The sequence below is a fragment of the Gobio gobio genome (assembly GCF_949357685.1).
Source record: "Gobio gobio genome assembly, chromosome: 16".
NCBI lineage: Eukaryota > Metazoa > Chordata > Actinopteri > Cypriniformes > Gobionidae > Gobio > Gobio gobio.
The window spans coordinates 46,081,683-46,342,747 of record NC_137109.1 but is presented as its reverse complement, the minus strand read 5'-3'; the positions used below and the strand labels follow the sequence as shown (position 1 = coordinate 46,342,747).

The following is a 261,065-nucleotide window of genomic DNA, read 5'->3' as shown; positions in this document are numbered from 1 at the left end:
CCCAAAGCCCTAAAATGATAACTTATTTTTGTCCAGAAAGCTTTTAATTTAATTTAGATTTTTTTAATTTTCTATTTTTTTTAAAGCAATATTTTGGTGATTTAGATTTTTTTAAATGTACCTTTAAATTGCTAGATTTTAGCAATAAATAATAATTTAAACACATTCTAACTCACAATTTCATGCATAACTTTCATCAACTTTAATTCAGTTCAAAATATCTTACATTGGGTGTCCTTGCCGACCTCTATGTGTTTTTTATGTGTACTAAAGCTTTCCATTCATTCCTAAGGGGAAATGACCCGCGATTGTTATAACTTTTATTTAATTATTTTCAACCACAACTTTTTTTTTTCAGTATTTGTGGTTCAAGTACGACAGAAGTCCTAGGGTCTTGGACCACTCTCATGAATTTTTGACAAAGACTTTTAAAAAATAAAATAAAAAAGGAGTTTTAGGTCGTAATGACCCTAGGGAAGGATGAGGTTTTTTGGAGGACAGACAAATATTTAGAGGCACAGCTGAAGTAATGAGTATTTTACTAATACGGTGATATTGATGTCATTACCCTATTTAGGTCAGACCTCCCAGGATATCACCAGTGACCCTGAAGTCCTCCCAACTGCAGAGGAAGCTATCACTGGTGACCCTCATGTCGATGATGACTCGAGGGACGACGTCTACTACAGTCTACCAGAGGACACTGGGGCACCTCAGCTGAGCCAGCTTCAAGATAATAAGAGAACAATTATGGGTCAGATTGTTAACATAACCCATCACACACACTCTCTTTAACCCTCTTCGGCCTTAAAAATCGTAGCTTCATCGGAATGTTCCGAAACTTGGTGACTTTATTGGGACTTGGTATATGAACACTCACAAAAATTGGGGACCGGATTTGAAAAGTCTAAGTGGTTGTAAAAAAAAGTCACACTCAGGGTCAAAAATGACCCCCATAAGAAATGAATGGGAAATTGGCAAAAATATGAAAATACAGAGTTTTTTTGTGCATGCAATCTACAAATCAGCCAGGATGCAGAAAAAAGGACTCAACAGTGAAGGGGTGAATCTTTAAAACATCAAGAGTAAAAAACAGACAAAAAAAACTCACACACACACACAAAAACACAATTTGCTTTTGGAATGACACTCGTTCATTTGTGTGTGTGTGTTTTTGTCTGTTTTGCACTCTTGATGTTTTAGAGATTCACCCCTTCACTGTTGAGCCCTTCTTTTTCTGCATCCTGGCTGATTTGTAGATTGTATGCAGAAAAAAACTACTTTCCCATTCATTTCCTATGGGGGTCATTTTTGCCGGAGGGTCCTCAATGGGACTTTTTTTTTTTTTTTTACATCCATTTCGAGTTTTCAAATCCTGTCCGCAATTTTTTTGGGTGTTAATATACCAAGTGCCAATAAAGTCAACAAGTTTCGGACCATTCCGATGAAGCTACGATTCTTAACCTTTTTTTATAAAACGCAAGATCCACTCTAGTGGTAAAAATGTGCTATTGCGTGATAAAAATGCTCAATGTGTCCACCGGATGGCACCAATCTCATTTAAAAAATTGCTTTCATGAGGCCTAGGCTTGACTCTAAAATGAAATTCAGCTTTAATTAAAAATAAAAAAATATATATATATATACATACATACATACATACATACATACATTTATTATATTAAATGGGAAAAAATGGGTCATAATTATTGCATAAATATTAATTAATCATAAAATTCTCTCAAAACACCAAAAAAGAAAAGAAAAAATATTATTGAACAAAAATATATTTCATTGATTTTACTCAAATCTTTATCTTAATCCCGCCCTCCGGGTCATTTTTGACCCGAAGGTCCTGAGTGTGACCCATAAATGAAGAACCCCAGAGGGTTAATCAGAAGTTCGATTGTTTATTCTTTAAATTGACTTAAAGAAATAACACATTTTTTAACATTCAGCAAGATTTTATTTAAATATGTGTATATGTATGGGTGAAGTTAATGACTACTACAGTTTACTTAAATAGTCCTGTAGTGTGACATTAATTTAAAGGCACAAATATTCAATTTAGTATCTCAATTAATTTATGAATCAGACACATCTTGTTGAATAGATTTTGATTTATTAAGTGCTGTCAGTACTTGACATATTTAATTCCAACACCTCTTTATTTTCTTTTAATAGCCACCCGTTCCTACAGATATGAAATCGGCATTCAACTGGGTAAAGGAGGCTTTGGAACTGTTCATGCAGCGACTCGTTTGGAAGATGGCCTTCAGGTATCAATTTTAATTACTTACAATATCCATCATTCTTGTATTAGTCTTCTGAGTCTCTCTTATCCAAGCACTCTTAGTGTGTCTTATTCACTATTTAGTGCACTTGACATGTCAAACCTGTTTAAATAGTAGACATGCTCTACACAGGGAGGTCTTAAAAAGTCTAGAATTTCAAAATCTACATTTTAGGCCTTAAAAAGTCTTAAATTCGCTGAAGTATTGTTTTAGGTCTTAAATCATTTTAGACCGGTCTTAATTTTCCTACGTCCATGTAACGCTACTTCTAATGCTTATTGAAATCCTGCAGCACTTTAGATTGTTTTATTTTATTTTATTGGTAGTTCTTTGTTTCGCTAGTCCAAATATAATTCGCTGTATAACGACTGCAAATGAGACCAACATGCAGCTTATATTGCAGCCAATCAGCTTTCGTGTTATTGAAGTCTCTTTCAGATTGTACCACAGACACATAAAACGGATTTTATTCTTCAGCTAATAGTCCTCATGTTTCTGCGATTACTAAATGCAACGAAAAATTTACTTGCATTTTATTGAGATCCTGCATTATTCCTAAACCAAAATAAACAAGATGTGTGCATTTTGTTTGTTCTATTGTCATGTGTGACTATTGTGCATCTAACATAATATGCAGGGCTCGACATTTGATGAACCTTTTAGGGCTCAACACACGCTTGTCCTTTGGACAAGTAAATCTGTCATTCACTTGTCCGAGTAAAACATTTGCTTGTCCGGATTTTTTTTGTAAATATAATCTATTTTGAAGCAATATTCTCACCAGTGTTTAATCAGCTTTGACATATTTAAATATGCATATTTGTACCTTTTTATAAAGGTAATTTTTCCCTAATCTTATTAAATATAGGATATGCTTCAGCTCTCCTTTTATATTCTTAAATTTGATCTATAAATTAAATTAGAATAAGACACTATAGGCTGTTACCAGTCAAATTAAATAATTTACACAGAAACATTACAGCTGCATTAAATAATGTTATGAGATTATTTTAAATATTTTTGAATATACAAATAAGAAATGTTGGAAAGATGAAAGTAAACCACCAGTAGGTGGCAGCATGTGACCGTCTTAAAGAGCGAGTCATTGAGTCGATTCAGTGAAACGGCTGATTAATTTAAGAATTTGGCGGTCGTTTACGAATAGGCCATTGAATCTTTGATTCAACTGATTCATTAAAACGCTGAATCATTCACTAACACACACTGTTGCTGTGAGATGCGTTACGGTTCTGCTGTGATTTATGTTTGGAACTATTTTCGCTGCTGAAATAGGACAAAAACAGTCCATATTGCATCTAAAATGTAAGTGACTTAATGTTAAATTGTTTATGGAACTGGCGTATGAAATCAGTGTCATTTTCAGTCGTGATGGTATTCAGGAAAACAACACTCTTGTTAGTGTAATGTTGCTTAACTGTATCATATGTTATAAATATAAAAACTGCACAATTTTAACTGTGTATGTTAACTGAGTTTCTGTGTGTGAGCGGCGCTCATTTGTTTTTGATTTTCTCCTCGAGAGGCTGCGCGAGCCTCAACAGCACAACCTTGTCTGTTTGTTTTATATTATTATCCACTATCGATCGCCACTTACACTAACTGAATGCAGAATCATTATTGCACTTTGGTGATTCCCTAGTTATTTTTTGTTTTGACATTTTAACCAGGATACTTGTCCGTCGGGCAAGTAAAAAAATTTTTTTTTCACTTGCCCCTTCAAAAAATCCACTTGTCCCGGACAAGCGTTAATGTCGAGCCCTGATATGGTAAATGTGGTGTCCTAAATTTCTGGAAATTACCACCACAAATTCAAAAAAAATTTGCGAAATCCTGGTGGGATTGAGCTATGACGAAGTGCAAGTCTATCAATACAAGTTTATCAAATTTTTTTTTTTTCATTTTTTTTTTTTTTCAATTTGAATGAAATTAATTTACTTTGCAAGTAATTTTGTGACTGCATTTCCTTTTATATGTCTTAAATTTCATTCATAATGGTCTTAAAAAGGTCTCAAAGTCTTAAATTTGACTTGGTGAAACCTGCAGAAACCCTGTTTACTTGTTTAAAATTGAATTCACGAAACTGTACACATCTGCTCAGGTTTAATGATTGAAATATGTGAACTTTGAACAAATTAATTGTACATAATTCTTACGCAAATCCATTTTCTGTTGTTTTTTTTCATCAGGTGTTGGTTAAATTTGCCTCCAAAGAGAATGCAAAATATGTCAGTGTTGTAAGTAGGCTGTGCTCTCTGTTTTTCCTCTGTCACTGTTTTCAATTTCATACATCCCATTAATCATAGACTATAAATGGTTTTTCAACAGACAAATTACCACTGTCAACAGTTTTTCCAGGACTGGTCTAAATCCTAAATCCCATATCCATCTACTCCTCATAACAACTTTTCTAGTACGGTTATCCAGACCTGTTCCACTGGAGGCCGGTCTGCAAATTTTGGCAAATCAAGAGCCCAGGGTTGCAGATCGTCCAGCTTCTGGACTGGCAGGATGAGGATGACCTCTACATTATGGTGCTAGAGCGGCCCATGCCCTGTCAGTCCTTGGATGACTTTGTACATAGCTACACGGGCACCATTGATGAGGATTTGGCAATGGGTTATGCGGCCGGTAACATTTGCTGCTCAAAAATGCTGTCATTGTGGAGTTTTCCACTGTGATATTAAGCTTCAAAACCTGCTGATTAACCCGGACACCATCCTCAAATTGATCGACTTCGGATGTGTAACCCGCGTAGGGAAGGGTTTCACTGCATCCAATTCTGGTGTGTATCATTTCATCAAATCAATTAGCATTAAATTATGTATTGTTTGATAATGAATATTCTAGTCCAAGTGCCGTGTTAACGGAAACTTACAAATAAGATAGCATCTTTTCCTCCAGGCACAGAAGAGTTCTGAGTTCTGGATAGATGGCAGGTATCACGGGGAACCAGCAACAGTGTGGTCACTTGGGATGCTCTTCTTTGTAATGCTGAATGGGGATTTTTCCATTGGGACAAGAACTGGACAACATCATGAGAGATAACAACTGGACCAAAGATGGCTTGTCACAAGGCGAGAACTTAATTTCAGCAAAGGACGGTTTTAATTCTGAATCTTACTAGATAAACACGTAAAAAAAATGTGTTGCTTAGAATAAAGAAAGCAGGAAAGGAACATCTGAGCCCAGTGGCTTAATAAATGATGGCCGTGTTAATATTTGTGAAGTTTGAGGTAATAATCAGATGTCTCTCCCATCTTTTTCCACAGAATGCTGTGATTTTATTTGCTGTTGTCTCATACACCAATATTTTTTGCATGTCTTTTCCAGAGAATGACAACAGTTAGAAATTTGATTGGCTTTTGTCAGGTCAGGTGGCGTTTTGTAGTGTCATTAAGTCTATAAAACAGCATCTACATTTTACAGTCATCCGCTTCTTTGTCTTCGGGAAGCTGCATGTCTTGAGTGTTTCTGTGTGATCGTCTGTTATATTGTTAATGTATTTTGTGTCAAATTAGACCGGTAAATATGCCAACAAGACAGTTAATGAGTTGTGCACTGCCATGCCCTTGTTTTTGTGTTAATCATGGATGCATGTTAGCTCTTGATGGAGCCGGTGGTCCTCATTGTGAGCGCTTCTCTCTGAGGAAAGCCACTCCCGCTTGGCTCTCTTCTCGACGGATGGAAGTCGGGCATCTACACCCTGTCGTGGTTCGGGTTACGTGTCTGCAGAGGCTGCACAGCGGTTGAAATCATGTGAGTTGGATGTTGAGTTGACGGGTTTTCTCCTTTCTCTCGCTCTGTCCCCTTACTCTGATATCCAAGCTAGCTCTGCAATCTCTTCCGATCTAAACAAGGGCCTTTTGTTAGCTGCATCCAGTTCTGAGGAGCCTGATGTAGAAATGGTTACGGGGGTTTCAGAAGAGCAGCAGCCTCCCCTCTCTCGCTTATGAGGAGCTTATAAGCCCCAGTGGCAACTGCACGGTGGGCAATATGAATTTAATCCCAGTAAATGTAATCAGGAAGATGTCATAGGTCACTTTCAAATGTGCAAATCTTTTGCAAGGAAAGAAGTCCAGTATTTATCTCAAGGTCTTTTTATATTTTTATTAACCAAATTATTAAACTATGTCGTCAGTGCCCTACAAATTAACTGGTTCTGTCTTTTGTTATTCAAACTTTTAGAAAAGGACGAGGCCTAAAATATTTCTTATCCTTTAATGCAGGCCAAAGCACACAGCAATAAGAGTGTATCAAGAGTGTAACTGACACACACTCACACGCAGAGTCAGACTATTCAACATTTTAAACAAAAAATTAAATCTAAACTGTTGTTTTTGATCATGTCTAAATGTATATCCAAATAAGTCACTTATGTCTGAAAACACTTCATAGTGACCAGATTTTGATCTACCCTGATTAAAAATAGGCCTATGCTGCCATCTAGTGGTTAAATAATCCATACTATGTATTTGTATTCTTTCAACCAGATGACAATAATGTCTATTTTTAACATGCACATGCTGCTTAAATAAATTTTTTTTTGGATTATTACAAAAAAATCCACATTCAAACTCCCTATTGGTCGAAGCTAATGACTGTAAATTAGAAAGTTTTCCATGAGAAAAATACATGTACCGAGTTTGGTAAAACTAACCCCCTCCTGTTGTATCCAAGATTTCAGATTCCTTTCGGGACACTATATATCATTGCGCTGTCACACCAAAACCTTGCATCTCTATATTTTGCCATTGTTAACCTATATCTGTTATTCGCTTTTTCAAAAATCGTGAACTCAATTTGAGCTTGAGTTTTCATAAAATGTTAATAATATTATGACACGTGTAAGTGTCTGACCATAGCTATAGGTTTCCGTCTGACAGCAACAATATGTAAATGTGTTTTATCTTCACCAACAACATCACACTGACCTTGTCCTGTTCCTACTGGACTTTAGTTTCACATTATTTAAAATGTGTTTATCCTTTATTTTTTTCTAGGAAGGTCCCATTGAGATGAAAAGAAATCTCTTCTCCCAGGGAGTCCTGGCCAAGATGGCCATACTAAAATTTCACATTAAATGTGAGTACAACTTTTAATATAATATTTAGTTATGTGCCATTTGAAGCGATGCTTGTTTGTGCAGTTGTTATATTTGTATATAGTGGTGTGCCATGATTTTAAGGGTGTGAGGGGACCCTATTATAATTGCTCAGCCTGTCATTCTTCTTCTCCGCTGAATCACATTTTTCATCATAAAAGGCATACAATTAATAAATGTGTACATACTGTGAATGAATTTAATCAAATTTAAGCCAAACCCCAATAACTACCTCAAATTTGGGACCTCAGCGATTATAAAACCCTTCCTACGGCCCTGGGCTACAACCAAAAACATCTTTATGCTGCGTTCACACCAAACGCGAATTGAGCGTCAGGCGCGAGTGATTTCAATGTTAAGTCAATGGAAAGGCGCGTCTGGAGGTCCCGCGGCGCGGAAGGCGCGTTACGCGCGGCGCGAAGGACGTGAATCCGCTTCATTCGCGCGTCCAGTGCGCGCGAATTGGACGCGAATTGAGCGTCTTGCGCGATACGCGCGTTACATGCGAATGGTGCTTTTGTGCATTCACGCGTTTGAAGCGAATTCGCGTCTGACGCCCGAGTTGAAAAATTTGAACTTTGGCGTCAATTCGCGCCGCGTTAACCAATCAGGAGCCTGCTCGCTGCTGTCACGTGGTAAAGTGACGTGTATGAGAAACCCTGCATAAATTAAAAACAGTACTATTGTGTCACAAAATGTAGTTTTAAGACGTTTTCAGGTGGGAATGTAGTTGTTTAAAGCTGAAATCTGTGGTTTATTTATAAAGAGAGCGCCTATTTAAAAAAAATAATCTTGTGTTTTTGGAGTTGTGAGATCCAGGCGATCACCGGGCAATCAGCGCTCATAACCCCAGCGAAGGCAGCCTTTCCTCGGCCAGTCCTTCTGGCGTCTGCCGCTGGCTCTGATGTCCTGTAGTGGTTCGTCTTGTGTAGATCTAACGGCTGATCTTTGCTCTCATGAATATATAATTTGTTATCTGCCAAATCGTTTTGACTGAGGGCAAAGAGAAGTTTCATAACTTTATATTTTAAGGATATTTAAACATGCATGCAGTGAAGATAATGTAGGAGTCTGGACCACATGTGTGTGGTTATTAATGTTTAATATATATGTTTAATGAAAATGAAAAGAGGCAGAGTGGTGTTTTATGACATATTTCTCCTGGAGTGCCTTGAACGCGCGTCAATTTCGCTTCCAGCGCTCGATTTCTACGCGCGTCCAATTCTCTGCTGACACGCGAATGCATTCAAAATGTACGCGCGTGAAACTAGACGCGGTAGACGCGATTTTGACGCTCAATTCGCGTTTGGTGTGAACGCAGCATTACATTAGCCATTCAAAAGTTGCAGTGTACTCTTCGAATAAATTAAAAATAATAATAATAAAGGATTGCCATTTTAGACCTTTTGATCAGTGAACAGTCAAAAATCAGATAAAGAAGGAAACATCGCTCAACCACAACTGTTTTTTGTAATCATAACAATAAAACTAACCAATTTGGCACACAAATAAAATGACATTTCAATAATGTGCATCTTATATCAAAATGTCTATTTGCTCAGAGAAGGCTATATCATGCACAATATAAAATGTGGAATTTGAAAATGTGAAAGACACTAAAAAAACACTCAAAAAATATAACGGCATTTATGATACAGTATCTTAACCTCTTAAGCCCAATGTATACTTCTGCGTCGAGTGTACGCTGTAGGCTGTGTTGTACGCGTAGGCCATGACGAACCGTGACGTGCACTTCTCCAAAAATGTAACAATGCATCATTTCTACGCGGAGCGCAAGCCCTCTGAAACCCCTCCCTCTGCATGTGAAACTGCACGTCAACGTGGACAACGACGCAGAAGTATAAATAAAATGACGCATTGCCCACGCAATAATTTATATAATTATTTTCTGGAATCTAGTGGAAACAGCCCAAACTGTCTGCAGGGTGCTAGAGCACACAGGGCCTGAGTTACACACTTTCAAAACTGAATTTATAACCAAAAAAAATAAAAAGCGTCTTTTTAAAAAAAAAGTTATTACAGCTCAGACAACATATACTTACATGTGTATCACTTTTAGCAGTGGTTTATGTAACTTAAAAAGGGTTTCCTGTAAAATTACACCAACATTGTGTATTTAGAGATCACTATATGTGGGTATGGGAAGCTTTTCAATTTGGGTAGGCCAAATCCAGACGGAAATGTTACCAGAGTAATTTAATGTAAACAAGTTACTTTGTGTAAAACAAATGAAAAATGTGATGCCAAAGTGATGCATGTCTCCAGAAAGTAGAGCTGTCTAATGGTGTCAAATGGTACCACATATGAGGTCAGAGCTCCTCCACAGACATTTACAATTGAAAGTATATACATGATGTCATTCCGGACCTTACAGAGCTTAAGTGGTTAAAGGGATAGTTCACCCAAAAATGAAAATGACTCCATGATTTACTCACCCTCAAGTCCTAGGTGTATGACATTCTGCTTTCAGACGAACACAGTTGTATTTAAAAAAATCATTGCTCTTCCAAGCTTTAAAGGGTTAGTTCACCCAAAAATGAAAATTCTGTCATTAATTACTTACCCTCATGTCGTTCGACACCCGTAAGACCTCCGTTCATCTTCAGAACACAAATGAAGATATTTTAGTTGAATGGCTCTGAAAGGCCTCCATTGGCACAATGCACGGTTCACTCTCAAGACCCTTAAAAGGTACTAAAGACGTCGTTACAAAGTCCATCTCACTACAGTGGTTCTACAATAACTTTATGGAGTGATGAGAATAGTTTTTGTGCGCAAAAAAACCCCTAAATAACGACTTATATAGTGATGACGATTTCAAAATACAGAATCATGAAGCTTCGAAGCGTTATGAATCAGTGAGTCGAATCAGCAGTTTGACACGCGATCCGAATCATGATTCATAACGCTTCGAAGCTTCATGAGGCCGTGTTTTGAAATCGTCATCACTATATAAGTCGTTATTTAGGGTTTTTTTGCGCACAAAAACTATTCTCGTCACTCAATAAAGTTATTGTAGAACCACTGTAGTGAGATTGACAACAGCATTTTCCAATTTACATGTGATGTGTATAACATTTTCCGTTGGTCTTAGTACACGATGTAAATTGGAAAATGCTGTTGTTATTTTGTCACTTAAGCAGTAGGCTAGCTGGAGCCATTTACCTCCAGTCTTTGTGCTAAGCTAGGCTAACGGTGGGTGCGTCAGACAGTTATGGCGCACACACAGATGAGAAGTCTATACATACCCATCTAACTCTGGGGGATACGGTGAATAAGATAAAGTCCCAAAAATTCGGTGTGTTCCTTTAAAGCGTTGAAGTGGTAGTTGCATATTCAGATTTAACCAAAAAGATCTTCATTTGTGTTCTGAAGATGAACAAAAGTCTTACGGGTTTGGAACGACATGAGGGTGAGTAAATAATGACAGAATTTTCCTTTTTGGGTGAACTAACCCTTTAATCAGAAAAAGGTTCATCTGGAAATGGATACTCAAGGCAAGCAAACTGCATTGTGGGATAGGCTACAGTACCCAGTACAGTGTCCTTTATTATTTGCTGCATATATATCAGCAAGTGTTGTAGGGCATCTTGGCATTAAAACTTATGCACAATTAACACTACCATTTAAAAGTTTTGAGTCGGTAAGTTTTTTTTCCGAAATAAAGTATTTTATTCAGCAAGGACACATTAAATTGATAGTGACAGTAGACCATTACAATGTGTTACAAAGAAATTGTATGTCAAATAGATGCTGTTCTTTGAACTTTCAATCAAAGAATCCTTAAAAAAAAAAAATTAAGCGGCACAAGTTTACAACATTGATACAAAATGTTTCTTTGCATCACAAGAATATATTACAGTATAACAGTTATTTAAAATTGCAATAGTATTTCACAATATTACCGCTTTACTATTTTTTTCTTGTCCTTGGTGAGCATAAGCAACATCTTTCAAAAACATTACCGACCCCAAACTTTTTAACGGTAGTTTACATACCGCAGAAACAGTAGTACGCTATTATGAACACAACCTCGTATGTGTCGTAATGCGTATGTGTGACGGTCTGCAGCAGTTATCTTTGGTATCTTAAACTGTGACGTGTAAACCACATTTCTCAGGTTTGAGGTGGAGGGGTCGGAGGGTGTGATGGGGGTTGTAGTTCATTACTGATCTCCCTCTGTAGTCCAATAGGATGCGAGCGGGGAATCTGTTTCGTCATACTCCTCCTCTTGGGTTTGCGTTGACGGTTCTGTCGGGCTGGTTTGACACGATCGCTAAGAGTGTCTGAAGACTCGTCGATATATGCCAGGTTCTCTCCAAAGAAGTCCAGAAGGGAGGGATGGGGTGGACTGCAGTTGGCAACTACGATAACAGGAACATCTTTTCGACTTCCCAGAGACCCCTCGGCTCCAGATTCTAGGTCCTCTGAGTTGTGGGAACTGGACTCATATTCTGACCAGGATTCTGATGGTGTCTTGGACTCAGAGACTGATCCAGATTCTGAAGGGGAGCTGGATGGTGGTTTTAGCTCTAACCGCGATCTTGACGCATGTCCTACCGTCAGCCGCGATCCTGGTCTCAGCTCATACGCCCCATCTAACCTACACCCCGACCTGGATCGGGACAGCACTTCAGACCTATTATCAGACGCTGGGGTATACTTGCTCGAAGGCCAACCGAGGATCAGATGTCCATTCTCTCGGATAACATCCGCATCGAGGGAGATTCCATGAGCCAATCCCGCCACACTCCGTCTTCGGTGGCGATGATGGCGATGGCGCTTTCTTCTGCGTCGCCGTTGGAACTGAAAGGGGTCGTTGAGATCCAGTGGCACTGGGATACGGAAGTCCATGGACATGTTCTGGATGTTCTGAGTCCAGTCTGTGGCATGAGCTCTCAGCTCCTCCATCTAGAGGAGGAAAAAGTAATGTAAAGTGGAAAATAATCAAAGAAATTTGAAATAGAACAAAATTATCTGCTTTGCTGTAAGCAGCCATCATCGTGACCAAGATATTTGACTCAACCCCCTCCCCCTTAACGCCATCAGAGGGGCCAGTTGGAGTTAGAAGAACAAAAGAATGGCAAAAAGGTTTTTTACACCTTTGATTCAATGGGGGAAGTTGTGTCTGATTGGTTACTTTCAAACGTCTTACGGTTTGGTCTGATTGGTCAGTTTTAAAAGAGTCAGATTTGAAATTGGTGACATAAAAAAAAAACATTTTAGGGGTCCACAGAAGCACGTCCAACGCCGCCTGCAGGGCTGAATTAGGCCTGTACCCGCTGGACATTAAGATCCAGAAGAGACGTGTCCAGTTCTGGCATCACCTCCATCAGTCTGATCCAGAGTCAGTCCAATATAAAGCCCTCCTCGCCAATGAAACCTCAGCAGAGTCTCATCCTCTAAACACACTCGCTCTCCAACTAGTCCATCAAACTCAAGCCCCGATTGACCACAGCTACAACCCCAAAACCATTATTAAAGAAATTGACAAAAATCTAAAGGACACCCATGATAAATAACTAAAAACACATTTTGACCTCAAAAATAAACTCCAATGCTATTCAACCCTAAATAGAACCACTAAATTGGCCAATTATCTAGTAATTAAAGAATTTAAAGAAAGACAAATCCTCTCCAAATACAGATTGAGTGACCATGATCTAGAAATAGAGAGAGGAAGACACACATGGACAGAGAGAGAGCGGAGGATCTGTAGACACTGTGATCTACAGCAGATAGAGGACGAGAAACACTTTCTGCTAATCTGTCCTAAATATCATCATGTGAGAAACATTTCTGGCCAGATTTGAAACTGATTCCAGCATTCACTGAGTGATACTGAGAAAATGGCCTTCATGCTTGGAGAAGATGAGCAGAGCCGCACAATATGTGTTAGCCATTCATAACGATAGAGACCGCTAACTCTCTAGAGCTTCAGCTACTCACTTATTGAGATGAACTTGATTGATTTATGTACTATGTGACATGATCTGTACATATATTTGTATGTTTTTATTATCTATATATGTTAATGCTTTGGCAACATTGTGATACACAGTCATGCTAATAAAGCAAATTTGACATCAGGGAATACCTACCAACCAAACAACCACCACATTCTTCCAGACGCGTGCAGTCTTACAGTAACATTTAATGTTATTGACGGGGAGGAAAGTAACCCCTGCTTTTTGAAATACAAGTAGTAAGAAGGTGGGCAAGCCTGAAAACATGCACAAAAATGTTGCCATACTTTGTTTTTTGTTTTGTTTTTTAAATCAAACTATCATTTAGGACTAATCTCACACGCTATACACTACCAGTCAAAAATCTGGGATCCAAAGGTTTTTTTTCCCAATGCATTTCATGCTCATTTATTATATAAAAAATACAGTAGTATAATGACATACAAAACAATAGTAATACTATTTTAAATATAATTTATTCCTGTGATATAAAGCTGAATTTAGCATCATTCCTCTAGTCTTCAGTGTCACATGATCCTTTAGAAATCATTCTAATATGATTTGGTAATTTGAAAAGTTGTGCTGCTTAATATTATCTTGCCGAAACTATGATCATGAATAAAAGTTCAAATGAACAGCATTTATTTAAAACTGAAATTTTGTTAATGTCGTTGCTGTAATTTGATTCGTTTAATGCATCCTTGATGAAAAAAAACCCCATCAAAAATGTTTTTGACCTGTAGTGTTTATCTCACATATGATTGGCCTTAACGCTGCCTTTATCCAAACTTGCACAAAGTATACTTAACGTTTTATGCATACGCAAGGGTCAGTGTACAGTGCAAGCGGCATAAATTTGGTCATCAGAGTACGCATGTACTGAACGCCCACTGCAGGATTTTTGTACTTAGTATTTACATGTGTTGTAACTCATGGCGAGATATTGCTCAACTTTCGGCTTAACTTACTGTCAAATGTGGATTTTTTTTACCCAGTAGACAGGAAGAGACCTCCATATCAACATTTAAAATGACCAAAGTTCATTTGGTTTTGTAATATTTAGGAGTGGAATTATATTAAAGGAACATTCCACCGTTTTCAAATCCATTCAGCCGACCTCCGGGTCTGGCGGTAGCACTCTTAGCATAGATCATTGAATCTGATTAGACCGTTAGCATGGGTGCAGCGGCGCAATGATATTACGCACCGCGCCTGAAAATAGTCCCCAGCACGCTCTCTGTGCAAGCAGGTTGTCACGTTGGTTATGTTGACGGAAGTTAGCCTATTTTCAGGTGTTGTGTAATATCATTGCGCTGCTGCACTCATGGTACGGCACTAAGTGCCTTGATTATTACACTGGAATGAGAGTATAGTTCCTAGCCATATCGGTCTAGATAATGGCAACTTCTCATTTTCCATTAGTCTTAGTACATGATGTAACTACAGAAGAGTCAAGTTTTAAATAGGAAAAATATTTTTTTTTTTGGTTTTCTGATTTTCGGTCTAATCAGATTCAATGATCTATGCTAAGAGTGCTACTGCCAGATCCGGAGATCAGCTGAAGCAATTCGAAAATGGTAAAACTCAACGGTTTAACTCTAGGGGAGTTGGAAAATCAGCCTATTTAAAAAAAAAAAAAAAAAGTGGAGTGTTCCTACTATAATAGACCCGTGTGGAAAAAACTAAATGGACAAATCCTCTGTCTCACCTCTGCACGCGTCTTCTTTGACAGCACTCTCAGCCAGTTCCCAATCATAGTGAGGATGGATGCAAAATACGCCAGACCAAACACAATCCACAACCACACCAATGGCTTGTACAGGGGCGTTCCATCTCTTCTGTTCTCTGGAGGAGAAATATTGTTACACTTAAAAATATATTAACATAGAAAACAGCTATTTATTTCTGTGATGCAAAGCTGAATCATTGTAATATACCAATTTACTGTTCAAGAAACATTTAGTTATTATAAATGTAAAAAAAAAAAAAAATTTTGTGGATATCATAATTTTTAGGATACTTTGACAAACATAAGAATTTATTTTAAATCGAAATCGTTTGCAACATTATACATTTCTTTACGGTCACTTCTGACCAATTTAATGCAATAAAAGTATTAATTTCTTACACACACATACATATATATATATATATATATTAGGGGTGTAACGGTACACATATTCATATTGAAGGGCTTCAAAACCGAGGTACGTACCAAACCGTCAGTTTTGTGTACCGTTACACCCCTAATATATATATATATATATATATATATATATATATATATATATATATATATATATATATATATATATATATATATATATATATATATATATATATATATATATATATATATATATATATATATATATATATATATATATATATATAGATGCTGTAAAAAAATTCAGCTCTCCAATTGAACATTTTCTAGTGACCGATCTCATCAAAATTTTTCAGTTGGCCAAATTTAATTTCTGTGAATTGATGCAATTTAATTCACAGAAATTCAATTTGGCCAACTAAAAAATTTAGATGTGATCAATTGGAGACCTGATTTTTTTTTTACAGTGCAGGATGATCTCAATTACCGCACAAATGTAAAGAAATAAAATAAAAAGTGGTTAAGTTTGGTCTGTTACAGTTAATTTAGTCAATGAAACAGTACTTTAGAGACAGAGCGACACGCGTCATAATCTGAAGACCACGCCCACCAGGGGAAAAAACAATCGAACCGTCTCCATTGACTTTGTTTTGCGTGAAGTGTACAGCAAACAAGCTAAACAAAACCCAGAACGAAAAACCCAGAAGTTTTTATAAGCTGTTGACCCAAAAAAAACGAGCGTTTAAGGACACACTGAGAACTACAGCCCACTAGGTGGGACCTTATCAGCGACAGGAAATATAATGTATAAACCTGACATTTGGATATTTGACTTAACAGTGACAAAATGTTTACTGCACACATAGGCATACTGAGTGTCAGGATCCCAAAATGTACCCATTCTTCCTGCTGATGCTTGACGTCTTATTGCCTGTATCCACTTTTGTGTCCTTAAACACTCGTTTTTTTGGGGGCGACAGCTTATAAAAACTTCTGGGATTTTGGTTCTGGCTCTTGTTTAGCTTGTTTGCTGTACACTTAGTCACATATCCGCTTTTAGACATTGTTCTGTTTTTTGTTACAAGTCCGAAATGACAAGGAGGCAGCCTCACACAATGCAAAGTCAATGGAGAGCGTTGGATTGTTTTCCCCCCTGGTGTGGGCGTGGCCTAAATAAACTCTGTCTCTATACTAGGAACACTGAATTTAAATGGTGTGCATGTAACTATTCCTTTATAAACAGTAATGCAAGTCACTGTTAAATGACAAATGATTTACTAACATCTCAAACGATTCTCACAGATAAAAGATTAGTGCATACACTGGTGTAATATTACAGCTGTTACAATTAGTGTCTATGGCTGAAAATACATGATCTAAACGTCTGCAACTTCATTGCTGTCTGGATCCAGTGACCACTAAACATCCTGCAGTTCCAGGCGTAATACAATATTGAGTTCTTTAACAGAATTACCATCCGGTCACATGACATAGTAAACTAAACAATATATAATGATTATTGTATGTAGACATGATAATTATCTGTGCACCTGCCACATAGTCCCCAAAGCCCACCGTGGTAAGGGTGATCACGGCAAAGTACACCGCTTCCAACAAGCTCCAGCTCTCCACTTCCTGAAACACCATGGTCGGCACAGCGATGAAGACCAAGCAGCCAATCAGGATGGAGAAGACAGCGGAGATTACACGCACACTGGTGGGCTTCACACCCTTGCGCTGTTCAGCAGAAAACAATTACAAAATTATTAGAAGATGGCAACATCCTGTCAACTGTGGGATTACAAATGTAAGAATTTGCTGATACTAACCAAACATCACTTGGAAAAACTGAGGTCAACTACATTGTGTTTGGCATTCAGGAGGAATACGATGGCATTGGTTAGATCACTAATTAGATTTAATAGTTTTCAATGAGGAAAACTACTTATTAGTGTTGTAGTCGAGACCAGACCAGCACTTTAAATTCATCTAAAAGATCCATAGATGCAACTTCTGTGCCGTGAGTTTTATTGTTAGTGATTTGATTGGTAACAGCGTTATAGTGTTTTACTATTCTAATTGTATTTATTCATTAAATAGAAGTCATTTCTCATACGGTATAATTACACCTGCATAAATGATGTTCAGATTAATTTAACATTAAAACTTTATTTAACAGTCACGGAATCCTTTATTCAACCGATTTGTTTAAAGCTGTCGATTCATTTAATAACAAAACGTTGCCGAATTAGCAAAGACACAGTTTAAAATATAATTTAATATTAACTTCTTGTGAACATTTGTATAAGTCAATATCATTTGCAATCACGCTTATATTCATGAAAACAGCTCTCTTGCGATATTGCTTAGTTATATTCTATGTTATATATATTAAAAAAAATCTAAATCTCAGAATTTTGTGGGCATTTTTGAGACAGTAACAAAATAAATCACATTACAAAGAAGTTATTGATTGCATTTTAAGCAGTAAGTTTTACATCAAATCACATTAATGATGTTAAATCCGACAATGCACTGGCAATTTAGCGATATCCTTGCAGTTGTGGTGTTGAGATAAAATCCCGAGTTCTTTAAGTCCGAGATCAAGACAAGACCGAGGAGAAATGCAGTCGAGACCAAGACCTTCAAAAAATGGCCTTAAGACCGGTCTCGAGTTCTACAACACTACTACTAATGGAGGTCTAATTAAGATGAGTTTTGGTCGATCGGATCACAAGTGGACGGGCTCTACGCCCCATTTGAGCTTGTCCACTTCTGACCACTTCCAGAGATAGTCGAAAACGCATTCGACTGAATTGCTTTCGTAGTGTAGATGCTCATATGGTCGAATCATAGACTAAAAAAAGATGGACCACACACCTTCACTCTACCATTGAAGACTAGGTAATGTCCAAATATGGTGCTGACATCTTGGAGCCCGAGTGGAGCCATGGTATCAAGGCCCTGCCCATACTATCACAGAATCGATTAATACAGTGGCAGAACAACTCATGTCAGTGTGAAATAAACTGTTACTGAAATGAAGAAATTAAAGCTCCAATCTAGCTAGCCTGACGTCGTCATACTCAGATTGTAGTCAGAATATGAGTCTGGTTCTGCTCCATTGGGCTGTGATTATGGGGCGTGTTTCAACCGAACCAGGAAAGAAAATGCCTCTGCACTCAATTGGATAGACCTACAACCAATCAGAGCAACGCATAGTTATCAACAGAACTCAACTGCGCACACACTGGAAGAAGAAGATGAGTGTAAACGATCTTTGCCGGTGTTGTCAAAGAATTTAAGGATACACAGAGTATTTACCAACACGATCATCATTTTTGAGAGAAATAGTAAAGGTGAATCCATATACGAACAAGTTCTCCGTTTAGTAAACAAATTCAACCCAAGCGCTCTTTGGTGACGTAGATGATTACGTTACTGTTGATCATCTGTCCATCATCGTATAAAGCCCGCCCTGATAATTTGATTGGTCCGAACAGCTCCTGTTCAAGCATAGTTGCTCCACAATGGATCGAGTCCAGACCGAACTTCCTGACCTCAAATGTTGTGGGCGGGGCTAAATTCGGCTGGCATCAGGCTATGTTAGTGCCTCAGTGACAACTTCTCTCAGAGAAGCTGTAAATCTCAGCTGTCAATCATGACGTCACACCCGTTTTTATAGCATCAAATAACTAACTAAAACCAAACTTATTATAGGGGGAAAAAATAATAACAAACGCAAACTTACACCAGTGTGATACAAACTACCTAAAAGGACAGAAACCAGTTTTGTAAAAAAAAATTGTTTAAGTGCAATTTGATTTAGTCTCACGTCCCATTACATTACACAGAGAGGGCAGGGTTTATAACTTAAACTGCATCCAGCCACCTGGGGGCGATCAAAACGTTTTGGCTTCACTTTACAGGACTTGTGCGGCACACTTGGGTCGAATGCGTTCGAACCAAGCGGCAACCTCCCACAGTTTCTCTTGAAGCCAATACGGAAGTGACTTAAACTGCAATTCATCGACTGGCCACTAGAGACAGACTCCAGAAGGAGCAGAATCTCATTGAGCCACATGTTAAAATGTCCAACTTTACAGCAGATAAAAACATGTTTACAGTCTGGTACACATTGTGGTTTTGGTCTATACGGCTAATTTTGCCCTTCATGACAACTGTGAGGGGGTGAATTTTTTTATAACTCATTCGTGTACATTATATAAACCCTTAAAGTTCTGCATAATTAAGGCGTGGCCACTGAGTGACAGGTGGATAGCCGTTTGTCTGGTGGGCGGAAGTCAATGAAGTCGCGTCGTCTATATTTTTTTACGGTCTATGGTCCCTACTTTACGCTTCAGGGTGACTTCACTTTTTTTACAGTATGGTTCGAACAGCCACACAGACCTAATGCGTAGTTTATGGGAAGTGCGCTAGTCAAACGGGATTTAAACTTTGTCGGCTGAAGACCTAAGTTTGGTTTGAAGATGATCCTTATTTCTATCACACGGTATTGGTCTTGCAGCCTCCAGAGCAGAAACGAAAGCTGCTGCTCCGTATGTTTTTCTGCTGTGTCCGGGCAGCTTCATATGTACATTTACCAAGCTTATTTTGTCCATTAGAGCTAAAAAATATGAAAAGCCCATACATAGACCCTCCCCTCAAAGAAATCAGGACAGAAGTGGTCAAAAGAGACGGATTAAAACACATTGATACAATATGCTATCACTTAGTTTTTCCTCTTCATGCACATTATTAAAAATCATCCATAATTAGAACTTGTTTCATAATTGATGAACTGAGCTAAATATTGAGCTTTTCAGATCTGCTTTACAGAATAATTTGTCTCATATTTGATTAGGTTTGCATTATTGATTCTGTTATTTTCCTGTTTATCAAAGACGCTTTGAAACGATCTGTATTGTATGAAGCATTATATAATTAAAGGTGACTTGACTTGATCTGAATTTGTAATGAGAAGCCACTTACCAAAAACAAAGTCTCAATCTTTGCCACCGCTCTCCTCATCAGGGTGCCCAGGTGGTCTCCGACCCCTGCCAACAGTATCCCAAACATGGGGATCCCCACCAGAGCATAGAATATACAGAACAGCTGACCACCTTTTGTCTTGGGCGAGATGTTTCCAAAGCCTGGAGAAGAGGACAACGTGTGGAATCAACCTTAAGACAATGATGGTCTAAAGTGAAAAATGTGTTTCTCTCACCAATGGTGGTGATGATGGTACCACAGAAGAAGAAAGCATTGGATGGATCCCATCTGCTGGTATAATTTGTTGTGCTTCTGGCGTCCACACCTGCCTCAATGGCATCAACCACTTTCTAAAGAGACACGCTTATATATTTAAACTTGAAACACAAACTTATTTTCAACATTTCTAATTTTCATTAACTTTTTTTTTTTTTGGAAATAAAAATAAAGACAATCACATCCTAAAATGTAAATTAATATTAAAATAAAACTGAATAAATATATAACAAAGCTGTTCAGTAACACTTTACGATAAGGTTTCAATTGTTAACATGAAATAAGAATTAACAATAGTTCTACAGCTTTTATTAATCCAAGTTCATGTTAATGTCAACGTTTACTAACTGTTAATAAACTAAAATTTGCATTTGTTACTGTGAACTAACATGAGCAAACAATGAAAAACTATTTTTAATAACTAACAGAGTAATGCTGTAAAAATATATTTTGCACTGTTAACATTAGTTAATCCATTAACTAATGTTAACATTGATAATTAATTTTTACAGCATTTATTAAATGATGAGACCTTAAAGGGGCACTTCAGCGCTGGGAAGATGAATGTGTATTTAAACTGGGTCATTTGTGTAGTAGAAATGTGCAATTATTTTTGAATTTGGTGCCTTCTAGACTGAGAAAAGACAGAAAATGTATTTTTGTCTCATGTTGATGAAAGACAACAACTCCCAGAATGCACTTGCTTCCCTGCCCTACGAGGCCACTCCCAAAGCCACGGCTACTGGTTATCACTTGCTCACCATGACACCGCCCCCATCGTCGTTTTGATATTCATAGTAATAAAATAATTTTGTTCAGTTAGAGAATAAACACTACAATTAAAAACTGAACGTGTCTTTTCAATAAAGTGTGAGTGAGCCGAACGAAAGTGTCACAGACGCAGCTGGAGTCAGATTTCATTCATCACGAGAGTGAAGAGCTGAGCAGAGCTGAGGTAAGCGCGGCTGTCATTCTCAGCGCGTGTCCAGTCTGACGTGTTTTCAGATCATGGCTATGGAAGCTTAACTTTGATAGGAATTCATTGAAAAGTTGAAACACTCACTTTGCTCTGCGCCGCTCAGTTATTAATGCCCGATCCGAGCAGCCGTGCACATTTACATTCTGTGTGTGAGATCCCTCCCCTGTGGGCGGGTTGATAACATGCAGAACAGCTCCAGTAGTCTATAGCCTCTGGACAAAAAATCCTCAGATGACGCAAATATTGCGATATTTGCGTCATCGGAGGATTTTTTACAGAAATAAAATGAATTCTCTCGTCTCAGGGGGATATGAGGGGGAAAGTACCATAATTTGAATATACTACCGGGTTTCTACTGATGTGTTACCAGCTATTCAAAATATTAATAAATACTATAATAGGTAATTAATACTTAAATAACACTATGGACCGCTAGTTGCTTTTTTCTAATTTAACAAAAACATTTAATAACAAATTCTATTATCAGGGTGAACTATGCCTTTGAAAGAACAGGTGATTGATTTTCTCTGCATTGATAATGACCTCCATGAACTCTCTCAGACTGTAAGGCGTGACACAGCTGTGGTTCTGTAGGAAAGCCATTCGAGACGTCAGCAGCTCACGGTGAGCCCATTCCTCCCTGGAGGACTCCAGCCAGCCGAACACCAGAGCCCCCAACACCAAATACAGCAGCACGGCTGCCAGGATGGTCAACAGTGTTGAGTACCGCATGGCTGCGAGGAGCTGGGTGACGTCAAACTAGAGGCCGCATGCTGTGGATGAATGTGGTGGAAACACCGTCAGGTTAGGTGGAGCGAAGAGAAGAACGTCAAGGGAAAATGATCTCTGGTTATCATGACAAAAAGAATTTGGGGTCACTCAAAAAAGTAATTCACAATTTAAATATCTGAATGTCATTGCACTAGATACAGAAATATTAAAAAACAAGTGACGTCACATTTAATTACTTCTTTTATGGGAAATGTCCAGCTTGAAAAGTGTTAAATACACTCAGCGGCCTTAAAGGGTTAGTTCACCCAAAAATGAAAATTCTGTCATTAATTACTTACCCTCATGTCGTTCGACACCCGTCAGACCTCCGTTCATCTTCGGAACACAAATGAAGACATTTAAGTTGAAATCTGATGGCTCTAAAAGGCCTCCATTGGCACAATGCACGGTTCACTCTCAAGACCCTTAAAAGGCACTAAAGACGTCGTTACAAAGTCCATCTCACTACAGTGGTTCTACAATAACTTTATGGAGTGACGAGAATAGTTTTTGTGCGCAAAAAAACCCTAAATAACGACTTATATAGTGATGACGATTTCAAAACACGGCATCATGAAGCTTCGAAGCGTTATGAATCAGTGAGTCGAATCATGATTCGGATCGCGTGTCAAACCGCCAAACTGCTGAAATTTGGCGATCCAAACTGCTGAATCGACTCACTGATTCATAACGCTTCGAAGCTTCATGATGCTTTGTTTTGAAATCGTCATCACTATGTAAGTTGTTATTTAGGATTTTTTTGCGCACAAAAACTATTCTCGTCGCTTCATAAAGTTATTGTAGAACCACTGTAGTGAGATGGACTTTGTAACGACGTCTTTAGTACCTTTTATGGGTCTTGAGAGTGAACCGTGCATTGTGCCAATGGAGGCCTTTCTCAGCCATCAGATTTCAACTAAAATATCTTCATTTGTGTTCCGAAGATGAACGGAGGTCTGACGGGTGTCGAACGACATGAGGGTAAGTAATTAATGACAGAATTTTCATTTTTGGGTGAACTAACCCTTTAAGTAACGTTATCTCTAAAGTCACAGTATATGTAATAGAAGAGAGAGATTAACGAGTTACCTTATGAACCAAGGTTTTCCAAATCCACCGTTTTCTCCTTCTCCATATCAGATGATCACTGCAGTGCTTTATACACTCTTTTCTCCATGCAGCCTCTTTCACTGGCCCCAACTAAAACCTGTGAGAAATAATGGTCAATAATGTTCTAGACAACCTGAAACTGACTCCAGATCAGCTTTGAGCTTTAGGAGGCTTGACCCAGTCCAGACACATAACAGGAGAGCGGTGAAGGCACAGAGGTACTGAGAAGACAACACATGACGCCATTGAAACAGAACTTCTGGCAAAGGTTTATGTAAACAGATTGTTTAACGGTCCTCTGACAGGATCTTGATGCTCACCAGGGCTCTCTGGGACTTGCTTTGTTGATGCATGGTTACCGTATATTATGGTATACATTCTGTTGTCACTTTCTGTATTTGCAATCAGTTTTATTTTACCGTGTTGTTTTATATTGCATTCAATTATGCACACCTATTTTTCCAGATATTCCACAGTGGAATAAAAAAAGTTTTTTTTTTTTTTTTTGCAAAGAACACTGAATGGTTACAGCTCTTACAAAATAGACATAGCCGGCCTGGGTATAGCAAAAAAAATAAATAAAATTTTTTTTTTGGGAAACGTCTTGCAAAGATATTGGAAATATTAATACATATTTTATTTATTATATGAAAATGACTGGTATCACAGACTTACATGTTTAAAACCCAGTGCAGTCCAACAGACCTACGTCAAACAAGTAATACAAACTGATACATCATATAATACACTTCAATATTAATATTTCGGACCCACTTTATATTAGGTGGCCTTAAATACTATGTACTAACATTTAAATTAATAATTTGATACAATGCAATTATTGTGTACATACATGTTTTTTTACACCATTCATTTCTGTAGTTACATTTATAATTACACTGTTGACCCATCCTTTACACCTAACCTTGCCCTTAAACTTACCGATCCCACCACAACTGTCCCTAACCCTACCCTTAAACTTACCCATCCCACCACACCTGTCCCTAACTTTACCCTTAAACTTAACCATTCCACCACACCTGTCCCTAACTTTACCTTTAAACTTACCCACACCACCACACCTGTCCCCAACTATACCCTTAAACTTGCCCATCCCACCACAACTGTCCCTAACCCTACCCTTAAACTTACCCATCCCACCACACCTGTCCCTAACTTTACCCTTAAACTTAACCATTCCACCACACCTGTCCCTAACTTTACCTTTAAACTTACCCATACCACCACACCTGTCCCTAACTTTACCTTTAAACTTACCCACACCACCACACCAATCTCAACTTTACCCTTAAAATTACCCATCCCACCACACCTGTCCCTAACTTTACCCTTAAACTTAACCATTCCACCACACCTGACCCTAACTTTACCTTTAAACTTACCCACACCACCACACCAATCTCAACTTTACCCTTAAATTTACCCATCCCACCACACCTGTCCCCAACTATACCCTTAAATTTACCCATCCCACCACACCTGTCCCTAACTTTACCCTTAAACTTACCCATCCCACCACACCTGTCCCCAACTATACCCTTAATCTTACCCATCCCACCACACCTATCTCAACTTTACCCTTAAATGTACCCATCCCACCACACCTGTCCCTAACTTTCCCCTTAAACTTACCCGTCCCACCACACCTATCCCTAACTTTACCCTTAAACTTACCCACACCACCACACCTATCCCAAACTTTACCCTTAAACCTACCCATCCCACCACACCTGTCCCTAACTTTACCCTTAAACTTACCCGTCCCACCACACCTATCCCTAACTTTCCCTTAAACTTACCCATCCCACCACACCTGTCCCTAACTTTACCCTTAACCTTACCCATCCCACCACACCTGTCCCTAACTATACCCTTAAACTTACCCATCCCACCACACCTGTCTCTAACTTCACCCCTAAACTTACCCATCCCACCACACCTATCTCTTACTTTACCCTTAAACTTACCCATCCCACCAGACCTGTCCCTAACCCTACCCTTAAACTTACCCATCCCACCACACCTGTCCCTTACTTTACCCATAAACTTACCCACACAACCACACCTGTCCCTAACTTCACCCTTAAACTTACCCATCCCACCACACCTATCTCAACTTTACCCTTAAATTTACCCATCCCACCACACCTGTCCCTAACTTTACCCTTAAACTTACCCATACCACCACACCTGTCTCTATCTATACCCTTAAACTTACCCATATCACCACACCTGTCCCTAACTATACCCTTAAACTTACCCATATCACCACACCTGTCCCTAACTATACCCTTAAACTTACCCATCCCACCACACCTGTCCCTAACTATACCCTTAAACTTACCCATCCCACCACACCTGTCCCTAACTTTCCCTTAAACTTACCCATATCACCACACCTGTCCCTAACTTTCCCTTAAACTTACCCATATCACCACACCTGTCCCTAACTTCACCCTTAAACTTACCCATCCCACCACACCTCTCAACTTTACCCTTAAATTTACCCATCCCACCACACCTGTCCCTAACTTTACCCTTAAACTTACCCATACCACCACACCTGTCCCTAACTATACCCTTAAACTTACCCATATCACCACACCTGTCCCTAATTATACCCTTAAACTTACCCATCCCACCACACCTGTCCCTAACTATACCCTTAAACTTACCCATCCCACCACACCTGTCCCTAACTTTCCCTTAAACTTACCCATCCCACCACACCTGTCCCTAACTTTCCCTTAAACTTACCCATCCCACCACACCTCTCAACTTTACCCTTAAATTTACCCATCCCACCACACCTGTCCCTAACTTTACCCTTAAACTTACCCATACCACCACACCTGTCCCTAACTATACCCTTAAACTTACCCATATCACCACACCTGTCCCTAACTATACCCTTAAACTTACCCATATCACCACACCTGTCCCTAATTATACCCTTAAACTTACCCATCCCACCACACCTGTCCCTAACTATACCCTTAAACTTACCCATCCCACCACACCTGTCCCTAACTTTCCCTTAAACTTACCCATCCCACCACACCTGTCCCTAACTTTCCCTTAAACTTACCCATCCCACCACACCTGTCCCTAACTATACCCTTAAACTTACCCATCCCACCACACCTGTCCCTAACTTTCCCTTAAACTTACCCATCCCACCACACCTGTCCCTAACTTTCCCTTAAACTTACCGATCCCACCACACCTGTCCCTAACTTTACCCTTAAACTTACCCATCCCACCACACCTGACCCTAACTTTACCCTTAAATTAACCCATCCCACCACACCTTTCCCTAACTTTACCCTTAAACTTACCCATCCCACCACAACTGTCCCTAACTTTACCCTTAAACTTACCCATCCCACCACACCTGTCCCTAACCCTACCCTTAAACTTACCCATCCCACCACACCTATCTCTAACTTTACCCTTAAACTTAACCATTCCACCACACCTTTCCCTAACTTTACCCTTAAACTTACCCATCCCACCACAACTGTCCCTAACTTTACCCTTAAACTTACCCATCCCACCACACCTGTCCCTAACCCTACCCTTAAACTTACCCATCCCAGCACACCTATCTCTAACTTTACCCTTAAACTTACCCATCCCACCACACCTGACCCTAACTTTACCCTTAAATTAACCCATCCCACCACACCTTTCCCTAACTTTACCCTTAAACTTACCCATCCCACCACAACTGTCCCTAACTTTACCCTTAAACTTACCCATCCCACCACACCTGTCCCTAACCCTACCCTTAAACTTACCCATCCCACCACACCTATCTCTAACTTTACCCTTAAACTTACCCATTCCACCACACCTATCTCAACTTTACCCATCCCACCACACCTGTCCCTAACTATACCCTTAAACTTACCCATCCCACCACACCTGTCCCTAACCCTACCCTTAAACTTACCCATCCCACCACACCTATCTCTAACTTTACCCTTAAACTTACCCATTCCACCACACCTATCTCAACTTTACCCATCCCACCACAACTGTCCCTAACTTTACCCTTAAACTTACCCATCCCACCACACCTGTCCCTAACCCTACCCTTAAACTTACCCATCCCACCACACCTGTCCCTAACTCTACCCTTAAACTTACCCATCCCACCAAAACTGTCCCTAACTTTACCCTTAAACTTACCAATCCCACCACACCTGTCCCTAACTTTACCCTTAAACTTACCCATCCCACCACAACTATCTCAACTTTACCCTTAAATTAACCCATCCCACCACAACTGTCCCTAACTTTACCCTTAAACTTACCCATCCCACCACACCACACCTGTCCCTAACCCTACCCTTAAACTTACCCACACCACCACACCTGTCCCTAACTTTACCCTTAAACTTACCCATCCCACCACACCTGTCCCTTACCCTACCCTTAAACTTACCCATCCCACCACACCTGTCCCTAACTTTACCCTTAAATTAACCCATCCCACCACACCTGTCTCTAACTTTACCCTTAAACTTACCCATCCCACCACACCTGTCCCTTACCCTACCCTTAAACTTACCCATCCCACCACACCTGTCCCTAACTTTACCCTTAAACTTACACATCCCACCACACCTATCTCTAACTTTACCCTTAAACTTACCCATCCCACCAGACCTGTCCCTAACTATACCCTTAAACTTACCCACACCACCACACCTGTCCCTAACTTTACCCTTAAACTTACCCATCCCACCACACCTATCTCTAACTTTACCCTTAAACTTACCCATCCCACCAGACCTGTCCCTAACCCTACCCTTAAACTTACCCACACCACCACACCTGTCCCTAACTTTACCCTTAAACTTACCCATCCCACCAGACCGGTCCCTAACCCTACCCTTAAACTTACCCACACCACCACACCTGTCTCTAACCCTACCCTTAAACTTACCCATTCCACCACACCTGTCCCTAACTATACCCTTAAACTTACCCATCCCACCAGACCTGTCCCTAACCCTACCCTTAAACTTACCCACACCACCACACCTGTCCCTTACTTTACCCTTAAACTTACCCACACCACCACACCTGTCTCTAACTTTACCCTTAAACTTACCCATCCCACCACACCTGTCCCTTACTTTACCCTTAAACTTACCCAAACCACCACACCTGTCTCTAACTATACCCTTAAACTTACCCACACCACCACACCTGTCCCTTACTTTACCCTTAAACTTACCCACACCACCACACCTATCTCTAACTATACCCTTAAACTTACCCACACCACCACACCTGTCCCTAACTTTACCCTTAAACTTACCCATCCCACCACACCTATCTCTAACTATACCCTTAAACTTACCCGCACCACCACACCTGTCCCTAACTTTACCCTTAAACTTACCCATCCCACCACACCTATCTCTAACTATACCCTTAAACTTACCCGCACCACCACACCTGTCCCTAACTTTACCCTTAAACTTACCCATCCCACCACACCTGTCCCTAACTTTACCCTTAAACTTACCCATCCCACCACACCTATCTCTAACTTTACCCTTAAACTTACCCACACCACCACACCTGTCCCTTACTTTACCCTTAAACTTACCCAAACCACCACACCTGTCCCTAACTTTACCCTTAAACTTACCCACACCACCACACCTATCTCTAACTTTACCCTTAAACTTACCCACACCACCACACCTGTCCCTTACTTTACCCTTAAACTTACCCACACCACCACACCTGTCCCTAACTTTACCCTTAAACTTACCCATCCCACCACACCTGTCCCTTACTTTACCCTTAAACTTACCCACACCACCACACCTGTCCCTTACTTTACCCTTAAACTTACCCACACCACCACACCTGTCCCTAACTTTACCCTTAAACTTACCCATCCCACCACACCTGTCCCTTACCCTACCCTTAAACTTACCCATCCCACCACACCTGTCCCTAACTTTACCCTTAAATTAACCCATCCCACCACACCTATCTCTAACTTTACCCTTAAACTTACCCATCCCACCACACCTGTCCCTTACCCTACCCTTAAACTTACCCATCCCACCACACCTGTCCCTAACTTTACCCTTAAACTTACACATCCCACCACACCTATCTCTAACTTTACCCTTAAACTTACCCATCCCACCAGACCTGTCCCTAACTATACCCTTAAACTTACCCACACCACCACACCTGTCCCTAACTTTACCCTTAAACTTACCCATCCCACCACACCTATCTCTAACTTTACCCTTAAACTTACCCATCCCACCAGACCTGTCCCTAACCCTACCCTTAAACTTACCCACACCACCACACCTGTCCCTAACTTTACCCTTAAACTTACCCATCCCACCAGACCGGTCCCTAACCCTACCCTTAAACTTACCCACACCACCACACCTGTCTCTAACCCTACCCTTAAACTTACCCATTCCACCACACCTGTCCCTAACTATACCCTTAAACTTACCCATCCCACCAGACCTGTCCCTAACCCTACCCTTAAACTTACCCACACCACCACACCTGTCCCTTACTTTACCCTTAAACTTACCCACACCACCACACCTGTCTCTAACTTTACCCTTAAACTTACCCATCCCACCACACCTGTCCCTTACTTTACCCTTAAACTTACCCAAACCACCACACCTGTCTCTAACTATACCCTTAAACTTACCCACACCACCACACCTGTCCCTTACTTTACCCTTAAACTTACCCACACCACCACACCTATCTCTAACTATACCCTTAAACTTACCCACACCACCACACCTGTCCCTAACTTTACCCTTAAACTTACCCATCCCACCACACCTATCTCTAACTATACCCTTAAACTTACCCGCACCACCACACCTGTCCCTAACTTTACCCTTAAACTTACCCATCCCACCACACCTATCTCTAACTATACCCTTAAACTTACCCGCACCACCACACCTGTCCCTAACTTTACCCTTAAACTTACCCATCCCACCACACCTGTCCCTAACTTTACCCTTAAACTTACCCATCCCACCACACCTATCTCTAACTTTACCCTTAAACTTACCCACACCACCACACCTGTCCCTTACTTTACCCTTAAACTTACCCAAACCACCACACCTGTCCCTAACTTTACCCTTAAACTTACCCACACCACCACACCTATCTCTAACTTTACCCTTAAACTTACCCACACCACCACACCTGTCCCTTACTTTACCCTTAAACTTACCCACACCACCACACCTGTCCCTTACTTTACCCTTAAACTTACCCACACCACCACACCTGTCTCTAACTTTACCCTTAAACTTACCCATCCCACCACACCTGTCTCTAACTTTACCCTTAAACTTACCCATCCCACCACACCTGTCTCTAACTTTACCCTTAAACTTACCCATACCACCACACCTATCTCTAACTTTACCCTTAAACTTACCCATCCCACCACACCTATCTCTAACTTTACCCTTAAACTTACCCACACCACCACACCTGACCCTAACTTTACCCTTAAACTTACCCATACCACCACACCTATCTCTAACTATACCCTTAAACTTACCCACACCACCACAACTGTCCCTAATTTTACCCGTATCCACCTCAATATCAGCAAAAGTGTTTTGCAATACAATATGAACACAATAAGTATATCGTACTCATAATTTAATGTAAGTACATAGTAGTTAAGCACACCTAATATAAAGTGGGTATTTATTTTATTCAAGCCAATTCATAATTCATTTTCCAAAACAAAGTAAATTATTGTTATTTTTATGATCATTTGCAATGCATCAGGCACTAAACGTTAACTGTTTACTTTAGGCTATGATCCAAATGTTAATAGTCCAAATGTCCAAATGTTAGCTATTTATTAAATCTGTATAATCCTTTACCGAACACGTAAAGCTTGTGAGGGAATGTTTTCTTACCTCAGCGCGCGGTTCCGTCTGGAGTGGGTGACGGTGAGGAGTTCCCTTTCTCCAGCAGACCACTGTGAGGATACATGCACTCAACAGGACTTCCCCCATTCCCAAGTCTTACGTGAACGTGCCAAAATGAGAAGAAAAAGAGCAGGGAAGAGAGCGAGAGCGGAGGGGAGGAGAGAGGTCTGCTTGGCAGAGACACAAATGAAAGCTGACAGTGTTTAAAGCATTTTTCTTTCATCTCCTCTTTGTATGTTAACCACGGTGGTTTACATGTCGTGATTTTGATTTTATAATAGGCGATTGCAAAATGCGACTCCAAATGCAAGTGAGGTTTCACATATTATAATCCTGGATGATGATTGGTCAATGCAACTTGCAGCAGTGTCGAGAGGAAAACATGCTCTAAGAAAACACGCTTCTTGCTCATTCTACTGTAATAAAAACATAACAGTTCTTTATACACCACTGAAAGTTATGTATATTATATTGCATTTGTCAATAGATCCTCTTAAATATTACACACTGCACCTTTAAATGTAGAGTAGACATGTTTTATAAACTGTTATATTAGTTGAAACTCTTCACATCCTGAGAGCAGTCAATAATAGAAGTGGTCTACATATTAAAAGTGGTGGTTGATTATGATTTAACTTGTTAACTTGAGTTAGTGTGTAATGTTGCTGTTTGAGCATAAACAACAACTGCATCATTGTCCGACTCCGGTTTGAACATAAAAGGCTGAACAGTTTCTGATATTTTCAGTACGTCTGCGTGACCACAGCTGCTAACCATAGACTGTAAAAAAAATAAGTACGTAGTGTCCATGAGGTGAGATGACGTGATGACTAACAGACAGCAGACAAATGGCTATCCACCTGTCACTCAAAGTGGCCACGCCCTTAATTATGCAGGACTTTATATAATGTAAACAAATGAGTTATAAAAAAATTCACCCCCTCACAGTTGTCATGAAGGGCAAAATTAGCCGTATAGACCAAAACCACAATTTGTACCAGACTGTAAACATGTTTTTATCTGCTGTAAAGTTGGGCATTTTAACATGAGGCTCAATGAGATTCTGCTCCTTCTGGAGCCTGTCTCTAGTGGCGAGTCGATGAATTGCAGTTTAAGTCACTTCCGTATTGGCTTCAAAAGAAACTGCGGAAGGTGGCCTCTTGCTGCTAACGCAAGCTCTTGAAGCTCCGCCCTCTTTCTGAAAGGAGGCTGAGGGCACCAGCTCATTTGCATTTAAAGGGACACAAAAACGGTGCGTTTTTGCTCATCCTCAAAAAGTGGCAATTTTAACATGCTATAAAAATGATCTGTGGGTATTTTGAGCTAAAACTTCACACACATTCTGGGGACATAACAGACTTATTTTACATCTTGTAAAAGGGGGCATTATAGGCCCCCTTTAAAACATGTAACATATCTTCTGTGGAAGCGTCAGGACCAAAATATGTTCGTCCAATCATGGCATTCGGTTCGGCATCTCACGTCATCAGTGCCTTCCAGAGTTGTTACTTAGACAGACAGCCACAAACAGCAGCAGCCTTTTACAGTTCCTCCAGAACCAAAATACGACATGTCGTAACCATAATTACGAGATGGCAACCCGTGACGTTCTACCCAGAGCGGTTCCCGTCCTCAGACTCGGAAATATGCGTTTTATGTCAACACTGTCAACGCTGATATGAATCTGCCGCAGTCAAGAGTGGTGCAGGTATGACGCCACTTTGTTGGCCAACCAGCAGTTGGTTCCCTCGACAAAACCCATATCAACACAACCATGGAAAACACTCAAATAATGAAAATGTAAACATAAGTGTAAAATCACAATTAACAATTATCTCTTAACATTAAGGTGCAGTGCCTCCGTTATTTCTCTGTAGCGTTTAGATGCTTTGCCATAAGGCACTGATGCAGAGTATCTCTTCATGTAGTTTCAAAGAATAGCACAACGGCGAGCGCGTCGAGTGTAAACACGTCCCCAAACGGACGAGGCGCGCGCAGTCAGCCGAGGCTCGTGCTGTAGACCCAGACGAATGTATAAACAATGATTAAGATGGTAAAACAAGTTTGGTCGGACTACGGTCAGACTTATAAAATCCAAAAAACTGCCATACTGGTGAGCTGACTTGTTTTCCTCTTTTATCCACAATCTGTGGCACTCATTTTCCATTTGTCACTCCACGCCGGTACTGTTACTGAAGAATCCAACACGAGAGACGAAACAACGATATGGCGCAACCAAACCTAGCGTGTCACTCCCAAGCGGCCACCTCCCGCAGTTTCTCTTGAAGCTAATACGGAAGTGACTTAAACTGCAATTCATCGACTGGCCACTAAAGACAGGCTCCAGAAGGAGCAGAATCTCATTGAGCCCCATGTTAAAATGCCCAACTTTACAGCAGATAAAAACATGTTTACAGTCTGGTACAAATTGTGGTTTTGGTCTATACGGCTAATTTTGCTCTTCATGTCAACTGTGAGGGGGTGAATTTTTTTTATAACTCATTCGTTTACATTATATAAAGCATTAAAGTTCTGCATAATGAAGGGCGTGGCCACTTTGAGTGACAGGTGGATAGCGGTTTGTCTGCTGTCTGTCAGTCATCACGTCACCTCAGCTCCGCCCACGTCCCGCCTCTTTGCCCATTTCCTGTTATCCGGGAGTGACGCGCTGCCAAGATGGCGACGGCCAGCTCGTCCCTACTTTACGCTTCAAAACTGCTCTTCAGAATCCTATGGGTGACGTCACGGACACTACGTCCATATTTTTTACAGTCTATGGTCACTCCCTACATTGCTAGGTCACCAGAGAGTGAGTGCCTTTGTTCATGCAACCAAACTTGCTTCACAACCTTTCGACGAAGAAAAAAAGACAGAATGTTTTATCGATTACGTGTCTATCGCGATACATACCGTTATCGTTTAATCGCCCAGCCCTAGACATTTCCATAGGACTATCACAAAAAAACAAGCTCTGTGATCAACACAAGTTTATGATACTTACACATTTTATTCATCAAGATAATTATCACAGATGAACACATCGTTTATGAATTTAAAGCCTAAATGCAGTCGCCAGAAGTAAAAAGCTAAAGTTAGGCTATAAACAAACTACACCACGGTCACTCGACTTCAACGACACCATCACTAAGCTTCCAACAATTCTTTCAGTTATCATCTAAAAAGACATTTTCGTAGAAAGTTTTAAAAGCAGACTGAGCTTACCTGTTCGGTGTGATGACGTTTAATGTTCCTGACAGCCTTTGTAGTCCAATTTAGCCACTTGTTAGCATCCACCTTTTTCAAGACAAGTAACAGCTTAAAAAAATCACGAGTGGGGTAATACTGATGTATTTTATGGCGTAGAATAAAATGTTAGTGTCTTGAGCTTTTGTTCACCACATATACGTCAAATGTTCAGCCATTTAACCAAAAACCTATTTAAAAAAAACAATGGAACCAGAAGTGCTAAAATGCTAACTCTTTGGCCTACAAATTTGTCAAACCTGCACTACTATTGCTAGCCTCTCCAAAATTACCTACCCTACCATTAAAAATTAATAAAAATCAGAAATGTACAATAATAAATGCACCAAAAAAACATTACGATGTCCAGAAATAAATTTCAGTATTACAGTTTAATTTCTGACATAGAACTCATTAAATCTACTATAATGCAGTGTGTTAGTCTCCAGAGTATTTACAACAATGATTTGTGTGTCCTATTGGACTGGTGGTATCATTTTTGTTAAGCATTTTCTAATCCGCCCAGTTATTTTTTAAGATGTTCATCCACGACTGTAGACTGGCTCTTATTTAACACAGACGAACAATCAACTGGAGATGTTTCTTTTGTATTCGGTACATCAGTGCCACGAGATGATTCAAAAAGTGGTGGGGACAATATTTACCCTGGTAAAAAGTGGTGGGCACATTTCCCACTCTCAAATTACGCCTATGCTCATCCCTAATTAAGGATGTCAGCCATGGTGATGACCCAGCACTAAATGGACTAGACATGTGTCATCTGTGGACAGAAGCTCAATGGTAAATCAACGTCAAACATGAAAGCTCAGAATTTAAAACATTCACTGTAAGAACCGCAATGGGCCCTCTGGGTCCAGCCTAACTCAAGAGAGAATAAACAGAACTCCCTGACCGGGCTGATGTAAAGACCAAAATGGCCTTTAAATCCTTTAAAAGCTCTGATATGTGATATCACAACCCTAGATATGCCTTTGATTTCTGCTCCAACAATGACTAACATTTTGCTTTTGAAAACATGTGCATAACGCCATGTTCATAAGCTGAATCGATCATTACATTATTTTGCAAAACAGGTTGTAATTTAACTGTGGACATTACATTAGGTTTGTGTGATGCCAACATTTTACAGATGAACAGAAATGTAGTGAAGGAGGAGGGGGGAAAAAAAGCATAAAATCTTGACTAAACACGGACTCTTCGAACAACCTGTTCATCCGAGAGACACAAATGGAGAGTCTTTAAACACAGAGAGCTGAAGAGTTGATATTAAACGGTGTTATTAAGCCACAAAAGAGACGCCTATGCGGCTGTCCGCGCGTGCTCAGCGATGGGGAGGAACCATAGACTTGTAATTTAAAATTAAAAAATAGGAAGCACACGCGATGTTTACTGTGGGCTACAGTACAGATACGCGCCTAAACGGTCAAATAGCCTACACACAAATATGTCGAAATGCCGTTTTGGTAAGTATCCTCGTAAACACAGTAAAGTGACTGAGAAAGAGCGTGTGTAACAGTATAATGGGTCCGTTGAGCTCTTAACCTCTTAACTGTCACCGTCCCACTAGCGGGACGCCTGGTGCTCTTTTTTTGATCACCTTTTTTTCGTATCATATGTTTCAGTAATTATCATAAATTGGGTATCATTCGAAAGCTTACAAACTCAAAATTCATCCTGTGGAAACCGTTTTGAAATTGGACGTTGCGTTACCATGGAAATGGTACTTTAAATTCTTCTAGGGCTCCTCCCCTAGTGGGCGGCGTCATGTTTCAGATTACAACATTTATTTTAACTACTTTATAATCAAAATCTTTTCTAATCTTGACAAAACACATATCGTCGGAAAGGTCTGAGTCTCAAGGGTCCATATTTGGGGACTGTTTTGTTATGGAAGTGATATTTGCACAGAAAATTACAGGAAGATGCATCAAAAAAACAATAAATGGAATTTGAATGACACCCGGTGGCTGTTTTTGGTACAGCACCTAAACAACATTTCATGGGGACGTCAATTTTTGTGATATCAACTTCAAATTTGGAACACAACTTGGTTAGACACATGGCTTTGATTTTATAGTAATTTAAGATTAAATAATTTTTGTAATATATATATTTTATATAAAATAAAAAATATTTAGTACAGTATTTTTATTTTTCAGTAAATTTAAACTTCCATAACTTTTTCATACTTTCATATTTTTTTTAATTGCTTTCACTTTAGAAATAATCTGCCGAGTGTCTGCTTTAAAACAAGACCAAACTTAGGTCTATATTCCAAAGCATTCTTGAATTACAGCCCTTTATGTTTGGATAGTGCATTTTCATGTGTATTCTCAAAAAGGGGGGGGTGACAGTTAAAGGGTTAAAGTGACAGCAGCCAACATTAATGACTGCAGCAGTGATTCAGTTATCCAGTGGTTTTCAAACCCTGGGTCGCGAGACTTAAAAAATGGGTCGCCAGGATGATTTAAGGAAAATGAAGTTGCATTAAAAATTAAAAATTGTTTTCATAAAATCAGTCTATAGGCCTATATAAAAGGAATAAATACGCAACATATATTTGACTTAAATAATTAACAAAAAGAAAGAAAAAAATTTGACCGTTGCTGCCATAGATATACATAATAAAGGCTAGATGTGTTATGGCGGAGTCTCTAACGTCATCACCGGCGGCCATCTTGTCACAGGCAAGCTTTCTGGCTCGATCTGCTCGAACACAAATACTCTTATCTCGCTGAAATCTTGACGGATTTACAAATGGTTTGGTTTCTTACAAACATTATTAACGTTTTTGTTTTTTTTTGTATGTGGGTCAATGACATGTATTTTTTTTTAGGAAAATAATGAATCCGGACATAAATACATTTCAAATTCAAATTGATCTACAATATTTCCTTTATAAGATTTTTTTTTTAATTCAATTGACTTTTTGAGTTGTGGTGTTTCAAAGACCTAAAATGTCAGGTGGTGCGACCAGCAAATTTACATTTAAAAGTATCAATTCCCACTGCAATTGCAAAATGAAGTAAGAAATATAAATGTAAACCATTATTTAATGTATACAAAACATTTTTTTTTTTAAACATTACTCCTTATGGAAAATTGTGTTCTGAACACATGAAATAGTGTCCGTTTATATGAATTTGACTAAAAGGGCAATACATAGAAAAGGGAATTTACCATGTGATGTGCATTATACAATGATTCATATGTATATTGTACATGTATATTATTTTAAATGAATATATGGTCGCACCACCTGACATTTTCTGGGTGGTAAAATCAGAAATCTTGTTTAGTAAGGAATTAATGCTGTCTTAAAAGCTGTAAAAAACAATATGAATCAACACCATACATTTTTTGGACAATGCATTTTTTGCCTAAAATTATAATTTAATTATTATATAAAATATATTATTAAATAATAATTATTAAATAATTATAATTTAACTTTTGCCTAAAATTATAATTTTATCTTTAAAAAATTATAATTTTTCTTATTTGTCATTGACCCATGTACATTTATAACAATAATACTTAGTATTATATTACTTTTGCATCAAAATCCAAAAATCAAGTTACCGCTGCTGTGAGGGTGTTTCTAATACAGCGTCTAGAGAACGACGGTAAAATTAACATCTTTCTCTCTTTTGACTGCCGTTATCAATCTCACTCCATTTTTCCCCTCTTTTTGAAAGTTGTGAAATTCACAATTTTGTTAAATTTCTTTTGCCATTTGAGCAAATGGGAACACAAAATATTGAATGTGTTCTCTCATTCACCGCTTTAAACGTTAACCCAATCTTATGCCGACTTCCGCTTCTGAGAAACCCGGAAATGTGAAAAGGGTCTAGAATTACTTTTTTTGGCTACTTTCCAAATGAAGCAATAAAAATACATGAATTATTGATACGAGTCAAAATTATTTGAATATGATAAGAGTGCAGATAAAAGACAGAACAAGCCTAGCATTGTAGGAAATTACAGTGTATAACTGAAATTATACAGTTTATCTGTCATTTAAAAAACATATTTAAAAGAATGCTTGGGCTGACCAAACAAAATACTAATAAGCATTTTAAAGAACCATGTAATAATGACATTTACCCAGAGAACTCCCAAGTTAATCTGGCACAGATTTCTAGAATACAGAAAAAAAAAGAAGAAAACCCATCAACACGAACGCTTGGATTTCATTTACGTTTAATGTAAACATTCCTAACTGAAAATCCTACAATCCATCTGACATTTAGAAGAAACACATTACAGCAAACGTACACACAAATACACAGATGACAGTCAATCAGATAAACAGATTAATCTAATCAAATATGTATCCATTTCTCAAAGCTTCTCAAATGCTTCATTGCAAGCTGACAAAGATATAAATACTCCACTGTGCGTTATAAAGCTGTTAGATGACAGAGAGAGAGAGAGAGAGAGAGAGAGAGAGAGAGAGAGAAAGAAAGAAACGGTCTGACAGTGAATCGCCATACAAGGAACGGAAACATGCTCAGCTTGATCTGAGTCATTCCCCACACACACACACACACACACACACACACACACACACACACACACACACACACACACACACAGTAGTGCACAAAGGCAAGTCTTCAAAAAGTGTCTGTCAATAAATAAGGCTATTCACAAAATTCAAGTCTCTAAAAGAGGGGCTATCACCACCTTTACGCAAACAAAAATATATTACATTGGTATTTCGAAGCTAATTTGTAAACGGCTCCACTACTCAAACAAAAAAAACGTAAAGAGGCCGTGAAATTCCTTCAGTGTGAAAACCTAAATTAAAAAAAATACAGACAATGCTGCTCTGAAATGGGAATTATATTAGTATAACCAGTGGAAATGACTTCAAATGCTTCTCTAAGTGTTTCAGAGCAAGCACAGTAAATACCTAAGGGAGGTAACAGGCGTGTATGAGAACTATGGCTCTATGTCATCCTCTTCCTCTTTGGCCGTGGCTTCTCTGCGTGGCCGGGGCATTGCATCAGTTCCCAGAAGCCCCCTGCGCAGGACATACGGACAGGCAGGTCCACTGGGAATGTCAGCAAATCCTTCAGGAGATAAAAAGGTGTGAATTAAAGGGATAGTTCAGCCAAAAATGTAAATGACCCCATGATTCACTCGCAAGCCATCCTAGGTGTACATGACACTTCTTTCTGACGAACACAATCAGAGTTATATTAAAAAGTGTCCTGGCTCTTCCGAACCTTATAATGGCTGTTTCTGTTTTGAAGTTCATAAAAGTGCTCCACACGGCTAACTGTCATTGCGGTGCGGGGTTCCCTATCATTTACAACGTGATCATTCATAGTGTAATTTGATAAGGTGCGCAACACTATTTATAGGCAACATATTCGCGCTAGAACGCTTGTTTTTCAGCGGGAATGCAATTCATTCTTACTTTTCACATTTAAAAGATTTCATGAGGTTAACTTATACCCCACTTGTGGTCAGTCTGCCGATCAACATGCTTGTTTGCTTTGCGCCCCCTTTAAATACAATTTAAAAAAAGACCAAGCATTCGATCTACGTAAGAGTCCACGGATCTTTCTACAGCGTTGCTGGCAGAGCGGCCAGAGCGAATTGTAACACACAGTAAGTTCCGGTGACAAACGCTGAAGGGCTGAGGATAGAGCAAAACAAAACTTGGTTTTCGCGAGAAATAGCATATTCTGAAGGATGCACCAAATGTTCGGCAACCGAAATTATTCGGCCGAATAAGTGAAAAGACTGAATAAATTTTACCGAACAATGCGCTGATGTCTCTAATGTGTTGTTTTCAATTCAAACTGGCAGCCGGAGGGCGCTCTGTGCACATGTAGTCCATATATGGTACAGACAGACGAAGAAGATACCATGTGCCATAATAGAAGTCCATAATAAAAGCTTCCTGAGATCGCGAAACATGCAAATAGAGACATTTGAAGACTAATAAACACACAATCGCGACGATGTATGGTTTGTCTTCAAGCCACTTAGTCTTCAAATGCTCATCCTTGGGCTCATCCTTCTGCACTTCAGAACACAGCGTCTCGTCGCCAGGATGTTTTCTAGTTTTCATTGGCGTCTTGGAGCGCAATAAGTGGGCGTATCGTATTCAAATAACTTGACAAGTTGACGTCATCTAGTCAGAGAAAAAGATTCGGTCTTCTAACGATTCTTAAAAATGACTCGGAGTCGACTCTTACTTTTGAAAGAAAATAACTATATATACAGTGCACTGTCATATTTCAAACTTTGCAGGATGTTTTTGTTCACTTAGATCTATGTTACACACTACATGAAAGGTAAATTTCAAAATTCCATGATAGGTGCTCTTTAAAGTGGCCGAGAAAGACGCACAAATGGCCGTTTGCAGACACTGTTCTGCTGAATTGTCAAAGCACCCTCAAATGCAAGCAAGAGCACCCTGAGTTGATACTGTAATAATATATTGCCAAATGCTCCAGTGCATATTTAGCCCAGTTTCCACCAAAATTACCCGAAACAATTTGTACCAGGAACTTTTTTTTTCCCCTAGACCTGCTACTGTCTCCCCTTCCACTGCGGTCTAAAGTAACGTGAAGATTAGGCAAATTAGTCCGGTGATGTAGGCCTGCGTGTGACTGCTCCTCACAGTCAGCGACGGACAGTGATATTTTTGCGCAACACTGCAACAATAACAAGTGGAGGAGATTCAAGCAGCGCTGCTTTTGCTAGTTATGTATTGGTTTACTAAAGAGGTCATTAACAAAACGGCGGAAAAGAGACGAGCACTGACACTAAAGCATATTCTGAAAGCTCGTAAAGCTAGATTTAAAATAAGACAACGTAAGTTATTATCAGCTATTATGGACATTGACCGTGAGATCGCTGAGACGAACGCGCGCCATTGGACAGAAAGAGCAAGACTGATATTTACTGAACGCAGAATGAACCTCGCAAAAGACTTTTAAAAATGCCGGTTGAAATAAAATGCTGCGTGAGCTCAACCAATCAGCATGTTCAGCACCCAAGTCCCACCCCCGAAAGTTCCTGAACTTTGAAAAAGTACCACCTCGTGAGCAGGGCCGTTCAGAGGGGGAAATATTTACCCGGAACTTCATTTAGACCCTGCGGTCGAAACACACCGAGTACCAGCCCAAAGTCCCTAGTTCCTGCGGTGGAAACGCGGCTTATGTGTCTGTAGAACATGAAATGTATACATTACAACTCCAGCGGTGACAAAGTTGTTGATCACTTGTACGCAATGGCCAATATTGTGCTTTGTTTGTATAATGTCTGCTGGAATGCTAAAAATGTTCAGTGTTAAATAAATATTTTTGAAATTGTAGTTTTGTAAAAATAAAAAAAAAAGTTTGTAAATTATTTTAAAAGCAAGACAAAATAGTAAAAAAAGCAACATTTATGCAATGGTGAAAAAATTTGCAAAATAAATGAAAAAAATAAATAAAATAGAAAAACTGCTTTCGGTATTCGGCTTCGGCCAAGTGTTTTATTATTATTATTATTATTATTATTATTCTGCTTCGGCCAAGAATTTTCATTTCGGTGCATCCCTAGCATATTCTTACCGGAGCGTCCTACGTCATACACTGGAACGTTGTTCTTTTGTGAACGCGCGTACGACAGTTAGCGGAAGTTAGAGATTACATTTTTTCTTACACAAACGCATCGCTTCAGAAGGCCCTTATTAATCCCCCGGAGTCATGTGGATTAGTTTTATGATGGATCGATAGATAGATGGAACAGAAACAGTCATTGCCTGCCATTATAAAGCTTGGAAGAGCCAGGACATTAATATAACTCTGATTGTGTTCGTCTGAAAGAAGAATTTCTTATTAGGATGCCTAGGATGGCTTGAGGGTGAGTAAATCATGGGGTCATTTTCATTTGTGGGTGAACTATCCCTTTAAGACCATTCAGTCTTATAATAATGATAAAAATGCACAACTTTCTTCATTGGAAAACAAAGAGAGACATTTTGAATGTTCACGCTGTTTCCCTTCTTACCTTTCATGACGACCTCGGGCAGGCCGTACGGTTCATATTCGGTCTCGTCGTAAGCGGCAGACATGCGGTTGCGGTTTTGCCGGATGCGCTCAGCAAGGTGAGCTGGGTCGCTCATTGGGAACACACTGGATAAGAGCAGTTGGTTTGTAACAGTCTCTGGGGCCAAAGAGAGGGACGGCGGGTCTCCAGGCTCTTTATCGCCTTGTTCCATCTCCAGCTGTTCTCCATCTGTCTGGGTGCAGGCATGAATGGGGGAATGTTTGTTCCTCAAATCCAGCTCTCGACTCTGCTCTGTCTGAGTGGACACACTCTTCACCTCTGTTCTGGTAGAAACTCCAAGGAGCTCGCTGACCTCTGCCCTTTGACCCCGAGCAGGTTCATTCTTGAGTGTAGCATAGTGTTCACCCAGTTTATTTGTTGCATCTCCATAACAATGGCCATGTTTTTCCAAAGCAACCGTTTCTATAGTTTCAATCTCATTATGTCCAGTGCATAACACAGAATTCTGTGAGTCTGCATTCCCATAGGACTCTGTGATTGAATTTGAGTTGATAACCTCTGTCTGATATTTGGCTGAGATGGAAACACTGATTAAGGCATCTTCCTGGCTGTTCGCACTGGGATCTGCCGCTTTGGTCTGATCCTCGAGAGACAATGAGGCATTCGGCGGAGACTCTGAATTACTGTAATCGGTTGGTTTGGTCAGTAGAGGTGACAGCATGTCTTCAACTTTACTAGTCATTGTATTTGAGACACACACAGGAGGACTTTTGTGGCTGTGGTTAACAGAGCTGCTCTCACAATCGCGTTGAGCATGTCCTTCGGTCATCACCTCAATCCCAGTCATAAGGTTCTGAAAACAATTAAAGGAATAGGTCCGTAAATATTTCAAAGGTATAAAGGGTTGCATGATTGGGGAAGGGGGGGTGGATCAAATTGCGATTTAAAAGGCTTTTTTATTTTTTTAAGGTCCAGGTTTGTTGTGCTTTGTACTAGGGCTGAAGAATGTGGGCTAAATGTTGTGATTGTATTTCATCAGTTGAGTCTAATTGGATATGAATATTAAAAACTAAGAGCAGCGGTTTTATCAGACTATTACCGTATTGTTCTGAATACAAGACTGAATACATTTTTTTCTTAGAAATACATCTGAAAAAATTAGTTTGTAACTGAGATACAAATACTGTTTGGGTTCAGGGTTGTCCTCCTAAAGGGTTAATTCACACAAAAATGAAAATTCTGTCATTAATTACTTACCCTCATGTCGTTGGACACCCGTAAGACCTCCGTTCATCTTCGGAACACAAATGAAGATATTTTAGTTGTAATCTGATGGCTCTGAAAGGCCTCCATTGGCACAATGGCACGGTTCACTCTCAAGACCCTTAAAAGGTACTAAAGACGTCGTTACAAAGTCCATCTCACTACAGTGGTTCTACAATAACTTTATGAAGCGACAAGGATAGTTTGTGCGCAAAAGAAAATCTAAATAAAGGCTTTATTCAACAAGTTCTTGTGTTCTGCCTGGGCCTTTGACGTGAACTCACAAAGCACCACAACGCATGTGCGAGAATATGACTTTCATTTCCCGGCTTTGATAAGGCACTTTTACGTGCACTTGTTCGTTTCTCATGGTTTGGGCATCCAGGAAATGCACTTTAGCCCCATTTTGAGCACTACGCCAAGACCTAAAGCACGATCAATGTAGAATTCAACAGCTTAGATACAGCATGTGTCTTCCACTGCTTGTAAACAAAGCTCCTCGCTTCCGGGTCATGTGTCAGAACGCCGGCTCTACGTCATATTCTCACGCACGTATCGTGGTGCTTCGTGAGTTCACGTCAAAGGCGCAGGCGGAAGACAAAAACTTGTTGAATAAAGTTATTTCGATTTTTTTTTGCGCACAAAAACTATTCTTGTCGCTTCATAAAATGATTGTAGAACCACTGTAGTGAGATGGACTTTGTAATGACGTCTTTAGTGCCTTTTATGGGTCTTGAGAGTGCAAATTCCGTTGCTGCCAATGGAGGCCTTTCTGAGCCATCGGATTTCAACTAAAATATCTTCATTTGTGTTCCGAAGATGAACAAAGGTCTTACGGGTGTCGAACGACATGAGGGTGAGTAATTAATGACAGAATTTTCATTTTTGGGTGAACTAACCCTTTAACTCTTTCTAGGGCTGCTCGATTATGGAAAAAATCATAATCACGATTATTTTGGTCAATATTGAAATCACGATTATGTAACACGATTATTTCACATGACTTTGGGAATGTGTTGTATTTATTAAAAATACACCTTTCAACAATTCAATTGAAATTGTAACATTTGTTGTACTTTTTGAACTATTAAAATAAATAATATAACATATATTCGAATCAAAGTATAAAAGTATTCACGTAAAAATGATAACCACAAATAAATAAGATCAACAATATGGTTCGGCTATGCTTTTCATGTACGTCTAACATTAGTTTTCAGGTACAGAAATGTATCAAATGTAAAATAACATTGCATATTTGAGTGCATAAATTAAAGATTAATCCTATTAAACTTACAAAAGCTATTCAATGAAGAGCGGTGAGTGATGTCCTTGTCTTTTGTTGTTTGACATTAAACAGACAGCAGTAAAGGCTACTGCCCCTTTAAGACCTCGCGTCTTCTTTATCGACTGTATAAAGTTCACTTAAGGCATATACAGACTATGTCTGCTAAGATACTCATCAAGATGGACATGTTGACATACGTTGTGTGTGAGTTTGTCCGTTCAAGAGCAAGACTTGAAAGAGAACTCAATATTTGCGCGCTGAGAGACGTGTGCGCGCTCTCGGATGAACGCACAGAGACACATTTTCTCACAGCGCGCGCGGCTTCTCATTCTAAACCTAAACCCTAAAGCACTAAACCCGGGTGATGACGGTGAAAACGACTGGTCATATTCGAAAATATGGCAGCACTCGCAATCTCGCATGCATTGAACAAAGTTTACTAAAGAGAGAATTATTTGAAAAATATGAAGGAAAAAAAGGACGTTTACACGGCTCCCCTGCTCTCGTCAGTTTTTGTTTCTATATTAGATTGTCATAGGTCACTCTGTGTTTAATTTTCAAGTGGGTAAACAAATTCGTGGTGTTCTCTTGCGTTGCAGCCACTACCATGTAGCAAATCTTGCACGTAGCATGTTTCTGCTCGTCGTCTGATTCCTCGAAGCCAAACTGTTTCCAGACAACGGAGTTGGTTTTGCCTTTTTTGCTCACCAAACGCTGCTGTAACTGCCCTCCTTCTGCCATCTTTACTCGCGCCGAGTTTTTAAATTCCAGCGGATGATATGCACACGAGTCACGACCTGAGAGAGATTTGTGGGTTCGGGAGGGGCGGATGAGCGCGTGCGCGTTTCATTCAGAACGCAAGACAAAATAATCGTTTTTTCTCGATTGTACTATTTTGGTGATCGTTGGGAGGCGAAATCGACATCGAAATTCGATTAATTGCACAGCCCTAACTCTTTCCACTGTTATGTGGTAGGGGGCGCTATGACATCCTCTGAAAGAGTACTAAATCTCCTGATCAAAACAGGCGAAGAAGCATAAAAGAGCGATATCACATGCAAGCAGATGCATATGTAAAATAATGCGATCATCAACATTAACCAAAATATAAATCAAAACGGTCTAATGTCACTGAATGAAATGTCAACCCAGAACGAACTGTGCAAGCATTAGGGGTGTTGATGGACTCTATCTACTCCATCTAGGTTTTGGTCATTGCTCTGAATTCAATCTGGATGTGGTCTTTGACAAAAATGTGAATTTCTCAGCTTTTTGCTCAAAAAGTGGCTTTTTTTAATTAAACTTGCTCACATTTAAAGGGGCACTTCAGCGCTGGGAAGATGAATGTGTATTTAAACTGGGTCATTTATGTAGTAGAAATGTGAAATTATTTTTGAATTTGGTGCCTTCTAGACTGAGAAAAGACAGAAAATTAATTTGTCTCATGTTGATGAAAGACAACAACTCCCAGAATGCACTTGCTTCGCTGCTCTACGAGGCCACTCCCAAAGCCACGGCTACTGGTTATCACTTGCTCACCATTACACCGCCCCACCGTCGTTTTGATATTCATAGTAATAAAATAATTTTGTTCAGTTAGAGAACAGACACTACAATTAAAAACTGAACGTGTCTTTTCAATAAAGTGTGAGTGAGCCGAACGAAAGTGTCACAGACGCAGCAGGAGTCAGATTTCATTCATCACGAGAGTGAAGAGCTGAGCAGAGCTGAGGTAAGCACAGCTGTCATTCTCAGCGCGTGTCCAGTCTGACGTGTTTTCAGATCATGACTATGGAAGCTTAACTTTCATAGGAATTCATTGAAAAGTTGAAACACTCACTTTGCTCTGCGCCGCTCCGTTATTAATGCCCGATCCGAGCAGCCGTGCACATTTACATTCTGTGTGTGAGATCCCTCCCCTGTGGGCGGGTTGATAACATGAGCAACTAGCTCCTGCTACTGGCTGTAGTCTATAGCCTCTGGCTAAAAAAGCCTCAGATTTTTGGGAAAATTACGATATTTAAAAAATTACACAAAATGATAAAATGATGCAAAATGACGATATTTGCATCATCTGAGGATTTTTTCCAGAAATCAAATGCATAATTCTCTTGTCTCAGGGGGACATGAGGGGGGGAAAGCATGATAATTCGAATATACTACCGGGTTTCTACTTCTTTCTTTTGATATATTGCATACAAAATATCCATCCATGCCAGAAATGACAATCTCTCAATATTTTTTACCAAATTAGAACAGTTTATTATGAAATGCTCTTAATATGCTAATAAATAATAAATGTAGATGGAAAAAACGTTATAGCCTAAAGGCGCCATGTCAATAACTTATCATACTTAGTTTAGTTGAATGGTCAGTCATATATATTGATATATTTTTATCGAAAAACTTTTGTTGAAACAATGTAGCAAAATAAAATGATCACATTCATTATATGGAAGAAAATAAAATTAGAGCAACATGAGGGAAAGTAAACCATGACAATTTTCATTCTGGGAAAACTACTCTTTAAAAGTATTTCACATATGTAAATAATGCCATGCGTTATGAAACGTTATTTACCTCAGTAGGTCCTTGAGATTCTCTCACATCATGTGTCATTTGGGTTTCAGTTGACACATGCCCCCCCAAGCTGGTCTGGTCGTTTGTGTCGTCTAATCCAGACGGATTTGCCACGTCTCCGACAGTGCGCTGGTGCATCATGGTTCTACAGCAGACAGAGCACAAACTGAAGGGTCTTGCATTAAGGGTCCTACATAAACATCCCTCATTCACTGAACCTGTGTTTACCTTCCTCATCTCAAGACCAACATACCCATAATTCACGTTAAGTACCTCGCACTGCCTTTTAAATTATTATGAACAAACACAATTTACATTACCATGTCGCTTATCACATATTTATCTTCAACAAATGCCAGTCAAGGGACGTTACCTTGTCTTTCGGGACTGTGTGTGCAGCTTGCTGGGACAGCAGGGGAGGAACAGCTCGAACTCTTTTAGCACAATGGACGGCGAGTTGTTGCCCATTATTTCTTCCATGGTCGAGAGCTTCCAGAGTTCTAGTTCTTCAGCTTGTGTCCTGTTCTGCTCAGAGAGGGCCTGGATTTGGTCTTGTAATGCCTGGATCTTTAATATGAATTAAAAAAAGAATAAATTGAACATAAGATACATGTCAATAAATGCAAATAAAGGAAACGGTTTCACCAATTAGTTAATCTAGGTAACCTTGGAGTTTAATACTAATAAGGGTTTGTTTAAATGACAAGCATGAAGGTCTTTGACCGAAACGTTGGCATTTTTTATCTTTTCTAAATATATATTTTTTGATCTTGCACCTGGCTAAGATGCTTAAGATGTGCCTACCTTGACCCTTTTTTTGTTTAAATGAGTGCAGATTTATTAGTTAGAATTACTGGGGCCAGTTGCATAAACTAAGCCATTATGTTAAGACAGTGTCTTAAGATCTAGTATAAGCCACTAGCAGTTAGGCAAGTGGCATTCAGTCTTACTTTTCGTATCAAATTAGGCCAGTCTATGTTTTTATGTAACTGATTTAAAAAAATGATGAACAGTCTTAAAGAAAAAAAATGTATGTCTAACTTGTAAGACTAGTCTTAGCGGTTTATGCAACCGGCCCCCTGGTTAGATATTAGTGCAGAAATACTGGAGTACAAAATGTTTTGGATTTATCGCTTTATCGTTTTGCATCTGGTCAGGAGAAAGTGACATTGAGGGCGTGTTCACACTATGTTCACTTGGATCATTTGGTCCGTACGAGAAGGGAAAAAAAAAAAGTAGTCCTGGTCCGCTTAGCATTCACATTGGCATTTTATCACTGCAAACCTAAAGATACCAAACCTAAAGGCATAGGGATATGTTCACAACCTGATTGGTCAGCTTTTATGTATATTTCGCAAGGGAACTTACCAAACATTGACAAACGTTGTTGGCCGTGCTAAATGTGCTCGTTGTATGTGTGTAGCCTATACAGGGAGTGCAGAATTATTAGGCACGTTGATTTTCTGATCATATTTTTTTTCCAGGCACATTTGACCAATTCCAAACCACAGTAATCCTAATAACTACTATTGATTTAGTATTTAATAATGTATAAGTGATATATAATTGTTCATGAAGGCTAGAAATTAAAATCACCTTATATTCAGGTGTGCAGAATTATTAGGCATGTTTTCTTTTACAGATAAATTGAGCCAAAAAAGAGATTTAACTCAGACTGAAAAGTCAAAAAGTATTAAATGCCCATGAGAAGGATGCAATACTAATGCAATACTAGACATTGCAGTTAAGGCATGACCATTGGACAGTGAAATGCTCGTTGGGTCAGCAGGATCTGACAAAAACAGGTGGTGAAGAAAAGACACCTGTTAACTGCAAAAGAATTAAGAATTAAGGTGAAGAATTAAGGGTGAAACCATCAGGAACCCTTTAGTCTCCAGCGCCACCATTTTCCAGAGCTGCAACCTACCTGGAGTCTCCAGAAGTGCAAGGTGTCAGGATCTCAGAGGCTTCAGTTAGGTAAAGAATCCTAAAAAATGACCCCCACTAAATAAGAATCACAAGCTGAAGTGTTGTAAAATACATGAAGAAGGTTTTTTTATAGGCTTTGGACAGATAGGTTGAGAGTGACTCTTGAAGGACCAGCACCACATCCTCTAGTACCACTGTTTGAAGAATTCATCTTCCAGAATCTGGCAGTACGTTTTGGGAGTTCATTTTAGTCCATCCTGAAGTCCGTTTTGCAGAGATGGACTAAAAATTAACTCCCAAAACGTACTGCCAGATTCTGGAAGATTAATTCTTCAAACAGTGGTACTAGAGGATGTGGTGCTGGTCCTTCAAGAGTCACTCTCAACCTATAAAACCTATAAAGCCTATAAAAAAGCAGGCTTCATGTATTTTACAACACTTCAGCTTATGATTCTTATTTAGTGGGGGTCATTTTTTAGGATTCTTTACCTAACTGAAGTCTCTGAGATCCTGACACCTTGCACTTCTGGAGACTCCAGGTAGGTTGCAGCTCTGGAAAATGGTGGCGCTGGAGACTAAAGGGTTCCTGATGGTTTCACCCTTAATTCTTCACCTTAATTCTTAATTCTTTTGCAGTTAACAGGTGTCTTTTCTCCGCCACATGTTTTTGTCTGACCCTGCTGACCCAACGAGCATTTCACTGTCCAATGGTCACGCCTTAACTGTAATGTCTAGTATTGCATTAGTATTGCATCCTTCTCATGGGCATTTAATAGTTTTTGACTTTTCAGTCTGAGTTAAATCTCTTTTTTGGCTCAATTTATCTGTAAAAGAAAACATGCCTAATAATTCTGCACACCTGAATATAAGGTGATTTTCATTTCCAGCCTTCATGAACAATTATATATCACTTATACATTATTAAATACTAAATCAATAGTAGTTATTAGGATTACTGTGGTTTGGAATTGGTCAAATGTGCCTGGAAAAAAAATATGATCAGAAAATCAACGTGCCTAATAATTCTGCACTCCCTGTATATGATGTTATTTTGACCAGCTGAGAACTCCTGAAGAGCTTATAAAATGTGTAAATATGCTTATAAAATGGTCTTTGGTCCGTGTTGTGTTCTTATTTCATCCAAACTGCATCAGTTCGTTTGGAAGCGGATCAAGATCGGAAGCGGTCTCTGTACGCTTGTTTGATGCACACTAGGGTTCAGATGGCAGCGTTCACGCCTAATCAAATAAACCGCACTAACAGAGCAATCACACCAGGGTTCGTTTAATTCAAACCAAACATGCCAATTGTGAACACACCCTGAAGGTCAAAGGACAGTGGAGGCCGACCTGAAATGCATACTTGCAGTCAATTGTAAGAAGGGGTTGTGGTTTAAAAGGACAACATTTTTGGAAGAGAAACACGTCACTAGAGAAAAAGTCATTTCACCAGAAGATCGAGTTAAAACATTTTGATTAAAGATTATGAGGTCAAAGTTGTGCATAGAGACAGAGTGCATTTAGGCCACGCCCACACCTGGGGACAATCCAACGTTCTACATTGACTTTGTATTGTGTGAAGCGCCGCCTTATCTTTTCTGACTTAACAAAGAACAGAACAATGTCTAAAAGCTGATATGTGACAAAGTGTACAGCAAACAAGCTAAACAAGAGCCAGAACCAAAAACCCAGAAGTTTCTATAAGCTGCCGCCCCCAAGAAAACGAGTGTTTAAGGACACAAAAGTGGATACAGGCAATAAGACGTCAAGCATCAGCAGGAAGAATGGGTACATTTTGGGATCCTGACACTCAGTATGCCTATGTGTGCAGTAAACATTTTGTCACTGTCTGTGATTACGTTCCCCTCTAGTGGCTGTAGTTCTCAGTGTAATATAACATGTGGCGCTCTGTCTCATTTGCCTCGTTCCACTTTTGTGTCCTTAAACGCTCGTTAAGTCAACAGCTTATAAAAACGTCTGGGTGTTTGGTTCTGGGTCTTGTTTAGCTTGTTTGCTGTACACTTTGTCACATAGCAGCTTTTAGACATTGTTCTGGTTTTTTTTATAAGTCAGAAAAGACAAGGATGCTGCTTCACGCAATGCAAAGTCAATGGAGAACGTTGGATTGTTTTCGCCCCTGGTGGGCGTGGTTTTCAGATTATGACATGTGTCGCTCTGCCTTGATGATCTTATTGTGAACATGGAGACAATGTTCATACTTTCAGTCCAAATCCGATTTTTTGTGAATCCGATCTAAAATTATTGATGTCCACACTGTGTATCTCAATGGTTCAGATCCGATTTGGGTGTCCATACAGCTCTTTCGTTTTCCGGGAATATCTGCATTGGTTTCTATGGCAATGACGTTGTGTTGGTAGGCATAAGCCAAAAACAGCAACAACAACAACCGCAACATAGAGGGGTTTGCAATACAAATGTTGCCTTACTTATAACATGACATTGTGCAACTGCCGCACGCTGGACTACTGCGGCTTTATTCCGTGCTGTTGTTTCCGCCGGTTTCAAAACTTGTCTTCGTTATATTGTCATTTTCTGCTCGACCGGTGACAACACAACCTTGTTTCTGTAGCGTCTTTCAGCATGTTTCCTATAACATTTTACCTGTCGTGAGAAAGTCACATAAACAACGCAAACTCTGATCAGAGTAGGGTGGCCATTTCCATAACACTAAAAAGGAGGACACTTAGCGGAATTTAGTGGGGCAAGAATAATTGCACAGGACTCGCACAATACAATTTTGTCCATCATATCGATGGTATCGTGATACAGTGATTATGCAATTGCCTACTCTATTCATTGCCAGACAATTTGATCTACGATATATCTTCTTGATGTAGATCCATGTGTAAGAGGCAAAAAAGGGTTTGTTACAGCATTTGTATTTATTCAAGACATTGTGATGTCGGTTTCAAAAACTGACCACTGAGATGAACCTGTCTTGCAAAGTGCACAGTGCCAGAAAACATAACATTTCTGGACTTCTGTAACAGAAATCCATAAATAAACAAATAATGAATGCGAAAAATAAATAAATACACATTTCAGTTCCTTAACAAAGAAGTTCACCCTCTGCAGCAGCTCAGGCAGCTCTTCCAGAACTGAAATGTTTATTTATTTATTTTTCGTATTCATTATTTGTTTATTTATTTATTTCTGTTCTTTACAGAAGTCCAGAAATGTAATGTTTTCTGGCACTGTGCCAGATTATTTGGTTATGTATTTCTGTATGACTGGTGATGATAGACTTTACAAAGCTTTGCAGCGGAGATTGTGTCATCCTGAGGTGATTTAGCTTCTCGAAAAAATGACCTAAAGGAAGACATACCTGGGGCTCGTCGGTAACTTATGTTTTTCCGCGTGTCGGTCAATGGCGGCTTTCCCTTGACTACTAACGTCCATTTCACAGCGACACTGCATGCTTTTTGATATAAATTCATGCTCTTTTGTCCATTCCGGATTAAATGAGGTCTGACGTTTAGGCATGTTAACGTTATGATATGACGTAGCCAGCACGTTGTGGAGGCTTGTTTACATTTTTTACCAATGATAAATCAGATATTTATTTGACGCCGCTTTCAGCCAATCATTTGTTTGACCAGAGATCTTACGGCATTAGACGCTATGATGCTGCGTCCCAATAAAGATTCTAGAGCGGGGTTTTATAGGCCGATTCAGCGCAACTCCAAAAAGGACAAATGAGTGTCCGGCTTGAAGCTGCGCTGGACGCCGGACAGGGAGCTGAAAATCTGGACTGTCTGGCCAAAATCCAGACGTATGGCCACCCTAGATCAGAGTGGTCGGACTGAAACGGATTTCCAAAAATGGGATTTGAATAGGATTTCAAACTACATATGAATGTAGCTTGAAACGGATTTGTAAAAAAACTAAAATAAAAACACATTTCATGTGATTTTTTAGCAATTCACACTTGCTAAATCTGATCGGTTTTCAATCGGATATGCACAAAAATTGGAATTGGACTGACAGTCTGAACGTAGCTTAAGAGACATTTAGAAAATTGATATGGCGAATTTCCATTTCATGCCAAGTAAAAAATTTTTTTTTCCATTTTACTAAAACGTACCTGCTCCTGAAGAGACTGAACCTCTGCTTTAGAGTTTTCATGAAGAACAACCAACTCCTCCTTTCCTAATGAGTCGTTGTTTTTCAATCCTTTGTTTGTACTTGACAATTCTTTGTTTTCAGTGTTCACTAAAAGTAAGCCATCTTGTTTCGCACAAGCGTCTTTGCCCAAGTGCAGTTTCAATTTCAACTCCTCATTCTCGTGTTCAACCGTCAGAAGCTCTTCCTTTATCACGCTTCCCTGTAGAGCAAGCTCTGAATTCTCCTTTCCTAATGAGTTGTTGTTTTTCAATCCCTTGCTTGTACTTGACAATTCTTTGTTTTCAGTGTTCACTAAAAGTAAGCCATCTTGTTTCGCACAAGCGTCTTTGCCCAAGTGCAGTTTCAATTTCAACTCCTCATTCTCGTGTTCAACCGTCAGAAGCTCTTCCTTTATCACGCTTCCCTGTAGAGCAAGCTCTGAATTCTCCTGTCCTACGGAGTCGTTGTTTTTCAATCCTTTGTTTGTACTTGACAATTCTTTGTTTTCAGTGTTCACTAAAAGTAAGCCATCTTGTTTCGTACAAGCGTCTTTGCCCAAGTGCAGTTTCAATTTCAACTCCTCATTCTCTTGTTCAACCGTCAGAAGCTCTTCCTTAATCACGCTTCCCTGTAGAGCAAGCTCTGAATTCTCCTGTCCTAACGAGTCGTTTTTCAATCCTTTGTTTGTACTTGACAATTCTTTGTTTTCAGTGTTCACTAAAAGTAAGCCATCTTGTTTCGTACAAGCGTCTTTGCCCAAGCGCAGTTTCAGTTTCAACTCCTCATTCTCTTGTTCAACCGTCAGAAGCTCTTCCTTTATCACGCTTCCCTGTAGAGCAAGCTCTGAATTCTCCTGTCCTAACGAGTCGTTTTTCAATCCTTTGTTTGTACTTGACAATTCTTTGTTTTCAGTGTTCACTAAAAGTAAGCCATCTTGTTTCGCACAAGCGTCTTTGCCCAAGTGCAGTTTCAATTTCAACTCCTCATTCTCTTGTTCAGCCGTCAGAAGCTCTTCCTTTATCACGCTTCCCTGTAGAGCAAGCTCTGATTTCTCCTTTCCTAATGAGTCGTTGTTTTTCAATCCTTTGTTTGTACTTGACACTTCTTTGTTATCAGTGTTCACTAAAAGTAAGCCATCTTGTTTCGCACAAGCGTCTTTGTCCAAGTGCAGTTTCAATTTCAACTCCTCGTTCTCTTGTACAACAGTCAGAAGCTCTTCCTTTATCACGCTTCCCTGTAGAGCAAGCTCTGAATTCTGAGCCTTTAACACATTCAGCTCAAGTTTAGCATCTCGTAATTCCTTTGTTGCTTGTTCTAGCGCCTTGATATCATCTGTGGAAGGTTCTTGAATGTAAGGTTGGAAGTTCAGAGCATCCAACTGTTCATCGGGCAAGAGAGAACTTGCGTTCTCTTCAATTACCACAGGGAGTCTTGCTGCTTCTGAATCTGAACTTGGAGCATTTCCACAATGTGCGTCTGAAGCGAGACATAATTCATGTGGCTTGGAAGCTTCAGGCACTTGTAGCTTATCAGATATTTCATTAGTGTTGGTTTGATCCATGTTTTGACTAACTGAGCGTTCAACAGGCAGTTGTACAGTAGGCTGTGAGACCTCATTCAAAATTGGTTGCGTATCGTCACTAAACATTTCATGGTTACTTACACTCGTGTTGCTGAAGACAGAATCGCAGCTTAGCTCTCTTGAGATCTCTGTAGACACTTCAGGAGGCGTAGAGATGTCATTGGGGGCAAAGTCCGTCCTAGTGTGTTTTTCTTCAAGAAAACTGATTTTCTCTAGACATTTTTGCAGTTCCACGCCCTGCTTCTGAAGGGCGCATTCTTTATCATGCAACTCTCCCAGCAGGTTCTCAATGTGCTTGCTCTGACTTTCAAAAGCTTGGGTAAGGTGCTTAGTCTGAGTGGTCACTTGCTTCTGTAGGACCTCCAGCTTTCCTTGAGCTAGTTTCGCCTTCTCAGACTCCCGGTCTCGCTCCGCCCTCAAGCGCTCCACCTCCAAAACTAAAATAGTAGTGCCATCCAAATCTGAAGCATCTGTGCTCAATGCTCGAGTCTTGTCCGTCTCTGCAGCTGATGTCTTGTCCTCTGTTGGTTTAGTTTGCGCTCCAAGATCCATAATTGTTCTGGTTTCTTTGCAGACTTTTGTATTGTGAAGGTTCACAGAATCACAGATGGACTCTTGAAAGTCCGGAGAAGGAACCAAGTCTTTGTTTTCTGTAACAGCAGCATTCTTATCGTCGTTTGAGCGGTTTTCTAGTTGTAAATATGTGACAGGAAGATTGTCTTTTGATATCTTCTCTTCTAAACTCCTAGACTTTTGAAGATTGTCCAGCTCTTCTTGAAGCTGTGCGATCTTTAGTGCTTCTACTTCCTCTCTTCTGATCTGCTTCCTTTCCTCTTCTCTCTCCCTCTCTCTTTCCTCTCGTTCCTGTGCAAGCTTGAGCTGAAGGTCTTCCAGGTCCTTTTTCATTTGCATTATTTCTTCCTCCATGGCCGTCTCCTTTCGCTTCATCTCAGCCAAGGCGTTCTTCAACTGGGTTCCTTCTTCCTGGTCTCTCTCTTTCTCTTCCAGTCTCATCTCAGCTTCTCTTTCTAGTGCTTCAAGTGTTTCTCTCAGTTTCATGCTCTCTTTCTTCTCTTGTTCCAGCTGGGTTTCTAGTTTCGCCACACGGTCTTTGAGCTCAAGACCTTTGGCGCGTTGCTGCTCTGTCTGGGTTGAGTGTTTGCGGCTCAACTGTTTCAATTTGGTCCTGGCCTCCGTTTCTGCTTTCCTCTGGGTTTCAAGGTCTTCGAGTCGCGTCTGAAGCTCGTATTTCACATCTCTAAGTTCATCGCGAAGCTCTGCATTCTCCTTCTTCAGATCTTTTAGAGGCATCGAGTCACGTTTTTCTGTCTTACCAGATGTGTCATATGCAATGTCTTCCTGTAGGCTGCAAGAGATGTCCGATTCACTTTTAGGAATCATACCACTGGTTGAGTCAGATGTAAACGAGTCTGTGTCCACATCTTCAATACCCGTGTCTTGTTCTGTCACTGATGTGTCTACATCTGTTTCACTCAGCCTCAGAGAGCCGCTTGGATATGTTTGACCTTTTCCTTTAAATTTCGGCGACTCCTCAGACTCAAACTTTCTGATGTGCTCCGAGTCGATGCCCTCTCCTGGCTCTCTGCCAGAGGGGTACTTCATTTGATCCTCTTCCCTTGTTCGTCCTGTTTTAGGGGCCCTCTTTCTCTGAGAGGAGTGGTTGTGAGGAGGAGACCGGTCATGATGGAGGGAAACGGAGGGAGAGAAGGAGTCTCCAGAAGAGCTGAAGTGAGGAGCGGCCACAGCTGGAGGAGGTGCGGCCAGCTGAGCTAAAGGAGAGAAGAATGAAGGAAATTAAATAAATACAGGTAAATTGTTTGGCAATTATTAGACAAAAATCCCACAGTAAGGAAAAAAATACTATGGTAGTCAATGGTTGCTCTATCTGCTTTGTTACAAACATTCTTCAAAATATCTTCTTTAGTGTTCAGCAGAACAAAGAAACTCATACAGGTTTGGAACAAAGTAGTAATTAGGTGGGCTTTTTTTTTTCTTTGGATCACTTTTACTCGGGACATGCTAGCTGGCAACATAGGATTCCATTCATTATGCTAAGCTAAGCTAGCGGCGACCCTGCTAAACTAAAACAATGCATGCACTGAGACAAAAATGCATTTGCCCACATATCTAAATGTAGGAAAGAAGTTGAATAAGCCCTATTTCTAAAAACGGTGGAGTGTTTCTTTAAAGATTCTTTTTATTACTTTAATATAATGCTAAAATTGAAATCCATTTTCATTTTTGACAAAATTCAGTTTTCTTTAAAAATGATTTAACTGTCCACGTATGTGGACACCAGTGATGCGCGGGTCAATGTATAAACAACCCGCACCCGACCGACGTTTTCAACTAACCCGCCCGCAACTCGGACCGCAAAAAAAAAGAAGAAAATATTGTACCCGACCCGCTTCCTGACCCGCATTTTTTAAAAGTAGTAAATGCTCATCGTAGCTCATTGGGCCATTGAGAAAATGTTTCAGGCCCTGGCGTGGTGCGCTCAGAGGTGCAGCAGCGAGAGCAGGAAGTTCTTGAGGCGGCCCATCATTTTCCATTTCAGCTCCAGATGCATATTATTGATGAACGCGATGTTTATGTTTCGACCCGGCTTGAAGAATTCATCAGCCCACATTTGGAAAACATTTGGAAAAGTGTGAAAGCCCTTAGGAGCGCAAACTGTTATTTTTCTGAATGCTGTATGATATAGCCTAGTGTTATGTAATACAGGCTTGATTTATTCATTTATTTCGTTTAATTTTCTTAACAATTAAGATGCTGCATGTGTTTATCCAGTCTAATCGAAGTGTGCGTCTCTCCCCCGACTTTCCCAACAAAAATCCCGCCCCCTCTCAGAAAATACATAAAACTGACTTTAAATGCGTTTAAAAGTAGCCTATTAAAATGGTACAATGGCATTGCTCAGTTCAACGTTTTGGGAAATCGGGCATTTTGTCCCGCGTCAGCATTTATTCAAAAGTTAATAACGCTCAACATTCAAAAGGTAAATAAGGATTTATTGACGATCCGACCGACCGTGACCCGAATATCATTAAAAATATTTTTGGATGACTCGTAACCGCGGGTAACCGCGGGTGGCCGCGGGCACCCGCTCATTTTGGATCAACCCGCGCATCACTGGTGGACACCATGCAATAAAGGCGTAAAATGGGACAAAAAGCCACAGATGACAATATGGAACATTGTGTTTTAATTATGTCATGCTATGTATATCAGCTCAGTTATTAAAAACATTAATATTACAATATAACAACGATAGAACACATATTGTAGGAACTATAACGGTAGTTACATACAAGTTGAAACCTAATAGCAATATGGGCTGGGCTTTGCCGGCACACACTCCTCATCAGTGCTGTCACGCTCACTTCCTCTGTCCTCTGGGATATTCTATATTATTCTGGACAGAGTGCTTGACCTGTGCGGTCCCGGTTTGGAAGGCAAAATGCTAATTTGTCTCGATATGTAAGTGTAAAGTTGCCATTTAATGTCGTAATATGTAATTTTGAATGTTATTAATGTTGATACATTTGTTAAATGTCTGTTTTATTACAATATAAGACAATTCAAAACATATTTGCAAAAATAGAAGAGATATACTAGCAGGTTACAGAAATCAGACTTTATGCAATCTGACTCCACTGTCGCATGACATCCACATACGTGACAGTTAGTTTTTGGTGTATAAAAACGACATTTTACTCTAAATTTTAGTTTATAAAATACTAACATATTCATCATACTTTACTGTACATACTAATAATTTTTTTTTAGCTCAATTGTATAAAAGGAGGTTTTTCATAGATATGCCTGGGGCATTTGGCACATGGCTATCGCTGTCAGCCATCTTGGATTAATGATTTAATCAAGCAAAGAATATTTGGAATACAAGAAAGTAGCCTCTTACTAGCTAGATTTTTTTGACATGTGCACATTTTTGTCTGTAATGCCCCTATTTAATATATTTTGTAAAGATTTGAAGTACTACTTAGAAACAATATCTACCTCCAGCAATGTTAAAGCCTTAAAATCCATGACATTGTGTACATCATATAATATTCAGTATTTCTTATAATGTACATGTGCTCTGTGACATTTTGTCTGATTGCTAATAAGTGCCTCGAGACACCTTTATATAATGTAATTTATATTACCCCTGGCCCTTTATCCATTTTGTTTTGCATTGATCTTTTTATTTTGTTTTTTGTATGATTTATGATGTTGTCAAAAGGGTTGTTTACAAGTGATTATATCTGTGATAAATCCAATATAAAATAAATAAAAAAACCACCAGGAAAATCATGGCTAATGTCAATAAAAAAATAAAAAATAACAAACAAAAAAAAGACAGTAGCCACAAATGTATTTTGAATCCATTGAGTTTTCTAAAAACGTAAAAGCTACGAGAACAATGGCTGTGTTTAAGGACTTGGAGCTTAATCATGACTGAAGGACCTTGGTGTATCATTCCTTTATTGTGGTATGACAATGATGAAAATTGTTGTTATTGTGCATTTAATAAAATAAAATAAAAACAAGACAGTGGCCACTGTTACAATATTGCTGTCAATCTACTGACACTACCTACCCTCAAGTGGTTTGGAGAAAATTACCATGATAAATGAAGTTAAATTAACTGTCCACAAATGTGGACACCATGCATGAAAGGGTTAAAGTGACTGCCTAATAAACCAGTTGCTGTGATGTCGGTCATTAATGTTAATCAAAAAACAAAAAGGTAACAGAGAAAAGTGTAGCTTTAATAAGGAATAATCTATATTTAATTTATAATTTATGCAGTTAAGAAAGGTGTTTGATAACTTTATTCAATTTCTGTATATGTCTAACAGGTAGAAAGGCCACAGGTAAATTACATTTATTATAATGGGTTAATGTGAAGATTGTTTTAAAGGGTTAGTTCACCCAAAAATGAAAATTCTGTCATTAATTACTTACCCTCATGTCGTTCGACACCCGTAAGACCTCCGTTCATCTTCGGAACACAAATGAAGATATTTTAGTTGTAATCTGATGGCTCAGAAAGGCCTCCATTGGCACAATGCACTTTACACTCTCAAGACCCATAAAAGGCACTAAAGACGTCGTTACAAAGTCCATCTCACTACAGTGGTTCTACAATAACTTTATGGAGTGACGAGAATAGTTTTTGTGCGCAAAAAACCCCTAAATAACGACTTACATAGTGATGACGATTTCAAAACACGGCCTCATGAAGCTTCGAAGCGTTATGAATCAGTGAGTCGAATCATGATTCGGATCGCGTGTCAAACCGCCAAACTGCTGAAATTTGGCGATCCAAACTGCTGAATCGACTCACTGATTCATAACGCTTCGAAGCTTCATGAGGCCGTGTTTTGAAATCGTCATCACTATATAAGTCGTTATTTAGGGTTTTTTTGCGCACAAAAACTATTTTCTTCGCTTCATAAAGTTATTGTAGAACCACTGTAGTGAGATGGACTTTGTAACGACGTCTTTAGTGCCTTTTAAGGGTCTTGAGAGTGAACCGTGCCATTGTGCCAATGGAGGCCTTTCAGAGCCATCAGATTACAACTAAAATATCTTCATTTCTGTTCCGAAGATGAACGGAGGTCTTACGGGTGTCGAACGACATGAGGGGAAGTCATTAATGACAGAATTTTCATTTTTGGGTGAACTAACCCTTTAAGTTCACTTAAATTAAAAGTGTTTTTTTTTGTATCCTAATAAAATGTTGAAATTGATAGCTTTCAATTACACTATAATGTTGAATGTCTATAATTGTTTTAAAAAACATTAAAAGGCTGCTTTGACTGGCTTGTCTAACCAATCACAGACTTGAGTAAAAGATTTTAGAAGGCGCACTGTCAAAGTTTGGCCAGAAGGGGGAGGCAAACACATAGGATGTGTGTAACAGGGCGGGGCCAACACACACAAACACAGTTCTCTGTGTGGACGAGACTCACCCTGCAGCTCTTTAATAAGCTTGAGGGCCTCAGCAAGGTCTTCAGTCAACCTCTTCACTTGCTCCTGTAGAGCTTTCTCCTGCTTCTTCATCTGCCCTAGAGACACAGTATGACTCTCGTTCTCTCTCAGCGCCTCCTACAGGACAAGATACAGCTTTGTTCATGTCAACAACAGGCTTGTCAAATGAGATGAATGATTAAAGACACGTTTCATCCATGAACAGCCATAAAACTACATTATACAAGTGTATTGTTTAATGTTGAAAAGCAACCAGAATCCTCATAGGCGTTCCGGGTGAGGCATGTTAGACAAAGACACACCTAAATACACAAAATGAACGTATTCAAGCAGACAAAGAGGTTATCCAACTGCAATCCTGATCTGCATATAACATTACTCTGCACTCAAACATCATTTGGTGATTATAATACAAGACTCTTACATTGCAAGTCTACTGTAAGTCATAGCGTCTAAAAATAAAGCTCTTAAACCCAAGCCCCAGCGTGAAACAGAAGTCGTAAGGAGATAATGGTGCTATATCTGAGACTATATTCAGCTGAGTCAGTAACAGTATTGTTGCTCTGGGAGCTTCGCCTGTGTGTCTGGGCCTCTCTGTTCAATAGTATGGGGTCAGTAAGATTTTTTTTTTTAAAGAAATTATTTTTTATAAAGAAAATACATTCATCAACTAACAGTATAAACTTTTACTTTGTTACAAGAGTTTTATATATATAAAAAAAAATACTGAACAATTTTAGTATGCGTTTAATCAAAAATATTAAGCAGCAAAGCGATTTTCAACATTGATTTTTTTTTTTTTTTTACATAAATAGAATTAGAATTACAGAAATAAATTACAAAATTTAATATTGCTGTTTTTAACTGCTGTTTTTTTATTTTTCAAATAAATTCAGCTTTGGTGAACATATGAGACTTCTTTCAAAAGCATTAAAAAATATATTTTTAAAATCACACCAACCCCAAACTTGTGAACGGTAGTGTACTTTTGGGGACATTATCAAAAAGGAAATAAAGAAACAGTTTATGCATTTGTAAAAATACCAAAACCTGTATATTAGGGTAAGAGTTACAGTCTACAATAATTATAATAAGCTTAATTTAGTTGTCAAAATCAAGACTCCATTTAAATAGCTAGGTAACTGTTGTGTGCTTTTGTTGAGTTTGTATCTCTTTCTGTTTTATGACAGGATGAGAAATTAGCAACCAAAAAATAAATAAATCTGTATTTGGCTGGCAGCAGGTAATAAATCTCCCACCCAGTCATAACTGAAGGCTCCGCCTTATCTACCAGACACTGTGACAGGCAACTCGGATTGGACTTTGACAATGATGTTCAATAACAACACTCTTGTTGAAGTAAGCGAACACATTTTATTATATTGTGAGGAACGTAAAAGAAAAACTTGAGAAATGTGTCTAATTGGTTGAACATCATTGCATCTCTATCCCATTGTTCAAAGAAAGTTATTCTATACATTTGATCTGAATTTTTTAAAAATAAATTTAGTTTTCATCCTGATTTCTGACCTGTGCACACCTAAATGCTGATAAATATATCCCTAGCTAGAAGTTAACCAAATCCTAGTCTCAGCCTCAGACGTCACACTCACGGACGTTGGCTGAACGTCTGATGCATATGGCACACTTTTCTCGAAACACTTCAGAAGTTTCAAAGTCGTCATCTGATTGGTTGAATTCTACAGGATGTCCACGAGACAACTGTGCTGCGTTCTTTAACGGTCCGCCTGGAAACAAATGCCGTGACGGACTTCTTTGCCGAACTGATCATCTCTGAGCTCCGCCATAACTTCCGCTAAGTGAGGTCAAAATACGAGCGTGGTCATAAATATATCGATCATAGATGCCTCATCATCTACGTATACATCTATGACCACACTCGTATTTTGACCTCACTTAGCGGAAGTTATGGCGGAGCTCAGAGACGATCACTATCGTCTGATAAGAGGTAAAATAATAGCATAAATACTGCTCGGTTTCTCGCAGAAATTGATCGTTCCGCTAGATAAGGCCCTTATTCATCGTCTGGTATCGTTTAAAGCCCTTTGAAGCTGCACTGAAACTGTCATTTGGACCTTGAACCTTTTGGAGCCCATTGAAGTCCATTATATGGAGAAATATCCTGGACTGTTTTCATCAAAAACCTTAATTTATTTTTGACTGCAGAAAGAAAGAAATGGACATCTTGGATGAGATGGGGGTGAGTAAATTATCAGCAAAAGTGTATTTAAAAGTGAACTAATCCTTTAAACTGCAATTCATCGACTGGCCGCTAGAGACAGACTCCAGAAGGAGCAGAATCTCATTGAGCCTCATGTTTAAATGCCCAACTTTACAGCAGATAAAAACATGTTTACAGTCTGGTACAAATTGTGGTTTTGGTCTATACGGCTAATTTTGCCCTTCATGACAACTGTGAGGGGGGTGAATTTTTTTATAACTCATTCATTTACATTATATAAAGCCTTAAAGTTCTGCATAATTAAGGGCGTGGCCACTTTGAGTGACAGGTGGATAGCGGTTTGTCTGCTGTCTGTCAGTTATCACGCCACCTCAGTTCCGCCCATGTCCCGCCTCTTTGCCCATTTTCTATTATCCTGGAGTGACGTGCGATGATGCGCTGACAAGATGGCTCATCCCTACTTTACGCTTCAAAACTGCTCTTCAGAATCCTATGGGTGACCTCACGGACACTACGTCCATGGTCACAAGTCAGTCAAATGTCCTCTTAAGCAGTCCTTAACCAATGAAAGCTGCGAATGAGTCCAGACCTTCGGACTGACGGCAGAAGGCCTGGACTCATTCGCAGCTTTCATTGGACTAACCAAATCCAAAAATCTCCTTTTAATGACCTCCCCAGAAAGAAAAATTATTAATAAAAGAGACTAAATGTCTTGATATTTCAGAGCAACATAAATAAAAATGAAGGCCATCATTTAGATAAACCACCGTTCAAATGTTTGAGGTCAGTAAGATTTTCTTTTAAATATGTTTTTTTAAGTCCCTCACCAAGGCATCATTTCATAAGAAATACAATAAAAACAGCAATATTGGGCAAACATTACAATTTAAAGAAAAAAACTTTTGTAACATTAGACTGTCTTTACTGTCACTTTTGATCAATGTAATGCATCCCTGCTAAATATAAAAATGTTAATTTCTTTAAAAATAAATATATTCTTGCTGACTCCAAACTTTTGAACACTCGGGCCACAGTTCGAGTCTCTAAGGTCAGTGTGATTATGCATGTTGTTGTACCATGAGTTTGGCCTCAGTCTGTGTCTCTTTCTTTTGACTCTCTCTCAGGTCGGACTCGGTGTTCTTCAGTTTTCCTCTCACATCCTCTAGATCTCTCTCCAAACTCTGCTTCTGCAAACACACCTGAGAGAAAGACAGTCCGCAGAAAGATTAGACTGTGAGCCAAGAGAAATGTCATGTCACTCATTTTCATGCAGGATGCCACAAACCCATGTTATAGGAACTGTGACAAACATGATGAGACTTATTCATGGATTGGAAATGCAAAACATTCTTTTCACGCATCTTGCAGTTTGACCAGATGATGTACAAACCATGCAATTTTTAAGACCAAATTTTACTGAAGTGAATCCAAAGAATTATTCATGTGAATTAGACATTCATGCAAACCACATATCCAAAATATTTTGTGCTCACTATCCAGATTTAGAATCATGTAAAACATATTAAAGACGGGAAACTTTGCCATAAGCAAATGAGTCAAAACAGCACATTTCATCAAGTCATTTGAATCAGTCTTGTGTCCCACCAGCATAGAGACATCATTATTGATCTCTGTATTGACACATGTTTGTATCACATGTCTCAACACACAGTATCTTATCAGCACTATAAGAATGTCTAATTCTACAAAAGCAATAAAACAGGGCTTAGACAAGCCTTTTTTTTCTTCTTCAGTTGCTAAATGCATGAATTAATATAACACCAATCAGTCAACAAGGGTGATATTTTACAACCAACAAACACACATCAAACTTGGTCACCTCCATATCTCCTTGTACCAATGTCTCTGGAGAATAAGACATTTCTGAAAAAAACATGCTATGAGTTTCAAACAGACATCACACTGAGATTACAACACTGACCTTCGCTCTAGTGTCCTCTGATGAGGAAAAACAGAAAGAGAAAAAAAAAGGAATAGAATTGTGTGAGAAAACACGAGCAGTGGGAGCATGAGAAAGAGAGAGAGGGGTGACATTAGTGCATTGACCAACGGACAACCGTTCTGGAGCTCCCATGAGACAAAGAACAAGAGCCAGAGAGAATAAAGAGAGACAGAGGAAGTGGACAGAGAGCAGAAGCTACAGTTTAATCTGGAGTAAATAAACTACAATCAGGCTAGCCTTCTGGAAACATGCAGTTTCTGCAAATTACAAATAAGAAGTAGCTGACTGCACTGAAGCTATTTAAGGAAAAAATAGAAGTGAGCAGTGACAAGTGGTGCACGTCTAAACACTAGACAAGACATTATTGCATTGCTCTATCCCCCGGTTTCACAGACAAGGCTTAAAGGGTTAGTTCAGCCAAAAATAAAAATCCTGTCATTAATTACTCACCCTCATGTCGTTCCAAACCCGCAAGACCTTCATTCATCTTCGCAACACAAATGGAGATATTTTTGATGAAATCCGAGAGCTCGCTGACCCCAATTTTATTACCATTTTCAAGGCACAGAAAGGTAGTAAAGACATTAAATAGTCCATGTGTCCCCAGTGGTTCAACTTTAATTTTATGAAGTGACAAGAATACTTTTTGTGCACAAAAAACAATAAGCCTGTGTCAGACTCTTAGGCTGCGTGTCCACCAAAAGGTTTATAGCCGACTGAAAACGTTAGGTGCTCTGCTGAAAACGCCTTGCTGTAGCGCTTGAGAGCTATTTGGCAGCGAAGCGTTTTTTTTCAGTTGAGACTCTTTGCTTGTTATGATACGGAATATCTGCAGAAGTGTTACTAGTATCTCATTTCACAGATAGTTTGTTTCTATATTGATTCTATATAAAAAATGCTGATACAATGTAAAGTTTTTGCTCTGGCTCTTGTTTTAAATTATTTTGTTGCGTTATTATACTGCTTGTTGTCATCTGTTGATGTTGTACACACAGAATGTGGCGGTTGGTCGGTGTTGTATTTGTCCCGCCCCCTCCTCCACTGTGATTGGACGGCTGGGTGAAAAGTGACAGTGGTGAGCTCTTTTTTTTTTACTTTCTTCAACTCTCGGCGACCAGTAAAAAACGCTGAGCGCTCCGCGCTTGAGCGTGAAATACTCGCTCAGCGCCTCGTTGCGCTCATGACGTTCTAAAAACGCAGCGCTCCCATTGAAAACAATTGAATACGCCAGCCAGCCGTGTGAAAACCGCTTTAGTGGACACACGGCCTTACGCTTTTGACGTAGTGTAAACAGTGCAGCGCTTCCAGAACGCCCTTCCCACTGGCCGACGCTGTTTACTAGAGATGTAACGATATTCAAACCTCATGCCACAAAATTATTTTTTTCTTCCTTGACATTTGATTGAATCTAGTCAAATTACTAGCCTACAGTAGAGGCACTTATTTCATTTTAGTTACTCGGGTATGCTAACAACTCTAAAGAAAACGTGAAGCCAATGTATAAAGTTAATAAAGATAAAGTTAAAGGGATAGTTCACCCTGAAATGAAAATAAGCCATCTTTTACTCAGCCAGCTGTTGCTCTAATGCCCTATGTCCTTCTATCTTTATCGGACCTCAAAAGCAGAAATTTAAAAAATACGGTTAAAATAATTCTTTAATACGGTTTCTTTCTAGCAAAACCTTATAGTATGTCTCCTGAACACTTTCCATATATGGCACGCGTCTCACGGTATACGTGATACTTTTGTATATTTTTTGTAATGTTTTATCCTGGTCGCTATCCACTGCCATTATAGGAAGCAGCGCGTGCAGGACTATTTTTACAATTTCTGCTTTTGAGGTCCAAAAAAGATAGAAGGACATAGGGCACTGGAACAACAGCAGGGTGAATAAAAGATGGCTTTATTTTCATTTCAGGGTGAACTATCCCTTTAATAAGTTAAATTGTTGTTGTTGTTGTTGTTATTATTATTATTAAATGGTAACTTCAGTGATTTAGCATTAGGCTTTGTATCAGTAGAAACCCGGTAGTATATTCACATTATGGGACTTTCCCCCCTCATATCCCCCTGAGACGCAGGGCCGGCGTTTGCTATAGGCGAGCTAGGCGGTTGCCTAGGGCGACAAATGTGTTGGGGGCGCAGCCAGGCGCCCTCTAGTGGCCCCCTTAAACTTACTTCCCATTAAGCATAGAATTAAAACAAGCGAAATAAAACATACTGTTTATTAAACATGATCATCATTGGGCGCCCCCTCAGCCGCACGTTTAATTACTTAACCTGATTATTAGATTGAGTTGATAGTGAATATTGTCTAGCACAGGCGTTCAGGCGTTATGTCAGGCAAGAGCTCAGCACTGGCGCGTTCTTCAGAAATGAAGCGTCTAAACCCTCGAGTGCACAGGGACGGAAAAAGAGAAAGCCCAGTATAGAGGTAAGTCTTCTCATCTCAGCCATAAAGGTGTCAAACGAAATAAATGTACTTCGTATTATCGATATTATCAACTAATATTGGACGGCATTGGACGATTTATTGCTGTCACTAAGCTATCACTAGTTAGCTAGTTATTTACATATTACTACGCATTTCACTGACAATAAGGAAATCCAGACGAGCCAAATTTTAATGCTGCGTCAATTTTGAAGGTGAATAGAAATGCCAGAAACAACTGTTCATCTTTTATTATTTAAGATAGGGATAGAGCTACAAGAACTTATATATTTTAATTTTGTAGTGGTAAGTACAGTCAGTGTATCCATAATAGCACTTTTGTTTGTAGAGGGTATAGTTAATCCAGTTTATGGGTCATAATTTGCTTAAGTGTCTTTACAGGTGCTTAAGAGTGTTTTTGCACTGTTTATGGAGTTAATATTTGGTAAATATCCTTGAACATTCTTTCTAGCATTTGTGTATGACCAATTTATTGCAGTTGATCCTTCAAGTCTTAATTTTCTTGATTAAGTGTTGGAGTGACTATAAAAGCCTTTTTGTTTGTTCATCCATAGTTTGAGTCATAATTTGTTAAATATCCTCCAACGTTCTTTGTAACATTTTTGTATGTGCAATTTATTAGAGTGTATCATTTAAGTCATAATTAGCTTTTTAAGTCTTGGAGTAACAATAGGAGCATTTTTGTTTGTATAGTTTTTATAAATACTTAACCCATTTGTGCCCAATTTTTTTCTGAATGGCATGTCCTGCATTTATTTTCCCCAAGTTTTTGTATTTTTTCTTGAAAATCGTATTTGAATCTGTGGCAACTATAGTTGCCGGTGGGCAAATATGTTGTATGCACCCCTTCAATGTCAAATATGAATAAGAGGAGAACATTTAGCATCTAACTCAAAATAACTGCTTTCAACAGATCAATCTGTATTCATAATCAAATGTATTATGTTTGACTAAGTATACTAAAAAACTATAGATCTGTTGTAAGATTTGTTATGTTTGGATGATTCTAGAGACCTTCATGATTATGTTGATATATATATGTCAACAAAAAATACTTATTAGTAACATGAAAATATCCTTTCTTTGGGAGGGTTTGCCTTCGTTGTGCTCCCTGGAAGTAGGGGTAGGAAGTGGGCAGTCTCATGTGACAGGAAGGAAATTAATACTTTTTTTTTTTCTTGAAATCCTTTATTTGGTTGTCTGCTTGTGTGTCATTAAGATATAAAACATGGATAATATCTAGAAAAATACTTACAGAAGGAAAATGACAACTATACACTGGCAACTATAGTTGCCGGTGGGCTTAACAATTAAGGAGGGGGGGGGGGGGGGGGCAAAACTCAATCTCGCCTAGGGCAACCAAAGAGCTAGAGCCGGCCCTGCTGAGACGAGAGAATTATGCATTTTATTTCTGGAAAAATTCCTCCGATGACGCAAAATGACGATATTTGCGTCATCGGAGGATTTTTTGGCCAGAGGCTAGAACTACAGCCACTAGATGGAGCTGTTCCGCATGTTATCAACCCGCCCATAGGGGAGAGATCTCTCTCAGAATGTAAGACACAGACGACCGCACGGACAATCATCATAACGCAGCGCGGTGCAGAGTAAAGTGAGCGTTTCAACTTTTCAATGAATTCCTGTGATAGTTTAGCTTCCATATGCGATCTGAAAACATGCCAGACTGGCGCTTAACGTTACCTCAGCTCTTCGTGATGAAGGAAATCTGACACTGCTGCATCTGTGATGTGACTTTTTTTCGGCTGACTCACACTTTATTGAAAAGACACGTTCAGTTTTTAATTGTAGTGTTGAAATGATTGTATTACTATGAAGATCAAAACGACGGTGTACGCAGTGGCCTCTTAGGGCAGCGAAACAAGTGCATTCTGGGAGTTGTTGTCTTTCATCCACATGAGACAAAAATAAATTTTCTGTCTTTTCTCAGTCTAGAAGGCACCAAATTCAAAAATAATTTCACATTTCTACTGCATAAATGACCCAGTTTAAATACAAAGCTTAATGCTAAATCACTGAAGTTACCCTTTAAGTTAAAAGTGAATCTAGTGTTATTATTGCTGGTGCTCTGCCATGAACCCTGCCTCTACAGCAAACAGAACTGAACTTGGAGGCTCCAAAACCGTGATCTGAACCGAACCGTGGCATAGGTGTATCGTTACATCCCTACTGTTCACTACGCATGCGCACGAGTCATAATGCAATAGAACTAGGAAACACTGCACTATTTACACTACGTCAACAGCGCAAGAGTCTGACACGCATTAAATAGCTGTCTATGGAGGGGTCAGAGAGCTCTTGGATTTCATCAAAAAGATCTTCATTTGTGTTCCGAAGATGAATGAAGGGTTTGCAAAGACATGAGGGCGAGAAATTAATGACAGAATTTTCATTTTCAGTTAACTATCCTTTTAAGCTAGTCCCAGACTAAAATGCTTGTTTGAGCTGTTTTGACTGAAAGCAACTTGGACATTTTAAAAAATGCCAGTGCCATTGTTTTGTCTCAAGATGCACACCAGTAATGTTTTTCCTAAGGCACATTTATAAAAGCTACTTAAATGTCCAAATTGAACTAAAGCATATCTAAGCCCTGTCTGTGAAACCAGGCCTACGTGTTCTAGTTGGTTTGCTTGGGGGCACTGTTATGTGGTTTACAAAGAAAAAGTAGGCTAGTAGGGATCTAGAATAACATTTCAGAGCAGTGGCACTAGCACCACCTGACTTGGTAGGACCGGGGTGGTGGGGGTATTAATAATATTACATGTTTTGTCTATTGAAAATGCACATTTGACAGTAATTTAAAGTGACCGTATAGTAGCTTCAGCTGGATGCAGATGTACATTTATTTTCATTAACAAAAACAACATGTTCAAATATGCTGACTGAGTTAGGACTCTACTTTTATTCAAATTGGTCTTCCGTACTATTACTATAGTAAAATACACATGCACAAACTGCTATAGCTTCACAAAAAGTACAGTAATTATACTCCATCACTCCTTTAATGCACTGGTGGACACATGGTGGACACGTGTTTGAGATTCAAATGAGTAAATGCATTTATTCTAACACTGTAAAAAATGGGCAGTTGGCACATTAAAGAGCTATTTCTACCTGATCTTACCCTTACATTTAGTTTTGTTAGCCTAAACCGAATATATTTGAGTTGATTCAGTGTAACATAACATACATACAATTTTTTTTATTTAAATAAAATCAATGAATGTAGATGTTACCACATGAAGCATATTTTTTAGGTTACCAGTTTTTTCCTTTTTGTCTTTTGGGCCGAGCTAATAAATGGCGAGGTTCAAACGAGTATCGCAGTTTCATTCCGGTTTTGGCACGTTTGCCATTTAATTATTTTCCAGGCAGTTAGGGAAATTGGTAGTAACCAAACTTCAGTAGCACTGGCAGGAAGAAAGGTCCTGACAACATTTTGTATGTGTGTACATTAGGGTACGCGTAGAGTGCATGTGACAAATTTAAGGCTGAAGGTTTGGTTTTGACATAGGTGTGCACATAAAAGCAGCCCAAACCCCCAATAAAACGATACTGTATTGAAAATGGAAACAAATTGATTTGTGAAATTGGTGGATAAACGTTAGTATTTAGCTAAATATTCATATGCTCCACGTGCAAAAAACAGTGAATCATGAATAAAAGTAGACTGTTTATACAATGCAACTCCTACATTAAGGTAGTCAAGTTAAATAGTGTCGCTACATTTAGTTAGTCACTCCTCAGCCCTGGTACCTTGTCATGCTGCGCCTGCAGTGTGTGGTGAAGTGCTCTGGCCTGCTGGATCTCCTGGTTGAGTCTGTTGCTCTCCTGCTGATTTTGTCTCTCCAGAGCCTGTCTCTCTCTCTGCAGCTCCAACAGCTCCTACAAAACACAAATCACAACTATCTCTTAGTTACTGTAGTGACGTTTTCCTTTAAAGCTGCTTTGAAATAACATGCATTGTAAAGAGTGCAATAAAAATGAAACAAAATCAATTCCAAGACTGCAAGATCACAGCTAAAATACAACTGCAATGGAGCTGTAGATTTAGCAGCAGGGCAGAGCGGGAATGTCCATGTGCGCTGTCTCACCCTCTGATGTTCTCTCTCCAAGTCTTTCCTGCGCTGTTCTGCATTGCAGCGGCTGGTTTCAGCATTCTGCCTTTGACACTTCAGCTCCTCCTGAAGTTGCTTGATTTTCTGCTCAGCAGTCTGGACCTACACACACACACACAGCAGGTATAACTACATGTTCTAAACATTCAATGCACACACTCATTCTCAAGAAACTGAAAACATATTCATAAAATGTCTGAAAAATCTATAATCTAATTATATAGTAACACTTCACAATAAGGTTCCATTTGTTAATGCAGTTAGGCATCGTAAACTAACAGAATTTCAGCTTAAAGTCCCTGTAAAGTCAAAATTAAATGCGTGTTCTGAGTTTGTCACACCACAGACAAATGTGTTATTAACCACCCAGTCAAATTTTTAATGATAAAATCCACCAAGTAAATAAAATGGCTTATCAAAAACTTGAAAAATGAGCAGCATTCTCTGCTCTCAAACGTCTGTTGTCGGCACTGAAACCACGCCCACTCGTGAGCACACAAGACAACACTCGCGTACAGCTCACGACGGCACCAGATGTCGGCGGGACGGGAGGATGAAGGCCCGGGTGGGAGATAATCGGTTCTGCCCCATTCTGCAGCGGATTATCAGTGAATCCCAGTTGTCTCCGTTTGTAAAACTATCCGGTGTAAAGTCACTGCCGAGGCAGGTGTTGGTGGTGATCCTCAGAACCCATCAAAATTAATCCACCTCTTCTTGATATCATCGTTTTTGTTTTGTCAACTGTTTTGTAAGTTGCAGGCTGTTATGATAGTGTTAGGGGCGGGGCCATATGCACAGTGGCTCCAGTGCATCATCAATAGTTATGATAGTGTTGGGCGTCATCGAGCCACCGTTTTAGCCCCGCCTAAAAAAACCTGAACACAGCAACGGTGAAAAACTGTTTAACTCCACAATTCAGTACTACACAGGTCACAGTCTTTGTAACGTGTTTCAGCAATACATTTCTACATTTTATAGTGTGTTTAGAAACAAATCTCAGAACTGCCTTTACAGGGACTTTGATGTTAAACGAATACATACACTACTGTTCAAAAGTTTAGGGTCAGTAAGATTGTTTTTCAGCAAATATGCATTACATTGACCAAAAGTGACAGTAAAGTCATTTACAATGTTACAAAAGATTCGTATTTTAAATAAATGCAGTTTTTTTAACTTTCCTGAAAAAAATATTAAGCAGCACAACGGATTTCAACATTTTTTAATAATGTTTCTTCTTGCAAATTAGAATGATTTCTGAAGGATTGTGACACTGAAGTCTGGAGAAATTATGCTGATTTAAAATTCAGCTTTGATCACAGGAATAAATTACATTTTAAAATATATTTAGTTAAAACTTCAATAATATATCACAATATTTTGAGTTACCTGAGCGTCTCAAAGAAAAGAGATTCCTGCACTCAGTGTGAGGGTGTACTGGTTTAAACACAGAGCTGTGTGTGCGTTTACCCGGTCAGTCTCCTGTGTGATGCGGGTCTGTGCGCGGGTCAGCTGGTCTTGGGTGCGTGTCAGACTCTGTTCTTTGGTGCTGATCTCTCTGCTAGCCTGAGCCAGGCGAGACTCCACGTCCTTCAAGCGCTCAGACTCCAGCTGTGCCTCACGCTGTAGATCTGATACACGCACACGCAACCCTGAGAGAGACAGACAGACACTCAATTATTTACGTTATCACTCTGACCTTCTGACTGATGTTTCTGGCTCTTTTGAAATAAAAGAGTACGATGTGCTATGTGCCATACACTAATGTTCACAGTGCAAAGCTTCCTTCCCAATCCACCAAACCATTTATGGAAACTAAGCCATGCATAACATTTCTGCATGACATCACAACATAATTAAGATATGGCTGCATCCATCCATCACATATCACCTAAAAATTAAAGGGGGAAATGTATAAAGTATACTTGACATACTTGAAATTAAACATTTTGTAACAATCTGCATGCATGACCATTAAGCACTTATTTCCCTTATTACTTCATATGCTCATTACTTCTTCATATTCTTGACAAAATATTCCGAAAAATGGTTTTGCTTTATTGTCTTCATGTAAAATATAAATGCATCTTATTTTTCCTTTTGATTTTGGCCACCACTACACTAAGAAAAACAGCATGTTTAATTCTAAGGGTCAGAGAGGGGAAGGAATTAGTGCAATAACTTAAATTACAATAACTTTTGATGCAAAAAAAAAGAAAGAAATGCTACCAAAGTGTTGGATACAGCCCCTTTAAAACCTGAACCACCTGCTCCTGTGACTGTTTATTACAGCCTCTTGAGGAAAATTTATATTCCAGAAAACGTTACATTTATGATCCAGAAGTCATTGGAAGGGAAGCGTTTTCTTGGAAAAAAACACTAGGTGCGTTTACATGGAGCACTGTAATCGGTTTAAAAGTCCAAATCTGATTGAAAATGTTCCGTATAAACACCTCAATCGGAATAAAAATGCCCAAACCGAATGAAATTGTAATCGATTTGAGAGGGGTGGGATAAACCTTTTCATGAACCGATCAAACGGAAAACGGCCTGATCCGATTACTTTGTTATGAACAAATAATGTTGGAATAATGACAGACAAAGCCTGGCTACAGCATCTCATCTTGACAGCGTTTGTCCTATAGGCTTCAACTGCGCCTGACAGAAGAATTAATTTTTCTGAGGTGATTCTTACACTTTACAACAGATAATAAATAGCTTTTATAAAACAACAGATAATAAATAGCTTTTATAAAACCGTATAAGTCCTCGTGGCCGTTGAGAGTTGCCATGGCTGCAGGAGAGGTGTCGATATTTCTCTCGATTTCTCGTAAGTTAGCCATTTTATATATATATATATATATATATAAAAAAGGAGTTCAACAACTGCTTCAAATTGCTTAAGTAACATTACCCACAGTCTACTTTAATTCCTTTCCTTTGTTAATATTTATACCTCTGTGATTGTGGTATCTTTCCTTAATTATCCGAAATATCTATTTTTCATTCATGTTCCACCATATATACCCTATGTTTTTATTAATAATTTGAGTGCATTTTATTGTTAATTTTGTGCTTTTTTGAGTCTGCAATTATCATTCACAGCTGTTGAAATAGCCATTGTATAGGACATCAATTAGGTTAAACTAGGGCTGTGCGATTAATCGAAAAATAATCAAAACCGAAATTCAGAACCTCTAACCAACGTATTTTTCCCATGTCGGTTATTTTGGTTTTAATCACGTGACTCCGCCCCGTCAGTCACATCTAGCGCAGTTTTCAGGCACACAGAGAGATGCAGGAGCAGTTATCTTTGTTTATAGATGCCCAGAATCACTATAGTAACTGCATGTTTTAAACCGTTTATACAGGTAAGTTAATTGCCGTTCTTAAAGCCTATGCGCTGCCACACACACACACACACACAGCTAGACAGCGCGCGCAAGCCCCGAAGCCATATTGCTTTCACTTTCGTCCTCATAAAGTTTGTCAAGTAAATGCGTTTAAAGGCTTGAACATTTAAAGCGATTGTACACTATTCAAAAACAACAATATGGAAAAATATCCATTCAGTGCTTTTTTCTGTGACACAGAGAGCCGAGCCGTGTCGCGTCTCTGACAACGCGCGGGCCCTGAAGGCAGACCTCTTTCAGATATGTATTATGTTGAACTAACGCCTGATATATTGTGACAAACGAACACTCAGACAGAAGCTCGCACATCACGTGAAGATTGTGCGCAGAGAGGAGCGCAGAAACTCATTGTCAACGCTGTCCTGTGACTAAAGTAAAGTCACTAAAGTAGCTTAGAAACTCAACCGTTATAGGCATAGATTTTAATACCTTTTGAAGTACAAACCACAGCTTCATAATGAATAGAGACGGTATGACTAATACACACAAACACACACACACACACACACACACACAAATCACCCTCTCATTAAAGCATTCAAATAAATGTAATGTAGGCCTACTGTGTAAATTTATCTGTATCTGATGTACAACGAGCAGAAATCTGCCCCATAGACAATAACTGCTGAAAAGTGAGCAGTTTCCTTCAAGTATTTAAAATCACAGAGAAATGCACTTTCATTAGAAAAAAAAAAATCCACCTTTAATAGTAGAAAATATTTACAGTAAAAACCTCATCAGGAACTTGCTCAAAAAGCTTACGAGGACAAAAAATGGAAAGCAAAAAAAAAAGAGCAAAATAACCGTTCATTAATCGTAATCAAGGTAAAATGTTCAACTAATCAAGGTTTTTATTTTTGGTCAAATCGTTACAGCCCTAGGTTAAACTACTGCATGTCCGCCCACAGAAAAATTTATAAATATAAAAATGACCAACACAGCTAGAACAACTATTGATCCACGAACGTCACAGTTACTATAACTGGCAACGTTATGGATCTGATGCGGCAGACAAACTGTGTGCGCATGACACAAAATGATTCCGATTGAAAGTCAGCACATGTAAACACCAGATTGGTTTAGATAAAATTTCATGTAAACAGTCCACTGAATCTTTCAATCGGAATGATTTTTAATCTGAATGACAAAAGTGTGCATGTAAAAGTGGCTACTGATACTGTGGTGTAGAGCTGTCAGAGTCAGCTGTCTGTGGAGATGGCGAACCCTGATGACCTCACTGATGACTCATCAACACAAAGAAACCAAACAATGGAGGACATTCATGCCACACACACACACCCACTCTCTCATTAAACCACCCCACATCTCAATACAAACGTGTCTCATTCTGGCAAGAGATAAGACCAGCATGTGTCAATGTGTCCAATTCACTTCTCTCATTTTACCTATAGTACTACACTGCATCAATGGCAACACAATCCTCAAGGCTCTGCAAATTACATATTGGCATTGACCAATATAAGAATACATGGTAACGGATATTATTTATATTATCTATGCCAACACTGGAAAAAGAAATTACCATGACTTTTTTTAATCCAAACAAATGGCATGTTTCTTAAGAGTACATAGAGTTATCAATCATTTCAACTGTATGTGATGATAATGTTAGTACTTTGGAACAGTTAACGTAGGGCTGTAACGATTTGACCAAAAATAAAAATCTTGATTTAATGGAACATTTTACCTCGATTACAAATAATTAAAATTATTTTGCTCTTTTATTTCTTGCTTTCCTTTTTTTGCATTCATAGTTCACTGATAAGGTTTGTACTGTAAATATTTTTTCAATTAAAAGGTGGTATATTTTTTTTCTAATGAAAAAGTGCATTTCTTTGTGATTTTAAAATAATTGAAGGAAACTGCTCACTTTTCAGCAGTTATTGTCTATGGGGCAGATTTCTGTTTGTTGTACATCAGATAAATTAGCACATTAGGCCTACATTACATTTATTTGAATGCATTAATGAGAGAGTGATTGTGTGTGTGATTTAGCCATACTGTCTCCATTAATTATGAAGCTGTGGTTTGTACTTCCTTCAAAAGGTATTAAAATATATGCTATAACGGTTGAGCTACTTTAGTGATAAATCACAGGATGGCGTTGACAATGAGTTTCTGCGCTCCTCTCTGCGCGCGATCTTCAAGTGAAGTGCGAGCTTCTGTCTGAGTGTTCGTTTGTAACAATATATCAGGCATTAGTTCAACATAATACACATCTGATGGACTAAAATCGCTTCAATGTTCAAACTGGCAGGCCTTAAAGGTCCCATGGCATGGCATTTTTCTATTATTTTATAATGTTTCCTGAGGTGTACTTATATTGTTAGTATGATTTTTACATCATAAAATGTCATAATTTAGAAATAAAAGGCAATTTGTCTATACTGCTGTTTGCCCTGTGGCTGACTGCCCTGTTTCAAGAGGCGTGTCTGCTGTGAGACTTCAGTAAAAACGCCCACTGTTGTGATTGGCTGACATCTTTGCATTTGAAATGAGCGGAGGGGGCGTGGTTTAACAAGGTCTACGAGGCACGAGCAGGCACGAGCTGCTGCCAGAGAGACGGATGGACCTGAGTTCACTTCTCATCAGTTCTCTCAGCATGTCTCAGTTCAGGGTGAACTGTTGTAGTTACAGCATATACTTCAGGTTATTAGTTTATTTCTAGTCGGAGGGGCTGTCACTCATGTCAGAAAGTTAGTAACTTTAGTAAATTATGGATCAGCGCTGACTGGAGACGCGAACCGATTAGAACGATTCAGTCCGATTTGGTGAACTGGTTCGGTTCACTAAAAAGAACCGATTCAAAAGAATGATTCGTTCGCGAACCGGACATCATGGAGACGGAGCGATTGCTAACAAAGTTATTTATAGTAACTACTGAGTTATGAGAGCGCTGTCTGTCAGCGCGAGTTTATTGTGTTTGTATCTGAGAGTTCTGAATAAACACGAGTCCCAGTCACGCCGAGTCCGTCTTCATCATTATTCTACCAGCTTTGTAACACATGCAATGTACCATTACAGCGAGATGAACGAGTTAGTAAGTGTTGATTAAAGCATTATTTCTAGATATGTTCCAATCATATGAAAAGCGTCAGTGACGCGCATTGAGTAACTTACACAGCGCAAACAAAGACACAACAGCAGTAATCGAATGTAATCCAGTTTATTGTGGGGAAAGCTGGCTAGCCTAGCCGGATACCCTCACGCTTACCCTCCTTCTGCTTAATCTCACGCCGCGTTTGGTGCCTCCGCTGTGGGCCAGATGCAGTACTGGGGGTCGGGGATGTTGAAGGCCAACCCATCAGTGCAGCCCGAGCTTCGGCGTGCGTGAGGTTTATCTCTAAAGATGTGGCTCTGCCGATGTTAAGCAGAAACTCTCGACTGTATGCACATTTAAGAACAGATAGACGCGACGAGGACGTACAAAAACACTGACTCACAAGATAGAAAACACGAAAACACTGTTCTGTCGGGAGAGAGAGAAGCCGCAGCACGAATAATAAATAATTAGCTACACATAAGAAATCACTGATCACAGATCAGAAGGAACTGAAAAAAGACTTCTGTTTTCATTTGTACATCCAAACACTGAGAAACTGCCAGCATTCACTCGAGCGTTTGCATGGGTGTGCCAGATTCTCTGGGCGGAGGAAAGGGAGGGAACCGTTCCTGCTTGGACGTCAAACCAGGAGACTTCAGGATTGGCTCGTCTGGCCTGTCATTTTCTCAAAGGCAGAGAAAGACAGCCAGAACTCTGTTTTACACCGATCAACATCTATCCACTTGGGGACAATATTCAGGCTAGGGGAACTCATATTAATGTTGAAATGCCTCATAAAATGAAAATTTCATGCCATGGGACCTTTAAAACACATACAAATGACAAAGCTTTGTGAGGACGCAAGTGAAAGTGATCCGGCTTCAGGGCGCGCGCGTTGTCAGAGGCGCGACACGGTTCGGCTCACAGAAAAAAAGCTCACGAGAACTTAACGGAGAAGTTTCCATAACGTTGTTCTTGAATAGTGCACAATTGCTTTATTGTTCATCCTGGCAAGCCTTTAAACTCATTTAATTGACGAACTTCATGAGGACGCAAGTGAAAGTGATCTGGCTTTGGGGCTTGCGCGCGCCGTCTCTGTGTGTGTATCAGCGCATATAAGAACGACGATTAACTTGCGTGTATAAACTGTGTAAAACATGCAATTACCATAGTAATACTGGGCATCTATAAACAAAGATAACTGCTCCTGCATCTTTCCGTGTGCCTGCAGACTGCACTTGATGTGACTGACAGGCCACATCAAGTGCAGTCACGTGACTAAAACCGAAATAACCAACATGGGAAAAATTACGTCGGTTAGAGGTTCTAAATCTCGGTTTCAATTAATCGTCCAGCCCTAAGTTAATGCATATAATATTTTAAAGCAAAGATTTAGTGTTAAAAACTACATGTGTACAGTTTGGAGTCACTCATTTAAAAAACAAAAATAAAGAAACAAAATACTTTTTTTCAGCAAGGATGCATTAAATTGGCAGTAAAGACATTTACAATGTTACAAAATATTTCTATTTTAAATAAATGCTGTTCTTTTGAAATTTACGACAAACACTAAGCAGCACAACTGATTTCAACATTGATAATAATGTTTCTTGAGCAGCAAATCAGCCTATTAGAATGATTTCTGAAGGATCATGTGACACTGAAGACTGGAGTAATGATGCTGAAAATTCAGCTTTGCATCACAGGAATAAGCTACATTTTAAACTATATTCAAATAGAAAACAGTTACCTTAATTTTAAATGTTTTACTGTACTTGTGATCAAATAAATGCAGCATTGGCGAACATAGGATATTTTTTCAAAAATATTTTTTAAATTTTACCAACCCTAAACTAACAGTAATGCATGTGCTCATGTTATACATTGGCAAAAACAAAATTGTCCATGAAAAAAAGGTTTCTGTTGATGGGTTATGTTTTGGGCCTCCTTTACTGGGATAGTTTTAGAAACCTGACAATAGCATTCAGTGTTAATCAGGATGCTTATGTAAATAAACCTGACATTTTATGAATAAACATGATACTCCTCACTCGGGTTATGGGCAAACACAGCTGCACTAAATAAATAAAACTACACTTCATTTCCTTAAACTACCTTACTCTTATATACACACATTCTCAGGGCAAATGCAGGTATGCATCCAATTTATTTCCAGCACAGTCTGAGGCTAAGGCTGCTGTAAAAAAAAAAAAAAAAAAATCTCCACCCTCCATAACATGTAAATACTACACAAATCTGCTCATGCCACTGACAAGGTGGATTAACTTGCTCTCACTGGCTGCCATGCCAACACGCTGTAAACACAGACTTCGGACTGCTTTCATTTATGATTATTACAGAGCAGACAAGCAAATGTCCTGGATTCAAACAACCCAGGAGAGATGTAACTGTTTTAGTGTTTAAGCAAGTAAAGAGCGGTAAAGACTCTGGGGCTTGGTTTTACTCCAGGGTGCCTGAAAATTTTAATTTGAGGTTTTCAGTGCAAAACTTCTGAAACCCTAATGGCGTGTGGAGAAGCTCACCATCTATCTCGTTCCTCAAGGCCTCCTCCATCCCAGAGTCATTGTTCTTGATTTTGATGTCACTGGATGAAACCGAGGAAGCTGGTTGTCCTTTGGGAGTGGACCACACATCACCACGTTCCCATGGAAACACAGAGGGGGGGGTGGACGTTTCTGATTGGCGAACATTGCGCCGAAGGGGTGGGGATTTATGTGGTTGCTGTGGAAACAGGGAGGAAGCCCCGCCCACTGAGGGCTTGGGGACATCTCCAAACTGCAGCTGCTGCTACAATGGACAGAGCACAAACAAATGAGTCAGGAAGTATATTCATAAAATATTTCTTATTAAGAGGTTGTTTGCGCATATGACTTACTCTGGCATGCTGTGTTTTCCTTTCACTCTCAGCTCTGAAACCACCTGCAGAGTTCAATAACAGCAAAAGAATGATGAATAGATCATTCTAGATGCATCCCGCATGGACATAAGCATACAAACATGCACACAGAGCCTGGGTACAAAGTCAAAATGTAATCACACATTTAACTACGCAATCAGTCCTCAGGGACCTTCAGAAAAAGAAAGCACTCTTTCGCCTACTTTATGAGGTGATACATTTCGCAATCTTTAAAGAGGGACACTGTGAAGAGACAGTGAATAAAAAAAGAAGGGACACGGAAAAACAAAGGGACAGAGCATGAGGGATGGTACCGTTGTCCCAGGGAGAGCTCAGGTTCCAACTAGGTGTGGAAAACAACACGGATTCCCCAGAGACATTCCCCTTCTGCAGCTTTTCCAGCTCCGCCTCAAGCCTACATGCAGTGAAAGAAAAAGAGGGCGCTTGTTATAAGTCAATGTAGGCAACTGAGAAATGGATCACATTTCTCAAAAAACATATTTTTGGTGCTTCTAGTTGCCCAAAAATCACACACATTCAATGTTAATACACAACCTTACGGCTGACTATCAGCAGTTACCTCATGATACAGTCCGCATCACGAGCGTCACACCAGTGCTATGGACCTTAGTCATGTTGGACACCGTATTGAATTTAACGCAGATGAAAATGAGGCTGTGAGGGGTAGACTTAGGCTGTGTTCACACTGCAGGGCTTAATGCTCAATTCCGATTTTTCGAAAAAATGCGATTTTTTTGCAAGGCTGTTCACATTTCCAATTAAATGCGACCTTTTGTGATCTCCTGTGTGAACGTGAAATGACCCAGAAGTGACCCGCATGCGCAGAAGAGTACTCAACGGTCAACGACGTCACTTGTTGTTTCCGGAAGTAGCCAAATATGGGTGTCAGCATTGGAGTTCGTTTAGCTTTATTAAAGTTATTTTCGCAACGGAGCCAGCACCATTACAACCGTCTCATGTTAAGAAGAAAATTAAAAAAGAGGAGGAGAGCAAGGTTTTTGGCCATGGCGTTTTGTGGAGCAGTGGTAGCAACGTTGGTACAGAGAAACGTGTGAGTCGCAGCCAGGAGTGGTGGGATACTGATGTGAGTGGCTTTACTGATACCGAATTCGTCAGTAACTTCAGAATGACCAGATCCACCATCAATTCTGTTTGCGAGCGCCTTCAACTAACTTTGTCACGGGAAGAGACACGTCTGCGGCGGCCCATAACAGTGCAGAAACGCGTTGGAGTTGGAGTGTATTGGCTAGCAACAGGTGCGTACTTCTTTTATTTATAGTTGTTTATCTTCTCATTCCCGCCTACTTCAACGTACAATGATGACGTTTGTCGCGTATCAACGACGTGCGGGTCGGATACATGTGACCTGGCAGTTCAGACTGAATACGCATTTCAAAAGATCGGATATGTATCGGATTTGGACCACATACCCAAGTGGCCTGGGTCGCATTTGAAAAGATCGGATCTGTGTCGTTCAGACTGTCATGAAAAGATCAGATACAGGTCGCATAAGGGCAAAAAAATCGGAATTGGGTCGTTTCAGCCTGCAGTGTGAACGCAGCCTTACAGTCTTTACAATGGCACACACTTTATAAAGGTCCTAGATCACGTCATTTTCACAACATGCAAATTTTAAAACTGTTTTATGGAGTTTTTGTTAACTGAAAGTCCATTGAACGCACTTTATTTCTATTGTTCACAGCCCACACACTATTATGGTATTTGTTCAGATTTTGAATTAGATTTTTTCAATTTGTAATTTTCATTTTTTTTGGTGTGTTTTTTTATCTGTATCTTTAAATTTACTTTTATTTCACTTCTAGTACTTCAACAATAACTTGTTTAAACAACGGCAACTTTTTTTTCAACATTTAACATTTAAATTTCATTTCACTTTCATTTTACAATTTTATCCCAAAAAAATTCCAGCTTCATTTCAATGAAAGAAAAGGATTTTTTATATTTTTAGTTAATAACAACATGGGACATAATCAAATTCTAACCCGAATTAGGTTTACATAACAAATGTATTGAAATATTATCTCTTTAGAAAATGGCAAGAACCAATAACTTAATAATAAAAATAAAATAAAAAATAATAATAATAATAATAAAGGAAATCTCCATTTTAAGGGACATTCATATTGACAGTGATGTGAAGAGACAAAGCAACCTGGGGCCAGTTGCATAAACTAAGCCATTATGTTAAGACAGTGTCTTAAGATCTAGTATAAGCCACTAGCAGTTAGGCAAGTGGCATTCAGTCTTACTTTTCATATCAAATTAGGCCAGTCTATGTTTTTATGTAACTGATTTAAAAAAAATTATGAACAGTCTTAAAGAAAAAAAATGTATGTCTAACTTGTAAGACTAGTCTTAACGGTTTATGCAACCGGCCCCAGACGTCATTCATGTTAAATGAGAGTGGGTGATGAGGCACTATTTAGTTACATTTTATGCAAATGCACAACTACAGCCAATGAGAGTACAGGACTTGAATGTCACATGACAGTTGGATACTGCAATAAATAAGTGCAGTGACTGATTCACCCAAGAGTGTGTGATATTACCTTTTCCATAGTAATCAGCGAAGTCTTATTGTTGGATCTCTCTGTAGGATAGTGGGATGTGTGGTACCTCACTGGGATCTTTTTTTTATTTTTTATTAAGTGGAACACACTGACTAATTGTGGGGTCCACAAACAGTTTATAAAAGGGGCCCTTAGTTCAAAACCATTTGTGCAACCCTAATTTAGATCAACCCTTCATTATGAATACAGTAGTGATGCAAGGATCTAAAGCAGGGGTGTCCAAACTCGGTCCTGGAGAGTCCTGCAGAGTTTAGCTCTTACTTGCTTCAACACCTGTGTGGAAGTTTCTAGTATCCATAATAAGACCTTGATTAGCTGGTTCAGGTGTGTTTAATTGGGGTTGGAGCTAAACTTTGCAGGACAGTGGCCCTCCCGGATCAGGATTGGACACCCCTGATCTAAAGAACTGGTAACAGTGTAATAAATACAAACTGTAAATCAATGTTACATGACCTTGTTCGATTTGGTATGTAAATGGACAGGGAGGTTTATGAATGCGTGTCTCACCGTTTGATCTCCTGCGTGAGGTTGTGTGTCATCTTTTTGGCAGATTCGAGTTGTCCCTCCAGCGAGTGCACTTGACCCGTTTTGACCTGCAGGTCGTGAGACAGCCGTTCTTTGGTCCGCACCTCCGCCTGCGAGGCTTCTCGTGCTCCTCCCAGCTCCCTCTGAACCGCAGCCAGCTCCACACGCACCTCCTCATGCTGACAGAGAAGACAACGCTAGAACACATCCCCAACTGTTTGTGCTACAGCTGTGCTGTAACTCATAGCCAACTTTCCACTTGCTGGCCTTCCAGGCAGTTATTTCGGCATTGCTTGAGTGCCTCCGTTAACCCTATGAAGCCGATTGTATCTACTAGGGCTGGGAATTGACACAAATTTCACAATTCGATTCGATTTCGATTCACAAGCTTTCGATTCGATTCAATTTCGATTATTTTAGATATATATCAGGTTAAATACATGGCCAATTTTCTCAAGGAAAACAAATCTCTGAACTAATGTTGTAAACTATGGGAGTCAGTTGGTACTACATTAGCCTACTAATAGTGAAGGTAAAAATTAACTGATTTGTATACAAACACTTAAATTACACTAAATGATTTTAGTTTTTTATAATAATAAAGTTATAATATTAACTTTACAATTATATATTCATATTTCTACTCCAATTAGTTTTTTTTTATATAAACATTTGGCTGTCATAAAAACTTGCCAGATTTATTCATAGACTACATACATGCATTAAACATTGAAGAACATTAAACATGACAATCAATAGCCTATGTAATGGTGCATATAATTAGCAAAAACCTCCTCTCTAGAGTTAATTTTTCTTACTGACTAAAGCTGACAAACGAGTATATATATATTGATAGGTTATATATCGATACAAAATAACTTTTAATTTAAGCGAACTTAAAACAATATTTACACAAACCCATTATAATAAACGTTATATTTACCCATGGCCTTCCCTGTTAGACATAGTCTACACAGAAATGTAATAGTTATCAAACACCTTTCTTAACTGCATAAATGATAAATGAAATATAGATTAATCATCATTAAAGCTACAATTTTCTCTGTTCCCGTTGTTCTTTGATGAACATTTATGACATCACCAGTGCTGCTGTTACTTTAAGATCGGCCGCTGCCGAACATGACGCGGATCTGACACGCATCTCATTTCCTCACAAGTTAATTTAAGCCGCTATATAACTAATTTAAGACTCCTATTATGACAAAACTCGACAAAACTGGCATTTTGGCAGTTGTTATTTTTTGTTCAAGAGCGAAAGAGAACTCGATGTGTGCACATGTGCGTGTGTGTGTCAGGGTGTCCCTCGATTAGCTCCCTATCTTCCTAGGTGGTGAATCAGTATATTGTGTGCATGAATGTGGCCGACCCCCTGATCAGTGCCCTGACTACTGCACTAGGGAGCAGATTGAGACGCACCCACACAGGACATTGAAATACAGCGCGTTCTCATGTCTTGTCGATCTTAGATTGTTTAAAAGCATTTACATGAATAAGAGCGTGATCATATAATGTAACGCTGGGCAAAAATGGATATAAAAACGGACGCTGCGTTAATTGCGTTAAATATTTTTAATGTGTTAAAGGGATAGTTCACCCAAAAAAAAAATAATTTGCCCATGATTTACGAATAAAATCTGAGTTATATTAAAAATGTTCTGGCTAATCCAAGCATTATAATTAGCAGTAATAGTTGCTCTGTTTTTGAAGTCCATAAAAAAATGCATCTGTCCGTCAAATAACGTGCTCCACACGGCTCCGGGGTGTTAATAAAGGCCTTCTGAAGCGAATCGATGCCTTTGTGTAAGAAAAATATCCATATTTAAAACTTTATTTAATTTTTTTCTATGGCTCTGCATCAGCCGTCCCCACGCCATCACTACCGGCGAATAAGGTCAAAATACATGCAAAATACTGGCGCGATCATAGATATATACATAGAGTCCTCATTAGTGCCTGCGCGGATCGGTCGAATGAGGCATCTACGTTTATATATCTTTGATCACATCAGTATTTTGACCTTATTTGCCAGAAGTTATGGCGCTGGGTATACCAGATGACATTCGTCTGATAAGAGGTAAACAAAATAACATAAATACTGTTGTGTTTCGCGCAGAAGCCGCTCGTTTGGTGTCTTCAGACATCAATGTGTCGCCACGAGCCGCATGGTTTAATAAGGATTCGTATGTCTGTGTGTTTTTACTCTCATACTCTAAAATATCCCCATTGACATGCATTATACGACTATCACACTGCAACGGTTGGAGTTAACCCTCAGAGCCCGACGGCATCGCCCACGACGTCACACGGCACCTCCGATAAATATCTATATTATTTCATGAAACTTTTATCGATTTTCTTACCGTTTTTTCCAGCAGAAAGCTAACGAGCTAGCCATCACGGGGGTGTCTTTGGTGTCTTTGTAGCCTTTACAGAAGGTTTTCTATCCAGCCTGGAACATGTGCATCTTTTTGGAGTTGTTCAGCAATAAATCAAAACGCTTACATCCAAGATATATCCACTTGATGTCCATAATTTATACATTTTCCGTCATTTTTGCCGCTAGCGCGATGCTAGCTGCCATTTTGGATGAGGGTTTGACCAATGACAGGCTGATCCGTCATCCACGTTGGTGTGCGTCATTACGCATGAACCACAGCTCTTTTATTGTGAAGAGAGAGACACGCACGGCTAGTGTTGAGGAGAGAGAGAGAGAGACGCGCTGCAGTTTTTAGTAGTTTTGTGGAGAAAGTTTGAGGAAAAAGTTTGAGGAGAAAGTTTGAGGAGAAGTTCCTGATAGGAACTGTTTTGAGGCTTGGCACCAGTAAATATCCAAAATCCAAAGAGGCCAAAAGCGCCTGGACTTTTTTTGGAAAAATGTAAATAGTTTTGGTTCTGTATAAGTTATGTTTATTCCTGAGTTCCAGGACTCTAAAGACTTGAACAAACTGTTTTCCAGAGGAAATATGCTTAGCTTTTATTTATTTGTGTGTGTTTTCAATAAATATTTGAGTGATTCAATTTCCGTTTTATGTTTTCATTTGTCTTTATGGTCCCATAACTTATTTTACATTCAGGTGACATCAATGCAACACAAATATACTGACAGAACAACTTGTCTTGAAAAAAAAGAGGTGTGTCAATTGTCTGTGCACAACAGGGTTGATGTTTTACAAGCTTTTTTAGTAAATAACACCAGGCGGAAAATTAATTGTAAAAATACCCTTAGGTCTTAAAGGGTTAAAAATCTTAAATTGTGTTCTACTGAAGAAACAAAGACACCTACATCTTGGATGCCCTGGGGGTAAGCAGATAAACATAAACATTTCGTTTTTGGGTGAAATATCCCTTTAAACTGAAAAAAATGTATTGCACGCGTTAATTAACTTTATCATCATTGTACTGCATTGCTTTATGTTTTGCCCCTCACAATAAAAACTACAGGGCTTTGATCATATAACTTAGCATTTAATAATCTCACCAAGACAAATTTAAATGCATTTTATGAAAGTAGTCTGCATAAAATAGGCCTACTGTTATAAATGTCTAATTGTTTTACATTACAAGCGATCAGAACTTCATCTTACTTTTTGGCCTTATAACCAAATTGCATATTTTTTCACAGTTTTGGTTAATAAAACTGGGGTGTTTTTTCCTTCTCGAGCTCCATATTCTACCATGTCATACTATATGAGCCATAAAAAGTCTAATGTATCAAATATGATGCTCAACAAAAAACACATATGCAACCTTAGTTCAATAAAAACAAATAGATCAAATGATTATTTCATATGTCAGGCTTTACAGGGCTAAAATGCACAATGAAAGCTCCATTGCTCACCTTCTGCTTCTGTTTGTGCAGAGCTGCTTCAGAGTTGTCCAGCTGCAGTTGCCTCTGCTGTTTTTCCTTGTTCAGCTTCTCATTCAGAGCCTGAAGCTGCTTAACCTTCTGCAGGACGTGACCCGTCAGACCCACGGTCCAGTCGTCTCCGGCCCAGCTCATCGCTGCAGATGCTTACAGACCGATGTTTCAGAGAGCTCGGCTGATCATCTTCCAGCGCTGCAACGGAAGAGAAATAGAAAGGTCTGGCTTGAGTTGTCGTTCTCGAGGATCCTGTGCTGCCTTAGGGGAGATACACTCAGCTGTCTGTACTTGTTTCAGACCAGAAATATCAGTTCACATACTTATAACATTCACTAATGATAAAAAGGATAAATTAACTAGTGTATCTGCATATTTATATAAAGGAAAATCTCAGCGATCTTGTGAGGGTGTGTGTGTGTTTGTCAGAGTGTTCATGGAAACATTCTTAAGGGACTTCTGCTGCCAAAACACAAAGTAAAACCCAAAACAGAAGACTTTGGTCATAATTTCCTTACATCATGTCGTTCCAAACCTGTATGGTGGCTTATTTTCTTTGCAAGACAAAAAAGAAAAAGAATTATAAACAATAGTACTTGTTGTCTTTATTCATGCAACTACAAAGAATGGGGACTGTCAGTTAAACTCAAAAACAGGATCGGTCCGATAAATGAATCTTTCAGACTGCCTTTTGTGAACTGGATCAACCAATTCAATGGAATGATTTGATCCCAAACAACAACAAAGAGTGGACATAGTTACTTCTCTAGCTAGGGCAGACGTGAAGATTTATAATGCATAATGAGTTAATGTGGTTTTACACACAATATTTTCATAAGGCGTACTATGGAAGCTTGTTTTCACCACTGAATAAAATGTAAAAAAAAATAATAATAATTGGTAATTGTGACAAGTTTTTTTTCTCTTTTGCATGATAAACTAGTAGCCTGGTCCTACCAGACTCTCGTAATTTCACTTGTACAGAGAGTCTCGCCACTCTCCTCTGACACAAGCGTTTACTTCCTTTAAGGCGGGTACTCTGGGCAGATCCAATAGTTTTAAACTTCAACAGAGCCACTCTGGATCTGCCATAACCAATTGCAAACGTTTGCATTCAGTGCATCTCCAAGGGGGTAATCCAGCACCCGGAAAGCGTACCTTCCATAGGGACAGCCATTGCTAACCAAGCCTGCTGTTAGCATCCCATTGACTCCCATTCATTTTGGCGTCATTTTGACAGTGAATAACTTTACATCTGAGGCGTTTAAAGACTCCATTTGTCCATTGTTTATTTCTAAAGAAACATGACTAAAGTATAAAAGGCTCCATTACCTTGTATCTGACACTATCGCCCCGTAGAAGCCGTTTTTGTAAAAAAAATAGGCTAGCGATTGCGTCATAACCACGCGACTCTGTCGCACAGTAGAGAAATTACCGTATAGACAGGAGGAGAAGCTACCAGGCAATCTTTTACTGTCTATGAGGCAATCGGGGGGACGTGGAGCCATAAAGTCCGATAAAGTCAAGGAAAAAGCCCATAGAGAAAGCGTATTTAGGCCACGCCCACACCGGGGGGGGGGGGGGGGGGGTCCAACGCTCTCCATTGACTTTGCATTGCGTGAGGCTGCATCCTTGTCATTTCGGACTTATAACAAAAATCAGAACAATGTCTAAAAGCTGATATGCGGCAAAGTGTACAGCAAACAAGCTAAAAAACACAGAAATACGTTTTTATAAGCTGTCGACCCAAAAAAACGAGCGTTTAAGGACACAAAAGTGGATACAGGCAGTAAAATGTGATGCTTCAGCAGGAAGAATAGGTACATTTTGGGCTCCTGACACTCAGTATGCCTATGTGTGCAGTAAACATTTTGACACTTAAAGGGTTAGTTCACCCAAAAATGAAAATTCTGTCATTAATTACTTACCCTCATGTCGTTCGACACCCGTCAGACCTCCGTTCATCTTCGGAACACAAATGAAGATATTTTAGTTGAAATCTGATGGCTCTGAAAGGCCTCCATTGGCACAATGCACGGTTCACTCTCAAGACCCTTAAAAGGTACTAAAGACATCGTTACAAAGTCCATCTCACTACAGTGGTTCTACAATAACTTTATGAAGCAACGAGAATAGTTTTTGTGCGCAAAAAAACCCTAAATAACAACTTATATAGTGATGACCGATTTCAAAACACGGCCCCATGAAGCTTCTAAAGAGTTATGAATCAGTGAGTCGAATCATGATTCGGATCGTGTATCAAACCGCCAAACTGCTGAAATCACGTGACTTTGGTGATTCAAACTGCTGAATCGACTCACTGATTCATAACGCTTCGAAGCTTCATGATGCATTGTTTTGAAATCGGTCATCACAATATAAGTCGTTATTTAGGGTTTTTTTGTGCACAAAAACTATTCTCGTCGCGTCATAAAGTTATTTTAGAACCACTGTAGTGAGATGGACTTTGTAATGATGTTTTTAGTACCTTTTAAGGGTCTTGAGAGTGTAAAGTGCATTCTGCCAATGGAGGCCTTTCAGAGCCATCAGATTTCAACTAAAATATCTTAATTTGTGTTCCGAAGATGAACGGAGGTCTTACGGGTGTCGAACGACATGAGGGTAAGTAATTAATGACAATTTTCATTTTTGGGTGAACTAACCCTTTAAGTCAAATACCCAAATGTCAGGTTTATATTTTATATTTCCTGTCGCTGATCACGTTCCCCTCTAGTGGGTGTACTTCTCAGTGTAATATAACATGTCGCGCTCCGTCTCAATTGCCTGTATCCACTTTTGTGTCCTTAAACGCTCTTTTTTTGGGTCAACAGCTTCTAAAAACTTCTGGGTTTTTGGTTCTGGGTTTTGTTTAGCTAGTTCGTTGTACACTTTGTCGCATATCCGCTTTTAGACATTGTTCAAACTTCAGATTATGACGCGTGTCGCTCTATCTCAATAGAGAGACAAAAGCAACGAGACAAAATATTTCCACAACGTGATTCAGATTTCACTTTGCACAACTACTAGAAGACTTACAACTGTCAGACAGGTTGCTCATGTCACATCTACGTCGTCAGGCTCAGTCTGAGGCTGTGTAGTACATCAGCCATCAGGAAGTGAGTGCTTCTAACTGACTTCACTTTTCCCCGTCGAAGCCTATGGGGTCGCTGTGTCCATTTCTTTTACTGTCTATGGGCGGTACTTCAAATGCACTTCTACATTTTACTCTTAAGCGTACATGCACTTTTTCTTGCGTACCAGTACTTCTCGCTTTATAACGGATCAATAGTCCGTGCAATATGACTGTGACTGAAGCCCAATTGTTTAATTAAGTGGCGTGTGAATCACTGTAGGTGTGTTCACCAGCGCGCTCCAAAAGTGTTAAGATTTGCATGAGCCGTTCCTATAATGCGACTGATGATAAAATGTGCGTCCCATATGAATTCTATTGAGTAGGGCTGTGCGATATTGAAGAAAAATGCAATATCCTTGTTAAATAATGCTATATTCGATACGATATTGCTTTAAGTGTGTAAAATCTATTTCTTTCCCCAACTGATATTGTTCACTTAAAGCATAACTGACTGTGTTTACATGAATACTCAACAAGCCATTTTGACACAACTGTGTGTGTTTTTGATTTTGACAGTTCGAGTGTGTGACAAGACACGAAAAAAAAGAACGGTTTGTGCGCACGTTTCGGTGTGTGTGTGTGTGTGTCAGACAGCACGAGACTGCAAGGAGTTGTTTTTCGCAAGTTATTGTGTTTAATAACTCTTTTTAAAGTCAAGCAAGTCACATAAGTAACAGTCGTGTGCTCAGTCTATTCTCTGCTATATGCGTTGACCTAAAACATACAATTTTCACAATGTTGAAGTAGCTTATTAAAATAATTTAGATATTGCGTGCCCTTGCGATATGCAAATTGCGATATGTACATTTGCGATATTTCGATAATTTCAATATATTGCGCAGCCCTACTATTGAGCATGTAGTAAAACGCTACGGAGAAAGTCGAACATGAAAAGAGATGAAAACATCATCCTGCAAGCTTTTTAAACTCATGATGACCAAATTTACTAGAATTTATTATGGTAAATGTTGACTAGTTGTAGAATTTATAATAGATAAACAGTTAAGGGAATAGATTTTTCACTAAAGATGTAGGCTATATTACACCTGTGGCACGTTGTAGCTATAGTTTCTAACTGCGTTGCTATTTTTCATAACAAATGTTATAGATTTTTTTTTAAAAACGGTTAACATTGGCCTGCATGGTAATGAGGAGCCATCAATGGTCTTGGTTTGAAATAAACCCTTATTGTAACAAATGCTAGTTAAACAATTACAAGAATTTTATGTTAGTTTTAAGGCTGAGTACAAGTTAGAAAGAGCTTTTTGAGAATTATTGACTAAACAATCCCCCCCCCCCCCAAGCTCTGGTCATCTCAAACTAGCGCACGACATCAACGTCATCGTTGATTGGACCGGTTCAAATTTGACCGGAGAAAAACAGAAAAAATACCGCAATCCCAGACGGGAGTACTGAAGGAAAATTAAAATTTACGGGAAGTACGTAGGAGGGCGGAGCCAGGCTAAGATAAACTCACAATTGCCAGAAAATTGCTCAGAATTGGACTTTATAACTCACAATTCTGACTTTTTTCCCCCCGTGATAGCAACTTTATTTTGAAAAAAAGTCTGAATTGCAAGATGTAAACCTAAAGTCAACATTACAGGATAAAAGGTCACAATTATCTTTTGTATTTTGTCTATTCCGTGGCAATACAAGCTTCCATAGTTTACAGAGCTTGAGTCATATGCACCACTTTAGCGGGATATTTCACCCAAAATAAGAAATCCTGTCGTCTACTCACCCTCAAGTTACAAACCTGTATGAATGTCTTTCTTCTGCTGAACACAAAAGATTATATGTTGAAGAATGTCAGTAACCAAACAGTCTTCCACAGACTTCCATAGTATGGGAAAATACCACATTATGGGTTACCGACATTCATCAAAATATATTTGTGTGTGTGTGTGTGTGTGTGTGTGTGTGTGTGTGTGTGTGTGTGTGTGTGTGTGTGTGTGTGTGTGTGTGTGTGTGTGTGTGTGTGTGTGTGTTCAGCAGAAGAAAGAAATTCATACAGGTTTGGATATTGAGGGTGAGTAAAAGACTAACTATCCTTTTAATGATACTTATTTTGTTTTTAAGAGCACATTCATTCACTTTCCTTTTAACAAAAAAAGCGTTCTACAAAAAAGTTATATGGCTTTGGGGTAGCAAGAGAATAAGTAAATAAAGACAGAATATTATATATTTTTGTAGTGAACTAACCTTAAAGGGAACTAGCAAAGGTTTGGCTACTGAAATGGACAGTCCCACAGACACACACACACATAATGTGAAAGCGTCTATTTATACTTTCACTCAACCTCTTGTATTTGGTTTCTCTTCTCAGTCACTAGCATTAAGAACTGGATTGCTGAAAGACAGGAATGAGGAAAATCCGGCCTGTGAATCTATAAGAACTGTGAAACATTGAACATCCTGGTCACCTTTAATTTCCATTACAAAGCATCAAAGATGAAGCTTTCAGACACAGACGACGCCAGGCTGGGCTGATGACCATGTTGGCTACCGAGATGATTATACACGTTCAACAAATCTTACCTTACGTCTATATATTTACGAATACAAACCAAATTTATGAATCCTACTACGGCGAGTTTTGGGTCATGAATATCAATTACACTTCGTCGATGAAGGCTCCTAATTAATATTCATGAGAAAAGCCTTCGCTTTAGTAGGATTGATAAATTCGCTGGCGGGTTTTGATTAAACTAGAATCTCTATCCTGCTCACAGAATGATATAAAAATAGTTTATTCATTGGGGAAAACAAATACAGACCAAAGTCCTGTCAGATAAAACGAAATGCTACAGTGAAATCAAACAATGTGGCATTACTTACCAGGACTTCTGATGTGTTGATCTCTTGTTGAATCGCAGCGATTCTGCTGTCTTGAATGTCGTTTACGTGTCCGTTAATAAAATACTACCGATATGTATAACTGTTGCATCTGAGGCGTTTGACCGCTTAACGATAACAGATTGTCGTTATTTTCAACAGTCAGAGCTGAGCGCACGCGGCCGCTGTATCTTGAGCAGACAGAACTTGATTTGACGCGAGGCGTGGGGGTCCGTGACGTTTCCAAAGAGGCGGGGCCTCAAAGAGGTAACCAGTAGAGCAGTGGCGCCCACAGGTCGGTGATAGGCTCTTCTTCTTCTCCTTCTTCTTCTTTTTCTTCTTCTTCTTCCCCTTCTTCTTCTCATCCTTCTTCTCCTTCTTTGTCTTCTTCGTCTTTTTCTTCTTCTTCTCCTCCTCTTTCTCCTCCTTCTCTGTCTCCTCCTTCTTCTCCCTCTCCTTCTTCCTCTCCTCCTTCTCTTTCTCCTCCTCCTTCTCCATCTTTTTATCCTCCTTCTCCGTCTCTTTCTCCTCCTTCTTCATCTCTTTCTCCTCCTTCTTCTCCTCCTTCTCCGTCTCCTCCTCCTTCCTCTCGTCCTTCTCTGTCTTTCTCTTTCTCCTTCTTCTCCGTCTCTTTCTCCTCCTTCTTCTACTTCTTCTCCTTCTCTGTCTCTTTCTCCTTCTTCTCCGTCTGCTCCTCCTCCTCCTTCTTCTTCTTCCTCTCCTCCTTCTTCTTCTTCCTCTCCTCCTTCTCCGTCTTTCTCCTTCTCCTTCTCCTCTGTCTCCTTCTTCTCCTTCTTCTTCTCTGTCTCTTTCTCCTCCTTCTCCTTCTTCTTCTACTTCTTCTCCTCCTTCTCCGTCTCTTTCTCCTCCTTCTCCTCCTTCTCCTCCTTCTCCTCCTTCTTCTTCTACTTCTTCTCCTCCTTCTCCGTCTCTTTCTCCTCCTTCTTCTTGTACTTCTTCTCCTTCTTCTCCTCCTTCTCCGTCTCTTTCTCCTCCTTCTTCTTGTACTTCTTCTCCTTCTTCTCCTCCTTCTCTGTCTCTTTCTCCTCCTTCTTCTCCTTCTCCTTCTTCTCCTCCTTCTCCGTCTCTTTCTCCTCCTTCTTCTTGTACTTCTTCTCCTTCTTCTCCTCCTTCTCCGTCTCTTTCTCCTCCTTCTCCTCCTTCTTCTTCTACTTCTTCTCCTCCTTCTCCGTCTCTTTCTCCTCCTTCTTCTTCTACTTCTTCTCCTCCTTCTCCGTCTCTTTCTCCTCCTTCTTCTTCTACTTCTTCTCCTCCTTCTCCGTCTCTTTCTCCTCCTTCTTCTTCTACTTCTTCTCCTCCTTCTCCGTCTCTTTCTCCTCCTTCTTCTTCTACTTCTTCTCCTCCTTCTCCGTCTCTTTCTCCTCCTTCTTCTTCTACTTCTTCTCCTCCTTCTCCGTCTCTTTCTCCTCCTTCTTCTTCTACTTCTTCTCCTCCTTCTCCGTCTCTTTCTCCTCCTTCTTCTTCTACTTCTTCTCCTCCTTCTCCGTCTCTTTCTCCTCCTTCTTCTTCTACTTCTTCTCCTCCTTCTCCGTCTCTTTCTCCTCCTTCTTCTCCTTCTCCTTCTTCTTCTTTTTCTCCTACTCCTTCATCTTCTCCTTCTTCTTAAATAAATTGATTTAACCCTGAACGTTGCAAAAATATATACATCAATTAAAATATTAACAATTAAAATGTTATGTTGCTTAAATTACTTACACACAATGTTTTTAGCCAAACTGTTTTACATTGTGATATTTTACATTAACATTATTTGCAAAGAAGAAGAAGAAATATTGGACCCTCGCTAGTATCAGGAATTAACCAGAAATTGGAGCAATGATAAATAAATGAATACAATTTCATTTTCATCTGTCCAAAAAAAAGGTGTGATTTCAGAGCTGGAAAAGTAATTTTCTATGAGATTTTCTAAAATAGTAAATGTCTAGTGAATTGAACATTATTGTTATGCCCGATCAACAGAAAAGTTTTTCAAAATGAGAGGGAACACAATAGTGACCTGTAGCCAGCATCAGTCTTCAAATATTTATATCTTTATTGCATCAGTGTTTCACAAAACCTTGCACAGAAGGTTTATAGTTGAAAAGGGGTCTATTTTCCTCTAAACCACTAGATGGCAACTTGTTTCCAAAACATCCGCTTATCAAGATGCACCTTGAAATATTGATCTTTGACGCGACCACAGGCAGTATAGCACAGTTGTTTCTGTGCAAACTTGATATTTTATGTTTTTAAAAATGTTAGCAAATAAGAATCACTAAAATTATTGAATATATTTTGAGACAAAGGTCTTGTTAATGATTTTCAGTTTTGTTCGAGGTAATTAAAGCAGCAGTTTTCCAAAAGCGGAAGAAAATGTAAAGTATGGTATTTGGGGCAAAAGGCACCATATTTACACTGTATAATACAACAGTGATTCTAACTAACACTTTTTAGTTAACTTTACTTAGTGTCTTAATTGTAAAAATCCAGTAATCTGTACTATTCACATACTATTCCTTGTTTACTCCGAAAAAACAAGTTAAGATTGGTTGGAGTGCCATTTTGTCAAGCCAAAAAAAAAAAGAACTCACCATTATGGTGATCAGTGTTCAATTTGGTTGGTCACTTGGATCATTTATATTATTAAACTCTCTTTCTGTTGCAGCGAGAAATCACAGTTATTTGGTTTCAAAGGAAGAGAAGTAATAGGTTGCTTTTAAAAGTTTACCTATAGACCCTTTTCACATTTACGGGTTTCTCAGAGCGGAAGTCGTCATAGTTGGGTTAAATATTATAGCGGTGAATGAGAGAATATATTAAATATTTTTCTGTGTGCCCATTTGCTCACATAGCAAAAGAAAAACGCCACAGTTGTGATTTCACAACTTTCAAAAAGAGGGAAAAAATAGAGTGAGATTGATAACAGCAGTAAAAAGAGAGAAATATGTTCATTTTACCATCACTCCCATAGGCGCTATTACTAAACACCCTCACAGCAGCGCTAACTTTTTTATTGTAATTTGATGCTAAAGTAATAAAATACAAAGTATTAGTGTTATAAATGTACATATATTTTAAAAAAAAATGAAAATACAAAAAACGCTGCAGGATTTACGATATTGATGACCGTTAAAACGCGTCATCACAGTCTGTGAAAAGGGTATATCGCTTCTGACTGAACTATAGTTAATGATTTAGTCAGAAATTAAGATCATCTTTTAAAATTAACCTATGTAATATTTCCCTTTATGTCGTATAATGATAAACACCTGTGGATCTTTACATTGGGTTGACATAATCCCTCTATATCAATATCTTGCAGCTGATCATGCTTGAGTCACACACAGACACAAACATTCAGCAGAACACAACAATGTAACATCTATTGTAGCTATACTAAGTCAAGAGTAAACCTAAAGTAAAAGATTGAGTACTCTCTACGGTTCTCTTGTGTAAGTGAACTATACTAACTAGGAATTTGTTAGCACAACATACTATTTCTATTTCACTTCTTTTTTTAAGGCAATCGGTTTGCATGCTTTTTTTTTAAGTCTAACTAATTAGATTGTACAGTGTAACATGATAATAAATAGCTAGCTGACTTTTCCATTTGTTGACATGACATGGTTAGATTCAGATTGTAAATATCATATATTAAGTTGGGTGTCCACCTTAGAGATAATCACCATATTTACATTGACACCATCATATTTAAAATGTGATATTAATCATATCGTAAAATCATTATGGGATCTCCTTCAATGCTTTCAGAATCTTTAATTTTTTGATTTTGGTTCTATATCTTAAAAAATATATCAACATATTTTAATGACAGTATATTTATTGAACAAAAATACAGAAAATGAAAAACTGAAGCAGAAAATAGTGCACACTTTGCTAAAGTGATTGTTTTGAACAAGTATTAACTTAGACATTATTAAAAACATATTATTTTAAGTAAAGTATTTGTATCAATACTGTGTGCCTTTTACCCTGTGTGTGGGGTAATTGCCCCCCTCGCCACCTCATACATTTATAAGACTTTTAAACAAAATAAACAACTTTCATGATTTATTTTCACAAAAAAATCTGTTGCTCCATAAATGTTCAATACAAACATATATATTTTTCTGTAATCATACACTGTGGGAGTAATGAAAAGCACATTTTTCTTAGCCCCGTTGTACCCTACCCTAAATAAGAAAGGTAAATATTAAAGGGATAGTTCACCCACAAATGAAAATGCTGTCATCATTTACTCGCCCTCATGATGTTCCAAACCTGTGTGAGTTTCTTTCTTCTGCTGAACACAAATGAAGATATTTTGAAGAATCTTGGTAACCAGACGACGACACTCATCGACTTCCACAGTTTTATTTTCCCTATGAAAGTCGATGGGTGCCGTCGTCTGGTTACCAACATTCTTCAAAATATCTTCATTTGTGTTCAGCAGAAGAAAGAAACTCAAACAGGTTTGGAACAACGTGAGGGGTAAGTAAGTTATTTTGGTGGGTGAGCTATCCCTTTAAATCAGTGCTTTTGTAAACTAGTGTCAAACTCTTGAAGGATAACAAACAACACAAGCCTGCAGAATTTCGCAACAGAAGCAGGATGCACCTTGTATATCAGTCATGCGTTCTACAGCCCGACTGGTCACTTTCACTGGTCTAATCCACCAGCATAAACAGAATGTAATCAGATTATCCTTATTGCCGTGGCCCTTGTTTCTGAGAAGTGTGTAGGAGCGCAGATTAAATCTCTGAAGTGCTGAATAGAGTGGAAAGCCTCACAGCACAGTTCTCTCTCCATCTTTCGGTCCGATCGGACACAGACTGCAGATGTAAAGCGGGTTACCTAACTCCTTAAGCACCTCTGAGTAACTGATGTTATCTTAACAATAGAGCTAATGGTCATTGTAAGCTTTTATACAGCTCTACCTTTTGCATATCATTACAATAAACAAGCTGCTAACGTGCATTGCTTTACTTTGCATGAAACTTAATAGTTACTTTTTGAAACACAAATGAATTCATTAGGAATTCCTTTATAATAGTCAATAGATGCGATGTTATTTGCATTAGTTGTAATGTGTATGTTTCGATGCACACATGTTGTGCAGTCAGCTCAGGATGAGCAGGAGGTCACACCGTATGCAAGGTGTTCAGCGAGCTAATCAGACGGCTAAATACCAGCTTGCATATTTATATGGGATTACACGCACACACACATTTACAGTGTCTAAAACATCGCAAAGGAGAGCTGTCTCATCTGGAGTGCTCAGACCCTGGATTTTGATCCTTTTGGCTCTACTTTTATTGCACTTCAGGTTCAATTTGGAGACATTAAAACAGGAATATACTGTCAACATTGGAAAACACACATTATCTGAAAGGTAAAATGCTTTTTATATAACATGAGTGTTTTTAAATGTATATGGCAGGTGCTATTTGCACACCAATTTGCATAAATAATAACATACAATATGGATATCTAAACTATTAATTGGATAGTCAACTGGAAAAAAATACTGCAAAGAATATCAGGGTGCTAAAAACTGCTGTGTTGCCAGTGTTATCTGGGGGAATTATAGAAATGTGTGCACATTCAACTAAAGTTGAGTAGGACACAAAGCAATAAACATACAGGGCAAAAAAAAAGAGTAAATAGACAAACACGTCGTATATATTACAGTTCCAGAATTGTATTTTGCAAATGCAGAACTTCGTTTTCACTTCAACAGGAAATTAGGACCTGGTACAAATAGTCATATATATATTTAAATAAATAAATACATTTAAAAATTAAATAAGCATCATTTTCACACATGAATCGGCACCTTAAATTCATTGAAAGTCTTTGGGATGTCTCTACAAGATCCTGACCAAAAAATTGATGCACCTCTTGATGGAAATAACGTCACAACGTTTATTTCCTTATTTACAATTCTTAGTCAAGATCTAGAAATATCATAATTACTGCAATAATGATACAATCATAGATTGCATTTGCCTAAATCCAAACAGCAACTTTTTTTTGGCCGGGGAGTGTCTTTTAAATATACGTATCTATATAAGATGGATGGATGGATGGATGGATGGATGGATGGATGGATGGATGGATGGATGGATGGATGGATGGATGGATGGATGGATGGATGGATGGATGGATGGATGGATGGATGGATGGATGGATGGATGGATGGATGGATGGATGGATGGATGGATAGATAGATAGATAGATAGATAGATAGATAGATAGATAGATAGATAGATAGATAGATAGATAGATAGATAGATAGATAGATAGATAGATAGATAGATAGATAGATAGATAGATAGATAGATAGATAGATAGATAGATAGATAGATAGATAGATAGATAGATAGATAGATAGATAGATAGATAGATATCCACACATGCCAGGATGACTAAACTTTACTAGTTGCCATATCAACATTATCTAGAGAAAAACTTGCGTCAAAATTAACAAATCTCTGGAAGATATTACTGAACATTTATTCAAACATAGCAAAAGTAAATGTCTAAAGTTTAACAGTTGAGATGTTCTTTAATGCTGATCTAACAGCAGAAGACACAAGGGTTTAAATCCCAGTTGCGCAGATGGGGCATGTTGTCACACTGCGTTACAATGAGCCCCTATTAGAACTACGCTATTATATTCTATACCTTTATGAATTCTATTGGGAAACCATGAGAAAGAGGTGAATAATGACTGAGAGTCAATGTTCAGAAATTATTCATTATGCTGTATAGCTGTATTTAGCTATGTGGTTTATGTGGTTATTGTCTCAAAAGTTAGTATATTTTGAATGATTAAAAAATGGCATTATTTTATTTCAAAAAAAGTTAACAATTGTATTTTATTGACAAAATATTTTAGACATTTTTTGATTGTATCTCCCCTCCCAATGTTACAACCAAACTTCATATCTCAAACCTTTAATGTTTTTGGCTCTCACAGATGTTTCCCTGGTCAGTAGTGTTTTCCCTGGAGCCGAAGGTTCCCGGACAGCGCACTTCAGAAGAGCTGGTGACCAACACTTTGATGCTGGAGTTGGGTGCCATGGTGAAACGGACCGAGCGGATCCGGCTGGAGAAGGCCGCAGAGACCCGCAGACGCCGCAACTCTTCTTCGGCAGACTACAGCTGGCTGGCCGGCCCTCAGCCCCGCGCCCCCTACGAGCTCACGCCAGGAGAGGTTCTGGACCTGCAGGAGCTTTGTGCCCAGATCCCACCTCAACAGTGTGGGCCGGTCATTGTCAGGTAGATGCCATGTGTTACTGAGAGACTATTCATTTGTTATTAAAGGTGCACTATGTAACTTTTACGTCCGCTAGAGGTTGCCTGTTCAAAACAAAGGCGTAGTTTGATGACGCCACGTTTGAGCCCAGAATCTTGGGACATGTGGTCTTCACCTCACAGCCGGTGGAAAATAATCGGGAAAGGACTCGTTTTTAATGGATGTGATTATTAAAGGGTTAGTTCACCCAAAAATGAAAATTCTGTCATTAATTACTCACCCTCATGTCGTTCGACACCCGTCAGACCTCCGTTCATCTTCAGAACACAAATGAAGATATTTTAGTTGAAAGCTGATGGCTGAGAAAGGCTTCAGATAGGCCTCCATTAGCATTCAGTACATTCACACTCCCAAGACTCATAAAAGGCACTTAAAACGTCGTTACAAAGTCCATCTCACCACAGTGACTCTACAATAATTTTACGATGCGATGACAATAGTTTTTGTTAACAAAAAAAAAATCAAAATAACACCTTTATCCAACTTGTTCTTGTCTTCCGTGTGTGCCTCCACGACGCATGCGCAAGAATATGACGTAGCGCCAGCGTTCGGGAATCCATGAAATGCACACTTAAACCCCATTTTGAGAACTACGCCGAGACCTAAAGCACGATCAATGTAGAATTCAACAGCTTAGACACGCGCGTCTTCCTCTGCTTGTAAACAAATCGCTTCTGGGTCATGTGTCCAAACGCCGGATCTGCGTCATATTCCCGCGCATGCGTCGTGGAGGCACACACAGAAGACAAGAACAAGTTGGATAAAGGTGTTATTTTGATTTTTTTTTGCGCACAAAAACTATTGTCGTCGCATCGTAAAATTATTGTAGAGCCACTGTTGTGAGATGGACTTTGTAACAACGTTTTAAGTGCCTTTTATGGGTCTTGGGAGTGAAAATGTACTGAATGCCAATGGAGGCCTATCTGAAGCCTTTCTCAGCATCAGCTTTCAACTAAAATATCTTCATTTGTGTTCCGAATATGAACGGAGGTCTTACGGGTGTCGAACGACATGAGGGTGAGTAATTAATGACAGAATTTTCATTTTTGGGTGAACTAACCCTTTAAGGTAACTGTAGTCTGAAGCAGAGCAGGACGAGTGTTGTGGAGCTGAGTAAGGCTGCTGGAGCGATTGTTAATAAGAAGAGCGCAACACACGCCTCGCGAGCGGTGGGACTTTTATTATCCGGTTGTTAAGTCTGACGGTCCAAACGCTCTATCTATTACCACAAGAAAAACAACAAACGGTGCTAATATGCACACACAATTTGGTGTAATACTACAAAAAAAAATTATAATCATAACCTTTATCTCCATACCAAAATTCCAGAAGGCCAGACAGTGATTCATCTTTTATAAATCGTTAAAATATTAATGCCTGTGACGCTGTAAGCACAGAGACTGTTGTATAGACAGTATTTAAAATGTTTAACTTTTTAAAAAGTTGATGGCCTTCTCAAGTGAAACGAGTTGAGGCTTGGACCCAGAAACGGCGTTCCTTACGTCACGACTTAACAAGCGGATGGCATAGTCTCCGGCGGGACTGTTATTATGACCCTGTCGCCGGCGCCACTTTCGCTTTTCCGGTCATGAGTATGAGGTAACGCAACTGTGATAATCATATTAGACACATCTGAGTGTGTTGAAAATGATGTTATGACGTGACTCGTTCGCTCGGCGGCTGCTATGACACTTGTTCACACTGCAATAAGAGTTAGGCCCCGATCACACAAAACGCGTTTTTCAGGTTTGAAAACACGAGGCGCACTGCACTGCCTTTTTTGGTTGACGTTTTTTAATTTAGAAAATAGCAGTGCGCTGCGGGTTTTTTTATGTTAATGTTTCTAGGCAACCGAATCAGCTGTGCAAAAATGTGATGACGTCGGCCGCTTTTCTGCTCTTCAGTTTATTTTTTTTCAACCTCTTTCTAAACAGCGAGGCACCCAGGGCGCATAAGCAGCGCGCATAACGCTCTCTGCCAACAGAAATCTATTAAAAAAAGACGCCTTTCGCTTCAAAAACACGTTCTGTGTGATCAGGGCCTAAAGCGGTTCTGCTAAATAAAACCGGAAACAGGGAGCGCAGATATGACGCAGTCGACAGGCGACTCCCTCACACGTCCTGATTCCTCGGTTAAAATAGCAATTCCTCACGATTTACAAATAGTTGGAAACAAACATTTGGGATATTGTAAGTACTCAACTGAACAAATTATATAACACTTTTTGGATATTTTACTGAAAAAAGGTTACATATTGCACCTTTAATACTTTGAATTATATTTGTTATATTTTCCTTTTCATTTGAATTTGAGTTAGTTTTAGACATTTTAAACAGTTTTTAATGTCTATATTAGTGCTGTCAAGTTGATTAATCGCATCTAAAATAAAAGTTTGTTTACATAATATATGTGTGTGTATAATTATTATGTACATTTAAATACACACACATATTTAAAAAGATTAGTTCACTTTAAAATGAACTTACCCCATGTTTTACTCACCCTCAAGCCATCCTAGGTGTATATGACTTTCTTCTTTCAGACGAACATAATCAGAGTTATATTAATAAATATCCTGACGCTTCAAGCTTTATAATGGCAGTGACGGGGCCATTGAGTTTGAAGCTCAAAAAAGTGCATCCATCCATGATAAACGTACTCCACACGACTCCAGGGGGTTAAAAAAGTTTTTTTAAAGAAAAATATCCATATTTAAAACTTTATAAATAAAAATATCTAGCCTCCGCCAGACCACCTTCTGTATTCAACTTATGAAAAAGCGTAGGATGCAAGTGTTTTGAACACTTCGTTACACTTTCTTCTTAAGTTAAATACGGAAGGCGGTCTGGCAGAAGCTATATATTTTACTTTATAAAGTTTTAAATATGGATATTTTTCTAAACCCATCAATTCGCTTCAGAAGGCCTTTATTAACCCCGCAGAGTCGTGTGGAGCACGTTTATCATGGATGGATGTGCTTTTTTGAGTTTCAAACTCAATGGCCCCCATCACTGCCATTATAAAGCTTGAAGCGTCAGGATATTTATTAATATAACTCTGATTAAGTTCATCAGAAAGAAGAAAGTCATATACACCTAGGATGGCTCGAAGGTGAGTAAATCATGGGCTAATTTTCATTTTTAAGTGAACTAATCCTTTAAAAAATATATATACTTAATATAAATTATGTAAATATATACAGTATACACATGCAATTATGTCTTAAATATATACATGAATGTGTGTATTTATATACAAATAATAATTATACACAGTACACATGCATATATTATGTAAACACAAACTTTTATTTTGGATGTGATTAATCAACTTGAAATCACTAGTCTATATATACTTGTCCAATTTGATTTCAGTTCAAGTTTGAACACATTACAATAAGGTCTCATATGTTAACAGTTTATGCATTAGCTAACAATGATATATACATATATACATATATATATATTTAAAGTAGGGCTGTCAAAAGATTAATCGCGATTAATCGCATCCAAAATAAAAGTTTGTGTTTACATAATATATGTGTGTGTACTCTGTTAATTATTATTTGTATATAAATACACACACATTCATGTATATATTTAAGAAATATTTGCATGTATATACTGTATATCCATTTATATAATCTATAATATATATAAATATAAATGTTTTATATATAAAAATAATATTTTTTTCTTAAATACATACATGCTTGTGTGTGTATTTATATTTAAATAATAATTAACAGAGTACACACACATATATTATGTAAACACAAACTTTTATTTTGGATGCGATTAATCTTTTGACAGCCCTAATTTAAAGCATTTATTAATCTTTGTTAACGTTAATAGTTAGTTGATATTAGTAAATGTTGAAATTACCATTGACAAAGATTAATAAATGCTTTAGAAGTATTGTTCATTGTTGTTATCAAATGAAACCTTATTAAAGTGATACCGTTATTTCAGTAAAAGTTCAAATGAAATTCAGAAATGTTTTCTTTTTATCTAGCTGAAATTAAATAAGCTTTAAGTTTGATGTCAAGTAGCCTAACGAGGTTTAGTCATGCAAAACCTCTTAAATGATTTGTATATTTTGTTGCAAAGGTTCCGGAAATTAGTGTCAGAGTTTGAGCCGGAGGTGCCCGAGGTCCCCAAACTGTTTCGGGGCGTCCTACAAAACTGCCTGGATGAGCTTCAGGGAGATGCAGAAACCCAGAATCGGATGAACCGTTGGGAAAAACAGCGCAGCAAGAGCCTTTCCTTTGTCACTTTTCGGTCCAAGTTCCGCACCCTGAACCGCGGCAAGGGAAGCTTCGGTGGTTCCCGCAACAACCTGCAAGAGGAAAACACATGGTCTGATGAGGAGGAGGAGGAAGCAGCCGAACAGGTGAACACCGCCCTGCGCGCCAGGAAGGGCCGGAGTCACAGCATGCCAGAGATCAGCCCTCTTGAGCAGGCCACACAGAGCTGAACAGGAAAGACGGAGGAAAGACGGGGTTGAAGGAAAGAGATTTGAAAAGAAATGCAGCCCGCGAGCTAAGTTGGTGATAAAGGAGGAAGAAAAGAGAAGGCTGCAGTGACAAGAGAAAGGAAGAGATGACAAATGTGATTCTAGGAAGCATCTTGAAAGTGTGTGCTTTCAGATTGTAAGACAAACACTGTTAATTTGTTAAATCACACCAAAGAACACCTGTATAGGCATATGTAAGAAGCCTATAGCCTAGACATTTTTTTTTTTTTTACTTTTTAATGTGCTTAAATATTTTTAATATTTGGATGTGAATATTTGGCGTAAATGTATATTTTCAGATTTTTTTTTTGTCAGGATGAAGTTCACAAAGCCTGTCAAGAGCATGTCCAGGTCATATTTCAGGTCAGGTTATAGCTTTAAAAAATGCATATTTGACAACATATCCATCAATACAGGGTTAATTGTACTGCATATTTAACCCTCTGGGGTTCTTCATTTATGGGTCACACTCAGGACCTTCGGGTTAAAAATGACCCGGAGGGCGGGATTAAGATAAAAAAGATTTGAGTAAAATCAATGAAATATATTTTTGTTCAATATTTTTTCTTTTCTTTTTTGGTGTTTTGAGATAATTTTATGATTTATAATCAATATTTATGCAATAATAATGACCCATTTTTTCCCATTGAATATAATAATTTTTTTTTATATATATATAATTTTTTTATTTTAGCTGCATTTCATTTTAGAGTCAAGCCTAGGCCTCATGAAAGCAATTTTTTAAAATGAGATCGGTGCCATCCGGTGGACACATTGAGCATTTTTATCACGCAATAGCACATTTTTACCACTAGAGTGGATCTAGCGTTTTATAAAAAAAAAAAAAAAATTTGTAGCTTCATCGGAATGGTCTGAAACTTGGTGACTTTATTGGTACTTGGTATATGAACACCCACAAAAATTGGGGAAAGGATTTGAAAAGTCTAAGTGGTCGTAAAAAAAAATAGTCACACTCAGGACCTTCGGGTCAAAAATGACCCTCATAGTAAATGAATGGGAAATTGGCAAAAATATGAAAACACAGAGGTTTTTTGTGAACATCAAGAGTGCAAAACAGGCAAAAAAACTCACACACACACACACACACACACACACACAAATGAACGCGTGCCATTCCAAAAGCTAATTGTGTTTTTGTGTGTGTATTTTGGTCTGTTTTGCACTCTTGATGTTTTAAAGATTCACCCCTTCACTGTTGAGTCCTTTTTTCTGCATCCTGGCTGATTTGTAGATTGCATGCACAAAAAAACTCTGTATTTTCATATTTTTGCCAATTTCCCATTCATTTCCTATGAGGGTCATTTTTGACCCGAAGGTCCTGAATGTGACTATTTTTTTTACGACCACTTAGACTTTTCAAACCCTGTCCCCAATTTTTTTGGGTGTTCATATACCAAGTACCAATAAAGTCACCAAGTTTCAGACCATTCAGATGAAGCTACGAATTACATTTTTTTTAAATAAACGCTTTGGGTCATTTTTGATCCGAAGAACCCCAAAGGGTTAAATAAAAAAATACTGCATTCAGTATTTTATTTTTAATTTCACCCAAAGCATTATTAAAATAACGTCAGCTTAATTTTTTTATGCAGTTCGAAATTTCTTTTGGCATGACCCAGACAGGTTTTTGTCAAGTTTTGTGAGATTCACTCCATAAAACCTTTACAGTCACAGCAACAAAAAAAAGCAACATTAACCAGAAACACTATTTCTCAGATGTGTTTTAATATGTACTGTTTGCTCTTACATTACAACAGTGTTCAGAGATGCAGAACATTCAGCTAAAAAAGCCTGGAAACAGGAGTCTTCATAAAAAGTGCTTATTAAATAATACACTGTACATCGTTCATGAGTTTGATTTGAGTGTGTGTGGGAGAGAGAAAGTCTGTGATTTAGCAAATGAGAGAGTTTGACCTTGAAAATGCTGCTTCTAAGTGAAGACATCTTCTCTTGTTTCATTATTCACAGCTTCACAGCATGAAGGAGCTGATCTTCAGTTCTTTGTGCCATGGCCAGGCCAAAGTTGCTCCTCAAAAAATAAAGGAAACACACCCACCCACCGCTCATTTATCAGAGTACCGATCGCTTTCATTACCAGATCCAGAACAACCAACACGTGAACATTTCTCTGCACTGACCTGGAATTAAACATCCTAATGCGATGAACGAGTTTACAGCTTTTGAACCATCTAGAGTCTCTTTGGGCCCTTTAAACCTCGGTGTAATCTTTTAAAGTCTACACTACTATACAAAAACACCGGTCTTCATTCGCACCTTTTTTATTCCTGCATGGAGCAAAATCATAAGACCAGGCAACTTCCTCCTTGTGTATTTGGCAGAATCAAACTCAATACAAAAACAAGAAACTGAAAGTCTCTAAACTGTATATAATATTCCAGAGCCCATATTTACAGGGCCTGCAATCAGAAGGCATTAACATTAGACGGGAGAATCTCATCAGGAAATGCCAGACTCATATTTCACCACCCACTCAAGAAAATTAAATATACGTTTAGGACCATTAATGTTTTTTTTTTGTTTTTTTGCATTGTGGTGTTATTTTCATGACATCTAAGATAAGAAAAATATATATACACATGATTTATAAATGTACACATGTATTTGCATATTCATAAGACCGTTTTTATAGTATTTATCATGGTAGCATTTGTTGTATTTAATTTGTGCAGTTATTAAATAAATGAATCATGCCATATACAATAATTTTCATTAAACTGTAATTTCTTCACACATTACATTAATGAGAATTTGGAAGGAATCTTTACTTCAATTTCATTTCAAAAGTGCCATAATGGTCCTAGAACAGACATCATTTTCTTTATTAAAAGTTATTGTTCCTTTCAATTTTTGGGGTAAAATATGACCCTGATATTTCTTTGTGAGAATGACCCATACATAGCAAATAATTGCCTGACTGATACAAAAACGGATTAATAGAGATTAATGGGGGAATTATTATTATTATCAGGAGTATTTTATAAAGAGAATCAGGTCACGTTTAATTTGCTGTAAAAATGTTATCGCTGATTACGGATAACACTGCCTGGAAAAACCAACTAAACCAGTTTGAAGAATCAAACCACTTGGGGAAAAGCCTTCTCTTTTAATATGTGATTATTAATAAGAAACGAAGGCTCAAATATTAATGCAGAGGTACATGAAGCTTAAAGAGAACAGAGTGAATCAGAACACCCTCCTCTCGGTCTACACAGTAAATCTCAGTTCCACCTTCATCAGCGCCATCATCCTCTTCCCTCTAGAGTGAGAGAGTCGGACACGGAAAGTCACTCATTCCACCAATGAGCATCAGAACCCCCCCAACCCCCCCAAAAAAAGCCAGAGCTGCGGCCCAGTCCACTTGTATTTGTGTTTTTGCACATTCGCCCATAAGTCCATTGCATGTTCCTCCCTCCTTCAAACCCTTTGGCTCTGTTTCCACCCCTTCTTACACTTAGGGTTGTTCCTTCTCAGGCAAAGAAGACCACAAAGATGATGAAGAAGATGATGAGAACGAGGAAAATCTTGATCATGAGCCAGCGATTGGAGGAGACGGACTGGAAGTACTTCAGGATCTCGCTGTGAGCCATTTCCACATTCAGCTGGGTGTCCTCCACATTGGCATCGATCCTAGTGGTCAACAAGAAACATGAATAGTTCGTGATTTTACAGCATTTGACAACTACATCAAAATTAAATACATAATCTTAAATGCTTTCACTTTTTATATTGTAATACAGTAGCCTGGATGCCAGCCGAACTTAGCCCCGCCCACAACATTTGACGTCGGGAAGTTCGGTCTGGACTTGATCCGTTGTGGAGCAACTATGCTCGAACCAAACCTGTTCGGACCAATGCAATTATCAGGGCGGGCTTTATACGATGATGGACAGATGATCAACAGTAACGTAATCATGCACGTCATCAAAGAGCCAATTGCTACTCAAAACCCACCCAAATTGCTACTCAAAACTATCCCAATTGCTACTCAAAACCCACCCAAATCGCTACTCAAAACTATCCCAATTGCTACTCAAAACTATCCCAATTGCTACTCAAAACTATCCCAATTGCTACTCAAAACCCACCCAATTGCTACTCAAAACCCGCCCAATTGCTACTCAAAACCCGCCCAATTGCTACTCAAAACCCGCCCAATTGCTACTCAAAACCCGCCCAATTGCTACTCAAAACCCGCCCAATTGCTACTCAAAACCCGCCCAATTGCTACTCAAAACCCGCCCAATTGCTACTCAAAACCCGCCCAATTGCTACTCAAAACCCACCCAATTGCTACTCAAAACCCACCCAATTGCTACTCAAAACCCGCCCAATTGCTACTCAAAACCCGCCCAATTGCTACTCAAAACCCGCCCAATTGCTACTCAAAACTATCCCAATTGCTACTCAAAACCCACCCAAATCGCTACTCAAAACTATCCCAATTGCTACTCAAAACTATCCCAATTGCTACTCAAAACTATCCCAATTGCTACTCAAAACCCACCCAATTGCTACTCAAAACCCACCCAATTGCTACTCAAAACCCGCCCAATTGCTACTCAAAACCCGCCCAATTGCTACTCAAAACCCGCCCAATTGCTACTCAAAACCCGCCCAATTGCTACTCAAAACTATCCCAATTGCTACTCAAAACCCGCCCAATTGCTACTCAAAACCCACCCAATTGCTACTCAAAACCCGCCCAATTGCTACTCAAAACCCGCCCAATTGCTACTCAAAACCCGCCCAATTGCTACTCAAAACCCACCCAATTGCTACTCAAAACCCGCCCAATTGCTACTCAAAACCCGCCCAATTGCTACTCAAAACCCGCCCAATTGCTACTCAAAACCCGCCCAATTGCTACTCAAAACCCGCCCAATTGCTACTCAAAACCCGCCCAATTGCTACTCAAAACCCACCCAATTGCTACTCAAAACCCGCCCAATTGCTACTCAAAACCCGCCCAATTGCTACTCAAAACCCGCCCAATTGCTACTCAAAACCCACCCAATTGCTACTCAAAACCCACCCAATTGCTACTCAAAACCCACCCAATTGCTACTCAAAACCCGCCCAATTGCTACTCAAAACCCGCCCAATTGCTACTCAAAACCCGCCCAATTGCTACTCAAAACCCACCCAATTGCTACTCAAAACCCACCCAATTGCTACTAAAAACTAGCCCAAAACAAGCCCAATAGCTTCCCGGAGGGGGCTTCTCTGGAAAATAATGGCGTTTGGGGGGTAAAATGTATGTTTTTTGCCTGCTAAAATTCGCATTCCTGGGTCGAAATATCACGCTTCAACCCGCGGACATGGAAAAACAGCCTGCAGGAAAACCGCGGACTTGGCAACACTGTGCAGTTGATTTCTATATGTTGACATTTGAACACTAATGTTATGCGTCGCTCCATTGCTCTGATTGGTTGTAGGTCTATCCAATTGAGGTCTTTCCTGGTTCGGTTGAAACACCCCATAATCACAGCCCAACGGAGCAGTATCAGACTCATATTCTGACTAGAATTGAGTATGACAACGTCAGGCTAGTATTGCAGTATTTTTTCAGTAGTTTCACTATAAGAAATTATTCTATAGTTATTAGCAAAAATTGCTAAAAACGATGTAAAATTTTCCTAAAAATAAGGGATACAATTCCTTTTGTTTTTGGGGTGAAATGTCACCTGGACATGTTTATCATGTTCTTAACTAAAAGAAAATGCATTTCCCCTGTAGAGGCAAATTTAAGTGCTACAACAATCATCAGTCTTAAAATGCTGAAAATAAATAAATAAAATGGACATTTTAAATAATAATATCCCATTTTATTATGCAGAAAATATATATTTATGACACATTTATGCTGACTTTAAGACAGTGTAAAGTGTTTGTGTGGTTTGTACAGCATGTATCTGCAGTCCTACTGTACGGTCTGTGGCTTTGCAGTATACAGATTCATATGGTGTGCATGTGTTTGTCTGACCTTTGAATCGTCTCCTCCTGCTCTTTGACCATGTGTGCCAGTTGCTGAAAGATGGAGCCCAACTCCACGATGGTGCTCTCGATGTTCTGCATGGTGTCCGATCGGCTCTGGATATACGAGTCCTACGCAAACACAACAAAGGGACATTTGATCATGAAATCAGACATTCAACATTTGTCCTCCATGCAAACTTTCAGCTACAGAAGCATTTCCTCTGGGAGACAGATACCTGTTCGTCGATGAGCTGCAGCTGAAGAGGGTTTGCTCTAGAGTCCATGTCGATGGCCACCTCTCCTCCCAGACTCCTGGACTCATCCTGCATCAGAACTGAGCTATCTGCAAGAGGCAAGAGATTCAAAACACAACGAAATACAAAATAAAGGCATTAAGAGTGTCTACAAAACCAAAGAATTTGAGGAACGAGACAGAGAGAAAAATTCTGTTTTCTAAATTATAAATGTATATAATAACAATTAATCTATAAAAATAATAATAGTTTAGTGAAATGTTATTATAATAATTTATTGAGTTTTTATTCGCTTAAAATGTTTGGTCGCGGTTTGTATTATACCATCATATGTGTTCCTTCATATTTAGTTATGATTAATTTATCATGTAGAAAATATTAACACAGAATGAGAAAATGTGTCCAAAACATTCCTGCTGGTCGCATTGGTAGTGAATGAGTGCATCTGCACATCCCAACACAATAAACAATAAACTATAATTTTGCACTAACCAGGGTTCCCACTCTTTCATGAACACCAAAGATTCAAGGACTTTTTAAAGCACCTTTTATTTTAAATCAAGCACAATAAATACGATAAAGGTGGGTGTGGGACTGCCAATCTGCACAGTATATCAAACACCTACTGTACCTGTGTCTATCATTACTGCAGTAATGCTAAGGCATATACTGACAACTAAATAGGGGCATGTGACTTTTAAAATCCAATGAGGAAAAAGGCTGGTAGAGTGTGCAAGAGAGGGAGCGAGTTTTAACAAGAGATGCAGTTTGCAGCTCTTATTCCTGCTTTTAACATTTATTTCACACTGGTTTTAGTTTTCTTTTTTATAATTCATTACTTCATTAAAACATCAAAATATAGAGATAATATTGTATATGTTAATTTTCCAATTAAATGAAAAGATATGGACACGTTAATTGTTAGGCATAAAAAATATGCAAAATTATTTATTAATCACCTGTACATGGTATCTTTTAAAAAAATCTATTTTATTTGCACAGGGTGATATCAGTGTATATGGAAAGTTTCCTAAACCATAAAATGACTGTAAAAAAAGGACTTTCCTTTATATTAATACAAATACAACTTTATATTTATATTAATTAGGGCTGTCAAAAGATTAATCGCGATTAATCGCATCCAAAATAAAAGTTTGTGTTTACATAATATATGTGTGTACTCTGTTAATTATTATTTATATTTATAAATACACACACAAGCATGTATATATTTAAGAAAAAAATATTTTTATATACAAAACATTTATATTTATATATATTATAGATTATATAAATGTATATACAGTATATACACATGCAAATATTTCTTAAATATATACATGAATGTGTGTGTATTTATATACAAATAATAATTAACAGAGTACACACACATATATTATGTAAACACAAACTTTTATTTTGGATGCGATTAATCGTGATAAATCTTTTGACAGCCCTAATATTAATATATGAATACAACTTAATATTCTAGATATATTATTCTACATTTTTTAAAAGCACATTAGCTTCTTATCGATCCATCAGTTAACATTTACAACTCTGTGTGTAAGCGGTGTAAAAATATGGGTTAATATGCATTAGTCTGAACAAACCAACTGATGCGCTGATAATGCAATTTCACTCTTTGACAGTAGATGGCGCTTATTGAACAGCAGAAATATATTGTTTTCCCCGGTAACCTCTGTAAACAAAGTAGTGCTGCGCTTATAAACACTACCTTATTAAGCGTTATTCGTTGGATCTTTGATAAACCAATTTTTATGTAGCTCAAAACTGAGCCAAGCATCGCTGAATTTGCACTTCCCTGGCACTAAAAGCTCCATGTTATGTGCTCATTATGCAGAGCTGCCTGCATGTGATCCCGATCCATCTGCTCAAAATTTTCAGGTTTTTCCCGCTTCCTCCCAAATCAGTAGCGCTGTTTTTTTCTGGCTTTGGCAGCGCATAAAGGCCAATTTTTGTAATAGCACCATGCTACTCTAACAAAATTGGTTCATGCTTAATTCAAGCACTTTCAAGGACCTATGTTTGTTTTCAAGTACTTTCCAGGCCTTGAACCCATGTGTCTGAAATTCAAGTACATTCAAGAAGCGTGGGAACCCTGACTAACTGAAATTAAAAAGAGATGACATACTGAAGTTATTGGCGAGCAGAGGAGAGGCCGAGACAGGAGCCTGGGAGAAATGCTCTCTTCTGCTGCGCTGCTGCTTTAGATTCTAAACACACAACAGGACAGACACACATCCGTTAAAAACAATGGACTAAATGTGTTTTTGTTTGGAATACAACTTGATTAAACAAAAGAAAACAGATAGTTTGAAAATCAATGGAACAACAAATGGTTTCACAGGACCATAATGCACAGTAGGGCTGGGTATTATTGACACAAATTTCACAATTCGATTCCGATTCACAAGCTTGCAATTCGATTCGATATGATTCAATATCAATTATTTTGGATATGCATGAGGTACAATACATGGCAAATTTTCTAGAGGAAAACAAATCTCTGACCACGGTGTCAGTGCTCGTCTACATAGAGACCGCGATGAAGTGGGTGTGTGAGACCTAGCGAATAAGATCTGAATGAACATATTTATTTATTTGTATTAAATATTTTAAATTGTAATTTTTTCATTGACAATCCTTCCACTGTTTATGTAACGCTGTTAAAGGTGAACTATGTAGGATTTTTGCAGTAAAACATCCAGAAACCACTAGGCCAGTGTTATATATTTTGTTCAGTTGAGTACTTAGAATATCCCAAATTTTTCCAACTATTTGTAAATCGTGAGAAATTGCTATTTTAACCAAGAAACCGGGACGTGTGAGCTATGCGTGTGAGGGAGTCGCCTGTCGATTGCATCATATCTGCGTCACCCTCGGTTTCCGGTTTTATTCAGTGAAACACTTTACTCTCACTGCAGTGTGAACAAGTGTCATAGCAGCCGCCGAGCGAACGTCATAACTTCCTTTTCAACACACTCAGATATATCTAATACGATAAACAGAGTTGCGTTACCTCATATACTCATGACTGGAAAAGAGGAAGTGGCGCCGGCAACCGTGTCATAATAAAAGTCCCGCCGGCGACTATGCCATAACAGTCCCGCTCTTCAATCGCTCCTGCGGCCTTGCTCAGCTCCACAACACTCGCTCCTGCTCTGCTTCAGACTACAGTAATGTTAATAATCGCATACATGAACATGATTTCTGCCCCGAGTCCTATCCTGACTGTTTTCCACCGGCTGTGAGGTGAAGACCACATGTCCCAAGATTCTGCGCTCAAACGTGGCGTCATCAAACTACGCCTTTGTTTTGAACAGGCGACCTCTAGTGGACGGAAAAGTTACATAGTGTAGCTTTAACGTATTACTGCTTAAGATTAATTAACACTGTTACATTTCTTTAAGGCAGTTACTGCGCATTCATTCATATATTTATTACTGCTGTCATGAAAGTTAACAATGATTTTATTACAAATAAAATAAAAAAAAATGGTTATTGTAGTTTAACCATGGTATTTGTAGTAAAACTAATACAAATGGTAGTCAATCCACGAAAAACTACTACATTCTTACTATAATAAAACCATGGTTAACTTTCATAAGGGTGTTTATAAGTCAAATTCATGAAAAAATTTAAATTCAACAGGTAGGAAATATGATTATGAAGACTAGCAGTAGACTGCGGCAGGTTAGAAATTGATTTATTATTCAGAATGCATATTTGGAAGGGAACATTTCAGCAAGCTGACGATATGAGACGTAAACATCCTCAGTTTGGAAATGCATAGGTCTAACGTTACAACAGACAATGCGTATTAATTTAAAAGAAGGACCTTCTTCCCGCCCTGTGTCAGTGTCAGGGAAAGGTCAAATCTGAGGTAAGGATGTCATTATTTAGTATTAGAGCACCGCATCGATGCAGCAACAGATTCAGACACCAGTTTTGATTGCGTCGCGATGGGACCGGAAGTAGCGGTGCCCTGCTTTACGTACCGGAAATAGGATATATAATAAAGGCCTATTACATAATCATATTCCTACTCCAATTCGTTTGTTTGTTTTTTTAAAATATAAACATTTAAATGGTGGCTGTCATGCATTAATATTGAAGAACATTAAAATGTATAATGAACATGTAATGTGGTGCATATATTTAGCAAAATGCTCCTTTCTAGAGTTATTTTTTCTAGCTTACTATCAAGTTTATGGACACTGGATATGGTTTTTCTGAGGTAAATGTGATGTTACATGACATTGTTCACAAGCTGTTTTACTGACGTCTTTCCACGGTTGAAACTGATTGAGCGATTTCATGTGACATGATACGGATTTCAGTAAGTTGTACTCTATCTTTTAACACACTTCAGGGCTCCAGACTAACTTTTTTCACTAGGAGCACAGTGACCCCCAACTGAGAATTTTAGGGGCATAACCAGAAAATTTAGGGGGCGCACACCGTAAATCAACATGCTAACGAAATCTACAAATTTCCACTGTATTACTAATAAATGCTTTGATAACAGGGCTCCAGACTAACATTTGAGAGCAGTGGCACTAGCGCCACTAAGTTCTACAGATGGTGGCGCTGGAGGAAAATGTATCATAAGGTTAATTTAATCTTAATATTACTATTGTTTTGCATTGTTTTGTTAATAAGTGCAGTTTCTAATAATATTGCATGTTTGTTTTTTTGGAAATTTAACAGCGGAGCTTGAATTGTCATGCTGAAAAAATTTACTTTTATTTACAACCGTAATGTGCAAAAACCAAATTTTTATAAGGAAAATTGTAATATTCCACTCTTATTAAATGTACTATTGTTCTTCTATAGTATCATACTGAACTAAAAGGAACACTCTCTACTTGGTTTCTGTGTAATCCAGTCACAATTAGAAGAAAAGTTTTTTTTGTGACTTCCTTCTTTTTTCCATATATTAAGGAGTGGAAATTTCTAACAAGTCAAATAAGTGCCATAAAGTGGCCAGCACTTTTAAACTTTTAGTTTTACAAATCATCACACTAAAAATAATATTAAAATTGGATAATATTTAGAGCTCAAAAGTGCTGGAAAAAGTGTGAAACACTTGAAAAGTGCTTGCATTTATTTCACTCTCAAAAGGTTGTACGAACCCTGAGATGAATAATTAGAAAAAACAGTTGTCTATTTCTTCCACAATACTATGGGGTGTTACTACATTAAATCCATGGTGATTGTTTATGATTTGTGGACTGAAACCCCTGAATGTTTCTCCTGGTCTCCACGTCAGCTCTGTTTGCTCTGATATCTGTGGTTTATAACAGAGAATTCTGCACCAAACGCTTCCCACTAGGTCTCGCAGTAGCAATGTTATTAATACCGTGGTGAATTCAAATGCGTTCTCACTGGATCTCCCAGCGCTGTTTAGTAACGGTGTCGCGTGATCGAGATCGGCCCATGTATGAGCGCTGCGATGTCTATTATTGCTCCGAGCTGATAAATGGTCCGCGCAGCACAGCTCAAACGAGTAGCGCTGTTCCGTTCCGCTTTCGTTTAACAGAAATGGCAGCTCTTATCAGTTGACCTCCAACCAAATTCAGTCGCACCAGTAGGAAAAAAGGTTGCAAAATGCGACCATTTAGTCGCAGTCTGGAACCCTGCACTTTCAGATGCTCATTCATGTTTATTTGTGCTGTAACTGGTATTAAAGCGGATGAGCTCCGCGCTACCTCTTCTCTTGAGCTGAGCTGCGCCAGAGCGATCTCACGCCACAGCGCCAAAAAGGTATGGATGTTTTTGAATTTCGTAATAAAAAGGACATAATATGAATTATTTGAAATCTGATACTGTCAATATCAATAGTAACAAAGCACAAAGATTATTGCGATTTTTTGGGATGGGAGGCGTTACAATGTTCTGTTCATTCATCAACTGAAAACAGGATTTAAGAATCAATAATAATTTTTTTATAAAAATGAGAATCGATTAAAATCGAGAAATCAATATTTTTTACCCAGCCCTAATGCACAGTAAAAACATTTAGTGCATTTTTCCTTTCAGAAAGAGCATGTTGAAATATTTAAAAGCCTAACAATTGCTTGACACAGAATTGATAATAAAAAAGCAGCACGGGTCATAAAGCAAAGGAAAACTCACCTCTGTTCTCACTTCCAAGACTGACTTGAAATCATTTGACATTGATGCCAGCTTTGACTGCAACACAAACATTCCCAGATAAGAGTTTACATCATACTACTATATTGTGGCAGGAAAATGAAAGGTGTGTTGGCTAGTCAAGTGATTTTATATCAATCCAAACAAGATCCTCCACCCCTACTGTCTACAGCAAGTGATATGAGAGACTTCCTGGAGAGTCTCAAATATCTTTGCACTGGAGAAATACCAGATATAAGATTGTACCTGCAGGGAGACAACAATTGTGTTGGAATGTGTCTGGATGTGGCGGCCATTTTGCCCACTGCGGGATCGCACAAGGTCTTGCAGCTGCGCTATCTGCTTATTCAGACTGGTGATGTCCTGATGAGAGACAGAGAGAGAGAGAGAGAGAGAGAGAGAGAGAGAGAGAGAGAGAGAGAGAGAGAGAGAGAGAGAGACAGCATATGAGATCACTGCAAGAGGTTTGCTTTTCACAATATGGTTGTTTGCTAAAGGATTCTGGTAAACACGGATACATACACTACTATAGGCAACTTCAACATCAATGCAAAGTGACATAAGCAAGTACTGAGATTCATATGAATACAATTTCATATGATGGTTAGTAGGGCTGGGCAAAAAAGTTAGATTTTTAGATTAATCTTTTTTTTTTATTGTGGTCGATTGAAAATCGTTTCTCAAAGGCCACAAATCATTTTTTTCCCCATATTTATTTCCGCAAACATTGAATATCAGATTAACGTAAATCTAATTACTACTCTTATCCACTAGATTTCACTCTCTTATTTGCCTTGCGCGATGTTACAAAGGAGCGAGAGGCGCGCCTGTCATTCATTCATTCATTCAGTGGTTAAATGGCGGCTTCCGGTGCGTTGTCGACGTTTGTAATGCAGAGGTGAAATGCTACAAATCTGCAAGACAATTTGATGAGACATCACCCAGACGTTGCAACACTCCCACAGCCGAGCACACAACCGCTAAACATAGATCACATACATGCCAATGCTTGCCTTGCATTATGATCATTGTATATACTGTTCTTGAGCGTTCACTTAAGCACGTACGTTAGCCATTAGACATATTCAAATCAACTGAGTCAATAGACAGCGCAGCACCAATCATTCCAAACTAATAGCTTATATTATAAACAGATTTCCTCAAATAAAAGTTAGTCCACATAATTCAGCACGTTAAGGTATTGTTGTTCGTTACCACGGCAACTACTTGTGTCCAAGTATGAACGCGCTTCTCGTGTAACTGCATACATGATGGGCGGCAAAATCCCAAGAAAAGCTTGTCGTGTGGGCGAATGAAAATCATCCAATATCCTTTTTATGTTTAGAATAAATATATCAAAATATCCATAAAAACTAAATTGTATAAAATACTTCTCAGATAAATTTTTTAGAATAAAGTTGAAATCAAAATTGTATTGTATTTATAGAGGTGGGTTCTGTTTTAATGTAGCCGAGTGTACCTAAAATAAAAAGAGTTTAATATACAGGTTTGTGGCTCTTCATTTATTTTTAATTACCCACTTGTAAACTTATGTTCACTGTTCTTTTTTATAAATAAAGTATTTGTATTAAATCTATATTCACTGAGTTGAATCGAAAATCGAATCGAAATTGAATCGATTTAAGAGCTTGAGAATCAAAATCGAATCAAATTGGAACATCTGCATCCATACCCAGCTCTAATGGTTAGGGAGAAGGACAACACTGACACCACTAACCTGTTTAATGATGTACGTTAGCTCCTCAATCTCCACTCCTTTATCATCGAACAAAGACTTCCTCTTGGCCACTAGAAGTGAGGGGAGAATAAAAATTCATATTGAGAGCAGACTTGTTGCCGTCTCTACAGTTACAACAACATCAGTTTAAACCTCAATGTAATGTAACAGTTAGCAAGAAAAAATGTATTGCAGACAATAATCTTAGTCGAAATGAAATTCAAACTATTCAAAAGTTTGGAGTGAGCAAGATTTGTTTTTAAAGAAATGAATACTTATTCAGCAAGAATGCATTAAATTAATCAAGTGACCATAAAGACATTTGCAATATCACAAATTAAGTATATTATGTATAGCTCAACTTGTTCTTCAAAGAATCCTGATAAAATGCTTTTCTGTCAGTTTCAACTAAAAATATTAAGCAGCACAACTTTTTTCAACATTGATAGTAGTAGTAAATGTGTCTTGAGCAGCAAATCATCATATGAGAATGATTTCAGAAGGATCATGTGACACTGAAGACTGGAGTAATGATGCTGAAAATTCAGCTTTACATCAGAGGAATAAATTACACTTTAAAATACATTAAAGTAAAAAAAAACTTGTCTTAAATTGTAATAATATTTCACAATATTATATAATAATTCTTATATAGTAAATGCAGCCTTGGTGAGCATAAAAACATTTATAAAATCTTACTGACCCCATACTTTTCAAATGGCAGATTATTTTAACGATCAGTAATTCTAAGTCAATCACATTATACCAGGGACATGCCAAATAACCATGGACAAGCGTCAGAACTATTAAAATACACATTCTTCCACCACCAACAAGAAAATAAGAGCAGTCTGATGTTACTTACAAATTGTAAGCTTTTCAAGCTTTGCAAATGTGTTGCTCAAGTCTTTCCCAATTCTCCTGTTACAGAGAAACAAAACAAGATTTCAGGGGGCAAAGATTCGAGGAAACCGGACAAGACACAGTAGCTCTGAAGCGAAAACACACTGGGCAAAGATCAAAGACAAACATGGATCTGAACTCTTACTTGGCCATGAGAGTGAAGTCACTGCGCTGTTTAAGGGCATTAATGACAGGTTTAGCATGAGACCCATTCTGAAAAGACAGAACAAGAAAAATTGGTACATGTGAAAATATTAATAACATATCAAGTAGAAAATTAAGTTTAGCCAATAACAGAAGGTGCGATATGATATAAAGAGATTAAAAAAAATGTTACTTCCATGAAGCACAAAAGGAGGGCTTAAGGCCCAGATATACTTCAATTTCCGTGTCTGGACGCAGCTCACACACAGCTTTCAAAGTATACTCAACCACGGATGAATGCGGATGGCTAAGTTCCACATATATGCAGTAGGGCTGTCACTTTTGAAAAAAAATCCTGTTCGATTTTTGAGACACAAGTGTTCATTGAATCGATTCTAAAATCGATTTTAAATGACGTTTTCATTTTCAACGCTAAATATAGCCTACGCCAATCCACGGACAACTAACAGGCATTAGGATGAAAGTAAAGAGGGCGCTTGAGACGCACAAGTCAGCAATATTTCTGATGATTTATTTTGTGCACAATGACAAACAGGAGTGCAACATTCTGGGGAAAAAAAACATTAAGCAGAGTGGACTGCCATAAGGTCAAAGAAAAACATTAGCTACAGGCTTTAACATGGCTGTGTTTACGATTATAAATTCCACAACAACAACAAAAAAATTGTAGCCCATGAAAAGAGGTTGATAATAAAGCAAAAAAATGTACTAGCCTACACTGAATGTGAAGTTCATGTGGATAATAACTTAACGTAATTATTCAACCGTTCAAAATGAAACTTTGAATGAACTTAGCTTGCGAACAGGCCATGTGTTTTTTTAATTGACCGTAACCGACACTTAAGCTATGCGGGCGTTACTGATGAAACGTGCAAATAAGGCTCTATTACAAATTATTGGACAGGAAAACAAGTCTATCAACATTTTCGGGGTCCAGAGCAGAGCGTTTTTTATTCACTATATGTCCAGCTGTTGAGAAGACGCGCTCCGACCGCACTGATGTTCCAGGGACACTCAGGTACTTCATTGCCAGCTGCGCAAGGTGGGGTATTTCGAACTGCCAATCTTCCACCCCAAAAGCAGGTCGCTGTCAGCTGGCAAAGGTGGTTGGTTCCTTTTCATAAATCAACATCTCCTGTAAGAGGTCGCTTTCAACGTCATTCACTCTTTCGTAGCCCCTAAGGGCATTTCGGGTTGAGCGAGCGGCGCTGAGAGGAATGTGAAAGCTGCTCTCGCTTCTGGAGGAAATAGCGCTCATTCTTTTCTACGCACACAGCATTGTCACAATATGAACACATGCAAGTTTTAAAAACATATTTCAACATATTAATAATACCTGTTAATAACTTTTTTATTTGTTTAATTCGTTCAACAATAATAGTGTACATGTTTGGTTAAAATCGATTCCCTATTTTCGTTTTCGAAACTTGTGTTGGTTGGTCCGATTGATTGTGCAATCGATTTTCGAACGTAAAGTGACAGCCCTAATATGCAGTACAATTGTTGTGGCTCTTCTGTTTTTCTTGTGCATGCACTGTTGTACATGTACAAAGTATACCAAAGTATATGGTGCAAGTTGTCTGGCTATCACCAGACCAAGCTCAGTTTAAGATAGAACATTGGTCTGGGGAGCCTGCTCTGTATTTTCTACTGCACAAGAGGCGTGATAAACGAGCATAAATTAAATGACACTGTACGCAATTGGATAGTCCTTCGACCAATCAGACCACTAGAGGCGTGATCATCAACAGGCAACAACCCATCGCTTCTCTATCCGTCAACGTGTTAAACCCGCCAATAGCGCGCCAGGTGGATAAGCCAGTCTGTGATTGGTTCCCACAAAATTGTAACAGAAGCAGTAGAAATTAATGTACAGGTTTCCAGACTGAGTTGCAGGGCGAAATCAAATCGCCGGCAGATCAGGCTGGGTTTACCAAGTCTACAGTGCAAGAATACAAAGAATACTTTGGGCTTTAGACAGAAAGTCCAAGCTTCTGCTTTCAATTCAAGAAAAGTGGATGGTGATTTATATTGCTTTTATATAGCTTGCATTGAGCTTTATTTGAAGCATAGCAGTTTAAATCACGGTTTAGTTTTATGCCTGGTTTCACAGACAAGGCTGAAATGCATGTTTGAGCAGTAATGTTTTTCTCTAAGGCGCATTCATAGAAGCTATGTCAAAATTGAACTAAGGCCTACACCTGTCTTTAAAGGGATAGTTCAACCAAAAAAGAAATTTCTGCCATTTATTACTCACCCTCATGTCGTTCCAAACCCGAAAGCGTTCATCTTCAGAACACAAATTAAGATCTTTTTGATGAAATCTGAGAGCTCTCTGACCCCTCCATAGACAGCTACGCAACTGACAGCCCACATTTTCTGAAGAGACGATCACTTTATATTCACGTATAAATATTGATCAGCGAAACATAAACAGAAGCTCAACTGAACCTGCTCGAAGTGCGAGAACAAACCTCATTGGTTCTTGAGGAAGCTCAAACGTGCTGTGAAACATAAGAATGAACATCACTGGTTCTCACACGTCAAGCGAACATGCTTGAACTGATGTGTGAGTTGATGAATGTTTATATGTGAATTAAAGGAACATCTGTGTAATATCATTGCACCTGTGCACTCATGGTACAGCAGCAAAGTTCCTTGATTATTACACAGGAAGGAGAGTATAGTTTCTAGCCATATTGGCCTAGAAACTCGCAACTTTTCACTTTCCTTAGTACACGATGTAACTACAGAAGAGTCAAGTTTTAAATAGGAAAAATATCGAAACTCAACTGTTTAACTCTAGGGGAGTTGGAAAATGAGCCTATTTTCAAAAATAGTGGAGTGTTCCTTTAAAGCCTAAATGAAATCTATTCATCATAAACCCTATTCGCACGGGATTGACCTCTAGCAATTTGTAATAATTGCGGAGTTTGTCTGTTATCTTAATCCTGTGCGAATCGGCCATGTCTGTAATTTGTAAAGTAAAAATTTCCCGCTGTGATAATATTAGTCCTGTGCGAATCACCATCTCTGTGATTTGGCGGGTCGTATATCATTTTTGCAAGTTTTCTGTTTCTTGTGCGCATTTTTATTCATATTTGGCGAAGAATGGAGGCTGCATTCATAACACGCAGCGCTATAAATGCCTGTGCGGCTGTGCACATTATACTTTCACTTTAGAATTAGAGCAAATTTGGGAGCGAATTGCTTTAAAGGCGTGTTCAATATTATTCTTAATGAAAAACACAAAAACAGAGCAGTTTAATGACAAGCTTGCTTAAATGGGCACTTTCACATTTAGCTTTGAAACCAAATCTTCCGCCGTCATATTGTCAGCTCCTCACTCTCGTGATAAATGAAATCTGATTCCTGCTGCTGGTCTGTGCTCACTTCAGTTTTTAAATGTAACGTCTGTTCTCTAACTGAACTAAATTATTTTTTTTTACTATAAAAAATCAAAACGATGGTGGAAAAAATGATGTAACCGGTGTAACACCGACTATCGCAACAAGCCTAGATAACATAGCAGCACGCGATAAGGAACTGTTGTTTATGATCTATCATACCCCTTTTCCACCAAAGCAGAGCCAGAGCTAGATCGGAGCCAGAGCCTAGTTTCAAATCGGTTCTTTGTGTTTCCACACACAAAGCCCCAGCTCCGAGCCAGGAAAAGTGGTTCTTAAGTAGCACCAAAACATTGCTGGGCTAGAACAGGGCTAGAAGTAAGAACCGATTACGTCAGGCGCTGGGGGCGGGGTCAACAAGACCAACACAAACTTTAGATCCACCATTTTTGAAATAGCAGCTAATGGAGCTAGCAGCTGCTGTTCGTTTGTAATCTCCGTCTATACAAATTACGGCGACCTACATGAATGCGTTGGATTCGCTGTGTTTTCGTTGTGTTTTGATGCCGATGTAGGATTGTAAAGCCATGTGAATCAATAGTAACGCAACGTTTGCATTGTTGATGGAAGGCTTGTTCGCAGCGGTGCTGTGCAGAGACCGATCGCCGTATGATAACGAGTCCAGCGAGAGCACATGACTCCTTATGCTTTTGATTCACTCATGCGTTTTTTTTTTATATCATACGTGGATCGGTTTGCGCAGTGACGATGCATCTCGAACAAGCCTGGTGTGTGTGTGTTTCCTGCTGCCCAGGGTGGCCAGGTTTTCACAACAAACCCGCCCAATTGCTACTCAAAACAAGCCCAATCGCGTTCCAGGGGGGGATTCCCCAGTAAAATCACATTTGGGGGTAAAATATGTGTTTTTTGGCACTAAAATTCGCATTCCCGGGGCTAAATATCACATAATTGGGGTCGCTTCATCCCGCGGACATGAAAAAACAGCCCGCGGCAAAACCACATACTTGGCAACATTGCCGCTGCCTCGCTAGCGTTGCTGAGAGAGATGAGACGTATACAGTGACGTAAGACATGGCTCTGTTGTGGCTCTCAGCCCGTGGAAAAGCAAACCGGTTCTTAGAAGGCTCCTCAGTCGAACCAACTATGAACCGGGACTAGCTCTGGCTCTGAATTAGCTCTAGCACTGCCTTGGTGGAAAAGGGGTATCATACAGCTATATCTATAATGAAAAAACATTTACAGGTCTTGACATCAAATACGAGTAAAAACACAAGCTTTGCTTATCCTTATATTAGGGATGCTCCGATCGATTGGTATCGACCGATAATCATATTTTATGACTTGATCGCTACTCACTAACTTGGCCGATAGCAATTTGATGACGTCATCACGTGAGAGCGTACATGACGTGTGGGGTAGTAGCAAATATTCAAGCGAGAGCTTTGAAGGCCGAAGTGGAGAAGGGTTCCATGCGAACAGCAGTTGAACACGGGTCAGTCGGTCCTAATGGGCGAACGCCGTTCGGAAGTATCGATATACAGTAGATTGAAACGAACGCATCTGAAAAATTGTAGAGTACGCAGAGTGAGCTGATGCAGGGAAAGTGCATGATACAATTTGTCCTAAACATGACACATGCTTTATATTAAGGGCTTTAAAATAACTGGTTAGATATTGTTAACACGTATAGTTTAAAGCAGCTTGTCCTGAGAGATACTTGATATATTCCTGACAGACAGATAAATACCTGCTGTGTTTAATGCGTTTGAAATGTGTGCTTTCCTCAGTGCATAACTTACATTTCACAGAGATATTCTCCATCTGTAAATGTTAGAAAGTCATGCAAATATGTCAATTTTGCTGTCAGGAGATGAAGAGCCTTCTGCATGTGAATTCCGCGAGTGCCGCCACGTGCATCCCCGCCTAACAGACGGTGCGCAATAGAACGCAATAATTCTGACTAAAATATACATATTTCTAAAATATTTGTTGTTGGACAATAAATGTGCCATATGTAGAATTTTAAACCTTCAAGTACGTATATTTTTATGAAAGTGACCATTATACTTGGGTAATCAAACATAGGCTAATATGCTTTTGTTTTTATTTTCATTTTTAGTTCAGTGAATTAAAAAACAAAATTATTAATACATGCCTACATTGCATTCACTGTTTTTGTTTATAGCCTTCAATATCAACATTGGGCAGGATGTGAAATAACATTTTTATTAAAATAAATACAGATTTTTTTTTTTTATCCAAATAGAAAAACCTAGAAAAAGCAGCCCTGTTAAAGTATCCTGATATGCAGAAACCCCATTTTAAAGGCATATTAAAACGTTCACTGTATAAAGAATAATTGTAGTGATTATTTAGTACCCTGTTAAAACAATAGTTACATTACATTAAATAATTACCATAAAAATGTAACAAAAATATAATAAAGGCAACATGTGTTTTTTTTTTCCTCTGAAAAAAAGGTTAACAGTAATCAGAGAGCTTACAAATCAGTGAAGCATTGAAATCGGGATTGGTATCGGCTGATCACCATGACAAGAAATTGGTACTCAGTATCGGCAGCAAAAATCCTGATCGGAGCATCCCTACCTTATATTATTAGGGGTAATTTCTAAATCACACTAGGTCCCCAGATAATACTAATCCCGTGCGAATAGGGCTATATAAAGCAATTGTGTTTTTTTCCGATAATTTTGGACTAAACTGCTCAATTCATATTAGTTTTACAAACTCTTTGTGAAGTTTTTGAAGCATCTAAGTGGTAGTTGCACAGCTGTCAATGGAGGGACAGAAAAGGTCTGAAGATGAACTAAAGTCTAATGGGTTTGAAACGACATGAAAGTGAGTAATTATTGAAAATCTCTTTAAATGTATGCCCTGTCTGTGAAACCAGGCCTTGATGTATAGAAAATAGCAGCTCACATCCCGCCTAGCATTTCTGTTTCCTGACATAAAGAAAAGTGTCAGTAAATGACGACAGAATATAAATTTTTTTTAGGTGAACTATCCCTTAAAAAAAAATTCAAATAAAGTATACAGTAATTTCTCCTCTGATATGATCTGCAGCAGGTTACACATGGTTTTAAGCATCTGTGGACTCAATATCCCCACTGTAGCTGTAGTTTATATGGTCATACCTGTAACTGTCTCCCTTGCAGTGACTTGCAAGCCGACTGGAACTCAATTGTGCGGTCCCGACACGTCATGATAATGCTGCAGAAGCTTTTCCCCTCAACGATATCAGGATGTACGTGTGACAGTGAGTCTATAGTGTATCCAGCTGCTGTGAAACTGTCCACTGGAGTTATGATGTGGTCAAAGCAAACACCTCAGACTTCACTAAGAGCTTGGCAGAGCTGACTGTTCTTCAGCGACTCCGCACACCATCTGAGGATCACAGAATGATTCAATCAATCACCTGAACTTTGGTTGTTGTTGCTGAGAAGAAACTACAGTGTTCTAGAAAGTATTTGGAGTATGGATAATATTGAGTTTGATAACAAAATAATGCACAAGCTTTTTATTGAACTTATTTACTTTTTTAACCACTTGGTGTCTGCCAAGTTGTTGTTTTTTAAGGATGTATGAAGTTCCCCCTGCACTTTGATATGTTGTCAAACATAATTAATCCATGTAATTAATAATTTTGAGCTGAATATGACATTGATTATTCTCATTAACATTGATTAAACCTGTGTGTGTGTGTGTGTGTGTGAAAACATTACCAAGCCAAATGTTTCAAAGAAATGACATTCCCTCAGGGTGTTTTCAAAACTAAATTGTGATCCTATCGGCATTTAGTTTTTGTTTCACAGAAGGGACTTACCAAATATATTTTTATATAATAAAAAACACAGCAATAAAGATAAGATCCTAAAGTGTTACAGGAGATATACAATAGGGTCAAAGCTACATTTCAAGCAAATCCCATTCTCTGTGTAAGTATTGCCTTCACATTGTTACTGAGAAGTATGAAGTATGTTGTCTTTCACTCTCACATCCATAAATACTTAACAGACAGACAGAAGGATCTACTAATACTAATGGAAATACCTCAGCTTGCACTTCTTTATTATATTAATAAAGAAAACCACTCTAGATAATGTCTAAAAACAACCCGTCCATCAGTCAGAGGAGCAGAGGTAAACTGAACTCACATGTTATCGGATTATAGGCCACCTAGAATATTCTGGCTCCACAGGCAGACGTGGAATAACACAAATCAATAAAACACTACTCATTCTCCGAGATATATTAAAAACTTTCACTTACATTTTTAAAAACTAATTATATCTCTAAAGGTGTTTACAGGTTTGTTTATGTCTGTACAGTGACTGACACCGTCTTCGGTCCAGCAGTACGCAGTTCTCCGAGGGCTAATTGGCCAGAAACTCGACAATTTCGCTCTTAATTTAAACCATAGTAACTCATAATTAACATAAACCACTAGCTAACATATTCCTGCCGTTATTAACAATCGTTTACCCACGGTTATTGTGCCATTTCGTCGTTTTTTCCAGTATTCCCGGCTTGTCGATGTTAGGGAGGTCGGTGTTTTACTTCCAGTCCTGACCGCTTCCGGTGTGCGTAACGTCACTGCCACGTCCACGAACGCGCACGCTCAGTGCCTCTTTCCGAATGCGTGATCGGTGACGCAAAATGACCGAAAAGTCATTTTTTGTATTATTTGAATTGAATACCTTTTCTATTTTTATTTTTATTTTTTTTTAAGTATATTTAATCTTTTAGTTTAGCTATAGTTTAAGTAATCTTTAGGGTTGCCAAGTTAACACAAATGTTTTTTTTTCTCTTTTATTTGTATTTATTTATTATTAATTCATGCTATCTATTACCCCCCAACCACAGGTCATCCACGTGTATTATTAATGCGAGCAATAATTAATTACATTTAAGCTAGTTTTGGAGCATGCTAAAGGTTATTGTTATCTTTATTTAACTAGGTCCTTGAGGTTTTATTTGCAAATATAGCCTGTGCGTTTTATGTCGAATATTCGTGGTTTATAGACATATGCAACTCAACAGGCTTCATTTTATCAGCAAATGTATCGACAGTAACGTTCAAAACCACTACAACACCAGCAGATGTCGCCAGAAGTATTTATAAAGCCGCACTTGCTAATGCTATGTTGTTGAGCAATAACTCCATGCAGTTATCATTTTGAGGTGAATATGATTTTAAATATTAAAATAACTACTTATGCACATTGACTAAAAAGGCAATAAGAGTTACTCTAAATATGAGCAAGTCAAATGACAATGGTTGAGGGTGCTTTTGAAAGATCCTACATTTAGCCTACAGTGGTGTTCATCATAGAAACGCTTCATTGACTTTAATTGTTTTGTTTTTTATTCTGTGTCTCTGATATTTTCCCTTCACCCTACACCTAAAATTATCACACAAACTTGTTTTCATTTTCATTTAGTAGCCTTTCCCAATCCATTTTCATCCTTGGCTGATTCCCACAATGTAAATCATATGTTACAATCCTTATGTGAACAATTGGTCAACTCTCCATAATTTAGGCCCACAAACACATACATAATCTCTGCAATTCAACATGAAACAGCATGTAAACTGTTTGATGTCCTCTCAGCATAAGAGCTTTTGTGCTCCTTATCTCCTTTGTGAGGATCAGCCCAACTTGAATCCAGCAAATTTATCTCAGGATCTGCATTATTTACAGCTTTTTGGACTCAGATTGATGACACAGCTCTTTTCAGCCCATTTGAGACAGGGTTCAATAGCATCGGTGTTTCCCCAGATGAGAAATGCTCATTAAAAAAATCACTTTCAATGACTTAAACATGAAGGTTTACATTTTTCTCTCGCATACACACAGGCTGAGCTCAGCCAATGTTGTCGTCTCTGCCAGATAACATCACAACGCACACATATTCATGTGGTCCAGATAGCATCCAGGCCTGCTAGAACACAGCTGCTTCAACAAAGAGACGCAAGGAAAACATGACTGATGTTTTATCATTAGTGCCACTTTGGGCAGCAACACACTCGCACATGTGAGAGCAGGAAAACAACACGGCACTGTGTGATTTTAGCTGGAAATGAAAAAAAGAGGTGAGCCTGACAGAGGAAGTACATGGGCGGCCCTGGAAAATATCATTTCTATAATGCCTTTTAAGAAAAGAGGGAGGAAAGGGAGAGAAAGTCAGAAAGTGGCACAGAAACGCAACGTATTACATCTTCTGGACGGATGAGTCACTCTCTGCTTCTCCCTCTCCAGTTTTTTGTAATCTTGCAGGCGGGCTGCTAAATTTAGTCCTGGCTCTGAGCCCTGACAGACAGGTAGGCCAGCATCAGCCTCAAAATGAGTCAACGCACTCTGTAGAATACACACACACACACACACACACACACACACACACACACACACACACACACACACACGTTTATAATAGACGTGTTTTTTTTCCTCCTGACCTTTGTCTAATAGACAGATATTATATATTTTTTTCTTATATCTTGCTTTTAATTGGCTTAGAAATCAAAAACACTGTTGAACAAAACACGTTAATTTGTATTATGTAGTATTTTTCTTTTAATGATTGGTTTATGCACTACAAACACTTATGCATTAAGTCATCATAGATTTTATACAATTAAAAAAATAAAATATAGGCTATTTATAGTTTTATACTGTAATAAGGGCTGTCAATTAGCACTGCATTACTTTTTAATTTACTTAATTGCTTGAAAAACACGCATAAACCATATATTGTCGCATTCGTGTGTTTATTGTCTTCACGTTTCATCAGGCATAAGGTTTATGCTTTATATTCAGCTACAGGGATACCTGGTCCCAATTTGCATACTATCCATCCTGAATGTCCCAAAACACGGTGTGTTGAAATGAGTATTGCAAAGATACCCGAATGAATGGTCTATTTCCGGTCAGAATCCAAAGTGCAGATCGACGCACACTCTAAAGGTGATGATACATGGGGCAACTTTTTTGAGCAATGTTGCTTGGCCACTTTCCCATTGGGAATCCCATTGGGAATCGCTTTGTTTATAAAGGCTTGAGTGATTAATTATCAGTATCTAACTTGACAAAAATGTATTTATTCAATGTTATCCAAATTATATTTCATCTCCAGCAGAAAATATAATGTAATATATATATTCATATAATATACGTTTGGCCATTAACTTTTAAATGCATCATTATATTCAAATTGCAAACACATGAGGAGAGTCTCCATATAAAAAACGACTGGCAGATTAACGTGCTACTACATTTCTCAACGAAACAGTAGGAAATTAAATTAAATTGAATGTGGAGGATTTGAACTGTGACAAGATGATTGACAGGGCAGTTTAAACAGGGACTGGATCAAGCGGCAAACTCCTCCAGTTTCTCTTGAAGCCGACATACTTTTAGGGTGTAGTATAAGTAGGCGAATTGGGACTCAGCAGATGCCTTTGTCCATATAAGGGATTTCCTGGAACGTCATAAGTTTAATGACTTCTATGAGTCTCACTTGTGGACTTTCTGATCGAGGGCGCCCTCTAGCTTCTAGTATGAATAAAGACATTACATGAGAGTGTTTAGCGCTTCATAATGTTCACATCGAATCGTTTTGGATAGGAAACGTCAGGTAAAGCAGACTATCTTGTCTCTTTGAATTTAAATCTAGATTTATTCACATTGACCCATGAAAACCTCTACATGAACACATTTGGTGGAAAAACAATTGCCGTGAAAATTGTGTTTTATTAAGAGGGACATGCGTATTTTACGCCCATGCACACACAGACTTGAAAACAAACAAGCATCCACACACACACAGACTGCTGCAGTCGCACACACATTGCCTACAGTCATCAAACATGCTGTGAAATATTTATATGAGAAGTCGGCACTCGCTGCTGCTCGCCGCAGGTGATGCGCTGGAGAGGATGTTCTATTTTGATAATGTCACAGGAATCAGATGTCTGGCTCTATATTAATGCAAAATCCAATATGAGAGTGTGATGAGGAGGGGACCAGACAGAGAATAAAAGTGCCACTGCCGCACAGCATGATAAAATTTGACCTTTACAAGACTAAGCAGAGGCCAATAAAAACCCTTGTTTCAGTCTATCATTGTTTTGTTTAGTTTTAGTACAAATTATTTCATTTTAGTCTGGGACTAGGTTAAGTCTTGCTTGTGATACCAGGGGTAAATGTAGAAATTAGAAAATAAAGCTTAAGGATCTGGTCATTTGAAATTCAGAAAAGAGTTTCAAGATTCTTGTGAAAACGGCCCGGTTCCAGATCTCTCTCTTTTAAATTTAACAAAGTGCCTATATACATTTTTATTTTATTTTATTAATTCCAGATATTTCACTCCAAAATTAAACATCAATGGCCTGGTTTCACAGACAGGGCTTAGATTAAACCAGGATTAGGCCTTAGTTCAATTAGGACATTTAAGTAGGCTAACATTTATAAACATGCAGCGGCTTGAGGCTTTCTAAGTATATGTAATTTATCAGTGTTTTTCTTTGGAAACCGTTTACTTCACAACCTTCTAAAACATAATGTACTTTTTACTGCACTATGTTTCATATTAAATATCATTTAATATTTAATTACATTAAAAATGTAGTATTGTATACTTTTACTTCAGTACAAGAAAGAAAGTACTATTTTTAATGTAATTAAGTATTAAAGGTAAAAAAAACAACAACTTTTATTTATCAAATGTAGTGAAGTGAAAAGTATGACATTATAAATGATGCTTTGGAATGTAGTGAAGTAAAAGTTTTCCAAAAAAAACAACAACTGATGATTATTTAGAGGCTAAGCACCGAAGATGCGAAGGCACCTGTTGAAATCGTTAGCGTTCTTATTATTATTTCTCTTGTCTATGGCAGCCCATAGAACCGTTTGTGAGAAAGTTATGACATTTGGCACACTCATAGAGGACAGTCTGATCTGTCACCATAGCAAATTTGAAGTCTCTAACTCAATCTCTCTAGCGCCACCACCAGTCCAAATTTTCACTCATGTTTATGCGAATAACTTTTTAACCATAAGGGTTAGAAACAAAATTCTTTTTCCCTCTGATTCCTTGACTCAAGCCGATTTGATTGCATTTTCCGTCATGAAAAAATTTCCGCCATTTTGAATTTTCAGAAAAACCTACGTTTGCGAACTCCTCCTAGGCCGTTGCTCCAATTTTCACGAAAATTTAACCAGATCATCTTCAGACTATGTTGAGAAAACGATATAGATTCAAGACGATTAGTCAAACTGTTCTCGAATATCTCGCAAATGAATTCGACAAAGCGCCCACAAAAGTGAATGTCGCAACGTTTTAGCAACGTTTAGGTTTATGCCAACCATGACCTGAGGCTGCTTGCTGCGTTTCGGCGCAGTGCCCCCTAGTGGTCCAGAGATACAAAATTTTTATTTTTTTATTTTAGCCAAAAATCACAAAACGGGTCTCTTTAGATTCGGGGCATCACGCTGAGCCATACCATACCCAATTTTCCCATCTCAATCATTTTGAATTTTGTCAAAAAGTGCTATATTTTACGAATGCATTGGCGTATCATTGCGAAATTCTGCATGTGTCTTCGGCACCAAGCCCTGACAGTACTCAAAAAGTTTTGGGGAAAGTTATAATGAATTTTCCAAAAATGCTAATAACTGTTGATTAAATTTGACTATTGGCATAAAACTGGTTTTAATAGATTCCTTGGGTCATGCCAGGAACATAGATCCCAATTTGACCATATTTGGCCAAATTTCCTGTTCGCCATTTTGATTTCCTTTACAAATCTACTTTTTTGAACTCCTCCAAATCCTCCTGGACTATTTGTCTGATTTTCACCAAAATCGAATCGTAACATCTTCAGACCATGACAGCAAAAAGTTATTAATTTCGTGTGTCAGCAGACAAACCGTTTTCATATACTGCAGCGACGAAGTTGAGCCATGATGCCAAAATGACTCTTGAGGCTGTATCTCCGCGAAGCTTTGACATATTGATACCAAACTTTGACACACCACATCAATTTCATTTCTGCGCCACCTATTGGTCAAAAGTGATAAACCATTAAATCATATTATTAGTGACTGTAGAATTTTCAGCCATTTTGCCTAAAATGATCTTAAAATGCCTCTAATTGCTCTTTGTTGCAGTCTTTGTTGCAGTTGGTCTAACCCTCCCAGCCATGTTGGCATTTCTTGTCTTCTTCTTTGCGCTTGGCCCCGTTAATGGCTAATCGCAGCTATATTTATTATTACTTATTTTATTTGAACAGGGACACTGCACAATAAAACATTAACCCTGTATATAACAAGGAGAGATGCATTGCACCTGGTTTTTAGCAAGTTGCTATTTTCCACCCGTAATCCCTGGGCAGGTACATACAATAAATTAACAGTTTGGATAAAATATATACTTGAAAACTTCATTTTGGTGTCTATGGAGCACATCTTGCATATTAACAGCATCTTGGGAGAACATTTAAAAAAGGTCTAATAGTATAATATTTTCAGGCTCCCAAAATAAACGTAAAGGACATCCCAGAAATCCTTCTCACCTTTTGAACAGGAGCATATTTGGATTTTCCTTAGTTTTCTTCTCCTCCTTACCAGGAAAATAATCTGCAGTGCAGACGGTATGAGCATTTACTTGAGTAGAAAGTAAAAATACTTTACTGCTGTCCACCTCTGTAAACATGCCTTTACTGGTGTGCATCTTGAGACAAAACAATGACGCCGACTTAATTTAACATTTGTCAATGCAAGTTGCTTTCAGTTAAAACTGCTCAAACATGCATTTTAGTCTGGGAGTATAGCCTAAAGCCTGATCTGTGGAACCACAGGGTGTGTGTAGAAATTTGAAAATGAAGCTTGTTTTAGGATTTGGTCAACATACAATTGAAAGAAATTGTAATAAAAATAATAATATTAATAATAATCATCACCATAATAATGATTAGAAAAATATTTACAAAACTGGTCATACAAACAGACTTCATTTTCTTCATCCAATTTTTTATTTATTGTATTTTATTCTGGTTGAATGTGTGCCAGACATTTCTATGTGAGCAGGACTGATTCACTGGTATTTTTAGCAGCATGTCTTGGCTTTATCACTCCTGTTAAAAGCCTAAACAAAGAGACGTTAAAACAAGGATCAGTGAATCAGCAAACAGGAGACATCAGGTAAGGTAGGGTATGTCTGTGCTGGTCCAGACGCTGGGCAGGTGGCATTATTAGCTGTGTGTGTGTGTGTGTGTGTGTGTGTGTGTGTGTCCGTGTGTGCGCAAGTCTGACTCAGCAGCAGTCAAGCGAGAGGAGGGAGAGAGATAATATTATTTCTCACATCATTACGGTGCTGGCAGCCCTCTGCCCAAGACTCCCAGACCCAGGTGATAATTATCACAATGTTTGTCTTTCATTACGCTAAATGGCAGGAAAAGAGAGGGAGGGGTGGACGATGCAAAATAGGGAGGGTGAATTGAAAATAAAACAAAGACTAAAGCAAATTTGTGCATTCGCTACAGAAAAAATCTGTATTTTCATACAGCGATGGCATCAGAGGGTAATATAGTACTTTGATATGTATATACCATGTTCCAGGAAGATTACTATAGCATTATATTAACATGATACTCCAAGGTCAAAGTCTTCTCACAATCATCTTACATGTCAAGCTATAGGCCATATTACCACAATAGATTGCCTCTCATGATGTTCAGGTCACATTTCACCGCAAAATAATTAAGCCTATTTATAGGACCTGTTTTTTTTTATTATTTCTCATGGCCATTTCCATATTTTCTAACCAGATTCTCAGTTTCACCGCTGTAATACAATGATTTTCTAATCATAAACTAAACAAATTACAAAACTGCATAATGGTGATAAGAATAGGGGAAGGAAAAAAGTAGTTAATTGTCCTAATTGTCCCGTTTTCTTTTTGTATTTTGGGTTGAAATATGAGTTTATATAACATATGAATCTCACAGGTTGGTAGATTCACTAGTAATAATATTGTAATATTGTGGTACTGTTTTTTTTTTTTTGTGCATTGTAAAAATAATTTCTCATGGCCATTTCCATATTTTCTAACCAGACTCTCAGTTTCACCACTGTAATACAATGATTTTCTATTCATAAACTAAACAAGTTACCCAAAATAATGCATAATGGCGATAAGAATAGGGGAAGGAAAAAAGTAGTTAATTGTCCCGTTTTCTTTTTGTATTTTGGGTTGAAATATGAGTTTATATAACATATGAATCTCACAGGTTGGCAGATTCACTGAGTAATATTGTGGTACTGTTTTTTTTTTTTTTTTGCATTGTAAAAATTATTTCTCATGGCCATTTCCATATTTTCTAACCAGACTCTCAGTTTCACCACTGTAATACAATGATTTTCTATTCATAAACTAAACAAATTACACAAAATAATGGTGATAAGAAAAAAAGTAGTTAATTGTCCCGTTTTCTTTTCGTATTTTGGGTTGAAATATGAGGTTAAATGACATATTTTGGTACTGTTTGCAAGTGTGTCCGCATGCTGTAAATGTTTCTGAATTACCAAATCATCACAAATCTATCTCAAAAATAAGACATTTCCGTTTATTTATATTAATATATATAGCACATTGCTTTATGGCTGTTGTCTTTTTTATATACTGTATGTGTGTGATCAGACCTACGTTTATACACATTGTAGACATAAAGCAGAGCAGGTTATGTCTCTCTGTAACAAATATTATACACACGTTCACACACAGGAGAATCGGGCACAGATGGTATAGCAGCAATAACCATTATTAATAATTACGTTCAAACACTCAAAGCTTATATTGTGTATAGACTGTGGTACAGATTGGGTTCTGCTGTATTGTTCTACCTGGATACATGTCGGACAGATACGGTTCTATGCACAAATTTTCGGAACAAAGCATCAGGAATAATCATTACATAGAAGAGAATGGAAACACTGAAGTTCTGTCGGTACATTCATATTGTATGCATTTTGTGTATTTTTGATGTATATATTTCCACGGTTCTATATTCTTACTGTGATAATTACGTTAACTGTACAGACACAGAGGTAGTTGATATATGTTACTGTTGAGAGAGAGAGAAAATGCTACGTTTATAGCACAGGATATTTCACACGGAACATTTCACAGCGGCAACAGTGTTGAAGGAAAGCCAGTCATCATAGACGAGGAAACAGGACAACATATTGACACATCGACACAGAAAAGATCTTAAAAGTCAACATGAACTCAAAATCAACCCGATTCACTTTCATCACACTCATTACTGGTCTTATTGTACATGCAGTTCATTTCGAAGAAAATAATATTTGCATTCACAACTTTCATTAAAATGAAACGACTTTCCTTTTCCGCTGATGTCACCTCTAGGCCATGTGGGCTCCTGGATAATGCTAACCAATAGTCAGACGGCTATTTAGGCAAACTAACTAACATTTGGAACACCCACTTTTTGCCCTTCAATCAACCAATGCATACAATGAAGTGCCGCCCTACATATTTTTTCACAAAAAATACATCAAATTGGGTTGCAACTTGCAATTGACATTTCATGTTGACTTTAACAAAGAAAGCAGTTCGGGAACGCTGATAGCAAGTGGATATCCTAGTCTGGAGGGTGAAAGGGTGCTTAAAGGGTTAGTTCACCCAAAAATGAAAATAATGTCATTTATTACTCACCCTCATGTTGTCCCGTAAGACCTCCGCTCATCTTCGGAAAACAAATGAAGATATTTTTAAGTCCGAAGGCTCAGTGAGGCCTCCATAGAGAGCAAAGCAATTTACACTGTCAATATCCATTAATGTACTAAAAACATATTTAAATCAGTTCATGTGAGTACAGTGGTTCAATATTAATATTATAAAGCATTGAGAATATTTTTGGTGCGGCAAATTTTTTTTTAATAATGACTTATATAGTTATAACCAGTGTTGGGGAAAGTTACTTTGAAAAGTAACGCATTACAATATTGCGTTACTCCCTTAAAGAGTAACAAATTGAGTTACTTAGTTACTTTTTAAGAAAAGTAATGCGTTACGTTACTTTTGCGTTACTTTTTCTCACCTGGGCTGGGCTTGTTTTTGTTTATAATAAAAAAAGGTATATTTTTGTGCAACTCTTCATACCAAAATTGAAATAATAAGCCCTAGGCTGAGGTAAAAATGCAAATTCTCGCATGAACAGAAAAGTTTTACCAATAAAAACGAAAAATCTAGTAATTTTCATCATCAAAGGTCAGCAGCAAGACATTGGTAAATTAAATATAAAGGTAGATTATGCATAAAAATAGTTGTTTTATTTAACATTTAATTATTGGAGGTTTGCATAGTTCTCTGATTTCGTATTTGACTTATTTTATTCATTTTGAGGAGTACAGAATCTTTATTGTGCAAGTGAGATAAATAAATGCTCACATTTAGTCTGGAACTACAATAACCATCATGTTTACACACACGCCTCTGCACTTATTTTTCTCAACATGCGGGCAGGAGAGCTGTCAGTCAAATTAATGTGAAAAAGTAACTCAGATATTTAGTTGTAAATTTGAAAAGTAATGTGTTACTTTACTAGTTATTTGGAAAAAGTTATATTATTACGTAACACAAGTTACTTGTAATGCGTTACCCCCAACACTGGTGATAACCGATTTCAAAACACTGCTTCATGAAGCTTTGGAGCGTATTGAATCAGCGAGTCAAATCATGATTCGGATCGCGTGTCAAACCGCCAAACTTCTGAAATCACGTGACTTAGACGCTCCGAAGCTTCATGAAGCAGTGTTTTGAAATTCTTATCACTATATAAGTCGTGATTCTTTTTTTTTTGCCGCACCAAAAATATTCTCGTCGCTTTATAATATTAATATTGAACCAATGTACTCACATGAACTGATTTAAATATGTTTTTAGTATATTAATGGATCTTGAGAGTGTAAATTGCTTTGCTCTCTATGGAGGCCTCACTGAGCCTTCAGATTAAAAAAAAAAAATCTTAATTTGTGTTCTGAAGATGAACGGAGGTCTTACGGGTGTGGAACGGCATGAGGGTGAGGAATAAATGACATTATTTTCATTTTTGGGTGAGCTAACCCTTTAATGTAACCTTAATAATATGCATTATTACAGATATAGACCAAACAAATAATCTGAGAAATCACTTTAAGTGTGGTCAGACTCATAATTCAGTCAGAAATGCTACATATAAGGTGGAAAGAAGTGTTTGGTTAAATGACCACCATTAAAAAAAAGCAAGTGATTCTTTCACCTTCAGCCTCCCCAGCAAACAAAAATATGTTCTGAGAACGTTTTGCTAAAGTTCCCATTAAGTTATGAAAACATTATTTCTGAATGTTCTCTGAACATTTAGTATTATTGGTTCATGGTAAACGTTAGAGCAAACATTAAGGGAATGTATTCTCCATTATATAATTTTGGAAGTATTATTGGAAAATTACTTTTGAATGTTCCCTGAACCAAAGCAGCAAGTAGTAACATTAAAAAAAAAATTCTAAAACGTTTCCAAAACATTTTCCATGAACGAAAACAAACGCTCTATTAATGTTACTGGAAGAATGTTGTTCATAACTTTGAGAGAACCTTAAAATAGTAGCCAAAGTTCTGAGAACATTCCCTGTTAGCTGGGCCTGACATCGAGGGAAACTCTTCAACGTCATCGGCTGACAGCTACTTCATCTGAGCTGGATGATTCTGAAGAAATGAGGCGAAAATACGGAAAAAAAACACAGTCGCAGCAAATTAAATTTTGCAAAGCATAATACAAAATGCATTTCGATATAAAAAATAAATACGCCATTCTCTCAACCCTGTGAGATGATAAAGAAAAAAACGTAACACAGACAGAATGCGCACTTCCCTTTTTCTGCAGCTTGCCGGGTGCTCTCAAAGCCTCTTTACTCAAATTCCACAAAGTCGAGACTGTGAATTTGTCTACGACGGCCACCCAGCCTCACTCTATAGGTTGAATTAACAAAGATACACAAAGAAACATTCTTTAAGCGTTCTTTAAAACAAAATGGACTACAATAACATTAGTATTCTTTACAAAATGAATAAGAGATCAAATAAATTCTTCTTTCAGTATCAACACAGAAAAGCTTATATTTACCTGCTTGCATTTGCATGTGTGTGTGTGAGAGAGAAAGAATAAAAACAAAAAAAGAGACAGACGAGGTGAAAAGAATAAAGAAAGATACGAAAAATGAGTGTGATCTGGGGTGTGGGAGAGAGAAGACGTGTGTTTGGTGAGCACCAATGGAATATAGCCAGGTTTCTATACTATTGGCATTCCTCTCACTGGCTAGCCAGTGGGAAAAGCTTTCAATTCCCAAAGGAAGGAACCAAACAAAAAGCAAATCAAACAAACACAAAAAGACTCATTGATACAGTCTGTGAAGCCACATTATGGACTTATAGAGGCCAGGAATAAATTAGGATAGACGAGCAGATCCTTATTATTCACAATTCAGACCACACAGACACCCGTCCATCCGTCTAATCGACCCGTCCCAACCTTTCAACGCAAGCAGCGGGTCAGAGGACACGTCGGGGATGTTCTCAGGATGAGATGCTCTGTTTGTGTAGCGAGACACTTGAGTTCTCTCAACATTGAAGGTCTGTCAACATCCATCCCATCAAAAACTCTCCACTTAAGACTCTAAGTAGTTTGGTAGAAAAAAAGACTCCTTCCTTATTCTGTTTTCTCTTTGAAAGGTCTGAGCGCACTCATCATCCTTAGCATTACACTTGTTGTCTGTCCGTGCCTTTGCGGATCCCTTGAAGCCGAAGAAAATCCCAGAATTGGTTTTGGATGAAGCTCAATGAGAACTCCACGGTTCACCTCTTGAGAATCAAATATTCCAGCGATATAGCGACTGACCCACTGAACTTTAACTAAATGTCCATCATACAGTGTCAACTAGTTGAAGGTGATGTGAAGTTTGGTTTATAGTGGCAAAAAGCTTCCTAAACTCAACAATAGGGTCTGATGATATTCCATACACACGGTACAGAAGTGAATATACAGTGCAACCAGAATGTATACGCGTCTAATACTGCTGAAATAGTGTGTGGGACATAGCCAGATGGGCCAGGGGGTGGGTCTGTGGTTTATTCCCAAGCGCAAACCCTATTTCTGGGTGAGACCCAAACTTCAGAGTCCGTGACAAAAGAATAAGCAAACCTTTGACCTCCTCAAAGCTGTGCAAAGTTTGATCTGTGGATTAAATGGATGGTTTGATTTCACTATTCACTTTGGGTTTCACATCTGAAAGAGAACGAGGAGAGGACAGATATTACTTGCATATTAAAAATAGCGAGCGACACTTTACTTTTCATAAACAATTGTGATCAGTTGTGATGCATTTAAACACAGTACACTACCATTCAAAAGTTTGGGGTTGGTAAGATTTTTTTAAATAATTTTTATGCTCATCAAGGCTATTGAAAACAGCTGTGCTGTTTAATGCGGAAACCTTTTTTCAGATTATTTGATGAATATAAAGTTCAAAAGAACAACATTCATTTGAAATGGAAATCTTTTGTCTTTACTGTCACTTTTGATCAATTGAATACATTCTTGTCGGGGAAAAAAGTATTAAAAAAATTCTCACTGACCCAATTGTGTACCCATTGAAGGTTACAGCGTTAAAGAGCATTATAAGACATGATAATGCACAATATTAAACTGGAAATTTGTTCTAATCCATTTTTAATGCATTATTATAATTTAAATTCCCAAGAAATGGCTTGACATTCTCATTCTAGAAGACATTTTACTAGACAAAAATTTAGATTTTTGTGTAAAATGAGCTGGCAATATTTGTTGCACATTTTCCAAGAAGAGAATATATACGTGGCATAAATTCCCGGTGTGTTTGTGGACTTATGCCGCGTTCCAGGCAACCCGTAACCCGTGTTTTTCCGTCCTGCTACCCATGAAAGTGCACTGGAACGACAGTCAAACCCGTGAATTCCCACCCGTGAACTCGTACTAGATCGATGTACTCCCAGTTACGAGATCTGACGTCACATAGCTCGCGAAACAACAATTACAGCCCCTACGGATGCGGTGTTTATGAAACAAATATACAGTTAACGTTAAATAAAAGGTATAACAGCTTCTCTTGCCGTATGCGCTGTTTTTCTCCTCCGTTTCCCTCAAATAAGCAAGTAAGTAAGCACCTTTGGCGATAGAAATGATTGTAAATGAGCATACACCCAGTACGGTCCGCCATGCTTTACATCTAGCTACCACACGATTCCTTGCGCTCAGGCAGTTTGGCGTGACTTTGCCTGGAACGCTACAAAGTCGCGAGTCGTGGTTTGGAGTTGTAACTTACGGGCTCAAAAACCTGCCTGGAACGCAGCATAAGAACCTTTGGCGATAGAGATGATTGTAAATGAGCATAAGCCCCGTACGGTTCGCCATTCTTTGTTTACATCTAGCTACCGCTCAGGCAGTTTGGCGTGACTTTGCCTGGAACGCTACAAAGTCGTGCATCGTGGTTTGAAATCATAATTTACGGGCTCAAAACCCTGCCTGGAACGCAGCATTATTTCCTGCCTTGCGCCATGCGTTGTAGTCCTTTGTCCGTTTTTCATCATGATTAGTTTTCCCCAGGTGTTGCATTTTAGCCACTCCCCCTTGTTATCCTTGTTTCCCTTTGTGTATATATACCTCTGTGCTTCAGTTGTTGTTTGTCGGTCGATGTACTCCTGGGGGGTATTCCAGAAAGCAAGGTTAACCTACCGCCATTTATACTTTGAACTCTCGGTTGATTAACCCAAACCTTGCTTACTCGAGGTATGCTGGTTCCAAAAATGCATCCGTGAGTAAGTTCAGACAGCTGAAATGCTGCGTCCCAATTCACCTACTTATACTATGTCCTAAAAGTATGTACTCTTTTTGTGAAGAAAAAGTACATACTTTTGAGTGTGTAGCAGAAGAGTATGCAAGCTTTGGGACATACTACTTCGTCATCTTTAACGGACTCTGTTGCTTAGTTACGTGCGTCCTGTCACCGTTTAAACTGCCCTGTCAATCATCGTCACAGTTCAAATCCTCCACATTCAATTTAATTTCCTACCGTATCGGAGAGAAATGTAGTAGCACGTTGATCTGCCATTCGTGGGTCTTTAATGCAGAGACTCCTCTCATGTGTTTGCAAAGTTAATGGCCAAACGTATCATTACAAAAGTTCACAATGCTGCTGCAGGTAAAATATAATGTGGCTAACATTGAATAAATATATTTTTGTCAGGTTAAATACTGATAATTGCTCACTCAAGCCCCTTTATCTAATCCTCTCTACTTAACCGTCAGACTCGCGTAACCGTCATGTTTGTAGTTTTTTAAAACTCTTTTTTTACGCGTTTGTAGTTCTGATCGAATCGTCGTCCATCTCGCAATGGGTTGTGGATAATATCAGCCGTTAGAGTGCGCATCGATCATCGATTTCGAATTACATTCGAAACTGGGCCCAGAGGATCAACTTTTTTTAAATACATTATTTTTATTAAAAACTTTGTATTATACACTGTTCCAAACGTGTATAACTTTTTGTTCTGTGCAACACAAAGGGAGATTTTAGACAGCCTCATTCACCATGGAAACAGACGCTAAGAAAAAGCGCACCATTCTACTTCCTCTTCTCCTTCTGTTTAATGGCGATTTGCATAACCTACTTAGTGCACATTGCCACCTATTTGGTGGTTGTGCAAGAATTTTCTCAATATCTTCGTTTAATAAGTAATCTTTATTCACAGAGAATAAGGATTATATATTTTTTGTGTGAAGCTAATTAATTTAATGCAGATCCATGTGTGCAATGACAATAAAATAAATAACTATATTTTAATTGAATTAACATTTAAACATTACCTTGTTATGATTGTGCTTTAGAATTAATATATAATATAGTATATTATAACTGTAACTATATAACACATTTAGTTATATTAATTTAACTATATTATTTAAATTACACACATCTGAATATCTCTTAAGCAAACTAACCCTGGATCATGAGCTGCTCCTTAGAGTGAGTTGCTATGGCTGCTTGCATACCCTAAAAGTTACCTCCGTTTTTGGAACTGAAAGTTGAGGTTATCCGCTTACTTACTTTTAAACATACCCGGGTATGCCACATAACCTGCTTTCTGGAATACCCCACTGTATGTGTGTTCTTGTCGTCGTGCTCCTGCCTGTTTTGGATACCCTTGTTCTTGGACTATCTGTGTGTTGTTTGTCATTAAATCATTCATGCTGAACTTGGATTCTCACTCAGCTTCATCCCTGCTCACACGTTACAATATGGGTATATTGGTGACTAGCTCCCTGGCCCACTCATGCCAATCACTGGAGCTAGGCAGAAAAAGACTACATTTTTTTCAGTTTTGTAGCTGATTGTGTCCAAATACCTTTTTGTTTTTTTATCAGCCCTACAAAAAAAAAAGACCTATGCAAGAGTGCGTTCTGTTTACTCCTTAGTGCTTAATACACTAAAGGAGGCTGTACTGTTACAGCACAGGTGGAACAAACTGTAATTTGCACTATACTGTCTGTTCATAATGAATGAAAATAAGCCTAACATTGGGGATTTGTTGCTTTTTCCTGTTGTACCGAACTCGTATCGAACCGTGTCCCCAAAACCTCTTATCAACGGGTCATGGATGGAGAAACACTTCCTTGTGCAATAAAATCCCAAATGGAGGCCATGCCATTGCGTGTAAGGATCTATTTTTAGCACATTGAGTTGCATTTGAGTAAGTTGTTTGGCTCTGTGTGTGTGTGTGTGTGTTTACCGGCAGCTGTGCTCGTTGAGTGTCTTCCCTCTCTTTGTACAGCTCACCTCCTTCAAACTGCACCTGCATTCACAAGAGGGAGGCTGTGATGTCATCCTGCGGGCGGGGCATGGTGGACACGCCTCTCTGGCAGGTGGCGGAGGGGCGGAGCTAGGCGATAGGGTAGGAGGGGGAGGAGGAGGGGGTGTAGTTGGCACGAGAGTCCTGCTGGCACGAGAGGGAAGAAAATAAGCTGTTGGTGGTGAGATATGAAGACAGTCTAGGCCTTCATATGACAATTATGAGCATTTTGTCATTATTTATTAATTTCCTTGTCTTTTCAAACAAAAAAAGAATCATGGATCAGAATGATATGGAAGCTTGTTTACGCCACAGAATAAAACATTTTAAAAAGACAATTGTGACTTTTGATCTGACATTGAGTTTTACATCTTGTATTGCGAGATATAAAGTCAGAATTGTGAGATATAAAGTCAGAATTGTGAGATATAAAGTCAGAATTGTGATATAAAGTCAGAATTGTGATATAGTCAGATTTATAAGATATAAAGTCAGAATTGCGAGATATAAAGTCAGAATTGCGAGATATAAAGTCAGAATTGTGATATAAAGTCAGAATTGCGAGATATAAAGTCAGAATTGTGATATAAAGTCAGAATTGTGAGATATAAAGTCAGAATTGTGAGATATAAAGTCAGATTTATGAGATATAAAGTCAGAATTGCGAGATATAAAGTCAGAATTACGAGATATAAAGTCAGAATTACGAGATATAAAGTCAGAATTGTGATATAAAGTCAGAATTGCGAGATATATAGTCAGAATTGTGAGATATAAAGTCAGAATTGTGAGATATAAATTCAGAATTGCGAGATATAAAGTCAGAATTGTGATATAAAGTCAGAATTGTGATATAAAGTCAGAATTGCGAGATATAAAGTCAGAATTGCGAGATATAAAGTCAGAATTGTGATATAAAGTCAGAATTGCGAGATATAAAGTCAGAATTGTGATATAAAGTCAGAATTGCGAGATATAAAGTCAGAATTGCGAGATATAAAGTCAGAATTGTGATATAAAGTCAGAATTGTGATATAAAGTCAGAATTGTGAGATATAAAGTCAGAATTGCGAGATATAAAGTCAGAATTGTGATATAAAGTCAGAATTGTGATATAAAGTCAGAATTGTGAGATATAAAGTCAGAATTGCGAAATATAAAGTCAGAATTGTGATATAAAGTCAGAATTGTGTGATATAAAGTCAGAATTGTGATATAAAGTCAGAATTGTGAGATATAAAGTCAATTGTGATATAAAGTCAGAATTGTGATATAAAGTCAGAATTGCGAGATATAAAGTCAGAATTGCGAGATATAAAGTCAGAATTGTGATATAAAGTCAGAATGGCGAGATATAAAGTCAGAATTGTGAGATATAAAGTCAGAATTGTGTGATATAAAGTCAGAATTGCGAGATATAAAGTCAGAATTGTGATATAGTTAGATCTGTGAGATATAAAGTCAGAATTGCGAGATATAAAGTCAGAATTGCGAGATATAAAGTCAGAATTGCGAGATATAAAGTCAGAATTGTGTGATAAAAAGTCAGAATTGCATGATATAAAGTCAGAATTGTGTGACAAAAAGTCAGAATTGTGATATAGTCAGAATTGTGATATAAAGTCAGAATTGTGTGATATAAAGTCAGAATTGTGATATAGTCAGAATTGCATGATATAAAGTCAGAATTGTGATATAAAGTCAGAATTGTGTGATATAAAGTCAGAATTGTGTTATATAAAGTCAGAATTGCGAGATATAAAGTCAGAATTGTGATATAAAGTCAGAATTGTGTGATATAAAGTCAGAATTGTGTGATATAAAGTCAGAATTGTGATATAAAGTCAGAATTGCGAGATATAAAGTCAGAATTGAGATATAAAGTCAGAATTGTGATATAGTCAGATTTATGATATATAAAGTCAGAATTGCGATATATAAAGTCAGAATTGCGAGATATAAAGTCAGAATTGTGATATAAAGTCAGAATTGTGATATAAAGTCAGAATTGTGATATAGTTAGATTTATGAGATATAAAGTCAGAATTGCGAGATATAAAGTCAGAATTATGATATAAAGTCAGAATTGTGATATAAAGTCAGAATTGCGAGATATAAAGTCAGAATTATGATATAAAGTCAGAATTGTGATATAAAGTCAGAATTGTGATAGTCAGATTTATGAGATATAAAGTCAGAATTGCGAGATATAAAGTCAGAATTATGATATAAAGTCAGAATTGTGATATAAAGTCAGAATTGTGATATAGTCAGATTTATGAGATATAAAGTCAGAATTGGAGATATAAAGTCAGAATTATGATATAAAGTCAGAATTGTGATATAAAGTCAGAATTGTGATATAGTTAGATTTATGAGATATAAAGTCAGAATTGCGAGATATAAAGTCAGAATTATGATATAAAGTCAGAATTGTGATATAAAGTCAGAATTGCGATATATAAAGTCAGAATTCCTAGATATAAAGTCAGAATTGTGATATGAAGTCAGAATTGTGATATAGTCAGATTTATGTGATATAAAGTCAGAATTGTGATATAGTCAGAATTGCGAGATATAAAGTCAGAATTGCGTGATATAAAGTCAGAATTGTGATATAAAGTCAGAATTGCTATATAGTCAGATTTATGAGATATAAAGTCAGAATTTCGATATATAAAGTCAGAATTGCGAGATATAAAGTCAGAATTGTGAGATATAAAGTCAGAATTGTGATATAAAGTCAGAATTGCGAGATATAAAGTCAGAATTGTGAGATATAAAGTCAGAATTGTGATATAAAGTCAGAATTGCGAGATATAAAGTCAGAATTGTGATATAAAGTCAGAATTGTGATATCAAGTCAGAATTGTGATATAAAGTCAGAATTGTGTGATATAAAGTCAGAATTGCGAGATATAAAGTCCGAATTGTGTTATAGTCAGATTTGTGAGATATAAAGTCAGAATTGCGAGATATAAAGTCAGAATTGCGAGATATAAAGTCAGAATTGTGATATAAAGTCAGATTTGTGAGATATAAAGTCAGAATTGTGATATAAAATCAGAATTGTGATATCAAGTCAGAATTGTGATATAAAGTCAGAATTGTGTGATATAAAGTCAGAATTGCGAGATAGAAAGTCAGAATTGCGAGATACAAAGTCAGAATTGTGATATAGTTAGATTTGTGAGATATAAAGTCAGAATTGCGAGATATAAAGTCAGAATTGCGAGATATAAAGTCAGAATTGTAATATAAAGTCAGAATTGCGAGATATAAAGTCAGAATTGTGATATAAAGTCAGAATTGCGAGATATAAAGTCAGAATTGTGAGATATAAAGTCAGAATTGTGATATAAAGTCAGAATTGTGATATAAAGTCAGAATTGTGATATAGTCAGAATTGCGAGATATAAAGTCAGAATTGCATGGTATAAAGTCAGAATTGTGATATAAAGTCAGAATTGCGAGATATAAAGTCAGAATTGCGAGATATAAAGTCAGAATTGTAATATAAAGTCAGAATTGCGAGATATAAAGTCAGAATTGTGATATAAAGTCAGAATTGCGAGATATAAAGTCAGAATTGTGAGATATAAAGTCAGAATTGTGATATAAAGTCAGAATTGTGATATAAAGTCAGAATTGTGATATAGTCAGAATTGCGAGATATAAAGTCAGAATTGCATGGTATAAAGTCAGAATTGTGATATAAAGTCAGAATTGTTATATAGTCAGATTTATGAGATATAAAGTCAGAATTTCGATATATAAAGTCAGAATTGCGAGATATAAAGTCAGAATTGTGAGATATAAAGTCAGAATTGTGAGATATAAAGTCAGAATTGTGATATAAAGTCAGAATTGCGAGATATAAAGTCAGAATTGTGAGATATAAAGTCAGAATTGTGATATAAAATCAGAATTGTGATATCAAGTCAGAATTGTGATATAAAGTCAGAATTGTGTGATATAAAGTCAGAATTGCAAGATATAAAGTCCGAATTGTGTTATAGTCAGATTTGTGAGATATAAAGTCAGAATTGCGAGATATAAAGTCAGAATTGCGAGATATAAAGTCAGAATTGTGTGATAAAAAGTCAGAATTGTGATATAGTCAGAATTGCATGATATAAAGTCAGAATTGTGTGATATAAAGTCAGAATTGTGATATAAAGTCAGAATTGTGTGATATAAAGTCAGAATTGTGTGATATAGTCAGAATTGCATGATATAAAGTCAGAATTGTGATATAAAGTCAGAATTGTGTTATATAAAGTCAGAATTGCGAGATATAAAGTCAGAATTGTGATATAAAGTCAGAATTGTGTGATATAAAGTCAGAATTGTGTGATAAAAAGTCAGAATTGCGAGATATAAAGTCAGAATTGCGAGATATAAAGTCAGAATTGTGATATAAAGTCAGAATTGTGATATAGTCAGATTTATGAGATATAAAGTCAGAATTGCGATATATAAAGTCAGAATTGCGAGATATAAAGTCAGAATTGTGATATAAAGTCAGAATTGTGATATAAAGTCAGAATTGTGAGATATAAAGTCAGAATTGTTAGATATAAAGTCAGAATTGTGAGATATAAATTCAGAATTGTGATATAAAGTCAGAATTGTGATATAGTTAGATTTATGAGATATAAAGTCAGAATTGCGAGATATAAAGTCAGAATTATGATATAAAGTCAGAATTGTGATATAAAGTCAGAATTGTGATATAGTCAGATTTATGAGATATAAAGTCAGAATTGCGATATATAAAGTCAGAATTCCTAGATATAAAGTCAGAATTGTGATATGAAGTCAGAATTGTGATATAGTCAGATTTATGTGATATAAAGTCAGAATTGTGATATAGTCAGAATTGCGAGATATAAAGTCAGAATTGCGAGATATAAATTCAGAATTGTGATATAAAGTCAGAATTGTGATATAAAGTCCGAATTGTGATATAAAGTCAGAATTGTTATATAGTCAGATTTATGAGATATAAAGTCAGAATTTCGATATAAAGTCAGAATTGTGATATAAAGTCAGAATTGTTATATAGTCAGAATTGTGAGATATAAAGTCAGAATTGTGATATAAAGTCAGAATTGTGATATAAAGTCAGAATTGTGAGATATAAAGTCAGAATTGTGATATAAAGTCAGAATTTCGATATATAAAGTCAGAATTGCGAGATATAAAGTCAGAATTGTAAGATATAAAGTCAGAATTGTGAGATATAAAGTCAGAATTGTGATATAAAGTCAGAATTGCGAGATATAAAGTCAGAATTGTGAGATATAAAGTCAGAATTGTGATATAAAGTCAGAATTGTGATATAAAGTCAGAATTGTGATATAAAGTCAGAATTGTGATGTAGTCAGAATTGTGATATAAAGTCAGAATTGCGAGATATAAAGTCAGAATTGCGAGATATAAAGTCAGAATTGTGATAGTCAGAATTGTGTGATATAAAGTCAGAATTGCGTGATATAAAGTCAGAATTGCGAAATATACAGTCAGAATTGTGAGATTTAAAGTCAGAATTGTGAGATATAAAGTCAGAATTGTGTGATATAAAGTCAGAATTGTGATATAGTCAGAATTGCATGATATAAAGTCAGAATTGTGTGATATAAAATCAGAATTCTGATAAAGTCAGAATTGCGAGATATAAAGTCAGAATTGCGAGATATAAAGTCAGAATTGCGAGATATAAAGTCAGAATTGTGTGATATAAAGTCAGAATTGTGATATAGTCAGAATTGCATGATATAAAGTCAGAATTGTGATATAAAGTCAGAATTGCGAGATATAAAGTCAGAATTGTGATATAAAGTCAGAATTGTGTGATATAAAGTCAGAATTGTGTGATATAAAGTCAGAATTGTGATATAAAGTCAGAATTGCGAGATATAAAGTCAGAATTGCATGATATAAAGTCAGAATTGTGAGAACCACACTCACATTGTGTAAATTATTTATTGTTTATTGTAGAGTTTACTGTGCTGTGAGTAATTGTGGGCGCATCAGTGTAATCTGATGCTGCTCTAAATGTTGTACATGTCATGTCGTGACTACTATGTTGCTCGGAACTGCACCAAGAATTTCACCTGCTGTTGCACTTGTGTACATGGCTGTGTGACAATAAAGTGATTTGATTTGATTTGAATTGTGATATAAAGTCAGAATTGTGTGATATAAAGTCAGAATTGCGAGATATAAAGTCAGAATTGCGAGATATAAAGTCAGAATTGTGAGATATAAAGTCAGAATTGCGAGATATAAAGTCAGAATTGTGGAATTGAGATATAAAGTCAGAATTGTGATATAAAGTCAGAATTGTGAGATATAAAGTCAGAATTGTGGAATTGAGATATAAAGTCAGAATTGTGGAATTGAGATATAAAGTCAGAATTGTGATATAAAGTCAGAATTGTGATATAAAGTCAGAATTGCGAGATATAAAGTCAGAATTGTGGAATTGTGTGATATAAAGTCAGAATTGTGATATAAAGTCAGAATTGTGTGATATAAAGTCAGAATTGTGATATAAAGTCAGAATTGTGTGATATAAAGTCAGAATTGTGATATAAAGTCAGAATTGCGAGATATAAAGTCAGAATTGTGGAATTGTGTGATATAAAGTCAGAATTGTGATATAAAGTCAGAATTGTGATATAAAGTCAGAATTGCGAGATATAAAGTCAGAATTGTGGAATTGTGAGATATAAAGTCAGAATTGTGATATAAAGTCAGAATTGTGAGATACAAACTAAATTTTGATTTTTTTCCCCTTGAAAATCTCTGAAAAAATTCAGAATTGTGAGAAGTCGTAAATTACCTTTTTTCTTTTTATTCTGTGGTGTTAACAAGCTTCCATAGAATGATACGTACATTATTTTGGTAAACAATTCCTATGAGTTCAATTTCAAGTTGTGAAAACTGTCAAGAGCACAGAGGTCCAAACAATATGAGGACTTTTAAAATAGTAAGAAAAGCCTCCAAGCGATTTGAGTAAAGCGATTCTGATCATACATGTTCTGACAAATCCGGCTCCCAGAGAATTATGTAAAACCGCAACAACGGACAAAGAGCACGTCGGCCCTTGCAATCATTAACTTTGCAAAACCAGACCGGAGCCTGCATCTCCACATTAGACTTGAAATTAAATTCAGTAACAAACACAAAAAGACCCTTAATGCATTCTGAGCATGCATCAGCCCTGATCTTCTTTTTGGACGGCGGCACCACAGATACACTCTGGATATTGTCTGTGGCCGTTCTTTGATGTCTCATTTGTGACGTCTCTGATGGGATGGTGGCCTGATGGGGCTGTTTTTTTCTCTCTCCCCCTCTCTTTTTTTTAACTAAACCAAAACTGGAGAGAAGTGTATAGCTGAGAGTTAATTAAGGAAGAAAATCAATCTTTGTGTGGAAGTTGTTTGAGAGGCTGATAGAGCATGTGGAGGGGAGGCTGAGGAAAAGGGAGGGGCGTTCTGGCTGGCAAATTAGCCTGATTTCACACTTGCCACTGACTCCATCCATGGAGGAGTGGATGATGGATAGCAGGGAGGTAGAGACGGTCCAAAAGGAGCGCCCTTCACTTGCCCTCACCGAAAACCAATGACGAAGAAACAAAAGTAGAAAAGGAAGGAGAGGAACTGATGAATTCTTTCCCTTCGACCGGAATTAATTAATTGTTGTCTGAGTGGAAGTCAATGTTGCATGAGCAAATGTGCAGCACGGCACGTACAAAAAAGAGGGATTTTGAGGAACGTTTTCAGTTCTCTTTAACCAGAAACTCATCCGTGGGATTCATGTGCTTCGAAATAGGTTTTAATATTTAATAATATTGATGGTGCTGAATAAATAAAGGTAAAAGCAAAGATTAATTATTAAGCATTTTGCTAAACGGCTTCTATTAAACGTACATCAATAATAATTTCCACAATGACAAAAGAGCACCCAAATGTACCATGTTAGTCTTTGAAGTACCTTACAGTGCAAATGGAAATACCATGGTAAATGAATATGGTAATCCTTTAGTATCAAAGTGTATCCAAACAGCCTGAAAACAAGATTGTAACATTGTGCATAACATTATGATGTTTTTTTAAACCTGATGTTTAAACACAATTTGCCAATGGGGTGTATCTCAAGATATATTCTCTAAAAGAACCTAATAATTGACATTTTCTCCAGTGTATTTATCTTGTTTTCAGAACATTCAGATAATAAGAAGAAAATACTGATTAAGATGTAAATATGAACATACAATGACTTTTTCCCCATGTGTTTCTTTCGTTTCAGTTTCCCCTTTTGTCGCTTTTTGCCTCTTTTTGTTGTCTGTGGGGCTTGCCTAAAAAAAGACAAAATATATTAAATATAAATATGACATATAAATAGGTATAAAAAGTACTACATGACCATGACTCAGCTAAAGTTTATCGCACAGACTCTACACTCTTTAAACATTTTTATGTCAACACAAGTCAAGTATTAAACTAAATTGTATTAAAGGATTAGTTCACCCCAAAATGAAAATTTCCTGATAATTTACTCACCCCAATGCCATCCAAGATGTTCATGTCTTTCTTTCTTCAGTCGAAAAGAAATTAAGTTTTCGGAAGAAAACATTCCAGGGTTTTTCATCATATAATGGTTTTCAATGGCAACCAAAATGCTGAAGATCCAAATCAATGCAGTTTCAAAGCGCTTCGATGGGCTCCAGAGGCTCTGCGTGATCCCAGATGAAGAACAGGGTCTTATCTAGCGAAACCATCAGCCATTTAAATTTTTTTTTTTTAAATGAATCAACTTTTTACCCTAAATTTTTCATCTTGTGCAGCTCTGTGAGGTGCTAAGGACTAATACAAACACCCTTTAGTAAAAACACTCAATTTTCAACTTCAAAATGAGGTATATATATCGTTGTTTTACCTTTTTTTTTTTGCTAAAAGGCGTTTATATTAGTCTTCAAACGAGCACTTTGTAAACACGGGGCGGTACTTCTGCCTACGTCTAGTGTGAGCTTTCCGACGTGATTACGTCATCCTTAGCACCTCGCAGAGCTGCACAAGGTGAGCACTTTAGGTTAAAAAGTTTATTCATTTAAATTGTTTTTTGAAAATGACCGATGGTTTCGCTAGATAAGACCCTTATCCTCATCTGGGATCACGCAGAGCCTCTGGAGCCCATCGAAGCGCTTTGAAACTGCATTGATTTGGACCTTCAGCATTTTGGTTGCAACTGAAAACTATTATATGATGAAAAACCCTGGAATCTTTTCTTCCAAAAACTTTATTTCTTTTTGACTGAAGAAAGAAAGACATCTTGGATGGCATGGGGGTGAATAAATTATCAGGATATTTTCATTTTGGGGTGAACTAATCCTTTAATTCAGAGAGTTTTTAAGATGACTTTATAATTCTTGTGATTCTTTGGCCTCGGTCGCTCTGAGGCTCCTCAAGGGCCAGTGGCCTAATTAAGCAATAAAATGAATGTTCTGTTCCGTTTCCCAACAAAGGAGGGTTCTAGGTTTCTGACTCCCTTCCAACAGTGCAAGACGCGCGCCAGCTGGACACAAACATACACACAAACACACACACAAACACACACCAAAGCAACGGATTGAGTCTTTTAGAAGTCTGAGACCCTTTTTTTTTTTTTTTTTTTTTACAAATACACAAATGCAGTGTTTTCCTAATGTATCTTCATCTACATAAACATATATTTCTACTGGGATGTTAAAAACGTTATGTTCCATGTCAGTCTTATTCTTATTTAAATGATCTTCTTCCATAAATGTAAGTTTTCACGTTAAATGAACAGATTGGCTGTTCACTGGCAATAAAGAGGAGGAGAACTACTTGTAAAAAAATGTACAACACAGGAAAGTGTGAACTTGAGGACCAATGCCAAGTTCACACATTACGTCCCATTTAAATATTTTTTTACTATTTACCACCTGCTCTCACCACAGTTCTAATACCAGTCTCACAAGTACAGTTGGTAACACTTTACAATAAGGTTGTATTAGTTAACATGAACTAACCATGAACAACACCTCTGTTCGGCATTAGTTAAGCTTTGTTAACGTTAGTTAATAAAAATCCAGCTGTTCATGGTTTGTTCATTTCACAGTGCATTTACTAGTGTTAACAATGATGCATTAGTAAATTTTAAAATTAACATAATAAATACTTTATAAGTGCAGTTCATTATTAGTTCATGTTAACTAATGTTAGCTAATGAACCTTATTGTAAAGTGTTACTGTACAGTTTATGCAACTGACATGAATGAGGCCTAAAATCCTGTGGCACATTGAGGAGGGGTGTGTAATTACTTTTCTAAGCAGTCGGACTTGTGTTTTTCATCTGAAGATCCTAGACAGGACAATGAAAGGGATATTTGTAAAAAGCAGTAGCCTTTCTCTTTAACACCAGGGTCAGAGTAAACTAGTTTCAGAGCTGAACAGACTGAACCAACCACGTCTGCCTTTCACACACAATTAACTCAGCAAGCAGCCATCTCCATGGAGTTAATGTGTGTGTGTGTGTGTGTGTAGTGGGGCAAAGGAAAGAGAGGGCAAATGCTGTTCACACTGCTGGTGAACTTTATATCTCTCTCTCTCTCTCTCTCTCTCTCTCTCTCTCTCTCTCTCTCTCTCTCTCTCTCTCTTTCTCTCTCTCTCTCTCTCTCTCTCTCTCACACACACACACACACACACACACACACACACACACACACACACACACACACACACGCACAAATATATAATTTACCTGGTTGGCTCTGCATAAAGGTTTGCTTTTAGCCTGTAGGGAAAAGACAGACAGTTAAAACAGAATAACAATAACATTTACATTTTCAATTAAAAGAAAGATCACATGGCATGTGCACAGGGATATTTAACGGTTAAGTACCATTATTAATGCTAATATCATTTCATTTTTAATAAACCTGTAACCCATAAAAAAAGTATTAAACTGTATGCTAACTCATCATGCAATTCATCCTGCACAACCCTGAGCACAAGTGGTGCTAGAAAACTAGATACACACATAATCGACAAGCTCTACGCACTTGCAGTGAGAACATCTTGTTTTGTTGTTATGCCTCTGGGTGAGTAAATAGATTAATTAACAAAAGGTTTTGCAATTCATTAATTCATACTATTATTTAAGAATTGTGAAGCAAAACATCTGGATATGCTAATACACTGATTGGTGCGCGTTGACAGCAACACAAATGTGATAATATCGAAAACCTGACAGACAACGTAACACCAAATGGGCTGATTTCTAAACTCGTTCTTGGATTATATACATGTCAGAATTATATATTTGTCATGAGATAATGGTTTTAGCATGTCAGAGTGTAAACATTATCAATAAGATAAATGTTTTATCGCATGATAACGTGAGCATTGGCAGAGCGAGGTAAACAGAGTTAATAATGTTGGCTGGTTGCCTGTGTGGGAGTTTCAGTAACTTAGGGTTGGTCAACAGTGGTGAGTTCCATTTGTACGGGGCAGATCAGTATCAAACAAAGAGAGGATAGAGAGGCGAGCGCATGTAAATGCTCTTACCGAACGCTCGGCTCCAACCCTGGCCTTAATCCGAACCCCACAACCTCTGAAAGGGCTTTTGAGGAGAACCTCACAATGAGCTGATAAAGAGCTGATGTTGACAGCTCGGCTACGTGCCAGCAGAAGAGTGTTTCAGGGGTGACGACTTTCTGTGACTGGGTTCAGGAAGTACTCCGTGGGGAGATGGGGTCATTCCCCATGTGACAAACAGGGTGGAAGTGCATGTGTGTGGGGGGGGGGGATTTGAAAGTCAGATAGGCTTTGGATTGGTGTGTGTGGGTGGGTTTACTTGGCTTTTCTTTGGGGATAAAATTCCCACCCATAAGTTGGCAAAATGTTACAAAACCTCCCTTTCGAGTGGTTTTCAAAAGTTAAAATGATTTATAAATATACGTATATAGTATCCCTTACAACCAATTGTGCTTAAAAACCAGGCAATGAGGTCATGTAAACTCCTTAAACTGTGTTCTTTTATCACACACATATTTATGACCTTTAACCATTTTGCTCCAAATACACTACCTTTAAAAGTTTTTAAAGGAATTCATACTTTTATTCAACAAGGACACATTAAATTGATCAAAAGTGACATTTAAAATATTACAAAAGATTTCAAATAAATGCTGATCTTTTCAGCTTCATATTCATCAAAGAATCCTGAAAAACGTATCACAGTTTTCAAAATATATTTAAATAAAATACATTCAAATCGTCAATTTTGATCAAATACACCAAACTTTTGAATGGTAGTGTATAGCCTTCCTACTTTCTGGCAGATTATTCAATGCGCGAATGTCATTTTACGTTTTGAAAAACTTAATTTATAATAATAATTTTCAGAGTTTTGTTGTACATATTAAATACTTTATTATTGTAAAAATTCAAGCTACAAGCACCACAATTTTAAGGCTGTGCATCAAGATAAAAAAATGTCAACCATTCAAATTCTAGTGCTATGTCGAGATGTTTCTGAATATGAGAGCATGTCATGTCAACTGGCTCTAAGGGTTTAGATTAGTCTGTTATAATAATTAGCTTTATATAAAAACAACACAAATCTATGGTATGTCAGTCTGTTGGAATATGTATGTGTGAGTATGTATCTCACCTGCACTCACACTGGTTGTGTTCAATGAAAGGCAGCTGCACAAGTTCATGCTTCATGTATGAGGTCTTCATGAGCTGTGGAGTTTAACAGAGCAGGAGTCAGTACACACACACACACACACAATCTGTTCTGCATAGTAATGACTCAATCTTTTATCCTTAAATCTCTCTATACAGTACGTGACCAGGATCCAACATGATCTATTACACAAGAGACTCCATCTACCCACACTGAATATGTATGACTAACTCATGCTGTGTGTCCTCTGTGTGTGGGTCTTTCAGGCAAAGCTGTGAGGTATTAGATCTTGTATTATACAGGGGGTAGTGTGTGCCAGCCCTTTGGCTAATGACATCCGGTCTGGGCTCTATAGCCACTGCAGTTGGCCAAAGACTGCACTTGGGCTGTGCTACCAATATGTAAAGTGACCAATCACAGTATTGTTTTGTTTAACGTCATGTTAAGGGGTGGGTACAATAACAGACCAGCATGCTATTACAGACTATCGATACTTTCATGTTTGCCTGCATATGCAGCAGATATTTCCTGATCTTCTATTATAGATGTGAGAGGACACACAAAATCACATGGGAGTCCGAAGGGTTGGCCAATCTTGGAAAATAATACTTTTGCCAACACATCTCTTTTAAAGGTCCCATGGCATGGCATTTTTCTATTATTTTATAGTGTTTCCTGAGGTGTACTTATATTGTTAGTATGATTTTTACATCATAAAATGTCATAATTTAGAAATAAAAGGCATTTTTTCTATACTGCTGTTTGCCCTGTGGCTGAATGCCCTGCTTCAAGAGGCGTGTCTGCTGTGAGACTTCAGTAAAAACGCCCACTGTTGTGATTGGCTGACATCTTTGCATTTTAAATGAGCGAAGGGGGCGTGGTTTAACGAGGTCTACAACGCACGAGCTGCTGCCAGAGAGACGGATGGACCTGAGTTCACTTCTCATCGGTTCTCTCAGCATGTCTCAGTTCAGGGTGAACTGTTGTAGTTACTAGAATATACTTCAGGTTATTAGTTTATTTCTAATCAGAGGGGCTGTCACTCATGTCAGAAAGTTAGTAACTTTAGTAAATTAATTATGGATCAGCGCTGACTCGAGACGCGGACCGTTTAGAACGATTCAGTCCGATTTGGTGAACTGGTTCGGTTCACTAAAAAGAACCGATTCAAAAGAATGATTCGTTCGCGAACCGGACATCACGGAGACGGAGCGATTGCTAACAAAGTTATTTATAGTAACTACTGAGTTGTGAGAGCGCTGTCTGTCAGCGCGAGTTTATTGTGTTTGTATCTGAGAGTTCTGAATAAACACGAGTCCCAGTCACGCCGAGTCCGTCTTCATCATTATTCTACCAGCTTTGTAACACATGCAATGTACCATTACAGCGAGATGAACGAGTTAGTAAGTGTTGATTAAAGCATTATTTCTGGATATGTTCCAATCATATGAAAAGCGTCAGTGACGCGCATTGAGTAACTTACACAGCGCAAACAAAGACACAACAGCAGTAATCGAATGTAATCCAGTTTATTGTGGGGAAAGCTGGCTAGCCTAGCCGGATACCCTCACGCTTACCCCCCTTCTGCTTAATCTCACGCCGCGTTTGGTGCCTCCGCTGTGGGCCAGATGCAGTACTGGGGGTCGGGGATGTTGGAGGCCGAGCTTCGGCGTGCGTGAGGTTTATCTCTAAAGATGTGGCTCTGCCGATGTTGAACAGAAACTCCCGACTGTATGCACATTTAAGAACAGATAGACACGACGAGGACGTACAAAAACACTGACTCACAAGATGGAAAACACCGTTCTGTCGGGAGAGAGAGAAGCCGCAGCACGAATAATAAATAATTTGCTACACATAAGAAATCAATGATCTTATGATCAAAAGGAACTGAAAAAAGACTTCTGTTTTCATTTGTACATCCAAACACTGAGAAACTGCCAGCGTTCACTCGTTCACAAGCAATGATCTCTCGAGCGTTTGCATGGGCGTGGCAGATTCTCTGGGCGGAGGAAAGGGAGGTAACCGTTCCTGCTTGGACGTCAAACCAGGAGACTTCAGGATTGGCTCGTCTGGCCTGTCATTTTCTCAAAGGCAGAGAAATACAGCCAGAACTCGGTTTTACACCGATCAACATCTATCCACTTGGGGACAATATTCAGGCTAGGGGAACTCATATTAATGTTGAAATACCTCATAAAATGAAAATTTCATGCCATGGGACCTTTAAATTCAAGTGCCTCTAACAAAACACTTGATGTTTTGAAGTTTCAATGCTGTGAACTTCACAAAATAAATTTTATCCATCATTTATTTGCTCATCTGAAGTATTCATTGAAGGATCTTTAAAACACGGCTTTGTTAATGATTGTCGCATACTAGGCTTCCAAAAAACCTGTAGAAGTCAGTCAATCAGATTCAGACTTTTGCCTTCACAAAAGTGTTTCCAGTTTTGTGTGCTAAATGCATCAGACGCTTAGCGAACGGAGTGTGGGCAGTCCGTGGGTGTGACGTCTGACGCTGAGATTATGTGTGGCGGTACTTTGCCACAAAAATCTATTATTTCTGTTGTATATAAGTGTATATGTGTGTCTGTAGGTGTGTGAGTAACTCAGCCATGTTAAGCATGTGAATGTAAGTTAGCACATGCATGTTCATGTTTCTATGAAGGGAGAAATGAAGAGAATTTTGCATAGTGTTACATGTACACCGTTCAGAAGTGTGGGGTCAGTAACATAAAAAAACAAAACAAATTACTACTTTTGAAAAAAAAAAACAGCACAACTGTATTCATAATTGGTACAAATAAGACATATTTCTTGAGTAAAATCATCATATTAGAATGATTTCTGAAGGATCATGTGACATGCTGAAAATTCAGCTTTGCATCACAGGAATAAATTACATTTTAAAATATATTAAAATAGAAAAGATATTTTAAATTGTAATATTTCACAGCATTACTGTTTTCACTGTATTACTGTATCAAATAAACGCTGCCTTGTTGTGCATAAGAGACTTAAAAAAAAAAAAATCTTACTGACCCCAAACTTTTGAACATTATGTGTGGACATATGTGTGTGTGTGTAGCTACTGATATACAGAGAGCCCTCTAAAGTATTCTGACTATTCAGCCACATTAAGGAATATTTGAATGCCACTGCCTTAAAATATCAAAACAACACACATTAATTTTTACAGATATACATCTCAAGCACACTTAACAAGCCAAACATTTCACAAAATGAAGTTTGTTGGATTATAAATGTTAAAATACTAGATATACTATTCAAAAATGAAGATATAAAGTATTGTGACATCTGCTGAATGCGTCCACAGTTAATGTGATAAACTGCACCAGTGGTAGGTATATGTGTGTGTGTGTTTACCTCCATTACAAGTGTGTGTGTTTGTGATGGCACACACTCGAGCGCCTCATCGGAGCAGCAGCCTCCGCAGCGGTGCAGCGTTACACACGACGGCAGGAAGAGGTGATGCGTCTCCCACGGAAACTCCCGCCAAACTTCCACCAGCGTCTCTCTGGGATGACATCCGCTTCTCTGATACACATCCAACCACCTCACCACTGAGAGAAAGAGAATAAATGAAAGATACAGAGAAAGAAAACACGTCAACCTTAATGGAACAGCCCAGCATCTGTGACACAAAACTGTGTTTACATTAATGCATTCTGGAAGGTTATTATTTAGACAGCCTGCTTCATCTTTAATTGAAAATGACTGTATATGTGCACATGAATATATTATACATTATATATATATACACATAAATATTGATGCAAGAACCTAAATTATTGACGCAATATCCGTTTCTATGTAGACGTGTTATGAACAGAAATCCTGTTGGTTGATGTTTCTCAGTGTAAACAACACCTTCCTGGTATCCTTGATTATATGTCCAAGACAAAAGTTGAAATATTGGATACTGTGCACAATGTTTGTAAGTGATTCTCTCACACTAGTCCCATATGTACACATATAAGCCTTGTGGGTGTACTTTCCCTATCTTAATCTTAATTTGTGTTCTGAAGATGAACGAAGGTCTTACGGGCCTTGCACCATCAACTTCAAATCAAAATGTATTTATAAAACACAATAAAAACAACAGTAGTTGACCACTGTGCTGTACAAAACCATGCTAAAAAGACACAAATTTATATAATAATTTAGACTGCAATGCAATGAGGAGGAGAGTATCAAAAACACTGAGAAGTGATGGATCCTTATACTCTAGGGACAGTTATAAACCTGGGTAAAAAAATTTCAATTCAAATTCTGAAGAGACTAATCTGAGGGAAACCAGAAGACTATTCTACAGTTTCGGCCCAACTACAGAAAAGGCACAGTCACCCCTCAACTTTCATCTGGATCTCGGGACCATCAACACTCTTTGCTCCGAAGACCTCTGAGATCTGGCGGATGTATTTGGATTAAAAAGATCAGAGATATTCAGGAGCCTTTGAAACAAACAGTACAATTTTTAACTAAATTCTATAATAACAGACTGGCAGCCAGTGCAAAGAGCATATCAATTTAAGTGCATCGTAAGTGAAAGAGATTTCCTTGCTTTTATAAACTGCATTTAAATGATTCCCTGTGGTAACTGACAGCATGTCAAAGAGGCCATTTATAGAGCATAATTTGTATTTAAAGGGATAGTTCACCCAAAAATGATCAGTGTATTGGTTTCTTTAAAGTACCTGCTTAATATTCAGAGGAATGTACTGGGGTAAAGGGATAGTTCACTTTAAAATAAAAATTAGCCCATGATTTACTCACCCTCAAGCCATCCTAGGTGTATATGTTTTTCTTCTTTCAGACGAATGCACTTGGAGTCCTGGCTAATCCAAGCATTATATAATGGCAGTGAATGGCAGCCCAAAATTGTAGACCAAAAAAGTGCACCAAGGGGTTAATAAAGGCCATCTGAAGTGAATCAATGGGGTTTTGTAAGAAAAATATCCATATTTACCATGTTATAAAGCGGCGGACCGGCTTCCGTATTCAACTAGCGGAAAAAACGTAAATGACGCGACGATGATGACGGATGATGGCGGATTGATGACGTTTTGAACTGCATGAGGCATTGAACTTTCTTCAATTCACTTCAGAAGGCCTTTATTAACCCCCCAGAGCTGTGTGGATTACTTTTATAATGGATGGATACACTTTTTTGGGCTTAAAATTTGGGGCTGCCATTATAAAGCTTGGAAGCACCAGGATATTTTTTTATATAACTTTGATTGTGTTCTTCTGAAAGAAGAAAGTCATATACACCTAGGATGGCTTGAGGGTGAGTAAATCATGGGCTAATTTTCATTTTAAAATGAACTATCCCTTTAACACAGAACATTCCTCTGAATATTAAGCACCAATGTGCTGGTACTTTAAAGAAACCAATACAATGATCTGAAACCAATACACTTTCACAAAAATAAATAGCCCCTGCAATCAAATTTAATACACTACTGTTCAAACGTTTGGGGTCTTTAACCACTTAAACTCTGCATGTATATCATCATCATGTATATACTTTCAATTGTAAATGTCTGTGGAGGAGCTCTGACCTCATATGTGGTACCATTTGAAAGCTTAGAGTCTCTTCTTTCTGGAGATATGCATCACTTTGGCATTTGTTTTACACAAAGTAACTTTTTTTTCGCTAAATTACTCTGGTACCATTTCCGTCTGGATTTGGCCTACCCAAATTGAAAAGCTTCCCATACCCACATACAATGATCTCTAAATACAAAATGTTGGCATCATTTTACAGGAAACCCTTTGAAGTTTCATAAACCACTGCTAAAAGTGATAAACATGTAAGTAAATGTTGTCTGAGCTATAATAACCCCCCCCCCCCCCCCCAAAAGAGACACTTTTTGATTTTTTGGTTATAAATCCAGTTTTGAAACTCAGGCCCTGTGAGCTCTAGCACCCTGCAGACAGTTTGGGCTGTTCCCACTAGATCCCAGGAAAAACTGGAAAAATAATTTTTGTCTGGATCATGTATGCAAGATTTATTCAAATTAATCTAAAAGGTTCTATATTGCTTCAAAAATGGTTCTTCGTCGTAATCATAGAGGAACCACTTTTTTACAGAAAACCCTGCAATTACTTAAAACACTTCTGAAAGTGATAAATATTATAGTCTATGTTGTGTGTGATCTAATAAACATATAAAATATAAGAAAAACAGACAAACAAAATAGGCATTTTTGATTTTTTGGTTATAATTAAATTTTTGAAAGTGCAATCTCTTATTACAGCTCAGACAACATTTACTTACATGTTTATCACTTTTAACAGTGGATTATGAAACTTCAAATGGTTTCCTGTAAAATGACACCAAAATTGTGTATTTAGAGACCATTGTATGTGGGTATGGGAAACTTTTCAATATGGTTAGGACAAATCCAGACGGAAATCCCAAAAATGGTCCCAGAGCTTAAGAGGTTAAGATAAGAACAATCATTTTATTAAAAACTGTTTTCTATTTAAAAAAGTACTTAATTCCTGTGAACGGCAAGTTGAATTTCCAGCAGCCATCACTCAGTGTCACATGATCTGCTGATGTGCTACTCAATAAACATTTCTAATTATTATCAATGTTGAAAACGGCTTAAAATTCTTGTGGAAACCATGATACATTGTGTGAGGATTCTTGATGAATAAAGTTCAAAAGAACAGCATTTATTCTAAGTATATTTAAAAAAAACGTTACAAAAATTATATATTTCTGAACCCAAACTTGTGTGGTTTGCCTTTATGTGTGCTATGTAATGAAACAGAAGCTAGCAAAGAGGCAATTTGCCATGAGCATTGAGGACCAAAATGAACCATTTTATTATATAGCCTCACACATGCACCTATGAGAATACGAGTAGAAAAGAAAGCAAGGCTCAATACCTTCTCCAGATCTGTGGCTCTCTGTTGGCATCCAGTGGTCTGACTAGAGGAAAGGACACAGACAAGGCGTCAGACACAACATACAGCAAGGACAATAACAAAAGCGCATATATGGTGCTATGAAGAACATATGCTGAAAACATGAATGATTCTTTAATGCTTTTCTAGTGTTTATTTGTGCCATAGCAGCATAAAGGTGGATGTTAGCACACATTCACACAAACATGCCCCTCATATAGTGGGGTCCGTGCACTGGAACAAGGTCACCGCTGAGGGAGGGAGCAGACTTTGCACTACAGCGCAAACAACACACGCATACATGGCTTCCCTGCACCATGCCTGACTACTTTCTGTGTGGTTAGTTTTCTGAGCATGTGTGACAATCGCATTATAGGTGATCTCACACTGATATAATCCAGCACATTCAGTCATACACTCACAGACTCACACACACGCTGTGAGAATGAGTGTTTCCGTGCACGATGGCATCAAAGCAATAATAAAGGTTAAATGTATTGAAACAATATTTATCAGAAGACGTAGCAGATCATTGCACGACATGGAGGTTTAGTTACGTGTAGGGAGGCGTCTGCAGATTCTGTGTGAAGATTGAGTCAGTCAATTCCTCATCTACCTCCTGCCTTGGTGCCATTGTGAAATACAGCAGCCAGCTCAATGACTGGCACACACACACACTTTCGCACACATATTAACATTCACTTTCTCTCCCTGAAATGCACACACACTAAAAATCTCAGTGCTGCCAGGTTTTTTTTGCAGCAGTTGGCTGGATTTGGCTGCGTCAGCCCTCTCTTTCTAAAAGCCCTTGAGTTTGAGCACCAATCATCAGCTCAGCTGCCCCGCTCTCCCACAATCCCCCTCCACCTGCGGCCCGTGGGTCAGTCTGGCATCTGTGAATGGATTCGAGCATTATGAAATGAGGTTTTCAAACTGAACAGCGGGTATCAGGCACTGCTATATGGCGGATCCAAAAGTCTGAGATCACATTTTTAAAGTTGTAAGTGAACTAAACGTTTTAGGATGTTCATGCGTTAAAACAAGATAAAAGTTATGATGTAAAATATTTACAATTGTGGACTATTTCTAGGTCAAAGATAACCAAACCTTTCTACAAAAAGTTTTGCATGCTCTTTGGAACTTCTCAAATCTTGCAAGAGAACATGATCATCTGTCGGCATGACACGGAAGTTGCGATAGTCTTTCAAAGGATACAGATTCTTGAACAAGACAACATGCACACTTCCTGGGCAAAAATGGGCCAAGCCAAAAATGGCTAAATATATAGTGGTCTTTTAATGATCTTAAAGGGATAGTTCACCCAAAAATGAAAATTAGCCCATGATGCCCTAGTCATCCGAGGTGTATATGACATTCTTCTTTCAGACGAATATAATCTGAGTTATATTAAAAATGTTCTGGCTAATCCAAGCATTATAATGGTAGTAATAGTTGCTCTGTTTTTGAAGTCCATAAAAAATCCATCTGTCCATCTAATAACGTGCTCCACGAGGCTCTAGGGTGTTAATAAAGGCCTTCTGAAGCGAATCGATGCATTTGTGAAAGAAAAATATCCTGTTTTTTTTTTTAAATAATTTTTTTCTATGGCTCTGCATCAGCCGTCCCTGCGCCATCACTTCCGGCGTCAAAATACATGCAAAATACCGGTGCGATCATAGATATATACATAGATTCCTCATTAGTGCCTGCGCGGATCGGTCGAATGAGGCATCTATGTATATATATCTTCGCCGGAAGTTATGGTGCTGGGAAAACTAGATGACATTCGTCTGAGAAGAGGTAAAAAAATAACATAAATACTGTTGGGTTTCTTGCAGAAACCGATCGTTTTGTGTCTTAAGACATCAATGTGTCGCCACGAGCCGCATGGTTTAATAAGGATTCGTATGTCTGTGTGTTTTTACTCTCATACTCTAAAATATCATTAATATCATAAATTGTATTATACGACTATCACACTGCAACGGTTGGAGTTAAAAATCTTCATTTGTGTTCTACTGAAGAAACAAACACACCTACATCTTGGATGCCCTGGGGGTAAGCAGATAAACATAAACATTTCGTTTTTGGGTGAACTGTCCCTTTAACCATGGGCGTCGGAAGCCAAAAAAATGTGGGTGGGTCCTCTCAGAAGAATGTTACTTGAGTAAATGCCATTTACATTAAGTACAAATATACCGTCTTGTTTGCTAAACGTCTGATTAGGAAAGACAAAATTAGGGAAATCACCATATCATTGAGAATGGCAATAGTGTAGGGGTAAGACGCATGGCATTACGTTTTGACGCAAATTGAACCGAGGTTCGAAATCCGCCTTTTGCCGAACTCACTCAGTATCAAAGGGAGTACCCTTTTCCCATCACATATCAGATTGGAAAGGCATTTATTTTCAATAAAAATGAAGGAAATATTAGAAAAGTGGAAATAAAGTGTCTAACGTGTTTAATAATAAGCCTTTATCGGTTAGGGGTAGGTAAACAGACATGTGCTGAATTAGAGACGATAAAAGTGAGTAGGTCCAATATCATTGATCGTAAAAAGTGGGTGGGTCTTGTCCCACCCACATACAATGGTTCCGACGCCCATGATCTTAACCATTTTAAATCACATATTACTGATCAGGAAATTAGCAAGAATTGCACAAATACTGTAGATAAAGTTAAGCCGTGTGGGTTGACTCACAGACAGCTTCTTACAGAAAGAAGAGTCAGTGTTGTTCTACTCAATGTTGATGGCTTCAAGCGGTTCATGAGTAGTTGAAAAATGTCTCCAAGTTCATTTGAGTTTAACGTGAGAACAAATATTCACTACATGGTTCAAATTTGGACTCTGACCAGGCCAAAACATGAGCCTGACACACTTGTTCTCGAGGCACATTGTCTTGTTGAAAAATTCTCCTGCAATCCAAAGCATTAAATGACTTTTGACAGTGAAGTAGCTCACCAATACCAGCGGCAAACTATGGGTGCGTCTCAATCAGCCCCCTAGTTCAGTAGTCAGGGCACTGATCGGGACAATAGGCTGACTCCCTGATCAGTGCCCTGACTACTGAACTAGGGGGCTGATTGAGACAGCTCTTCCTCCATGCTTCCCTGTGGTAGAGATGCATTTATTATTATATTTCTCAGCAGGATTTTGAAGACACCGCTCTTTCATCACTCCACACAACTCTGCTGAACCACTCTGAATCAAACATCCCATAGTCTTCCAAAAACGTCATTCTGTCTTTGCTGTTTTACTTGCGCCATCAGAGAAGAGATGATGCTGGGAAGTTATTTTGATTAAAGATTACGAGTGCACCGACATTTTTACAAAATAATAATGTGCACGGATAAATAATTTATAATAAATACTGCGATATTCCATAAAAACGAAGGTTGCACTTTATTTTAAGGTGTTACAGTGTAATTATATATTTAAGTATTAAGTCAAAATAATTAACTCCACCTACTACACTCTAAACAAAAAGAAAGGTTCTATATGGCACCAAAAATGGTTCTTGGCTCGTAATCATAGGGGAACCTTTTTTAGTGCTATATAGCACCAATTTTGGTGCTTTAGTGGTTCTTCAGCGGTTCTTTGACTAAGGTGCTATATAGTACCTCTGAAGAACCACGGAAGAACCACTAAAGCACCAAAATTGGTGCTATATAGCACTAAAAAAGGTTCCCCTACACTCTAAAAAAAAGGCTCGTAATCATAGGGGAACCTTTTTTAGTGCTATATAGCACCAATTTTGGTGCTTCAGTGGTGCTTCACCGGTTCTTTGACTAAGGTGCTATATAGTACCTCTGAAGAACCACGGAAGCACCAAAATTGGTGCTATATAGCACTAAAAAAGGTTCCCTTACACTCTAAAAAAAAGGCTCGTAATCATTGGGGAATCTTTTTTAGTGCTATATAGCACCAATTTTGGTGCTTTAGTGGTTCTTCAGCGGTTCTTTGACTAAGGTGCTATATAGTACCTCTGAAGAACCGCTGAAGAACCACTAAAGCACCAAAATTGGTGCTATATAGCACTAAAAAAGGTTCCCCTACACTCTAAAAAAAGGCTCGTAATCATAGGGGAACCTTTTTTAGTGCTATATAGCACCAATTTTGGTGCTTCAGTGGTGCTTCACCGGTTCTTTGACTAAGGTGCTATATAGTACCTCTGAAGAACCACGGAAGCACCAAAATTGGTGCTATATAGCACTAAAAAAGGTTCCCTTATACTCTAAAAAAAAGGCTCGTAATCATTGGGGAATCTTTTTTAGTGCTATATAGCACCAATTTTGGTGCTTCAGCAGTTCTTCAGATGTGCTATATAGCACCTTAGTCAAAGAACCGGTGAAGAACCTCTGAAGAACCGGTGAAGAACCACTGAAGCACCAAAATTGGTGCTATATAGCACTAAAAAAGGTTCCCCTATGATTACAAGCCAAGAACCATTTTTGGTGCCATATAGAACCTTTTTTTTTTTTTTTGAGTATATGATTACGAGCCTTTTTTTTTGAGTGTATATGCTTACAAGTAAATGTACTTACAAGTATATTTAACATATGTAACAAGGACGCTGTAAAATAAAATGTTACCAAAAGTAATTTGACGTGATTGGAAGACCAACCAAATACAATGTACATTGTTCAATTTCCTCTAACATTGTTATGTTGATAATATTATTTTAAATACAAATATATACAAGTATTTAGACTTCTGGACTGCACCACATTGCCCACCTGGCAACTTCATCATCACTGTGCACGTGACAGGGAGACACCTAAAGGTCACGGGGTTAGACTTTAGGAAATCGTGCCATTCCTTATGCATTTGAGGTGCACTTTCGCCAAGACTGGCAGCATGCAATGCAATGCAATGCAACATTCTGGAGGTTTACATTTCACGGCATCTTCAGCACCATCAAATTAAATATACCAGAGCCAAACTGCAGTCTAAAATAAATAAACGAAGTTTCGGCTAAACACAACAGGACAAACGATGAGTGGAGCTGCATCATTATGAAGACTTATGATATGCATCCATAAAGCAGAGCTGTGGTCACACGTACACCGACCACACACACACACACACCGCTACGCTTGCGAATATAACGCAGATTCGCAAATTGGTTGCATTCCGCCATCCTGCTCATATGCCACAACTCGCAAAGCACAACAATAGGTGTGATATACTGGCCTGAGGGCTGTAATGTTGACAAAAGCTTGTTTAAGTGAAGATAAAGATAAGAAAGGAAGTGCGTCACTGTCTATCCTTCGAAGACCCAACCAAAAAAAAAACTAATTAAATACGCAGTAAAACATTATTAAACACCCATTACGACTAGCTATATATTAGAAACTGCTAAAAATTGAGAAGGGGACTTTTTTGGCCTATATTATAAACACATTACATTATGTATTTATATTAAACCATTTAAAACATAATATATAAAAGGCTATTGTTTTATTATCATCACCACATTGTATTAATTATCATATAGGCCACGCCCCCATTATGTGCTCTTTAACACGCTCTCAGAAAACAATAAACACACGAACAAACACTAATAAAAGGTGTGGGTTTTATCACAGCACAAATCTTTAAAAACAGCACCTTTCCCATCCAGCCAAAACGTCAATGACCGTCAGGTTATTTCAACATATAAAATGTTGTGCATTAACTCAGCTCTATATAAAGTGCATTTTAATGGTGCAGAATCTGCCATAATAAAAGATACTTATCAAGTGTGTGATAAAACACAGACACACCAGTAGTTAAAAGAATCAATTTCAGTTTAAAGATTAATTAAAGAGCACATTACAGTGTCTAATTGAAATAATAAGGAGCACTGTAGGCTAATGCTACAGTCCAATATTAATAAAAATATCATTATAATATTAATGTTCTTACCGGTGTCTTGGCACATTGCGTGGGGATTCTGGTAAGCGAGACGAACTGAAACATTCCCAGAATAACTCTCAGGTTGATCCCCATTGTTTGAGTTCACCAAGAAAAAGTCAGAAGTAGTTGTGTAAATAATATAACAAGAGGTCCAACGTCCAGTCTTGCTAATTCTCTATGAATGATTATATTCCACTTTCACATCCGAATCCAACACCTTTAATCCGAACAGGGACAATTTACTCAGTAGATTCTCAAAAAACAGGGCGATTGTCATTCCTGTCATGGTTTGACAAGAAAATAAAGGAAAAAAACAAGCTTTTTTTTAAGTTTTAAAGCAAATGAAAGAGACGGGCTCATTGAGTAGCAGGCTTTTGAGATGCTCAGATGGCCGTGTTTATTATAAATAACTAGCTATTATAATCCCAGTGGGTTAAATGCTATTTTACAGGAGAGTTTTCTATGCATTCCGGCAAATTTCATTTACACCGGCTCCCTCGCAGCAGAATTCCCGGTGGAAGTAGAGTGTGTCCTTATGGTCCAGAGAAATATATATCCGGTAACAAATAAATATATCCTTGTGAATCGATGTTATGAGCCTCTTGAAGGTCTGTGTGTCTCCCGTCTGGTATTTCAGACCCTTTGCTTTGTGTGGCGCATCTCGTGCTACTGTAGGTCACCAGTGAAATCATGCCCACCAAAACCTATGATGACGTTTTGCTTGTCAGACACACAAGATCTTATAATTTAAATGTTCGACACACACACTATCTACACTGTCAACACGCGCAATGCAATGCACATGCGCCTATGTGAAATATGAGAGAAATGCACCTTGATATGGTTAAGGTCGTTTTTTTCCCCCAGTCTCTTATTTGCCCTTCAGGACTCACACGCTCCGCAACTCTCGGTGCGCGTCACCGTCGCGCTCGTGGTGAACTTTTCTTTTTTTTTCACCTCTCTTGACGCGCAGACTTTGCTCGCGCGCAAACCAGCACAGGTGTAATGCTCGCGCATCGTGAGGTAGACAATTATTAACCACTGTGCCACTGTCTATTTTTGAGTGTTTGTCTCTCTCTCTGACAGGGTATTTTGGTTTCTTTTTTTAAAGGAGACACACTTTTCCAAATAATTCATTTTTTATAAACAGACTGATCTGACAGGATGACAGTAAAAAAAAAAACGGTTACTTTCGGTCCTGGAAGCGGATTGGCCAATATTGCTGCGATTATACAGTTAAGTGTGGATATTACCTTACGTAGCTATATCTACCTCACCTAAATATGTTTAACCTACTTGATTCCGTTATATTTAATACTATTTTTAACTTAAATAAAACGTGAATCACATTTTAAGGACAAACCTTTTTTTCAGTGTAAAAAACGGCTATGACGCTAAACACCTGTTCACCTAGCTACAATATCACTGCGCAGCATCCATAGAGACCGACTGCCAACCAGGGACTATATCTTCCTGCGGAAGGATGGAACTTAAAGGGACAGTTCACCCAACAAATTTGAATTCAGCCATTATATATTCCCATCTGTATTATGATAGTTTAGAGCTGCTTTCACACAATAAAAGTAGACGGGAATGGGCTGTCAAGCACCTAAAATAAATTGATATCTAAATCTTCTGAATATAACAATAAGTTTGACTAAAACTAAAATGTATAACAGTTTTTTTTTTTTTAAACCCTTGAAAATTTTGCTTGACACCCATATCACTATTTTTTTTAAAGGAGACACACTTTTCCAAATAATAATTTTTTTATAAACAGACTGATCTGACAGGATGACGGTAAAAAAAAAAACGGTTACTTTCGGTCCTGGAAGCGGATTGGCCAATATAGCTGCGATTATACAGTTAAGTGTGGATATTACCATACGTAGCTATATCTACCTCACCTAAATAGGTTTAACCTACTTGATTCCGTTATATTTAATTTCATTTTTAACTTGAATAAAACGTGAATCACATTTTAAGGACAAACCTTTTTTCAGTGTAAAAAACGGCTATGACGCGAAACACCTGTTCACCTAGCTACAATATCACTGCGCAGCATCCATAGAGACCGACTGCCAACCAGGGACTATATCTTCCTGCGGAAGGATGGAACTTAAAGGGACAGTTCACCCAACAAATTTGAATTCAGCCATTATATATTCCCATCTGTATTATGATAGTTTAGAGCTGCTTTCACACAATAAAAGTAGACGGGAATGGGCTGTCAAGAACCTAAAATAAATTGATATCTAAATATTCTGAATATAACAATAAGTTTGACTAAAACCTTGAAAATCTAGCTTGACAGCCATATCACTCATTCACTTCAATGTATGGAAAACAGCAGGACATAAATAACTCCTTTTTAGTTCTACAAAAATATGTTTTCGAAAGACATAATTCACATTTTGGCCAAACTATTCTCACCAATCATGTTTATGTGATGCAATTTTGTGGACAGGACTATTAATTTTGCACATTTTTTAAATTCATTCAGCAGGTGATACGGTGCATTATTACGAATTTTTACTTTTCAATTAATAAAAAAAAAAAGATGAAATTCTTTAATAAAGCAAATAAGACTGCTGTGAATGATTGACAACGCCCACGGCTAATATTATCAACATAATCCAGCCTCAGAAATCAATACTGTGACTTTATCTTAAGGTGTAAATGTAAAATAATTAAGTTGTGCAGCATCTGAACTTGAACCCACCCCACTTTGCTTGCATGTGAAGACCCTCAACATCACTCACAGGTATGTTTGGGTTATACAGAGCACACACACACACACACACACACACACACACGTTTTTCATGTGGGCTGCAGGAATGCGGGCTGTTCTATATCTCCTGGACTGCTTACAGCATTAGAGCCGACAACCCGCAAAGAGCCCTTTCAGAGTGTAACTATCGAAAGGCCTTCTGGAAAACCCAGAGTGGTCAGGAGAGAAGGTCCAGTCATCACATATCCAAATAAACAAACCCGGCCAAGGTCACAAGATTTCCCCATTGATACTGCTGAACTGTGGGCGATGTTGTAAGCATTTCTGTGAAGTCTCCCCAGACGGATCCCTGAAAGAGTTGAGTTTTAAAACGTCAAAATGATAGAAGGTGCTCTTGTACAGACAGACAGGCAGAAAAAACACAGTCCCTGACTCATTCCTGAAAGCTGGTATCTCCAAGATCAGACCTGAGCAGAGAGGAGCACCTGCATATGGGCCCTATGCGATATCAGAAAACCACATCAGACTGAGTCCTTGGCTGTGGAGTCACAGAGCAGCCCAGATCGTCAACATCCGCACATGGGTTTGGGAATGTTAGGCTTCTGCGACACGCATCTACTGTAGTGGATTAGGGAAGAACATCGCTAATTGGGAACGACGTAGTTTGCAAAGAGGAGTAAATGAACAATAACCAGTAATGCAAGTATGTGGAATGTTTTAGGCTGTTTTATCGCACACGTAGCAAAAACTACTTACCCGGCAAGGTTTTTAAAATTAATACTTTTATTTAGCAAGGACACATTAATCAAAAGTGTCTCTAAAAACATTTATAATGTTACAAAATATAGACTTTCTATTCATAAAAGAAAGAATGATCAGTTTCCACGAAAATATTAAGCACAACAACAATTTTTAACATTGAATTTATTCTATTACAGGAATAAATTATATTATGTAAAATTAACATTATTTCACAATATTAAAATGTTTTTTTTTTGTTCATATAAATGCAGCTTTGGTGAGTTTTTTTTTTAAATATTAAAAATTCTTAGCAACCCCAAACTTTTGAACGGTAGTGTACAAGAAAAACACACACATGAACTCAGATGGAAAAACGTATAATTGAGATCATCTTTAATTATCACTACAAAAACCAATGACATTAACAAGAGTGATTCCACACAAAATCAATATTTGATTTATAATAATAAAAGGCGAACTGGTGATTTCAAGTGCACTGTAAAAAAAACTCAGGTCTTCAATTGAACATTTTCTAGTGACCGATCACATCTAAATTTTTCAGTTGGCCAAATTGAATTTCTGCGAATTGATGCAATTTAATTCAATTAAAATTCAAGAAATTCAATTTAGCCAACTAAAAAAATTAGATGTGATTGGTCACTAGAACATTTTCAATTGGAGACCTGATTTTTTTTTACAGTGTAAATTGCAGAATTTACATTAAATGTCAAACGTATCACTTATTTAAATAAGGCAATGATATGGATATCTAAGAAGACTTCATCTGCGGAGCTATGCCTTGTGACAGGCTCCAGGATAAAGGATTTTAAAACAATCTTGTTGTATAGTTCTTACCTAATAACTTGTAGGAAATGTATTTGATATGCAGCCTAGATCCATTACGTGGGAGAAAGAAACGTCTCATTACTTGCCAAAGCGGCATTTACTTCCTGTTCAAGAAAGGATTATCTGATGTTGCATTCAGAAAGGTGGAAAAGAGCCAGAACTGGACAGCACTGATCTGTCCATCTTCAGAACATTCTTCCATGAGAAACTCTGCCACACATACACAAACACACACTGAGCTTAACAAAGTGCACAATGTACAGTGTTTTGATGAACTACTTTATCAGGAATGCAATGTTTCCATAACACCCTTTCCAGGTGCAGTTACAATGTCGCCTAAAAATGCAGGCAATACAGTAAGTGTACAGGTGTTTTCAACACCTTGATGAGGAGCCGTGGGTCTCCTGTAATCAGCTTAATTTGCCTTGCACCCTCTGTGACCTTTTCTGTCAGAGTTGGGTGAAGGAACAGGCCCGAAAAAAGCCAGGTCGAAATATTACTGCATGCAAAAAATTAAACATTTTGGAACACGCAGTGAGCGTCTGAGAGCCTTATTCAAGGATCTGACACACTGTGACCCAAGTATTTGACACAAAATACAATTCGCATTCATCCACCACCTGCACTCTCTCCACAACCCTGTGCGACGAGCTTCCTTTAGATCGGCCTTTTCCTTGCTTTACTTCTCTTCTCCGTTACCGCGGATCTTGTATCTCTCCAGGAACTCGGCATGCTTCTGTCTCAAGATCTCCTGCTGCTTCTTAAAGCCATTCACTCTAGAGGAAAAATCAGAAAAAGCAGTATGATCAAATACTATTTGTTTTTTTTTACAATTTCTTAAGAAAAGTGCTATTCCATCCATGCAAAACTCTGTTTCCCAAATGTGGGTTTGCGACGGAACTGCAGGGGGGTTTGTGAGTTGATGAAAAGTTAGTAAGTAATTATATCAAATGCAAAATTATAATGTAAATTACTAAGCTATGTCATATAATCGCTAGCCTGACGTCGTCATACTCGATTCTAGTCAGAATATGAGTCTGGTTCTGCTCCATTGGGCTGTGATTATGGGGCGTGTTTCAACCGAACCAGGAAAGAAAATGCCTCTGCACTCAATTGGATAGACCTACAACCAATCAGAGCAACGGAGCGACGGGTAGTTATCAACAGAACTCAACTGCACGCACGCTGGAAGTAGAAGAAGATGAGTGTAAACAATCTTTGCCGGTGTTGTAAAAAGAATTTAAGGATACACAGAGTATTTACCAACACGATCATCATTTTTGAGAGAAATAGTAAAGGTGAAGGCATATACGAACAAGTTCTCCGTTTAGTAAACGAATTCAACCCAAGCGCTCTTTGGTGACGTGCATTATTACGTTACTGTTGATCATCTGTCCATCATCGTATAAAGCCCGCCCTGACAATTTGATTGGTCCGAACAGCTTTGGTTCGAGCATAGTTGCTCCACAACAGATCAAGTCCAGACCGAACTTCCCGACCTCAAATGTTGTGGGCGTGCTAAATTCGGCTGGCATCTAGGCTATATAATCGTAATATAGCAATTGTCAAATAAAAGGCTGTGATTTAATGAACTACAGTCACTAGGTGCGTTTACATGGAGCACTGTAATCGGTTTAAAAGTCCAATCCGAATAAAAATACTCCATATAAACACCTCAATCGGAATAAAAATGGCCAAACCGAATGAAATTGTAATCGGTTTGAGAGGGGTGGGATAAACCTTTTCATGAACCGATCAAACGAAAAATTCCACCATGTAAACGATCTGATCCGATTACTTTGAGTGCACGTCTTTCTGTGACGTGATATACAGCGCGCACCTCCTCAACTGAAGAGCGCGCGCCGCGCTCACACAAGGCTAATGTTGACAAGAGAGGAAAGTTCATTTTTCTGAGGTATTAAACTTTTTTTTCGTAACATGTTATGAACATGATGTTTGAATAATGACACAGACATAGCCTGGCTACACCATCTCGACTGCGTTTGTCCTAGGCTTCAACTGCGCCTGACAGAATAATTTATTTTTCTGAGGTGATTCTTACACTTTACGACAAATAATAAATAGCTTTTATAAAACTGTACAAGTCCTGGTGGCCGTTGAGAGCTGCCATTTCAACGGGGAACATTCAAGCTGCTCTCTGTTTCTCATTATAGTTAAGTTAGCTATTAAAACAAAAAAAATTCAACAACTGCTTCAAATTGATTAAGTAGCATTACCCCCAGTCTACTTTAATTACGTTTGTTAATATTTATAACTTTGTGATTATGGTATCTTTCCTTAATCATCTGAAATATATAGGTTTAGTACTACTAGTAATGATGCTGAGCACGTCTTGAATGCTTCATTCATGTTTCACCGTATATCCTATATTTTTATTAATAATTTGAGTGCATTTTATTGTTAATTTTGTGTTTTTCAAAATAAATTAATTGAATTCATTTTTGATTCCGCATTCATCATTCACAGCTGTTGAAATAGCCATTGTATAGGACATAAATTAGGTTAAACTACTGCATGTCCGCCCACAGAAAAATAAATAAATATAAAAATTACCAACACAGAACGATCCACGATACGTAACGAATCTGAGGCGGCAGACAAACTGTGTGCGCATGTCACAAAATGATTCCTACTGAAAGTCAGCACATGTAAACACCAGATCGGTTTAGATAACGTCTCATGTAAACAGTCCACCGAATCTTTGAATCGGAATGATTTTAATCGGAATGACAAAAAAGTGCGCATGTAAACGTGGCTACTGACTACGTTTACATGGCAGTAATCTAATTATTGACCTTATTCTGAATAAGACAATATTCCGATTAAGGTGTTTACATGAGTTGCTTTTAGAATATTCCGTTCATGTTCCCGTTTTACATGTTATAGAACATAGCTTGATTATTGGCACCCCCCGCACCTCTGCACTTGCCTGGTGTGTGTGTGTCCTGTCGCAAAATGCGGCGAAAACTCCTACACAATGTTAATAGTTAGATTAAGGTGTGTACATGTCTGTAATGCTCTCCGATAATCCGATCCGTCTAACAGTATTCAGGTAAGAAACTGTCAAACTGTCAGGTAAGAAAGTGATCAAATTTAAAATAACATTGGATAATCTTCATTGGGAAAAATTAAATACAAATCAATCCATTAAAGTTTCCCAAAGTTAATCAGTCAAGAGCAGTAAGTGATCATTTGTCTTTTTGTAGTTTGAATAACAAATAACTGCTGTCCCTTTAAGACCGGACGCACGGAATAAAAACACTGTTCCTGTTATTCATTCTTCCTGAACTGTGTTACGTTTACGTTAATACTCACCAAGATGGGCATTGTCACATTTATTTTGAGTGTATTTGACCATTAATAAACTGGAAAAAGGAGCAAATTTTTGCGCTTGTATGTCAGAGGCGGCTTTATTATGGGAACGTTATGTGTGCTCTTCAGATGTGAGCGTGAAATCTGCGGGGAAGTAGTAGAATTATGTGCAATGCCGCGCGAAATTCAGACCCGTCACACCAACACTAACACGCGGTCATGAGGAAAAATCCAGCAGAACGCGCCGGCGCGTTCACCGTGTTAACTGGACTGAATGAGAGGAGGCGGGTGCGTGTCAACTCGCTGTCGGTCGGAGAGGAGAGCGCAGCTGGTATTGGTGTATCGATATACCGTAGAAAGGTTGGTATCGTTTCAGATATTTCAGTATCGATACATATCGAAACGGTATGACCAAAAATTTATATGACGTATTTTTCTAAATTATATCGGTTTCGCGGTATATGACAGGGTTTTTTTCCCCTATGCAAGACCGGGTGTTAACCACATTTTCTACTAATTGAGAGAGGAAATACTACAGGTGATTGACTAGAATGCCCTATTTTACAGTCATGATGAGTGAATATTGTAGAAAAATTCCACAATACAGTTAATACAGGTTTGCAAAGCCCCACAATATGATGCTGTGCGGAGACAACAACCAATAAAACACAGACCTCACTACAGACACACTCATTACAGACACATGAATATTAAAATATGACCACGGAGAGAAAAAAACGGAGTTGATGCCACCTTAAGCATTTTAAAAATCTAACCCTATATAACAACAAACTGCCAAAACGAGGGAGAAACGCGGAAGAACATTTAGAAGGTCTAAGGATATTTTCAATACATTTAAGAGCACTACAGTCTCTGAACTAATGAAACACGTCAGTTTAACACAGAAAAAATAAAGCAGATACTTTTTTGCCAATTCTTCTTTGAATTGCCAGTCTATTTATTAACTTACATCATTGTTGTAGGGAATAGTGAATGAGGCTTTATGGGCGATTTCAAATTCAGCCATAGGCGGTAATGCGATCTCAGCTGTGATCTCACTACAATGCAACAGTGAAACGGGACCCATGTCAAACAGTGACGCGCTGCGGTGCGGTCCGAACGTTGTTTAAGCGACATATACCGGTATTGCGGTATCATCAAAATTCATATCATGACAAAAATAAATACCGGTATACCACCCAGCACTATAATTATAAATATTATATATATATATATATTAGGGATGCCACAATTCTCAATATAATATTGAACCGTTCGGTTTTGCATTTAATTAAGTATTTTTCTACAAATTCTATAATTTGCCTCCATCCCAATATACAATGCGACATACATCACACGTTAGTGGTAGAGTTATACTCACGGAACACTATAGTTATTCACAATCACCAAAGTTCATTCTTTGCATGCGTTTTAAAGCCTTGCCGGTGTTCTGTCGATTTGTCCTACCTTGTCAGATTTTGCTACCTCCCATTAAAACAGTAGGTAGCACGATCAGATGGTGCTACCAGCATCATATTCATCTGATTTGAGGCTTTATTAATATCCATACCTACTCCTACCCTACACCTACCCTTAAAACTATGTAAATATTTTAAATAAATAAATATTAAATATGGATGTAAAATGCTACCAATCAGATTGTGCTACCAGAATCATATTAATGTGATTTGCTTTATTAATATCCATTAATATCCATACCTACCCCTATCCCTACCCTAAACCTACCCTTAAAATGTAAATATAAAAAATAAAAATAAAAAATATTGATGTGGGCATGCGCAGTAAGCCTTGGTAAGACAATCTGACGGGTAGGATGAAATGTCAGGACACCGGCGTGTGCGCGGTTTTAACATGCGCTTTTCCGAGCGTGCGCACTAAACGCTTGTCAAACACGTGATTACTGGACTAAGTCGTCTTACTGCACTAATACTGTCAAATACACACAAGGTTTACATAAACACAGTCGGTTATGTCTAAAGTGAGAGTAAAATCGCGTGTGTCTGTATATTAGATGCACGCAGGTCTTAAATTGACAGCAGCGCAGTAGTGAACACGCTGTCCTTAAAGGGACAGTTCACCTCTAAAATTATGTCATTATTTACTCACTCTAATATTGTTCCAAACCTGTATTCATTTCTCATTTTTGAGTGAACTATCCATTTAATGTTAAGACAACATCAAAAGACAAAGAGAAAATCACTCACTGCTCTTGACTGAAAAACTTTAATACAGTAGCTTTAATAAGAATCAGTGTATATTTTATAGTGAAGTCTATGTAGTGTTTTATTTTTACATTTATTCATTCAATTTCATACTTAAATGCTGCTGTACAGCTCTGAGCTGCCAGTGTAAATCTTATATATATATATATATTTTATATTATACAATACACTAGGAATGTGTACAAGGGTTTTTTTTTTTAAGTAAAGTTTTAAGTTTAAGTAAGGTTTTTCAACTATTTTAAGTAAAATAAAGAAAGAGTATTGCAATTAAAAAAAAGAGTCTTTTTTCTCCTTAACCTCTTGCTGTTCCTGTCGCTTAAGAATAGAATAGCAAAAAACTGATGTGACAACCCATCAGAACCGAACCGAACCGAAAACCTTGGTTAAAAACCGAGGTATGTATTGAACCGTGGACTAACTGTATTGTTGCATCCCTAATATATATATATATATATATATATATATATATATATATATATATATATATATATATATACACACATATATATACATACATACATACATACAGTAAAAATAGTTATATTGTGAAAATATTATTAGAAATTAAAAATAACTGTTTTCTGTTTTAATACGTTTTAAAATGTAATATATTTCAATGTTGGTAAAAAATGATGCGGAAAATTCAATAAATAAATGCAACCCTGGTGAGCTTCATTTTAAAATATGAATGTTTCTTAACTTATGAGGTAAACAACAATATAAGTGTATTATTGTTTTTATTATTCAATATGATTGGGCTCCAAAAACACCAGTGTGTGAATGTAATGCGGACCGAGACACTGTCACAACTAAAAAGAGGTGAGACTTTAAATTCCAGCTCTAAAGTCAAAATAAAACACTTTTTTATTTTATCTATTTACTTGCCTGTCTTATGATCAACTGTGAACATGCAAAGGTGCTGTTACATTATTGAAATATTAACATCAAATTTATTTGGGTGCTTCAAGTACATATTTTAATGCTTCGGCTGACAAAAAAAAAAGGTTCCCTTTGCAAATCATTCTGGTCCCTCAATATGGCAGCACCATGCAATTTAGCCGTGTTCTAATTGCTACAATTTTCACCCCAAAATTTTGTTCAAATCAGAAACATGATTTACACATGTACTCAAATATTCGGCCACATTGCAAGTGCACAGTCCCGTTGAACATACTTAAAATGTGCTCTCGCATTACTGCGGCGACAACAACCTTCAGTACTTTAACCTAATGAACGAGTTGCTAATAAACTACCAATTCATCAAGGCTGTCAAAATGAACATGAGATGAGCCTATAATCATCTTACCCTGTCCCACAACTACTCTCCTTTACATTTGAACAACGTCTCCCCTCATGGTTTCAAACGCTACAGCTTTTGATTTTCTGATGCGCCTCCTGAGGCTACATGTGTAACTTCAAAGTGCTCCCCACCTGGCTCTCTCTTTGGAGTCATTGTAGATCTCACTGATGACTCTGTCCTTCTCATCCATGAAGTTATAATGGACCTCTTCCAGTTTCCTGCATGACAGACCAGCCCAAAGGTCAAAGGTGAATGGATTTACTGCCAACATATATATTTGGTGGGGTGAACAGACATCCTCGAGGTGCCCACATAACTTTGGGGTCACATTCAAAAGGGCACATGGGCAATAAAACATTTGATCATTTTTCAAAACATTTCAAGTGCACTTCTGCTACACGTCAACCGAGCAGTGTCTGTTTATAGAAGATACTTCATCTCGGTCGCCTGAATTCAAGGTGTAAAAACATTTCACTGATACTGGAAAGCATAACTAAACATAAGGGATTATGGGAAACCAGTGAACACACTCTACTGGGGTTTGTCTGGCTCTGGGACAGACAAAATGCCTTTCAAAAACAACACACCATTATCATTTACTCATCATAAAAACGATGCACGGACAAAAGAAAAACATTTTGCACTGTGTTTCATACAAACAGTGGCAAAACACTCACTTATCAGCACAGCATCATTCAGAAAGCGTAGAAAAATATTAGGATGAACCGCTGTACGTGTTGATTGTGATGTGATTAGGTCTCACCTGAATCCAAAGTAATGTACGGAGAGACTGATTATCATGGTGAGCATGCAGTATCCCACCAAACGCATGTTCCGCTTCTTTCTCTTTTCCCACTCCTCAGTCGTGTTGTCCTGAGGCTGGGCCTGCCTGAACTGCTCCCAATAGCGCATGCTCTCTGTAGCCTCTGCACTGAGAAACACAGGGACAGAAAACAGGTATTTTAGCCATCGAACCATAATCTTTTGTAACCACATAACACGTACACTCAGAAGTATCATAAAAGTCATCATGACAAATGATCCTATTAACTTTATTAATGAATATTTTTGCTCTTATTGTGTATTATACATCAGAGCACTTTTCTATAAGGTTTCCTACACATTTTCCAACTCAAATTTTCAAAATTTTCAGACCATATTTAACATACATGTTTCTTACGCCATTATTTATTGATTATATGTATATATATATATATAATAGAGTCATCTCAAAATATTTTTTAGTTAGTTTTTCATTGGTTTTCTCAAAGTGATAACATGCTTAAAGGGGTCATGAACTGCCTTTTTTTTATTTTAATAAAATTTTTTAATTGTTTTATGATGTTTCCTGGGGTGCACTTATAATGTTAGAATGCTTTTTACATCAAAAATTGTCATAATTTATAAATAAAAGGCATTTTTCCTACCCTGATTTTATCCTCTGCTCTGAACGCTCTGTTTTAAGGGGCGTGTCCACTGGGAGACTTCAGTGTAAACACCCACTGCTGTGATTGGTTAACGTCTTTCCATTTGAAATAGTATTGCTCCCTCTTTTAGCGCGTTTTTATAATTACAGCTCTCATGGTTTACTAATCTTGAAAGGTGTTGCATTACATTTAGATCTATGGCATTAGATTTAGATCGTGGCATTAAACCAGTGTTAATTTTGACAGCATATTTTGATTTAGTTTTAGTCATAGTCTTTTGACTAAAATGCCATTTAGTTTTAGTAATATTTTAGTCACCTGAATTGTTTTTAGTTTTAGTCTAGTTTTTGTCGACTAAATCTACAATAGATTTAGTATCCTAAAATCTAATGAGTTTAGTTAAATTGTATTACATTAAGCATTTAAGCCTTACATAACCGACTGTCAATTGAACTGACATTTTGACATCATTTTGTTTTTGACATTAAAAATACACGAAACAGAGCTCAATTCACTTTTTTGTTTGTTTTTAAAAACATCTATATAGTTTTTATAACTTTGTATTTCTGTTTTAGTTAGTAAATCATGTTAAGCTAAAGCTTTAAGTAAGTTTGTTTATTTTATTTTTTTATTTCAGTTAACGTTTATTTAATTTCAAGTAACAAAGATTTTTTTTAATGGTTTTAGTGAACTATTAAAACCCTGATACTTTATTGAATATGTGTCAAATACTGGTCTTTCCTCCTGACTAGGAATTAAATGGGAATGAAATTAAATACAGTTTATTGTGTAAGCAAAAACGAATATAATGCGTGACTTTTAATTATAAACCAGCTGGAAATACACCGGGACTCTTATTTTGAAATCTCGCGTTACTATTGCAGTTGCAGCCACTCATTCAAGTTCAGGAGATAAAATATGCATTGTTGCAACCGTCTAAAACACATTACTATATAAACATCTTAAGTAAACATTGTCATTGTTCATCAGCATTAGTTCATAAACAATTGCATGGCATAAATGTGTGTTATTCATTGATTGTGAGCCGCTCTAATGCGTGAGCCTGTAGAAGCGCAACAGCGCCGTGTTTTCCAGCGGTTAGATCAGTTCAAATCAAATGTGTGCATCTGTTACACAGGACATCAGTTCTGACTGGATCTCTTCCAATTCTAATTCTAATCGTCCCTCCCTAACATTTGTCTCGTTTTTATTTGTTGACGAAAATGACTGTTGATTTTCGTTATAGTTTTTGTCATCCAACACTAGTTTTTATTTAGTTATCGTCTCGTTTTCGTCAGTGAAAAAAGGTTGTTGACGAAAATTATGACGAAAATTATTCGTCAACGAAATTAACACTGCATGAAAGGTTGCTGTGATGATCATTGTAGCCGATCACACACACATGTTGAGCTCATGAAAGCTGTGATCTCGTCATTGCAACTCAGTTTCTGTACACTAAAGGATTCTTTCATCTTCACTAACAGTGCAAACGTGATATAGTTTATAGATTTGTTGAATAAAATGGGCATCACTGATGAACTCTCCTGTTTGATTGACAGCTTCAGCGCGCGCTGCTCAAACGATTGCAAAGGGAGCTTTCTTTGATCGCTTTCTTTATAGAATTGAATCAGCGTTAAATAACAGATTATTTTCATCTACTAAGAGAAATAAAGCAAGTTGATGTTTAGTCACTGGTCTGATTTACTGACAGACAAAGAACATCTGACTACACGAATCTTCACATTTCAGATCAGGCATTAGAACGAACAGTGACTTACATGTTGCATTACTGTCGAGCCCAGGCACTGCACAATATTTTGTAATGCTCAACGGCATGTTTATTGCTTTGTAGCTCGATGGTTTCACACTAGGCCTGTGTTGAATATGCAAATCGGTGGGCGGGGCTAAACAGGCAGTGATGAAGTAGGCGTTGATCTTCTTCTTCTGAGGCGCTGCTTGCCTCCCTTTGACGTCATAGTTTTCTGGGCCTGGTGTCTATAAAAGCTTTTCTTTGACTAACAAGGACGTTTTCAGCTTTGAAACTTACAGGATATTCTTATATTACTTGGAAGCAAACGGGGGAGGGCTAAAAAAGGTGAGAACATTGCGTGGATAGAGAAAACAATTCTCCGAGGTCAGGTTTTTAAAAAATATATATTTACTTTTCATGCTCATTTCTAGTTTCTATTAAGTATCTTTGCATCTGCCTGAAAACAAATTCAGCCCCGGTATGGGTTGTGTCGACCCATTAGTTAGTCTTGTTGTTTGATGAGAAAAATATGAAATGTAGTTGCAATAAACGCGTTAAGAATCCGTACAGCTGTAGCAGCGCAGGACTATTATTCTGCTGTGCGGAACTGAGGAAGAACCGATGATGGAATAGTTTGATCTTCGGCTGACCAATCAGCAGAAAGGGGCGTATAATTCCCGGCCGAGTGTAGAAATCGAATATTCGAACTGTTTATTCATTTTTCTACCTCTGAACGAAAAATCAAGCCGAAATCTTGTTTTTCTATAAAAAAAAATGCTGTTTTCTAATTTATCTACTTTCAATATTAAATAAAAAAACTACTGAACGAATTATACACGGATTCTGAATGGATTCCCACCCAAAACACCTTCTCATCGGATCTACGCGAATCTCGTAGGTGACCTATTCTGATCTCAAAAAGGTGAATTCTCACCGAAAGGTGAGGAGTTTGCATCTATGATATTATTACCATGACCTTTTATATATCAAAAGCTCAAGGGAAAGTTGATTTCTTAATTCATCATGATGAGAAGAAACCTGATGACACTCAACTCTCATTCCAACCAGATGATTCAACGGTAGCTTTTCGCATTGCAGCCTGTCTGACAGATATTTCTCGCTGGATGAAGGTCCATCACCTTCAACTCAACCTTGCTAAAACAGAACTGCTTGTGGTCTCGGCCAACCCAGCACTTCATCACAACTTCTCTATACAGCTAGGTTGGTCAACCATTACTCCTTCCAGGACAGCCAGGAACCTTGGAGTTGTGATTGATGATCAGTTAGGCTTCACAGACCAAATTACTACAACGGCCTGGTCCTGCACATTTGATTTATACAACATTAGACCCTTCTCCTATCAGAGCAGGCCACACAACTCCTTGTCCAAGCTCTTGTTCCCTCCAAACTGGACTATTGTAATGTCATCTTAGCGGGTCTTCCAGCATGTACTATCAACCCTGATCCAGAATGCAGCAGGGAGGGTGGTCTTCAACGTGTCGAAGAAAGCCCATGTAACACCGTTCTTCATCAGTTTGCACTGGCTGCCAATGGCGCTCACATCAAATTCAAGGCACTGATGTTTGCCTACAAGATAACCTCTGCACCAATATACCTAAATTCGCTAGTTCAGACTAATGCACCCTCTAGAAGCTCAAGTTCTGCAAGTGAACAATGTCTCGTAGTGCCATCCCAAAGAGGCACACAATCACTCTCACAGACCTTTTCCTGGTCTGTTCCCAACTGGTGGAACGACCTGCCGATCTCACATCTCACAGACACATCTCTTTCATCCGCACCTGACCAATTAATGCTAGCACTTACCCTTTCTATTCCATTTATCTTTCTTTTTCTGATAAAAAAAAAAAAAAAAAAACTTACAGCACTTGTATACGGTTGCCCTGTTGTTGGTCTGATTGCTTATATTGCTCTCATTTGAAAGTCGCTTTGGATAAAAGCGTCTGCTAAATGATTAAATGTAAATATAAACCTAAAACGCTTTAAAACCTGCGTATATTCACCTCTGACACCTCAGTTTGATACTATAATTGTGGTTTAATGTTGCATAATCACCAAAAAGTAGAGTACAGTCTGACTGAGATGATAGTTTGTTCCTTCTGTTGCTGGTTTGAGTGGCACACGCAACTTAATTCAAAAGAGAGACTTGCGTACAGTAAAGACAAACAGTTTCTCATAATCAAAATGTGCGCCTTGTCATGTTTGCGAATCACTAAACGTTTGTAATGAAAACACTGCATGTTGTAGTAATTCCGTTTTATATTTCAGAAAACTGAATAAGACTAATAGTCTGTAAACACAAATATTTTTTCCATCTTTCTTATTTCCATACTTATCCAGTGAAATTATCCATACTGAAATTAAATGCCATACTTTTCCAAACGGCGTAGTAACCCTGTTCTTTGGACTATAAATTGTTTTCATTATCTTTCATCAAAATGTATAAACTTGCTCTGCCTTTGAAATTATTTTTCTTTCCACTCACACATAATACTAATATTAACCAGGCAGCTACATTTTCTGAAGAAACCGGGACTAGCTCTTGTCCGTGCATATCTTGCTAATGTATTCTCAAGGGCTTTTGACATGTCGGGTGTTCTGTCAAAAGAGCCCAGTCTCTATGATATTCTGGGGCCTCATTTATAAATGATCCGAAATGTGAATGTACGACAAGCGTAATGTATAAGTGGCAAAGAAATCCAACTGCGCTCTCAAAAACAACAAAAGCCTGGTTTCTGTACGTGTGTGTAGGCATATATTATTATTATTTTCAAGAAATTATTAATAGAAATGAAATAATTTCAGTGATGTAATTATTACAAAACCGTTAAAATCTTGCCGATTTGTGCATATAATTAAATCAATGTATATTGTGATAGCCTAATTATCTTTACATTTTCATAAACATTGTTCAGTTAATTGAATTACTGCTATATGAGTGCCAAAAAAAGTTAATTATTGTGCTTTTCAGTTGCCACACGCATAAGAACTGCAGTTTCAGCTTCTGCCTTTATCAAATACCAATTTGTTCCTCACTTTTGAAAGGATCAAATCCAATCGTATATGCGTTTTAAAAATGAGGCCCCTGGTTTCTATATATTCATTCGGTGTCAACTCAACCAGAGGTCCCCGGCTAAAAATGTTCGATTTTGTTAATATATTTTCTGTAGAAAGACAAACATAAATAGTGATGAAAGCCAAAATACTAAATATTACTGATGTATATTTACTGAGTAATCCACTATTTTCACCTGAGATTTGGAGCCAATTTAGAGGGGTGTAAAAACGACTTTAGAAAGATGGCAGCATCAATATTTTATTTTTTACACATAGATTGGAAGGTCTATTAGTAAACTCTGTTGAATTCAGCAATCTTTGTTTCATTATATGCCAACGGTGACCGTTCAAAAATGGCAAAAAGCACTTCTTGTGTTTTTCTGCCTCAAGTTTGCAAGCTTAAAACTCAAGAATTAAGAAAGACATTTTAATATCCTTTTTGATTCTGGTTCTTAACAAACTTTACTTTTGGTGTTTTCATTTTAAAGGCCCTTGATGGTTCAATCCCAGGGATATGGAGATCTTAATGCAGCTCCATGAGTAAATTGTACACATTTTCAGTGGTCAAAAACCAAAAATACCTGACTGAGTGGTATAAATATTATTTTTCTAAAGTTGCCTTGCCTGTAACTCTGAAAGTATTCAAGATATCTTAATATCCTTCTAGATTCTCATTCCTAATAAACGTCTCTTTTGGAAACTTAATTCTTAAGGCCCTATATAGTTCAGTGCCATAGATATTGAGACCCCAATATGACTCCATGTCCAAATTTTACCATTTTTTTCACCCCTGTAAATTGGCAAATCAATTGGAAATTGGAAAATTTTGGATTACAAAACTATATTCTAGTGGATTACTCAGTAAATATACATCTGTGACATTTAATATTTTGGCTTTCATCACTATTTATGTTTGTCTTTCTACAAAAAATATTAACAAAATCAAAAATTTGAGCCAGGGAAATTTCCAAAATTAGGTTGATTTGACCCGGAATGACCTTATATCCTTCATGTTGCCAATTCAGTAAAATCTCTTTTAATTATTATTTTCAGGAAATTTAATATAAATTAATTAATTTCAGTGATTCAGTTAAAATCTTGCCGATTTGTGCATATAATTATATTTATGCATATTGTGATAGCCTAATTATCTTTAAATTTTCATAAACATTGTTCAGTTAATTAAATTACTGCTATATGAGTGCCCAAAAAAAGTTCATAACCGTGCTTTTCAGTTGCCACACGCATAAGAACTGCAGTTTCAGTTTCTGCCTTTATCAAATACCGATTTGTTCCTCACTTTTGAAAGGATCAAATCCAATCGTATATGCGTTTTAAAAATGAGGCCCCTGGTTTCTATATATTCATTCGGTGTCAACTCAACCAGAGGTCCCCGGCTCAAATGTTTCGATTTTGTTAATATATTTTCTGTAGAAAGACAAACATAAATAGTGATGAAAGCCAAAATACTAAATATCACTGATGTATATTTACTGAGTAATCCACTATTTTCACCTGAGATTTGGAGCCAATTTAGAGGGGTGTAAAAACGACTTTAGAAAGATGGCAGCATCAATATTTTATTTTTTACACATAGATTGGAAGGTCTATTAGTAAACTCTGTTGAATTCAGCAATCTTTGTTTCATTATATGCCAACGGTGACCGTTCAAAAATGGCAAAAAGCACTTCTTGTGTTTTTCTGCCTCAAGTTTGCAAGCTTAAAACTCAAGAATTAAGAAAGACATCTTAATATCCTTTTTGATTCTGGTTCTTAACAAACTTTACTTTTGGTGTTTTCATTTTAAAGGCCCTTGATGGTTCAATCCCAGGGATTTGGAGATCTTAATGCAGCTCCATGAGTAAATTGTACACATTTTCAGTGGTCAAAAACCAAATATGGGTCACTTTGAATTCACCTGAAACTTTTTTCTTTTAAAGAGGAATCTCTAAAGAAAAATTAAATGTTATAACTAGACATGTATCTTGTTTTTTTCCTATCAGCTCAAATGCATAGAAATTACCTGACTGAGCGCCATAAATATTCTTTTTCTAAAGTTGCCTTGCCTGTAACTCTGAAAGTATTCAAGATATCTTAATATCCTTCTAGATTCTCATTCCTAATAAACGTCTCTTTTGGAAACTTAATTCTTAAGGCCCTATATAGTTCAGTGCCATAGATATTGAGACCCCAATGTGACTCCATGTCCAAATTGTACCCATTTTTACACCCCTGTAAATTGGCTCCAAATCTCAGGTTACATTTTTGGATTACAAAACTATAGTCTAGTGGATTACTCAGTAAATATACATCTGTCACACTTAATATTTTGGCTTTCATCACTATTTATGTTTGTCTTTCTACAAAAAAAAAAATTAACAAAATCAAAAATTTGAGCCAGGGGAAATTTCCAAAATTTGGTTGATTTGGCACGGAATGACCTTATAGCCTTCATGTTGCCAATTCAGTAAAATCTCTTTTAATAAAATCAAGTTGGCTGATTATAGAGCTAACAGTCTCACCTGTTGGTGGAGCTGGAGGAGCTTCGGAAGGCCGGACCTCCAGTGTACGGATACCTCAGCCTGAGGTCATAGTCCCGTCTGGAAACTTCCCTGCTCAGCACCCTGTACGCCTCGTTCAGCTGCACAAACTGAGTGTGCAGGCCAGGATTGGATGGGTCACTGTCTGGGTGACACTGAAGGGAAAAAAGGGATGGAGGGGATAACAGTTTGCTTAATATCTTTATCCGTAATATTATAAGTGACACATGACTAATTACTGCATTGCTGTGTGAATGCTAATAACTGATCTTGACTGGATTGTAAATTTCACTGTTATTTTCCAGCAAAGGCTTTCAGTTGGTGCTGCTAGCAGAGAAAAAAATTACATATAAGAAATAAGAATTTAGAAAAATTATATTATTATTATTATTCAACACTTAAAACATTACATTATTATACAATAATGATACGCATCATATTAAGACAGTCCAAGGAGCATGGACCGCACATGCACAATCCATTTAATTCATAAAGACCATCCGATTAATGCATCATATTAAATTAAAACAATATGGCACAAGTCCCATCTATATGACCTTTTCACCTTTCTGCTCTCACTTGTTCTGTACGTCACATCGCTCATAAACCTTTTATCTGCTTCTGACTCGGAAACAAAGTGCCCATATCCCTGGCTTGTACCCTCATCTCCTGTCACACACACACACACGCACACAAATGTATAGTGGTTCTATCTTGCCGTCACTCTGCCTCCTTCACCCGTAAACAGATGTTTCTCACTCTCTTTCTCAGACACATGCATAATTGTCTTATTCCTTCCGTTTGTTTCATTTCTCACCGAAACATATATAGAATTTTTTTCATTTTGTGAGACGTTGACAAATTATACACAAAAAAGTGCTTAGAGAGGAAATACAAGAATAAGTGGCTAAATATTTAAGATTATGGGAACGGTCTCTCTGCTGAACAGCTTCCTCTAGGGGTGAGGAGGTGAATAACTAGGCGTCATTTTTGCACAACCATACAAATTGTCAGAATGCATCAAGCAACTTTTTTAACACTAAGGATAAACTATGTATCAGAGAAGAAGTTCTGAGGATCGGTCTCAATGTTTGACAAATTAAAAGCAAAATGCAAAATGCTTGGCAATTCCGTGCATATTATGCATGCATATTGCTAACTCTTCTTCCATTCTCAAAGTATATAGTAGGGCTACGCAATATATATCGAAATTATCTAAATATCGCAAGATATTGCAATACGCATATCGCAAGGGCACGCAATATCTGAATGATTTTAATAGGCTACTTCAACATTGTGAAAAGTGTTTGTTTTAGGTTGACGCGTATAGCATGACTGTTACTTATGTGACATTAAAAAGCAATAACTTGCGTTATTAAAAGCAATAACTTGCGAAAAACTACTCTCGCGCTGTCTGACACACACACCGAAACGTGCGCACAAGCCGTTCTTTTCTTTTGTGTCTTGTTACTCACTCAAACTGTCAAATACACACACAGTTGTGTCAAAATGGCTGTCTTGATGAGTATTCATCTAAACACAGTCGGTTATGCTTTAAGTGAAAGATATCAGTTGGGGAAAGAAATAGATTTTACACACTTAAAGCAATATCGTATCGCATATCGCATTATTTAACAAGGATATCGCATTTTTCTTCAATATCGCACAGCCCTAGTATATAGATGACACAATAAATAAAATAAAATGGTTAAACTGATATTAAGGCCCGTTCACATGAAGAACGATAACTATAGAGATAAATATATTAGCGTCCACACCGGCGGATGATAATGTTCTGGTTATTGTTAAGTATGTGGAAGTTATGTCATCCGTCAATTGAAATGCTCTTTAAAGCAGGATGGATTCTGATTGGCTGTCAATGTTTTTTGTATCATTCATCAGCTGTTCTGGAAGTGCTTCCAACTATATCGTTCCTCTGTGTCATTATCATTATAGTTGTGTAGTGGACTCGATTATATAAATGTTATAATTATAGTTATTGACTTTACTGTGAATGTGCATGAATACCTACCTACTCAGTCAGTACACAATAAGGTGATATTAATTATTTCTGCTTTGTGACTCTATCCCCCGGTTTCACAGACCAGGTTTAAGCTAGTCCCAGACTAAAATGCATGTTTGAGCTGTTTTAACTGAAAGTCACTAGCATTGATATATCTTAAAATATCCAGTCCCATTGTTTTGTCTCTAGATGGACACCAGCTTTTTCTATGGCATGTTTATAAAAGCTACTTAAACACCCTAATTGAACTAAGACCTAATCCTGGCTTAGTCTAAGCCCTGTCTGTGAAACCGGGCCTAGGGCTAAAGAAATGACAGCATAATCAAGAGAAATAAACCTTTTTGGACTTGTCGAAAAATGCATTCTTAATTTGTTCCAGTGTAGCGTCCTGTTTCACCCCGAGAAGTTCATAGTAATTGGCTGATGACCTATAAACAGAATAAAAGACAATAATTTCTCAAGCAATTTTCTGCAGACAAATTTCATAATCTTATGCCCCTGATGATAATAATAATTTACAAAAAAATAACTCGTTACCCAATATGACAGGCTGATTAGAACAATGTCAAAAATACATGTTTATATTTTCCAACAAAAATGTGGGTGGGTTCTTGGTGGTTGCCAGGGTGTTGCTATGGTGATTTAATTGTTTTTAGGTATCAGGCAGGGTGTTCCCACCCCCAGAACCAATAATCAACACTTCAAATAATATCAGCTCACACTCAGACAAATGAAAAAAAAAAAAAAAGTAAATTCAAAGACAACTGGATTTTCTCTCTTCACAAAAATCACAATGCAAAAAGTGAATTTCAGTAAAACTATCAAAAACTAAAAATCACAATACATTTAAGTGAGAAGAAAAATTAACTCATTAATTTAAAAAAAATCTGATGGTGGGGTAGGAAAAATAAACGTTTTCCTTTAAAATTGAAGGCACAATATGTAATTTTCGGCACTAGAGGTCAGGGTTTTTCCTATTTTTTGACGAATTTTTGTCCCACCAAAGCCTTATTTGATCAGTTATTGCACTTGTGATAGGGCACATGTTAAAGCTACACTGTGTAACTTTTTTTGTTTATTCTTAGCTAAAAACACTTAGTTCTTTCAAAAATATATATGCTCATTAATGTATATTTACTTCTTTCAAGTAATAAAGTATTCTCGTAAGTTTATAATATGCCATTGAAAATACATACGGGTGAGGGTTCGAATGCGGGTTTTTTAAAAACGAAATCGGAATTGAGAGGAACAGAAACTAATATTCACTGGATGGTCATATACCTTTCCACCGCTAGATGGGGGAAAATATCACACAGCGTAGCTTTAACTTAGTGACAGAGAGAACGAGCAGAGAGCCCTCCCCCGCACTCACTCTCTCGGTCTTCAAAATAAGCATGGTCTTAGCTTTCTAATATTTCACATATTAGGTTAATCAAAATCAAAAGGTCGGAAGACCGAATCCATGTTGCACGTGGCACATTCGAACATTTTACCGCTGGGTGTGAATTGCGCTCAAAAAACGTTGACTCTTCTCTGACCAGCTGACATAAACCATACTTTCAATAAACGGGAAACACATTTTTGAACCAAATAATTTTAACGACTGGTTAAAAGAACTGAACTGTCCAACACTGAACTCACGAATCAGTTCAATAATTTACTCAGAACACATCTGAAATGAGAACACAAGTGTGCTTACCCACTTTAGCAAGAGTGGATAGTAAGAATTAGTTTTAATTATCCACAGTCTTTCAGCTTATTTATGTTGACAATGTGTAGTAAAATAAATAGCCTAAAATCATTTAGACTGGAGTGAGGTGAAACCAGAACAAAGTTGTTATTAGCTAGCTTATAATTTTATGAAATTGTATATGGCAGAATTTTTTGAATACTACTTTTTAATATTGATATGATTATATAGCAAAAGAATTATCTGAAAATAGTGTAAAAAATGAGGAACAAAAACAAACGTCAAGGTATCAAAATAAGATAAGCAAAAATTACAAACTGTTTCTTTGAATTTATTTTAAATGTATTGTCAGTATCGCGCTTGCAGATCACGTGGGTAGTAGGGGTGTAACGGTACACGTATTCGTATTGAACCGTTTTGGTACAAGGCTCTCGGTTCGGTGCACGCGTGTACCGAACGGTTATGAATGCAATCTTTAACAGTTAACAGTCGGCTTGTTTAAAGCGCGGAACACACTTCAATCCTAGTTCCCACACGAACATATTGAGTATTCAGTCCATTTTATCACGAAATTCAAACGATAAATGCATTTTAATGCTCTTTAATGTTACGTGACTGATAGACGCGTATCAGTTCAACTTCAAGCGGCAGCGCGCGCCGCGCGAGTGAACGCGTCGCAATCAGGAAGAGAATAAATATAAATTAATATCTTGTTGAGGATACATTACAACTTACTGAAACGTATCATATGTTGTGTAATCACTCCATCGGTGATTCAACCGCGGAAAGACAATAAAACAGCTGGTAAACAATGTCGTGTAGAATCACGTTTACCTCAGAAGTCAGTGTCCACAGCTGTTAGCTCACTAACGTTAGAGAGATTAACTCTTTCACTGAATACATGCACTATATTAGCCTATATATTCATTATATTAGCCTATATATATTCATTATATACTACTTAGCCTGTTAGTGATGTCTTGTTTATTTAATATATGTTTAAATAAACCTGTCATTAAAATTACAGCCACTAAATGATTATATTTCAACAAAAAATTGGAGAAAAAATTCTAATAATTCGATTTAGAAGTTACTGCAAAAACTGCCTTATGTGAAGCTTATGAGTGTTGATTATTATATCTAAAAATAAATAGCAACTGAATTTAGGCTAATAGTTTGGGCTCTGTTGTTAATCTTTAATAGCAATATGTAAGTAAGGGCTCCCTATATAGTTTACAGCATTATCTTTAAGAAACTTTTAGTTATAACTGAATTAATTTAAGGACAGACACAATTTTTTTTCATTAAACCACTGTTGAATAAAAATTAATAAAAAGCAATTTTGTAAAACTGCTGTACCGAATCCATACCGAACTGTGACTTCAAAACCGAGGCCGATGGAGAGGAATCCGACGGACTTGGGCAGAAATCATGTTCATGGAGGAGCGAATGTTTTAAAGTTTTATTAAAACATTACGGTATTACGTATGAAGCAGGATGCGCAAAGAGCTCTTGGGAGCGAATGCTAATGAGAGAGAGCTGTGTGAAACACTGCTGTGTATGTGGGGTAACACAGTGCTGTTTTACATGGTTAAAAAAAATCATACTGAATACACTTGAGTGTATTGAAAGTTATGTTATAACGTTACTCGGTTACTGTGTGTTCGCTCGGTGGCTGGTACGAGAGACTTGTTGCACTTTGCAGTAATGTAGATCAATATTAGAATATCAAATTAATAAAAGCTGGACCACTAAATGATACAATATATAAAATATATTGTATGATGGAGAAAGCCCTCTCTGATTATGCTATGTTAGCCACTTGACAAAATAGTGTCGTCTCTGAGGCATGGTATCATAAAACGTTACTCGTGGTGAATCAAGAAAACAAGCGATTCAAACAATAAGACTAACCGTGTTGCGCTGTATAACAATAATACGTTTTCTGTTGATAAATGTATATCCAAACAGCTGCTTGACTGTCTATTAAAATGCATACAATATATTAAAGCGTCTTTGGGGTTTCCATGGTTTCTATATGGTCATTGATAGGCAACACAACGAAACGATCCGTGTCCTGGTTAAAATAGCTGATTTCTATATGGATTTAAACGTTTGGGAAAACGCAAGTACACAAGTCAACAAAATATTTAAAAATGTTCTAGTGGTTTTTGAATACTTTAATCTAAAAATCTTACATATTGTGTCTTTAAGTTTTTTTTTCTTATCTTAATTTTAAAGAAATTCTCAGAAAATCTTATGTAATTTAGCTTCTCAAGTAAATGTATCTTGATTAAAGAAGGTTTAGATATTTGTACTGGAAAACAAGACGGAAATACTGAGTAAGAAATTCACTTTCGTAGTGTTTTTAAAACTCACATTTGTTTTGAGCATTTGAGCTAAACTATTTTGGTTCTGGCAGGTGCATGTATTATTACAGCTGAAATGAAAACATGTTTCGTCGATATTTAACAGATAAGGTTTGGTCGTGTGTACCTCTGCACAGTACAGAGTGAGAACAGCCGCAGAGAACGGTTGCAGTGCCACAAACAACTCTGACAGAAACGAAGCCGAGCCATCAACAGCATTATGCTCAGAAATCAGCTCAATCTAGATGAATCTGAAGAACAGGAGAGAAATGTTAGCACAGATAAGAAATAAACATTTATAACTAAATTGGATCTTTATCATGGTGATAAATGAGTCTTTTTGGATGTTTTGTTTGGTATTTTTCTGTGGTTTCAGCATATTCCACGCATCCTGCGTTCGGTTGCAGTTTCAGCATGTTGAATGTGGCCCGTCTGAGCGAGGCTTTATCATGTTGTCTTTAAGTTTTAGCACGCTGAATGCATGTTGTGTTTGGATGAAACTTTATCAAGATGAACGCATGCTGTGATTGGACAAAACTTGATTATGTTCAATGCATGTTGTGTTAGCTTGGAGCTTTATCATGCTGAATGCACATTTTGTTTGAGTAAGGTTTTATCATGATGAATGCATGTTTTGTTTGAGAGAAGCTTTACATGTTGAATGTGTGTTGTGTTTTGGTGTGACTACATACCGCTCAGCAGGATCCCATTGAAATGCAGGCGGTCAGCAGCTCTGCAGGAGATCCTGAATGGACACGAGAGATTGCACACACAGTTTTATATATCATATTTGAAGTCTCTATTTGACATCTAATGTTCTTAATTAATCTAATTGCAATCACTACACCCTAAAATAGATATGTCAAGACATTAGTGTTATGCAATGCATGCCTTTAATGGCTAAACAGCTACACTAACATCATAACCACTAGGAATCTTCTAAGACCAATGAATAATAAACCGGGTAGCTGTCGAAATCTAGTGAGCTGCCTAACTAGACAGCATACCTCGGCGCAAAACACGGAACAAATAAGCTTGTCTAGGTAGTCAGCTCTGTAGGTTTGAGACACAGCCATTGAAAAGTAACTCAAATTAGCCTGTAGCTAATGTTGTCAAAAAATATCAAGTGTATTTCTATGCCAAATAGGATACGATAACGTGTGTAAACGGTTTCTAAAACCATCTTATGTATATTTAGTACCAGTTTTTCAGTTCGCGTGAGAGAAATGCACTTTCCACTCTCGTGCTATTAGCTTAGCTGCAATGCTAAAACAACAACAAAGTCATGGGAAAAGTGTATCTTAGCAGACAAACACTGATCAAACGTGCTGTAAATCTCGTTAGTCACAAATCAGCGGATTAAACACAAATAATGCCGTCACCTTCATTCATGGACACCCGCAGGTCAGCTGTAACGTTACCGTTCTGCGCTTTCATAACGCATAAACGGCGCGGTTACATAAAAGGACAAAAAGTATTTCATATCAGACACACAGCAGTTGTGTGCACTATGTTGACCTGTTTTCAATAGATTAACGCTTAATTTACATTAATAATACAACTATACATTTTAGATATAGATATAATATATAGTGCATACAATAAATATATATTACTATGGCAATATTTATATAAAATTAGTTTATCCATCCGTTCATTACTTGCATATTTGTGAATAATAGTGCAACAACTTCAGGGATCCTAAATACATTATTATAAATAACTATTATATATATATATATATATATATATATATATATATATATATATATATATATATATATATATATACATATACATATACATATACACACACACACACACACACACACACACACACACACACACACACACACACACACACACACACACACACACACACACACACACACACACACACACACACACACACACACACACACACACACACACACACACACACACACACACACACGGGTGAACTGAGAAGGGGAAGTCAATAAATATTTATTTATAGGCCATGAATCTTAAACAGTATGTGTTTGTGCTCTTGTCACAATGATATAAGGGTTGTATAACTCATGTACTGAATTTTGAAGACATGGCTCCAACGGTTAGCCTGATCATTTAAAAAAAAAAAAAGAAACTTCACATAAGAAGCATTTAGGCCATTTATTTGCTGCACACTTGATAAAACCAGAATGCATAACTAAATGTCCATCTTGGTGAAATGTAAGTATGCTTTAAATCAAAGAAAAAGCAAAAAAATAAATAAAAAAAAGATCTTTGCAATTCTGTCATTGGCATTATGTTGAAATGCTCTCCACCTTTAAAAAAAGAGGAAGAAAGAGGAATGAGAATATCAATAATGGTGATTCCTAACATATAATATGTCCATAAATATGAGCAGGTAAATGCAGTATTGACCTCAGAGAAAGAAGGGAAGTGATGATCGAGAATGTAGGCAGCTTTGACACGTTGCTCTTCTTCACTGTTATACTGAATGGCTTCCAGCAGAGGAACACCATTTAACCTCGTAAACTCCTCGATCACCTGTTACAAGCAGGAGGACTTCAACTCAATTTGTTTTCAAGATTCTAAGGAAGCCTGTCATGAATCTTCATACGTAGATAAAAGTAAAGTGATTTTAAATGCAAGGTCATTATAGTTAACCAAATCTAAAACCATAAAAAAACATACTTAAATGTAAATAAAATAAAGTTAACTGAAACAAAATAAAATTCAGCTAGTTGCCCAGACACATCTCATTTTCATATAGTTTAAGTGGATGTATGAAAATAACTAAAACTAAAATAAAAATTCATTAAAAAAATAGACATATAAAAAAAGAAGAAAAAAAAGCCAAATTTTAAATTAAAATGATAAATGGAACAAATAAAATTCTTAAACTAATAAAAAATATTAAAAGGTACAGTATGTAACTTTTTTTGGTTCAAAATTAACATTTAAATAATGACTCAATTACGGATGCAACAATTCAGTTAGTCCACGGTTCAATACATACCTCGTTTTTTTATCCTGATGGCTTTAGGCCTGTCGCGATTGGTTGATACAACCGACTGCGTCGACGCTGATGATTAATCGACATCAATATTTTTAATCGACTGGGTAAGTTGCATACGAAATGAAATTGCATTAGTACCGGTACTTTAAAAAAAAAAATGACAGCACTCTAATAAGAGCAGTATTTCTTAATGTGCATAGATGTGCGACAGCAGGAGTGAGGATGTGTGTGTGAGCTCTGCTTCTACTGTTCACTAAACAATGGAAGCAGAACAGTCAAATATATACGCGCAGCTCAGGAAAAAGATTGCAACAGAAAAGTGCAATGCGGCCGGGACGTGCTCGCGCTGACCAAACTCTGACCTGAAGCGCGCAGCCGCGCACACACCTTTCACTCAGACAGATCGCGACGTCAGTTTCGCGGATACTTGGGTTTGAATGGTCAAAAATATGTACAAATGCACGTCCTGGTGAGTATTCAGGTAAACACAGTCGGATATGTCTTTGGTGAACGTATAACGTTACAGAGTTGGGTGAGAAATCGGATGTGTTACAATTAATTTGGCCCGTGCAGGTCTTAAAGGGACGGACCTATTGTGATTAATGTTAATCAAACAACAAAAGAAAATAGAAAATCACCCCATGCTTGACTGAATAACTAGGGCTGTCAAAAGATTAATCGCATCCAAAATAAAAGTTTGTGTTTACATAATATATGTGTGTGTACTCTGTTAATTATTATTTATATATAAATACAAACACACATTCATGTATATATTTAAGAAATATTGGCATGTATATACTGTATACACATTTATATAATCTATAATATATATATAAATGTAAATGTTTTATATATAAAAATAGATTTTTTTTCTTAAATATATACATGCTTGTGTGTGTATTTATATATAAATAATAATTAACAGAGTACACACACATATATTATGTAAGCACAAACTTTTATTTTGGATGCGATTAATCGGAAGAAAGAATCAGATTTCACTATAAAATATACATTGATTCTTATTAAAGCTACTGTATTAAAGTTTTTTCAGTCAAGAGCAGTGAGTGATTTTCTTTTTGTCTTTTGTTGTTTTATTAACATTAAAGGGATAGTTCACTCAAAAATTAAAATTTTGTCATCGATTACTCGCGCTCAAGTTGTTTTACACCTGAATAAAGTTCTTGCTTCTGTTGACCATAAAATATATATTTGAAGAAGTCCCCATTGACTTCCATTGTAGGAAAAATACTATGCAAGTCAATGGCTACCTTCAACTGTCTGGTTACCAACATTCATCAAAATATCTTCTTCTGTGTTCAACAGAAGAAATGAATACAGGTTTAGAACAACATTAGAGTAAATAATGACAGAATTTAAATTTTGGGGTGAAATGTCCCTTTATGGAGAGCATGTTCACTATTCGGCTGCGCTGCTGTCACTTTAAGACCTGCACGCATCTATACAGACACTGATGCAATTTTACTTTCACTTTAGGCATAACCAACTGTGTTTATGTTAACCATGTGTGCATTTGACAGTATTAGCGCAGTAAGATTATTTAGTCCAGTAATCACGTCCTGTTTGGATATTTACTCATACCAGCGCGTTGACTCACAGGCACACACAAACAGCGTCAATTTCGGAGATAAAAAAAATGCACGGAAATTAATTAAATAAATGCAAAACCGAAAATATGCAATTTATAAGCACGTACTGAACCGTGGACGTCGTACCGAACGTTTCGATATTATATTGAGAATTGTGGCATCCCTAGTGTCAATATATCATCAATCCTTCTTCCGAAATTTAATTTTTTTCTTGATTCACAATGGTAAGCCTATTATAATTGCTTATATTTTACACCTGTCAGGATGGTTTTTACTGGAAATTGTGTACATACGCAATAAAAGATAACACGACAGAGCTCATAATAAAACAAGAATCAACATGTGCTTGGCTTTTCAGAGATGGCGAGAACTGAAGAGTTTTAAATGTTGTCAAAGCGGCGCAGAGATGATGTTTATCACTCAACAGATGAGTAATGTGTTTCACTGAACAGATAAATTACAATGAACTCTGTTAGAGAGCTAGATATGTCAAAGCATTATCTATTGTGAAGGGTCATATTCATCCACACTATCAAAATGCATGCAGTTTTGTTTAACCGCTAGAGGGCCAAAGGTTACACCGTGTACCTTTAATGAAAAATATAATAGTATCTCAGTGATACTAAAATGACACGGTTTAAGTGAGAAAGGGGTTTATATGATCATATTCACCTGTGGGCTGCTGGATAGCAGCATGTACAGCACTTCCAGGCTCAGTGTGACCACATCCGGCTCGGCCATCTTGAGTGTGGCACAGAGGGCAGTGAGCAGTCCTGCTTGTGTCAAACGAACACAGTATTCTGTGCCATGATGGGCGATATTACCCAGAACTCTCAGTGCCTTGTACAAACATTAATGATTGTGAGAACATTAGATGTATGTTATCAAAATGTACATGTTTTTGTAATTATGAATATAGTAGAACTTCAGCAGCAGAGAGATTTGATATATATATATATAGTAAAAGGTTTTTGAATGTTTCTGAAAGAAGTACCTTTTTCTTACCAAGGCTGCATTTATTTGATCAGGACAGTAAAATTAACAGTGATAGGCCTACTGTGAAATATTATTGCTATAATTAACTGATTTCTGTGGAAATCTATTTTAAAATAAATAATTCCTGTGATGCACAGCTGAATTTTCAGCATCATTACCCCAGTCTTCAGTGTCACATGATCCTTCAGAAATCAGTCTAATAGATTTGGTGCTAAAGAAACATTTATTATTATTATTAAAGTTAAACACAGATTCTTTGATGAATAGAAAGTTAAAAGAACAGCATTATAAATATAACTTTTTTGTACTTACTGTCTTTTAAATAATTTTTTTTAAAGAAATTTAAATGTGCATTTTCTAAATAAAAGTATTATTATTATTTTTTTTTTAAATCTTACTTACCCCAAATATATATATATATATATATATATATATATTTTTTTTTTTTTAAGCAAAAAAATCAGGTTTCGACATTGATAGGAATAAGAAATTATCTGAAGCATGATTTCTGAAGGATCATGTGACATGAAGACTGAAGTAATGGCAGCTGAAAATTCAGGAATACATTTTATTCTAAAATATATTATAACAGAAACCAGTTAATTTAAATTGTCGTAATATTTCACAGTGTTACTGTATTTTTAATTAAATAAATGCAGCCTTGGTGAGATTAAGAGACTTCTTTTAAAAACCTTGTACATATATATAGTGGGTCAGAGCCCAAAAATGTAGGTATACATGTTAGAGTAATGTATATACTGTATGCATGCCTGTTCCTCACCATTGAGTTCATTCCTTTTGAAAAAGACAGAAATTGGATTAATATGGGAACCATATTAAGGAGCAGCAGACCAGAGCAAAACCCACTTGAACCAGCTGAAAAAAAATTAAATAGTACATCAGTAAATCAATAAAACACAAGTTCATTGTAGTTCGAGCTTTATTGCTGAGTTAACTGGGATGGAAATCATTTTGAGCAAATGCAGGCTAATGTCCCGCTCACCGGTGAGGTTGTTGAGCGCCCACAGGCTCTCTCTGGACAGAGCAGGATGAAGGCGAAGGTAAGCCTGACTGAAGAGACACAACGTGGCAAGGAGACGAGTGTCCTCTGGCATTACATCACCTCCACTGACCAGCAGGTTACCAAGGCAACGCAGAAGAGGCCAAATGAGCTGCACAGCAAAAACAAAGTGAGGGTCCAGAGAAAAGCAGAATGAGTTTTTCAGAGGATGAGAGACTCATCAGGAACCACAGGATCATAATACAGATAAAATGTGCAATTGGATCTGTTTGAGAGCTGAAGGTCAAATATTTTTGTATGAAAGCTCAATTATGACGTTCAATCGGCATCTATACCACAATTACATTATGCTTCATGAGATTCTTACAATTATGTAATAGTAAGAATTCATTATAAAAGCATTGATAATTGGATTATATATTAATATAGGCACTGTTTCTGTTCATTGAACATGCCAATTTAAGATGACTCTCATTCTAAACCCCATGTGCAATATGTATGTGATGTGGGTTATATATATATTTTGCTGTGATGACTTACCAACTCCATCCCACCCTCAAGGTTTCCTTGAGCAACAGCGCCTCCTAGTGTTATTAAAACAGCACTGCATTGTGAGAGGGCACCTAGTGCAATCAGCATCGAGTTATCCAAATTACTGCAAGCAAACCACAACATCATGTCATATAACAACTGATTTTTTTACCCACTAGTCACTTTTTTTCCAGACAGTTTTAGACCAACCCTTCATTATTCTGTCTTTGTTCAGTAAAAAGTTAGTATGAAAGGAGAAAAGGCCGCACCTGCTGACTAAATAGTGCAAACACCACATGCACTCGATCGCTGGCCCAAAACCAAACTCAGGATCTGGAGTCAATGCTGAGATCACATGAGGGACTATTCCTGAAGCCATGACCGCTCTGGGGTTTAAAAACACACAACAAACACAGAGAGATTAGTGGCGAGTTGAGATGAATATCCTATTATTTGTCATCAGCATCAACAATTTACAGTAAACGTAAACCGTAGCAATTTCAGTGTACCAAGACCTTAGTTTATTCTTTGCACATACAAACCCCTGGCAAAAGTTATGGAGTCACCACACTTAGATTCCTAGATTCCTTTTTTACTTTATAGCAAATAAACAAAAACACAGATATGACAAAAAAAAAAAAAAAGAATATAAAGAATTAGTACTTTCTCGCTCACCCTCTGGCTTTTATGACAGCCTGAATTCTTTCTGCAAACCCGGAGGCTGCATTTTCAGGACCGCATTTGTAGGACCCAAGAAATGATTTAGTTCAGTTGTTCTCAAAATGTTTAATCCAAGTACCACCTCAGAAAATCTTTGGCTCTCCAAGTACCACCATAATGACCAACTTTAAAATCCAGTAGTAGGCCTAACTATTCAGCTACAGCTCTGCACAGTTCAAAAACTAGGCAGTTTACTCCTAATAAGAACCATATTTATTGTTGTCAGCCACATTAACATTGTAAATACAGTTTGTACATTAACACTGCACTGTGCTTACATACAGGTAAATAAAATAATTAAATAATGATTCAATTAAAATATGTTGTAAAGTTAAATTAAAACTGGACTGTACTTAAATGTAAAACAAAAACTTTACTCAAATAAAGATTCAATTCAAATGTATGCGTTTTAACAATCATTTTTTTAGTGATTCCTCTGCGTACCACTAGAGGCAGCCTGAGTACCACTAGTTGTACTCGTACCACACTTTGAGAACCACTTAGTTGTTTAATTGATTAAGTTTAATTGATATATTGTCCTAACCAACCCCTAGCCCTAAACCTACCCGTTGATAACCCTGTTGAAATATTTTAACTAATTTAAGCAATTGAGTCGGCAATGGCCGTGCCTGCTGTTGTGTTAAAAATAAGGTGGAAAAAGTTTGAATCAGGTCTGCTCTGGAGTACACTTGGCTAGATGGCGCGGTCACAAAAAAGTAGGGTCCTAGAAATGCCGGCAGTCCTAAAAGTGCAGCCTCCGGTATGGCAGGCAGATAATATTGTGCTAAGGTGTGCAAGCACTCTCTTTTAACTGCTGACTAATTTGCGTTTTAGACTTACACTGGTATTATGATTCAATGATTTCAGATCTTTAATTTAGATTCATTTTTGACTCTACTTGATCCGGAAAAAAAATGCCATTAATAAAAAAAATTAACTAAATTTGAAGAAGTGTTTCATGGAGCCAAAATGTTACGCTATTGAATTTTTTTTTGGACATACCTGTGATTTGAGTATTTCCTATAAAGTAAAAAATGCTAGGTGAACATCCTCTTTCCATAGCTTTTGCCAGGGGTTGTACTTAAAATCCTTAGGTAACGAACTCTGGTCACTTACGGAATGATTTTTTCAGCTGCGTCTTTTGCTTGTAGCAGCTGAGACAAAGTGAAGCCAACCGCCTCCACCACTGCCAGATTATACCTCTGATTCTAGAACAGAGAAATGACCCGGGCACATTTCACCCCCCACAAAATATTATATTTTTTCCTTTTAAATTAAAAAAAAAAAAATAATTATGTATATGTATATATGAAGACTTCAGATGTAAAAGCCTCTAAGTCCATCTGACGTTTATCTTTAAAATCAGCATTTTTGTCAGGCTTCTATGTGTAGCTTTCTACCTAAGAACCAGTACATCTGAATGGGCTGAGACTGGGATTTAGTGGGTTTGAAGTGAAAGTATTTTATGAACGTATACTATATGCGGAGAGCATTCACTCTGTATTGTTATCTCATTTTTGACCAAAGTGGCTTTTAGAGGCTTTTGCATCGGAACTCTTCATATATATATATATACATATATTAAAATATATGGCACACTGTGAGATTTTTATTTGTTAATTTATTTCATTATTATAATTTTTTTGCATTATGTGGCAATTTAGCCACATCATTTCCACCAAGAAATTCTGTAATATGAGAAATAAATATAAAGAAGTTAAATATGAATCTATTGCATCACCATTGAAACTAATGTATAAAAACCCCCACTAAGCATCTGGACATATTAAATCGTCCTATGTGTGTGTGTGTGTGTGTGTGTGTGTGTATGTGTTGCATTGTGAGAATTTCTTTGCATTTTTAATTCATTATTTATTTATTATTTTATATAATACATATTTTCCCGAAGAAATTCTGTAATATGAGAAATAAATATAAAAGTAATATAAATATTACTGTAATATGAGAACTAAAAATAAAAATGTTAAATATGAAAAATATTTTATCGCCATTGAAAATAATGAGAACAAAAAAACCCCACAAAAGCAAAGTATTTGGACATATTAAAATGGTCCTAAAAAGCTTAATTTTCATCATGCAAAATATAATTTCTTGATTCTGGAAAAAAAATACGATGCAGAAAAGTTTGCGTGAGATTCATCCTATAAGGATGCACTATTATCAGTATAAACTGAGAGATGTGTAAAAGTCAGGATGATTATAACCAAAAAGCGATAGCGATTAATATTAACCCAAATGAGCTTACGTTAATACAGTTTGCCAGTGCAGAAACGATTCCCTGAGCTAGAAGCTTCTCTCTAACTACAGCGCTGTCAGGACACAGATTTCCCAGAGTGTACAAACAGAGTTCCTAAAGGAAAAGACAAAAGAGACACATTTATGAGGAATTGTCGACTGCCTCCCTCTGACACTGACTTTAACAGAGCAGTAACTCGCTGACCGTTAGCTTAGTGCTCTGGCTGGAGAGGTAGGTGAGGAGGTACGGGCCAGCAGGCAGACAGGCCTGACCTGCGCTGGGATGAGTAGAGTGAGACAGCTGATGGAGACAGCGTGCTGCTTCCAGCTGACACTGGCCATTAGGAGCACTGAGCTGCCCGATCAACATGTGCATGCTGTTCTCTGATCTGAAGAAAAATAGAGGCACTGCATTAGTCAGTACAGTATATATGGCTGGATATCTAATAAAGTTATGTTTTTAAGTCTCTTATGCTCATCTAAGATGCATTTATTTGATTAAAAACATAGTTAAAATAGTAATATTGTGAAATATTACAATTAACATGATATTATCAATGACTGCAAATGCTTAAGAGTCTATAATTGGATCATTATTGCGAGTGATTATTATGTTTCTAGCATGTTATATGTTTGGCAGTTCTTCATATTATGGCCATTTTCCAGGATGAATATAGTTCCAGCACATCCCAAAGACTTTCAATGATATTATGGTCTGGAGTCTCAGAGCTGCCAATTCTATGGAATTCCAAAGCTGCCAATATTAAAAATAAATAAATACTAGGGCTGTCAAAAGATTAATCGCATCCAAAAAAAAAGTTTGTGTTTACATAATATATGTGTGTGTACTCTGTTAATTATTATTTATATATAAATACACACACATTCATGTATATATTTAAGAAATATTTGCATGTATATACTGTATATACATTTATATAATCTATAATATATATAAATATAAATGTTTTATATATAAAAAATAATATTTTTTTCTTAAATATATACATGCTTGTGTGTGTTTTTATATATAAATAATAATTAACAGAGTACACACACATATATTATGTAAACACAAACTTTTATTTTAGATGCGATTAATCGCGATTAATCTTTTGACAGCCCTAATAAATACATAAATAAATATACAAATAAATGTAAAAAAGCAAAAATAAATAAATACATATATAAATAAATAAATATACATAGAAAAGCAACAAAAAAACATTTTACAGCTCAGTCCAATACAGAATGGATTAATCTGCGTTTTTTTTTTTTATCGTTAATTTCGATTAATTAATCTGAGAAAAAAATTATGCGTTAAAAAAAATAACGCAGATTAATCCATACTGTATTGAACTTTGACCATGACCTGTAAAATTATTTTGACAGCCCTAATTTCTACATTTATGTATTTCTACATTTATTTATTCCTACATTTCTTTGTGCGTAGGGTAATGAGGAGGGCGTGGTTTACCTCAGACATAGCAATCGAGCTCAGAGTAGGCGAGGGCGAAGCGTTGAGGCCACAGTGACACCTTGAGGTCGAAATACAATAAGTATAGCGAACTAACGTTGATACTATCTGTGACTTGGTTAGGTTTATGGCCAAAATCTTAAATCTTACCGTGTGACATGGATAAGCTAGGCCTACTCTTTATTCCGGACATGGCCGCAGAACATCGTCTGGTCTGGATTTGTAAAATGTCCTGGGCTAACAAACATGAACATTTATCTATTTTTGCTTTTTTACATTTATTTGTATATTTATTTATGTATTTATTTATATTTAATATTGGCAGCTTTGGAATTCCATACAGTTCATGTGTAAAAATGATTCTTCAAATATATATAATTGTCCTAAGTAAGGTCCATGTTGGTTTTGAGGTCATACTTAAAGAAAGTGAGTTGAGTCTCTGGGTTTCTTAGTGCTTTTCTTAGAGATGAAAGACGCGCTGCTTTCTCCTCACCCCCAGACTGGACTCCACATATCATCTCTCTGACCTAATGTTACACATACAACACACAAGCTATATGCTTTATATGACATATAAACAATATGTATAGTTTGTTGAGGAAGAGATGCCTTCCGCATTATATAGTAAAGAAATAAATGAGCACTTCTCTCTGGAGACTCACCTGTTCAGGTGACAGAGGAGTGGAGCCAGACTCCTCCATGGAGTCTTCCTTATCCTCTTCCTCATCCACATTCTGCAGGAGTCTCTTGCTGATGAGCTGTCTGTCTCTACGTGCCTGTCTAAGAGCTATGGATAGATGAAAACGTGAATAATTTATTATATTGCCTACATTAAAGCATATGTAAAATCAACATATACAATCATGGATTAAGAAATGACCCAGGAATAGTAAAGCACACACACACACCTTTCTCAAACTCTCGTCTCTTGCGTTTAAACTCCTCCAAATCACTGGCAGATCCACTTGCTTTGTGGTGGAGGGTTTTCAATCTCCACATATTTTTGATCACTGCTCACGGCATCCAAATGCGAGTTTGTCGTATTAATTTACTGTGTATAACATACAAACCTGAACTGTACTCTCATCACATATTTTATCAGCCTGGCTTATAATGTGAACGGTGAAACTAATATTTCAAAATAAAAGTTAAATCGGAAACGGGGAATGATATCCATATAATAATACTAATACTAACAACAACAACAGCAATAATAACAATAATAATAATAATAATTAGAATTATTACTGTAACAAAAATACATTGTTTTGATAATTTATAAATATTTTACAGGACGTTATATACAAATCTCACCTGTGATTTCTTTCCTGTTAACCATCCCTCCTCCAAATACATTTAAAATGCATATGTATGTATTTATTATGCCTAATGATCCTCTCACACCGTATGACTTTTAATTTGAAATGTTCATATCCCGTCTCAACTTTCGCGTTTCGCTTCACACTTCTCTGTAGAAGATTCGGGTAAACGCTCTCAATTAATCTCAATGCCATTAGTAAATAAACTCAGAATACAACCAGCGGTTCATATACAGTTTCTAGGTAAGTGGCTATGGAAATGTGAGCTTTTACAATGTAAATTAATCTAGACATTGAAGGTTTTTACTTGTCAACACAGCATGAAGGCCACATGTTTCTACAGCATACTTTCATTTAACGAACAGTAGTGTTATGTAATCATATGTTTAAATGATTTGCTTTTTGAATATTATATTTATAATGATTATGAGAGTGGACACTGATTTCCAGTTGTAGCATGGTGTCAGGATATAGTTTGTATGCAGAGTTGGCCTATGGTCATAAACTCACAATGTGCTTTTTGAGCATCATTCTTGACAGCTCACATGCACGCCTCTTAAATCCATTTCTCAAACATTTTTTTTTTCAGGTGACACGTTTTTCAGAGGTTTACATCCACCATGTCAAAGGCAACCAAACGCAAACACGTAGTGAAAGAAGTTCTGGAGGACTGTGTCACACCCACTGAAGACCAGCATATCATGAGGGTACCTTTGCAGTAGTTTTTGGTGTCTGTACGACTTTGAGAGCTCAATATTCTGAGTATACCTACAATGTTAGTAATAATTACACACCTTCTCATCACAGGTCTTGGGAAGTAATGGCAATAACCTCCATGAAGCTGTGACTGGCAGTGGCGAGCGCTTCCTCGTCAGTATGCCCACTAAGTTCCGCAAGAACCTCTGGATCAAACGAGGTTAGTTTACTCTGCCTTTTCTGGGCATATAACAACTCTGTACTACATAGATCACAGTCTTTGTAATGTGTTTCAGCAATACATTTATAATGTGTTTTGAAACAAATCTCAGAATTGCCTTTACAGGGACTTTAAAGACACTAAACGTTTTCACAATCTTTCTCTTTTTTTTAGGAGACTTTGTCATTGTTGATCCTATTAAAGAAGGAGGGAAGGTGAAAGGAGAAATAAGCTTCATACTTTACAGGGACCATATTCAGTACCTGAGGAAACTTGGTGCCTGGTAAGGCTATTGAGGTTTTTACCGTTTTAATTTAAACCCTGTAGTCAATCATTTTATTTCTTAAAACTCATCTGTGATCACCAAAATTACATATTTAAGCGGGTATTCTTGTGAAAAAAAAAGATTCATACCGTAAAATAGATTGAATGTAACTTGCTTCATTTAGTATAGACTTGGTCGGCATTACTGGGAACGCCCACAAAACGTCATATTCGCCATATGCCGTGGGGGAAAACAAGCCATTAGAATGAATGCACGATTGCCTTGTTAGACGCTTTATCTTTACTCTTTGTATTACGATTGATTTTTGCTTGGTGCAGTCCCGAAAAGTTGCGATGTGACGTTCTACACCTCTAGTAAGTTACAAAAAAAACCTGATCTGAAGTTTTATAGTAAGTAAGTAAGTAAATTTATTTATAAAGCACATTTAAATTCAGCTTACAATGACCAAAGTGAGTGGTTTATACTGCTAAATAAACAGACAGAGCCGTTCGTCAATTCCCAAAGCCTGTTCAATACATCCATTACAATGAAACATTTGCACTACATGATGCTGGTATTATTGTAAAGATTAAAACAAGAGATTTCATTAATTGCAATGGCAAAAGTTTGTTGAACAAAACGCCAATAAAGTCATACTTGTCACGGTACTCGAACTGAGTCAGAAATACTGTCAATCTATCGTTAAAGCAGTTTTTTCCACGATGAGCGATCACATAGCCACATAATGCGTGAGGTTATTAATATGCAAAACATTCAAAAGTCTAATTTATTTCATGATGGATGGGAAGGGCTGGGCTCATGCTTGTGCCTCAAGCTGATAGTCACAAATGTACGACACTTGTACATTTTCTTGTCAAAATGCAGCTGCTCCCACAAATATTACACAATATAATAGCTAGGCTACTTTATAAATCACCCAGTCTTTTGACGGTTGCTATAAAAAGTAAATAAAAAAAACTTCTAATAATGTTGTGACACTGACATGTCAACTCCAAATATCAATTTCATAGCACAAGACACGTTTTATGATCATTTTAAAATGTTAAATGTATGTAATATATACTTTTAATCCATTAAATTCAGGAACACTGAATTAATGTCTTCATGGAAAGACAGGTCACACCTATATAGGTGTCGGGGGAGCTGTATGTATTTTGATGAGAAAATGGCACCTCTGGCCATTGATTCCATTGAGTCGTTTATCAGTCACAGGAGACTGTACGGACAATCTGACACAATACAGCTCAGTTTTTTCTATATATCTTGCTCTGTCGAGCAGCAAAAGTGATTCTACACAGGCTAAACTGGGTTAACCCAATGCATTTACATTGTGGGGAATGGACTGTTTTCCGCCACGCCCCGCCCCAGCTATGACACGACGTCGACCAAGTCTATACACAGATGAATAAATATGAGACCCGCCTCCACTCACTAATACAGGGTCATCTGTATCAGAATGGTAATGTGTTTTATGTATCGCTCTCTATAACGTCGGACACATAGTAGTAACTAATATGATTAGCCTTTGGCTTGACTACGTTATCAAACAGTTAAAAACGTGTTGCTAATGTTAAACAAACCATGTTCCCATCTAGGGATGTGACGGTGAGGAAATTTTCCCACCGGTTAATTGATGTGTGACAACACCGGTAATACCGGTATCACCGGCGGAGGCTTTTAAATCATTAATTCTATCTAACCGAAAGTAACATGCACACGACCGCTCTGAACTGAAAACACGCCAGTACGCACACACCGTGAATGACAGCTCGTCTGTAAATGCGCGCTCTGTGAGGCCATGGGTGCGTCTCAATCAGTTCCCTAGTTCAGTAGTCAGGGCACTGATCAAGCATTGATCAGTCTATGATTGAAATGCACGCCATGAATGAATAACAGTTCGTCCATAAAGCCTTGCTTATACTCGACGCGCCCGCACGAGCGCGAGGGTGCGCGCGGCAAAAATAAATGCGCGCAGTCAGCGTAGCGCGGAGGCTCGCACTGCGGAGCCAGGCGAAAGTAAACAATGCGCTCTCTGTGCGGCCGTACACATTTTGCTTTCGGTTTTGAATTAGCGCTAATTCGGCTGCGGGTTGCTTGAATTGTGGGTTCATTAGCCTATTATTTTTAATGAAAAACACAACAACAAAACAAATGACAAACTCCCTTAAATAGGCGCTTTTACGTTTCGCTTTGAAACCAAATCTTCCGCGATCATCTCAGTCAGCTCCTCACTCTTAAAGGGTTAGTTCACCCAAAAATGAAAATTCTGTCATTAATTACTCACCCTCATGTCGTTGGACACCCGTAAGACCTCCGTTCATATTCGGAACACAAATGAAGATATTTTAGTTGAAAGCTGATGGCTGAGAAAGGCTTCACACAGGCCTCCATTGGCATTCAGTACATTGACACTTCCAAGATCCATGAAAGGCACTTAAAACGTCGTTACAAAGTCTATCTCACCACAGTGGCTCTACAATAATCATACAATGCGACGACAATAGTTTTTGTGCGCAAAAAAAAATCAAAATAACACCTTTATCCAACTTGTTTTTGTCTTCCGTGTGCGCCTCCACGACGCATGCGCGAGAATATGACGTAGCGCCGGTGTTCGGAAATCGAGGAAATACACACTTAAGCTCCATTTTGAGCACTACGCCGAGACCTAAAGCACGATCAATGTAGAATCCAACAGCTTAGACACGCGCGTCTTCCTCTGCTCGTAAACAAATCGCTTCTGGGTCATATGTCCGAACGCCGGATCTGCGTCATATTCTCGCGCATGCGTCGTGGAGGCATACACGGAAGTCGAGAACAAGTTGGATAAAGGTGTTATTTTGATTTTTTTTGCGCACAAAAACTATTGTCGTCGCATTGTATGATTATTGTAGAGCCACTGTGGTGAGATAGACTTTGTAACGACGTTTTAAGTGCCTTTCATGGATCTTGGAAGTGTCAATGTACTGAATGCCAATGGAGGCCTGTGTGAAGCCTTTCTCAGCCATCAGCTTTCAACTAAAATATCTTCATTTGTGTTCCGAATATGAACGGAGGTCTTACGGGTGTCCAACGACATGAGGGTGAGTAATTAATGACAGAATTTTCATTTTTGGGTGAACTAACCCTTTAAATCTGATGAATGACTCCTGCCGCTGCCGAGACTCACGGTCGGATCCTGCTTTATTAAGCAGATACGTTCAGTTTTTGTTTGTTTTGTCTGTTTTCTAACTGAACTAAATTATTTTATTACTATAAAAAAATCAAAAAGACAGTGGGCGGTGCCACGGTGGGCAAGTGATGTAACCGGTGTTGAGTCTGGACACCGGTAACACCGACTATCGTAGCAAGCCTATTCCCATCCGTCATCTCAGAATCAGACGGCTGCCTTAAAAAACATCATCCTTAGAAACGCTTTGAACATCATAGAACGTCAGTGTAGAAAGGCATATAGGTCATCATAACTTCGTAATATACATAATTCACCTGCTATATTGCAAAATGTACCCGATTTTTCACATCAACAGAAAAAAATACCACAGATTGAAGTCGTCAGAGAGTAGTTGATGATATGCTAAAGCAGTAAAGCACATTGACGTGATTGGTTTCAAGGTTTGTGGCGTCAGAAACACCAGCGATTTCAAACTGTGTTTTTGTGACTGTTTTAAGAAGAAAATGACTTCTGAATTTGTACATGGTTTGTCTTCAAGCATATTAAAAACGCCACAAACAACAATAAAAACATGATTTTCTCCACGGGGGGTCTTTAATAAGTAAATATTAATATCACTATAATTTAAATATATTACTTGCATAATGCATGTTTGATAATTTTTGCAAATGCAACGTTTGTCTATAATGTTCATATTTGCATTAGCATTAAGCAACAGTAATTCCCGTTATCATGTGTAAAAAAGCGGAAATGTGTTAAGCATCATTTTCACACTTCACACAGGCCAGAAGGATTCCAGGAGGATCGCACATCCGGTGAGAGGAACGAAGGAACACCGAAAGAACGAAGTGAAAGAAAAACCGAGGAGGAGGAGGATGACAGCGACTCGGAGGATGATGACAGCGATCTTTTTGTGAACACCAATCATCCCACTGTTCTCTACAGTGAGAGTGAGGAAGAAACGGATGAAGATGAGGAGGAAAAGGAAGAAGATAAAGGAAGAGCATAAAACAAGCAAACTGCTTGCACTACAGCATGACCAAGGCCAGTTTTCTATGATCATTAAGAACCTTTATAGGGTTTAAAAAACACAATGCCTGAGACTGATATTTTCAGAGCTGAATCCTTTCCCTCGAATGGCTTTCAGATGGTGTTTCTGGTTTAGTTTAGTCCAATCTAAAAGTCATTTTTGTTTAATTAAAAGGAAACAGATTATGTATAATAATTCTTGTAAATAAGGTTTTGTAATAAACTTTGTTTTGTATGCTTGTCGTTTTGTCCATATAATCTTTTTTTTTTTACATTTTGAAGGAATATTTAACTAACTATGAATGTAAGCATGAAATGTATCTTATCTATTTAAGATGCATGTTATAGATATTTATGTGAATGACTTATGTTAAAAAATTTTTTAGCCTTAACTTGATCTTCCAATGAAATGGAGATTTCTCTTTACGTCACAATATGGAAGAAAATATGTCATTACTTCTGTTTCATCGCAAATTAAAAAATTGTGAAGGTTAAAAGCAAAAATTCATACAGAAGACCATACAATGCACAACATCCGTTTTTAAGTGTTCAATGAGAACTGGGAGAAAATAAATAATAGGCTACTCATAAATAATGTATGAGGGACGATAAATGAAAAGGATATTATATGGAACAAATGAAAACGTCTAATAACAAAACAAACCAAGAAATAAGGCAAATTCCCCTGTGTCTCGTGCAATGCGAAGGGCGTGAAGTGATCACAGGTGTGTGTGTGTGTGAGGCCGCACCAAAGATACTCATTTGCGGTTAAAGATTAGAGTTAAGCAGACAAGGGGCTAGTTGTCACACTTTTCACTCTAGAAAATATTAGTAAAATTCTATAGACACAAAAAGGTAACTCTTGGGTACCTAAAATGGATAACAGCCAACATGAAATTAATTAAAAAGAAGTACAAATATATCTATTTTGACCTCAAAACCTTTTCCCCTTTTTATTATAACATGATTTCCACCCACAGTATCAGATTTGATTGAAATCAAGAGTTTCTGACAGCTGTTTGTGTATGTTTTGGTTTAATTTACATATGCTTGATGTTGTTTTACAAGTTGCCACCATGAATTGTATGTAGGCCTATTGTTCCACAGATCAGATGATTTCTGCATTACAAAACAATATCAGCTTTATCATTGATGTTGATTAGAATCTAGAATTCAGAATTTATCAGTGTGACGATTATATTTTAGTTTGAGCTCATCTATAATGAATCAGTCACGGATAAAACACTCAGCTTCTCTTCAGGAAACTCACCCCACATACTAGTTGTCTTCTGGCTGCTTGTTAATGAATGTGCTCCATACCAAGCATATTTTGACAAATATATCACCACAAAAAAGAACAAATCCTCGAGTCTTAATCGAACAAGTTGAGCTGGTTGAGTGAGGGCCAGTCCGGGTTTCTGTGTGTTATAAAAAGCTCTTAAAATGGCTTATTCACTCTTACACACATTAAGACTTAAATCAGAGCAGAGAGTCTTCAATAGTGGCAATAAATGTTGCATGCATTGCAAAAAATAAATATCTTCCTCAGTATTTTGTTCCTGTTTTTCAAAACAAATATCTAAACATCTTTGCATTTATACATTTACTTGAGATGCAAATGTAAAATTATGTCTTTAAAAATGTAACAAAAAAATGTAGTGTCAATGAATTATGAAAATAATTCATAATATTCCTTTCGATACGGTTCACTCGCATTGTGTCATGTGCTGACTCCTCCAAAATACTGAAGCCTGACTGAATCGCATCTGTGAACTTGCACAGACAAATGTCATTTCAGCCCGATAAAACGTGCAGGGCGCCTGCCTACATAAGTCATCGCTGAATGGCATTTCATCAGAATCTTTATCTTTCAAGCACGAAGATCATCCTTGCTTGACTCTGAAGAAGAAGAAGAGAATACGCTTCTCCCCTGCTGTCGTCTGGCGAAAATGATTGAGCAAATTTCACGTCTAAAAGAGCTTATTCCAGTGGCGTTTGTTGCAAAATGCCACGCCACAAGTTGAGGCACACACTTGTGACGCATGCAGGGCTTCTCTGCACCACTTGGATGAGCACTCTTCGTGGGAGAAGAGCACCGGGGAATCCCCTCGCTGTAGGGAGAGTGAAGCATGCAGGATCTGGGTCGGTGTGAGCTCACTTAGGCCCAATCCCATTTCTACCCCTTAGCCCTTCCCTTTCCCCTACTCCTTCGTTTTGTGTGTTCACGTGAAGGGGTAGGGGTGTCTCGATTCTCTTTTGGCTGGAGTGGTAGGGGTAATGGGAAGGGCCAGATAGCCCTTCAAATGAAGATTTTTCAGGACCACACTTTGAATGAAGGGGTATGAGGAGCGTCCCTCCACCGATTACCGTGCTGCTAGAATGTGTGTATGTTGCCACTCGGGATCGATCACTTGTGTGTCGCCTGGCTGCCAGTTTCTCCGTAGCTTGCTAAATGCACTATTTGAGTGATGTGAACACATCAATAATAGTTAAAAAAATATATATCTGGTCATCCTTCTTAACGCAGTCGATATTTACGTCACATATCATCTGTAAACTCTTGCGTTACCAAGCCAACGACTGACTTGACGTATAACGTATGAACATTATCGCAGCAAAACAGTAGGTAACGAAACCATATCCGTACCGGCCGGCTCGGATCAGCACGGAAAGGAACGGTTAATAAACAAAGAGAACAGTTTGGCCCGATGGAAAAGCGGCTTCACTAGTCTTGTATGTTCTATATCAGAGATCTCCAAACTCGGTCCCGGAGGGCCACTGTCCTGCAGAGTTTAGCTCCAACCCCAAACAAACACACCAGAGCCAGCTAATCAGTGTCTTACAAGGCCCTAGTTAGACCCAAAACACATTTCAAAACACGGCATCATGAAGCTTCGAAGCGTTATGAATCAGTGAGTCGAATCATGATTCGAATCGCGTGTCAAATCGCCAAACTGCTGTAATTTGGCGATCCAAACTGCTGAATCGACTCACTGATTCATAACGCTTCGAAGCTTCATGATGCCGTGTTTTGAAATCGTCATCACTATATAAGTCGTTATTTAGGGTTTTTTTGCGCACAAAAACTATTCTCGTCACTCCATAAATTTATTGTAGAACCACTGTAGTGACATGGACTTTGTAACGACGTCTTTAGTACCTTTTAAGGGTCTTGAGAGTGAACCGTGCATTGTGCCAATGGAGGCCTTTCAGAGCCATCAGATTTCAACTAAAATATCTTCATTTGTGTTCCGAAGATGAACGGAGGTCTTACGGGTGTCGAACGACATGAGGGCAAGTCATTTATGACAGAATTTTCATTTTTGGGTGAACTAACCCTTTAAGTCCAAATACAGCGCAAAACTCTGTTGGGAGTGAGTATTTTGTTAAACGTGCTCGCGCCTGATATAGCCTACGCACTTCATTGCTGTTCATACTGATTAAATGTCACAGGACACTAATGAAAGAAACGGGGTATGATGACGTGTAATGGTATAGTAGTGGTGTCCCATTTCTTGGGGGAATATTTTCACCCCTACGCCTTGGCACTCTGTTTCAAGGGGCAAGGGGAACAGGTAGGGGTAGGGGTAGGGGAAGGCGAAGGGGTATAAAATAGATTTGGGATTGGGCCTAAGTCCCCAGCACCTGTTTGCTCACTGTGTCGATTGCCATGGTGAGGCCAAGTTCAACAAGATAGACTGCTCTCAATATGAGGGCATGAGTCTCTAAAGAAAGCGGCTCTGCCCCTCATACTCCACCCTTCTCTTCTTCTCAGGAGTCTGAGAGGAAAAAACAGCAGAGTCGTGGGGCTGAGCAGACAGGTCTAAGTGAGCTCACGCCGGCCCAGATCATGCGTGCTTCACCCTCCCTATATCAAGGGGATTCCCTGGTGCTCTTCTCCTGCGAAGACCAGTGCCCTCTTCAGATGCGAGCGGTTTGGTCTCTTTTGGGGGTTCTGAGTAGGAATATGCCAATGACAGCTTCTGATGCAGAGGAGTGGTCGAACTCCATGGAGGACTCTGACGCCTGCCGCCCAAGGAGCCAGGTGATATTAAGCCTGGTCTGGACGCCGAAACTGTGTCCTAAACAAAATAGATTGGCTGGGAGTGGTCGGCCCCAGAAGAGCCTGTTGTCCACAACTGGCCTGACAAGTAATTCCTGCACCCGGGCCACTGTCAGTGAGCCCCCAGCCAGGGATCTGCCCTGTTCTTTACTATCCTTTTCTTCCCCTCTAAAATGAAACATTTGGTTGCATCCATGGTGCAACTCCTTAAAAAGTTCTGTCAGTCAAGAATGTTGTTCCCCTGAGAATAAGTTATTATAAAGAGACATATCATTCAGCAAAAACTTGATCTTCCAATTAAATGCAGACTCCTGAATATAGAAAATATATGCCGCTACGTCGGTTTCATCGCAATTTAAATTAAAGATTTCAAGAGTTCATACAAAAGACCATGTATTGCACACCATCAGTTTTCAAGTGTTGGGTAAAAATTAATACTAGCTTTACCTAAAAAAAAAAAAACCTGTTGAGAACTGGCTTCTGTCATCTGAACTCAACTAGTTTAGACTCTCAGCTTTGCATTTCTACATTCAGAACTAGGCGTTGACGTTTCTGTCCAAAGTTGGAACATCTCAGCTGGGCTACGCTTGTGCACCAAGAGGATGGTGTGATATGCACAGGGCTCCTTGATCTTATCTTTGGGGAAGTCGAAGGTGAGGAAGGCAGGGTGGTGGATAGGATACACTCCCAGTCTCTGAAGACACATGCCCAGGTAGACATCGTCAATGGGGAACAGATGCACCCTTTGCGACACCTCCAAAAGCCTATGGGCCAGAGAACTAGAGTAAACCACCCCCCCTCCACCAGGGTATGATGGGTACACCCCTTTAAAGAAGCTCTGCGGGATGTAGTACTTAGTCCCATTAGAGCGTATAGGCATTGCACGGTGTATCACGTCCCCCAAAACAAACGTCTCCATTTTATTTGGCTGCCTGGATCCATTTGAGAAGCTTCCGTTTGTCTCCTTGGCCGGCAGATAGTCTAGGAGAGCAGGCGTCCTCACAAAGACATCATCATCACCTTTAAAAATGAAACGGGCATGTGGGCATCGCCTTGAGAACCAGTCCCAGAACAGCACATCCTTCAGAGTGAGGTTAAAAAACGTGTCTATGAATTCCCATTGGAGGATGTCACCGTATTTATCGCTCTCCAATTGCAATTTCTCTTCAATACGCAAGTCTTTGGACTTCCCCAGAAGAAAGACCCTGCGAACAAGCCTTTGCCGCCCACCTCTGCTTTTAATCCTTCCCGAACGCCCCCAAGTTTCTCTTATCGCTTCTCTGTTCACAAAATCCGCGGTCTGAGTTTTGATGGCCAGGAGCAACGTTGGTGCCCGACTCTTCGCTAGTGGTCCACGATCACAAACATCTAAAGGATCTATGATCAGCGGATAATCTCGACAGTGCATGGAGGTCACAAAATCCTTCATCTGCTTTGGTAGAGTTAAGAAATCTGGCATAATTTGGTTAATCTCGTAATCCGGAGAGCATCCATTCCTACTTCTTCTCCTTTTTGTTTTGTTAGAAACACCAGGTGGGTTTGCAGCCAGATGACGAGGATTTAGGATGGGGTTTTGCTGGGAATCCGTCATATACTGGATGATGTTCCATATTGCTCCACTGTTAAGCTCGTTCCTCCAGAAGGATTCCTCAGGATGGGGAGCCAGATCTCTGGACAGTTTGATACCACTGGCAATAAAGTGTATCGGCAGCACAGGATGAGTACCATGTTTCATGACATAGGTCAGAGAAAGCGACACATAGATGTAGATTGGGAGCAGCAGTATGCACGGCCAACAGAAGAACAGGAACCGCCAGCGGTATCGACACAGACATGAAGCCATATACTGAGGAAAGGAAAATTAAAAGTGAAATTGTATTATTTTATCTCAATCATTTACTGTCAACACAGGTGTCACTAGTATTATTTACCACAAGAGATTATTCAGACTTTAACAAAAATCGACAAAAAATACCCATGGATAAGCTTTTTGGGAGTTTGAAGAACCAATTGAACTTTAGTTCCAATGTGAGCGTCTTTTCTCTTAAAGGTCCCGTTTTTCGTGTTTTTTTGAAGCTTTGATTGTGTTTACAGTGTGCAATATAACATGTGTTCATGTTTCGCGTGTAAAAAAACACAGTATTTTTCACACAATTTACTTATCTGTATACCGCTGTTTTCACTGTCCTCAAAACGGCTTGAAAGATTTCCCTGTTCTATGAAGTCCCTCCTTCAGAAATACGTAACGAGTTCTGATTGTGCCAGCGGTTCCCGTGTTGTGATTGGACAGCAGCTTAGCGCACGCAGAGCGCACGTTACCGGAGAGGTCACGCCTCTCACCATAACGGGGATGCATGCGCTCAATGATCTCTAAGTACAGCGTCCCTGGGAAAGCCAAACAAAGGTGACTTGACTCCGGGATGAAAATAACAGCGTCTCGACGACATGGCGACAAACAAACTATACAAACGCAACCGAACGCAACACTTCCTATTCTCCACGCGGGAGCAACAAGACCACGCCCCCTTTTTCGCGTACTCTTGTGGGCGGAGGTTAGTCGACAAACTGCTCTACTGACGTAATTAAAGCAGGAAATACCAGGATGTAGTCCTAACCAGCCGTTCGCTGTAGGCTTTGAAAGGGAACTTCTGTTAAATAAAATATCTCGCTTGGCATTGAACTTTGAGCTTTATAATTTTACAGGTATTATATATGCTCTAACCGCAACATTACACACTAACTAAAGTTTGAAAAATGGGATCACGAAGAACAGGACCTTTAATATGCCTGGGGGTGAGGAATAAGACAAAAATGGTCACTCAGTACTTGATCTATTCCACCACCATCTCAATTACAATAAAGTACATATTCATTGAATTTAGTTGTGTTGTAGGCACAGTCCAGTACTTTGTAGCTGAACAAATTTCTGTGCCACCCTATGTTGCTGGCAAGGCAACTGCCTGGCAATCCCTATCCTGGCACCGTCACTGGTTGTAGAAACAATTACTTTAGTAAATATCCTCCTGGGACCCAGAAAAAAAAGTTTTTTGAATTTAGTATTTTTTCATGTCATTACATTGTTTAGAGCAGGGGTGTCCAAAGTCGGTCCTGGAGGGCCACTATCCTGAAGAGTTTAGCTCCAACTTGCCTCAACACACCTGTCTGGAAGTTTCTAGTATGCCTAATAAGACCTTGATTAGCTGGTTCAGGTGTGTTTAATTGGGGTTGGAGCTAAACTCTGCAGGACAGTGGCCCTCCTGGATAAGGATTGGACACCCCTGGTTTAGAGCATAAGAAACAAATCGGAAAAAAACATTTTTGAAAAATGACATTTTATTCATATGTTATGATATGTCCTCTGTAGTTGACACCAGGACTCAGTTGTTTAAAAAATAAAATGACATGAAATTGCATGTATAGGCAAAAACAATGGGATTTATTTTTCATTCACTAATCAATTTTTAGGTTTCAGGATGTTTTTTAAACAAACTTTGTTTAAAGATGATTCTGATGTTATGAAAGATATAACGAAATGCATTGATAGCCTATACCCTTTTACTTTATGCAATATGTGGGTAAAATGGCCATACTTGGATTTTCCCATCCAATACAATGTATCTATACACTGCATCTAATTTACATATTAATGTGTTCTTGGTGCAACATGTGATGAATAATGGGAGGAATAATTGGCAACATTTTCATAATAATATTGAATATTTCATAGGAATATTGATGTGTAATTTCTTTAATCACTTGCTGAGTCTCCAAAATTCCTGATAAACATGATTTAAGTCTTGGGTCCTCTACAGTGGACATTTATGAAATCAATGCCCTGTTTTGTTACAGAAAGTCATATTTTCATTAGAAACCCCATAGCATGTTCCTGAGATGTTGATTTATAACAAACAATTTGAAAATGAATCCGATTTAAATTATAATTACAAAATATTATCATATTTCTATAAGAATGCTAAACATTATTGTCAGCCGTTTTTAAAGACCAAGAATTTAGGTGTCCTGGTGAAACCTCCAAACATTTGGCATCTCTGCAAAGCCCCGGATGTGCTCTTTACAGGACATCCAGACTTAAAACTGTGACATGTCAGAGAAATTCACTAAAATATAATGTCCACTACAGAGGACAAAAGTCTATTCCTGGGTCCCAGGAGGATATGGTCATTTGACTGAAACTATGATCATCATGGTAAATCATAAAAATTAATTGTAAGTAAAATTGTACAGCATAAATTATTTATAATAAAGTGTAAATTAATTCTATTTTAATGCATCATCATTATATGTTTATTTTATTAAAATGTATTAAAAATAAACATTTTAATTTAAAACTAAAAAACTCAGACTGCAGTTTTCAGGTGATTTCCCACTTGTCTTGCTCAATAAAAGCACAAAAAAACAGAAGATCGTTTTTATTTCTCTATTTGTGATTATTTTATGGTCCAACAACGACAATACAGCAACTATTAGCCTACTTCAACTACTAATAATTAGACTTTAGACTTACCACGTTTTTCTTCTTATGTTTTTGATGATGAATTTCCACAATAAAACTATAAATAAATAATGTATGCGGACGATAAAAGAAAATGATTTTATATGAAACAAGCGAAAACGTCAAATTACAAAACAAACCAAGAAAAAAGGCAAATTCCCCTGTGTCTCGTGCACTGCGAAGCGCGTGAAGTGATCACAGGTGTGTGTGTGTGTGTGTGTGTGTGTGAGGCCGCGCCCACGATACTCATTTGCGGTAAAAGATGAGAGTTTAAAGGGGCTAGTTGTCACACTTTTCACTCTAGAAAATATTTATCTTATTTTTTAAAAGTCTAAAGCGACACAAACCTTAAAGTTTTAAGTGGAAACGGACAACGTGAAATTTCTAATACATATCTAGGTAATCTAATAGTTTTGACCTCAAAAGCTTATGCTGCCTTCACGTGCTATCGGAAATTTGATGATTCCGACTTCTGAAGTCGTGATTACGAGCGCATTGCATTCAAGTTTCAAAATGTGAGGGCGTTCATGTGCAATGTTTACCTAGTAAACTCGTATATTATGATAATTCCGAGAGCACGTGAAGGCAGCAGTCGATGTTGTTTGACCAGTGTGGCGAGTTGCCACCATTGTATGTAGGCCTATTGTCCCACAGATCAGATGATTTCTGCATTACAAAACAATATCAGCTTTATCATTGATGTTGATTAGAATCTAGAATTCAGAATTTATCAGTGTGACGATAATATTTTAGTTTGAGCTCATCTATAATGAATCAGTCACGGGTAAAACACTCAGCTTCTGTTCAGGAAACTCACCCCACATACTAGTTGTCTTCAGGCTGCTTGTTGATGAATGTGCTCCATACCAAGCATATTTTTGACGAATATATGACCACAAAAAAGAACAAATCCTCGAGTCTTAATCGAACAAGTTGAGCTGGTTGAGTGAGGGCCAGTCCGGGTTTCTGTGGGTCTTAAAAAGCTCTTAAAATGGCTCATTCACCCTTAAATACATTAAGACTTAAATCAGAGCAGAGAGTCTTCAACAGGGCCGTGCAGAGAGTTCGTCAGGGGCAGGGGCTCAAATGTAAAAAAGGGGCAATATGTAAATATATATATATATATATATATATATATATATATATATATATATATATATATATATATATATATATATATATATATATATATATATATATATATATATATATATATATATATATATATATATATATATATACCCTGTTCGTCCCTGTTCGTGCGAACCAGCCTCTTACTGCATTTCGTTGCCTTGTACCTGTACTTGTGTAATGACAATACAGTTGAATCTAATCTAATACACATTATATATATATATGTATGTATGCATGTATGTATGTATGTATGTATATATATGTATGTATATATATCCTTATGCTCATCAAGCCTGCATTTATTTAATCAAAAATACAGAAAAAACAGTAGCCTAATATTGTGAAATATTATTACATTGTATTCTTTTTAACTTTTTATTAATCAGAGAATCTTGAAAAGAGTATCACAGTTTCCATCATTGACATTAAATCCTCATATTAGAATGATTCCTGAATGATCATGTGACACTGAAGAGTGGAGTAATGATGCTGAAAATCCAGCTGTGATCACAGGAATAAATTATATTTTAAATTATTTTAAAATGAAAACCATTATTTTAATATATTTCGCAATATTGCTGTTTTTTATCAAATAAATGCAGGCTTGATGAACATAAGAGACTTCTTTCATAATGCTGCATAATATTAAAAAATGGTAATATAATAAAGTCCTTTCATGTAACCATTTTGCCAGCTTACACTTCACATAATAGGCCTGTAGGAAACTTGGGTTTTGTTAACTTTGATAGTGTCATGAAATAGTAAGCGGTGTATCAATATACATAAATACAAGTGAATTTAACACTACTTACCATTAATGCGACTTTTGCTGCTGTGGTTTTGTGCAGGGATTTGTTTGTTGTCAGTTAAAATCCATTTTGTCAGTGATGCAATTTATAAAATGAGACAAACCGCAGGAAATTGTTCCACAAACGTTAGTTCGTCTGTCCATGTAATTTTCAACCGATTTATGAATAAGAACAGAAAATTACTGTTTCACATCACCCAATGGAATTTGAACTTGCTTTGCCAGATCACGATTGGTTGGTGTATATACATGACAAACGGGCATTGGTGAATTGTGTAATTAAAATATATATAGCTAATATATAGATTTTTAATTAAATCAACACATTAGCTCTGATTATGGATGAAAAAAAAATATTGGTTTACTTTTTTCCCGCGAGGCCACACACTCTCTGAAAGGACCATATTTGGCTCGAGAGCCGCTTCCGAACAGTGGAAAATCAGCTGTCAATCAAAACGCACGCGACCCATAGCAACGCGTTATGGCAACGCCTCAACAGAAATTGTCCGACTTTTGAGCCTTTCGTTACTATTGTATGCATTGTCATGTTATAATAATCACATTTATTTAGTTTTATTGACCACGATATTATCATTGATATTTGTCTGAGAGGGGCACTTTTGATTCATTTTGAAAAAGGGCAGGGGCTCGAGCACCCAAAGCCCCCCCCCCCTCTGCACGTGCCTGGTCTTCAATAGTGGCAATAAATGTTGCATGCATTGCAAAAATTAATATCTCAGTATTTTTTCAATTTTAGTTTTCCAATACAAATATTTCAACATTTGAATCAAAATACATTTACTTTATATTATATCTTAAAACATTTAACAACATTAAGTGAGTTTAGTTTATGCTTAAAACAAGAACAAATCTGTCAGTGAGTTATGAAAACGTCCCTTTGAATTGAGCTGATTTCTCTGAGCCAAAGGGCAGATATTTATTCTTGTTAAGCATAAACTCATAAACCTGATCTTATCTTCACATAAAACAAGACTTCATATTTTATGTCATTTTGTATATCCGGCCAATACATCTTGATTTAAGAATCTTTTGACATTTGCACTGGAAAACAAGACAAAAATACACATCCCTTTTTTTGCAGTGTGAATTTGAATGAATTAATAATGGATATCTGTTGGAAGTGGTATTTTCAAACTGTTTTCAATACAACACATTGTGTTTCTCCCTTAAATAAAAAAAATCCTTAATTAAAATGAGCTAAAGCAACACAATTGCTATACATTTTGTCCTAACTTAATTTGATTGTGTTCAATCCACTTAAATATAAGTCAAATTGAAGTTTACTTAACCCGTTTGTGTTGAGATTACATGAATGATTTGTGTTGCATTAACTGGAACTGGGCGGGGCTTGTTAGTTCCCAGCATGCTTTGCACATGGCTAAATCAAGTAAATGTGGTTATTTGATGTATTTTTGAGCAAGATGAGAAAGGGGAGACTGGATTGTGTTTAATATTCAATTATGTTGGAATTATTAGAACAATTTCAATTAGGGTTACCATTGAGGAGAAGAGATTTGCTTAGGCACACTAAAACAACTAGGGCCCTATCTTGCACCCAGCGCAATTGACTTTGTACACCGACGCATGTGTCATTCCTATTTTGCACCCGCGCAAAGCGCGCTTTTCCCTCCACAGAAGCACGCCGCTAAACTAGTGAATGCACTTGCGCTCCCTGGGCGGTTCAGCGCAAAAAAGGAGGCGTGTTCCGGCGCAAACAATCCCTGGTGCTATTTTGCTGTTTCATTAAACAATTGCGCCACTGACCAGAAAAAACCTAGTCTAAAGTCAGTGGCGCGTTGCGCGTTGTTCATTATGCTATTTTAAGGGCGCATGCTTGACCATAATGTATAGCGTGCACAACGCGCATACACTTTGCTCATGTAATCTACACAGATGCAACAGTTATTTTTGCAAATCATAAATTGTTACACTAAAAAAATATTAACACATGAGATATCTTCATCTTCATCCGTCATATGACGGAAATCATTGTGGTGTGCCACGAAGATGTGAAAAAATAGGCATAAATCTAGCTTACAAATGATTCAGGCTAATTGTAATAATTAAGGATAAGACCTGTTTGCCCAATAGTGGCAAGACATATATGTATATAAGGACATCTGACAAATTGGTTTGTCCGTCAAGAACCAGGAACAAAAATCGACTGAAAAACTGAAAAAACTGAAAGACTGAAAAAAAAAAGACTGTGAAATCACCTTTACCATAATGTACAACATTACAACTTCACTTCTCTGTCTTTCACTGCTCTACAAGAACATCAGTCTCCTCGGCTGTGAACCGCTCCTGGCGTGCGCCTGGTAAATACGCCATAATAATAGCAATCCATAATGGAACTTGCGCACCTGCTTTTAAAGGGAATGTTGGATGACGCTCGGATTGGTTTATTCACGTTACGCCCAAACCACACCTATGAATAATGAAGCTACTTCAGACCAACCCATTTTAGATTTGCGCCGGGCGCAAGAGCCATTTATCCCGCCGGGAAAATAGCAACAGCGCCGAGACCCGCCCACAAAGTTACTTGCGCTTCGCGTTTTTACACTTGCGTTTCAGATCGTTAAAATAGGGCCCCTAATGTCATAATGACTTTGCTGAAAGAGCACAAGAATGTGTGCTGTTACTATCTAAAAGTTTGACAACTATAGCTAGTGTAGTATTATAAATCAAATGTGTAACATTAAAATGTATGAATTTGAAGAGGATGAATGAATATATGAAATGAATGCCTGAATCATGGAGCCATATAAAAATCACTTTGAGACTACTTAATTAAATCACTTAAAATGTATTCATTCTATGATGTTGAGGTTACATGAACAAATTATGTTTGTTTAACTTAATTGATTCATGTGGGACCTGATGTACACAATTAAATCATGTAAATCCAACACACTTTTTTTTCAGTGTAGAGAACATATTGACTTTTTCTCCCTTCATCTCATTCCTTACATTTTCTTGAATTGGTCTTAAAAGGTCTTTAATTTAATTTAAAATCTTACATTTACCTTCATAAAACCTGCAGAAACCCTGGTAACAGAACATTGAGTTTCTCTCTTGCTTTGTTGTATAGGCTATATATATATATATATATATATATATATATATATATATATATATATATATATATATATATATATATATATATATATATATATATATATATATATATATATATATATATATATATATATATATATATATATAAACATGGTAACATTTTACAGTAAGGTTCATTAGTTAACAGTAGTTAACTACATTAGTTAACATGAACTAATAATTAACTGCACTTATAAAGCATTTATTTATCTTTGTTAATGTTCATTTCAACATTTACTAATGCATTATTCAAATCTTGTTAACATTAGTAAATACACTGTGAAATGAACAAACCATGAACAGCTGGATTTTTATTATTAACAAAGATGAACAAATATAGTAACAAATGTACTGCTCATGGTTAGTTCATGTTAGTTTATACATTAACTAATAAAACCTTATTGTAAAGTGTTACCTTATTTCTTTTCCTCAGAAATAACTTTGTGTACATCTCCTCTGTGTATGTGTTCAGACTTCCAATGTTTTTGGAAATTATTTTCATTGCTCTTTTTGGGCTGAGGAATTCATAGCACTTTTATCTCTAAAGATTAAGGAACAAACGGCTCCTCATGATATGATCCAGGCCTGTAACCACCACAGACGCCAAAGAGGACGCACACTCTCTGATATTAAAATGAGGTGTTGCTCAATATAGGTTTTTCTATGGCCAATTGTTAAAGGATTAGTTCACCATAAAATGAAAATTTCCCCAATGCCACCCAAGATGTTCATGTGTTTCTGTCTTCAGTCGAAAAGAAAATATTTTGAAGAAAAGATTCCAGGATTTTTCATCATATAATGGTTTTCAATTGCAATCAAAATGCTGAAGATCCAAATCAATGCAGTTTCAAAGCGCTTCGATGGGCTCCAGAGGCTCTGCGTGATCCCAGATGAGGAATAGGGTCTTATCTAGCGAAGCGATCAGCCATTTCCCAAAAAAACTTTTCATTTAATATACTTTTTAACCTAAATTGCTCATCTTGTGCCGCTCTGCGACGTGCTAAGGATGACGTAATAAATTACTAATAATTTTTTTTTTCGACTGAAGAAAGAAAGACATCTTGGATGAGATGGTGGTGAGTAAATTATCAGGAAATTTTCATTTTGGGGTGAACTAATCCTTAATATTTTACCTTCAGCCCCCTAAAATTGAACATTTGGTTGCATCCTTGGCAAAATATGTTATTATAAAGACACATATCGTTCAGCAAAAAAAAAGAAAAGAGAAAAGAACCAGACATACATCCCGATGACTTCATTTTTTAAAATGGTAGGAATTAAGATTTATTTTTTTCCATATGAACAAGTGGTTTGATTTTATTAGATTTTTTTTACAAGTACTATTTTTTGAGAAAACTTGCAAAAATTTCTAGCATATTCCAAGTCAAGAATGAACATGAAAAAAGGGGATTTATTGCTGAATGTCAAATGAAAACTACACTTTCACCGTGTGAATACGACTCAGTTGCTGCGGTTACCATGCACCCATCTATCTGAACCACTAGAACATGCAGATGGAGGGACGCCTTCACAGGCAGAGAGGAAGAACAGAAGAAACAGAGAGAGTAAGACAGGAAGAAAATCAATCCGTGAGACGGGTGGTGCTTTAAACGACAGTGTGCACACAGAATGAATCTTGATCGTGTGTGTGTGTGTGTGTGTGTGTGTGCGTGTCTAAGTGTAAGTGTGCGGGTGGCGGGTTTGTCTCGTCAAATGTAGTTGTAGGTTGCTGGGCTCTGGAAGGAGGGGTTTACGCTTTATCAACCACCTAGAGTAGCACGTCTAGTAGCCGTACACGCATAGCTTCGACTTGCATACAGCACGGACTTGGAACGACCCCACCGAAAAACAAAACGAAACAAAGCCGGCAAAACATGGAGCGTTCGCAGACAAACACACCTGGTCGTATCGCTCCTCATAGTCTTCCCAGCATGACGCAGACACGACGGGCAGTAATGGATCTGTTTTATGAGTAATGCAGATTTCGATGAAAAGTCCTGAGACACAGTGCGGCTTAAAGCTGCTGGCATAGGAATGGGAACGTGTGGGAGAGAGATGTAGGTCCGTGTAGGCTAGAATCAGGCTGGATTGGTTCCTCCGCAGGCCAATGACTACACAAGGAAGGAAGGTTACAGTGCAATGAGCTCGTGTCACCACTAGGGGTCGGTCCGGTTGAACCCATTAGCGCTAACCCGGTGACGTAACAGAGCTCCCTTTCGACAAAGCCAACATCCTAAAAAGAGTACAAGCATACGTATATACACACACTCACGCGCTCGAAACGTTAACCTGAAGACGAACACAACGCGAACGCACGAACGGAACGTGTTCTTGCACGAAACTGCGCACACAAAGACGCGTACGTATACACTGAGGTTCAACGATACTCTCACGCACACACGGACAGAAGTGTAAACACATTCATTGGACGTACAGACCACCGTTTTGAAAACCCTGAACACCAGGGCCGATACTGCGACCCAGCGTCATGCCCTGTGAACTCCTGCGTACCTCTGTTTCCATGGAAACAATATGCGACGACCAGTTGAGAGAAAGGAAAACGGAACGTAGAAACCAAAGTCGCGAGCGAACGAACGAACCCGCATCCGAGGTCGGGTTATGTGCGCGTGTGAATCCTACTCATGTAAACAAACACCTTACACAGAAGTGACTTGATATTGCATGGTGTCTGAATAATATCACAGTTCAAATGGGGAGATCCTGAACGAACGGAAACAAACGAACAAAGAAAAAAAAAAACGTGTCTATAAAACCCAAGAGTCTGTTCTTAAGAAAGGCTACAAAAAGTCAACTGAACCTCCCTCGTCGGCAAACAGCAAAAGGCACCACAATATTATTCTATTTCTAACTCGTGAAAAAATTGGCACGTAATTCTTCTTCATAATGCTGTAAATCAAAAAAAGGAATTACATATAAATAGTTTTCCCCCTATAAAAAAAGTCTTTGCTGCTAGCTAGTAGACAATTTTTGCTGAAATGAAAATAAATATTTCATTTGTTTAGAATATCTGTCTGTTATATAAAATAAAAAATATTTCTCATAGGTGCAGGTCTATAGCATATCATTTGTTTTTCACGCCCAGTCCTTGCTCTCGTTGCGCTCTTTTTTAAAGGGGTGCATTGTCCGGTCTGGACCGCGACTGCGACAGTTTGTTGGCCTGCACGGTGCCACGGGAGCCAGAGCGTCCCGTGTGGCTGAAAGTCCGCATGTCGTTGGGTCGGTAGATGGTGGCCGGTTCGGTGGCGTTCATGTTCTGCATACTGAGAAACGGCGTGCTCTCGCCGTGGCCGAGGTCGCCCACCTCGTCGTCCTCCCACTCGCTGTCTGAGAGGCAGCTTTGAGAGCTGTAGTTCCTGGGGCCCGGCGCCTGCTGCGCCACGTGCCCGTTGAACCGCGACCTCCTCCGCCAACGCCGCCCGCTGCCGCTCCTCTTCTGCTGCTCCCGGGAGGACATGTACTCCTGCGTGGTCTCGTAATCCTCGTCGTCCACGAAGCGGTACGGGCTGGACGGGAGGGAGCCCGTGCTGTCGGCGGCGTAGTACGGCCGCCGGGACCGCCGGTAGCGGTGCAGGAGGGGCTGGCCGTCGCCGGGCGAGTAGGCCGCCATCGCCACGGCCGAGGCGGCGGGCGGCAGGGAGAGGGCGTGGCTGGCGTTGGGTGTGGTGATCTGAAAGGTAGGCACCTGCGGGGGCAGTGAGGAGTGAAAGTCCACCGGAGACAGACGCGCCGGCGTGGTCAGAGCAGACACGTACCTGCGAAGAATCAAAAACACAGTTAAAAAACTGCCATATTATGAAATATTATTATTAATGTGTTTAAACAGTCCCTCCGGAAAAACGCGATTATGCGATCGCATGATTGAATGCATAATCAGCCAAAGTCCGCATATTTATGCAGAGGGCGCATTTTTTCAAATACGCCGCACTTTCGCAGTGTAAATTGCCTATTTCCGCGTGTAAAATATGCGGGGCTAGCATGCTTTCATAATCCCTGCATTTTTGTTGCAAAAAAGTCATATATATTAGCAGAAATTTGAAAAATGTTCGTTTACTTCACACAAGAGCCGCCATTTCCCCCGATTGCCATGGGAACGTTATGAAGTGACGTAATTACCTGACGTGAACTTCATCGAAAAGCTGAAAACCCTGTGATGAAACCATAGATATCGGTGAAACCATGATGAAGCATTTTCTTCTTCAACAAAAATAACAGCAAAAGACCGCGCAAAGCAGTTTCCCGGTGTGTTGACCGATTTCAAAAAACAGCATCATGAAGCTTCGAAGCGTTATGAATCAGTGAGTCGATTCAGCGGTTTGGATCGCCAAAGTCACGTATTTCAGCAGTTTGACACGCGATCTGAATCATGAATCGCCTCGCTGATTCATAACGCTTCGAAGCTTTATGATGCTGTTTTTTGAAATCGGTCATCACTATATAAGTCGTTATTTAGGGTTTAGCACAAAAACTATTCTCATGGCTTCATAAAGTTATTGTAGAACCACTGTAGTGAGATGGACTTTGTAACGACGTCTTTAGTGCCTTTTATGGGTCTTGAGAGTGAACCGTGCATTGTGCCAATGGAGGCCTTTCAGACCCATCAGATTTCAACTAAAATATCTTCATTTCTGTTCCGATGATGAACGGAGGTCTGACGGGTGTCGAACGACATGAGGGGAAGTGATTAATGACAGAATTTTCATTTTTGGGTGAACTAACCCTTTAAGAGATTGCACTTTGTGCATTGGAAGCACTCAAATGTCTGTTTTGTATAGCTACTGTTTTGTAGAAAATAGTTATTTTCTTAATTTTTTCAGAAGTTGTAGCATATTCCTTTTGTAGCTACAGAACTTGTTTGACTCAATGTTTTGTAAATTTGAGCCATGTGTTAAGGTCTTCAATAAAACAAGATGAGAACTTAAATATTCCCAGCACTTTCTGTGATGTAGTGCTTTTTTTTCTCTTTTTCATCAAACCGCAGTTTTTGCAAGTTCCCACAATTTTATTGCACAAAATTGCATAAATGTCCCGCATTTTCCATCGCATTTTTTAAGAAAACGTGCTGCATAATCAAGGATTTTTGCCCGCAACAATGACTAAAAAAGCAGCATTTTTCTGGAAGGACTGTTTAAAAATGAAATGTATTCCTGTGATGCAAAGCTGAATATCAGCATCATTACTCCAGTCTTCAGTGTCACGTGATCCTTCAGAAATCAATCTAATATGATGATTTGCTGCTCAAGAAACATTATTGTTATCAGTTCTGCAAACAGTTGTGCTGCTTCATATTTTTGTGGAAACAAAACAAGTATTCTTTTATACTTAAATGAACAGCATTTATTTGAAATAGAAATCTTTGGAGTCATAAATGCATTTACTGTCACTTTTGTAGATCCATTTAATGCATTCCAGCTGAATAAAAGTGTTAAAGGGGTGGTTGCATGCGATGTCACTTTTTAAACTTTAGTTAGTGTGTAATGTTGCTGCTTGAGCATAAACAGTATCTGCAAAGTTACAGCGCTGAAAGTTCAATGCAAACGGAGATATTGTCTTTTAAAGTTATGGCAGTTTATTGCCTACAAAAACGGCCGGTTTGGACTACAACAAGCTTCTACCCGGGTTGGTGACATCATAAACCCTTGCTATTAACATAAACACTGCCCCCGCGAACACGCAACAAAGTGGGCGAGGCCACGTCGCAGTCATTATGAAAGAGAGAGAGCTGTTGCAGAACTACAAACTACATTTGGCCATCTAACCAATCTAAGACCATTGCGTTTTTCGGAGGGATGGGCTTCACAGAAGCAGGAAGCAAACGAGCCATTCAAAGGACAGTGGAGACAGCGGTGTGGAATAAAGGCAAAATATTTTTAAAAAATGGCGTTTAAAAAAAAAGAAGTATTATGACATGTTATTCTGCACCCCATAAACACAACCAAGCCTAGAAAAAAAACACGGAACCACCCCTTTAAAGGGAAAATTCTTCCAAAAATGAAAATTTACACCTAAACCTGCATGAAGTTCTTTCTTCTGTTGAACACACAGGAAGATATTCTGAAGAATGCTACCAACATTCTTCAAAATATCTTCTTTTGTGTTTCATAAAGAAATGAATAAAGGTTTGGAACAACTTGAGGGTGAGTGATAATTTACTGAATCAGCTTGTTTACATGAACCATCCAAACAAAACAATTCATGAAAATGAATCTGACTTTCCAAAGCTACTTTAGACAGTAAAGGCTTTAACCCCTAGGCGTCTGAGCTGTTTTGGGGCCCTTTAGAAGTTGACATGCTCTGACGTTTGTGTTTTTTTCAGTTGCTTATAAACACATTAATGGCAAAAGTGTAATTACACTGTATTCAGCACAAACTGGGCTACCATAATATGAGAGCAACATGTATGCACATGCTTGTATTTTTGAGAGAAAAATGTTTATGCATGGTTTTTGAGAAAACAAAAAATTTGTTTTAAAATTAAGGCCTCAAAACACACAATAGATATGTGTCCACAAGTCTTTTGACTAATGTTTGTATTTGCCTAGAGTTTTTGCTTCAAACTGATGTGAGAATCATTGAGCCTACTCATTCATATAAAACAATACACTGATTTCGAATTTGTAAGACAGTTTTTCTTCACAAAGCCCGTATGCGAGGAGGCGTGATATCTAACGAATAATGATGGAGATCACCTGAGAGGACAAAAGAACATAATAGCCCACATAATGAGCTGCATAATGAATTAGCTTAATTCAGCTGTGTGACAGAGAGCAACAGGACATATATTATATATTGTACTTATCTAGTAAATGCATCTTGATTTAAGAATGTTTCAATATTTAGACTAGAAACAAGACAAAAATTACTAAGAGCATTTTTATACATTTTTCATACTATTTTTTATGTTTTTGAAAGTAGTCTCATGCTAAAAAATTAAATAATAAATAATTAAAATTAAAATACAATTTATACAAAAAATCACTTTAAAGAAAGCAATTCACTTTCTACAAAACAAAACAAAAATCACTTTCTACAAAACTAAACTCCAGAATCATTTATTTAGAATTTAGTCAACAAAGGCCTATTATATTTTAAATTATCAAAAGATTTGACTACACTGAAAAACACAGCTCCGTTGTGAATGCCCGATCCGAGCGGCCGTGCGTATTTGCATTCTGTGAGTGAGATTCCTCCCCTGTGGGCGGGTTGATAACATGCAGAACAGCTCCTACTACTGGCTGTAGTCTCTAGCCTCTGGCCAAAAATCCTCCGATGACGCAAAATGATGATATTTGCGTCATCTGAGGATTTTTTCCAGAAATAAACTGCATAATTCTCTCGTCTCAGGGGGACATGAGGGGGGAAAGTACCATAATTCGAATATACTACCGGGTTTCTACTGATACAAAGCTTAATGCTAAATCACTGAAGTAACCCTTTAAGTGAATGTAAATATCTGCATTATTAGCCTAATATAAGAATCAGTGGAGTATACGTCATACAGTGAAGAATATGTAGTTTTATTTTTTCATGGGATTATTCAATTTCTTACTTGAATGCTGTTTTTAGGCATACCTACTTTACCTGGACATTTTAAAGCAATTAGCATATTTTTTATTATTTTATTTTATTGTTTATTTTTTGTATGCTGATGTTATCATTGCCTTCTGCAATAAAATAAACATGATTCAAGGAAAACAAATCAAAATAAATGTTATTTACAGAGGTGGATGTGTGATATAGCTAGAGCAAAAATATGTAGTATTGCAAAAAAAATTATATATTTTTTTGTAAAAAGATAACTTAATTCAACAGCCTTTGTAGCAATGTCATTAAAAAAAAAAAAAAAAAAATTATATATATATATATATATATATATATATATATATATATATATATATATATATATATATATATATATATATATATATATATATATCTTTACAAACAAATATCTTGGTTACTGAGGCATAAACAATGTAAGTGAATGAGATCAAATGTTGAAGGCCATAGGGTCAGCCATCAAACACTGAACTGGACTAGATCCAAAAAGCAACAGTATGAACACAAAGGGGTCTGAGACCACATTCCTACTAAAGTGGACCAAAAAAGGATCCGAGTCCTCTTTCAGGTACAGGGACGGTGTGAGTGTGAAGAGAACTGGGTCCTTTTTCACTTGGTTCACCTCTTGGTCCACTTAAAGGAGTCTGAGTTTGGTTCTTTTAAAGAGGATCCAAGTGTGAAAACACCCTTAAAAAAACAGTGTAGTAGTTGCTTTGCTACAAATGAGGAACATGACAAAGTTAGCTACAAACCGTTAAGCTACTGCCACTGAAAATAATCCGAGATCTGCTTATGGTTCAACACCAAATATCAAATGACTGATAAAATAAAGCTTACACACTTCCTTGTGTGATTGAACCAACTGGACACTCAGCATACTTTTGATTTCACAACAAATATGCAGAGTGACTTTACAGCTCTTCTATGGCTCACCTGTCACTGTGAGGCGAGTCCCGCAGGGAGTCATAAGAGTCTCCGTACTGTAGGGGGCACTGTGTAGTTTCAGGATAACCACAGTATGCTGCACGCCGGGCACGAGCCTCCATACACGCCGGGCTGCTGCATTTACTGGTGCCAACAGAGGAGGAGAGCGCCCCCGACTGGCAGTCCGAGTGTATGCTGTCCGTCCGCTCCATACTCCATGTGCGCTCCTCGTGCCTGAGAGGCAGCAAAAAGGGGAGTACAAAATATGTGAGAGAAGTATATGTAAGGGATATAAATATATGCACAACTGTTTTCAACATTGATCATAATAATAAATGCTTCTTGAGCAGCAAATCAGCCTATTAGAATGATTTCTGAAGAATCATGTGACACTGAAGACTGGAGTAATGATCACAGGAATAAATTTCATTATAAAATATATAACAATAGAAAACAGTTATTTTAAACTGCAATAATATTTCACAATATTACAGCTTTTACTGTGTTTTTGATCAAATAAATTGGTGAGAAGAAGAGACTTCTTCCAAAAATATAACTTTTGACCACAAGTTTGCATGTGTATATATTAATTTATATATTTTAAGGAATGGATGAGAAAAATAAAATATAAATGTACGTAAATGGTTTTGTTAGTTGGGCTGGTGAATGAACAAATAAATAGACAGATGGCCAGAGAATATATGTCAAGGATCAAAATATGGATATATTGACAGAGGAATGAAAGTCAGTACCGGTGACTGGAAGCGTGAGAAGCTGTAGAGGTGTGGTGAGATCGTGACGACATTCGGCTGCCCGAGAAATTGCCTGATGTCTCCGTTCCGTGTCGTACTACTCGTTCAGTTGCTGGGACATTCTTCGATATATACTGCAATAAAAAGAGTATCATGAGATTTGTTGCTCATTGTTGCTTTCACACCAAATTTGAAGAATGCGTATGTCATCAAGCACCACAGGAATCTGTTTAACACTTATTACAAAATATGTAATCAATAGGGGTGTAACGGTACACAAAACTGACGGTTCGGTACGTACCTCGGTTTTGAAGTCACGGTTCGGTACAGGTTCGGCACAGCAGTTTTACAAAATTGCTTTTTATTTATTTTTATTAAACAGTGGTTTACTGAAAAATTGTCCTTAAATTAATTAAATTATAACTAAAAGATTCTTAAAGGGTTAGTTCACCCAATAATGAAAATTCTGTCATTAATGACTTCCCCTCATGTCGTTCGACACCCGTCAGACCTTTCGTTCATCTTCGGAACAGAAATGAAGATATTTTAGTTGTAATCTGATGGCTCTGAAAGGCCTCCATTGGCACAATGCACTTTACACTCTCAAGACCCTTAAAAGGTACTAAAGACGTCGTTACAAAGTCCATCTCACTACAGTGGTTCTACAATAACTTTATGAATCGGCGATAATAGTTTTTGTGCGCAAAAAAACCCTAAATAACGACTTACATAGTGATGACGATTTCAAAACACGGCCTCATGAAGCTTCGAAGCGTTATGAATCAGTGAGTCGAATCATGATTCGAACTGCTGAAATTTGGCGATTCAAACTGCTGAATCGACTCGCTGATTCATAACGCTTCGAAGCTTCATGATGCCTTGTTTTGAAATCGTCATCACTATATAAGTCGTTATTTAGTTTTTTTTTGCGCACAAAAACTATTATCGCCGATTCATAAAGTTATTGTAGAACCACTGTAGTGAGATGGACTTTGTAACGACGTCTTTAGTACCTTTTAAGGGTCTTGAGAGTGAACCGTGCATTGTGCCAATGGAGGCCTATCAGAGCCATCAGATTTCAACTAAAATATCTTCATTTGTGTTCTGAAGATGAACGGAGGTCTGACGGGTGTCGAACGACATGAGGGTGTTATTAATGACAGAATTTTCATTTTTGGGTGAACTAACCCTTTAAAGATAATGCTGTAAACTATATAGGGAGCCCTTACTATTAAAGGTTAACAACAGAGCCCACACTATTAGCCTAAATTCAGCTGCTATTCATTTTTATTTTATTTTATTGTATTTTAGTGACGTGTGGCCAAGTATGGTGGCCCATACTTGGAATATGTGCTCTGCATTTAACCCATCCAAGTGCACACACACAGTAGTGAACACACACCCGGAGCAGTGGGCAGCCATATTGCTGCGGCGCCCGGGGAGCAGTTGGAGGTTCGGTGCCTTGCTCAAGGGTCTCACCTCAGTCGTGGTATTGAGGGTGGAGGAGGGCGCTGGTTATTCACTCCCCCCACCGACAATTCCTGCCGGACCTGAGACTCAAACCCGCAACCTTCCGGTTACAAGTCCGACTCTCTAACCATTAGGCTGCCCCTTTTTTTAAATATAATTTTTTTTATTTTAGATATGATAATCAACACTCAAATAACATAATACGCAAACATTTAAACTTCATATAAGGCAGTTTTTGCATTAATTCGTTTTTTTTTTTCTCCAATTCGTTGTTGAAATATAATCATTTATACACAGGCTGTCATTTTCATGACAGATGTATTTAAACATAGACAAGACATCACTAACAGGTTAAGTAGAATATAATGATTATATAGGCTAATATAGTGCATTTATTTAGCGAAATAGTTGATTTCTCCAGTGAACTAACAGCTGTGGACACTGAATGACTGCCTGAGGTAAATGTGATGCTATGACATTGTTTACAAGCTGTTTTAATATTGACGTCTTTCCGCGGTTGAAACACTGATTGAGCGATTACACCACATATGATACGCTTCAGTAAATTGTAATGTATCCTCAACATACCTTAAGATATTAATTCACGTTTATTCTTTAGGAAGAGATGATTGCGATCGCGTTCACCCGCGCACGCCGCGGCCGCTTGAACTGACACATTAAAGAGCGTCAAAACGGCATTTATCATTGACTGAATACTTAATATGTTCGTGTGGGAACTAGGATTGAAGTATGTGCACACATGCACCGTACCGAAAGCCCTGTACCGAAACGGTACGGTACGAATCTGGTACGAATACGCCTACTGTTACACCCCTATAATCAACAGAAGCCTTTTCAAATACACTGGACTTTAATATCTTTAAATCAAATCGAATCAAATCAAACCCAAATCTATGGTTTGCATCAAAAGCCTATAGATTAAAAGCAACATTATACAAAAGCAATCTGCATCAGAACATTAGTTAACTTGTGTGGATCATCACGCCTTCAATTCTAAAGATACTAAATACTAAATCCTCAAAATGCACAAATGAATATATCAGCCTACTGGAAATGAGATGCAGACAAACTCACATCCACCATGGGGATTTCCTCAGGGCCAGGACCAGGATGGTTGGGACCGTTGGCCAGCATGCGGTTCGGATGCTCCGCACACATGTTCTGGTGCAGGTGGTTATGCATCTTCTTCCTTTGTTTCCTGAAGAAAGATGCAATCTGATCTGTGATCTATACCATTACAGACTCTGATATTCAAAACAGGAAATGACCAAGTATCTACAGTTAAGATGTAGGGGAGAGCGGGGCACAACCTAACGCTTTTTGACTTTCTCAGTTTGTGTAAATCCACTTGGGGTTCAGAGTATTTATTTTTTATCACATTAATTTCACACATGTCTAGTACAATTATGTGGTTTTGTTTCATTAATACAGTGTATACTTTTTTCTTGATTTACCCAGAAAGAATGGAAGTGAAATGTGACAACATGCCCCATAGGTGGGGTACATTGTAACATGTGGTGGGGCACATTGTAACATGACCAAATGACAGCTTAAAATGTTACCTGATATAATCAAAAAAAAAATACAAGACAAACTAAAATATTTTGTCAACAAAATACAATTATTAACTTTTTAAAATAAAATAATGGCATATTTTAATCATTAAAAATATAAGCATTTTTGAGTTTGACTACAAACACATCGCTAAATACAGCTATACAGCATAGTTCAAAACATAATAATAATGAATAATTTCTGAACATTAACTCTCAGTCATTATTCATCATTTTCTCATGGTTTCTCAAAAGAATTCATAAAAGTATAAAATATAATGTCATATTTCTAATAGGGGCTCATTGTAACAGTGTTAACATACACCACCTGCACAACTGGGATTTAAACCGCGGCTCGTGTCTTCTGCTGGTTAGATCAGCATTAAAGAACGATAATCAACTGTTAAATAATAGATATAAGATTAAAATAATATCGGATTTGTCATATTCTTAATAAACACAAAAAACAGATATGAAAACTAAACTTAAGTAAGAAATTTACTTTTGCTATGGTTAAATACATGTTCAGTAATATCTTCCAGAGATTTTTTAATTTTGGCGCAAATTTTTCTCTAAATAATGTTGATATGGCAACTAGTAAGTACACTAAGTTTCGTCATTCTGGCATGTGTGGAAAGGGTTAAAACATGTGTGTTACAACTAACCCTGCGTTAGGTTGTGCCCCGCGCTCCCCTACTAGCCTCCTGATCACTGATTTTTAATATTTTAAAATATTTAATTCATTGAATTATCTGAAAATATGCATTGCCGTATGATCGTATAATTTAACTTTATTTGGTTTGAATAGTTTTTTTGTTGATTTGATTTTTTTATTTATTAAATATATACAATTATGTACAGTATTTTATAATAAAAACTATTATTATAACTATTATTCTAGTGATTCAAAGCTGAATTTTCAGCATCATTACATCAGCGTCACATGATCCTTCAGAAATCATGTTGATTTGCTGCTCAATAAATATTTCGTATTATCATCAGTGTTGAAAACAGTTGTGCTGCTTAATATTGTTGTGGATTTTTTTCAGGATTTTTTGATTAATAGAAAGTTCAAAAAACAACATTTATTAAAAATAGAAAACGTTTGCAACATTTTAAATGTATGTCACTACATTGTGATCAATTTAATGCATCCTTGGTGAATTAAAAGTATTAATTTCTTTCACAAAACAAAGAAAAAATCTATAATAATATACCCCAAAATACAGCGTGATTTTTGCTACTTTCACCCAAGGGTGTGCTTTTTAATTTAATGTGTGAATGTGCACAGCTCTTTCTGGCGATCAGTAAAGTTCCCGGGGCTTACTTGGTTTTGCAGTATGCCACCACGCACACGATGCCAACCACCAGCAGTGCCACGCAGATGCCCGTTATCGTCAGCACGCGTTTTTGGTACAGCTCCTCAGCCTCTGAAGAAACGAGAGCCATGGACAAGCACACGCATATGCACAGACGCAGACACAGAGACAAACACACATGTACACGATGGCCATTGAACACAAAGACACACACACACACATACAAAACACACAACCGCTGCATCAGTGGCAGCCTTTAAACCATGTCAAACTAACCCATTCAGCCTAAAACACTTTCTACATTTCATCATTTTTTACAGTAGTAAACAGTCATATTTGTCACTTCTAAGCAGTCTCGTTTACTTAAAGGGATCGTTCACCCAAACATTGGAATTCTGTCATCATTTACTCACCCTCATGTCATTGCAAACCTGAATTATTTTCTTTCTTCTGTGGAACAGAGAAGGAGATGTTTAAAAGAGCAAAACCCAAGCTGTAATGCTGCCTTCACGTGCTATCGGAATTATCATAAATACGAGTTTCCTTAAAAATGGGACATGAACGCCCTCTCAAATCACATTTACCACTGGGAAGCTCGGGATAATTTTGATATACCGGAGTTTCCTAGTTGGGAGAACTTTCAATTTTAAACATGGCGGAGGGCGAAGGGGAGAACGATTGCTGCTGTAACTGCTACATCGCCTTGTCTTGTGGTTAAAGTAGTGCATATTTACATATTTGAAGCGTATTTTATGTTTTATAAACAGCAAAAATGGCCTGCATTTGAACAGAATTCCAGAATCGTCAGCATGCTATCTAGATGTTTATGGTAGTCAATGAAAGGGACACTCAGTGCCAGCCCAACCTAATAAGTGATATAAGCAGTTGCATAGGGCCCCCGTTGCCACCAGGGGGCCCCACACCAGGCATCAAGAGTTATGCATACATTTAATAAAGTTTGCTTGTGCAAGTCGTGTGCGTTAATGTTTGAAAATGAAGATGCGGCGACACCATCAATCTGGTGTAGAGAGAGTAGGAAAATACAGAAAAAAGTGAACAATAGTGTTACATTTAAGATATTGGTAAAATGGCGGTTGCTGCATCATGTCTTGTTGGTTTAATTCACGAGCATTCACGAGTGCTTTGAAGACGATGTGCCATGGTATCAGTGTCGTGCATGGTAGGGATGGGCGTATAGATATATCGATACTGACGTGAGCATCGAAAAGTATCGATACTCAAATAAAAATATCGATACTAATGTGGGTTTTTTTCGGTAATTTTGTTTATTTAAAGAGATTATTTTATGCATACAATACAAATGTTATGTATGTTATGAAATCTATGTTACTGCATAGTTGTGTAGTATAGGACTATTTTCCTGCTCATGTGAACCGTGATCTGAACGCACGCAAATGCTGCAAGACCGAACCAGTCAATCACAGAGAGAGCGTTCGCACACTGATGAGAGCTGCGTTTCCCAAAACTATCATAAGAAACCATTGATGCTTTTGGAAACACAGCCCAGAACAATACTCATGAGAAGTCAAAAAACATATGTTTGAGTTATTTCACAATAAACTAATAGAAATTGTAGCTTACATAGTGCAATTACACTCTTTAAATGTAATGTGAAAAGTTGATATTGATCATGTTCTATTCTGTAACTAATGTTAAGATAAATCATGTCAGAATAAAAAGGTTGCATTTTATGGGTGTAACATCCTGTCACTGGCAGTCCCCATTACTAGTAACTAGTATTTGTACATTTCCATGGTTACCACAAGTAAACGTATTTTAACCACGTGTAAACAAAAATATGATCTAATAAGTTGCAATTAAGGCGTATTGAAAATACCGTTCAAATATGATGTTAAGTGAGTATCTTTACCCATTTTACTCGTAGTAATTTTAATAATTTATTAAATTTAATAATTCAAAAGTTCAGTTTAGAAGTATCGTATCGGTATCGATATCAGTGATACTGGCCTTGAAAGTATCGGTATCATATCGAGTGGTATCGTCCATCCCTAGTGCATGGCATTGTTATCGTGGGCATACGTTAATAATTCTAGATACCTTAATATCCAAATTGATTAGATTTTTAGAATGCATATTAACTTCTTTTGCATCAATTCAGTGCAATTCTACAATACTGCGTATAAATTCGATCTGGTTTTCGCATTGAATGTTGATACATTTATCTAAAAGCAATCATTCAAATCTTCAAAGATTTTAAAAGTTGCATAAGTAAAGATATCTTCATATTATATCTTGAAAGATAAATATATGAATACAATTCGGTCAAACTTTGCAATAAGGTGTCAGTGTAGGGTGTGTACGTTGGAATGGGTTTGTGGTGGTTAGGTGAAACTGTAGGTAGTGGGGCCCCCTTTTGGAAATCTGTTTAGGGCCCCCAAAATGCTAGGGCCCGCCCTGGGGACACTAAATATTATTTTCGCTCTAATAAGAATTTCCCAATAAATAGGCATGAATAAACATCCTCCCTGAATCTTGTCCTTTCCGAAAAAAAGCACTTGAATGCGACAAAATCATAAATCACTTAAAACTTCAGAAGTGGGAAGTAGCACATTTCTGATAGCACATGAAGGCAGTATAAGTTCCATATAATACAAGTGAATGGAGTCTTGGTCGGTCGAGCAAAATTTTCAGTAAATAACAACATCAGAAGCAATCATACGGCTTCAGAATACTTGGAAAATCATAAAATATGAACTACTTTTATGATGCTTTCATGGAACTTTTTTGGCATGTTTGGAGCTTGTCAGCCCCTAGTCTCGCGTGTACAGCAAAAACTGGTGTTAAATTAACACTCCTCAGAGTTTATTTGACTCCACACTCAAGAGTGTTAAAAGTAACTCTGAAGCAGTGTTAAAGTTAATGAGATAATTAAGAGATTAATTTAGTGATTACTGACCATTGGTGATGAACACCTGAAGATAACAAGCAGACTTGCTGAAGGAAAGAGTCACAATTTCTAACTAACATAAACACTGATCACCATAATGTCGAGCAAGATTTTCAGTGAATAACAACATCCGAAGCTATCGTACGGCTTCAGAATACTTGGAAAACAGTGCGCAAAAAATATGCTACAAAACTACTTTTATGATGCTTTCATGGTGCTTTTTTGTTGCTGTTGTCATTTATGGGGTTAAAAGCTCCATTTACTTCCATTGTGTGGAACAAAGTAAATGGGGACTTGGTCTGTCAAGCAAGATTTTCAATTGATAACATCCGATGCTATTGTACGGCTTCAGAATACTTGGAAAATAGTGCATAAAACATATGCTACAAAACTACTTTTATGATGCTTTCATGGTACTTTTCTGTCATTTTTTTGAGCTTGTCAGCTCCAGTCCCCATTCACTTTCATTGTGTGGAACAAAGCAGCTTGGACATTCTGATAAACATCTCCTTTTGCATTTCATGGAAGAAAGAAAGTCATACAGAGTGACAAGGGTCTTGTCAATAATGTCTTTTTTTTGGGTTAACAATCCTTTAAATCTAAAAACGAGGTGAGGTGCATAAGATGTCATTCTAAAAACATTTCAGATGGCTGATATCAGGTGCTCGGCAGCATGGGAAGGGCACAGCTGTGGTGCTTTCTCTGTCTGCCAGGGTTTCACATAAAGCACATTATGCTGAAACAGTGGGAGAACTTTTGGCTACCTCCAGGACTGAAACCATCCTGTGAAACACTGGAAACTCAAGTTTTTTGGCTAGAAGTGTTTATAAAATGAAATCTCTGCCCCTCTGAAAGCACATGACATGCATTATTCTATATATAATCCTGTGACGTCTGAGCTCTCATGTCTTGCATAAAGCATGCCTGTAAAATAGAGTTAAAACACACAAACTGCTTTTTCTATAAGAGCTGTTCAGAGAGGGTTGTTCATAAAACCAGTCAAATTCCAAAAGGACATATTTACTTTTCTTAAAGCAGATTCCTGATCTTATTGTGAATGATTCATCAGTGCACATTGTGTTAAAGAAATAATATTATTATAGCAGAGATTTCATTATAATTTGCTCTGCCTCTTTTCAATACACATTTAATTTATTGTTTTACTCTGACTTATCACATTACAAGTTGCAACCCATTCTCACTCCCAAGGTGTCAAAAACTGAAGTATGGTCAAAATGAAACCCTAGACGTCATAGTATCGTATATTCTGTGTATACTCTTTTGAGTCTGTTCTTCACACAAATCAATCGTTTGGCCACAGAACCTTTGGAATATTTGTTCTTTTTGAGTAAATCATATCCTGCACTCTCAGGAAAAAAAGGTCACTGGGGTGGTACCTTTTCAAAACGGTACATCTTTGTACCTGAATAGTGCACATTGGTCCCTCAAAGGTACATATTGGTTCCAAAAGTGTACATATTAGTACCTAAATGGTACATATTAGAACCTTTTTGAAGGGTACCGTCCCACTGACAGTTTTTGTACCTTTTTTCCTGAGAGTGTGTTTTATATTTTTATATAATAAGTGAGGCTGGGTTATGTGTTCAAACCTGTCTAAATAGTGTAAATAAAATTATGCTGACTGATTAAATTGAGAATCACAGCCCAACATTTCATAATGGTAAAACGTCATCATTGAAATCAATGGAGTTCCCTGCTCATTAATAGCGGCTTAATTGTGACGCGGAAGACACTTGACCATACAGTTTTTGACGCTTTGGGAGTGAGAATGGGTTGCAAATAAATAATATCACACTACAAATACATTTCAACCAAAAGTCAACTATTTCATGTTGACTTTAAAACTGATTGGAGAGTGAAAATCACACATTTTGACCAACTTTAAGAGCAAACCAAAGAATGATTTGGATAAAATGAACAGGTTTTATGAAGACCCTCTATACAGATGCCTTGAACACAGTTTTATATCTGGGTCTGATTTTTGAAAAGAGAATATTCGAAACATCCTCTGGGGTGCTGAACGTGGGCAGCAACAGAGGAAGCATACAGAACATGAAGGGAGGGAACGAAAAAACGGACGGGAGGAAGGAGAGAAGAGAATTGAGGGCCAAACAGTAGAGGGATGAGTGTGTAATAAAAGAGAAACGCAGGGGGGAGAGGGGGGCGGTTGAGTCAGACACTGATATCGCATTGCATGCTTGTTACAGGAAACAGAGATCAGAGTACACGAAGAAAGAGAAAGAGAGAGAGAGAGAGAGAGAGAGAGAGAGAGAGGGAGAGAGAGAACGGAGAGCGAGATGTACCCAGACCAACGGCTAATGTACTCTAGTGGTGCAGACAAGGAGACAGAGAAGAGATGGGCAACACTCATTTTACCCCTCACTCGGCTCCCTGATACGTACTTTGTATGTAAATGAAAATTGAAACGACGCTTTCTTTAAAATCAGGTTCTTAATCAGTATATTTGTGTTGTTTTCCAGGGGGAAAAAAAGCTTAATGAATAAACATCCATAAATGTACTTGAGAAGCAAAATAAAACATTATATTATAAAATAACAATTTAAAAAATGTGATGTAAAGCTGAATTTTCAGCATCACTACCTCTATCTTCAGTGTCACACGATCCTTCAGAAATCAAGACTAATATTTTTATGGAAACCGTGATAGACTACCTTTTAAAAATTCCACAAAAAAATATTAATCAGCAATGTTTTCAACATTGATAAGAACTATTTTAATAATTAAGCACCAAATCCGCATATTAGAATGATTTCTGACAGCTTCGCCATCACAGGAATAAATTACATTTTAAAATATATTTAAATATAATTATTATTTTTTTAATATTTAAAAAGAGAATTCATTCAATAACATAAAATCTTAACATTTTTATTATTGTACACTCTAAAAAAAATGCTGGGATAAAAACAAAATGCACTCAAAAAAATCATCCTTGTTCACATATACTTAAAAAACTCATGTAACTAAATTTACTTAGATTTACTGAGTTGTTTCTAAAAAAAATGAGTATTGTCAGCTTTACTTAATAAGTGTTAGTTCGGTCAGCTTAACATTGCTGAGTGAAACGTACAAACTGGGCAGTGGATCTGTAGTTCCCAGCATGCTTTGCAAGGGACTGCATTAGGAGAGTAAATTTAGGAATTAAAGTGTTATTTTATCTTTTTCAGTAAAGGGAAAAATGTTGTTAGTTTATGTTAGTGTTATGCGCAGTTATGTTGGACATTTAGAGGAGTTTCTGTAATTTTGTGGTTACCATTATGCAGAAGAGTGGTGCCTGTGTTTAGGCTGTGGACACTCATACACTCATTTATTGGATGGACTTCCCGTTCTCAATTAAGTTATTTTTTTATTTTGTTTCTAAAATTATGATTTTTGTTAAATTGAATAGTTCTCCACTTACACTTGAAGAGCAAGTAGTTAATTTAATAAGGTAAATTAAATCAATAAATATGTTCACCTAACATAATAAACTTTTATAAATTTAACATAACATTATTAAGTGAACTGCACATAAACATATTATGTAACAGTGACAAATTCAAATGGTTTGTATTTACTTAAAGGAAATTTGTTCATATAACTAAATTGTTATTTGTAAAAATGACTCAATATAGTTATGTGGAACCACTTGTCGCAGCTTTTTAAAGTAAATTCAACAAATGATTTTTTTGAGTGTGGACTAACCCAGCATTTGGGTTGTTTTAACCCAGCGATTGGATTGTTTTAAGCAAACATTTAACCCAACCACTGGGTTAAAACAAGCCAATTGCTGGGTTAGTCCATTTACAACCCAACTTGGGTTATTTTTAACCCAGCATTTTATTTTTCTCACCCCATTTGCAATTCTAAAAGATTGAAATTGAGGTTTAAATAAGACAAAATCTTTAATGAAAAAATATATACTGAGGTTTAAATAAGAAAAAATCTTTCATCATTAAAACATCTTTATGTTTGGATATTTTAACTGGGAAACAAGTCAAAAACACTGGTTAGGAAATGAGTGAAGAGTTACAAATGATTTCTTTAACAAGTGTGTAGATTTGAGAATTTATAACAGAAATAAGCCACGGACAGCTGTGGTAAAATCACTGTAACGCCTGGCCTTGAGTGGCTTATGGTGTTTTTTAATAAAAGACACGATTGATCGATGAATTGCAACATTTCTTATAATAATAATGATAATCAAGGTTGCCAAGAATTGTCACCGTAGAATTCAACTGATATACGTTCACAGAATCGGAAATATGCGTTTTATACTATTAATATCGATGTTCCTGCCTGACGTGTTTCATATTCCTAAAATGAGTGTTGCTTTGTCAGAACTGAAAAAAGTAAATCAGAAGCTGGGAATGTATTTGCTTGTTCAAATATAGGACAGAGAAAATAGAACGAGACGAGTTCTTATGTGAATATGCTTAAACTATGCCATCAAATGATGTCATGATCCTAATCTAAAGAATCAAACAAATAATAACTTCATACCCATGATTTCAATTCCAAGATGCTCTGCCAATGCAGAAAGTTGACAATGTAAAAATAGAAAAAAAGAAAAAACAAGAAAACAGGTTTCAGGTAAAAATGTCCACTTGGTCAGATAGAGGCGGTTCACTAGAATGCGATCAGTGGTGTTGTTTGGTTGGTTTGTTTTTGAGACACTGAGGTGAGTGACTTTACGTTCCAGTAACAGACAGACAATGCAGACACACACTGGCCAACTCCATATTCCCCATAAAATGGAAACAAAATGAACAAAAACACCAGTAAACAAACAACAACACGCCTTTCTGCTTCATCACATGTAAGCAAACGTACAAAATGCATGCAGACACATAGACAGCCACACTTACTGCCATATTTACTAGACCTCATTTCTGGTTTAAGGTTAAGAAAAAAACAAAAACAAACAAACAAACAAACAAAACCATTAAACAGAAAAGCACAATGTACAACACAAAAAGACTCACAAGAAGTACAGATGAATGTAGACACAACTAATGTCGTTTCTAATGATTTATATGCAAAATGACAAACAGATGGCTTTTGTTAAGTCACAATATTACATTTTTCATGTATGTTTTTCAACTTCCACTGCAAATGCATAAACACACCTACGGCATGCGTGATACTGGCAATGGCAATACTCCTCTAGCGATCTACCGCTGTTTGGAAAACAGTGGTTCTAGAGGTCAAAGGTTAGAGGTCATGCATCATGCCTCAGGCTCCGAAGCATCGATATTTTCTCAACAACCAGAACTTCATATGAATGTTCCAGGTTCAAAGCAAGTTAGGATTTACCAACAGCATCTGTGGAAATAATTTCTTAAGAATAAAAGTTTCGAAAGGGGGTTTTCGCAGTGATGCCATAGAAGAGCTTTCAATAGTTCTTAAAAAAACAAACATTTTCTTTCTTTAGGCCCCGATATACTTATCGTAAAGTTCTTATTCGCTCTTCATTTTCGGGTAAAACGACGGTCGAAAATACACTGAGCGCAGCGTTTAGATTAATATGTAAATATGTGCTGCACGCTTTCCTCTCAATAACAAAATAAACACGCAACAAAATTGAGAAAACAGCCACCATTTTTTTAAATAAAGCATCTGATCATTAGCCTGGATGCCAGCCGCCCACAACATTTGAGTTCGGGAAATTCGGTCTGGACTTGATCCGTTGTGGAGCAACTATGCCCGACCAGGAGCTGTTCGGACCAATCAAATTGTCAGGGCGGGCTTTATACAATGATGGACAGATGATAAACAGTAACGTAATCATCAACATCACTAAAGAGCGCTTGGGTTGAATTTGTTCTAATCCTAAACGGAGAACTTGTTTGTATATGCCTTCACATTTACTATTTCTCTCAAAAATTATGAATGTTTTGGTAAGTACTCCGTGTGTGAATGCCTGTTATTTACATTGCTTCTTCCGATCTCTTATATTGGGCACTTTTTGGGTGAAACACTCAGTTTCAGTCAATCTCATGTCAATCTTGAGTGCCTATAGAGTAGCACTGCATCCTTCATATCTCCGAAAAGTCTTTAGTTTTATTATATTTATAAAAGAAAGATACGCTGTACCGAGTCTTTCCGGAAAAACCAGAGAGGCTGGAGGCGTATCATGTGGGCGGAGCTAAAGAATCACGAGCGTGCGCAGCGATTGCGCTGAGACCTGAGAAAGCTGTGACATCCTTAAACATGGAAAAAACGTTTTCCTAAATAAACCATGGAGATCAATCGGATTTAGAGGCTGAAATTGAACAGGAGAAGCAGCAACGACTACAGCAGGAAGTCTCAATGGTATGTACTGTAAAACGTATAACTTACAATGGTAACGTTACCTGCTTATAGTGGCTTGTCATGCGCGAGTTTTGCAACATGTGAGTGTGTTTACTCATGGTTTATGAGGACATAATTTGATTTATGGATTATTGTATGCGATTTTATGTTAGCAGTAGCAAGCGGTAACAGACTAGTGCGTGTTTACATAGAACAATGGAATAGTAGCGCATTTGAATGAACGAGTCGATAGCTAACAACACAAAGACATTTGAAGCAGTTTTACTCACCGCCTGCTTCCAACCTTAATCGCTGAAATCCGGAGTTGAACTGGGCCTTGTTTATAAAACGATCGTCGCCGAAATGCAGGGGTCCCATTAACGCTGGGTTCTTTGGGAAGCTGTACAGGGTTGTCTTGGGTTTCCCGGACAACCAAAAACACACATATTTGTTGACATTGTTGATTTCGTCCTATGACTGCAGTGGAGCCAGCTTCCCTAAAGCCGAGCACAGCGCTATAATGGGCGTGCATTTGCTCTCTCGTTCTAGTCGCCCGTACGGCCTGTACAAGGACATTCCGCCCCATCTGACGTCACATATAACCATACTCGGAAAAAACTTTCCGAAACGTATGAGAAACTGGAAGGAGTATTTTTGGCACAGAAATACTCCATCAAACGTCCAACTTTTTTTTTTTTTTACTTTGTCTTTAACAGTGTAAAAAGCTCACTATGCATGAAACAGCATTTCACCCCCCCCTTTAAATTGTCTTATTCTTACTGTTGACATTGAAAATGATGCATGTGTTTTTCTGAGGGATTGCCGTTTTGACAGTTTCCACCTGGACATATGGTCATATTTGCTAATTATCTTTAATGTATTTGATCTGATTCTTTTTTACAACACCGGTAAAGATCGTTTACACTCATCTTCTTCTTCTACTTCTTCCAGTGTGCGTGCAGTTGAGTTCTGTTGACAAATAATGTTATGCGTCGCTCCGCTGCTCTGATTGGTTGTAGGTCTATCCAATTGAGGTCTTTCCTGGTTCGGTTGAAACACGCCCCATAATCACAACCCAATGGAGCAGACTCAGACTAGAATTGAGTATGACGACGTCAGGCTATCTGATCATACCAACGAGGATATGTTTGCACAAGCTCTGCAATTCGGCACTCTAGTAAAGTCACGTCACGTTTATTTATACAATAGATCGCTTACAATCAAGCAGCTTTACTGTATGAAAAACAGTATCTCGTTTCATCAGAAGTACAACTTCATTTTCTACAATAAAGCAGCTCGTGTGTTCATGTTTTCACTTGCAGACGTCTGACCTCAACGGACTCAATTTAAGAAATTAACTGGAAAAGATTTCCATGTGAAACAAGGCGGAGCCTCAGCACACACCTCCCTATTACTTAATCATCACGGACCAATGGTTGTACCAGCTAGAGTGAACTTTTCCGGAAAGTTTGCTTTGGCAAGCTGTTTCGAACTCCCAAAGAAGTTCGTTTGGCTTGATTTTGTTCGAAATGGCGTCACATCAGTTCGTTCTTCAATTTCACTTGAAGTATATCGGGGCCTTTAGTGTGAAGATAATTTTAAAATTTGAAAGAACCTTTTTTCCATTATCTTTCCATTATGACTCAGTGTTTCTTCTTTATGCTTTGAACAGCAGCTACGCCAATTATTATTTTCCTGTTCTGTTTAATCTCGGGACGCCCATCCCAAAGGTAACTAGAAAGTCCGTCAGCTCCAGTCTGGATCCAGTCCCTCATAAAGACTGCAGATGACCAACACCTGTGAAGAGACGACTCAACTCCTGGAGGACTTCAGATGACGCAGCTCTGCATCAACACGCACCCATGCTCAATTCTATAGACCCTAATCATTAACATGTATTCTGATTTCACTTATTTCTGTGCCTTAATTTAATTATTATATTGATTAAAAATACATTTTCCTAATACAATGTGGACAAATCACTTTAAATTGTAATGTAGACACATGCATTTTCTGTGAAGCTGCTTTGAAACGATATGTATTGTAAAAGCGCTATACAAATACATGTGAATTGAACTTTTTTGTGGAATGCAAAGGTTCCAATGATGTTAAAGGTTCTTCATGGAACAATCAATGACAGGAGGGCATCTAACATCTAACGCAACCAATCACAGTTTGTTTTGTCATGTTTAGGGGCCTGAATATGTAATGTCGATGTCCCTGCAATAACAGACCGGCGTGCATCTATAAATTATTAATTCAAGAACGTTGTGCAAAGTTTACTGCAACAATGGAGCTGCGAACTTCACTTGAAAATCCAGCGTTTAGTTGACCCTGTAAATGCTCATTGTCACAGTAAACATGACGGTTAGACATGTGCCGATGAAGGAATTGAAAATCATCAAAGATATTTGATATTTGAAATCCAACAAAGAAATTTGCTTTACTGTTGTCAACACATTTGCTTATCCGAAGGACCACCTGGAAGACAAAAGGCAGGCCTGTAGGCCACATGAGGTGCCACATATTTATGTGTGACAGTGGGGGGAAGTTTGGTCTGATTGGTCAGTTTGAATGTTATGTGTGAGTTTTGGTCTGATTGGTCAGTTTAAAAGATTACATTTGGTTTCAGTCACATGGTCAAGGAATAGATAAAGGATTGGAACTGTGGCTCTCTTCTCTCTTTTCCTGTGGCTCTTGAAGTCATCTGGGCTTCTCTTCTCTCTCCTCATCTCTCTCTCTCTCTCTCTTCTCTCTCTCTCATCTCTCTCTCTCTTCTCTCTCTCATCTCTCCTCTCCCTCTCTCTCTCTTCTCTCTCTCTTCTCTCTCTCATCTCTCATCTCTCTCTCTCTCTCTCTCCTCTCTCTCTCTCTCTCTCTCTCTCTCTCTCTCTCTCTCTCTCTCTCTCTCTCTCTCTCTCTCTCTCTCTCTCTCTCTCTCTCTCTCTCTCTCTCTGGTAACATTGTATTCATGCTGTGTACGATTAATGGTATAAGTTTATCATCTCATTCATCCATTTTGAAACTATTTTAAGTGTAACCATAACCAGATTTTGTCATTAAATCCTTTCTATTCAAATACTGTGCTAACTAGTTTTGATTAAAGGCCTTTGCACACTGAGTCCGAATTTTCGCATGCGTTTTTTCGTATTCGTAATCCGAAAAATTTGTCACGCACAGAGACCTTGCACACTGAGTCCGATGCGTATTAATTAATGTTTTACGAAAAAAACCGCAAAACAACACAAAATGCGTCTTCAAGTAGTGAGGATGTTTTTTTTTGTCCTCTCTCTTAAAAATGAAAAAATTAAATATTGGGTCCATCCACTTCTGCGATCGCGTAGAGAGGAAGGAGAGTTCCTCTTATCAAGGAGCTGCGGATTATCCAGACCGATTCAAAGTTTACTTTAGAATGTCAGTGACTCCGTTTGATGTTTGCTAGCGATACTGGAGCCACATATTAAAAAGAAGACCACAAATTTCCGTGAATCAATTCCTGAACAGAGACTGACAGCCTATGTCTAAAGGGATCCGCGCGCGGGCACACACACACACACACACACACACACACACACACACACACACACACACACACACACACACACACACACACACACACACACACACACACACACACACACACACACACACACACACACACACACACACACACACACACACACACACACACACACACACACACACACACACACACACACACACACACACACGTGGGCACTTCAAAATACCGTGAATAATTATTTCTTACGAATTCAGATTTTTAGAATGCATTTTAAGAATACTTTACCCATCTACCATTTAAAATGAACAACATGTCAAAGAGGAACGCGCACTGATGTAAACAGACCCAACGTGCATGAGCCGAGCACATGGCGGAACGAGTGAAGGAGACGCGCTGAAGTGCACATTCACTCTCTGACAGCAGAGGGCGCTGACAGAACAGCAGAAACGCAGCCGTTTCCTCGGTAACCCTCGTAAACAAATCTCATCACATAACCAATTACTTAAAGACTTAAGGCTATTCATTTTCAAACTTAAACATTTTATATTTTAATCTGGAATAAATTACATGCCCTAGATTTTGTTTGAATATGTTCTGATTGTTCAATCACACACTTTACAATAAGGCTCTATTATTTAATATTAGTTCATTCATTAAAAAACTGACAATGAAAAATACTTCTAAAGCATGTATTACTCTTAGTTAAATGTAAATGCTAGCATTTATTAACACATTATTAAAATCAAAAGTTGTAACTATTATTTAATGGATCTGAGCTAACACTAACAGTTGCCTTTTTTAACTAACATTATCAAAGAAGAATAACTTCTGTAAAAATGTAGCTATTCATTCTTTGTTAATGTTAATGCATTAACTAGTGAGACATTATTGTAAAGTGTTACCTATTGTTCTTTATAATTCTTTAGCATTTTAATCTGTTTTAAATATTTTTTACTTTATACATTTTTGTGTATTGCTTTATTGTATTTAAATGTTTGGTTCTTTTTGCCATAAGAACGTTATCAAACCTGTTATAGTATGACAAAAAATTTTTTGCAACGAATTTCAATATCGTGATAATACTGTATACCGTGATAAAAGCTTCAGCAAGTAATCGCAACATGAAAATTTGATACCGGCACATGCCTAATGATGTTGTTCTTCTTCCACAAGGAAGTTTGGCGTCACAGCATTTGTTTTCAGGCGGACCGTTAAAGGTACGCAACACACTCGTCTCTAGGACATCCTGTAGAATACAACCAATCAGATGACGACTTTGAAACTCCTGAAGTGTTTCCTGAAGTGTGCCATATGCATCAGACGTTCAGCCAACGGTCTGTGGCTGAGACTATTTAGAGGGAAAAGTTACCAATAACTGCTGGTCTAGGATGAGTTTTCTCCGTAATGATAGCAAATTGGCGAAGTAGATTTGCCAAATGCTTCAGTGCATATCTGTTTGCACTCTGAAGAGCGTCAAAGGTCGTATCTACAACGTGTTTGCAATCAAGCCAATCAAAGACATATCTGTTGATTTCTTGAACGCATTGGCCAATCAGAGGCAAGTTAGAATCCACTTACCACTCAAAAGCCGGAGTTTTCCACCCTTACAATTCATCTCATTATAACAAAATGTAGACATTATGCTAATAAGAGATTCATTGTTGGCAGCATAATTGATTATAACAGAACTTTGTGAGATTGCGATGAAGATAAGTGACAGCTTTTAGTGATTATAAAGAGAGTGCTCTGGGCGATATGATACAGCCTATATTCAGAATTAGAATAAAACATTTGTTTTTCATGCTTGACCAGCGGCCCACTGCAAAGTTTTGGGAGTGACATCCACATAGGCTAAATGTGGGATTCTCTCTCGAAATAACCAAATGGACAAGACAACAATATGATATGTCGAAATAGGTGTGCATTAAGAAGCACGCTCAGTGATTTGATTTTGGAAATCCTGGTCCAAACGCATGGTCACGCATACAATATGCATGCTCTTCTGTTCAAATTAAAAGTGGTTTGTGAGTGTAGCCACTTTAATAACAATAATTCATAGGGTGCGTTTATGCTGGGATGTGTAGGTTGTTGCGACATGTTTTATGGAAATCTATGTATTTTTAAAGGGGAAGCGCATGCCATAGCCTTACCTTCATAGGCGGAGGGTGAACCGATGATCGATGGCAATAAATACCCTTTATTGTTACGAGTGTAAAAACTAACAAAAGTTATATTTGCGGTAAAGACGATTTGAAAGCAGTAATTCTTCCATACAAAAATGTATGTTATAGATAACAAATATGATGTCCAATGTAATCTGTTCAGTAGATTTTACTACTGCTATGAATATTGTCTTGATTCTTGTTCTGCAGGCAAAATGATCAAATAAATCTTACCAAAAAAATCAACCTATTGAATGGACTGTACATTAGCTTTGTTTCAATCTAATGTTAAGAATTTAAATTGTGCACAAAATTGAGATATCGCATAAAATAATAAATATTCAAATAATAAAGCAGCATTTCCATCCCATGTGCTCAAGAGAACCAAATCGTCACTTCCTTGGAAATTGGCGCAAATTATCTGTAATAAAAATGGAAGTTGCTGCAATGGGGGAAGCCACATGGCTCTTTTTCGCAAATCATAAATGACTCGTGAGGACGAAACGCAATAAACGCTGTCATGTTATCTTGCGTTCGGATGTCTGGCGTCTGGGAACATTTTAGAATGATCATATTTGATATGCTGTGCAATGCGATTGTTCTGCTGGTTAGTCCTGTTATCCAATCACATCCACTGTTGAGCCAAAGTCATGAGGGTTTTTATTTTGTAAATGTGTTTCCATTGTTGGTTATTTGCATGCCTTTTTAGAATTTATGCGCACCTTGGCATTTTCATCCAGCACACGCATAAAAATAGGGGTGGAAACAGCTAATGACAGCCTTGTTTTCATCCACATTAAATTAAATAAAACATCTTCTTTGACTAAGGTCAACAGGAGCTGTAAAGTAGTCTAAATTTGTCCTTTTGGAACTACTGTTCTAGGTGGGTTAACTGGTTACGTTACGTTACGTTAATGCCAGTGGGTGAACCTTTCTGTGTAAACAGCCCCTTTCTGTTATTCTTGTGTGTATCATGTGAAAAGGTTTAACCTTTAGCTTTGCACAGACAAGTTTAGTTATCAATTCTATTACACTAGTCTCATGTAAACATGCCATTCAAAGTTGGGGTCAGAAAGAAAAGAAATTAACCTTATTTATTGCATTAAATTGAACGAAAGTGACAGTAAAAATATTTAAAAAATGTAATTTCATAAATGCTGTTCTTTTGAACATTATATATCGGAGAATCGCAGTAAAATCAGCATATTAAATGATTTCTGAAGGACCATGTGACAATGAAGACTAGAGCTGAAAATTCAGCTTTGCCATCACAGAAATGAATTACATTTTAAAGTATATTCCAATAGAGATGTCGAGAGAATGCATTTTTGACCAAATAAATGCGCCTGGGTGAACTTGCAAAAATATAAAGCATATACCAACCCCAAACTTTTGAACAGTATTATATATTGTTAAAGACCCCCTGTGGTGAAAATCAAGTTTTTATCATTGTTTACATGTCTATGTGGTATTTTTAATATTCTTTAAGACAAACCCTGAGTAAATTCTGAAGTCGACACCATGCAGAGTATTTTCTCCTTCAAACTGCAGTGGACCAAAGACAGTCACAAAAACACGGTTTGAAATCGATGGTGTTCTCTACGTCACAAACTACCTTGAAACCGATCACGTCAATGTGTGGGCGGGCTTTAGCATATCATTAACTATTAGGGTGGCCATTTCCATAACACCAAAAAGGAGGACACTTTGCGGCATTAAAGGTAGGGTAGGTAAGAATGATCTAAAACACTTTTGTCCAAATTTGTTTAAACTTTCGTTATATGTCAATACATAATTAAAATGTAAGTACTCTGAAAAAGAGAGTATAAAAATCGAGTGACTCTAGACTTTTTAATCTGCAATAAACACCGCTCATTATTTTCGTCCGGGATGAAACAAGTGATTGGCTTGGGCGACTGTCACTCTCTCTCGCTACCATCCCTTTTGCTCCAGGATCTGCAAACATGCGCGCACCCCAGTGTTGCCAAGTCGGGCTACTTCCACACTGTTGCCACGGGCTGTTTTTCATGTCCGCGGGTTGAAGCGACCCCAATTATGTGATATTTTGCCCCGGGATTTGCGAATTTTAGCAAGCAGCCCTACCAAAAAGACACATATTTTACCCCCCAAAATGCGATTTTTACCGGAGAAACACGATTGGGCTTGTTTTGGGCTAGTTTTGAGTAGCAATTGGGCGGATTTTGTTGTGAAAACCTGGCAACCCTGGCGCACCTGTTTGATTTGAGGAGTTCAAGAGGCTGTATTTCTGCTGGACAGGTAATCTTTCATTTTGATTATACATTTTTTTGGTTTATGTTTTCATGAAGCATGTCTCACTAGCACACGTAGCTGCCTAATATAGCTAACATAACATTACTTAGCATAAAGTTACAATGTTATACACTTAGCGAGCCATTAGTAGAGATGATAAATACTCAATATGCCTAGCTCAAGTTGATCGCTGTCGTGTTGAATTTCGCAAAATGTAACTTTAGATAACAAAATGCATGTGTAAAAGCTAGTACACCGCATCCAGGAACTTTTTTTAGAACTAAGATAGCTTTAGCTACTACCCTCTGTCTAAACTCTTTTACCATGTTCACCGGGAACTTTACCTG

General features: G+C 37.8%; 10 protein-coding genes across 18 annotated transcripts in view; 2 read left to right on the top strand and 8 right to left on the bottom strand.

The window, feature by feature from the left end:
• Positions 1 to 11,553: 11,553 nt before the first annotated feature.
• Positions 11,554 to 22,489, bottom strand: kcnk4a (potassium channel, subfamily K, member 4a; the record flags this gene model as incomplete). The annotated part of the gene is made up of 6 exons (XM_079839278.1): positions 11,554 to 12,348; positions 15,112 to 15,248; positions 17,061 to 17,247; positions 20,503 to 20,663; positions 20,738 to 20,852; positions 22,301 to 22,489. The coding sequence occupies 6 exons, from the start codon at positions 22,487 to 22,489 to the stop codon at positions 11,554 to 11,556; spliced, it is 1,584 nt and encodes a 527-aa protein (XP_079695404.1).
• Positions 22,490 to 39,093: 16,604 nt separating this feature from the next.
• On the bottom strand, positions 39,094 to 95,239 carry LOC307139389 (uncharacterized protein). Its single transcript, XM_079838345.1, has 16 exons — positions 94,849 to 95,239; positions 88,854 to 89,072; positions 84,977 to 85,173; positions 82,172 to 82,272; positions 81,837 to 81,880; positions 81,484 to 81,748; positions 73,934 to 74,115; positions 72,443 to 72,568; positions 72,105 to 72,233; positions 64,991 to 65,113; positions 61,693 to 61,828; positions 54,089 to 57,480; positions 48,429 to 48,622; positions 48,056 to 48,200; positions 42,925 to 43,777; positions 39,094 to 39,983 (listed from the first exon to the last, which is right to left on the bottom strand). Exons 2-16 carry the CDS (start codon positions 89,013 to 89,015, stop codon positions 39,853 to 39,855), a joined length of 6,180 nt encoding a protein of 2,059 aa, XP_079694471.1. The 5' UTR covers positions 89,016 to 89,072; positions 94,849 to 95,239; the 3' UTR covers positions 39,094 to 39,852.
• A 4,814-nt stretch (positions 95,240 to 100,053) lies between these two features.
• LOC307139393 (protein RD3) lies at positions 100,054 to 109,419 on the top strand. Of its 3 annotated transcripts, none has more exons than XR_013818122.1 (4): positions 100,054 to 100,237; positions 101,828 to 102,129; positions 106,276 to 106,839; positions 108,204 to 109,419. XR_013818122.1 is itself a non-coding variant. In XM_079838351.1 (3 exons), the coding sequence occupies exons 2-3, from the start codon at positions 101,828 to 101,830 to the stop codon at positions 106,640 to 106,642; spliced, it is 669 nt and encodes a 222-aa protein (XP_079694477.1). In that variant the 5' UTR covers positions 100,071 to 100,237; the 3' UTR covers positions 106,643 to 107,515. The 3 variants fall into 3 exon arrangements, 1 of the variants encoding a protein (XP_079694477.1); XR_013818123.1 differs by having other exon boundaries at positions 100,071 to 100,237; positions 106,276 to 106,863; positions 108,204 to 108,541; XM_079838351.1 differs by lacking the exon at positions 108,204 to 109,419 and having other exon boundaries at positions 100,071 to 100,237; positions 106,276 to 107,515.
• Positions 108,409 to 129,923, bottom strand: stx5a (syntaxin 5A). 2 transcript variants are annotated; one of them, XM_079838346.1, is made up of 11 exons: positions 129,815 to 129,923; positions 128,463 to 128,712; positions 121,920 to 121,987; positions 121,737 to 121,792; positions 120,872 to 120,942; positions 119,380 to 119,496; positions 119,116 to 119,172; positions 115,109 to 115,190; positions 112,936 to 113,042; positions 112,707 to 112,828; positions 108,409 to 110,350 (listed from the first exon to the last, which is right to left on the bottom strand). In XM_079838346.1, the coding sequence occupies exons 2-11, from the start codon at positions 128,529 to 128,531 to the stop codon at positions 110,191 to 110,193; spliced, it is 909 nt and encodes a 302-aa protein (XP_079694472.1). In that variant the 5' UTR covers positions 128,532 to 128,712; positions 129,815 to 129,923; the 3' UTR covers positions 108,409 to 110,190. The 2 variants fall into 2 exon arrangements, with proteins under 2 accessions (XP_079694472.1, XP_079694473.1); XM_079838347.1 differs by having other exon boundaries at positions 129,598 to 129,914.
• A 10,288-nt stretch (positions 129,924 to 140,211) lies between these two features.
• Positions 140,212 to 172,766, bottom strand: vegfba (vascular endothelial growth factor Ba). 5 transcript variants are annotated; one of them, XM_079839659.1, is made up of 8 exons: positions 171,849 to 172,766; positions 165,921 to 165,963; positions 162,384 to 162,580; positions 158,977 to 159,050; positions 157,063 to 157,095; positions 154,553 to 154,636; positions 146,209 to 146,415; positions 140,212 to 142,669 (listed from the first exon to the last, which is right to left on the bottom strand). In XM_079839659.1, exons 1-8 carry the CDS (start codon positions 171,930 to 171,932, stop codon positions 142,648 to 142,650), a joined length of 744 nt encoding a protein of 247 aa, XP_079695785.1. In that variant the 5' UTR covers positions 171,933 to 172,766; the 3' UTR covers positions 140,212 to 142,647. The 5 variants fall into 5 exon arrangements, with proteins under 5 accessions (XP_079695785.1, XP_079695788.1, XP_079695789.1 ...); XM_079839662.1 differs by having other exon boundaries at positions 146,256 to 146,412; XM_079839663.1 differs by lacking the exon at positions 171,849 to 172,766 and adding an exon at positions 166,496 to 166,601 and having other exon boundaries at positions 140,464 to 142,669; positions 146,209 to 146,412.
• A 2,912-nt stretch (positions 172,767 to 175,678) lies between these two features.
• On the bottom strand, positions 175,679 to 199,632 carry dnajc4 (DnaJ (Hsp40) homolog, subfamily C, member 4). Its single transcript, XM_079839090.1, has 8 exons — positions 199,291 to 199,632; positions 198,601 to 198,653; positions 198,036 to 198,159; positions 194,187 to 194,277; positions 191,809 to 191,981; positions 183,798 to 183,965; positions 183,166 to 183,252; positions 175,679 to 176,934 (listed from the first exon to the last, which is right to left on the bottom strand). The coding sequence occupies exons 3-8, from the start codon at positions 198,125 to 198,127 to the stop codon at positions 176,838 to 176,840; spliced, it is 708 nt and encodes a 235-aa protein (XP_079695216.1). The 5' UTR covers positions 198,128 to 198,159; positions 198,601 to 198,653; positions 199,291 to 199,632; the 3' UTR covers positions 175,679 to 176,837.
• A 241-nt stretch (positions 199,633 to 199,873) lies between these two features.
• On the bottom strand, positions 199,874 to 210,669 carry tmco6 (transmembrane and coiled-coil domains 6). Of its 2 annotated transcripts, none has more exons than XM_079838172.1 (13): positions 210,435 to 210,669; positions 210,189 to 210,313; positions 209,944 to 210,053; positions 208,255 to 208,438; positions 208,060 to 208,164; positions 206,910 to 207,001; positions 205,343 to 205,459; positions 205,083 to 205,197; positions 204,525 to 204,693; positions 204,303 to 204,397; positions 203,198 to 203,365; positions 200,315 to 200,440; positions 199,874 to 200,214 (listed from the first exon to the last, which is right to left on the bottom strand). In XM_079838172.1, the coding sequence occupies exons 1-13, from the start codon at positions 210,523 to 210,525 to the stop codon at positions 200,194 to 200,196; spliced, it is 1,518 nt and encodes a 505-aa protein (XP_079694298.1). In that variant the 5' UTR covers positions 210,526 to 210,669; the 3' UTR covers positions 199,874 to 200,193. The 2 variants fall into 2 exon arrangements, 1 of the variants encoding a protein (XP_079694298.1); XR_013818105.1 differs by having other exon boundaries at positions 200,042 to 200,214; positions 203,198 to 203,298; positions 210,435 to 210,643.
• A 289-nt stretch (positions 210,670 to 210,958) lies between these two features.
• On the top strand, positions 210,959 to 216,484 carry eif1ad (eukaryotic translation initiation factor 1A domain containing). The gene is made up of 5 exons (XM_079838303.1): positions 210,959 to 211,088; positions 211,435 to 211,552; positions 211,653 to 211,761; positions 211,936 to 212,044; positions 216,000 to 216,484. The coding sequence occupies exons 2-5, from the start codon at positions 211,466 to 211,468 to the stop codon at positions 216,223 to 216,225; spliced, it is 531 nt and encodes a 176-aa protein (XP_079694429.1). The 5' UTR covers positions 210,959 to 211,088; positions 211,435 to 211,465; the 3' UTR covers positions 216,226 to 216,484.
• A 4,326-nt stretch (positions 216,485 to 220,810) lies between these two features.
• Positions 220,811 to 222,151, bottom strand: LOC307139665 (N-acetyllactosaminide beta-1,3-N-acetylglucosaminyltransferase 2; the record flags this gene model as incomplete). Its single annotated transcript, XM_079838717.1, has 1 exon — positions 220,811 to 222,151. The coding sequence occupies one exon, from the start codon at positions 222,149 to 222,151 to the stop codon at positions 220,811 to 220,813; it is 1,341 nt and encodes a 446-aa protein (XP_079694843.1).
• Positions 222,152 to 231,152: 9,001 nt separating this feature from the next.
• nrg2b (neuregulin 2b) overlaps positions 231,153 to 261,065 on the bottom strand; it is a gene marked incomplete at its 5' end in the record, with an annotated part of 134,634 nt that continues 104,721 nt past the window's right edge. Inside the window, 6 exons of the mRNA XM_079839277.1 lie at positions 231,153 to 233,674; positions 238,413 to 238,637; positions 239,156 to 239,289; positions 241,721 to 241,844; positions 243,527 to 243,629; positions 250,972 to 250,995. Of these exons, the coding sequence (XP_079695403.1) occupies positions 233,029 to 233,674; positions 238,413 to 238,637; positions 239,156 to 239,289; positions 241,721 to 241,844; positions 243,527 to 243,629; positions 250,972 to 250,995 (1,256 nt within the window). The 3' untranslated portion in view covers positions 231,153 to 233,028. The remainder of the gene's footprint in view (positions 233,675 to 238,412; positions 238,638 to 239,155; positions 239,290 to 241,720; positions 241,845 to 243,526; positions 243,630 to 250,971; positions 250,996 to 261,065) is intronic.

Excerpts from the sequence above, each read along its gene's own strand:
- LOC307139389 (XM_079838345.1), bottom strand. The coding sequence starts at position 89,015 with ATGAGCTGGGCCGGAGACGACTGGACCGTGGGTCTGACGGGTCACGTC. Across the intron at positions 48,201-48,428 it reads ACACAGTCCCGAAAGACAAG|AACCATGATGCACCAGCGCA; the intron begins GTAACGTCCCTT and ends TGTCTGCTGTAG. Across the intron at positions 43,778-48,055 it reads AATCTCAAGGACCTACTGAG|AACCTTATGACTGGGATTGA; the intron begins GTAAATAACGTT and ends AATTGTTTTCAG.
- vegfba (XM_079839659.1), bottom strand. The coding sequence starts at position 171,932 with ATGGGGATCAACCTGAGAGTTATTCTGGGAATGTTTCAGTTCGTCTCG. Across the intron at positions 154,637-157,062 it reads CTTTATGCAGAGCCAACCAG|GCAAGCCCCACAGACAACAA; the intron begins GTAAATTATATA and ends GTCTTTTTTTAG. Across the intron at positions 146,416-154,552 it reads CACATGGGGAAAAAGTCATT|CAGGACTCTCGTGCCAACTA; the intron begins GTATGTTCATAT and ends CTCTCGTGCCAG.
- dnajc4 (XM_079839090.1), bottom strand. The coding sequence starts at position 198,127 with ATGCTGTTGATGGCTCGGCTTCGTTTCTGTCAGAGTTGTTTGTGGCAC. Across the intron at positions 183,966-191,808 it reads TCCTCCAGCTCCACCAACAG|TGCAGAGGCTACAGAGAGCA; the intron begins GTGAGACTGTTA and ends TGTGTTTCTCAG. Across the intron at positions 183,253-183,797 it reads GTACATTACTTTGGATTCAG|GAAACTGGAAGAGGTCCATT; the intron begins GTGAGACCTAAT and ends TCTGTCATGCAG.
- LOC307139393 (XM_079838351.1), top strand. The coding sequence starts at position 101,828 with ATGTTTCCCTGGTCAGTAGTGTTTTCCCTGGAGCCGAAGGTTCCCGGA. Across the intron at positions 102,130-106,275 it reads TGTGGGCCGGTCATTGTCAG|GTTCCGGAAATTAGTGTCAG; the intron begins GTAGATGCCATG and ends TTTGTTGCAAAG.
- stx5a (XM_079838346.1), bottom strand. The coding sequence starts at position 128,531 with ATGACGTGTCGGGACCGCACAATTGAGTTCCAGTCGGCTTGCAAGTCA. Across the intron at positions 121,793-121,919 it reads GACTTCACTCTCATGGCCAA|GAGAATTGGGAAAGACTTGA; the intron begins GTAAGAGTTCAG and ends TCTCTGTAACAG. Across the intron at positions 119,173-119,379 it reads CAATTGTTGTCTCCCTGCAG|TCAAAGCTGGCATCAATGTC; the intron begins GTACAATCTTAT and ends TTTGTGTTGCAG.
- eif1ad (XM_079838303.1), top strand. The coding sequence starts at position 211,466 with ATGTCAAAGGCAACCAAACGCAAACACGTAGTGAAAGAAGTTCTGGAG. Across the intron at positions 211,762-211,935 it reads GAACCTCTGGATCAAACGAG|GAGACTTTGTCATTGTTGAT; the intron begins GTTAGTTTACTC and ends TCTTTTTTTTAG. Across the intron at positions 212,045-215,999 it reads CTGAGGAAACTTGGTGCCTG|GCCAGAAGGATTCCAGGAGG; the intron begins GTAAGGCTATTG and ends CACTTCACACAG.
- tmco6 (XM_079838172.1), bottom strand. The coding sequence starts at position 210,525 with ATGTGGAGATTGAAAACCCTCCACCACAAAGCAAGTGGATCTGCCAGT. Across the intron at positions 207,002-208,059 it reads CACTGGCAAACTGTATTAAC|AATCAGAGGTATAATCTGGC; the intron begins GTAAGCTCATTT and ends TCTCTGTTCTAG. Across the intron at positions 205,198-205,342 it reads TTGCACTATTTAGTCAGCAG|TAATTTGGATAACTCGATGC; the intron begins GTGCGGCCTTTT and ends GTTTGCTTGCAG.